The sequence below is a fragment of the Odocoileus virginianus genome, chromosome 1 (assembly GCF_023699985.2).
Source record: "Odocoileus virginianus isolate 20LAN1187 ecotype Illinois chromosome 1, Ovbor_1.2, whole genome shotgun sequence".
Taxonomy (NCBI): domain Eukaryota; kingdom Metazoa; phylum Chordata; class Mammalia; order Artiodactyla; family Cervidae; genus Odocoileus; species Odocoileus virginianus.
Genome location: NC_069674.1, coordinates 100,030,604 through 100,318,961, shown reverse-complemented (window position 1 = coordinate 100,318,961; position 288,358 = coordinate 100,030,604). Strand labels below are relative to the sequence as shown.

The 288,358-nt window shown below is 38.9% G+C and overlaps 2 protein-coding genes and 2 long non-coding RNA genes across 10 annotated transcripts; 2 read left to right on the top strand and 2 right to left on the bottom strand.

Moving 5' to 3' along the window:
* Nucleotides 1–88,117: 88,117 nt before the first annotated feature.
* On the top strand, nucleotides 88,118–124,671 carry COL1A2 (collagen type I alpha 2 chain). Its single transcript, XM_020913781.2, has 52 exons — nucleotides 88,118–88,536; nucleotides 90,970–90,980; nucleotides 91,566–91,580; nucleotides 92,222–92,257; nucleotides 93,388–93,480; nucleotides 94,758–94,805; nucleotides 97,892–97,936; nucleotides 98,024–98,077; nucleotides 98,172–98,225; nucleotides 98,550–98,603; nucleotides 99,023–99,076; nucleotides 99,608–99,661; nucleotides 101,195–101,239; nucleotides 101,537–101,590; nucleotides 101,692–101,736; nucleotides 102,096–102,149; nucleotides 102,760–102,858; nucleotides 102,982–103,026; nucleotides 103,127–103,225; nucleotides 103,639–103,692; nucleotides 103,848–103,955; nucleotides 104,327–104,380; nucleotides 104,482–104,580; nucleotides 105,480–105,533; nucleotides 105,987–106,085; nucleotides 106,465–106,518; nucleotides 107,222–107,275; nucleotides 107,428–107,481; nucleotides 107,979–108,032; nucleotides 109,014–109,058; nucleotides 110,397–110,495; nucleotides 111,662–111,769; nucleotides 112,475–112,528; nucleotides 113,404–113,457; nucleotides 114,150–114,203; nucleotides 114,302–114,355; nucleotides 114,451–114,558; nucleotides 114,921–114,974; nucleotides 115,832–115,885; nucleotides 116,879–117,040; nucleotides 118,012–118,119; nucleotides 118,783–118,890; nucleotides 119,241–119,294; nucleotides 119,384–119,491; nucleotides 119,638–119,691; nucleotides 120,319–120,426; nucleotides 120,903–120,956; nucleotides 121,077–121,184; nucleotides 121,711–121,969; nucleotides 122,407–122,591; nucleotides 123,256–123,498; nucleotides 124,213–124,671. The coding sequence occupies exons 1-52, from the start codon at nucleotides 88,467–88,469 to the stop codon at nucleotides 124,357–124,359; spliced, it is 4,095 nt and encodes a 1,364-aa protein (XP_020769440.1). The 5' UTR covers nucleotides 88,118–88,466; the 3' UTR covers nucleotides 124,360–124,671.
* On the bottom strand, nucleotides 92,842–102,733 carry LOC110150721 (uncharacterized). The gene is made up of 3 exons (XR_011489061.1): nucleotides 98,525–102,733; nucleotides 96,049–96,122; nucleotides 92,842–92,886 (listed from the first exon to the last, which is right to left on the bottom strand). It is a non-coding gene; the product is annotated as an uncharacterized lncRNA (long non-coding RNA).
* On the bottom strand, nucleotides 105,227–197,799 carry LOC139036325 (uncharacterized). 4 transcript variants are annotated; one of them, XR_011489056.1, is made up of 7 exons: nucleotides 197,524–197,799; nucleotides 195,013–195,086; nucleotides 133,269–133,294; nucleotides 131,934–132,036; nucleotides 127,424–127,642; nucleotides 105,858–106,372; nucleotides 105,227–105,264 (listed from the first exon to the last, which is right to left on the bottom strand). It is a non-coding gene; the product is annotated as an uncharacterized lncRNA (long non-coding RNA). The 4 variants fall into 4 exon arrangements; XR_011489057.1 differs by lacking the exon at nucleotides 133,269–133,294 and having other exon boundaries at nucleotides 105,858–105,954; nucleotides 106,224–106,372; nucleotides 131,934–131,994; XR_011489055.1 differs by having other exon boundaries at nucleotides 105,233–105,954; nucleotides 106,224–106,372.
* Nucleotides 197,800–198,016: 217 nt separating this feature from the next.
* On the top strand, nucleotides 198,017–251,436 carry CASD1 (CAS1 domain containing 1). 4 transcript variants are annotated; one of them, XM_020913782.2, is made up of 19 exons: nucleotides 198,017–198,578; nucleotides 205,810–205,906; nucleotides 206,440–206,560; nucleotides 217,580–217,624; nucleotides 218,831–218,893; nucleotides 223,660–223,704; nucleotides 224,149–224,272; nucleotides 225,458–225,672; nucleotides 227,304–227,726; nucleotides 228,807–228,896; nucleotides 234,171–234,290; nucleotides 235,580–235,736; nucleotides 237,158–237,237; nucleotides 238,793–238,873; nucleotides 239,470–239,571; nucleotides 240,515–240,655; nucleotides 241,383–241,460; nucleotides 243,720–243,812; nucleotides 249,948–251,436. In XM_020913782.2, the coding sequence occupies exons 1-19, from the start codon at nucleotides 198,017–198,019 to the stop codon at nucleotides 250,212–250,214; spliced, it is 2,904 nt and encodes a 967-aa protein (XP_020769441.2). In that variant the 3' UTR covers nucleotides 250,215–251,436. The 4 variants fall into 4 exon arrangements, with proteins under 4 accessions (XP_020769441.2, XP_020769442.2, XP_020769443.2 ...); XM_070471492.1 differs by lacking the exon at nucleotides 198,017–198,578 and adding an exon at nucleotides 198,986–199,213; XM_020913783.2 differs by lacking the exon at nucleotides 238,793–238,873.
* The last annotated feature ends 36,922 nt before the right edge of the window (nucleotides 251,437–288,358 follow it).

The following is a 288,358-nucleotide window of genomic DNA, read 5'->3' as shown; positions in this document are numbered from 1 at the left end:
AGGGGATTTTCCAATGAGTTGGCTGTTCACATCAGGTGACAGAAATACAGGAGCTAACAGCATCAGTCCTTCCAGTGAGTATTCAGGGTTGATTTCCTTTAAGATTGACTATTTGATCTCCTTGCAGTCCAAGGGACTCTCAGGAGTCTTCTCCAGCACCACAGTTCAAAGGCATCAATTCTTTGGCAATCTTCTTTACAGTCCAGCTCTCACACCCGTACATGACCACTGGGAAGACCATAGCCTTGACTGTACGGGCCTTTGTCGGTAAAGTAATGTCTCTGTTTATTCAATACACTGTCTAGATCTGTCGTTGCTTTCCTGCCAAGAAGCAACCATCTCCTGATTTTCATGGTTGCAGTCACCATCTGCAATGATTTTAGAGCCCAAGAAGAGGAAATCTGTCACTACTTCCACCTTTCCCCTTCTCTTTACCATGACGTAATGGAGCAGGATGCCATGATGCTAATTTTTTAATATTTAGTTTTAAGCTGCCTTTTCCACTCTCCTTCCCCCTTATCAAGAGGTTCTTTAGTCCCTCTTTGCTTTCTGCCCTTAGAGTGGTATCATCTGCATATCTGAGGCTGTTGATGTTTCTCCCTCTTATCTTGATTCCAGCTTGTAACTCATCCAGCCTGGCGTTTCTCATGATGTGCTCGGTATATAGGTTAAATAACTATTTCCCAATAAATCATTTTCCTTTAAGGGCTTCCAAGGTAGCACAGTGGTAAAGAATCCACTTGCCAATGCAGGAGACACAAGAGAAGCAGGTTGGATATCTGCGTCAGGAAGATCGCCTGGAGAAGGAAATGGCAACCCACTCCATTATTCTTGCCTGAAAAATTCCATTGACAGAGGAGCCTGGCAGGCTACAGTCCATGGGGTCACAAAGAGGTGTGATTGAGCATACACACACACACAAGGTCCCACACAACACTGCCACTTCACTACCCAGATGTTGGTCTCATGGCCACTCCTAGATGCAAAAATGTAAAACATAATTTATCTGACCTGCTGCTGCCCTGGAAAAAATCAAGATCTATTACTAAGGAAGAATGGGAGACTGAAAACTGGATGGCAGCTATCAGTCTCTGTTACAAGGGGTAAGTGTCATATAAACCTAGAGAATTTATACATAAATATGTAAACAATGAAATAAACTAAACTCACAGTATTAATTTAGGAGTTATACAGAGACACAATCTGGGTATACTTGTTATTTTTATATTTTTAACACATAAGGGAGCTTGGCATATTGGAATCCAATGGGTTAGTCCTGTGATTCCCATTTAAACTATATTAGATAACTTATTTAACCTTTTACTTTAATTTCAAAGGCTGAAGAGAATTTTAGAAGAAAATTTTAAATCTCATCATTTTTGAAAGTTTATTAATTGGATTTCTTAAGAACTTAGATTCTACTTGTTAATCAGATAGTTTAGGATCTTCTTAAAAAATCAAGTATTTTAAATTTATAAATTCAGTTTAAAATGTTTAAACAATTTTAATTAAGTGGGTTTAAAGATTCTCTTGAAAGTGATTGTTGAAATAGGCTACATTGTTAATAGGATAATAAGATTTCTAAGTTGAACGTTAAAAACTGAGGAAAAATTAAATTGGATCTGTAATATGTCAAATATTAATATGAAAATCCAAAAGAATCACAAATAGTCTTTTCGGTGCATAGAAGCTGCCCTCAAGGACACTAGAGAAACTTCATTTTGACAAACACATGTTACAAAATGACTTCAAAATATTTAGGGCTTTTTCCACTAAATAATGTGAGTCCGTTGGAATCCTTGGAGCAAAAGAGCACCATGATCACATTTGGGTTTTTTTATGAGATAATTCAGATGAGAGTGAAATGTCCTTTCCTGTTAATATTTTTCTCCCAGTTGAATTCTACTCAGTTCTTCAAGCACGGACCCCAAGGTCACCTCTCCATGAAATCCGAATGGATACACAACCCCCCCGCGGAGCACTGCTTGGTTCCCTACACTGCTGTATTTTATTCATCCTGTCCTATGACCATTTCATTTTATTGAAGTTGTTTTTGTCTATCTCCTCTAGCAAACCATAAAGCAATACTGTCATCTTTATTTTTAGAGTTTTTGGGCCTAATATGGAGCCAAACAAATATACAAATATGTATCTCAATTGGATAGAATGCGACTGAAATGCAAAGTCTAGGACTTGATTCTGAATTCAGTACAGGCCCACCAAAGTCAGCTTCCCAAGTGGCTCAGTGGTCAAAAATCTGCCTGCCGAAGCAATAGATGCAGGAGAAGTGTGTTCCATCCCTGGGTTGGGAAGATCCCCTGGGGGAGGAAATCGCAACCCACTCTAGTATTCTTGCCTGGGAAATCCCATGGACAGCGGAGCCTGGTGGGCTACAGTTTGTGGGGTTGCAAAGAGTCAGCCACAACTGAACATGCATGTACACACCACCATAATGCAGGGATAACCTGCCCTTTCACCCCACTTTCAAATTTTTACTGCAATTCTAATTAAATACATAGCAGCGAGTCATAATGATTAGTTACTTCTGTTGAAGATACATCTAGCATCACAGAAAAAAGAACTGGCTCTTCCAACATTTCCTATCAACAGGTTTTGGGCCGTGTATTCACTTGCAAATGATTACACATTCACAGGAAGAAATGTTTTGATGGGGAAAAGTCCCAGCAGGCCCATTGGGTGGGCATTTGATTCCTTGATAAAAAGCCAAGTCCTGCTGTCTGGAAAGGAGGAAATTAGAAAAGGGGCAAAAGACCACTTGCTTCAGGGCCTGAAATAACACCAATTTCAGCAAGAACTGTGAGCAGCAAGATAACTGAACTGAACAGTGGAGAAAAATTGCTGTCTAAGACTTCTTCAGCTATAAAGGAACTTGGAAAATAATTTCAAAATAATTTCCCAGCCCACAACAATATTTTGACCAAGAATATATTGAAAGGAGATTTAGCAAAATGTTTTAGAGGACTTTAACATAGTAAAAGATACCATCTTTTTAGGTCCAGCAGAGGAATAAATATCAATCCAACAACAAAGTCCTTTACCATACCTTTTGATCCTGAGATTATATTTTGTGTAGGTAAGGCATTTCCTTTGTGTATATGAATATGTCTCTTCTGTCCCTGTCTCCTCCCCTCTCTCTCCCTTCTCTTTCTCTTTCCCTGTCTCTCCTCCCTGCCCCCTGTCTCTCTATCTCTGTCTCTGTCTCTCTCTCTTTCTATAATTACACTGTAAAACTCAAACCAGCAGGAACTGCTTCTTAACATTTAATCACTGTCCACCCTGGCTGTTCTAAATTTTTTTCTTATCTTATTATGGAGAAATTTTTCTTTCTATTGCCTATACTTCTCTCCAGCACATTAATTATCTTTCCAATGACAGGCCCCTAATCCATTTTTTTTTCTTCCTGTGAAATCTGTAGCACTTAATGAAGATTATTCTCACTTTGTAAAGGCTTTAGAAGGGACTTTTCAGGTCCTGTCTAAATGAGGGCCTCTTAAGTCATATGATGAGCTGAGATTGGAGCCTTGTTCTCTCAGATTTGATTAGCAGGTCCCGAAGCCTTGCTACTACTTTTCTCAGCTCTGATTTTAGCAAGGGGAAAAAAAAGCAAAAAGAAAAACAAGAGTAGCTATCTGGATAATAGCAGGAACAAGTCAGAGACGGGAACATTCACCTGCCATATGTACTATAACTGAATACAGTCATTAGCAGCAGATGCCTGGTAATTTGAAATGGGGGCCTTTCTGCCTCTTATCCGAGGTAGTCTCAGAGTTGAGACCAGTATGTATAAATAAGAGCCTATTCATATTCCACCCGGGCTTAGAATTAGGGATCCTAGCATGTGGTTTTCGCTTCCTGTATCTTCATGCCCTCCTTACCATTTAAACAGTCAGGACATCCTGATTATGGTCTGCTCAGGTCAGCTTTCACTAGCCTTCCTTAAGAGGAAAAAAATATATATATAATGCATTAAGTTCCAATTCTGAAAGAAACAGGGTCCAGATCTAAAAAGCAGATGTCATTGTGATTGTTTCTAAGGAGCTTTGATGACACGCTTCCCATCTTCTCTCACACTTGGGGGGAGGGCCATATTTCAGGTTTATGCTGTCAAACACACACACACCTTACCAGATGCTAATTAGACTTGAAGTTTCCAATATTCAAATAGTCTCCCAAATTAATGGCAAACACACACCCAGGGGTTTCAAATTAGAGCTATACATCTGGCAACTTATAGGCTGCCTATGACTGGGATGGTAAAAATCAGTCTGGGGACAAGATACCATGATTCTGAAATAAATCTCAAGAGCAGAGAATAAGAAATGACAGCTTCCTTCAGTAACCATAATTAAACTGGCTTGGCCTATGCCTTGGAATCAGATGAGACAGGACTAACGATGACAAAAACAACACCACCTAGCATTTACCAAATGTGCTTCTTTCCCTAACTCTTTGAATCATCATAACAAACCTATGAGGAAGAGATTTTTTATAATGGGTTCCATGTTCAATGTATGTGGGAAATAAGTTGTAAATTTGTGTTAACTTGTCCAGAGTCACAAGTTTTAGAAACACAACATTGAGTTTCTAGGCTAGGGCTTTATGTTAGAGCTTACACTCTTTTGAAAAAAAATATTGATTTATTTAGCTGCATAGTGGCTTAGCTGTGGCACACGGGCGTTCCATTGCATCATGCGGATGTTTCATCGCGGTCCATGGACTCTTTCTAGTTGTGGTGCACGGGCTTAGCTGCTCCGCTGCACAAGGAATCCTAGTTCCCCAGCCAGGCATTGAACTCACGTCCCCTGCATAGCAAGGCAGATTCTTACCCACTGGACCACAGGAGAAGTTCCTAGAGCATACCCTCTATCACCACCTCTTCTCCATTAGGGTTCTGTCATCCTGGAGCCCTAACTTTACTAGATCCCCAGATAGAGAGCTTTGCCCACATGCCTACTTCCAAGTGCTACAGAAACCAAAGCCCAGACCACTGGTGGAATCCCACCAGGCAACAAGCATGAAAAAGAGTATAACCAGGTTGTAAAAATTTTGTAATGTTGATGAAGCATGACCCCAGAACAAAACATAGGAACACTATCTCCCATAAAAAGCCCTTTCTTAAACCGATGCCTAAGGTAATCAAAACCCTAGAATGCAGCCTGAAATCTTTTACCTTCCAGTCTTCATGATACTGTTCCTCAGCCTAGAAAATTCTCTTTTTTCTCCCATACCCTGATCAGTCCCAACCTCAACTGGAAACCCTTATTTTTGCTTCCAACATAGCTTGAAACTTACGTCCTCCAACAAGCCTTCCCCAACCCCCTAGGCCAGGTGAGAAATACCCATTATAGGCTTCTGCCATCCCTATATGTTGCTTATCATAACATTTATCATTATTTACCATATTTTGTTCCATTGCTCTTCTTTCTTACTAGATTATAAATTCCCTGAAAGTTGTAGAATCACATTTGCCCTATTACCTAATACACAGTAGGCCCTATTCACAAAATTGTTGAATTAGTGAGTATGTGAATGAATGAAGAAGCAATGCATCTTTTGACAATACCAAGTATTAAATTCTGAAATACTTCTTATAGATAAAAGATAGATATGTTCTTCTTCTGAAAACCCTGAAAAGAAGGATCGATGGTTATTTCTCTAAGATTTCGTTAACTGTCCTTTCTAGGTCCCTTCTAGTCTTAGAAATCTTTTTTTTTTTAAACTGCAAATGCAATCTTTAGATTAATAATAGCATTGTGGAAAAAAAAAATAATAGCATTGTGGTCATTATTTCCCTACTTCAGTTGACGAGTGCCTGCCTGAGATGGAGGTGAATAGCAGGACTGGCCCCTATCTAATCAAGAGCTCAACAACTCTCGTCTTAAGGTGTGATGGCAACTTCTCAGCATTCCTGCCATTAGATGAAAGAGGCAATAAAGAGATTTTCATTAAGTAGAAGTCTTAGTCTGGGTAATTTTACCCTCACCACTGATTAGTTTACCAATCTTACCTCCTTTGCTCCAGGGTATACAGATTAAAAAAAAAAAAAGTTGGAGACATATTAGCTATGTGAATTCCTACACAAGTATTTTACAATGTCCATTGAACAAAGACAAGTGCAATTTATGACATGCTACTTTAACAATTACCTCTGCCAATAAAAGAATTAATCTGCAATTTGTTTCAGAAATTGAACTGACCAATTTAATGGATAATTTTTAACATAAAACATTCAACGCACCTATCTACATAGATTAGGGGCCATTGAGTATGGAATGTTATTATTTTCTTGCACAACTCAAATATAAAACTTGAGAGTTTATCATTGAGTCTGTAAACTAGAATATTTAACAAAATCTAAAAATGAGGGGGAAAGAGCATCATTCATTAACATAAAATACTCTTTACAAATTCCCTGGGCTTTCTACATGGTGCAGTGGTAAAGAATCTGCCTGCCAATGCAAGCGATGCAAGAGACGTGGGTTCAATCCCTGGGTCAGGAAGATTCCCTAGAGTAGGAAATGGCAACCCACTCCAGTCTTCTTACTTGAAAATTCCATTGGCAGAGGAGCCTGGAAATCCATGGGGTCACAGAGTCAGACATGACTGAGTACACACACACATAAATACCCATATTCCCTGAAGGAGCCGCCTGAACCCACTGAATCTATGTTAGTTGAGAAAACTGAGGCACCAAGAGGTCTAAGTCATAATATATTTTAGAAATCTTACAGGAATTTTAATGTTTGTTCTTGACTATCTTGATAAAGTAATACTAATTGAGAGGAGAAAATATAAAGCTGTGTGTACGTGTCCATCCCAAACTTCCTAACTGCCCCTTCTTTTCTAAGTCTGTGAGTCTCTTTCTGTTTCATACGTTCATTTGCATCACTTCTTTTTAGATTCCACATATAAGGGACATCATTTGATACTTTTCCTCTGTCAGCCATACTCAAAGTGGATAACCACAAGGACCTAGTGAACAGCGCAGGGAACCCTGCAAAATGTCATGTGGAGAGGAGTGTGGGGGAGAATGGACCCGTGTGTGTGGATGGATGGGTCCCATCTCTGTTCACCTGAATGATAGCAACATTCTTAATCAGCTATACCCCAATACAAATAAAAGTAAAAGGAAACATAAAGGGCCTAAAAATTGAAACGTGAGTGTTTTAGATACATAGATCCCAGAAAAGGCATTGGACCGTGAGTTCTTTGTAAACACACTTCTGTATTCTGGCCTGTACTTCCAGCCCAAAGTCCAGGGTATAGTTAGTACTTTATACAAATCAAATAAGTGAATGAATAAGTACTGGTGATATGTCTATTTCTCTTTCATTGATATTTAAAACTCTTAACAGAGTTTATGAGCCTCCTCAAAATCTGTCCTTCATTTATCTCTCCAGAGTCCTCTCTCAACATCCCTCCCTTGCTGACTTCCCTCCAGACTTTGTTGCACTTTTACCAATGTGTTTTTGAGTCTTTTGCCTTGAGAACTTCAACCATGAGCTTCCCTCCAACTGCAGTAGCTTAAATGACAGTTTCTCAGGGGAGTCCTCACTGAAGGTCCAGCCCCCTTGTGTGTGCATTCCCCACACTTGCGTTTCCCAATCTCAGCACCTATCCCACCTCCTTGGCTTTGCCCTCCTACCTCTGTATCTCCCCCAGGAGACTTTCCTTGTGGGAAGAGACAGTGTCTGTTTAATATTAGTCAGATCTCTTTTGGTACAAATGAAAAAAAAAGCTACTGAAACTGACGCCAAAAGGGATTTAATAGCTATATGTATCTTCATTCCCATCCTTGTTTGAAGGTGTCAAGTCTCCTTCACCATCTGTTTCCCACCTGTGCTTTGCTTTATACGCTAGCCTTCTACCCTGTCCCCTGCATCCTCCCTGTTCTCTCTCCAGTATCTCTTCATCTCTCTTTCATGCATACTTCTCTCTATATGTTCCTCTGCTTCTTTCTCATTGCACAGAACTTCCTCCATGTATCTGACAGAAGATGGTGCGGGGTTTGGCTATCAACAGCTCAAGGTTTACATCATCCCGATGTAAAGATCGTAAAGGAAAAAGAGTCTCTCTCTCTCTCCTGGAGTTCAAGTATAAAATCTGAGGGTGAAGCACTGGATTTGAGCCAACACTCTGGGATTGAACTGATGCTTGGACCAATCACTGTAGCCAAGGGGATGAACAACTGAAATCAGTCTTAGGGCATATTCCCAGCCTCACATCCTGGGTCAGGGGGTCGTATGACAGGCAGCTCTACCAGAATTGGAATGGGGGCAGGGCAGTTTCCTCAAATGAAAAGAGGAACTGTTACTAAGACAGAATAGGCAGTGCTGCTGTGTGAACAAAACCATTCTACCCATGCTTGATTAAAACTGTATTCCCAGACCCTATCATTAAACCTGCCATATGATTGTTGAGTAATAAATGTGTAGTGAATGAATGAATAAATTAACTTAGGAAAGGACTTGAAAAGCAGTATACTGGATGTGTTAATATTTGGAGTAGTGTAACTCTTAATTGAGAATGAAAAGAAACACCATACTTCTTGCTACAAGAAAAAGAAAGCAGCTTATAGTGATGGCTAAAAAGCAAATACTATGCTTGGTAAGAGATTTGCAAAAGCAATATACCTAAAGTCATATCACAAGAACATGTAGTGGAAGGTTAATATATTTTGGCCATTCCATCACCCAAAATGGCTGGAACCCTACCCCTACACTCAGCTAAGCCTGATTAACAGTTGGGCCTATAAACCTCTTTCCCCTAACCTCAGGTCTATTATTTTTACTGGACCAATAAGCATTTTAAACAATGGATATATATGTTGCCATTGTTCAGTCACAAAGTCAAGTCCAACTTTTTTGCAACCCCATGTACTGCAGCCTGCCATGTTCCTCTGTCCATGGGATTTCCCAGGCAAGAATACTGGAGTGTTTTGCCATTTCCTTCCCCATGGAATCTTCCCAACCCAAGAGTCAAACCTGTATCTCCTGCATTGGCAGGCAGATTCTTTACCACTGAGCCACCAGGGAAGCCCAGTTGACTTCTATCTCAATTCTGATGGTCCTCTGTATCTCAGAACTGAGGCATTCTTGTGACTTCAATGCTCAGGGCTGGATACCTGCCTTCTATCGCATTTGAGCTTTTGTATACCTATATCCTGACCCTAATCATCCTAGCCTTGGACATAAACGTTATTTTGACCCATAGATCTGCTTGGCCCTTTCTATTATGATTTGTCCAATTGGGATAAATAATAATTTTTCAGAAAACTTTGTCCTCTGAGATTCTACAATTAATAAATAAAGATACTCCTTCACTGGCAGGTGGATTCTTTGCCAGTGTAACATCTGGGAAGCCCCCCATAAAAAACTGCAGTCAGGCCAAATACTTCCTCACTCCAGCAAAGAAAAGCCTAAATGATTTACTACACAAGGTTTTATCAAATATTAATTTCTTAAGCCTCCTGAGAATACAGAACAAGTTTTCAATTATATCCATACCATAATTCCCGTAATATGCTCATTTCAAAGTATATCTAAATGTCTGTCTGGCTTTTTGTGTTTATACCATTAAACATATCATTTGGGATCTCTTTCTAAAATAAACATAATTGCTCCAAAACTCAAGCTGTTTACCGAACTGTTTTGTTAAAGTTGATCAAGTTCTATATTTCTCTGGTCTACATATGTGTGACAGAAAAACCAAAAGGTAGCCACTAACTTAGTCAAGTGGACTGGGGAACTGCTTCTCCCTTACCTGCCAAAATAATGATAATTTCAATCACATATCAATTCGAATTTCCAAGACAAAGAATAAGACGCTCATTTTCCTTGCCATTTTTCAGCATGGACATCTGAGAACTAGCAGGCAAACTATGTCTCATAGATTCATTTGATTTCATATACTCTATCACGACAATTGGCATTCATCCATTAAACAAATACTGAATGCCTAATATATTTCAGGACAGTACTAAACACTGCTTACAATATTTAAATAGTAGATTTGAGCCATTAAAGTCAATCCCGTATCTCAGTGCTAAAAGAGAAATGCCAAGGACTTCCCTGGTGGCTCTGTGTTGAAGAATCTGTCTCCTAATGGGGGAGACACGGGTTCAATCCTTGGTCCGGGAGGATTCCACATGCGGTGGAGCAACTAGCCCATGTACCACAACTACTGAAACCCAGGTGCCCTAGAGCCCGTGCTCCGCAACAGGAGAAGTCCAAACACCACAGTTAGAGAGTAGCACCCCGCTCTCTGCAACTAGAGAAAGTCCACGCACAGCAATGAAGACCCAGCACAGCCATAAATAAATAAATTTTTAATTTAAAAAAATGCCAAGAAAAATTTTTCTTCCTCTATTGTTTGGCGATAGTTACAATCCTTACTTTTTGTGATTTTTTTTTAAAAGATTTTTTTTTAATGTGGACCATTTTTAAAGTTTTTATTGAAGTCGTTACAATATTGTTTCTGTCATATGTTTTGGTTTTTTGGCCACAGGTCATGTGGGATCTTAGCTTCCTGACCAGGGGCTGAACCCACATCTCCTGCATTGGAAGGCAAGGTCTTAACCACTGGACCACAAGGGAAGTCCTTTACCTTTAGCTTTAGAAACTCAATTCACATTATTGTTATTATGACTCAGATTCACACAAGTCTCACACACGAAAAAAACTTGAGACATGCAGATTTATAAAAATTAATCCATTAAAATTAAGCATTAGAGAACCAAAATCAAATTCCAGATTAATTTGTCAGCATTCTCAACATTTACTATTCCTAACTCCTTAACAGCTCAGTGATAAAGAAAGCTGAGCACTGAAGAATTGTTGCTTTTGAACTGTGGTGTTGGAGAAGACTCTTGAGAGTCCCTTGGACTGCAAGGAGATTCAACCAGTCCATCCTAAAGGAGATCAGTCCTGGGTGTTCACTGGAAGGACTGATGTTGAAGCTGAAGCTCCAATCCTTTGGCCACCTGATGCGAAGAACCGGAAAAGACCCTGATGCTGGGATAGATTGAAGGCAGGAGGAGAAGGAGATGACAGAGTATGAGATGGTTGGATGGCATCGCCGACTCAATGGCCATGAGTTTGAGTAGACTCTAGGAGTTGATGATGAGCAGGGAGGCCTGGCGTGCTGTGGTACATGGGGTTGCGAAGAGTCGGACATGACTGAGTGATTGAACTGAACTGAACTCCTTAACAAGTCATCTTAGATTTGATTGAGGAACAGTTAATTTTATATAAAAATACTTGTGGATGACTGAGGAATATAATAGAGGAATGAACTTCATTCTGTCTCAGAACTAATGAAATGAAATGTAGTCATTATCCTCCTCTGATGCAGCCGCAGGAGGTCACCCAGATGTTGTACAAACCATTTCCAAGGATTACCCTCTGGATTCACCAGGGGTATCCTTATACAGGACCTAACTTCTTTTTCTTTCTCTCCTTTTGGTTCAACTGCTGCACATCTGTTAAATTTGGGGCTTGATTCAGGTAAAAAGGTTTAGTAGGGAGAGGCTAAAAGTGAGAAATAAATAAGGATTGAGATTTTCTATGAACATAAGTTTCACTTTTGCCATGACCACAAATAATAAAGACATTTTAAAGGTTAATAATTAAAGGCAACTCCACCCCCTTTCCCTTTGGTAAACAGGCAGTGAGACAGTGCAGTCTGCAATACTGTGGTTCCAAGGAATGACTGCTAACGTGGTCTCCTCCCTCTTGGAAGGAAACCTATATCATTTGGGAAACCTTTATTCATCATGCAGAAGCTGGGAGACACACAATATCCCAGCTGTTTTCAGAGACTAATGCTACCAGCAGCCACGTCACCTCTCTCCCTTTCTCATTCCCTTGTTCCTTTTATTTTTTTCTTTCCTCCCTCACTTATCTCCTTCGTAGATTCCTTCCTCCACTTCTTCCCTCATTTATTCAATCCTTTCTTCCTTCCAATGAGCTTTCAGTTCATTTCAGTCACTCAGTCATGTCTGACTCTTTGCGACCCCATGGACTGCAGCACACCAGGCTTCTCTGTCCATCACCAACTCCTGGAGCTTCCTCAAACTCATGACTGTAGAGTCAGTGATGCCATCCAACCATCTCATCCTCTGTCGTCCCCTTTTATTCCTGCCTTCAATCTTTCCCAGCATCAGGGTCTTTTCCAATGAATCAGTTCTTTGCATCAGGTGGCCAAAGAATTGGAGTTTCAGCTTCAGCATCAGTCCTTCCAATGAATATTCAGGACTGATCTCCTTTACGATGGACTGGTTGGATCTCCTTGCAGCCTAAGGGACTCTCAAGAGTCTTCTCCAACACCACAGTTCAAAAGCATCAATTCTGTGATGCTCAGCTTTCTTTATAGTCCAACTCTCACATACATATATGACTACCGGAAAAACCATAGCTTTGACTAGACAGATCTTTGTTGGCAAAGTAATGTCTCTGCTTTTTAATATGCTGTCCAATGAGCAAGTTTCCCCTTTTCCCTGCTGTTTTTCATTTTCATAGCTTGTGCTTAGAAAACTTTTTTTAATATGATAGCAAACATAGCTTATTGGAGACAGTCATGGATTGGGCTTTTATTCACCCCTAGAAATTTGCCCTGGTGCAGTTACAATGAAATGAAGTGAAATGAAGTGAAAATCACTCAGTCATGTCTGACTCTTTGCAGCCTTACGGACTGTAGTCCACTAGGCTCCTCTGTCCATAGGATTTCCTAGGCAAGAACACTGGAGTGGGTCACCAATCCCTTCTCAAGGGGATCTTCCTGACCCAGCGATCGAACCTGGGTTTCTGTATTGCAGGCAGACTCTACCATCTGAACCACCAGGGAAGCCCCTTGGTTACAGTGGAGATTATTAAATCCTTTCAGAAGGATTGTTGGACAGTCCCAGAGAGCTTGCCCTTTTCAACGAGAACCTTTGCAAGGCCAAGCAGGAGTATGCAGCCACCAAGGAAAGGTGATGACCAAGAATAAGACAGCGTGCTCTGTCCAACCAAGATCAATTATCTGTAGTTGCTGGGTGGGACCCCATCTTTGACTAGAGGAGGAGAATAAGACTGCAACAAGAAACAGTTGATCAGAAGTTGAGAAGAATCTCCATAAATTCAAGACTATGTGTTTCTGTGTACTGAGAGGAAAATATTTTTTAAAAGAATTTTAAATGAAATAAAGTTAAGTTCTGGCTACAAGGAAAAACATACAATGGTTCCAGGAATTTATAACAAAGTGTTTCTCAGGCTCTACAACTTCTTGTGAGCTTTTAGTCTTTTAAAAACCTCCCTGATAGTAAAGAGGAAAAGATTATAAGTGTTAAGTTTCTACAGAGCAGCTTATACTGGTCTGCCTGCCTGAAAACACCAAGAGCAGTGAGATATGATTTCAATTAGGTCCACACTTCCACAAAACATCTTCTCTATGAAACAGAAGAAGAGCTAGAAGGTACCAGTGTTACTGAAGACCTCTTGGCTTATCCTTGGGCATTTTAGTACCCTGTTCCCGATGGATTTTCCATCACAAGACAATCACATTCGAAAGCCTCACTAAAGCCTAACTTGGAACAATATGTAACTGATAAATAAATGAAGGAAGGAAGGCAGAGATAGCATTCGTCACAGAACTCAATAGGAAATCAAATGTTGAATGGTTGAGTTCTGGAGAATCTCTGCTTCCATTTCCCAGGCTCTGTCCTCTGAAGAATGGTCAGTTTTTTATTCTCAAAAGAACGTTGTGAGATTTTGTTGGGTAATACCTCAAAAATATTTCAAAACCCATACAAATGTAGATTTCAAAACACTGTGTCCTCAAGTACCAAAATTGCATCAGTTGTAGCTTTTATACCTCTCAGCTACCCTTCTTCTTTTCTTTGTCTCTAGTGCCATGGAAAAAAATAAAAGCAGAAAGTATCCTATTTGTACAATCCTTCTGGTTAGTCATATAATCACACCCCAGAAACTGTAAGTAGTCACACACCTAGAAGGTACTGATTATAAAAATCATTTGCCTTAATTCCATCCAGAAATAGTCTTTACTATTTTTTTATTATTTCTTTACTTTTTTATTCTTTACTATTTCTTTATTTTAATAGTCTTTTTTAATTAAGATTATAGTTTAATAATTATGTTTAAGTAGAGCTGAAAATCCCATGGACGGAGGAGCCTGGTGGGCTGCAGTCCATGGGGTCGCTAAGAGTCGGACACGACTGAGCGTCTTCACTTTCACTTTTCACTTTCATGTATTGGAGAAGGAAATGGCAACCCACTCCGGTACTCTTGCCTGGAGAATCCCAGGGATGGGGGAGCCTGGTGGGCTGCCGTCTATGGGGTCGCACAGAGTCGGACACGACTGAAGCGACTCAGCAGCAGCAGCAGAGTTCACAAAGGAAAAAAAAAGACTCATTACTTTGATAAGTTAGATTAGTTATTATTCACTAGTATCCTTTGTAAAAGAAAACATAAAATTGATCTTTTTCACAGTTGAAAGCACTGAGCACATTAGAAAAGAACCTCCCTTCCCAAAACCCTTTGAATATTTACATTCAAATATTCAGATATCTGGGCTTCCCACGTGGCTCAGTGGTAAAGAATTTGCCTGCCAATGCAGGAGATGCACATTGGACCCCTGGTCAGGAAGATCCCCTGGAGTAAGAAATGGCAACCTACTCTAGTGTTCTTGCCTGGAGAATTCCATGGACAGAGGAACCTGGTGGGTTACGGTCCACAGGGTCAGAAAGAGTGGGACATGACTGACTGACTCAGCATGCATGCATTCAGATATCTACAAACTTCTGATCATTGTGATCAAACATAACAAAACTCTCTGTTTAACAAGAACTTTTCAGACACTTGGGGACAAAAGAGCTAATGTGTTTATGCATTCTACTTTGTCTTTTTTTTTGCATAATAACCTAACACTGAAAATTAATGTACAGATATGTGTCCTGGAGCCACACTCTCTCTGATCAAAACTCTGAAGCCTCTGTAGGGTAGTTAGGCACATGAAGAGAAGTATAAGAAATACCTACAATTATGCTCAGTGGGAATGGTGCCACACTACACAAAGCCAAAGGAGTTAGGTCTCCAACTTGCATATGAATATTTGACACAGCTAGATGAAGAGTTATGACTAAGGGAGAATTCTAAATCTGGAAGAGAACTTGGAGATTGTCTAACAAGAGCCTCATTCTATGGATGATGAAACCAAGGACTAGCGAATTCAATTTCTTTTTTCAAGGTCTTCCAATGGTTTAGTAAGCCAAAGCAAACTGGGACCAGCAAAAACAAACAGGCTTTTAGTAAGACTTATTTCACAGGTGTAACCACTGTTACCCGTGTTACCTTTTAATATTTCCTATAGGAGCTGAGCTTCCAGGAAAATGGGTCTGTATCCCTCTCTGGGGGCCTTCCCAGTGGCTCAACAGTGAAGAATCTGTCTGCAATGCAGGAGATGCAGGAAACACAGGTTCGATGTCTGGGTCCAGAAGATCCCCTGGAGGAGGAAATGGCAACCCACTCCAGTATTCTTGCCTGGAGAATCCACGGAAAGAGGAGTCTGTAGGGTAACAAAGATTTCAGACACAACTGAAGCAACTTAGCATGCATGCACACATCCTTCACTGATGATAGACTTTTCAAGACCAAGTCTAACTAGTTTATCAGTGTCAAACTGGTCATAGAATTTTAAAAGTTTTAGAGCCCAAAGGGCTTTATGGGACATTTTGTCTAAACCCCTAAATCTAAACCCTTTTCTTTTGGGATTCCCTGGTGGCTCAGCTGGTAAAGAACCTGCCTGCAATGTGGGAGACCTGGGTTAAATCCCTGAGTTTTGAAGTTCCCCTGGAGAAGGGAACAGCTACCCACTCCAATATTCTGGCCAGAGAATTCCGGACTATATATAATCCATGGGGGCACAAAGAGTTGGACATGACTGAGCAACTTTCAGTTTCTAAATGTATAGTGGGAAAACTGAGACGTAAGGAAAATAAACTCACTGTCTAGAACGTGAAGGCAACCTGTGGGTGTGGACACAAGTTGTGCTCTTTTCACCCTAGAGGCACAGATGGTCATTTCCAAAGGGCATCAGGGAAGACCTTGTTAAGAAGATGCCATTTGAAGAAAGACTTGAAGGAGGAGAGGAAGTGAGCCCGGAGGGTATCTGGGGAGAATTTTTCATGCAGAGGCCCTTTCCAGAAGCAGCAAAGAGGCCAGTGTGGCTGATCCAGTGGAAACTAGGTAGAGAGTAGTTGGAGCTAAGTTCAGGGAAGAAATAAAAGGGCTGATTTTGTAGAGCTTTGGCAGCCATTTTGAGAACCTTTGCATTTCCTCTAACTGATACGGAGAGCACCTTGTGGTTTCCCAGCAGAGGAATGGTATGACTTTATCTTTAAAGGGTCAGTCTGGCTGCTGATGGGGGGGCGGGGGGGGGCAAAGATTAAAGCAGAGAGGTCACTCAAAGGCTCTTCCAATAAATCCAGGCGAGAAATTCTAGCAGAGGGATAGAGGGAGGTGGTGAGACATGGACAAATGCCAGGCACACTCTGAAACCTGAGGAAGGGAGTGTGAGGGAAAGGTAAAAAGACAAGGATAACTCCCAAGTTTCTGGCCTGAGCAACTGGAAGGATGATGCTGTCATTAACTAAGATGAGAAAGACTGTGAAGAGAAGAGGAATGAAAGTGGCATAGATCAGGAGTTCCACCTGAGACATGTGAACTTGGAGGTGGCTATCATATATAACGTGAACACATCAAGTGTGCTGGTGGATGTACAAGTCCAGAAGACAAGAGAAAGTCGAGGCCAGATATGAAAATCTGGGAATTGTCAGTATATATTTGGCACAGGTGGTACTTAAACCCTTTTTCCTTAAACTAAACAAATACAAAAGCAATATGTGATACTTGAAATGCACTTGACGGTACTTCATCATCCACTTTAAAAAGCTAATAAAAATGTAATGAAAGGATGAACCATACCTTATGAAATTTCAGGCTCACTTTGTGATCGTGTTTGTGTGCTGATCCTACATATCAGGAAACACTAATTTACTAGATGAAAACACAGTCAACAAGATACCGTAAGGTAGCCTTCTAATGATCTGACTAATTTCCTTGCATGTATACATTACATTGGTTTTATTATTACAATAACTGTATCAAAGACAACCTCATCCTTAGTTTCAACATAAAATGATGTTTTAGCATGACATCTAATTACAGTTTTCTTCACTTTTCATGATCTGAAAAATTAAGAGACCTCACCTGGGATATTCAGAGCTGAGACCCTGGTTGCCTTACCAACAGCTGACAAGCCTTGATCTACTGTAACATCTTGCCTTTCCCCTAAGACAGCACGCAAAGGATGGCTTCATGAGTATATAATGCCCAGTAGCAAATAATATGAGGATCAATTAATCAATCATTAAATTTTCCCTATTAAGTATTTTGGTTTATATCTCTATGGTAAAGTCATTAATGAAAGTCACATATGCTGGAATTTCATTTCCCTTAAGAGAGTACATATTAAAGTGTTTAAATTAGCCCTCTTTAAATATAAGTCACTCTCATCTAGAATACTTTAAATAAAACTTCCTACCTAGATTTAGGGATTCCCTCTTTCAAAAAAAAATTTATATGAGTCTAATTAATATCTATCCAACGAAGGAAAACCTCCCTACTGATTTTATTTTAAATTGAGAAAATAATTAGGATGGTGTTGAAGAAGATAGTTAACATGCAACATATCTGTGAAAAAAATGGAGATATGTTAGTTCCACTGCTAAACTTTTAAGAGTCCATTTTTATGCTACCGACAAGATGGATAGACTTGTCTGCTTTCTCTGCAGATTCTTGCCTCCCCCGCAAAAAAAAAAAAAAACATACTTGGGATGTATTTAAAAGAGATGGGAGATGAGAAAACAATAGTAAAGGAAACTCAAGTGGAGGCAGCTGTTGGATTTATTTTGTTTTGGCAATGTAGAAAGGTAACTAAAAACAGAAAGGCATATGGAAGAGGAAAAAAATACAAAATTTACAAAAGGCATAAGCCATCAAATACCCAAAATACACACTAAAAAAATCAAAACACTCTACGCACAGACCATCATCAGTGAATAAACAATCTGCACATGACATGTGTTTCCCTTTTCTACTCTTATTGTGAGAGTCTCAACTGTCATGCATTAGTCATTGGGTCAACAAATATTTTTCAGCACCTCTTCTATCGCTATACTCTGCTGGGCACTGCGAACACAGCAGGGGATGATCTCATGGGGTTTCCATTCTGGCAGGAAAGATACTTACTAGAGCAGGCAGCAGAAAGAGGAGAAGTATTTCTTTTTAAAAACTTTTCATTTTCCATTGGCATATAGCTGATTAGCAATGCTGTGATGGTTTCAGGTGGGCAGCAAATACAAATACATGTGTATCCCTTCTCCCCCAAACTCCCCTCCCTTGCAGGCTGCCATATAGCATTGAGCACAGCGCCCTATGCTATAGAGCAGGGTCTTGTTGGTTATCCATTTTAAATATAGCAGTGTGTACCTGTCCATCCCAAACCCCCTAACTACCCCTTCACCCCATCCTTCCCCCCTGGCAACCATAAGTTCATTCTCTAAGTCTGCGAGTCTGTTTCTACTTTGTAAATAAGTTCATTTATATCATTTCTTTTTAGATTGCACATAAAGGGATGTCATAGGATATTTCTCCTTCTCTAACTTCACTCAGTATGACAATGCTATTTGCAGCAATGCAAATGAGTATTTCTAAAAGAACAACTCAGTCTACTCTTCTCATCACCACTCTCTTACTACCATCACCTGTCACAGGCAGTTCTTTCACTACTGTCTGCCATTTCCCTTCTGCCCAGTAATTTCCACCTGATCATCCAGAGGAGCTGGAGGAGGGCAAGGCAACCCACTTCGCTACTCATGCCTGAAGAATCCTAAGGACAGAGGAGCCTGCTGGGCTACAGTCCATGGGGTCGTGGAAAGTTGGACATAACTGAATGCCTACAAATGCATACATGTTCATAACATTACTGCTCAGGCAGGGGAAGTAATTTGGATAGTAACTGACATAAATTACTCATACAAGTATTTCAATTCATCTCATATATACCTAGCCCCTTCTATGTAAACACAAGTCATGAGAAAGCCCAGAAAAAATAAACCATGTTCTCTGCTCTTTTGAAGCTGACCCTCCCAAGCAGAGACAGATATGAACATGAACAATTCTAACACAAGTTACAAAATGATGATGCATCCAATGTCACGTATAAATGACATTGTTTGGAGGGCTCTAGATCAAGGAGGGGAATGCTCCATTCAAATCAAGAAAGATTACCCAGCTAAAGTACAACATCTGAGATGGACCATGAACAGTACTTAGACTAGACAGAGAAGACAAAAGACAGTCCAAGCTAAAGAAAAGCAGACAGCAAAATCGCAGAAATGGAAGAATGGCGTGAGATGAACGGACAGTGACGGTCTGGAAGCGCTGGGCATGGGAAAAATACTTCACTTCGTGTTTGTTCCCTTGTATGTTTATGGGGGAGTGTTAACATTTCTTGCATGTGATATCCCTATCACTTTCTCAAAAGTGTGTAATTGACAAAGCACTGGCCTCAGACTCAAGGAACTCAAGGAAACCTTGAATTCAATTCCAGTGACTGTGTGACCATGGGTAAATCATGTATCTTTCTGAGGTCAGGTTTCCTCTTCTGTGAAATGGAGAAGATAATTACATCTGAGAGAAAAGTCCAGGGTTGCAATAAGATAATATACCTTTGGAAACATCCTGCATTATAAAGATGTTGAAAATGCTTAAGATCATTCCTCACAGGTGCTCATAAAGGGTTTTATTGTTTCATTAATCAGTACAACCAGAACTCCACGTCTTTAGTTAATTATAAGTTTTGCTTGACAGTTTCCACTGGAGATCACTCTGTCACAGCAAAATTGAACCCACCATTACTCTTCTAAAAAATTTAGACACCAAATAATGACACCAATATCAACATCATCTGGAATAGTTAACTGTGTTTAATTTTGGGTTTGAGATTTCTGTTAGGGAGAGATGGTATATCACTTTTATTAAAAAAAAAAAAAACTCCCAGCATCTAACATGGTTGTTATCACTTTATGCAGGAATATTACAGTTTATGAAAGTTCAGGATAGCACTATAAATTCTGAAAATTAAGGAGGAGAAAAAAGAAAGTACAGAGGGGATAATGGAATAGTTAAGAGGTGATGCTATTTCATTTCCTCTCCGTGTCTGGAAGATATCTCCTGGAAAATTCACGTGAAGCTCAATAATCAAAATAAGAAGCTTCATTGTTTGAAACTCATATGTAAATCTAGATTTAATAAAGACTCTATTTCTTCAATCTCCAATTAAAAAGTTTGATTTTTTTCCTCCTAGAGCGGCATTTTGATATATAAAACTTGTGAGAAGTTCCCAACTGCTTAAGAAAGTATTCCACATTAGAATTTCCATATCTGAATTTCCATCATTCATAAATGCAAACCAGCTTTCTTTTGATACTCATATTCAAATACCATTTCAATTTCATGTAGTTTTAATGCTTCCTTGTGTCCACAGTAGCAAGCTGATATTACTAAAAAAAAATTAGTAATATTCTCTGTTTTGAGTAGTCCATTGAAGGAGGACACCTAAATCTCAGTGAAATAAATGGTAATGTAGTATATATCATGCTTTCAAAAAACTGTACAAATACCATTTGACACGGGCAAATAAAAGAGTCACCTCCAAAACTGACATGACTACCCATAAATGATGTAAGAACACTGCTTGTCACTGGTCTTGCAGTGATACCTAATGTAGTGGGTTAAAAAAAACAAATCCAGGTAGAGGCTCCTGTGTGGACTTCCTGGAAAGAGCAGTAGTTTGAAAGCTGGAGAACATGAGCAAGTCATTGAATTTCTCAGGACCTTATCTCCTTCTTGACAAAAATGAGAGACTAGCCCTGGACAGATTTTCTAAAAGTAAAATAAGCAAGTGAACAGACAAAAAACATGATTCTAGTCATCATTTAACTCCCAGATACAAACAGTAAAGATGCAAAGGAGCTCCATAGCAAATTATCTCAGAAAACAATCCGCAACAAGATCAGAAAAATAAGTCACGTAGTTAAGAACTACAAGTTCTTATATCTTCATCTTTTCTCTCCTTTGCTCCCCACCCTAGCGGGGGAGGTGGGGTGGAACAGAAGACAATTGTTGGAGCTGAAATGTCTTAGGAGAGAAATAAAGCTATTTGGTTTGTCATGTTTGGTTCCAAATGGATCTCTGGCAGTCATCCTTTAATGCATCTCACTTAGCAGCTACTGAGTCAGAGGAGAACCTGTCGCTCTCTTAGATCAGATACAGCTCCTAAACTGTCTCTACAGTGAGTTCTTCCACCTCCATAACTCTCCGAGCAGTTAGCATATACTGACATTTTATGGCAGACTATTTTTAAAGTATAAAACTTCCTTCTCAGATAGGTCACAAATCCCGTTTTGAGGAAAAAGCACACTGCATTTTGTTTGCATTTGGGACCCTTCTGAAACCACAGTCCACACATAGATCAAGGTTTTCCATACAGTGATCTTCAATAAATACTTGCTTGTGAATTAGTAAATTAATATGGTAGGGAGACTCTGTAACAGCTCCCAATCACCCTCAGCTTATAATATTCAAGCCCTGGTATTATCCTTTCCCCTTGATTGTGGGCCAGACTTAAGTGATTTCAATGAATAGAGTACAGACGAGTGATGGGATATCACTGGCCAAGATAAGGTTACAAAAAGATGACTTCCGCCTTGCTTGTCATCTCTCGCTCTTTCTCAGAGACCTAGACCTAGGAAAAGCAAGTGGCCATATTGCAAATGGCCCTGAAGAGAAACCCATATGGCAGGGAACTGATGTCTCCAGCCAACAACCACCATGACCATGTCAACAACCCTGGGAGTGAGCTTAGAAGTGCGTTCTCCCCAAGTCAAGCCTTGGAATGACTTGGATCCCAACCAACAATTTGATTGCAGCATTGTGAGAATTTGTGGCTCATAGAAGCTATGAGACTATAAATGTTTGTTATTTTAAGCCTCTAGGTTTGGAAGGCGAATTGTTACACAGCATTAGAAAACTAGTGCAATTAGCAAAACAATGAAAGTCTCCAAACATCAGGAATGTAACATTTAGGGATGTCTAAACTTCTTGTGTTGATTTCCTTTGAAGGCATATTAGGAAAAAAATCCCTTCACCAGAATTCCTTACTACCATCCCACACACACATACTGTACACACATGCTAAGTCACCTCAGTCAAATCTGACTCTTTGTGACCTTATGGACTGTATACCCTGCCAGGCTCCTCTGTCCATGGGAGTCTCCAGGCAAGAATACTGGAGTGAGTTGCCATGCCCTCCTCCAAGGGATCTTCCCCACCCAGGGATTGAACCCACATCTCTTGCATTGGCAGGCAGGTTCTGCACCACTAGTGGGAAGAACTAGACACATATGTACCCTCAAGGAAAATGAATGAAGAAACTGTTTCTACACTTACAATATTTTGTTGGTCTATAACCATTTGCATGCCATTAGAAAGCTCAATCTAAAAATCAAATTGAGAATGGAGAGATTGATATATGATCTGGACTAAAGAAATAATTGAAGACATGGTTAACCCACAAGGACAGTCCACTGTAACCCAGATGAAGAGGCCAAATGGCTAGTGCTTCCTCTGTCCTCCAAACCGGTCGACGACTGAGTGCGTCTGCCTGGAACTCTCTCCTTGGTGCTGGCTGGAGGTGGCAGGTGGGGATAATGTGAAAAGTATTCCACCCTGACTCAATGATTCAGTCTCAACGTGTAGAAATAGGAAGCTCTATATTAATTCCTCAACTTTAAGTTAAGCCTGTAAGTCCAGAGAGAGGAAAATATTAGGGTGGATAGCAGTCAACCCATGGAAAAAGAAAAGCACATATTTGGAAGGCATCATGAAGACTCAAAACCTTTAAATATATTCTGGAAAAAAAGAAAAAGAGAGAGAGAGAGCATCTGGGTTTCTCATTAAGGCCAACATACTCAGAAGACTGGCCATTTTCTGCCAAGTTCTGCTGCCATATGCCAAAGGGTTTTGTATTATTTTGTTTTCTTTTTTAAAGCTTTCTCAGATCACTGCCTTATACCTCACCCATCTGGGGCACTTTCTGGTGCCTCTGTGTGATAGTGGGAAACCAGTAAGTCCAGGACTGAGAGAAGAACAGAACAAAGTGAACGTGTTAGTCGCCCAATCATATCCGTCTCTTTGTGACCCCATGACTGCAGTCCTCCAGGCTCCTCTGTCCATGGAATTCTCCAGGCAAGAAAACTGGAGTGGGTCACATTTCCTTTTCCAGGGGAACTTCCTGACCCAGGGATCAAACCCAGGTCTCCTGCATCGCAGGCAGGTTCTTTACCATCTGAGCCACAAACATCTCTACCTCAAAGCATAGCGACCATGACTTCCTGCTTTCCTAACCATGACTTCCTGCTTTCCTAACAAAGCAACAAGTTCCTCTTTCTCCGAGGTTCTACTACCCTGTGCATGTATAAAATCCTAGAAGTAAAAGCTGGTTGTCCTCGGTGCTGGCTCCTGGAAAGGCTCCCCAGAATGTGTACTAGAGACCAGAGGAGCTGCAGATTAGCAGTAGTTGTGGCGAGTGGGCTTGGCGGTTGCAGCTCAAGGGCTTAGCTGCCCTGAGGTATGTAGGATCTTCCCAGGCCAGGAATTGGACCTATGCCCCCTGACTGGTTCAGGCAGTAAAGAATCTGCCTACAATGAAGGAAACCTGGGTTCAGTCCCTGGGTTGGGAAGATTCCCTGGAGAATGGAATGGCTACTCACTCCAGTATCTTGCCTGAAGAATTCAATGGACAGAGGAGCCTGGCTGGCTACAGTCCATGGGGTCACAAAAGAATCGGACACGACTGAGTGACCGACATACTCCTGACTAGGCAGGCAGATTCTTAACCACTGGACAGCTAGGGAAGAGTCCTTACCACAATATCTTGATTCTTTTTCCTCACACCCCTTATCCAATCCAGTCCTGTTGGCCCCACTTTCAGAGCTTATCCTAAATCCAGCCACCCTCTCCACAGCCATCAACATGAGTGGGCCTCTCTTGGGGACCACTGCAAGCCTCCTGCCCCTGCCACCCTCAAAGACAGCACCAGTGATGGTCTGAAAACAGAATCTCAAACCCTTTGGTGGTTTCCAGCTCTGCACAGCCCTTCAGGACCTGTTGCCTGTTTTATCTCTGCAGAACAACCCCCCACTGCCTCCCCTAGGCCGTATCAATGCTCCTCATGCTGCTTTTTCCGTGGGGTACTCTTACCCACATGGACGTGGGTTTCACACTCTCTCTCCATTTCATTTTCCGCTCGGTGTCCCTCCCTCGGAAAGGTGATCCCTGAAGCCCTGACTCAAACAGCCTCCGACAATGCTCACGCTCTTAATCACACCTCAGTTCCTTATCTCTACCTGAAATGATACTGGATATGTACTTATTTCTAGGAAATATGCTTCATGTCGGCATGCATTTTCTCTGCCTTTTTATTTTTATATCTTCAACACTTAGAGAAGTCCCCAGTAGATCCTCAATAAATATTCTTGACTCAGAGAGCACTGAACAATTTTCCATGTGAGCTGAACAACCCGGTGGTCCCACGAGGACACAGTTCTGATTGAGGAGTGTGCTCCTGCTGACCTTGGGGAATCAGTTGTTACACTAGTAACCTGGAGCCTTACTGGTGACAGATGAAAAAGCCCTGGGTGGACCACATGCGCCCCTGTGCCCAAACCCTATAGCCCGATCACTGCCCTCACCAGAGGGGCAGAACTCTGCCTGTCAGGCATGGCGTTCACCTAGTGAGAAGGTGGTGGATTGTCCTTTGGATTTTATGCTCAGTCAAGGGTACTTCACGCCAAGCCTGGCTTGGATGCTTGTGATACAGCTCTTCAAACTTACTCGGGCAGCCACTTTTCTGGGATCTAAGGCCGCTACCAAGAGAGTGAGGTCAGGATGCATTCTGGCAGTGACTATCAGAAAGAAACCTGAAGCGGGGTTTCAACACCTGACCCTCAGCAGAGAAGACACTCAAAATGCACCCTTCTCCCCCAAACTCTGTTCATCCAACTCTCAAAAAGATTAAAAAAGAAAAAGAAAAAAGTCAAGGGGCTTTCCTGTTGCCTCAGGGATAAAGCATCCACCTGCCAATGCAGGAGACATGGTTTTGATCCCTGATCTGGGAAGATTCCGCGTGCTGAGGAGCAACTAATTCTGTGGGCCACAGCTGCTGAAGACCACGCACCCTAGGGCCCATGCTCCACAATGCGAGAAGCCACAACAATGAGACCATACACAGCAGCTGGGGAGAAGCCCCTGCTTGCTGCGAGCTGAGCAAAGCCTGAGCAGAGACAGAGACCCAGCACCCAGCACAGCCAAAAATTAACATTATTTTTTTTAAAAAGCCAACCCTCAAAACAGATACGGAGTGCTGATTGCACTCTTCCTATAAATCACAATTGATTGTTATATCAATTTGTGGAATTAAATAAACAGGACTCTGCAGGGCAGTTTCCTAACCCCATATATCAGTAGATATGTTAAAGTCAGGTGATACACACCTAGACAGCCCCAAGCCCAAGGCTTGAATGAACCAAAATGTTCTACCACCCATGAGAAAAATAGGACATATTAACACTTCTGAAAAGTATGACATTAGAAAATGTTCCAGACTGAGCATCCACTGAATAAAAGGCCCTTTGCTAACCTGCTAAACACAGGTGGTTATAAGGATAAATATCATCTCTGCCCTACAGGAGGTGATCTAATAGGAGAGAGATACAGTGATGTGAGTGATAAACCCAAATATGGGCTAGATAAAAACGATATAACCGGGAAAAACCAGGAAACACTTTACAAAGGAGGTGATAGTTAAACTGAGCCTGAGAGTGAGCAGGGGGCTGCCAGGTCACATCCAGCAAAGCGAAGAGCATCAGCAGTGGCCTAATAGAGCCTGACTGGTAGAGAACTTGCTCTCTCCACTCTCATCTTCCAACACACTTCCCTAGCCACTTCTGTTCCAGTCACAGTGATCTACATTTTGTTCTGTGAGTAGGAATAAGCTGCTCTTTCTCCTCTTTGCAAATGATCTTCTCTCTACCTAAAGCAGTTTCTCAATACTCAAACCTTGGATCTCAATAATATCTTCTCAACCTTTAGGTCTTAACTAAATCTGAGTTAGATGCCACTACCTTGTTCCCTGATTGTGTGCCATAACTTTCCTGCTATAGAACATACAGTCTCTAAGGTAAACCCCTACAGACTCCTCTATATTCCCTGTAGATTGCACATTCTTTTCTGATACCACTGTATCCCCAGCATCTAGCAAAGTATCTGCTACATAGCTGGCAATGCATGCAGAACGAATCAATTGTTCAAAATTTCCAAGCATAGGATGGAGTGGGGGAAAGGATATTAAGAAGTGGTACATATATACAGTGGAATATTACTCAGCCATTAAAATGAATGAAGCAATGCCATTTGTAGCAACGTGGATGGACCTAGCGATTGCCATACTGAGAGAAGCGAGTCAGACAGAGAAGGAGAGATATCTTACGACATTCTTCATATGTGGAAGCTAAAAAGAAATGATAAAAATGAACATACTTATAAAACAGAAAGAGACTCATAGACTTAGAGAACAACCTTAAGGTTGCTGGGGCGGAGGATGAGGAGAAGGGATAATGAGAGGGTTTGGGATGGATGTGTACACACTGCTATGTTTGAAATGGATAAACAAGACCCTACTGAATAGCACAGGGAACTCTGCTCGATGTTACGTGGCAGCCTGGATGGGGCTGGGGGGTTTGGGAGAGAATAGACACACGTGTATGCATGGCTGGGTCCCTTCACCATTCACCTGAAACGATCACAACATTGTCAATCAGCTATACCTCAGTGCAAAACAAAGTTAAAAAAATAAAAGATTGAATTTATAGATTAAGAATTAAAGCCTGAAGGATCACGAGCACTCCGCTGTGTTTATATGTTACCCTCTGTTCAAGAGGAAGTCATGGAAACATTATAAATAAGAAAAGAAGAGCAAGGTGGCAGTAAGAGGGCCTGGAACAGTGGCAGGGGGCTGGAGACAAGAAGACCGATTGTCAGAGGCACTTGCAGAAGTTATAGCTCTAGGACCTGATGATTTATTACATGTTTAGGTAAGGGAGCAAGAGAGTCCGGATGACTTACAGAATCAGTAAGATGGAAGATCTATGGGGAATATTTTTATTTTGCTCTTACGTGAGAGAGATGAGTAATGTAAACAGTGGGATGGCCTTGGGTATTCGTGACTAAAAATATGTCTATTGTTCATTACTGTGTGTCTTGATATTGGCAGCTCAGTAAGCTACTGGGACATTTGCATCCCCACAGGTGGAGAATTTGAAATTTCAAAAGACTGCTTCATAATTAAAATGGGCTAGCAACAGATAGGAAGCCTTTTTAAAGTAACACAAAATAAGTTATCTTTAAGTTCTTTAAGAAATGGATATTAAGTGGAGGTTGAATCACTAAATCTTGACTTCGGAAAATGACAAATTAACAGCCAATTTTTTTTTATTACTCTTTACCTTCAGATTATGAAGAACTTTACCAAAGATGGAAAGAAAAAAAAAAACAAACAAGCAAACAACATCTCTCAGGAGATGTTTATCCAAGTGGAAACACTGGGGAAACAGCATTATAATAGAGATAGGGAAAAGACATGCTTGATAAGTGAGAGAAAACTTCAACATCAAGAGAGGAAATGGTTTTCAGAAAACATTTTGAAGAGACGCAAGAAGACACCAGGCAATAAAAAAAATGCTTTCGTGTGCGTGGGAGATGAAGTTTTTGAAAGGACCAGAAAATCAAGAGGGCTGAGTACAGAGAGAGAATAACTTTCACAGGAGATGAGAAAAATAGAAGGGAGAAATGGAAGCAGCCTTGAGGTTAGAGAGAACAACGACAATGTGGCCCCTCAAACCTCACCCTGAGCTGGAAGGAACACGGAGGTCACAAGTAGGTTTAGAACACCATCAGAATGCCTTAACTTAGTCCTCAAAGCCTTAGTTTTCTCATCTATAAAAAAGAGACACAGTTAAGGTTTGTATTGATCATCTCAGGGTGTCATTAAAAAAATACCATATACTGGGTGGCTTAAACAACAGAAATTTATTTTTATTTTCACAGTTCCAGAGGCTCACAGTCCAAGATCTGAGGTCTGGGAGAGGCTGTTTCCAGCAAGGGCTCCCTGCTTGGTTGGCAGACTCTACCTCCTCACAAGGTAGACAGAGAGGGAAGAACTATGGTGTCTCTTCTTATTAAGGCACTAAGGCACATGAAATTAAAAGACACTTGCTCCTTGGAAGGAGAACTATGACAAACCCAGATAGAGTACTAGAAAAAAAAAAAGCAGAGGCATCACTTTGCCAACAAAGGTCCATCTAGTCAAAGCTATAGTTTTTCCAGTAGTCTTGTACAGATGTGAGAGTTGGACCATAAAGAAGGCTGTGTGCTGAAGAACTGATGCTTTCAAATTATGGTATGGGAGAAGACTCTCGAGAGTCCCTTAGACTACAAGGAGAACAAGCCAGTCAATCCTAAAGGAAATCAATCCTGAATATTCATTGGAAGGACTGATACTGAAGTTCCAATACTTTGGCCACCTGATGGAAAGAGTCAACTCATTAGAAAAGACCCTGATGCTGGGAAAGATTGAGGGCAGGAGGAGAAGGAGGTGACAGAAGATGAAATGGATGGCATCACCGACAGTGGACATGAGCTTGAGCAAACTCCAGTAGATAGTGAAAGACAGGGAAGCCTGGCATGCTGCCTTTCCTGGGGTTGTAAAGAGTCAGACACAACTTAGCAACTGAACAACAATGACAAGTTTGATATAAGAAACGTGTAAAATGATACAAAGTACATTGTGTCTGGCACATAGTAAGTGCTAAACAAATGTTGGCTGATTTTACCCATCAGTTCAGTTCAGTTGCTCAGCCGTGTCCGACTCTTTGAGACTCTATTAACTGCAGCACACCAGGCCTCCCTGTCCATCACCAACTCCCGGAGTCCACCCAAACCCGTGTCCATCGAGTTGATGATGCCATCCAACCATCTCATCCTCCGTCATCCCCTTCTCCTCCTGCCCTCAATCTTTCCCAGCATCAGGGTCTTTTCCAGTGAGTCAGCTCTTCACATCAGGTGGCCAAAGTATTGGAGTTTCAGCTTCAGCATCAGTCCTTCCAATGAACACCCAGGACTGATCTCCCTTAAGATGGACTGGTTGGATCTCCTCACAGTCCAAGGGACTCTCAAGAGTCTTCTCCAACACCACAGTTCAAAAGCATCAATTCTTCTGTGCTCATTTTTCTTTATAGTCCAACTCTCCCATCCATACATGACCACTGGAAAAACCATAGCCTTGACTAGATGGACCTTTGTTGGCAAAGTAATGTCTCTGCTTTTTACCCATACATCATTGTTAAAGGCATCAGCTCTATGCTTTTTCTTTTTTATTTTTAAAGGAATTTTACAGATGGAAAAGGTAACTGTTTTCCTACTATCCCTGAAAATTGACCAGCTGTCCAGTATACTAATATGTCCCCAGGCCTGTTTTAGAAATGTCACCCAGTGCAGGAGTAGACACAAAAGCAGCAGAGACATGGAGAGATGGTGGAGGAAAAAGAGGAGAAGGTGGGGAGGAAGGGAAAGGATGGGGAAGGAGTAAGATCCAGCAGATTCACTCTTCTTCCTGCATGCCTACAATGTGCAGCTAAGTTGTCTGATGAAGGAAGGAACATTCAAACTACCACCTCTGGATGTGCTCACTGCAAATTTCCATTGTGAAGAAGGTAAAAATGCCACTTTTAGACACTCCAGCACTAGTCTCATGCTATTCCATTCAGAGACCGTAGTCAACAGATCAGACTAACATCTCACGTAGTCACAAACTTGATTGGAAGGTTCTTTTGACTTACAGGGCTTCCCTGGTGGTTCAGACAGTAAAGAGTCTGCCAGCAATGCAGGAGACCTGGGTTCAATCCCTGGGTCAGGAAGATCCCCTGAAGAAGGAAATGGCAACCCACTCCACTACTCTTGCCTGGAAAATCCCATGGACAGAGGAGTCTGGCAGGCTACAGTCCATGGGGCCGCAAAGAGTTGAACACAACTGAGAGACTTTACCCTTTGACTTATAACAATCTTTGAGCTTGGAAGACATGCTGCTACTTTACTCCAAGGTAACTGTATAGAATAGGAGCAAAGGGTAAGTACCGCTACAAATTTAAAGGGTTCATGGACATATAAGGAATACTTTTATTTATTTACTTTTGGCTACACTGAGTCTTCATTTCTGCACACAGTCTTTCTCTTGTTGCGGAGGATGGGCTCTGGGGTATGGGCTCATTAGTTGGGGCACACGAGCTTAGTTGTCCCAAGGCATGTAAAATTTTCCCAGATCAGGGATTGAACCCATGTCCAAGAAACTTGGACTTCCCTGAGGCTCTAGGGGTAAAGAATCCACCTGCCTATGCTCTTCCATTTCCTGTCATAGATTTTAAAACAAAAATACAGCTAGAAAGCCGTTGTATTGAAAATCAGGAAAATGCATCCTGAGTCACTTAAATGATCACAAACCCACTGTGATATATTTTAAAACTACCTTCAGAAAGGGGTAAGGAGTGCTAAGTTGAAGTAATGATCCACTTGGCTCTACTATAACTAGAAAGGCCATCGTTTGTTTAGCGCCTGGAATGGCAGGCACTTTACAAATACTATTTCACTCACTTATTCCTAAAAATCCTGTTAAGGTTGCTATTATTTTAACCATTTTACAAATAAGTAAACCAAAGAGCTTGCCCAAAGTATGACAACAAACAAATGAAGGTTAGAATTCAAACCATATCTGACTCCAGGTAGATCTTCTCTTCTTTATACCAGAATCATCATCCTTAGGGTGTTGGGACATGTGAGCATGACTAGAAAAATGGGCCAGGCTGTTCACATTGATTCTTAAATCTATGTATCCATTTTTCAGTATTGTTCTTAAGAGTATTTACTTTCTCAAATTTGTTTTAAAAAAAATCACCTGAAAAATGCCTCAATACTGAAAAATTGCTCTACCAATCTAGTCACTTGATCATAAAATGGGCTTTTTAGTTTCAATGCTAGAGCAGAATATCTGGGTTGCAGTTCAATGTTGCTACTTCATAAGCAAGTGATTTCAGGAAAATTGCTCATCTCCTCTTAGGATGAATTCCTGAGGGAGCATTATCACCTATGTCACAGGGAAATTTTAAGAATTACATAAAGTGAAGTCTGAAAAGCACAGTCAACTGCCGCATCAGTGTTTATATTTTAAAAGCAGGTGAAAACATTGCCAACATCTCTAGTTCTGAATAAGCGAAAACAAGAGAGACTGTAAGGATTTTTACAAAGAACCTAATGCCTGAGATTTAGGACTCATTACCATGTAAACTCCAGACGTAATCAAAGTTGTTTTCAAGCCTCATTGTTCCAATCTAGTTTATCTCTTTTCTCTCCCAGTTATTTTGATGGGTTTTTACAAACTATGCAGACTTCAATAACTCACTCTCTAATAATATACTCTGGATAATTGTTAGCTTCATGAAATGCAATTGCCTATACTTTAAGTTATAATTAAAGGCATTACTTAAACCCTCAAGTGGCCTCTGAAAATGGAAGTTGAATTCATAAATGCTAGTGAAGAATAGGAAATCACAGAACCCTAAATCAAGCAACTTCAATTCACATGAACTCAACTGAAAGAAAAGCCACCTCTTGTTTTGGTTATCACCACCAGGCTTATAGGGACATTAACAACACCAGGGCTACAACTACTAAATGAGAAAACTGGACTCTTTAAAGTTCAGTACATCTACTGATGGAAAAACCTTTGTAATTCAGCTGAAGAGAGAAAATGCAGTTTTAAAAGGCTCGCTGAGTAAGGGGCAATTCTAATCACAAAGTAAGTCCAAATGTGCCTATGTGGCATGTGACTGAATGAGAATGGTGAGATCTGTAAATCAGATGTTCCATGATTTGATCAATCTGGGACCATTTTCCTCCTTTCTCATGATACTAGTCACTGTTGTTGGAGAATGACCTGATGAGCCATAGAGAAAGATCCAGAGGTCATTGCCGTCCTTGACAGCTTCATCATTCTATTTTTTTTTTTTAGAAATCAATCATTTGTCCACATTTTAATAACCTTGCCAGGAGAATTCTATTGCACTCACTATTTCAAAATGAACTCACCCTTAATTCCTGGTCCAACTTGTATCTTTTTCTCTATCACTGCTTAAGCCTTAATTCTCTAATATGTTCATTAGCGTGCACATGCGTATGTGCTCAGTCATGTCTGACTCTTTGCAACTGCTTTGCAACCCCTCTTTGCAATGAACTGTAGCCCACCAGACTCCTCTGTCCATGGGATTTCTCAAGCAATAATACTAGAGTGGGTTGCCCTTTCCTTCTCCAGGGGATCTTCCCAACCCAGGGATCAAACCCGCGTCTCCTGTGTCTCCTGGCAGGCAGATTCTTTACCACTGAGCCACCTAATGCCACAAAAAAAAACTAAAATTGACCCTTCCTACCTACACAGACCATTAAAATATAAAATACAAGTCTCTAAATATAGAACTAAACTCCCCTCTCAATAGTGAACAGTAGCTTTAACTTTCCTATTAGGTTCTAGTTAATACACATTATTTTTTTATTCTTACTGCCCAAGTGCTATCACTCAGATGAATAAGCCATGAGCCCTTCTCTCAAAGAAGGGCTTTTCACAAAAACCTAAAACTTATATGACACCTCTATTATAAAATGTAGATGGTGTCCAGCTCATGATCCATCTTTCTTTGAAGACCTATGAAGTGAAGTGAAAGTCGTTCAGTCATGTCCGACTCTTTGAAACCCCATGGACTATACTGTCCAAGGGATTCTCCAGGCTAGAATACTGGAGTAGGTAACCTTTCCCTTCTCTAGGGGATCTTCCCAACCCAGGGGTCAAACCCAGATCTCCTGCATTGCATGCGGATTCTTTACCAGCTGAGCCACAAGAGAAGCCCAAGAATACTGGAGAGGGTAGCCTCTCCCTTCTCCAGGGGATCTTCCTGACCCAGAAATCTAACAGGGATCTTCTGCATTGCAAGTGGATTGATTTTCTCTTCAATTATCTCTTGCTATATTTCTCAACTAACATTATTATCTGGACCACATTTTTTTTTTCCTAATTAGAATCAGATTAATAGAGCAGAAAATGGCCTGACATCGTTGAGACCAACCTCCTATTTTATAGGTGAACTGTCCTGAAGAATACTATGCTGAGTATAAGAAAGTACTTAAAATCTATCAGAGCAAACTCAATGATAAGCATTAAACTTCCAGTACAAAATTATTTTCTCCCTGGAATTATAATCCAAGAGAAGAAATCTCATGGTTCAGTTCTGATTTCTAACTATTCAGAAATGAGTAGGTCGTGTACTCAGCAGGTCTGCTGAGCCTAATTGCTGGCCCAGACCTTGTCCAGAAGCACCAGAAAAATGGGAGATGAGTTCTTTGTCCAAAGGATCAGACATTAAGCTAAAAATCTGAAGGCACTTAAGGTACATATATAACACACCAGAGGTTTTGGAGAGCTCAGTCTTCCTCTGAAGGTTCACATTTATAAGGGCCCTGCCACTAGCTGTACTCAGGACCTCCTTTGTTCAGAAACCGGTAAATTCAACTGGCTCCACTCTCGACCTTTCAGTGACGAGCCAGGCTCCTTCTTCTCCTGAACAGGAAGTGGAGGATTTATGGACCCTGGATCCTGTGGTCCTACAGAATGCACCCGAAGATATATAGCACCATTCTCAAAAGCTCTCCAATCTATAACATGTGTAAGGCCCAAATAAAACACACTTAGGTATCTTAAACCTGAAAATAAATGGGTTAATAACCACACAGAGAAAAGAAGAATTAGGTTGTACATTTGTTAGAGTTCTTTATTGTACTTCTATTGCAAAAGGTAACTTTTTAAATGTTAGCATAACCTAATACTTTTATATTAATTTTGTTTATATGAAAATTTGAGGTGAATATGTCCTTGAGGTTAAGCTTTGGTCTTTTTCATCCGTATATTTTTAAAAGTTGGCAAAGTGCTTAGGACATTATTAATGTTTGTTGATTGAATGAAAGGGTGAATAAATGAATATAAGTGAAATTAAGACATATTTCTTACTGACAGACACTAATGACTAAAAAAGGGTTCCAACAAATGAACAGAGTTGACAATTAAAGTGTAAATAGGAATCTAATGAATGCTCTAATTGATCTTCCCTACTTTAAAATGTAGCCAGGATTTTTTAACCTTGAGATACAATGCCTAGCAAATTAGTAGACTGTCCTTGTGCAAAACTCTCTTTAATCAATCTAATCGTTGTCAACCCAACTAAAGGCTTCAAGACATCTGCCAAATTAGCATTTCATTTTGTTACTCTTAACAAGAATTACCTCTTAGTAACAGATTCATATACAGAAGTTTAGTTTAGCACTTTGGACTTCTGTGACAATAGTGAGAATATATTAATTTTTTTAAGTCTTCAAAGTTAATGAACCTGAGAGGGTAAAGAAAATTCACATACTTTCTGGATAAATCTGCCACCAAGAAATAATATGCCTCTAATGTCTGAGTAAGGTTTTAATAAGATTTTTAAATTTTTTTTTTTTTTTTGGCCTCATGGGGTCTTGGTTGCAACATGCAGGATCTTTAGTTGCAGCATGCAAACTCTTAGTTGCAGCATATGGAATCTAGTTCCCTGATGAGGGACTGAACCAGGGTACTCCCCCTGCATAAAGAGTGCAGAGTTTTAGCCATTGGACTTTAGCCACAGAGAAATCCCAATGAGATGGTTTGCTGTTTGTTTTGTTTTTTTTAATTGAGTCTCTTTTGTTTTACAGAAGTCTCAGGATAATGGGTGTTAAACATTCTTAAACCCACTGAGAAGTTTGAAACCATGTGTGTGCTAAGTCACTTCAGTCATGTCCGACTCTGTGCGACCCTATGAACTATAGCCAGCTAGGCTCCTCTGTCCATGGATTCTCCAGGGAAGAATACTGGAGTGGGTTGCCATTTCCTTCTCCAGGGGATACCATGTATATAGGCTTGCTAAAAAGTGGTTAAAAAAAATTTTTTTTTAACTCAGGCTATAGGAATTAGAATTTTAAAATAAGATTCTGTATAAGAACTGTTGGTGAGTATTGAGTCCCACTCAGCTCTCAGGCAGGAAGGGCTGGGGATGCTTTTCTGAAGCTCAAACCCCAGAAACGTAGCTTAACTAGAAGCATTTAGAGAGCTGAAGGTAGGCCTGAGCTGCTGATGGAAGACAACAGGATATGGACAAACTCTGCTCTGATGGAAGGCGAAGGGAGACTGCCACCAAAAAAGGTGGCCAGAGGGTTTCTTGGTGCAACGGAAGTGTGAGAGTTGACTGTGAATCCAAGAGCAAAGAGCTAGGCTTGGGGTCCTCTAATATAGCCCCAGGTGACCACCTTGAGGAACACAGTAATGCTAGCAAAGTACTGCGCCTCTGGAGTCCCAGGGACAAAGGGAAAGCATCACAGAAGCAGGTAGCCTCAATGATGAACTTCCTGGCAAATTCAAAGAACTGCAGTTCAGATACTCCAGTGACTTGGGGTTGAAGGGTGGGAAGTTTTCTAATAATGCACTGAAGTTTGCCAGGAAAAAAGTGGTGGCTTAAAAAAAAAAAAAAGATCTGCCACGTGCAGAGAACACAGCTATCACTGATCAAATAATGCCTTTTTCTTCCCTCGGACCTCCTTCCTTTCCCTTGGCCCTCTTCTCCACCAAAGGGGTCGGAACCTGCAGTTACAAAAGAGGAGGAGGAGACCGGAAGCAGGAAGTGGAGAATCAGAGGCAGAGCCCAGCAGGTCTGCCTTCCTCACCTCTGGCTGTCCTTCCATGCAGACCTAAGCCTGAGAGCCGAGATGCCTCGCCTTCAAATAATATCAAGATTATTCCTACTTGGACGTGGAGGTTTTAATAACCAAATTCAAACCTCTTGGGTGGCTGAGAAGTGAAACTGTTAGTTGCTCAGTCATCTCCAACTCTCTGTGACCCCATGGACTGTAGCCTGCCAGCCTCCTTCGTCCATGGGATTCTCTTGACAAGAATACTGGAGTGGGTTGCCATTTCCTTCTCCAGGGGACCTTGGCTGGAGGAGCATAAAAGGTCTCCCTTCCTGGAATTCATCCAGGACCAGACAAGAACCTGTCCCACTGAGCGGGCTGGAACAGGAAGTGGGGAAAATATTAAAGTTGTCTTGTGAGTCCACTGGAAGAGGCTTGCTCGTTCACTACCACAAGGTTATTCTGCCACATCAAAATTCCAATGAGTTCTGTCATCTGGTCTTCATGACAGGTATTCCAAGAAAGAATGAGGCAAAGAGCACACAGCTGTTGGAGATCAACGTGGTTCAGGGGGAAGATGAGCCAGGGATAGGTCATGAAACTTTCCTCCCAGTTCCTCCAGCACAACGCCTCCCCAAGTCAGACTCAGGCAGACAAACAATAGCAGGAATTCATTCTGCTGCCCAGAGTTCAGGATCAGCTGAGGCTGAGTTTGGTCTCTCCTTCCTTTCACCCCTTCCCCCCATGGTTCCTCCTAATGGCTCAAACTGACCAGTTTGGTTTTTTAAATACATATTTATTTATTTGGCTTCTTTGGGTCTTAGTTGTGACATGAAGGATGGGCCTGCAAGAGCTTAGTTCCCTGACCAGGGATCAAATTCAGGCCCTCTGCATTGCAAGGTGGATTCTTAACCACTGGACCACCAGGCAAGTCTGACCAGTTTGACTTTTTGACTGTGTAATGATAATCTGCTTTCCCTGAGACACCTGGACCCTCTGTCCATGTGCCCTGCCCTGAGCCAGGGTCACGCTCTCAGTTGACTGATCTCCTAGACTCCGTTGGCCTGACAACAAATTCTGTCCACCATCTGTATTTCCTCTGCCCTGCCCCACTGACCAGATTCAACCTCTTTGCAGAAACACCCACCCACAACCCCGCCACACCCATGGGGAAGAGCCTGCAGCCAGGAAGACTTTCCCAGATCTGACTTCAGCCTCTACCCAGCAGCCTTTGCTAGTGAGATCCCAGCATGCCTTGTGTCTGAACCCATGTGTGTGTGTGCTCAGTCTGAACCATTAGAAATCTGGGGGCGGGGAGGAGGGAAGAACTTGGAATGATTCATTTGCAACTATTTCTAGTCATTAAAAGTGGCATGACCCTTAAAGAAGAAAGGTGGGAGGTAAAAATTGGGACCTTAAAAAGTAGCCTTCTGTTACCACGCAAGACTAGGAAAGTAGCCACAAAGTGTTCTTAATGTTCCTCAGTGGTTATCATTGCAAATCAGATTCAGACCAGGAAGATGCAAGGATGATCATGAAATATGAGGCACACCGCTGCCGAGCACCAGTTAGTTCCAAAAGTGTTCATTTATTCATTTGCAGTAACAGCCTCGGAAATCAGTGGAGTGGTCTCTAGGAAGTAGAGGAATAAAATAATTTTCCAACTCTCATAGTCAAAGGGCTAATTCAAGTTTCAAAAGCAACACTAACTTGCTTAAAGTATCATAAAAAAGAGAGAGACAGAGTGGAAATTCCATCCTGCTTTAATCATTGTCCACTGCAAGTTCCCTTAATGATTTCCAGCTGTCTCCATTTAAGTTGTTGCCTTGACAGAACTTTCATACAAACTTGGAACATTTTAAAGTAACTCCCCCACCCCCGGCAAAAAAAAAAAAAAAAAAAAAAACCTTACTTTTCCTTCAACTGCGTTCTAACCAAAAGCAGATTTCTCTTGGATTATATAAGAATATGATGAGCTGGAAGGGTGCAGGGGAGGAGATCGGAGTAAGGCGTCAGCCTCTGCTTTTTTGCAGTCTCCACAAGCCATCCCACATGAGGCACGAAGGAAAATGTGAAAACCCAGAGAGAAGCCCACACCCTTTCGCAAAGTCAAAATATGCTTTTACTTCAACATACCACTGCGTTCCAAAGTGGAGAAAAACTGCAGAATTAAGGCACCATGAAACAACTACCTCCAAAGTCGTATCAGTTAAAATTTTCTCTGTGTGTGTGTGTGTGTGTGTGTGTGTAGTGAGTAAATGGAAATATTAACAGACAAAATTGTACTGGCTAAATAGCTTGTAATCCCAAATCATTCATTCTTTGCATGGGAAAGAGGCACATGGAAACATGAATGTCCAGCATAATGAAAGGTTAGATATTAACTACTGAATAAGGCGCATGCATGCTCAGTCATGTCTGACTCTTAGCAACACTATGGGCTGTAGCTTGCCAGGCTCTGCTGTCCAGGGGATTCTCTAGGCAAGAATACTGGAGAGAATTGCCATTTCCTCCTCCAGGGGATCTTCCCAACCCAGGGATCAAACCTGAGTCTCCTGTGTGAGTCCTTTGCATTGCCAGGCAGGTTCTTTATCACTAAGCCACCTGGGAAGCCCATTGAAAAATGTATTTTTTTACAGATCATGAGTCTGAAGTTTCATGCCCCTTTAAGTTCATAGTTTTCTTTCCAACATGGCTGCATGCTCTTAAAAAGCAAAGAAGAGTCCTTTCTTAGTAATCTTTGCCTTCCCCCACAGCCCCTAGCATTAGCATCTCAATGAAAACAAGTCCAAGTAAACAAAGGAAAACTTTCAGAGACATGTTAGTTAAGCAATAGGCTATGCAGATACAGAAAATACAGATGGTTTGAGAATAGATGAAATAATTATTTTATTCTTATGATTCCATGAACCTACAGTTTTTCATATATCATTGTTTTCCATGTAGATATAGTCTTACATTGTAGGGCAGAAAGGAACCTTAATAGGTCCTCAAATTTTTCTCTAAAACTATTCCAGACTACTGAAAATCTACTCTTCTTTTTTTAAAAAGAGTTCTATAAATTAACTGGTTAGTACTTTTTTGTCCACCATATCTGTCAGGAAATACTCCATCTATCCACCTCCAATCCTTTATTTTGCATATTGAACCCTTTGACGGTAGAGGTTAATGTTGTTCCTAACAACATTAACAAATTCATAATAACATTCTACTTAAAATCCACAACAGGTACAAAGGACACACAAGAAATAATTACTAAGTCAGTCTTTGAGTCACTTCTCATCACCATCTTCATTCATTTTGACAATTATATTTGAGTACTTAGGGTGAAGGAAATGGCAACCCACTCTAGTATTCTTGCCTGGAGAATCCCATGGACAGAGGAGCCTGGCAGGCTACAGTCCTTGAGATCAAAAGAATCAGACATGACTGAGCGACTAAACCACTTAGAGTGAAGCAGATGTTGAAAATCCCATAGATGCTCCTCATGAATCTCATTTCCATCATTTAGGAACATTTGGAGACCCTAGAATTTCTGTCTGTGAGGATGCTGGGGCTAATAATCTGGTCGGCTGGCCAAGATGTCCATCAACTTTTGTCCTGGAGTTGCATGTGAATATTGAGCTCCCTGTTTTACTTACATTGCATCTTTCTTTTAAAAATATATATATTTATTTATTTATTTATTTGGCTACACCGGGTCTTAGTTCCAAAATCTAAGATCTTTAGCTGCAGCATGCAAACTCTAGTTGTGGGATGTGGGATCTAGTTCCCTGAGCAGGGAGCCAACGTGGGCCCCCTACACTGAGAGGGGAGTCTTAGCCACTAGTCTGAACCACCAGGGCAGTCCTGCATTGCATCCTGCATTGCATCTTATTTGGAGGGCTTGAGGAGTTAAATTCCCCTACCCCTCCTCAAGCCACTTTTTGTACTGTCCCTGTTGAAGATCTCACTTTAATAAATTTTTGAACTCTTATTCTGAATCTTTCCACGCTTTCCATATTATTCTCAAATTCTAGTGTCAAAAACTGTACAGAAGACTCTAATGTGGGTAAGCACATTAGATGAAGACAAACAAATTCATCACTTTATAATTGCCGGGTTTTGCTTATTTGTAAGACTCGGTAATTATACTTTTCAAACAAATTCACTCTTCTTTTGATTCCTTATGACTAGATAATTTCAGCTGCCTATCACTGCAAACAATCATTTATTTTCAAAAAAGTGTTCTGCAAATGAAAGCTGTCAATAATATAGAACGTGAGTATACTATATCTGTACTGATTCTTTCTTTCAACTGCTCTTTCTATACCCCTTCTGTTTCTTCTCTTATTTTTCTTTCTGTTAAATATATTAATAAAATACTATTAATAAATATTCCTGTGCCACTTTTTTTTCTTTCATGATCTATGTGTTTTGCTTTCTTTACAAGATGTAAGTTTCTTAATTATAAAGACATTGCTTAGTTCATCTCTTCACCTCACTGGCCAGCATCTGACACCTAGAAAACATTAAGAATAGTTTGTTGAGTGAATGAATGAATGAGCCCAAACCTGAACCCTGGAAGAAAGATATAAAATAAATGTTTAAAACTTTAAGAATTAGATTCCAAAGCTGTTTCAGACAAGCCATTAGCAAGTCCTCAAGTCTGACACTTCTAGGAGGCCACTGCGGAGGGTCAGCATAACCCTATCAGGGCATAAACACAGCTGTTGTTCTCTACAGGATGTGATTAGTTTTGATTTATTGCGCACATCCACCTGCAAGGCTTCTCGAGCACTCAGAGTCATAATCTCCAAAGTCACCTGGTGACACGTGAGTCCGTCAGCTCCATCCCTCACCCGGATCTGCAGCTCTCATTTATCCACCAGGCAGCTCAGAACCGCTTACAGCCTCAAGGCCCCAAAACTCAGGCTCTGTCAAGTCCAATGGGTAATAATTTACAATGTAAGTATCTTTTACAGAAGAGTGAGTTATTTCTCTTCTTCTTCATCTGTTTTGCTCACAAAATAAAACCCTGGAATTACGGACCACAGATAGATTTATAGTTAGTGCTTTCCCTTTTTGAGAAGGGAGGTGGATGATCCTGTCATTGGTCAGAAGGAAGATCAGGCCAGCAATTGAAAGGGTCCAAGTAAACACATCAACACCTCCCCTAGAAGGGCTCAAAGCGGATGGGTTGCAAAAGGTAAGCCTCAGAAAATGCCAGAAGGAAAGAAGGACATCAGGTAAAACTCGGTTTTGAAACTGAGAAGGAAAGGTAAAATAGGAATGAAAGACAGGATGTCCGCAAGGGAAGCTAAGGAGTTAAATGCTGAATCCGGGGATGTTAAACTCTAGTCAAGTTCTCAGCTAGGTCAAGTTACTTCATAAACCTGTAACCTGCCTCTTCTGTGAAGTTTGTTCTTGTTTCCAACTAAGATAATGCATGGACAAGAAATACTTGAACATGGGCAAAGGATACCACAAACGAAGAGTGGCCCAATCAGTGTGCTTCCCCAGTGGAAAAAGGAAATTATCCTTGTAGTTATGCTACATTATAAACATCACATAACACAGGATCCCTGAATAAAGTATGCCTTGCAATTAATACTCTCATCCATATAGAAAGGTTGGCCCCTTTCATCTTAGCAGAAAACAAAGAAGGAAGCATTTCAAAAATTTATTTGTGCTGAATTAGGAATTAAAATTCATGTTTGAATCCTGGTTCAATCTCTTAGCACTGTGTGATTTTTTTAGTGAATTACTTAAAATCTCTTGAATTTTTTTAAATGATAAAATGGGAAGGTTAAAGACACTTGCCCTAATAAACTCCCATATGGCTGAGATAATCAAATGAGATGTTATATTTAAATGTGCTTTGTGAACTCTAAACTGTCAGGCAAATATGACACTAATTGAACACATTTGATAACATAAATGGCTTTCACAGAAATTTTTCTACCACTCTATGAGACAAAGAGCTGTGGTCAACTTTCCTATAACAAAAGAGCGTATAAATACATAGCTCTAATGATACATAAACAGCTTTTTCCTGTCTACAAACCATCTGTCCCTACTGAAAAATGGCTACTAAAATGACAGAGGTAAGCAAATTCTTCCAGGTAGTTCTTTTCTCTTGTTTCATTGAGCTTTGGGGAAATTTTTTTTTCAAGTTTTAGTCTATTCCTCCTAACAGGCTACTGAGGTCCACATGAAGGATAATTCTCCAGATGCTCGCTCTTTTCAGAAAGAATTTACTTAGAGAAAATTAGAATTTAATTTATACTGGGTGATCAATACAGACCTTTATGCATGCAATACATCTAATACATTGCAACCAGATTAATTTCTCCAGTCAGTGATTAATTGCCTGCTCTGTCCCAGGCGCTGGAGAAGGTGCCTGGAATACAGTGGCAGGCGCAATGGACAAGGTCTCTGCCCTTCTAAATGTCAAATCCATAGTTTCGTCTCAGAGCTCATCTTTCTCCACTTCTGTGACATTTGATTTTGTTGCCAAATCACCTTCTTGAAACTTTCTTCTCTCTAAGCCTTGAAGACATTGTTCTTGCTTAATGTGCCATATACCACTGGCCAGGTGCCCCAACCTGAATGTCCAACCTCTTCTCCTTCATCACCCTCCATCTAAAGATGGAGATGCGATGTCGTTCTGATGAAGCAGATGTAAGATGAAGTCTACACTGACGGTCCTGCAATACCTAGGAATCACTGCTTCCTCTTGCTGATTTCTTCTGCAAAAATGTAGATGACTAACCAGAGCCATAGTTGCCAACCTGCAATCGTGGGGAAAAGGCATGGCAGGTACACTCTAGGAGATAGTTCATATCAAAGCCAAACTCACCACCAGTCACAGCTTAACATCCCTCAAAGGGACCTCTCCAAACCTCCCATCTAAATTACCATCTCCTACTAAATATTTTCATAGCAATGGTGATCTTCCTTCATATGACCTTTATATTTTTTGTTCTATATTTCACTGTGTTAGTATTTATTTTACATCTTACTCTTCCACAAGAAAGCAAAGGGATAATTGAGTCTTTTTGTTGCCATTCCACATTCAATGCCTCACTGATTATCTAGCACATATTCTGTGCTTAGCAAATACATACTGAAATTTTATGACTTCTCTAAACTTATATGTTTCAAATTATCTTCTGGGTATCTCTACTTGAATGTTTTGCAGAGCCTTCAAAACAAAGACCCAAAGTAGATTTTATGTTTACTGAATTTCTATTTCTAGTTAATGGCACCACCAGAAACCAAAGCCAGAAACCTCTAAATCCTCCTTATCTTGACTCCTCCACTCTCCTCTCGCAACCAACTGGTATCTAAACCCTCCTGATTCTATTAATTTAATATTTCTTCACCCTCCTCTTCAGCCCCTTGGTACTACTCATCCTTCCTTGTTTCAAGCCCTCATTGTACCTGCATTACTAGAGTATCACTACAGTGTTATTATTGCAGTAGGCTGCTCATCAATCTTCTTGTGTATTTGAATTTCATCCTTATTAATAATCTTCAACTATTGTGCCCATTTTACAGATCAGAAAAACTAAGGCTCCAAGCTTTTAAGAAATTTACCTCTGGTCACCCAACTAGTAAGTAGTAGAGCTGGAATTTACAGTGGAGTATATCCCTAAATGAGAAGGCTTGGGAGAGATGTTCTAGACCTTGGCATGACCAAAAGCTCCAGTCCAGGCATCCTGAATTATAAGACTATGTTCATACAGGGATCACCCCTGGAAGTCTGTGTATTTCTTGAGAACAGAGAAAAGATCTTCCTCTTGTCCCTCTTCATCACCCATCACTGCCTCTCTCCCAGAACACTGTATAGTGTGTGTGCGTTGCAGAATATCAAAGGATGCTTGAGACAGAAAGGAGAAGAAAAGAAAAATAAGGAAGTATTTGTCCAGGGGAGAGAAAGAGAGAAGGATTCAAAGCAATAAGATGAAAGAGAGAGAAAGGAACAGAAAACATAACTCAATTTAGATTCTTGTTCAGAAGTTATGCTTTTGCAAAAAAACATTGGCTTGAATTCTGGCTGATGTTTTACTTAGTTCAGCACAGGGAAAATTCCAACTTGGCCTCTTCCCTCGGGAACATTTATGAAGAGTTAAGAGTTATATGGTGATGTGAAGTAAAGAAAGTCAATTCACATATACCCTTCCTCAAAGTAAAAGTTAGCAGCTAAGTGCCAACAAGTGAATCACCTCTCTTCTAAAAGCTCTCCCCTCTCCCCTTCAAAACAATTACAGTCTAAAATGCCGATTGATTTGTCACATTTTTATTTCTTTTTTCCCATTTTGTGCTTTAAAAGTAATTTGGGACTGTATTTAGGGCTGCGATTTCTCCTCTATAGCAACTTAAAAGCCTTAAACCTTTCAGTCTGATAATTAACCCACCATACTATTTCATCCAACTAATCTCCTGGAAATTTGATGACGTACCTCCCCTCCCCAAATCTTTTGTAGGCTGGTTTTTGCCTCAGCACCGCAAACTCCCTCCATATCATGTTTCTCATGGGCGGCAGCTGAAATGAAATATGCAAACCATGTAATTGGAAAAAGATTCTGTCTCATTTGCCTCAGCTGTTCTTCCTTGTTGGAAATGCAAAGAAAAAGAAGGCAGTAAGAAAACCTTCCTGCTGACAATTTAGAAGAAAAGCCTTCATCTCACAGCCACATCAGCAGGGGCGAGCCTGAGTTCTCTGCAGGCGTCTAACAAGGCCCTTTGACCTCTAGACACTCATCAAGGTCCCTTGACACTAAATGAGAAGAGTTTTGATAAAGCAATATGGTACACAATTGCAGAACACATCTTCAGTGCCCCCTACTCACTGGCTGTGTTCCATTTCCAAAGTGTTCTTGTTCTGCTTTTCCAAAAAAAAATTTACCTCTAGCCAAAGTGCCACATGTGCAGAGAAATAATATATTCTGTTTTTATTTTTTATGTGTTTCCATAATCCTGGTAATAAAACATATTAAAATGAGAATCTTCCTCATTAGGCTGGGGTTTATACGGGAGATGATTTAAAATTTTATAAATTTTCTATCACTTTTATTTTCCGTTCTCTATCATTTAGAATTTAATTGTTCAATTCATGAAATAGTTATAGCTAGCACTTATTATACTTGCCACGTATCAGGCACTGTGCTAAGTGCCTCATGTATATTAATTGTGTCCTCAAAAGATCCTATGAGGTAAATGTTATTACTATCACTCCAACCTTTACAGATAACTGAAGCACAGGCTAAAACCCCTGCTCACATCACCAGCTAGGAAGTGGTGCCCACACCACTGTGCCTCTTCCTTAGATCGGCTATCATCTATGTGTCCACCACTTCTTTTTTTCCCCTCTTTCTATGTTCCCTTCGGGCCATTTTATTCGTGTATTCTTTTAGCAAATGCTTACCCTTGAGAGACTGTCCTCAGTATATGGAGGAGATACCAGGCACACCTCACAGTCACGAGAGAGGGAAATAAAGTGGGCTCGGAGAATCCTTCAGAACATGTGGCAGAAGCAGTCAGTGATCTCTCAGTATCCATGGATTCCTTACTTTCCCAGCTTTCCTTGAAGTAGGAGGGAGCCACATGACTAATTCTGGCCAATGAGCAGAAGCAACGCCAACTGAGAAAGTATACAGGAGGACGGAGCCTTCGACCATGTCCAATGCCACTGATGGGGCCAGTATGGTGGGAACTGAGAACTGATTGTGAAATTTACTACGTGGAGGCTATTACTGAACATGATAAAAATAGTTTCCCTATAGAAATCCACTAACAGTATTACTGAGCCAGTAATATCCAGAAACTACTTCACCACTGGGGACAGAACATGGGTATATAGAAGTTAATCAATGACTGGCGTTAAGTTACAGAACCCAGATCCTTCTCCTCAAACCTACGCAGTTCTCTTACCTAACCCACTCAGAATTCTGTGTTTCTTTCCTTAGTCCATTACACATCCACATATTCACACACATATATTGCGTGTCATAAACTGAATTGTTGGTCCAAAGTCTTTTACTCTCCTATAGTAGTGTCACACACCTGTAGTTTTGCCATGGTCTTGTGGTAAATAGCGTGTATTTCTAAGCCCCTTAACTTTGGACTTGGTCATATGATTTGCTTTGGCCAGTGTGAAAGTGAAGTGAAAGTCACTCAGTTGTGTCCGACTCTTTGTGATTCCATGGACTATACAGTCCATGGAGTTCTCCAGGCCAGAATACTGGAGTAGGAAGCCTTTCCCTTCTCCAGAGGATCTTCCCTACGCAGGGATCAAACCCAGGTCTCCCACATTGCAGGCAGATTCTTCACCAGCTGAGCCACAAGGGCTGCCCAAGAATACTGGGTGGGTAGCCTATCCCTTCTCCAGCGGATCTTCCCGACCCACAAATCAAACCGGGGTCACCTGCATTGGAGGTGACCATTCTTTACCAACTGAGCTATCAGGGGAGTTGGCCAGTGGGACCTTAGCAAAGACAACCTCAGCATTAAAGTTGAAACTCACACACCAAAATAAATGAGCAAACGAAACCAAACAAAAACACATAGATACAACAAAGAAAAGATTGATGGTTCCCAGAAGGGAAGGGGACTGGGGGGAGAGCAACACGGCTACAGGAGGTTAACTATATGGTGATGGATGAAAGCTAAACTTTTGGTGATATGGTGTCATACAGAAGTTGAAATATAATGTTGTACACATGAAATATATGGGGTTTCTCATGTGGTGTTAGTGGTAAAAATTCTGCCTGCCAGTGCAGGAGATGCAAAAGACATGAGTTCAATTCCTGGGTCAGGAAGATCCCCTGGAGAGTATTCTTGCCTGGAAAAATTCCGTGAACAGAGGAGCCTGGTGGGCTGTAGTCCATGGGGCTGCCAAGAGCTGGACGTGACTGGGCAATATAGCACATACACAGGTGAAACCTATAACGTGGTAAACAATGGTACCTCAAGTTTTAAATTAAATAAGTTCTAAGACAGAAAAAGAAATTGAAATTTACCTGAGCAATTGGTCTTACCCTCTTGCAGGTCTACACAGCCCTGAGAAAGTCCCCACATTCAGGAGATCCACCAGTCCCATAAAGGAACCCAGAGCAAACCTCCAACCTGGAATCTAGTCCAACCAACATCAGTCAAACTCTAGTTGACATGCAAAGGCATTAGAGGGAAATAAATGAATTTTCTGCTAGAAGCTGGTGAATTCTGCAAGGTTTGGTATATAGCATTATTGGGAATATAATGGACTGAGACAAAATTAAAGTTATAAATCTCTCAAATGTCCTGAAAAAAATAAGGCACAAAGTTTTGCCTGGACTCTTCTCTAATTATAAACCTCAAGTTAATCCCAAAATACGTAAAGCCACTCAGCGCAATAACCACACCACACAGTAAAATTGGTTCATTCTCATCTTAAGAAAATCGAAGACTTTAAGAACTGGAAGGGGCCATCCACCACTTCTCTTTATATCTGAGGGTGCCCAGGAAGTGAAATGACATGTCAGATATCACACTACTAATCAGACAGAAGTGTTGTTAGAACCCAGATTCTTAATGGTTATTTCAGTACTATTTCCACTGTGTCATACCACCTGTCTGAATTCTAAACTGAGAACTCGCAGGTTCAAGCTATATTCAGAAACAAGAAATCTAGGACTCAATACTATAAACGTTCATTCTCTTGTCACCCACAATATCCTCTTTCCTTTTTTATAAACTCCTTTCTGTCAGTGTCTGAACCACTCCAACACATATGCACACACACAGAGAATTGAATTCAGCCTTTAGACTTCGTTTTGAATACGATTCTACATCCTCCAGAAGTCTCTGTTCTATCAAAAATTAACATACATGTTTCAAAGTTTTCATTGAATGATGTTTGAAAAAAAAAGTAGTGTGCCCAGTAGAACCATGAAAGTATTCACCTAAAGGCTTCATTTTTCAGGCAAGAAAATTGAGCCCTAAGAAAAGTAAGCAGATTTACCCAAAGTCATAAGGATGGCTGGACTTTTCTCTAATTATAAACCTCAGATTGATCCCAAAATGCATAAAGCCGCTCAGTGCAATAGCCACATCACACAGTAAAATTGACTCGTTCTCCTCTTATAAAACTATTGAATAGTTTTGACTCTCTCTAGCATCTACTTCCAAACCCCTACCATTTATTGTCCTTATGCTTAGTTGCTCAGTCATGTCCGACTCTTTGTGACCCTGAGGACTAGAGCCCACCAGGCTCCTCTGTCCATGGAATTCTCCAGGCAGGAATACCGGAGTGGGTTGCCATTTCCCACTCCAGGGGATCTTCCCAACCCAGGGCTTGAGCCTGCATCTCCTGAGTCTCCTGCATTGGTAGGCAGATTCTCTACTACTGCGCCACTTGGGAAGCCCACCACTTATAACAAGGTACATATATTTGTGCCTTTATGGCTAGTAACTCCATTACTTCATGAGAAACTAACTTTGGGTTACTTTTTCAATGTGGTAGTTCATTTTTTTTTCCAGAATGGAGACAGAGGTTTTGCTTTAGAGTGTAATCCAAGTATTTTTGAGGGCTTTCAAAAGTCACTATGGCTTCTACTCTTTCTAAAAGAACATTTCTCTCTCAAGAAGATAGTGACTTGCCTTTGCATTGCTGTGCTTTGAAACAAAAGGGTAATTTGTATATTTAAAAGGCACTTTTCATCTTCTCATCTGCAGAGGTCCATGCTTGCAAAAACAACTCATTGTTTCTCCACCTTTTGTTTCCTTAGAAAAGAGGAGAAACTCAAGTACTCAGAAACTAAGTCTTTTGCCCAAAGTTGGACAAGAAGACACTAATTTAACATATTGCTTCTAAAAAGCTCTGGTATGAACTATATTAGTATTACTAACTCCCACAAAACCAGCACCCATTGAAGTTATACTGTGTTCTAGACACCAGGATATAACTTGTATATGCATGAACTTATTTACTCTACAATTATTGTACTCTTAGCATGTAATACTATTATCCTCACTTTACAGCTGAGGATGATGAATCTTAGAGGTGTTAAATAACTTCTCCAAAGTGACACAGGGGGAAGAATATGTCCAAATTCTGGTGAGGGCTTCCCAGGCGGCGCTAGTGGTAAAGAATCCACCGGCCAGTGCGGGAGACAGGGCTTGATCCCTGGGTTATAAAGATCCCCGAGGGGAGTAAATGGCAGCCCAGTCCACTACTCTTGCCTGGAGAATCCCCTGGACAGAGGAGCCTGGAAAGCTACAATCCAGGGGGTGAAGAAAAGAGTCAAACATGGCTTAGAAACTAAATGACAACAATTTCTGGCAGAGACACCGTGTGTTTCCTACGAACTGTTACCAGCTTAGCCCAGGGACAGGGTCTTGGTTTGAGCACCGGAAGAATGAGCAGAATGGCTTCTGGGGTCTTACGGCGAACTGCTGTAAATACATGACTTGCTCAAGTCACTATAAATCTATGCGGAGAAAAGGATTTGAGCTATTTCATTAAGGTAAATTTAAAAATATACACTACCGAATGTAAAATAGATAGCAACAGAGAATTTGCTATATGATGCAGGGAGCTCCAACCGGTGCTCTGCGTCAAACTAGGGGGTGGGATGGGGTGGGAGCTGGGAAGGAGGTTCAGGAAGGAGGGGACAGATGTGTATCTGTGGCTGATTCATGCTGATGTGTGGCAGAAACCAACGCAATATTGTGAAGCAATTATCTTTCATTTAAAAATAAATGAATTTAAAAAATAAAACCAAAACAACAACAACAAAGGGCATGGCAACCCACTCCAGTATTCTTGCCTGGAGAACCCCATGGACAGAGAAGCCTGGTGGGCTACAGTCCATGGGGTTGCAAAGAGTCGGACACGACTGAAGCAACTTAGCACAGCACATTAGAAGTTAGGACATGGTTTGCTTTAAAAGCAAAAGGGAAGAATACTTTGAAAGGGAAGAATACTCCTGACTCGGAGAGCAGCCCATAGTTTTGTGGGAGTCACTAATAGTACCGTCTTGTCCACAGGGTCTTTGGCAGCACAGGCAATGTTCTATACTGCGCTCTGGGCGGTTGTTATGTAGGGGTGTTTCCTTTGTGAAAGTGCTTTGGGAAGGACACTTCGGATTTATGCAGTTTTCTGTGTGTATGTTACATGTTATTAAAGTTCACATTAAAATTAACCTTTGAAAATGTCTAAAAAACATATTCAGCACAGAGCCACTGTCTACCTCTGAGGAAATGTTACCTTTACCAGCAGGGTAACAGGGCAGGCGGTATATCAGAGGTTATGTCTGCGCGGGTTGACGATGACAGGTCCTGTTCAGTTCTAACCCAATTAAGGATTTCTAAGCTTCAATGTTCTTGCCTATGAAAATGAAGAGACTGAGCTCAGAGAGGTCTGTTACAGTCTCAGCTGCGGTCTTTGTTCCTTCGTCTCCCAGGGAAGGTTTCTGTTTACCTTGTTTGTGAGTCTAAAAAAAACAGACACTGAGATGGAATTAAATGTGCAGCAGATTTATTGGGGAAAACATCAGAGGAGGCTGAGAAAGACGTCAACTGCAATGCAAGTCTGAACTTTATGAAGATGAAAAGGTGGGGGTCACCGCAACAGATAATGCTTGAAAAGAACCAGGTTTGGGGAGAGGGAGAAATAACGAATTCTGTTTGGGCATATTGAGCTCGAGGTGCTTTTTTAGACATCAGTCCTAAGGAGGAAATGGCAGCCCACTCCAGTATTCTTGTCTCGAGAATCCCATGGACAGAGGAGTCTGGCGGGCTATAGTCAAAGGGGTCACAGAGAGTCAGACACGAGTTAGCCCACACACACCTGAGATGTCAAGGGGAAATATGGGTCTGGAGTGGGCTGCTGTTGCACATTTGTGAGTCATCTGCATATAGGTGGTAATAGAAGCTGGAGGCATAATGAGACAGCCTAGGGACAGAGTACCAATAGAAAAAAGAAAAGGACCTCAAGCATTGAAAAACTCTAATATTTAAAGTCAAGAAAGAGAAGGATGAGGCTGCAAATGCAAGGAGTCCACAAAGAGGCAGGGAGAAAGCAGAAAAGGATTGCATCCAATCAAAGAAAGTAAGAAACAACGGTGACAAGCGCCCTAAGGAGGTCAAGTAAGAAGCAGTCTGAAAATGTCTGTTGAATGTAGAGACCTGGGAGCCTTTGCTGATCATAGTTCAGTGTTGGGAACAGGCCATTCTCCCTGTTGAGAGGTGGCGGGTATGGGGAGGTGGACAGAAGTGGAGACGGTCCCCATCTAAAGGGCAAGTGAGCAGACTGGCTTTCTAAAGGACGCAGGCAGCTCCTCTGTTAGGAAGAAAGAGAATAGATTAGATACAGATACAGGGAGAGATAGGTTTGGAAAAGGGACGATGAGAAATCACAGTCTTATATGACAGTTTCCATTTTCTCTGTTGAAAATATCATCTTCTGAGAGCAATGGAAAGGATAGAAATATTGGAGGAACAGAGAATTTGAAAGTCTTTTCAGAAGATGGAGGTGGCTAATGGCCACAACAGGTGGCAAGTTAAGCGTCCGTTTGCAGTTGTTGAGGACACGTTGACAGCAGATCCAGAGAGACCTGCTGCACGACCTTCTGCAGCCAGGGTGGGCTGTTAGCGGCACACACACAGCATGGGCAGATCTTTGGGTGATCTGGGGCTGAGTTTATGCCTGATGGGTGCAATCAGAAGGCAAAGGCACATACATTTAGTGGTACTGGCCATCAAGTTCCTGAAATCATAACACACGGAATCGTGGTTGAGAAGGGGAGTGACAACAGAAGAGGAATGATGGATTGAGAGAAGGCAAGACGTCACTAGAGAGCCTAGCAAAGCCTCACCCTCTAGCCTTAAACAACTCTTCTAAGACTCATCAGTTTAGTCCCAGGAAAAATCATAGTATAAATCTTAAGTTTGAGAAATCAACTACAATTAAGGCAGAAAACACAATTGAAAAATTCCTTGCCTTCACGATGTTTGTACTCTAAGGGAGTCAGAATAACAATATTTACTCTGGAGTAATACTATCTAACAGAAATCAAGGAGACCATGGATGTAACTTTAAATTTTCTAGTAGTCATATTAAACGAAGTACAGAAAAGGGGTAGACGTGCCAAATAAAAAACAGGAATATGCTTATACTAGAAAAAATCTTTTCTTGCTTATCTGAAATTCAAATTTAACTGGGCACGTTATTCGTTTATTTGGTAAATCTGTCCATCTAAGCAGGTGAAATAAATCTTAAGATTCTGTAGCTTTTTTTCACTTGCATATGTAATTTGCCTAGAAAATCCCATGGACAGAGGAGTCTGGTAGGCTGCAGTCGATGGGGTCACGAAGAGTCGGACACCACTGAGCGACTTCACTTTCACTTTCCCCTTTCATGCATTGGAGAAGGAAATGGCAACCCACGCCAGTGTTCTTGCCTGGAGAATCCCAGGGACGGGGGAGCCTGGTGGGCTGCCATCTATGGGATCACACAGAGTTGGACACGACTGAAGTGACTTAGCAGCAGCAGCAGCATATATAATTAATGTTTTAAAAACTGAGCTATTTTATGTTTTTAAAAGTTTAAAGTAAAGAAAAGTGAAAATTCAGTTTCTTATTCACACTTGCCACACTTCAAGTGTTCAACAGCCCCACATGTGACTAGCTGTTACTCGACATCTATCATCTAGTTCTAGATGATAAACTCCTGGTGTCATGGACGACACTCACCTTTGTAACCTCTCCCACTGACTAACATAATAGCAACAGAAGGAGATAGGCTCTTTAGAGTGTAATTGCTTTACTATGCTGTGTTAGCTTTTGCTTTACAATGAAGTGAACCAGCTATATGTGTATATATATAGACACATATATAAATATATACATGTATATACCCCCCTTGAGCCTCCCTCCCACCCGCTGCCGTCCCACCTCTCTAGGTCATCACAGAGCACCAAGCTGAGTTTCCTATCCTTTATAGCAGATTCCAACTAGCTCTCTGTTTTACACACGGTGGTATATATATGTCAACGCCAATCCTCCCACCCTCCCCTTCCCCCACTGTGTCCACATGTCTGTTCTCTGTGTCTGCATCTCTTTTCCTGCCCTGGAAATTAGGGTCATCTGTACCATTTTCCCCTAGATTCCACATATATGTGTTGATATATGATATTTGTTTTCCTCTTTCTGATTTACTTCACTCTGTATGGCAGACTCTAGGTCCATCCACATCTCTACAAATGACCCAATACAAAGTAGGAGGGGAAACTTCTGAATAGAAAAGATACACAATAGTGGGCAGAGAAGAGAAGTAGCATTTGTCTTGAACAAGAGAACCTTCTGGAAACCCAAGAAATTATACCCTTCAGACAAAAACGTATATGAAAAAGATGATCCTTAGAGAAACAGTTTCATAACCAACTGGAATCTAATTTTAAAAGGAAAACATATACTGTGTATTTCAGCAATATATACAGAGAAAAGAAAAAGGTGTCTTTTAAGAAAGCTTCTATCCCATTCATTCACCAGACATTTCTTTCTCTGAATTTTGCACAGAGTTTAATTCCTAACATATATACATGTTCCAAAGAAACAGCATAAGAAACTCCACCTCTGTAAACACTGCAAGGACAAACGCTCCCTAAGAATTCCACAGTTGTGAAGTTGGATATCTCAGATGAGTGTGGCTATTTTCTCTAAATTCTCTCAGGGTGTTTTCTGTTTTCCAAAATGAAAGCAACCTGGACATTATTTACTTCACGGGAGAGGCCCAGAAGAGTAATGGCAGACTGGAAGCTCACAAAAGAGAAGGCCGAAGCTGTCCTTTTCCTCAGGGAAAAATAATCTGAGTCTGATGCAATGTGGTCACTTTTTTCCTTGCCATTCTTTTTATCTGCCAAAGCTGTGCTCCTTTAGAGCATTCATCAGTTCTTTCTCAGTTAGCAGGGAGAACTCTGTATGAATTCTAACCCTGCAATATGATCCATCTTGGAGAAAGGAAATACAATGAAAGAAGAGGGGGAGATAATTTTCGTATTGATATTTACATTTCCCAGAACATATAAAACTATCATTTGAAATTAACTGCTCGCAGACCAGGCTCCCACTGAGGAAATGTTTATTCAGAGAGAAGATTGACCTAGAGCTCTTTTGAATCAGAGTCACTGTTTTAATCACTCTTTTCTCCTCACTCATCAAATGAGCCCCCTTTATGGCTTGGTTCTTTTACATTTTCAGTCTGCTGAAGGTTAGAATTCATTCTATCATTTTAATTAGATAACAAGTAAATTTTATAAACTTCTGAACTGACAGAACAATCATTGGTTTGCAGTCTATAAATGGAGTCTTTTCAGTGACATTTATAAGGCCAATTTTTGAAGTCAGACTCTACCTATAGTGCTAAGGTTAAAGTCCGGGTTTGTAGGAGAGGATGGTATATAAATTTTAATGATATACCAGTGGTTGGGTAATGTTTGAACACTGGAAAAATGACACCCAAGTATACTACCCACTGGCAGTTTTTTGAGGCATGAACTCAGGAGCAATAACCTGAAAAGAAAGATCACCATTTAGTGAAAAATCATTTCCACTACTCAGCATTTACTAAGAACTGACAAATTATGAGTCCATCAGTACATTTAACATTCAAGAACAACTCTTTTCATCTTTTTCTTCTCTTAATCTCCCAAATCAGTATAGCAACCCTACAGAAAGAACACAGCCTAGGATGGAATTAGGGTCCTAGGTGAAAATAATTCAACTCTCTTTCACCCTAAAAAAAAAAAAAAATGTCTTACCAGCTCTGTCGTATACCCATGAAATTGTTGGCAGACAATTCTTTGTGGGTCTCACATTTCTGCACATTTTTCAAGAGGATCACTGATTGCTTTTTTACTGCAAGCTACATCTTCAAGGATGTTAGTACCATGAACAACCTTGGCAGAAAAAAATACTTTGGAGATACTTGCACGTTTACCATCTAGTAAAACAAAGATACAGAGCAAATACAGGAAAGCTTACTGCCCACTGTAAAAGATTCGGGTTCCCTAAATTCAGGGTTCCTCACCTACAATGCGGCCTACTGCATGTGCAGATGTCATCTGGTTTTGTTAAATCACCCTGAGGGGCTCAGAGAATTGGGGAAAAAAAGCATTATTCCAACCACTGTTATTACTGAGAGTAATAAAGAATCTTCTGTCTCTCATCCAGCAGTCGTTTGTCTTCTACCAGTATTCATGAAACTACGGCAGTCTTACTTGCTAGTTTGCAAGCAGAGAAGTTCAAAGCCTTAACAGTTCTTAACAGGCACCAGCTAGGAAAAGATGCACGGAAAGACAGGATTTACTACTCAAATATTTCTGATACATTCCTTCAAGCTGAGGCCAGAGAGGGCCAGAAAGTAAGGATTTCTGGAGTTAGAGATCACTGTTGTCACAGTGATGGACAAACCCTTCATCACCGTGCAGTCGGGGCTCAACATGTGAAATGTATTTTTGCACAGCAGAGGACCTGAACCGTTATGGTGTGGTTCATCTGGTAGGAGACTGAACTCCCTGAGCATGCAGTTTGATTCAGAATAGAGATTCCTTGCTGAGGTTAAACTCCAGCACGCAGGAAAGAGGAACTGAGGATCACTGCAACGTGTGAGGGTATTGCTTCAAAAATGCAAAAGTATTGTCAGAGGATAGGGATTCAAGCTGAGGGACCTAAGTGTGACCAGTTGAAGAGGGTGGTTACTTTAGTTCTTTATTGTTTTTTAGTTTTCCAATACATTCCCTTTTTAAAAAAAAAAAAAAAAAAAACTGTTTTTATCTTTTCCAGTGTGCTGATTTGAGAATCTAGAATTCAATAGTGTGCCACAAAGACAGAAAATGATGGGAACCACAGATATAGAATGTCCAAAACCATGGGGTTGGCATTGCCAAGCCCAGTATCCCCAATGAAACTGATTCCCGACTTCACTTGCAACTCCATGAGACTGATTCTCACAGGAATTTACAAGTCACACCCGGGTCTAAATACAGAGCTGAGCAAACAGCTGGTGTACTCAGGACCCTTTTCCTGGTGTCCTTTAAGAAGCTGTGGGAAAATGCCATCTCCTCAACCCTCTAAGTTCCCCTCTAATTCCTAACACAAACTCAGTGTAGGAGTTACATGAACAGACTTAGAGATGTAAGCCCTCAGACCTCATACATAAAGCTTTTCCAGTCATACCTAAGGGATAAGATAAGAGTGACTTGGTCCACTATTCATGCCATTGGGAGGCCTGCAGGAGAAGGTCTTGGGGCCTCTGAAGGGAAATGCCAAGATAAGGGAGGGATTCCACATACCACAGACAACAACGGACAGGGTGCAGGAAGGAGCAGACACAAGTCAGCTTAGCTGAGCCTATCCCTGCCCTGCCCTGAGGAATGTGGCAGACACTAAAGGGGGGGAGCTCCCTCCAAGCCAGTCAGAACACACTGCTGCCCTCAGACATTTTAGGGGGTCCTCCCTAACGACAAATTTTAAAGGAGTGCCTATGAAATCCTGGAGTCTGAGCCTCCTTTGATATTATCCAAAGAACAAAGAGAAGTGACGTCTCTTAGGAAGAGCATCACTCTTCACCTTTGCTTAAAAGCGAGACAATAAATAAATATAAACAAACAGATAAATATTTTAGGTGAGTGTGCTCACTGACCAACTGTTAAGTTTACAATTTGATGTCGCAGAGGAAAACCCTTTTGTCCTTCTACTACAGAAGCCTTAAACGATAAAGCCCTTTTCAGGGAAGACAAATCTGAGGTGGCTCTTTGTTTTAATGAAGACTTTTGACCCTTGGGAAGTAGAAGAAGGAACATCCAGAAAGAGTGATAATAGATTTTCTGTCTTTCCGTCATGATGGGAAATGTTACTTTGGAGAGTTTTAATTCTTAATGAAGATCCACAACAGATGACAGAACTGATTAACGCCTGGGAGTTCAATTCTTTTCCAGCAATCTACTCAGGTTTTGAGTCCCCTATTAAAACTCAATGCTCAGGTCCACTAGTGAGAGAAGGAATGAAAATTCTGTCTCTTGTTTCGAAGTCAGAATGGCTCCAGCTCCGCTGTGCCCACTTTAAGCAGATTGCTTGGTTTGGCCATGAACACTGTTTTTTCTGGAAACCACTCATACTTCTGGGTTGCACTCCTAAACCACTGGAAGTCGTCTGGTTAAGAAGGAATTAGAGTCCAAGTACTTTTTTTCATGACTTTATTTTACCTGCTCCTTTTGAGCACCCTGCCCTTTAACACACAGAAAAAACAAGCTTATTGACAACTTTTTACAACAATGTCCTTACAGGAAGATTTTGTTGTCACCCACTTCTTTTTCCCAAGGTTTAAGGTAAGACCAGCATCCCTGAGGAATCTAGCTGGTGACTCCCATGGAAAAGTTTACCACAGAAACATTTGCAATCAGTTAAGACTTTAGTCCCATAATGCTTAGCAAAGGAAGTTGAAGACAATTCGGAATAGGAATTGAATTCTGTATGCCAAACCTTGGAGCTAAGCTCTGGAGAATCACCCACGGGTGATGTGTACTTTTTTTTCATGATTTTTTGCCTGGTGGATGCAGAGGACTGTGTCTTTAATATTTTCATTCCCCAGATTTGTGTCTGCATCTGTATAGGACATTATCTTCCTCTTGGCAGGTCACCTAGACTCTCCCACATCTGTTTCTGCTTTCATTTCTGTTACCCTATTCGTTTCTGGCCAGCAGTCAAAAAGAACTGCAAGTTTATAAGTGCCACGGAGGCATATGGTTAGAGGGAATAATTTCCCTTTCACCAAGCCTCTATTCCGCTTTTGACTTTTTCCTCTATTTTTCACTTAATTCAGGGTAATCTCAATTAAACAGAGAGTTTCATTAACTTTCCAGAAAATGGTGTTTTAAAGAGACATTTTTGGAGTGATCTAAATGTTTAGAAACTTTGTTTTCAGTATGGAACTACAGCCCTTGTTGAGAGGCAGCTTTTTATTGAAAGACTCTGGCCCTCAGAGCCAGGCAGAGCTCATTGTGATCCTACTTTTTCCATTTACTGGCTGACTAGAATCCTAGGTTTTCCCATCTGTATTTATGGGATCTTTTAAAATACCTACATCTTCAGGCTGTTGTGAAGGATAACTATAAGTACATGCTAAATGTCTGGTAAAAGAAGTATTATTAATAAAGAATAGCTCTTAGTAATATTTTGCAGCAGAAAAATGCAACATTCTGGTCACACTCAGCAATTAAACAAAAAACCCTGCTGGTTATCATTTCCATGAAATCTATTATGTAGGGGGTTTTCCATTACTCCCAGCATAAGGTCTTTGCTCATAATAAAGGATGCAGAATCACTGAGGCATAGAAGTAGAATTTGCTGAATGTGAGAGAATGGGCCTAAGGACAATACCGTTATGGTTTCAGAGACAGAAACAAATCGCACTAAAAGCATTAGTAGGCTGAACATGTCAAAGAGAAACTCAACTCCGATAAACAGGAAAATCAGTCCTGGTACCAGGAATAAGGTGAAACAGTGATTATCTGCTGGAAATCCAGAGAGTACACCTAAATAAAAACAGACAAGATTGGCTCGAGGAAACCATTCTCCATCTTTCTCTATTCTCTTGGCTGTTATCAGCTGTGACTCTTAACTGAGGCGGAGAGAAAGGGGCCAGCCAGTAAGAGCATTGCCAATCAGAGTTAACCATCTGACATGACTACGTGGACGTCAGTTCCAGTTTGGCCTTAAGCAGGGAAATTAAGAGCAAAGACTTATTGGCACTCATCCAGTGCATTGGTAAACATCAAAGAAACAAAGTTAGAATGAAGAATTTGGACAATATTTTAAAAGATGACATTTAAGTTGTCTATTTCACTTTCAGAATTAAGCAAAGTTGAGTAAGATACATTGTACTATTCTGATAGAATTTACTTAATTGACTGGATTTAAACATTGCTGCTTCTGTGTGGGGGCTGGTGTTTGCTGAATCAGAGATTTTTTATGATTCTTATCTTTAAAGCAGTGATTATTTATATCCTATAGCTTCTAATAGTTTCTCAGGCACCCACAAAGATATCTATGTTCATTTATTCATATCCACTACAAATATATTGTGTGTCTTCTCTCTCTCCTAGGTGAGACTGACTTTCATAACGAAAGAGATTCAGGTAAACAATGGAGTTTTTCTTTAATCAGTTTTCTTGTCTGCTATTGGGTATCGCTTACTTCCCTCTGGGTCATTCAGTAAAATTAGACTTCACTATGCCGCACTAAATAAAGGAAAAGAGGAGAGTGAATTAATGAAGTTTGGATAATATAATTCTTTTAATGAAATTCAGATTTATTACTTTAAAGAATCTATGGTAATTAAAACTAGACTGAGAACTTGTTTCATCAAGATTCAAATTTAATAAATAACAAAGCAAGATTTGCAATTAGATTATCATATCCAGGCGCCAGTCTAAGTATTGCCAATGCCTATTTATGAGTATATTATTTTAATCATTTATTCATTCTTTCTTTCCACACTAACTTATTGAGCACATATTATTTGCCAAGAACTATGGTAGATGCTAAGGACAGAATGGTTAACTAGAGAGAATTATTTCTTCACCTGCTTGTACACTTGAAAACATTTTCCTTCTAATTACTTTCTCTCCTTATGATCTTATTAATACTATTCCATGTACTGATATATTCACAAACTCACAATTAAGTCTAAATTAATGAGTCTTTTTCCTACTTTTTTCCAAGGGCAGAAACCAATCAGCAACTCTTTTTTTTTATGCAGCTGTGTATCTTAAAAGACAAAAGGCTGTCTGAATCCATTTTCTTTTTCTCTGACAATTAGTAGGAAATGGGTGACTTCTAACTGGAAACTATTCATCAGGTCAGTCTTTTCTCTCCTTCCTGCTGTACCAATTATCACAAGAGTTCTAGCAAACAGCAAGTTAAGGAAAATACTATGAGGTCAAGCAAATATTTTTGTACAGTAAAAATGTGGGGATATACATGGTCATGAGCAGAATCTGAGTCCTCCAGTGGTTCACGGTAATACAACTGTCTCAAGCGGCAGGTCAGCTTTGGAAAGTTGAGCACACGAGTGGTATGTGATGGGTGGCACTCAGTTCTGACCCCCTCAGCAAGAGGACTAACTAGAAAGGGCATGATGGAAAGTCTAGTGGTCCCAGCTGTGCTGGGACCTTGGGCCAGTCACCTCACCTCGTAGGCTTGCAGCAACTCAAAAGCACAGGAATTGAAATCCAGAGCCTGGCATGACTTATGACTGCGGGCAGAGCTCTTTCCTGCAACAGACTCTTCTGTCAGAAGGATGACATCAGGCCAGAAGTTTTCTAAATGAAACTCCAGCATTAGCTTTCTTCATTTCGAGAATTAGTTAACACCAGAGTTGTTTTCCAGGTGGAAGGTTGTTTTTTAATTTATTTAATAGTTTTGAATGACACCTGTCACTTCACTCACCACTCCACCTCATGGTACTTCTTTTGGGATCACTGAACTGACCATCCCAACGCAGAGAAAGTCAAAGTGTTAGTCCCTCTGTCGTGTCCAACTCTTTGCGACCGCATGGATTGTAGCCCACCAGGCTCCTCTGTCTGTGGGATTCTCCAGGCAAGAATACTGGAGTGGGTTGCGATTTCCTTCTCCAGGGAATCTTCCCGACCCAGGGATCAAACCCAGGTCTTCTTCACTGCAGCTGGATTCGTTACTATCTGAGCTAGAAGGGAAGCCCCAGCGCAGAGGAGAAGGTAGTAATCCCCAAAATATGTATATTGAATCCAAACCCCCAAGACCTCACAATGTGGCCTTGTTTGAAGATAGAATTTTTAAAGAGATAAGCAAGTTAAAGGAGGTCGTTAAGGTAGGCATGTTTTTATAAAAAAGGGGAAATTTGGGTAGAATCACACAGAGAGGATGTGAGTTGAAGACACAGGGAGAAGATAGCCATCTATAAGTCAAGAAGAAAAGTGTGAAACGATCCTTCCCCCACAACCCTCAGGAGGAATCAAGCCTTCTGGATACCTTGAACTCAGACTTCCAGCCTCCAGAAAGAGGAAACAATAGATTTATGCTATTTAAGCCACCCAGTTTGTGGTACTTTGTTTTGGCAGCACTAACAAATGAATATATCCCATGAGCTAGTTACAAGAAAATTCCAAAGGGGTCTGATCATCCCAAACAATAAAAAGCATTAGGCTTGGATCCAAGATTTCTTGCCCCTTCTAAACACACACCTCGTTTTGCATGTTTCCCTTTCCTGGCATCTCCCGTATCTCCCCCTCCTCAAAGCTGCCTCCAGGCATACTTTAACCAAATATAAGAAGCTGTTGCAAAGTCCAGGATGGATCACCTGACTTATCCAGGCTTCCACACTCCACTCGTCTCCCCTAGAATTGTATCCTTCATAAACTAGTTGGTTGGATTTGATAGTGAGGACCCATTTTAGCTGGGCTTGCCGGATAGCTTGGCGAGTAGAGTCTGCTGGAAACGTAGGTGACGCAGGAGACACGGGTTCAATCTCTAGGGTGGGAAGATCCCTTGGATGAGGAAATATTAATAGCAACCCACTCCAGTAATCCTGCCTGGAGAATCCCACAGACAGAGGAGGCTGGCGGGCTGCAGGCTGAGGGGTCGCAAAGAGTCGGACATGACTGAGCGCACTCTCATGCCCCCTTTAGCCACAACCCCCACATAAACATGTGTGTTGGGTAATAGGGTCCCCTGAGACATTTTGAGAGAGGGAATGAGATGATTAAAATGGCACTTTAGGACAATAATTAGTGACAGTGGGAAGGAGGCATTAGAAGAAGACAGAAGCAGAGGCTTAGAGACAGCAATAATTGTCATTTTTCAAACAGGTGATGTGACCAAATTGTCAACAGGATAAGACGAGAGCAGTGGTTCTCAAACCAGAGGGTGGACCAGAATCGCCCTTGTCAAAGAGGCTTGTTAAGAGGCTTGTTAAAACACAGACCGCTGGGCCCCAGCCCCTAGAGGTTCTGTTTCGGGAGGTCTCGGGAAGGGGCCCAGAATTTCCATTTCTGACAGATTTCCCAAAGGATTCTGATTCTACTAGCTTAGGATCCACACAGTAGGAACCACTGGAATAGACTGTCACAGTCACAGCGCTCTGGAGAATTTGTGTTATAAATCCTGTTGTTCTTAATCTGTTTTTTTTTGGGGGGGGGTGGCTTTTGGCAAAAACAACGTTTGTTTTTGCTTATTTTATTTTGGTCTGAATTATTCAAGCTGTTGAAGATGCAAGAGTGCCAACTCAATGATAATTGATCATGCAAAATTCTGTCTTAGTTGAGGCCATATTAATCAGGGATTAGAAGCTTAAGAACCTAAAACTGAGGGGGAAAGATGCCGAATGGGTGTCCCCAAATCTGGCTTCAGACTTCTTCAAGTTAAAAAACCTGGGTGACTATCACTTCTCCTCCAGGTTCCCCACTCCAGTTGAGAATCACTGATTTATAACATGCAAAGCCTTTCCATTTGATTTTCCAGAGTAATTGGTAAATTCACAAATTATGGTTCTGTCCACCATTCTATGTATGCAGGCTGGGAAAATATTATCCCCAGTTTACAGATAAAGGAAATGAGGCTGAAAGAGGGTGTTACCCCTGACTCATTTCTGTTCTTGCCAAGATTTGAATAATTTGTCAAAAAAGATTAATCTTCCAGCTTCAGAAGCTTCCCTTAAGACAAACGATTAGAAACAACATAAGACTTATCATGAAATTCACACAAGTAATTTAAAGCAAAGAGCCACAGAATTCGAGTCCGCTTAAAAAGAGTCAATTGGCCCTAACAGATCTCTCCACCAATAAATGATAGATTTGGCTTGAATATTCATCCTATAAGATTGATCAAACTTCTGTTGCTTTTCTCTGTGTTATTAGTTAACTTGATAGGCACTTCCAGCTGCTGAATTAGCAAATAGTCAACTGTTCAATGAGAAAATGAGCTTCTCTTTTCCAATTGCCTTCAAGTTCAAGAGAGGGGAAAAAAAAAATCCAAGAACTGTACTTTCTATTAAATTGAGAAGCGAGATGTGTAACGAGGAAAGAATTTCGTTCAACAATAGCAGCAGTGCCACATAGCTGACCGGCTGGAGTCCAGCCCAGCTGTGGTCCCGCCACCCCCCCTTCCAGCGAGAGGCCAGCGTGGCTCCACAGATGCTCTCGCAGACGGCACCTGCCCTCGGCCGCCACCCCAGAAACCAGCCGTCCATTTCTGTCGCAGAACCCACGAGCTTATAAAACATATGGGCCCTGTCTCTCGGCCTCCACCTTGATCTCTGTCTCTCTCTCTCTTTTTTTTCTGTCTCTTTCTCTCTGCCCAACTCCTGTCTTTTAAATCAGTCCTGTAGCTTTCACGTGAGCTTTTTGGTGTGTGGGATCCACCCAGGCTATCTTTGGATTTAAATGAAAAATGAACTGCTTTTATTTCCTTGGGGCTCCATTGTACTCAAAAGATGAGGCTTCCACACTGACACTTTATCTTCATGAGAGGGCAAGAGAGAGACAGAGAGACATTGAGAAAGAGAGGCCATTCTGAGACCAGCATTTCACCCTCTCCTTCCTGATTGCTATTTAAAGCACTTATTCTAACTCAGAGAAAACGTAATATATAGTTCCTTAATGTGTTTAGTGAAGGACCTCATGAATCATGCGGATTTCTCCACAGCCTAAATGGTTATTATGCTGACCCAAGGGTGTGCCATTTTGTGGACGCTTCATCTTTGTGTCCCTATTTATTTGTATCGAGCAAGCTGGGTTCTGTAAGACTCTGATTAGAGGCACAATGGAAGTTTGTTATCTACTGTAAACTGCGTACAGCAAAAAGCTGCCAAGTAGCGTTCATGTAATTGAAGATGCCACTTTTCAGACTTGATTGTGATTTTTGGTTTGGGGCTTCCAATTCTAGCTCAGGCTCTCAGGAAGGCCAAGATGATTCCTCAACCTGAATTATTCCTTTTCAGGAATAACACTCCAACTGGGCATCTCAGAGATGGCACACCAGTTGTTGCATTTAAAACCTTTTTAATGACAACAATCTCATCTTTAGTCCTCCCTAAACTAAGGAACGAAAGCTGCTTCCTTGGCTTACCACTGAATTTCTACTCTCGCCAGGCGTTTCACTGAGCGAAGCAAGGCAGTGGGGGATGGGGGTGGCCTGAGTTACTTCTATGGCTGAGCTGAGCCAGAGGGAGACTTCGCTTTCTTCCCAGCTGTTATACATCAAGAAGAGACAGGCTTCTGTAACCCTTTCCTAGTTTGCTGGTTCAAAACGAAAGCCAGATGCTCCGTTTTGATAAAAGATTTTTCCTCTGCAAACATACAAACAACATAATCAAATTTATAGCTAAACAAGATTAATAAAAGGTGGCACTGTTCGTGTTTTGGATTGTCACAAGCAAGTGTGAAAGGCATTCAATGGCCTTGGTCACCTTGACATCCCCAATAGGTACTGTGATTTGCTTCTTTTTCAAGGAAAGCCACTCTTCTCCCCTGAGGTGTGGGTTAGGAAAACACCAATCTGAAATATAGAAGGAAAATGGCTAGGGTTGGACATACTCTTGATCAGATTCCAGAAGTATGTGTATTCAGATGTGATTCCCTCAAGGGTTAAGGGCCAGACTCCTCCCAGGAAATGACAAATGGCTCCACAGACAAAGTTTTCCTCACTCCCCTGCCCCCAGTATCCAGACTTGCAGACTTCAAATAGTTAGAAAAAATGTTTGGTTTGAAATAATTCCTCAGCTTCAACTGGCTTCGCAAACCACATTCTTTTTTACCCTCCTCCCTTAGGCCAGTTTAAAAAAAAAGGAGGGGGGAAAGGAAAATGGCCTGGAATTCTGATGATAGACTTTCATAAAACTGTCCACGTTGCCTGCCGAGACAAAAAAAAAAAAGAAGTCTAACCGAGGTATAAGACTTCTTCTCTTGTTACTAAGATCTTTGTCTTCAATATAGAGATATTTGTCTTCTATGTTGACTTTTTCAGGTCTTAAACTCTTACTGTAGCTTTCATTTTGCAATTTTTCATTTTAAAAACTTCATTCTCTTTTAGCCCTACCCCCACGAAGACATCAGCCCTTTTTAAAGCTCCAGGCCCCGAGATATACCCAAGCTCACAAGTCAGTGTCTGTGAGATTTGAGATTTTTTTTTACCCTGCAGATGCCTGGGACCTGCCTATAAAAACTCTCAGTAAATCTGGTCTTGGGTCTTAAAGAGTTAATTGGTCCTCCTGTGATTTTAACACAGAGCCTGGCTTGGAAAATACTGCTATATAGTATTTGTGTGTGTATATAGTATAGTGTGTGTATAGTATACACACATAGACACACATGATTCCTACATAATGACTAGCATCAGAGAACAGTCAGCATTAAGAGTTCTAATTATAATTCTGTTATAAAGGATACCCTATTTTTCCTTTATTGCTAAACTTCTTGAAAAAGTGGCCAAGTCTGCCTTCACCACTCTCCTATTTCCTAACCCTACCTCCCGCTTATACCCGGTACTCCTAATGCTTCTTAGATCAATGGCCAGTGACTTCATCATGAAGTTCACTGGCCTTCTTTATTCTCTGCCTCTAAAACACATGCTTAGCCTTAACACTTGACCATCTTTGCCTCCTTCCTTTGGATTAAGGAGCTTTGCACTCTCTCGGGTCTCTTCCTAATTTTGTTCTTTCTCTGGATCCTTATTATTCTATGGCAAAAAAATTCCCCTCACATCTGTCCTTGGCTGTTTTGTTTTCCATCTCCACAACTTTTTCTCTGACAAGTTTATTCAACCCCACAGCTTCAACCAGGACCCCCTCACCAGGCAGTTCCCAGATCTCTCTCTCTCTCTCTGTCTCTCCTTCTGACCTCTCTCCCTTTTTCTACTCCTCTCCCTTTATTGTTTACAAGACTCCTTCATCTGGCTCTTCCACTACACCCTCAATGTAACATGTTCAAAAGGGAATTAATCTTTTCTCCCAAACCCACTGCTCATCTGGCGTTTTGTGATTCTGTAAACTGTAGCTCAATCCTCTCTCTTATGGAGGTTGGAATCTATGACCCCTCTGACTGATTCCCATCACTATCCTACAACATTCAAACAGGTATCTAGCCCTGTTTATTCTTCCCCTCAAATATCTCCAACTCAGTCTCCTTTCAAGTCCTACTGCCAGACCGTAAACACTATTGCATTTTAAATACAGAGAAGATTTTTTGAGAACAAGAGTATTCAGAGAAAGATTCAAAATGCTCAAGATGAGGAAAACCAGTAGGACTTAGGTAAGCCAAAGGAGAGGTGGAGTGGAATCTGGTGAGAAGATAAACATGGGTCAAGTTCCAGTGGCGGGAACAACCACGGCATGTGCGCAATCAAGAAGTTGACTAAATGTGTCAACTGAAGCTACATGTGTTTTATTCGTCTCCGAAGCTTGCTCCATCATAAGCCACACTTCCAGGTAATCATACCTGTGTGTAACCCCATCCTCCTGAATCTCAGGTGGCACTGAGGCGCTCTTTATGATCACAGAAGGAGGTAAAAGTGACACTGTGTCATTTCCATGGCTAAGACACAAATCTCACAGCTTCTGCTTCAGTCCCTGTAGAACCCTCTCTGTGGGAGCCTAATAGGAAAACTGACTGCTATGCTAGAGATGCCTCATGTAGGCATTTCGTCAACAGTCCCAGCTGAGCCCAGCCTTTCAGTCATCTCTGATAAGGCAACAGATATGTGCACAAAGCCATCTTGGACGCTTTGGACCAGACCAGCTGCCAACTGAACTCTGAGTGACCTCACTCAATAAAAAGTAGAACGTAAAAATCACCCAGCTAAACCCTACTTGAATTCCCAGTCCATAAATCAAGAATGTATTGTTTTAAGCCACTAAGTTTGGGGCTAGTTTATTAGGCATGAGCAGATAGCCAAAGCACAAAGGTAGATTTTCTGGAGCAGTAAAAAATCAGATTGAATATGTAGGATGCTTCCAAATTATGGAACGTCTGAATAATGTCAAGCAGAGAGGTTTTTTCCTGCTGATGTACAGTAATAGAAAACTAATAAAAGCTGTTGAGCAATAGGATGATAATCATAGCTTTGGATAAAAGATCATTTGACAGAAATACACAAAATGCATAGACCATGGCAAGCATTTGGCAATTCGATACAGAAGATCTAGGACCTAAACTTGGCTTTGTTAATATTGAGAAAGTTACTAAATTCAGCTTGCTACCACCTCAAGGGGTTATCATGATGGGTAAATGGGTCATATACATGCCAGTACTTTGAAAGCTCATTCTAAATACCACATACAATTAATTCTTGTTAGTCACAGGAGGGAAAGGCTAGCGGCACCGAAAGTCCGTCGAAAGTTGGAACAGCAATCTGGGTGTGTAGAATGGTGCATTCCTTAGTTAGGATGACTGATCTGATCCCACTTGAGCCTTATTTCCAGCCAACTTTCTGCTGCATCACTTGTGTTCTAGTCATACTAACCATAGAGGGTAGCTTCAACAAGCCATACCTTTCCTGAGCTTCAGCTCTCTTGTTCACATTCTGCCCACTACAGCTCTCTTCTTTACTATCATGCCATTCCTGGTCATTTTCAAGACTCAGCTAGGGTTTTTCTTCTCTTGTAAATACGTCCTTGATTTTCATAATTTCAATTCATTAAAAGGGCCCCCACTATACATCTCACTCAGCAATGACTCCATATCCTATTAAATGGTATTTCTTGCTTTACATGTTCACCTGGTCCAGGGGTACTACACTCAGCACCTCTGATTACCTCTGATTACCTGACATACGTAGGGTCTTAATACACATTTTTTTTTATCAACTAGAACATTGTGGATAACAATATAGGAAAGACTGAAACAAGTAGCAAAAGCAAAAAAATAGGAGTTTGTGATTGACTGAATTTGGTGAACAAAGACTACAGAAGCACCAGGATTGATCCTGAGATATGACTAGGAGAACACTGGTGTACAAACAGATTCAGGAAAAATTATATGGATTCTTTATGCAATAAAAGAATTTTGGAAAGCTTTTAGATGTGAATAAGCTCAATATCATGATAAGCCAAGCCTATGCCCTGACCAGTAACGCCGAAGAAGCTGAAGTTGAACAGTTCTATGAAGACCTACAAGACTTTTAAGAACTAACACCCAAAAAAGATGTCCTTTTCATTATAGGGGACTGGAATGCAAAAGTAGAAAGTCAAGAAACACCTGGAGTGACAGGCAAATTTGGCCTTGGAGTACAGAATGAAGCAGGGCAAAGGCTAATAGAGTTTTGCCAAGAGAATGCACTGGTCATAGCAAACACCCTCTTCCAACAACACAAGAGAAGACTCTACACATGGACATCACCAGATGGTCAACACCAAAATCAGATTAATTATATTCTTTGCAGCCAAAGATGGAGAAGCTCTATACAGAAAGCAAAAACAAGACCTGGAGCTGACTGTGGCTCAGATCATGAACTCTTTATTGCCAAATTCAGACTTAAATTGAAGAAAGTAGGGAAAATCACTAGACTGTTCAGGTATGACCTAAATCAAATCCCTTATGATTATACAGTGGAAGTGAGAAATAGGTTTAAGGGACTAGTCTGATAGACAGAGTGCCTAATGAACTATGGATGGAGGTTCGTAACATTGTACAGGAGACAAGGATCAAGACCATCCCCATGGAAAAGAAATGCAAAAAAGCAAAATGGTTGTCTGAGGAGGCCTTACAAATAGCTGTGAAACAAAGAGAAGTGAAAAGCAAAGGAGAAAAAGAAAGATAGTCCCATTTGAATGCAGAGTTCCAAAGAATAGCCAGGAGAGATAAGAAAGTCTTCCTCAGCAATCCATGCAAAGAAATAGAGGAAAACAACAGAATGAGAAAGACTAGAGATCTCTTCAAGAAAATTAGAGATACCAAGGGAACATTTCGTGCAAAGATGGGCTTGATAAAGGACAAAACTGGTATGGACCTCACAGAAGCAGAAGATATTAAGAAGAGGTGGCAAGAATACACAGAAGAACTAAACAAAAAAGATCTTCACGACCCAGATAATCATGATGGTGTGATCACTCACCTAGGGCCAGACATCCTGGAATGTGAAGTCAAGTGGGCCTTAGAAAGCATCACTAGGAACAAAGCTACTGGAGGTGATAGAATTCCATGAGCTATTTCAAATCCTGAAAGATGATGCTGTGAAAGTGCTTCACTCAATATGCCAGCAAATTTGGAAAACTCAGCAGTGGCCACAGGACTGGAAAAGGTCAGTTTTCATTCCAATCCCAAAGAAAGGCAATGCCAAAGAATGCTCAAACTACCACACAATTGCACTCATCTCACATGCTAGTAAAGTAATGCTCAAAATTCTCCAAGCCAGGCTTCAGCAATTCGTGAACCGTGAACTTCCAGATGTTCAAGCTGGTTTTAGAAAAGTCAGAGGAACCAGAGATCAAATTGCCAACATCTGTTGGATCATCAAAAAAGCAAGAGAGTTCCAGAAAAACATGTTTCTGCTTTATTGACTGTGCCAAAACCTTTGACTGTGTGGATCACAATAAACTGTGGAAAATTCTTCAAGAGATGGGAATGCCAGACCACCTGACCTGCCTCTTTAAATCTGTATGCAGCTCAGGAAGCAACAGTTAGAACTGGACATGGAACAACAGACTGGTTCCAAATAGGAAAAGGAGTACGTCAAAGCTGTATATTGTCACTTATATGCAGAGTACATCATGAGAAATGCTGGGCTGGAAGAAGCACAAGCTGGAATCAAGTTTACTGGGAGAAATATCAAAGACCTCAGATGACACCACCCTTATGGCAGAAAGTGAAGAGGAACTAAAAAGCCTCTTGATGAAAATGAAAGAGTTGAGTGGAAAAGTTGGCTAAAAGCTCAACATTCAGAAAACGAAGATCATGGCATCTGGTCCCATCACCTCGTGAGAAATATTTGGGGAAACAGGGGAAACAGTGTCAGACTTTATTTTGGGGGCTCCAAAATCACTGAAGATAGTGATTGCAGCCATGAAATTAAAAGATGCTTACTCCTTGGGATGAAAGTTATGACCAACCTAGATAGCATATTAAATAGCAGAGACATTACTTTGTCAACAAAGGTCCGTCTCGTCAAGGCTATGGTTTTTCCAGTGGTCATGTATGGATGTGAGAGTTGGTAACTGTGAAGAAAGCTGAGTGCCAAAGAATTGATGATTTTGAACTGTGGTGTTGGAGAAGACTCTTAAGAGTCCCTTGGACTGCAAGGAGATCCAACCAGTCCATCCTAAAGATCAGTCCTGGGTGTTCACTGGAAGGACTGATGCTGAAGCTGAAACTCTGGCCAATACTTTGGCCACCTCATGTGAAGAGTTGACTCACTGGAAAAGATCCTGATGCTGGGAGGGATTGGGGGCAGGAGGAGAAGGGGACGACAGAGTATGAGATGGCTGGATGGCATCACCGACTCAATGGACATGAGTTTGGGTAAACCCCAGGAGTTGCTGATGGACGGGGAGGCCTGGCATGCTGCGATTCATGGGGTCGCAAAGAGTCAGACACGACTGAGTGGCTGAACTGAACTGAACTGATGCTGAATTGAGGAAATGACAAAATATCCAAATGGAAATCTAGAACTAGTTGTGTATATAAAGCTAATGTTGAGTTCCTGGAGCAAGAGTCAAGCTTTAGTGGTTAGAGTGATGATATTTGGTTCTTTCTTTAACAAAAGGTCTTCTCAGAAAAGTAGAAGAAGGGGCTCATCTTTACGAACCAAGAGAAGGAAAGGAGTTACAGAGTGAACCTGAAATAAGCCAGCATTAATAAGGCTACCGGTAGTGATGTCACTGAAACTAGCAGCTGTTGCCTGCTAATCAGCAGCAGAAGGACATCCTGCCTCATTCTCAAAGATACCACATGCAAATCTAACATCAGATCCATAGCTCTGCCTTTCCTGTTCTTTCCCCATCTCTGTTAATGACATCATCATCCACTCAATGTTCCAAAGGACATTTAGGAATTATTCACAATTCTTCACTTAACCCTGATATTCTTGCAACAAGTTCTATGAACCTGTCCTTGAAATATGACTCCTTTCTTCTTTCTCCTAACCGACTGACCACCACTGTGTCATGTGGGACAGTTGCTATTTATATTTAACTACCTGCCTCCAGTATCAACTCCTTACAATTCATCCTTCCCATTGTCGGAATAATTGTTCTCAAACACAAAAGTACCCTACTGAGAATCCAGTGATTCTCCACTTCTTGTAAGAGATACATTTTCTCCTCCACCACATCAGTTCAGTTCAATTCAGTCACTCAGTCATGCCCAACTCTTTGCAACCCCATGGACTGCAGCACGCCAGGCCTCCCCGTCCAACACCAACTCCCGGAGTTTACTCAAACTCATGTCTGGAGTCAGTGATGCCATCCAACCATCTCATCCTCTGTCATTCCCTTCTTCTCCCACCTTCAATCTTTCCCAGCATCAGGGTCTTTTCAAATGAGTCAGTTCTTCACATCAGGTGGCCAAAGTATTGGAGTTTCAGCTTCAGCATCAGTCCTTCCAATGAAAACCCAGGACTGATCTCCTTTAGGATGGGCTGGTTGGATCTCCTTGCAGTCCAAGGGACACTAAGGAGTCTTCATCACACCACAGTTCAAAAGTATCAATTCTTTGGCACTCAGATTTCTTTGTAGTTCAACTTTCACATCCATACATGATTACTGGAAAAACCATAGCCTTGATGAGACGGACCTTTGTTGGCAAAGTAATGTCTCTGCTTTTTTTTTTTTTTTTTGTCTCTGCTTTTTAATATGCTATCTAGGTGGTCATAACTTTTCTTCCAAGGAGCAAGAGTCTATTCATTTCATGGCTGCAGTCACCATCTGCAGTGATTTTGGAGGCCAAAAACGTAAAGTCTGTCACTGTTTCCATTTTTTCCCCCATCTATTTGCCATGGAGTGATGGAACTGCATCTGATGATCTTAGTTTTCTGAATGTTGAGCTTTAAGCCAACTTTTTCACTCTCCTCTTTCATTTTCATCAAGAGGTTCTTTAGTTCTTCTTCACTTTTTGTCATAAGTGTGGTGTCATCTGCATATCTGAGGTTATTGATATTTCTCCTGGCAATCTTGATTCCAGCTTGTGCTTCATCCAGTCCAGCATTTCTCATGATGTACTCTGCATAAGTTAAATAAGCAGGGTGACAATATACAGCCTTGACATACTCCTTTTCCTATTTGGAACCAGTCTGTTGTTCCATGTCCAGTTCTAACTGTTGCTTACTGACCTGCATACAGGTTTCTCAAGAAGCAGGTCAGGTGGTCTGGTATTCCCATCTCTTTCAGAATTTTCCACAGTTTGTTGTGACCTACACAGTCAAAGGTTTTGGCATAGTCAATAAAGCAGAAGTAGATGTTTTTCTGGAATTCTCATGCTTTGTTGATGATCCAAGAGATGTTGGCAATTTGATCTCTGGTTCCTCTGCCTTTTCTGAAACCAGCTTGAACATCTGGAAGTTCACGGTTCACCTAGTTTTGAAGCGTGGCTTGGAGAATTTTGAGCATTACTTTGCCAGCATGTGAGATGAGTGCAGTTGGGCAGTAGTTTGAGCATTCTTTGGCATTGCCTCCATGACATGGATACTATCTATTGCTCCACCTCTCTTCTGAACCTTTATCATAATCAGCCCACATATGCCAGCCATGGGAAATTATACTCGGCTATTTCAAACACAACATGCCTGAAAGGGAATTGCATATTCCTGTTTATTTCACACAGTGGCAACCTAACAAACCTTAACCCATCGAGATCATCATCTCCTTCGTGGGGTGGGGGGGGGGGTTCACCTTATTATTCTCAGGCAAAGTTAGATACCTCATTTTTGTTTTCCCACAAAAAGACCTCTATCACATTGTTTTGTTTCCTTCTCATAAGTCCCCACTAAATTATGAGTAACTGGAAGGCAATGATCATCCTAAGCAGCCTTTTCTTCTCAGTGCCTATGATTCAATACATGTTTGCTGAATGAATGGGCAGATGATTCCCTTGAGAAGGAAGTAAGTCACTATTTCTTCCAATATTGACAGATGGAGTGATCCTTTTCTAATAGCAATTTTTATTTTTAATCAAGATGTATATATAATTTCTGGAGAAGGCAATAGCACCCCACTCCAGTACTCCTGCCTGGAAAATCCCATGGACGGAGGGGCCTGGTGGGCTGCAGGCCATGGGGTCGCTAAGAGTCGGACACAACTGAGTGACTTCACTTTGACTTCTCCCTTTCATGCACTGGAGAAGGAAATGGCAACCCACTCCAGTGTCCTTGCCTGGAGAATCCCAGGGACGGGGGAGCCTGGTGGGCTGCCGTCTATGGGGTCGCACAGAGTCGGACACGACTGAAGCGACTTAGCAGCAGCAGCAGCAGCATACATAATTTCTATGAACTTACAAAACAGAAAGAGACTCTTAGAGAACAAACTTTGGTTGCAGAGAAAAGGAGAGCGGGAAGGGATAGTTAGGGAGTTTGGGATGGACATGTACACTCTGCTATATTTAAAACAGGTAACCAACAAGGACCTACTGCATAGCACGGGGAGCTCTGCTCAACATGAGGCGGCTGGTTGGATGACAGGGGAGCTTAGGGGGGAATGGATTCATGTATACATATGACCGAGTCCCTTCACTGTTCACCCAAAACTACCAAGACATTGTTTACTGGCTATACTTCAAAACAAAATAAAAAGTTTATTTTTTTAAAAAGATGTATACCTAATTTTTAAATGAAGTGTGTCTATAAAAGTTGTTCATTTAAGAAATAATTCCCCCCAACTCTTGCTCCCAATGATAACTACTTCTGCCTCTTTCACTTTTCTGTTGTGTAGTTGCTTTCATGATTCTAATAATGTATTTATGTTGAGTTTTGGGGTTTTTTTTTCAGTTTTAATAATTATGCCCTTTGAATAGCAGGATTTAGATTTCTTAAACACACTCCTCCTCCAACCCCCACCACTCCCCGTGGAGCTATCTATCCTATTAAGTGATTCTAGTTCTCCATTACCATACTTGGAAGTTATTATAACCATATATGAAACAACATACTATTTTTAAAGGTGTGCAGGAAATAAGAGCATAAATATAGTAATTTTGCATTAGGAAAATACCTTCAGTTGATTATGAGACCACTCTGCCAACTCTTTGTTGTTCACTACAGTACATCTCTGAGCCCACTATTTTTAAAAACAACTTAAGTAGTGGAGATTCCTTAATGTTCTTTGGAAAACTGGTCTAAAATGCTTTAAAGGCCATTTGATTTTTTGTGTGTCACGAGTCTCCACTTGAACAATTATTTTTTTATTTGTAATCCTTCAACTTACCACTGTCATTTTCTAGCTTTATTTTCTACAAATATTTTGGAGATGAAGTCTATAAAAAGAGAAAATTAAAGTTCTAAGAACTGATGAACTGTACTATTTCAGACCTTTGCCACTGACTGGCCACGCGACACTGATGGAACCACTTTACGTCTCTGGAATAACCCCATTACGCCTTACATGAAGTGCAGCAATCAGCAGTATAAAAATAGAACAAACGGTCTCTTCAAACCCTCCTTGCTCCCTGCACCTGCCACGGGCTTTCACAGCCACTGAGGCTCTTTCTGGACAGTTTTGTCAGCTTGAAGAACATTTTGTATCATTTGAGACAATTATAGATAGCTCACATTTATTTGCCATATTTCTTTACCAGTCTATCTTTCTCATGAGACTGTGAGCTTCCTTTAAAAAAAAAATTATCGAGGTAAAAGTCACATAACATAAAAGCAACCATCTTAAAGTGTAAAATTTTAGTTAGTACATCCACAGTGTTATGCAACTATAACTATATACTATATAGTTCTGGAACCTTTTCATCATCATCAAAGGAGACCCCATACCTGTTAAGAAATTATTCTCCATTGCCACCGCTAGTATGTTTTCTGCCTCTGTGGATTTACCTATTCTGGATATCTCAAATAAATGTAACCAGACATTATACAAATTTTGGTATCTGGCTTCCTTTACTTAGCATATTTTTGAGGTGCATCTTTGTTGAAGAATGCTGAAGTGGTTTGCATTCCCTTCTCTAGTGGACCACGTTTTGTCAGAACTCTCCACTTTGACCTGTTTTGGATGGCCCTACATGGCATGGTTCATAGATTCATTGAGTTTAATCCATGTGATCATTTTGGTTAGGAATAATCCTAGGAAGACCCTGATGCTGGGAAAGATTGAGAGCAGGAGAAGGGGTGACAGAGGATGAGATGGTTGGGTGGCATCATTGACTCAGTGGACATGAATTTGAGCAAACTCTAGGAGAGAAGGACAGGGAAGACTGTAGTGCTGCCGTCCATGGGGTCACAAAGAGTCAGAAACGACTCAGTGACTGAACAACAACCTTTTAACTATTGTCAATAGTGCCACTATGAACAAGTTAATTTCTTAAAAACTGGAATCATTTACCATGATTTCCTTAGTGCCTGGGAAATCAGTTAATCAAAAGTCTGTTAAGAATACCAATATAAGCTAATGTTTTAATAGATACACAGAGACAGGCTCACACACACATATACCACAAATCTTGCTTCTCCTATCTTCCTCATCTCAGGAAATGATACCAACATCTACTTCGCAGCCCAAGGCAGAAACTCCTCCCCCATTTTCTATATTTAATTAATCACCAAGTCCTACGGATTCTAAGTCTTATTCAGTCTGCCCTCTTCTATCTGTCTTCACTGCTTCAGCCTTCGGTTAGGCCCCCATCATCCCTGACCTATTACGATACTTTTCTAAGTGACTGTCCAGCCTCCAGGCTCTTTCCTCACTGCCTGGTCCTCCTAATAAAACATAAATCAGATGGTGTAAGTCTTCTGCTGAAAACACTCAATGGAGCAGTTCTCTGTGGATATACATTAAAAGAATACTCCTTCAGATAGCACAAGATGCCCTTCCTAATTTCTCTTTATCTTATCTATAACCTTATTTTTCCAATACTGTTTAACTCCATCCAAGCTTCCAACTCTGAATATGCATTTTCCCTCCCCAGACATTCTCTCTTCTCTTTCATGCCTCCATTCACTCAATAAATTTAAAAGATTGCCAACTCTGCCTCAAATCACGTGAGGTCCTGTAGTCACAGGGGTGAATAAGACAGGCTAGGTCCCAGCTCTCATGGGACTCACCTTATGATTTAAGGTGGATGCTTAACGTGTTATGGAATCTGTCCTATGTACTGTAGGAGATTTAACAGTATCCTTGGCCTCTATCCATGAGGTACCAATAGCACACTCCACACCTTGTTAATTGTTATGACATTAATTACTTTTAAGTACAAATTATGATAGATGTTACTTACTTCTACACATGTTATACCATCTCCCTAGAAAGGGTTTTCCTTCCTTTTCTGCCTGATCAATTTCTCTAAGAGTCAGTGCCCACATTCCTTTTCCCTGCTCAAACTTCCCAAGTAGAATCAGTTACTTCGTGCTCTTTGATCCTCATTATCAGCCCCCATAGACCTTGTTAATGTGTTATTCACTGAATAAATGCAGTGAAGTAATAAATGCAGTAAAATATCTCTGTTTTCATGAGATAATGCCTTACTTTCTCCAGTTATAAAGTAATCCCTCCCTGTGAGCAGACCGCCCCTGCTTCAGATTTTAGTAAACAAGGGATTTCAGTTGATACGGATTGAGTTTTGTATACTTTTCCCCAACCACAAGAATGTTAGTTCCAGTATATAAGAATTATGAGTTACTCCTGTTGGGGATAATTAGAAAAAGGAGAAATCGGGTGTTGGGACTAAAAAAAGTGAAGTAAAGCAGATGGCATGACAGTCACAGAGGTTTTTGCCTAGAAGGTTTAGGAAAGAAGGGACTCTGAGGAGACATAAAGCAGTACCTTAAAATGGTTCTCCTTCAACTCAAGGAGGAGGAAGAGATGTCTGTATGTGAAGGGCCTGGTGGCGTGTGCTGTGGAGAGCTATCTCTGGGCCCCAGAATGCAGGAGTCAACAATTCGAAATTATGAAATCTGAAAGGCCTCACACATTTGGATGCAGAAATAAATATGGGGTGGTTGGGGATGGAGAATATCGTTTCATGTGCATATTATCTTCAGCAAAGCAAAGCAACTTTATGGGCATTTCATTGAAATGGCAGAGGAGAAAGACTCTGAAAAATTTCTATTGAGCAAGAGATGGTAAATGGAAAGCAACTGTACCATAACCCTTCCTAGTAATTTAAGACGTGAAAAATGTCACTGATACTCTCTTCATTCAGCATGCTGTCTTGATGTTTCAGAGATGATACAAAGGTTTATAATGGCTTGCCTTTAATCTTATTGTCCCCCTAAAATCTTAAATACTTCAACAGAAATATCTCCTTCCCCTCACAACTGTGGAGGATCCATTCTATTTGTGATGTTTCCTGACCGGCATCCATAGCTTACCCCTTTATCCTTGTATCTGCACCTGGCACGTGACTGAAGCTCTATCACTGATTATTGAGGATGCAATCCCAAACAAGATGTGGTTGGTAAAACCCACCCTCTCCTCTCAGGTGGAGAGTCTAAGAGAAAAGCGGAGATTGGGAGCAGGCGTGACAGCAGTGGACTCGGCTGCAGGCAATAGCTGGAAGTTGGGGGCCGGGAAAGCACAGAGGTAACTAGGATGTGCTGGGCCCAGCCAGGAGTGCCAACAGCAGGGGACAGAATGCAGGTTTTGCAACAGGTGCTAAAATAGAGAGCCCGGGGAAGCAGAGCCAGGCAAGCAGGTTTGCCACAGTAACAGACATGAACGTGGAGATGGTTCTGAAGTTCAGGAGCAAGACTCCTGTCTCCAGGGTGTGGGAAAAGGTCAGGTTGCCAAGATCCTAGCCCAAGCCCAGTTTCCAACATTGCATCTTGCATAGAAAATAGGTGTTTGTGTTTTTTTTTTTTTTGAGAGACTTGTCATTTTTTTTTTCTTCTTTCAAACTTTAAACATTTTATTTTGTATTGGGGTATAGCTGATTAACAATGTTGTGGTAGTTTAAGGTGAACAGTGAAGGTATACATATATATAGGTATATGCAAACCCCAAACCCCACTCCCATCCAGGTTGGCACATAACATAGAGTAGGGTTCCATGTGCTATACCATAGATCCTTGTTGACTATCTGTTTTGAATACAGCAGTGCGTACATGGCCTTCCCAAGCATAGACAACATGTTTGTTGAGTGAATGAACACACGAATGAGTGAATGGAGTGAATAAAGCCATTTAAAGAGGAAATCAGGGGCAAGAGGACAAGATAAAAAGAGATGTTCTCAGAATGGGCTTACCATGTAGACTGGGTTTCAGATACATGAAGGTCAGCTAAAAGAAGAGTGCCACAGAGTCAAATCCAATGAATGGCAGTTAGAAAATGCTAGAAATGGAGCTTCTTCAATTCATCATGTGCAAGGACAGGGCCCGTTTGCAGTCTGAACAGGACTGCTTTGCAGTTGTGCCTAAGTGGCTATAGCTGTAGGATAAGGAGCCTGTCAGAAAACCCAGCAGGGACTCACAGGCAAAAAGATGACTTCCGGGATACTTCTTAGATACTCTCTTGGGTGCTTCAGAAGGAAAGTCCATTTTTCAAGGCTGTGGAGTGCCATTTTAACTCAAGTATCAAAGCATGACATGGGGAAAAGGGAATAGGTGCATACATCTATGATGTCAATATAGAAATAAAACATTCCAAAACATCACCTGGGCTTTGTGGGGAGCGGGGCGAGGGCATTTTCTAGAATGAGTAATGGATTTGCAGTAAACCATGAATCTGTCCTGTCTCACCTGAACTATTTAATTACCCAAGGAATTAAACCCCAGGTTCACAGAGTGGTGAATTCCAAGGCACTATAACAGGAGAAGTTAATTGGTCCAGAGATGAACTGATGTTACAAATGAGAACTTCATGTTCTAACCATTAGGCCAATCACACTCAGGTTTCTTGAGGTAAGGTAATATATCCTTTAACACAAATTTTTCACTGTAAATGTTATGTTAACCAAAGAGCCTTAAATAAAGTTTGGAGCAGGAAAAAAAGGCTAAATACAGTATCCCTTTGATGTTAACAGTATTGTGAACAAAGAACAATTAATAGCCTTTCAGATACCCATCCTCTTAAACCAAGGAGAATCAAGAAAAGATGCACTGTCAACAGATATATTAGACAGCAAAAATGGATGTGGTAGAATACAGTATAATAACACATAATATATGGAATTTAGAAAGATGGTAATGATGACCCTATATGCAAGATAGCAAAAGAGACACAGAAGTAAAGAACAGACTTTTGGACTCTGTGGGAGAAGGCGAGGGTGGGATGATCTGAGAGAATAGCATTGAAACATGTATATTACCATATGTGAAACAGATCACCAGTCCAGATTGGATGCATGAGGCAGGGTGCTTGGGGCTGATGCACTGGGATGACCCAGAGGGAGGGGACAGGGAGGGAGGTGGGAGGGGGGTTCAGGATGGGGACACATGTACCCATGGCTGATTCATGTCAATGTATGGCAAAACCACTACAATACTGTAAAGTAATCAAGTGAGTGAAGTCACTCAGTTGTGTCCTACTCTTTGCGACCCCATGGACTGTAGCCCACCAGGCTCCTCCATCCATGGGATTTTCCAGGCAAGAGTACTGGAGTGGGTTGCCATTTCCTTCTCCAGGAGATCTTCCCGACCTAGGGACTGAACCTGGGTCTCCCACATTGTAGGCAGACACTTTACCATCTGAGCCACCAAGGAAGTTGTAAAGTAATTAGCCTCCAATTAAAATAAATAAATTAATTTAATTTAAAAAAAGGATGTGGTGGAAGCTCTTTGGAAACTGCCTACAATGCAGGAGACCTCAGTTTGATTCTGGGTTGGGAAGATCCCCTGGAGAAGGGAAAGGCTACCCACTCCAGTATTCTGGCCTGGAGAATTCCACGGACTGTATAGTCCATGGGGTCGCAAAGAGTCGGACACAGCTGAGCAATTTGCACTTTCCTTAACTGGACTTTCCTGCTTTACTCTCCTGCCATACTCACATCTGTTCTCTCCAATACCAGAACTGTCTAATTCAAGTTTAGGGGCTTCCCTGGTGGCTCAGTGGTAAAGAATCCACCTCCCAATGCAGGACACACAGGTTCGATCCCTGGGTCGGAAAGATACCCTGGAAAAGGAAATGGCAACCCACTTCAGTATTCTTGACTGGGAAATTCCAAGCAGAGGAGAGCCTGATGAGCTACAGTCCACAGGTTCACAAAAGAGCGGGACACGACTTAGCAATAACAACAACAACAATTCAAGTTTAACCGTAATAGTCACATTCCTCAATACTAAATCACCGGAGGGCCATTAAAACACAGATTACTGCTAACCCACATCCCAAATTTCTGATTTAGTAGATCTGAGATGAGGCATGCAATTGTTCTAACAAGTTCTGAGGTGATGCTAGTATTATTGATCCAGGGACCACACTTTGAGAACCACTAGTCTGGAGAATATGTTTTTCTTTGTTGAGCCTCAATTTATACTCTGTAAAATAATAAGTAACGTTCAGATTGTTGTAATGGTTAAATATTGCAAAGTATTCCAGACAAACGCTGCTGCTGCTGCTGTCACGTCAGTCGTGTCCGACTCTTAGCGACGGCATGGACTGCAGCCCACCAGGCCCCTCCGTCCTCGGGATTTTCCAGGCAGGAGTACTGGAATGGATTGTCATTGCCTTCTCCGAGACAATCGCTAGTTGTGATTTTAATCTGAAGAAAAGAGCAGGAGACTGTGAATCAGGAGACTTCTGGTTACAGGTCTACCATAGGCTAGCCAGCCACATAACCTCTCTAGGCATGTTTTCTCATTTATAAAATGTGTTAATTCATGAAACTAAAACTTATGGAACACCCACTGTGTAACTGACATCTGCCAGACATTAGAAATATGGTAGAAAAACAAATCCCTTAATTTGGGAGAACAGCACTGAAACATACATATTACCATATGTAAAATAGATGACCAGTGCAATTTGGATGCATGAAGCAGGGCATTCAAAGCTGGTGCTCTGGGACAACCCAGAGGGATAGGGTGGGGAGGGAGGGGGGAGGGGGGTTTGGAGCGGGGGACACAGGTACACCAATGGCTGCTTCATGTTGATGTATGGCAAAACCACCACAATATTGTAAAGTAATTGCTACTGCTAAGTCACTTCAATCGTGTCCAACTCTATGCGACCCCATAGACGGCAGCCCACCAGGCTCCCCCATCCCTGGGATTCTCCAGGCAAGAACACTGGAGTGGGTTGCCATTTCCTTCTCCAATGCATGAATGTGAAAAGTGAACGTGAAGTCGCTCAGTCATATCCGACTCTTAGCGACCCCATGGACTGCAGCCCACCAGGCTTCTTCGTCCATGGGATTTTCCAGGCAAGAGTACTGGAGTGGGGTGCCATTGCCTTCTCTGGTAAAGTAATTAGCCTCCAATTAAAATAAATATTAATTAAAAAAAAGAAAAATCCTGATTCCACATACTATAATTATGATTATGATTTGGATGATATATAAATTGTCTTCCAACTGTAAAATTGGGTGGCTTTATTATTTTAAAAGATTAGCTTTTTCCTATTTTTCAATAATTTTGTCCTTCATGAGTCTGACTTAAATAAAAACTGTATAAGCTATCAAGGAGTAATTAGGTGTTACTATCAGGTGAGGTGGCTAAAATATAAATATAAAATATTCATATATTATTCAAGTAAATTTTGTGTGTTGATTACCACTCTCACCTATTAATAAAAATAAAATTTTAAGTGTGTGGATTAAGTGGTAAACCATTAGTGAAGAAAACAACTGGAATTTACATTTAGTTCCATATTCTCCAATTCATTTGCATTTTTCAAATGCATATTTCAAGGCATTTGAAAATATACAACAGGCAATGGATCCAAGCCCGAGAATGGACGTGACCCATTCTAGCATATCTGGGAAGGCTTAGACAAGTCTTTTCACCTAAATCTCATTTCTTTTTACTTGTAAACTTGGGAATAATAAAACATACCCCACCAAGATTGAGATAATTATTTTTGGAGGTCTGAGATAATTTATGTAAAATTACTAGCACAGTACTTAACGCACTGTGTAATATCTGGTTACAATGTCACATTAACTAGAAGATTATCTATGCAAGTATAGAATTCCAAAGGGCAAAATCAAGTTTAGACTCTATAAAGAGTCTGTCAGTAATACCAATAACTTAATTTGTTATTTTTAAATGAAATACAAATTACATAAGTTCTAAATGTGGTATCATATATAATTAAGTCTTTATCTTTCTTTTTCTGTATGTAATATGTCTCAATTCAACTTAATGTGTGAATCAATCAATTAACAACACCCAGAATCTTCCACTGCAACTGAAGTTAAAGTCTCCTTATTTCTTCCAGCCACTGGAAAAGGACTGAAAAATTTGAGTCTGGAAAGCAAGACAACCAAAGTCCCAAAGAGCCAGAGTAGACTTTTGGAATACACCAGCATTATGGTGCTCTTCAAATTAAGGATGGATTTGGAACTAGCTGAAGAAAGGTAATCAACATCATCTCAAAGGAAAAGGTGGGCTTAAAAGCTGAAATATATGTAGCCTAATAAATCCCTCAGAATTACCAGGCTTGGAATAGTCAATGACAAGATGCCACAAAACACCTACAGCCACACAATCTGTGCATTCCAGAATATGAGTTGTGCTTAAGTAAAGAAGTGATTATTTCATATTTCTAAACATGAAAAATAGGGCACTGAATCCCAAATGAGTCCCCCAGATTAAACGGGATTCAAAAACCGTGATATAAATTGACTCTGTCTACACATTTTAAAGGGATCTCCTGGGGAAAACAAAACAAAACAAAACAAAACTGATTATTCACTACCAAATTAAAAAATAAAAAATCTGCACGGTCTTAGGTGTTCTTTGTTTCAATATTAAGAAGCAAATAAGGAGGAGTACAAAGTCAGAAACCTAAGGAAGGACAAGAACATTTCAATGGAAGGCTCTGAAGGGGGTTGGGGGATTTCACTGGTGGTCCAGTGATGAAGACTTCACCCTCCAATGCAGGGGTGGGTTCAATCCCTGGTCAGGGAGCTAAGATCCTATGTGCCTCTAGACCAAAACACCAAACCTTAAAACAGAAGCAATATTGCAACAAATTTAACAAAGACTTTAAAAATGGTCCACACCAAAATAAATAAAAATTAAATGAGGTTTGTGTCAAGATTTAACATCTGCTTTGATATTATCATTCTAACACAAAAAATTCTCTTCCACATTAATCCTAACATCACCTTTAACCTATACCCTAGCTCTCTCCCAACTCTTTTATACTCCTGATGTAACATAAATTCCACTCTAGATGTGCTTATTTCATTGTTCCACATTCTGTCAGTAGGATTTCATTCCATTGGAACCACCCTCACCAAGGACACCAGTGATCTCCAATTTGTTAATTTGTTGTCTTTCTAGCCTCACTTGACCTTTCTTGCTCTCCTCCCCCAAACAACCTGTTTCCTTTCCTTCTGTGATGGAGACACTATGGTTTTCTTCTATCCTATGTGGGTGTTCCTTCTCAGTCACCTGTATGGATTTTCCTCTTCTACTGTTGGCTGCTTACATGTTGGAGCTCTTCAAGCTTTTGCCCTAGGTTTTCTTGGTGTCAACTTCCATTTGCATGTACAACCTGGGGGATTTCATCCACTCCTGTGACATCAGTAATCTGCTGACTCCCTTATTCATCATTCTAGGCCATGGACAAGTTTTGGATTCCAGGCCTAAAATCTAACCAACTATGAGACCTATCCACCATTGTGGATAGGACATAATCACCTAAAACTGAACACACCCAGACTTGACCTCTTTATCTTCCCCCTCCTTCACTCCGAGTCTTCCCCCTCAAATGTCTCCCTGCTCAATAGGTGGTACCTCCAAGGCAGTCAGTTGCGCAGGCAAGAAATCTGATGCTCCCCAAGTCCTTCTCCCTCACTACCCACAACCAGGCATCAGTCTTTTTCTTCTACTCCAAAATGTTTACAAAGTCTGCCAACTTCTCTCCAGCTCTACCAGCCCGACCCTAGGCCACCATAGTCATCCTTCAGAACTACTCCTGCAGGCTCCTAACTGGTTTCATTGTCTCCACTGAGCTCTCTTTCTAATCATTTCCCTACACTGTAGCCACAATCATCTTTCCTAAAAGCACTCTCTAAATACACGTTTTCTGCTTAAAATCATCCAAACACTCTCCATAGCATAGTGGAGAAAACACAAACACCAGAACACAGCTGACAGGGTGCTTTCTGACCGAGTTCCTGCTGAATCCACCAGTCTCACTTCCAGCTCCTTCCTCTGCTCTCTCCCTTCACAAACCCACTGTGCTGAAAGGCTTCCATTCCTCAGAACTGCCTAATTTGCTAATCCCTCTGTGACTGGGTCTCTCCCTCATCTCTTCTGATCCTATTCATATTTAAGGCTTGAGCTTCTTGCATCCTCCAAGAAGCCCTATTTGATTTCACCCACCTAAATCTGACTCTGGGGGAGACTGAGGGCAGGAGAAGAAGGGGACAACAGAAGATCGAGATGGATGAGATGGTTGGATGGCATCACTGACTCAATGGACATGAGTTTGAGCAAATGCCCGGAGATAGTGAAGGACAGGGAAGCCTGGCATGCTGCAGTCCATGGGTGGCAAAGAATCAGACATGACTGAGCAACTGAACAACCACCACCTAAATCTAGATTAGGTGTTGATGTAATCCCCCCATAAACACTTGGAAGCCCCCTGTGCTTCCCCATCACAGTAGTCCCTGCACTTAATCTCCAACAGATGTCATGGCCCCTGAGGGCAGTGACCGTGTTCTGTACCCACCAGTTAGCACTATGCCTGGTTCCGGTACTAAAGAGTATTTCAGTGAATACTCCTCTGATAAATAACTCCTATGTAAATAACCAAATAATACTCCTATGTAAATACTCCTATGTAAATAACCAAATGTTCCAATTGATAAGATGTAGGGCAGGAATCTCCGTGTCTTCCAAACAAACATCACAGAGAGAAGTCAGTCCTCAGACCTCTTCAGCTACCACCTTAATGATCAGCTAGCACCTTCTTAGCAAAAGACCATCCTATCTAGAAATAGAATAAGATAGTGCAGTATTGGTGCTTTCCACAGAGTGGATCCTCAGATATGTTTGAAAGGCAATGTCAGTTTGAAGCTTGATCAAAGGAAAGAAAGGAATAAAAGCATAAGACAGCATGGTCTCATCAGGCTGTTCTCCATTTTTTCTTTTGCATGTTTTTAAAATCATTTTTAAATGAGAAGAAAATTGCCTTACAATGTTGTGTTGGTTTCTGCCGGACAACAGGACCAGCCATGATTATCCATCTACCACCTCCCTCCATTCCCCGCATCCTACACTTTAAGGTCTGCTCTGCAATTTTTAAATCAGTGGGTGTCTTGACCCCCCCTCTTGCCAGACTTTATGGTGTGGCCCCCTTTGTAAACTGAGAGTTGTAGGGAGCTGAAGTGATCATCTTGTTTTTGATGGAGAACAATTTAGGAATAGGAATCCAGGTGTTAACTGCCTAACAGCAAAATTTAGAGGTCTTTGATATCTAGCTCCTTTCTTTTTTCTCTCCCCTCCTCCACTCTCTGCCTCTACCCTGCTTTACTCTCTTACTCTTTTTTCCTCCTACTGGGTCTCCAATCCCCCCACCCAGTCACCGAGGCTTCCCCTTCACTCACCCACATCATCACAGCCATCCCCAAGACACTCAGTTTAGGCTTTGGGTCAGCTTTTTTCCCCAGTCCCACCCCACCCCCACCCACCCCTGTTCATTCACAAAGATTCTCACTTTGTTTGGAGGCACAAAATAGTTAACAGAGATCTATTTAGATTACAAGTCCGTTTAGATTACAAATGCTTACATTTGTAAGCATTAAAGAACTCCTCCAATAACACAAACATTTAATTAACTATATTCCTCACTAAGTGGCAAGAAAGAGGAGGTCAAAACACTGTGTAAAAAACTGCTGGAACAGAAATGTCTCCCTCTTTAAAAATTCCCTTTCAGTTTTCTCCATTTTCATTGTTTCCTCTGGATCCAGGGCCTCCCACCAAATGGCTGACGACTGCCAGCTTCAAACCCTGCCACATCAACAGGGAGGGAACCGGGCAGCCTTAGCTATTTGCATCAGGTTCCAGGAATGCTTTTCCAGTTATCAGTTTACTCTGCAGAGAGATTTTTCCTTTAGTTTATAAACGTGTGCTCCAATTTCTCGAATCCTCCAAAACTTGCTGAGAATTCTGTTATGCTAAAAGGTAAATTATAATCACATTTCCCAAACCGTTACTGCAATTTCAAAAGTCTTCTACTAAAGTTATCTCCCAAGTCAGTGCTCTTCTTAATTAGAATAAGAGGTTTTTGGTTTTCTTTAGTTTTGGGATTTTTCTCCTTTATTTCCACTAACTTTTTAAGTTTCGAGGAAGCAACTAGTTTAAGAAAAGTTTATTTTACAGCAGCTGCTGATAGATAGAGTTAACTTAGGCAGAAATCCCTCTTTATAGTAGGGGGGTGGAGGAAGGAGAGAAGAGATGGGGGAAAGAAAGGAAAAGAGATTAGAAAGGAACCACAGCCTACTGATTTCTGTTTGGTGGAGACAGACTTGACCTAAAGATGTCCTTTTGTGCTGCCTTCTGGGAGAGAATGGTTGTCTCATTGGGGCTGCTGAGCAAGCAGGGATGCAGCCCCAGACCAGTGGCCTTTCCTCTGGGCCTGCAATGAACCTCCCAAGGGCTGCCGACGTTGACTGCACTCAGCATTCTGGATTCTCAGGAGTTCCGGTGTCTCACTTCCAGTGCTTCAGGGTCAAGGTCCCAGCTCCTCCTCTCCCCGGTGGGAGAAGGGGGTTGGGTGTGGGGGAGAGATCTAACATCCATGCTGGTGGGAGCTTTGCTTGAGGTGTTCCCAGAGCAGGCAGTCTATATCCCAAACTCAAATTAGAAGTCCCTCTAGATGGCCTAGGCTTTTTCTCCAAGGTGTGGAGAGGAGCTGGGAGGTGCCTGGGCGTTTCCTGCTCAGAGTGGGGTCAGTGAATGGGCAGAGAGGGGAAGAGGGATGGCGTGGGTTTGGGGGACTCTGAGTTTGGGCTTGGGATGGAGCCGGTAAATCCAGACAAGGAGTCTGTGGAGAAGGGGAGAGGGAGACTGGAAACCTGAAAGGGAGAGGGTGGACTTTCCCTGAACCTGGGGAAGAGACTGCGAGTGAGAGGAGTCCAGGTCGGTCAGTTACAATCACTTCGCAGCGTCGGATAATCCCCAAAGCCTCGGTTTAGGATCGGAGGGCTGGGATTTCTCCGACGACTTGGTCGATCTGGTCTGCTGGCAAAGCCCACCCTCCCCGGTGCGGGAGCCCACGCTGCCACTAGCGCGCATCTCTCCCTTCCCGACAGTGGGTCTCCTCGGGACTCCAAGTCCACCCTCCAACAGACGGAACCCCCCTCTCATCCCTTCCCGCAGCCCGAAGAGAGAGGGAGCGATACTTCTGAAAAAGTGGGCGCACACACGCCCCAGAGTTGGAGAAAAGCGGGGCGGGGTGAGGGGCAGGCTGGAGGGGGCGGAAGGAGGGCGGCCTCGGGCTGCGCCACGCAGTCCGACCCGCTCCGGGTCCTCTGCCCCCTGGGCCCTCCACCCTGCCGGTGGCCCGCAGGGCACACGGCAGGCAGGGCTGGACAGCTCCCGCTTTGATCTTTGGGCTCCCGTCCCTTCTCCAGCTGCCGGGCTGCCCCCGAGAGCTGCAGACTCTGCCCTCCGACGTGTCCATAAGTGTTTCCAAACTTGGAAAGGGCGGGGGGTGGGGGGGAGGGAGGAAGGCCGGGGCGGGGGATGGGGAGGGCGGAGGTATGCAGACAGCGAGTCAGAGTTTCCCCTCGAAAGCCTCAAAAGTGTCCACGTCCTCAAAAAGAATGGAACCAATTTAAGAAGCCAGCCCCGTGGCCACGTCCCTCCCCCCGCTGCGCTCCCTCCTCGGCGCCCCCGCAGTCTCCTCCCAGCTGTGGCTGCCCGGGCCCCCAGCCCCAGCCCTCCCATTGGTGGAAGCGCTTTTGGAGGCACCCTCGGGCCGGAGAAACTTGGGCCGTATAAATAGGGCAGATCCGGGCTTTATTATTTTAGCACCAAGGCGGCAGGAGGTTTCGGCTAAGTTGGAGGTGCTGGCCACGACTGCATGCCTGCGCCCGCCAGGTGATACCTCCGCCGGCGACCCAGGGCCTCTGCGACACAAGGAGTCTGCATGTCTGAGTGGTAGACATGCTCAGCTTTGTGGATACGCGGACTTTGTTGCTGCTTGCAGTAACTTCGTGCCTAGCAACATGCCAATGTAAGTGCCTTCAGCTTGTTTCGGGCAGTCTGGGGAAGAGGTTAGAGGGGTGGGCAGGAAAACCTGGTCTGAAGTGGAAAACCTCGCCAAGTTCCAGGTACTGCTAGGAGGGCAGGCTCTCTGGCATGTGGAGAAACGCTGGCATATAGGAGAAACGTGGAAAATACTGTAGAAATGAAAATCGAAGGAGGCTCCCGACTCTCGCCCAAAGTTAGGGAACTTTTCTCTTAACTCGGAGTGAGGCTGTGAACCTCGTCTGGATCCTCCAGTTACTGAAGCTCAAAGGGAGCAGAGAATCTTTTTCTTTAAGGATGAGATGTTATCTGACATGACCGAGGAAGCCAAAGGCCTCCACCTAAAAGGCCCCATAACTGCACTGATGCCCACCTCTGTGAAACCTGAGGCCTGGTTTAGAAAACCTTTTAATTAAGTTACTAAAAAAAAAAAAAAAAACCTCACGCCCTAAAGACTTTTCTGGGTGTTGTAAGACTGGTCTGGATGATGGTGACCATGAGGCGCCCTCTGGAGGGGGGACAAGGAGAGCACACGGGACCAGGGCTTAAGGCTCCTGCAATCCCCATTTAAAGACCCCACAGGGTTATATACAGAGATGTCTGCATTTCTCCTTGAAGCCAATCCCAGAAGCTAGTCAGTGTTTCCCGGCAAGGAAAATGGATACTTTCTGAAATGTAATTAGCTTCTCATTTCATTACCTGATCATGGAAATGGTAACATGATTTAGCTAAAATCTGCCCTGCCTTTTGTTGAGCCTGAGAGTTATCTCTTCAACATGTTCCCAGTGACAGGCATTCTGAACTTAGCAAATTGGGAAATTATCAACACTGATCTGGGTCTCAAGAGACCCAAGTTTTTCCCATGACTCTGCCAATAATTTATCATGTGACTGTGGGCAAGTCAAACTGAGCCTTTTCTAAACCACAGGATAGAAACTGGATGGACTCCAAAGCTGCTTTCCAGCTGTAGGTTTTATGACCAGATTGGGTATCTGGCCACACCCAACACTCTAAAACTTGGCTCCACCCATATGCCACGGTGTCTACCATTGCATCATTACTGATGCTTTTGTGTGTGTGTTTTCTTCCTCCATCCACTTTGAGTATACTCACTGTGAATACTAAGGAATAATTGCATTGAACAAATTCACGTTACCAGGCTCATTTTTTTATGAGATCTGAGGGTGGTGGGGGAAAGGGTCCTCTCCTAAAGATGAAAAAAGAACTAGGGAAGTTTGAAGATACAAAGGACAATTCAACTTCTGATCAATATCCAACCCCAGTCTGAATAAAAGTTACCCAACACACATTCTTCAAAATGGCTCAGTCTGAATAATTAGAAGGCAAATTTCCAAAACCATGAGGACTTCCGTTAATCAAGCCCAGGCATAATTATTCTTCCTACTGATGAACACAATGAAGTAAACATATCATTTTCCTAATTTAAAAGTAATTCTCATAAATTGCCCTTAAATATCAGGGCTGGATGTGGTCCACCCTCCTGAATTGTGACTGCTACAACAGATGTTCTCACTCCAAATGACACACTTCTTGGCCACCTAATTAAAGCAATTTTGGGGGTGATTCATTTTGTTGCCAGCTTGGCCACATTTATATCCTGTGTTAGCCTGTAATTTTTATACTGTAGGAGCGGAATTCAGCCTTTAAGAACTTACAGCAATTATGGCAGAGGGGGAGGTTACTACTTTGGTGTATTTTTCCCATCATTTTTCTAGATCTTTAATGCAGTTTTTCCATTTGTACAGAGCAATTCTTTCTCAGGGCCAAAAGTGATTTATGTTGGTAAAATGACCTTATCTAATTTAAGTGAACCTATTTAAAGCAAAACTTCAGATGTCCAAATGAATCCATTTTCATGGTGACTAATTCACAAATTAGGCCTTTTGAAAAAGGACATTAAGAATAGTACAAACACTGTAATGTTAATGTTATATAAAAAAGTAAAATCTGCTTTAGGTAATATAATTTCCTAAATTTCCCCCCCTTTACATTTCTAAGTATCAAAAATTACCTAAACTACAAATTATTCCTCATCAATCTAGTGGTTTTGCTCACGTTCAGTGAGCCATTGTGCAATTTACCATCATAATTACTAAACATTACACGTATCCTTTAGACACATCAGTGTTTCGCAGCATTTATAAAATAGTAAATAATTAACAATTTAATTCAAAATATATTTACATATTAATATTTAAAACAAATGGTCCTGTTGATCCCTGCCATCATTTTGACCTGCCTAATTTCCAAGTCATCAGAATATCCTTAATAAAAAATACAACTGGTCCTTTAATTAGGTAAGTCAGTTTTATAGACAAGTATACTCATTTGTTAATCACTGCTGGTGATCAGTGAAATAACACTAATAATTATTTCTTTTTTCCCCTTTTCTCTATAGCCTTACAAGAGGTGAGTAAAATTATTTTTAGAATTTTTTATTTTAGACTTTGATTGCCTTGGCCACAGTAATCGTCTCTGGGGAAGGAAAAGGAAGCTGTATTGGTATTGACCAACCTCAGTTTCCAAAAAAATCAAGAGTTAAGGTAGTCCAACCTTTCTGGTTGCCTCAGGAAGTACCCACCCCAGTTTCCAAAATGGGAGGGGCTACTGAATAAGGCCACCCTAAAACCTACACCCATAAGAAAAGAAGAATAAATAATTCAGTGGAAGGTTGGGCATTAGCACCAGCTTCCTCGGAGCTAGACTTCATCAAGCTAGAGAATTTTGTCACCCCCTGGAGTCATCTGCAAGATTACTATGAGCAAATTCTTAGCCATGAACTGAATTTGAGGTATAATTATAGATAAGTATATATCTGAGATCTGTATATATTTTTTATTGATAAAATGTAAATTGTACTTTGAAATATTAAGATAATGGTAATGTGCAGTATGTATAATTTGTTAAGTATATTTGTATACTACATGGAAATGGAAGCCATTTTAAAATTTATACAATTTTCCTTATAATAATCTTTTACTTATTCTCTTCTAGGCAACTGCAAGAAAGGTAAGAATCCAATACTTCTCTGTATCTGAAATGATCAGAGATAACTTAGAGTTTAACTAAATTTATGGTACACTACAGAAGGAAAATACCTTGTCAAGATTTTGTGCATATGAATATGCATTAGCTAAACCATAAAATGAAGTAGCTTTGATATGTAAGATAGCAAAGCTTTATTATCTTCCAGAGTCATCTCTAATTATATTTATATTATACAACTGGTGACTTACATACTAAAGGAAAAGAAAAGATTTATTTTTGTTCTAGAGATGAACTGAGTATTATATTAATTATAGGTAGTAGACAAAAGTTTATTTTAAAGAGCTTTGACAATATAAATACGCTATTAATGATGTTACAAAATGATAATTTTATCCACAGAAATTATCTAAAAATAGTGGTTATAATATTGGACCTAATGCTGGAGACTATAGCCTCCAATCTCCCAGTGTAAAATAAAATGACATGTAATTATAATAAAAACAAAATACTTTTATCTATTGTATTGTGCTATTTTTATAGCTACTATCTAATAACATTATGGTTAGATCAGCCTCCTGATTAATCATTATCAAGAATGCTTTGCTCATTCACTGGAAATTGCTTAGACATTTATTATTGTGCTGTTTGTATCTTCCTTATAGGGCCCAAGTGGAGATAGAGGACCACGTGGAGAAAGGGTGTGTAATTTTTCAACTATTAAAGGGCTTTGGCCCATATTTTAATAACTACATATTAGACACTACTGGAGTCTGACAGTTTATAAAAATATTGTGTATCCAGATAATTGCCTTCCTTTTAAGCAGATAATGCCTTATAGAAAGTGAATGAGCATTATTTTATATAATCAGTATTATTTTTAGGTCAAGATTATCCTTTAAGAAAGCAGACCTATTAGAGACAGCCATATCCTTTGCATGGTCTATCTTTCTTTGTTTTAAGTTGACATGTCCAACACGTACATAAGGGAGATGTACCTACCCACTAGCACATGACCCTCCCCTTTCCAACATGCTTTGTTTACTGTTCAAGTAAGATCTCTTAGGGAAGCTGAATATAATAGTGAACCAGCAGTCAACAACATGTTTCTGTTTACATTAATAAATGTATAAGTTAGGCTTGCATTTTATTCACGGTGTTCTTAGATCTCCTTCCTATATTTATGTGGTATGTGTAATCACATGGTTTTTCACTATATGACACTTTCATCAATATATAAATACCCATACCTTGTATCCACTGAGAAGTGCAGATGTAAATGTAGTCCATTCAAGCAATTTATTATAGGTAGGATTATGTCAGTAAATTACTGTAACAACATAAATAGTATTAATGGTAGGAAAACTGCAGGATTTTCTATGCTGTGATAAAGTGACTATTAATTATCATATCCATTCATCTACTTTTCACACATAACATGCTAAAATAATTGAGTAAATTCATCAATCAGAAATTGACAGTCAATATACATAGTATATCACTGTGCACTGTTAACCATATGAATTTATAGCTATAAGTTTTAGCTTTATTTGAATACTGGAGCTCCCTTATGATTCAGTATCAAATGGCTGACAGTTCTCTTCCAAGAGGAACTATCCTGTCTTGTGTCTTCTTTGGACACCAGCTACTAAACCTCCTTCTAAAACAGACCCATGTCAACAGTGACAAATGTGGCATTTTAAACTTCCACACCACTTGTACCTTCTGACCAACTTCTGATCTTATCACATGGATCCTGAGGGCTCCTTTTTGAAGTGCAGGTCTCCGTGAAGCCTGTCTACCCCGACCTAACTTACTTTTCCCATCACAGGGCCCACCAGGTCCACCAGGCAGAGATGGTGATGACGGCATCCCGGGCCCTCCCGGTCCCCCTGGCCCTCCCGGCCCCCCTGGTCTTGGCGGGGTAAGGTGTCTTTAAGTACCGTTAGCTTCAGTTTCTTATACCTGTGTTGGAAGAAGATGCATTGGGGAATTTATTTTTAGTGGTTTTGAGGAAGAGTCTGGTATTTGGGTATTAGTATAGTATTTTATTTCGTTTCTTTGGTTTCTTCATTCAAGATTCTCCTTTGCCAGATCTCTTTGTGAGCCCTTGTCAATTACAGGACAGGTCTTTGTGATCACTGAAGGTAGCTGCAGCCCTCGTGACCGTTATTTAATTTGGGAATTTAACATCTTTTATCAGTGGGGCACAAATAAGAGGGGCTGCATTATTAAAAAGTTTGATTAGATTGAATTATAAATGAAATCCCTGATCTTAAGCAATTTCACAAACATCCTACTCTTTTTATTCTCCTTGGCTTGAAGTCTGCAGAACCAACATTCAAAGCCGTTTTGGGTTTAATTTGCTTGAAACTAATTTGAGAAAAGTACATTTCCCTTTTTCATTAATATCTTCTTTTAGCTTTATGCTTTAACAATGCTATGAGCGCCAAATGGCCTCACTGCAGGAAGGAAAACATATTTGCTTAATTGGTTAGCACTATGAATCAGAAGCCTGATTCTAATGCCCAACTATATGCCAGTAAAATAAGACCTTTCTCCCCCAAAGATCTTATTATGATTGCTTATCTACTGAGTGCATTAAAAAGCACCTTCTTTAATAGATCTACCACTATAAGAGAGATCTTTAACAGTAAAGCTATTACTGGTGAACTATTTTTAAAAGTTTAATCTTCCAAGGGGCATTTTAATTTAATTTTCCTCTAAACTTGAATACTCTTTATACTCTTTTTGAAACTACAGCAAGAAAAAGATCCCTTAGTCGTTTTGTGTAGTTCCGGAGGAACAGGGCAACAGGTGGAAATGCAAAGTTGTTCTCTTAGTTTCTGCTTAATTTATCAGGGGCCCCCAATGACTTTTCAAGTTTAGAAAGCTCTTTTCCTCAATGTACAGGTAGAGGGTGGGGACTGAAGTGAGAGGGTTAACAGGGCAGGAAAAGTTTCAAAATAAAGTAGGGAAGCTCCCTATTTCAAACTAGGGGTGGCCCTAAATTTTAAATTGTTGAATTTTTTAAAGAATTTAGCTCAGTATGGAAGTCTAAATTAAGAAAGATGTAAAAAGTACTGCTCCCTTTTAAACATCAACAGAAAAATCTTTAGAAGTAGAATGAGAAAAATGAACTATATGGCCAATAGTTATTATATATATATATATATTTTTTTTTCTTTTTCTCCCATCTAGAACTTTGCTGCTCAGTTTGATGGAAAAGGAGGTGGCCCTGGACCAATGGTATGTTTATCTCTAATTTTTATCTTAGCCAAAAAATTATTAAATAGGGAATTTATTTTTAAAGTTCACATAGTTCACAAAGTTCATTTAGCTACCTAGGTTAATAGTACTCAAATCAGATAAAAGCAGTAGCTATTTTTGTATTCAAATCTATAAAAATCTAAGCCTAGGTAAGTGGGTTCCATTTTCTCTACAAACATGCCTCCTTATGATAGATCAGATATTTATTTCCAAGAAATAATCTCTGGACATAGTAACCATAATTTAGGCAAACCAATTTAATTTAGAAGAGTGATCACTCTGATTAACTTTTTTATGCCCTTTAATAGTGCATAGAATTTTAAGCAACCAGTAGAGACCCAGAACTGTGAAGTTCTATGGACTTGCTGGAAAGCATCAGCAAGTTCTAGTCTAGCCCGTTCATTTTCTGTGTGTGTGTGTGTGTGTGTGTGTTAGTTACTCAGGCGTGTCTGATTCTTTGTGACCGAATGGACTGGGGCCCATCAAGCTCCTTGGTCCATGGAATTCTCCAGACAAGATTACTGGAGTGGGTTGCTATTCCTTTCTCCAGGGGATCTTTCCAATCCAGGGATCAAACCCAAGTCTCCTCCACTGCAGGTAGATTCTTTACCATCTGAGCCACCGAGGAAGCTCATTTTCTACTTAGAGAGTTTAAGGTCTTTCCCGAGGACATGCATGTGGTTAATGACAGAAAGTCAGGCGAGATGTCTGATATTCAACATCATGGCTTATGTATCTAGTAACTTTACTTCATTCAACAAGTATTTACCAGTTATCTTCAATAAAACCCAAACTCTATTATGCCTTTGGGATACAAGCAGTGAATGTGACAGATTCTCACCATCTTGCAAGGAATTAATAACATAGGAAATGTTTCTTTTTATCCATTTTGATAAAAAATTCTTTCTAAAGTCTGATTAATTATAAATCAGTATAGGAGAGAATATGACTATGGTGATAAAAGTCTTATCTTTTACAAGTAAACCTTCTCACAAGCATTAGTGACTTTGTTAGGGAGAAAAAACTGATAAGAAAATGCAAAATATATACTAGTATATATAAAACAGAGGGGAAATTTGCTACAAGTAAAAACATTAAGCTGATTAAACACTGCAGTTTAGTACATACCCACACATAATTTAGTGATTTTTAAATTAATTACTTGCAAACAAAAGTATTTATCTGCCCAAAGTTAAGACAGTCCTTAAAATATAAATTTTACCTGGACAATGTACGCAGTGCTCTGTCTTCAAAAGATGTTCTGCTGTAGCTAATGGTCTGCAATAAGCTAATACACTGTAAGGGCAAGACAATATTTTCTGTAAATTAAAACTCTCACTTGAGAAGTAATATGCCTTTAATTGATGATTTCCAATTTTCTGATTTTGCTGCTAATTTAAAGCATTCATAGCTGAAATGAGGAAGTACTCTTGGCTTTGTTTATATTGGATATTTGAAATTAGCCATTTCAGCTTATGCTGGACATTAAAAGCAGTATCTATATCTCAAGAAAAAGCTAAAAAAAAAAAAGTAACTCATTAATTAAAAAAAAAAAACCACCTACATAAGTCTGGAAAGTTAATAAGGATTTCAGATTCCCCTGACTTCAGAACATCTTTCTAGTGGGCAAAAAGCATTATGTTTTACTTTTAAATATCAGTGAAATATAATTTAAAGCTTGCACATTGACAGGCATTCACAGACATATGTAATCAACAGATATGTGTTTCACAAACAGGCAAGATAGGCAGCAATAAAGCATTAAAATAAATTTCCATGTTGGAAAATCAATAACTATAAACCCCAAAGGGTTCTTCTCTGAATTAATGAGTAATCATTCTCTACCCAACAGCCTCCACAAAATAAACTACCTTTTATGTAAATGAAATTGTTGCAAATACATGGAAAAAATGAATAAATATAATTAAAAATTCATGGTGTCAGGGAAAATTATTTTTTAATGTACCCCTGAAAATATTATTTTGATTGAATAGTGACAGTTTTTCTTTTAACGTGGAAGCAATTTCTAAAACCAAAAAAAATAATAATAATAATTCTTATTATTAAAATGATGTGCTTTTAATAAAATCCGTATTGTTTCACTCTGGGCATTAATACAGTGGGGCAGACTTGACTGCAGAGTCCCCATAGACAAATTACCTGAGGCTTGTTTGTGCAATATTTTCAGCGTTAGAGGCATGGCCTCTCCAGAAGAAATTGCATGGGCCTTGCAAAGGGGGCTCACAAGGTGTATGCAGCTCCCAAACCAGCAACACTTGGTTTGACTCTGTGCTACAGAGTGAAGAACCAAGGGGAGAACAGTCTGCTGCCATTTGGGCCGTATTTTCAGTAATAGTAACGTAGTCTGCTGCCATTTGGGCCGTATTTTCAGTAATAGTAACGTATAATAGATTCTTCCAGTAGGAAGTTTCAATAAATGTTATTTTGCCTTCACCCCTTACTACATCCACTTTTGTTTGACATTTTCAGCAGCCACCAATAGCCTTTAATGGAGCCATAAGATTATAACAAAGATTATAACATAAGATTATTAAAGAAAAGATTATAAGCTCCCTCTAATCATTAAGAAAGACTTTTGATCCTTTGCAGTTTGTGCCCCTGGTGGCAATAACAATACCAGTTTCTTAGCTAGGTAGGATATGAGGAGATGACATATGATCAAGGAAGTCCAGATGGAAACCCTTCACTGGCTGAATGCACCGTAGTTGTATATTCTGTACCATGCAAAGCCTGAGTCACCTCATTTCATTAGAAGGATCTCAGCATGCCCTACTACACGCGAATTTAAGGCGCCGGTGGCCACGCCATCCAACCAAGTTATGGTCTGGGTTAGGAGAAGAGGTGAACGCAAAGGCAGAGAAACAGTGGAAGAAACTTGGGTCAGTAAATGCTTCCTTGCGAGGGACAAAAACTTACAAAGTGAAACCAGGCCAGTTCTGTTCACTGGTCCACCACAGGCTGTGGCACTGCTGAGCTGGTCCTGTCGGACCCGCCCCTACGCCGCGATGACTTGCCAGGGCTAACTGTGTCTGTCCCCTTCACAGGGGCTGATGGGACCGCGCGGCCCTCCTGGCGCCTCCGGAGCCCCGGTAAGTACCGGGAGCCTGCACTCTCTCTTGTGTAAAGAAGACAGAGTAATCAAAGGCTTGGGTTGTGACTCACTGTGTTTCTCTTAGGGCCCTCAAGGTTTCCAGGGACCTCCTGGTGAGCCTGGTGAACCTGGTCAGACTGTGAGTACTTCTGCCGCTGTGTGATAAGTATTTTTTTTCCCAAGAGGTTTATTAAAATAGCATTAACAAAATGAGGGGTCTTCTGTTTTCCTAGGGTCCTGCTGGTGCTCGTGGCCCACCTGGTCCTCCTGGCAAGGCTGGTGAGGATGTAAGTGTTTACTCCTAAGCATTTCCAAGTATGCCATTTAAATACTCCTGCCTCAAATAGAATTTCGAGATTCAAATGAAGTATTCTGCCAAAAGCTGAATATGCCTGATGTAATTCTCCCCATATGGAAAGTAATGTTTTTAATGAAATAATGACTAATTTTCTTGTATTTAAGGAAATATCATTGTTAATTAGATACGTATCTGGATCCACATTTTTATATAATGAGTTTTTTCACCCTATTGTAAAAACCAAGATGTCCCCACGTTCATCTGATAGTTTACTAAGAAAAGGTTTACCCTCTATGATGCTTTGATGTTTTAGGGTCACCCTGGAAAACCTGGACGACCTGGTGAGAGAGGAGTTGTTGGACCACAGGTAAGATTTTTTTTTTTAATAACAGCATATAGTCCAAACATCAGAGGTATCTCATGTATAAAATAGTTGCTAAAACTAGAATCAGACTAAGTGGCGACATAGATGTCATACTTATGACACTCACTGGGGGCATCCAACAAATAAAGGAGCCTAGTTAAGAATGCATAGTTTTTATTAATGCTAATAATGTAGCATTAATGACAGTAAGCATATTGTAAACAACTAAATTGTGGGTTCTAAGAGTATCATAGGGTTAGTTACTCAAATTATAGCATCTTAATCACCTCTCTGCACTTACACATATGCTAGTCTTTGATTCCAAGCTTGGACTTTGATGAGGAGAAAGACTTTGGAGGGAGGAAATCAGGATATCTTTATTTAGAACAAAAATGTCATTTGTCATCTCTGTTTCTTTTTAGGGTGCTCGTGGTTTTCCTGGAACTCCTGGACTCCCTGGATTCAAGGGCATTAGGGTGAGCACTTTCTTTACCCACAAAAGAGAAAATGTTGATTCCTTTAAGTGAATACCTCAGGTACCTTTAAACTCCTGGATAACACATATTGATTCCAAATTCCTGGAATTTGCCCCAGTGGAGGGAGAGTTAAAGAGTAAGGTGACCAGAAAGTAAAATGGAATGTAGCTTTTTTTTTTTTTTAGTCTGGTCATAGCTTCCAAGAAATGAGGATCCTACTGAGAAAACTATATTAAATGGGTCCAACTTAAGAGGTATCTAAAGCTGTCTGAAGATCATAAAATTATTAATGATGGAAAGTACGTGAGAGGGCATCTAGTTCTTTATGCTTCTCTTTCAAGTGAAGGAGATTTAGTGACTTCCCTAGGGCAACAGAGGGAGTTTGTCAGGGGCTGGGGCACTGGGACATCATATTCTACTGAAGCAGTCACAAGATTCTCAGAGAAAGAGTAACTGCAAAGATAAAAGATGTTTGAGTTGACCGATCACTGTAATGGAATAGCATTTTAATAATGAGGATTTGCTTTTCAGGGTCACAACGGTCTGGATGGATTGAAGGGACAGCCTGGTGCTCCAGGTGTGAAGGTAAATACTAAATCAGAAGTCTTGTTTTTAAAATGATTGTAATTTCCTGTCATCATCAACAAAATATATTTTACTGAAGGCTACTCATATTCTGAAGCATATCTGATTTCCTCCTCAATTATTTAAGTCCCTCAATGGTCCGGACTATGTGATTCTGTAACAAAAGGCCAAATATTAATAATATTCATTTAATTTAATACCTATTAAATGATTGAGACAAAATAATGTCAATAGTTTCTTCCTTCATTTCCTTTCCTCCTGTAATTTCAGTTGCTCTCTGTAGCCAAAATAAAAGTAAATAAACATATAATCAGATATTAGAACACTATGTTATTTTAAACTGTAAATTCCCCTTTGCCATGCACTAATTAGATAGGTACATTCATGTCACAATACACTTTTCAACCTCTTTCCTGTGATTTATCTGTGCACACTCAAAAAAATTTTAATTAGGTAATTAAAGTCTCAGAAGTGTGTTATCTCTTGGCTGGGCTCTTCTCTGACAGCGTTTTCAACTATAAAATGTTCTCTCTCCTATTAAGGAGATAATGTGATATTAAAGTGAATACCAACGTAATTACAAATTAATGAGTAACGAATACTAGTGGGACCAGAAATGAACATGAATATGGAGAATATGTTCTAGCTCTGCAGCTGCCACACAAATGGATAAGGTCAAACTTCCCCTCCCTGGAGCCTAAGATAATAGCTCAGACTACTAATCACAGCATCATCAAATGCTGGGGCTGCAAGGAGCCTTGGAGACACTCTCGTTTTGCAGATGAGGGAAACCGAGGCTTAAAGAGAGAGTGACTTGCCCAAAGTCACACATCTAGTAGAAGGGCACAGGCTAGAATTCCTGACTCCCACTCTGGGGCTTACTCACAAAGAGTACACTTCAGATAAAAATCCTAGAAATGAAGCATTTTAAATGGTCTCACAAACCTGGTTTCTTCTATATCTAAATTAGATCATCTGGAAGGAAAGTTCCTTTTCACGTGCCTTTGTATTAAATTACCACCACCACCACCACCATGGTTATACTCAAGAATGTAGATTGAACCTAAAAAAAAAAAAAAGAATGTAGATTGGAAATAATACAGCTCTATAAAATATTAGGAAGCTTCAAATTTTCATGCATATTTTATAAAAGTAAAAATACTATGTACAAAATAACTTTAAAGAGGGTAAATATGTTGCAAGCAATTTATCCTATTGTCTCTTTTTATGTTATTGTTCCTAATAGATAAGCCTCATCTAAATGATATCCAAAATCTAAGGGGGAAATTGGGGAAAGGGTAGCTAACACTCAACCACATTTCCCTAATACTGTGGTATCTTATATCATCTAAATAAAAAACCATATTTTATACATTTTTAAAACTTACGTGATTGGCATAATTGAGAAACAGTCTATGTAAGAAATGTTACAAAATACATGAGTGGTTGAAACTGAAGTGATAGTGTAAAAATTGATCAGAAAAAAGTAACTGACATGTATAATGAATAAAAACTCAATCCTTCTCCATATAGGGTGAACCTGGTGCCCCTGGTGAAAATGGAACTCCAGGTCAAACGGTAAGTATTGATCACTTTACTGTAAATACAAAATGCGTACCCTCTTTGCAAGCTGGAACTTCTTTCATGTTTTTGCTAATTACCATTTCCTTTGGCAGTGTATTCTTTGATATTTTTCTAATAGCCTTCTGCCTAGTTAATTGAAATCCGTTACCTTTTAGTTGGAATTAGAACAAGACCTATTTATTTCCAGTGGATTCTTGCACATGTTAGAAATTGGAAAAAAGGCAAATGATTCCCGTGACTTTTTCTTGAATTAGCAATTCTGGATCTCATTGGAAATGTTTCTGCTTCTAGGGAGCCCGTGGTCTCCCTGGTGAGAGAGGACGTGTTGGTGCCCCTGGCCCTGCTGTGAGTGCTTCCAGTTTGGTTCTTTTTTATTCTTTTTTAAAAGCTTCTAATATATGCCATTTAACTTTGCACTTGACTTTTTTTCTCTCTTTTCTTCATAGGGTGCCCGTGGAAGTGATGGAAGTGTGGGTCCTGTGGGCCCTGCTGTAAGTTGTGACACTGAAGAATTTGGAAGGATTGGGAGTGTGGGATGGAGCTGTCTTCTTTATTAATTCCTTGTGAAATAACGCCATTTTAGACACCTTACCAAATGTTCTCTGAAGGGTCTGTTTATAAGAACTGCTATCCTCCAGGCTTGTAATTGATATATAAAATAAAATCTACCTCACTTGGGATTCCTGGAATGTCTTCCCTCTGATAATATACCAGTGACGACAGACTAGCTGTCCGTTTTCTCTTGGCCAAGGTTAAATGTGACCACACCACTCTAAGCTGCTTCAGTCTTCTGTTACTCTTGTGAATTTACTGGGAGGAAACTTCTTACCACCTTCTCCTGTGATTTCAGGGTCCCATTGGGTCTGCTGGCCCTCCAGGCTTCCCAGGTGCTCCTGGCCCCAAGGTGAGAACGCTGGTGACCAGTGTCATTACTTGAAAACTTTTTATTGTCATGTGAAAGAAAGGGACTAGGTTTGCAGGTAGCCAGTTACAGAGCAGCAGCTTAATACTCCCTCCTTCAAACCGGGTACAGAACAGCGGGTTTTCTCTCTCTAAACCTGAAACAGACTGTCTCTCTGTAGCTGAGCACGCTGGGCATAGATAAAGATGGTAGCATGGAAACTGACTCCATGAGGTTCCTCCGGCGTACTCTCTCAGACGAGCTGGCACTGACTAGTTGAGAACCAGAGTCTCTACCAAGAGAGACAGACCTTGGTGTAGATAGCAGTGGCAGCCAAGGTGGTCACACCAGGCCAGGAAAATAGGAATGGAAACCCAGAGCTGTGGTGCATGCTCACTCAGTTGTGTCCAACTCTTCACGACCCCATGGACCGTAGCCTGCCAGGCTCCTCTGTTCTTGGAACTGTCTGTGGTACCAGACCACATAAGGGAAATTTTTGCAATTCTGAAGAAATGTCCTAAAACTTGGTGACCTAAAACCAGAGATACGTTGTCTCTTTTTTTTTTTTTTTTTTTTTGCTGACTGATGCCTCGGTGTCTATTCCTGCTTTTAGGGTGAACTTGGACCTGTTGGTAATCCTGGCCCTGCTGGTCCCGCGGGTCCCCGTGGTGAAGTGGGTCTTCCAGGCCTTTCTGGCCCTGTTGGACCTCCTGTAAGTAGACATTGTCGTTAATCTTACCGAGCAGGAGGAAGGAAACGAAAAGAGTGAAGGCAGGACCGTAGCAGAGCAGAAATACTCCTCTGAACCGTATCCTCCCCCTTCTTTTCCTCACAGGGCAACCCCGGAGCCAACGGGCTTCCTGGTGCTAAGGGTGCTGCTGTGAGTATACGGCTGCAGTACGCCGCTGTGGCTTTCAGTGTGTTTAATGGGCGCTGCCTCTCGTTGTCTCGTGATGGACCTTGCTGCCTTTCTTCCCCAGGGCCTGCCCGGCGTTGCTGGGGCTCCCGGCCTTCCTGGACCCCGGGGTATTCCTGGCCCTGTTGGCGCTGCTGGTGCCACTGGCGCCAGAGGACTTGTTGTAAGTGGTCGTGGCTGATGCTCCCCCCATTCTTCAGTGCCGTCCCTACCCTCAGTTCATCCCCGTCTAGACTTCCTCTCGCCATCTAATCATTCTCTTTCTTCAGTAGCATTTGTAACTTGTATTCTTTCTATAAGTTCAGGCACCTGTGTGTATACTCTCCCCCCACACACACACCCCTCCTCCTATCCTGGAACATCACCCAGAGGTCACGGAGGCACACCTCCATTGTACCAGGCGCATCCTTCCAGTCAACACTATTCCCCTGTAGGTCGTTCACATGGGAACTGAGCATATTTCATAGAGGACTAAAGCTTGCATTACCTTGACTCATAAACAGCCCCTGATGTTTGTCCCCCAGAGAACTGGGACAGATGTCTGTCACTTGACCACTGTTTTGTATTGGACCCTAGGGTGAGCCCGGCCCAGCTGGTTCGAAAGGAGAGAGCGGCAACAAGGGCGAGCCTGTGAGTAGCTCTGTAGTCACAGTCTTATGAGATTACTACTTTTTCAATCCAAAGAGTAATACTTCTACTTTTTTTAAGTTATTGCTTTTTCTCTAGCTGGAAATAAAGACAAATTTTATTTTCCTGCGTTTCCTTTTTTTGTTGTTGTTAAATAGGGCGCTGTTGGGCAGCCAGGTCCTCCTGGTCCCAGTGGTGAAGAAGGAAAGAGAGGCTCCACTGGAGAAATTGGACCTGCTGGCCCCCCAGGGCCTCCTGGGCTGAGGGTAGGTTCCAAATGCTCTTGACACCCAGACACGCCAGAGGCACTCCTTCATTGGGAATTGGTTAGAATTACCAAGCGCATTTTCTAGATGAAGGAGGCATCTGCTTTCCATCTGCTGTCTTAAATCACTGACTCTCAATTTGATATGTTATAAAATTGGTCTGGAAACAGGGTTGACCTACTTCTGCAGAATGCTTCTCCCACACATTCCTTTGGGGTTTGGAGGAAGATATTTGGCTTGGTTTGTTATTGTATCCCCTGCTGAAGGGCATCAAGGTTTCTTGCATGCGTGCCATGTTTCAATAAATTCTGCTCTACCTGATGGAAGAATTTTCTCTGATTTTCTTCTGTGTTTTGTGTACTTTCTTACAGGGAAATCCTGGCTCCCGTGGTCTACCTGGAGCTGACGGCAGAGCTGGTGTCATGGTAAGTTGTCCATTACTCACACCCTGGAGAGGAACGTGATGCTTCTGGTGGTGGGTATGACACTGGCTTTCACAACCTCCCCTCCCTCTTCTTTTCAATAGGGCCCTGCTGGTAGCCGTGGTGCGATGGGCCCTGCTGGTGTGCGAGGTCCCAATGGAGATTCTGGTCGCCCTGGAGAGCCTGGCCTCATGGGACCCCGCGTAAGTTTCAGATTGATTCTGAGAAAGTCACACCTGGCACTATTTCCTTTTTTAAAGGGATGATTAATATTTTAAGACAACAATAAAAAAAAAATCAAAAGTTAATGTGTTAGTAAACTTGCTGACAATTCTCTTTTTAATTTAACTTTATCAAAGCCCAGTAGATATTTTGACAAATTTAGTTAGTTCATAAATGTACTATTTATTACTCGATACAATGGCTGTGAGGTTTTTGGAAGAATAGATTTATTTTAATATATCCAAATTAGGTTGGTTCTCCTATCAGCATGAATCTTTTATCTCAATTTGTGAGTTTTATATAAGGTGTTCACAAAATGTATTAGGACTATACATTATCAGTTTATTAGATTCATAAGTGAGTCATTTTTCTAGCAATCACAAAGTGCTATAATGTATTCAGCATCACACTAGCCATGGAGAAATGACCTTTAGAGCCGTAGACACTCTAATCCATAGCAATAGAGTAATTTTTTCCCTCCATTATCTCTTATGGATGGGTATCAACTGTAATTGTACCATAAATAAGTAATAAAGACACCAAACATAGCAATAAAAAAAATCCACTTTGAAAACTGCTTACTAAATGTATTTGTTTTTCTGTTACAAGATAGAAAAACATATACCTAAAAGTTTCTTGAGGTATCTTTAAATGGGTCAGTTGCACTAAAATTCAATAAAAGGAAAGGCATTAAAAATAGAATGAAGCAAGTTTTCAGAGCTTTTTCATACCTCCTGGCTAGGGCTAATATCCCTAATTTTTGCCCTAAGGCAACAAACAAAAATTGGGAGAAAAGTGCTTTTGTGACATTTCAATTCATTGGAATCTTGAGTATATGTGTGAAAGTGCCAATAGGAAGGCATCCTCATTTGTTTTACAGGGTTTCCCAGGTTCCCCTGGAAATATTGGCCCAGCTGGCAAAGAAGGTCCCGTGGTAAGTATCACTTATATTTTCAAGGACACTTATTGCACCCTTATCAAGTCTATTCTGTAGCTTATTTACACATGAAGATGTTTATACTGAAAATAAGTATCAGCCACACATATATCTGGGAATGCAAAGCAATAGATTGTAGTTACAGAGTCCAAATGAGCACAGGAGCAAAAGGAAAAAGAAAAACAGGGCAGGGAAAATTGAAGAGAGTGATAAGGTTTGGAAAAGAGGAGAAGAAGGGGGGAATTGTATACATATGAGATTGACTTGCGTGCGTGTGTACTGACATCCTATTCAGAAAAGGAAAACGGATTCATAACTTACTGACATTTTCTAGAAGAAGTTCTATGCATTCAGAAAATGATTCTGTTTCATCCCATGGCAGGAATCGCAAGCTTGAGGTTGTGAGATCCTGTGGATGCTGAGTAAACATTAAATAAACTCTGGTTTCAGGGTCTCCCTGGTATTGATGGCCGACCTGGACCCATTGGCCCAGCAGGAGCAAGAGGAGAGCCTGGCAACATTGGATTCCCTGGACCCAAAGGCCCCACTGTAAGAACCACCACCACCTCCTCTCCCTCAGCCTTTTTTGCATCACATTTCATCAGCACTCTCATTTCTCTCTAGCACCAGTCCCCTCTACTGCAGGGCGTCCCTTTCAACACAAGAGAACTGCAGCTTACCACTTACCACATTAAAAGTTGACCCCTCCAGTATGTCATTGTGAAAACTCACATCCTGAGTTGCGTACTTCTGTGGACATAGGTGGACCTTACTGTAATCAAGAGCTGCACAATGATGGGTCATGCCTTAGACAACAGAATTCAAGGATGAGGAAGCTAAAAAAGAAAAGCAAATAAGATATTCATATTTCAGAATTGTCATGGTTAATTTGACATTAAAATGTGTGTTTTTTAAATGTTTATTATAGGGTGATCCTGGCAAAGCTGGTGAAAAAGGTCATGCTGGTCTTGCTGGCGCTCGGGTAGGTGCTCATTTCTATGTCTCTCTACCCACGTGGTATATATTCATGTAGGGTACACTCGTTGGAAAAGACCCTGATGCTGGGACAGATCGAGGGCAGGAGGAGAAGGGGGCGACAGAGGATGAGATGGTTGGATGGCATCACCGACTCAATGGACATGGGTTTGAGCAAGCTCTGGGAGATAGTGAAGGACAGGGAGGCCTGGCGTGCTGCAGTCCATGGGGTCACAAAGAGTCGGACATGCCTGAACAACTGAACAACACATCTTTGAGGCCATTGCATATCATTCCATCACTTTCTTTCTACGATGGTACCCCTAAGTTTCCTTTTACCATCAAAAAATGTCTTTTCTCTTTAACCACACTTAGAAGGCAATGAGCTATAGAACAAATCAGAATGTATACTAAGTCAAAAATATTTATGGGTGCTTTTGGCTTTTATTTAATTCATTGTGTGATTAAAAAGCTATGAATATGCTAGTAGCATTCTCTGGCCTTCATAAGTTGCCCTTCATCCATGGATTTCCCGTAAGCCATATCAGAAAGTCAGTAGGCAGTATTTGGCCTCGGTTGGGGACCCACAATATATTTAATTCATGCTAAAATGTCAAGCTTTGTTTTCAGGAAGTCACACGTGCTTGAGGGAACCTTGTATTGTCTGACTTAGGAGTGACTAACATGGAGACTTTTGCTAAACATTTTAGGGTGCTCCGGGTCCTGACGGCAACAATGGTGCTCAGGGGCCCCCTGGACCACAGGTGAGTATTCGCCCACTCTTGTCCTGTGCTGCCTGAAAATGAATCTCGTCCCACAGAAATGGCCATTTCTTGTTGTTCTCCAGTCTGAAACTTATGTAGCTAGAAAGCAAGGGTGGCATGCGCCTCTATGTAACCTTTGCTATCGCTTTCAGGGTGTCCAAGGTGGAAAAGGTGAACAGGGTCCTGCTGGTCCTCCAGGCTTCCAGGTGAGTCAGCCCAAACGTACAGACGAGGGGCCCGTATGATTACTTTGGTCAGGCTGTCCAGGTGTAAATCATTCTGCCACTGTCCCCCACCACACAGAACATGCTTTCAGAACTGAAGCGAATCGATAGAGTGAGAAGCTGCTGTGTGTCACAGGGACCCAGCCTGGTGCCCTGTCATGACCTCGAGGGGTGGGATTGGGGTGGGAGAGGCAGGGTGGCTCCAGGAGGGGCAGACTTATGTACACTTATGGCTGTTTCACAGCATTGGCAAGAACCAACACAGCGTTGCAAAGCAACTATTCTCCAATTAAAAATCTTTAAAAAGAACTGAAGCAAAGAAGGGTACATGTGTTTCAAGGCAAACTTTTCTGTAATCCCTTCATAACACACAGTGGTTAGTGATCATGTTGATTTGAGATAGTTCCCCCCAAAACCAATTATTAGAAAATCCCCCAAATATAGTCATAAAGATTGAGGTTTGTATGTTTTTCATCTAGGGCCTGCCTGGCCCCGCAGGCACAGCTGGTGAAGCTGGCAAACCAGGAGAAAGGGTGAGTAAAACAAGTGATCATAAATTCGCCTAAACTTGGGACTTTTTTCTCTGTTTAATATCCTACTACAGTGCAATTATGATATGTAAAAGGAAACTTCATATTTCATATGTTAATGATAGTGTCCCACGTATGTTGGTACTGTTGGAGAGAATGAGCCAAGTTACTCATTTTCATTCAAATTACTTTGTTTTAAGGATTGAATGAAACATCACATTATGGAAGTGAAATATATCATGAACAGTCCATTTAATAGCCTTACTTTTTTGCATTGTTCTTGGTAATGTTAAAATACAGATTATTTCCCTCTCCATAGAAAAGAAGTAAATGCAATGATTTTCCATCAAAGTAGGCCCTGAAAAATTGCTTTTAATGTTTTTCTTGGCATTCAGACATGACACCGCTATTCACAATCAGGGCATGAGTTCTGAGTCATTTTATCTATAATTGTGATGAATGTGCTTCAATTCAGCTACATTCTGTGGCCTGCTCTCCTTTGTCAACAGTGGGGCACAGTAAGGAGACAGCTGGTCAGTAATAAAGGAGATACACTTGGGTATACAATTAACTAGGTAATGGGCAGAATATGATTGTTTCTATTAAGAGAGCAGTCTGTTATATAACTAAAAATAGGCAATGTCTGATACTGTTCATCATCATTATTTATTATATTATCAAAGGAAAAGAGTCTTTTGTCACCTTTAAAAAAGCAATACACTAAATAATGAGAAACTAAAATTTTCTGCTACCAGGTTCTAGGGGAGATCTATCTTTTATATCAGTGAAATTCTCACTTTTTTTTAATCTTTCAATACACCACTGAGTTTTCTTGTTCCTAACAGACTGTATACTTATACACTCATGGAGGTAGAGCCCATTTGGCTTTATTTTACTCTTTCAAAAATTTTCTAAGCATCGTAAACATAAGTGGATCTAGAGAAAATATGTAAATGTCATAATTTATTCCCATGTTTTGCCTAGGGTATCCCTGGTGAATTTGGTCTCCCTGGCCCTGCTGGTGCAAGAGTAAGTATTACTTTCATAAACTCCTGGCAATATTTTTAAAACAAATAGTGCTTTCTTCTAAAAACTACTGATGACCTTGTAACAACAAATTTCTGATACTCTTGTGTATTCAAGTCCATTTCTAAATTGATAATAGACTTTTGTATCTAATTGCTCATATTTCTTATTAAAAATCCACAAGGTATAAAAAACATAAATGAACTAATATATGTATTATATTCAGTGACTTATACAGACATGTGAGATATATTTATATGACAGTGGCTTGATCTGAAGTAAGGAAAAGTAATATCCTATTAAGATTTAAAGTCAATTTTTGCCATGCCTGTTGGTGCTCAAAGCCTAAAATCTGAAATCATGAGCCTACTCTTATTTTAAAAATTAAATAAATTGACATAATTTGTCTGTGGTCATTAGAATAACTGGAACGATTGGTTGGCGCCTAAAGTATCCTGTTATGTGGCTAGTTACCATAGAGCTGGGATGTCCATACAAATGTAGTGACAGAGGACCATGGGGAAGATCCCCTGGAGAATGAAATGGCAAGCCACTCCAGTCCTCTTGCCTGGAAACTTCCATGAACAGAGGAGCCTGCTAAGCTACTATCCATGGCATGGCAAAGAGTCACAGGCCACTGAGCAACTTCACTTCTTCAGGACCATAGAACCAAATTGTAACAAGGGTCTTTGAAACAGTTACAGTGTGGACTTACATGTTAAATATTGTGAACCATAGAATGCTATGTTGTAGTGATATTTACATGCAAATTGGGACATATTTAGATAGGTAGAAAAATAAATAGATAAACATATATACAAATATACACACCTCATATATATATATTCTGTTTTTATATATATACACACACACATATATATATATTATACCTGTTACATCCCTATTGTGTGCAATTGTAAAAAGAGAGCATAGATATGAGGATATATAATCTTATTTACATTTGGTATTGCTTTTCACCGAAAATGATACAATCTTTCCCTTTGAATACTGTGTATAACTGGCATCTGTTTTTACCTATGGATTTATCAATATCACAGAAAAAGACCAAAAAGAGGAAATGAATTCTAAAAGTTGAACATTATACTCTAGAGGCAACAGATCGTGACGTTGTAGCCGTAGGCCACTAGAACTGAATAAGACCTTAGAGATTATCTCATCCATCCCTTTGTTTTACTAGTAGAGAAATTATGGGAAAGTAATTGTAATTTGCTTGTAAATGGAGAGCTGGGATTCAGAAGCTAAATAAGCATGAACTCTGATGTATAACATGATATCTCAGAAAATGATGAACATCACAACACTTCTGATTCCTTCCCACAGGGCGAGCGTGGGCCCCCAGGTGAAAGCGGTGCTGCTGGGCCTACTGGGCCTATTGGAAGCCGAGGTCCTTCTGGACCCCCAGGGCCTGATGGGAACAAGGTAAAATGTGATTATCTTATATTGCTGGTTTGACCCAGTATGCTATAGAATAAGTAAAATCCTTTACAATAGTAAATGAATTATTTCTCGGATTTTTAAAATTTACTTTCAGTTCTGTAATGATTTCCACCTCAGTAAATAACAGTCTGATTTTAGTAGACCCAAATTATTCCAAAGGAAGCAAAACCCTAGTGTTCTATACACATTAATGAATTAATATGGGTTTTTACTCTTTTCTCATCACACTATTCATACTTTTGTCTTAACCTAGAAACACCATATATATATCTGGACACAATTTTTAGAGAATGAACTTTTACTTTCCCAACATCCTAGAGGAAAGTTTCAAAAAGTAATTACATTTTAATAAGAATTTATGATGATAAAAACTAACTGGATAGTACTTTCATCTCCAAAACCTAAGCCTGAAAACTTGTGTTTCAAAATAGAACCTGTGATTTAGACCTTAAAATAGATGGAATTATACATTTCTGAGAAACAGATGACTTCAACCACAGTAAAGAGAAGGCAATTTATACTACTTCTGATTCTTACCTTTAAGGGGTAAAGAGTCACTATAAAAAGCTATATATTGGAAAAAATAACAATAAAGGAAGAGGGCGAGAGGAAGGAAGAATAGAAATATTGGTTCTCTGAGAAAGTACTTTCAAAGGGTTTTATCTCGGAAGCCAGTCAACAGGTTTTAAGTACACGGAATTGTAAGGTTTTATAGAAAAATGGAAGCTATAGTCCCCACTCTTAAGAAGATTAAAATGTAAACATCTCCCTGGTTGATGAGGTCTCTTTCCACATTTCCTGTCCAGGCTAAGAGACTTAACCTTGAAAAATGTTTGTGGGCACACATTCTTCACTTTCTGCTTCCCATTGTCCTCCTCTCTTCTCCTGCAGGCCTGCCTTCCTTTAAGAGCAGGTTATAGAAACCTTGGCGGGTACCCATCCCCACCACCCACTTCTCTTCAGGCCCGGGGTCATTAACAGCGTCTCCCTCACTTACAGCCTCCCTTTTCGGTAGGCCTCCTTTGTGTCTCTCTAAGCAGGCGAGAATGCCATCCATTAAGTGTATAAATTGGAACCCTTCAAGAGTTCGTCTCCACTTTCTTCTTTTTACCGCAGAAATAATTGATTTCACATGTGTTTGGTTCAAGGGCGAACCTGGCGTGGTTGGTGCTCCAGGCACTGCTGGTCCATCTGGTCCAAGTGGACTCCCAGGAGAGAGGGGTGCGGCCGGCATTCCTGGAGGCAAGGGAGAAAAGGTACTGTCTCGGCGTTGGGCCTTCATGCCTACTGTTGATGAACTCTAGCAAACAAGGCTGCACAAGGTTAACCTTTTTTTTTCAACCGTTCCTGGCAGGTGGTCTGGTAGCATTTTGATGTCTATCTGTATACATTTCCCTCTGCCACCTAGCACCTACGTGTTTCTAAACTCCCTAATCTGGCAAAATTCCTTGCTACCATGGAATTTCACGCAAGCAGATGGTGTTGAGTAATACATGAGGCTCATTTTAATGCCACTAACAATAATGCCTCCGCCGGCCCTAATTAATGGGCGGAAGCTATACTGAACAGCTGTCAGCCATGCTGCTGCATTAGTCATGCCATAAGAGGGATCGGCTGCTGGAGCCCATTGTGACGTTGCCTTATAATTCTGTCCACACGAGTTTGTACCTCGCTTGATTATGCTTCAGGAGGGTGCATGGAAATTAGTAAAGAATATTTAACACTTAATCTGGAAAGGGACTTGAATTATTTTTTTGCTGTTATTTTTTTTCCTTCGATATTTCTATCAAATGAGTATTTCCATTCGATTTTTTTAGAAGATGGTAGGAAATCAAAACATTACTAAAGATCTTAAATGAATAAAGGTATTATAGCATCTTCTGTAGGAAAAAAAAAAACTTCAATTTTGATTCAAAAGTTTGGTTGGGAAATAAAAAGTTGCTTTTGCTTTATACTTTTAGGGTGAAACTGGTCTCAGAGGTGACATTGGTAGCCCTGGCAGAGACGGTGCTCGTGTGAGTAGCACTTATATTGTGTTTTTTTTTTTTAAACATTTCACTCCATTTGAGTTGAAAAGCTTTCCAAAACTGAACTGACAAAAGAGGGATTCAAGGTTAGTAAAAGGGTATTCCACTCTTTCCTGGCTAATCACATCATTTTACATGTTCCAAAAGAAAATTCAGAAGAGGACTTACTCCCTTGAAAATTATGGCCTGGATTTTCTACCTTCCTTAGTTTTAACTGTACAAACTACCATCCCAAATCTCTAGGTTTAACAGAACATTACATTATTGTTTAAACTATCATAAGGCTTTAGAAAAAAGCAGTAACTCGTACATTTTAAGAAGCCAGATCCTCTTGGATTTATCATTCAAGAGCAGCCCCAAGATTAACTGTTAATGGCTGGAGGTGCCGATGATAGCCCCATCGAGGGATAATAATCCTACTCTAGAATGCTGGCATCATGGCTTTCCAGGCCGTAAGCCACTTTGGTTCTTCTCGCCTCTCCCTCAGTGCTGGGAGCTCCCTGTGACACATTCATCAGAGTCCTTCCTCTGAATCACACAGTCCTAACACTTCTTAACAAGGCTAGTCGTTTGCTACCCTCCAGGGGATTTTAAAAGAGCAGAGAGTTCAGATCTCTGCAGTTCCTAACCTGGCCATAACCTAGACATTTCCATGACCTTCTCCACTGCGGTAACTCTCCTCCTGGGAGTGACTCCTAACGTCTTGATGATTAGATCTGCAGTGCATCAGAGGCTTTCTTGGTGTCTGTCCCGAGTGTGCAGTGAAGGTGGTCCAGCACTGAATGAGCGCGGCAAGGGGAAAGGCTGAGTGCCGCTTCTGACGGCACGGGGTGTTATTAACAAGGCTTCTCTTTGGGCTCTAGGGTGCTCCTGGCGCTGTTGGTGCTCCTGGCCCTGCTGGAGCCAATGGGGACCGGGTAAGCATGCATTTGCACTGACTTGCAGCTGACTGATAGCAATATATAAAATTCCCTGCTGCCCTGGCCCCAAAGGGCCCCAGCAATTCATTTTTATGCCTTGGTATAAAGCCCATATATTTAAAAACATACCTGTTAGTATGGGGCAGCAGGGAACAAATGCTACGTGGTTAAAGTTCTCTTCTTTTCCTATACATGTGCCCAGGATCTGAGCTATACTTTAATCCCTATCTTTTGTTTGAAAGTCTTTTCCTAATGTACTGAGCTTTGCTGAAACCTTCAATTGTGGGGGGGGGGGGAGGGAAATCAATAAAGTACATGTGTTCCCATTTCACATCGAACGGTCCACTTAAAATAGACACTATTTATTGTATCGTGCAAATTGCAGCAAGTAGATCAGCCTCGTGTCCATCTAAAAATTAAAACGTCCTCCTTCTGGTATTGCGGACACTGATTTATAATATTTCTACAAGTGTATGACCAATACCCCTTCAACCTCCAAAATGAATAGAACATTAGGCAGAGTAAGAGTCCATTTCATTTCTATGTGTGAGACGTGGATCAGTCCCCTCTTTGGATGCAACTGTGAACTCTGACAAGGACCCACTGTCCACCTTTGTTTCCTTCCCCTCCTCCCTCTTTAAGCATCTGTGTGAGGTGCACTGATGCACTCATTTTTGGCCCCCTTGTAGGGTGAAGCTGGTCCCGCTGGCCCTGCTGGCCCCGCTGGTCCTCGTGGTAGCCCTGTAAGTAGAAACCTGGATCAATCTGGACACTCATAACTTTTAGACACCGATGAATCTGAGGTTTGCTAAGACATTTTGCAATCCCTTCTCCCACCTAGGGTGAACGTGGTGAGGTTGGTCCCGCTGGCCCCAACGGATTTGCTGGTCCTGCTGTGAGTATCACGTGATGAAAGTTAATCCAGAACCACCCCAAGTGAACAAGCAGAGTGAGTTGGACACCTGAACTGTAACTCTTCGTTTCCAACAGGGTGCTGCTGGTCAAGCTGGCGCTAAAGGAGAGAGAGGAACCAAAGGGCCCAAGGGTGAAAATGGTCCTGTCGGTCCCACAGGCCCCGTGGGAGCTGCTGGTCCATCTGTAAGTTGAATCCACAAGTGGTCAACGCAGCCTGTGCAGTTACCCATGAAATCTTGTCACAGCATAAATCAATCAAGTGCCTCCTGCACATCAGGGAACATATCAGATAAAAGATGATTTGTAAAATGAGTTAACACTTGTGTACCCACTTTACATATCATAAAAGTATCATAAATATTGTTTTATCTCATTTATTGGATAACCCCCTAATGGTGGTAATATCAAAGTGGGAATTTTATGTAACACAGATAATCTCTAGATTTGCTTTTAGTAGACATGGAAATAACCCATTTGAAGAAAAGAGTTAACATTTATAAAGGTTGTTTTGTGATTTGACCCCATCTTTCTTTGTTTCCATGTAGGGTCCAAATGGCCCACCTGGTCCTGCTGGAAGTCGTGGTGATGGAGGGCCCCCTGTGAGTACTCAGAGTGGATTTGTGTCGTTTTTCTTTCTTCAGAAGCTCTTAGGGCCAACTGGAGAGTTTGGAAAGCTTTGGTAATTTGGACTGTAATAAGGAGAGTCTTGAGGCTCAAGCTAACTCTATTTGGAGAAATTCTGATACTGAAGTTAAGGGTCATGTTCTTGGAATGTTAACTTAAATTCCAGCTGGAACTCAATGCACTGTATATTCTTACCACTTCACTTGAGGTAGTAATCACAAGGTTAAACCCGGGTAGTTTCATTGTGAAATGGGAGAAATATTTCTTTGGTACCTTTTATCCTTCTATTGATACAGCCCTCTTCTGCCTGACCAAGTCCCTTCCCTGGGTCACACTGACTCCCTAGAGACCCAGAGCTCCCTAGGAATGAACTCCACTGACTCCTCCCTCCTCTCATTGGACAGCAGTTAATACGCTTGTCTTTCATTGTACCTTCCTCTGAACACAAAATGACTCACTCCCTGTCCATTCCCTTAGCACCCAGCCAGGTGGTTAAGAGTTACTAATAGATACCCATTGATGTATAATAATAGTATAGTGTCTTGCCTTTATAACCACCATGTAATATGATAGAATTTCAGAAAGAACTATCAGAGCCTTAATGCAAAACATGTGCATTGCAATCTGGACCGTGGTGCTCAGGAAGATGTGTGGAGATGGAGGGTCTTTGAGGTCCTGTTTAAAATAATACCCTCTCCAGGGCTGTCACTACCTACTCTTTGGTCCATCCTTGGTCACATGTATTGAGGATTTTCCAAAGGAGAAATTTCCTTCTTACCCAGATTCCTGGAGTTGGTGCTGACTGTGGAATTTTAATGTGCTTGGCTTTTAGGGGGCTACTGGTTTTCCTGGTGCTGCTGGACGGACTGGTCCCCCTGGACCCTCTGTAAGTAAATCACTTCCCAAACATGTCTTCATTTATTTACTCTAGCCAAAACCCCTAGCCTCTAGTGGGAAACTGTTAAGAAACTCCCTATGGAGAAACATGCTGCTAGTATTTTGCTATTACTTTCCTAATCTGAAATCAGTTGTTCTGAATCATTAAGGCAAAATCATCAGAAATTATATTTTCTAATATCAGTTTAAGAGGCTTTATTCATATGAACACAAGTCCCCTTGCCCCTTTTAGGGGCATGGTCTCTGTTTAAAATAGAAATCAAGACAGTTTTAGTCACTTATCAGTTATTTCTATATCTAATTACCCTTTATGGCCAACATTCTGCCTCCATTGTTAAAGTATAATTGTTCCTGAATTTAAAGGTGGTTTGGCCTCTAATTTAATTTTGATCCAGACTCTCCTGTCAGGACTCAAGAGAATTTAATTAATTACCAAGGATTAAGTCTTCTGGTTAATGTTTCAGGGGGAAAAAAATAGCAGAGATGTTGATTTCTTGGAATCCTTTCACAGGTTCATAACAGGAAAATCTTCATTCCCTGTAGGCATTTAATTAAACCTAGTTGAGAGCATATGTGATTCCTCAATTATGAACAAAATGCCTGTACTGGCTTTCTTCGAGAAGAAACGAGTGGAGTCCTCCAAAACCCACAGTCCCATTCATTTACAACTAACTGTTAAAACTCAGCATAGCTCTGATTCCAATATGCTGGCAACTATGGTACAGCATTGCTTTTCCTCACAGATATTTGCCATACCCTCTGCCTCAGTTGTTTAGCTTGTTACAGCCTCAGGAGAGGAAAATGAAAATTGCTTCTTTCTACAAGACAGATTGTTGAAAGGTCTAAACACTTCTCCAAAATGACCAGGATATTATTTTGTGGCTTCAAATTGTTGACATCTTAATATTTAAAACCTCAGCTGCTCTCTGCCTGCTCCATGATGATTAACGGAAGATAAATAACCTAATACATCTGCTCACAGGGTATCTCTGGCCCCCCTGGCCCCCCTGGCCCTGCTGGTAAAGAAGGGCTTCGTGGGCCTCGCGGTGACCAAGGTCCAGTTGGTCGATCTGGAGAGACAGGTGCCTCTGGCCCTCCTGGCTTTGCTGGTGAGAAGGGTCCCTCTGGAGAGCCTGGTACTGCTGTAAGTGATTTCAGACTCTTCTTTCTTAATACCTTGTGTTGAATTAAAACAAGTCCCGTATACAATTCTTCACGTGGCATATATTTATTGATGAGTATTGCTGGTTCTCAAGTAGAGCTCAATTGAGCCAAGAAATCTATCCAACAGATACTGAGGTGTCAGGGCTTCAGTAGATACTCAGAAGGCGCTGGGTGGAGATGATAATAAGTGAGTGAACTCGCTGTTTTATCAATTTAGCCCTTTAAGCTGTTGACGGTACCTTACTGGTACTGGGATTAAAGCAAAATTCGATCGCTGTGGTCATCCTACTGTAAATTAATCAATCTCAGTAAGCTACCAGTTTTTTTAAACATGCAGTGTGCAGTATTATTGCCACCTCTGAAATGTGATTTTACCAGACCTGTTTCAGTTAGAGGCCAAGGTCAAAAATTTTGCTGCCCAGCATAAATTCTATGACTGTATTCCCTCACCCCATGATGGCTTCATTAATCCCAGCCACGTGTTTTTAAATGTCATTCCACTGGTCTCAAGGAGAAACCAGGTACAAAGAAATATACATGCCAAAATGGAAACTAATTGTCATCACTAGAGAAAAGACAGCCAAAGATATGTCCTACTAATAGGAGGTCACTAGCCTTTTTTCTGAGTTTCCCAGGTGGCACTAGGGGTAAAGAACCTACCTACCAATATGCAGGAGACTTACAAGACGTGGGTTCAATCCCTGGGTCGGGAAGGTCCCCTGGAGGAGAGCATGTACTCTCCAGTACTCTTGCCTGGAGAATCCCATGGATAGAGGAGCCTGGTGGGCTACAGTCCATGGGGTCGCAAGGAGTCAGGACATGACTGAAGCGACTTCGCACGCGTGCAGCCTTTTTCTCCACTAAGGATAAACCCATTCTCAGAATCTCAAACCAACCTGTGTTGCCCTGGAGGGTCTTGCAGTAACACTTAGTATTTTTGCTGTTGTTTAGGGACCTCCTGGCACCCCAGGTCCACAAGGTATTCTTGGCCCTCCTGGCTTTCTGGGTCTCCCAGGCTCCCGAGGTGAACGTGGTCTCCCTGGTGTCGCTGGGTCTGTGGTGAGTGTTTGACACCATTCTTATCCTCATTAACATCATAAAAGATGCTAAAAGCTGCCACTTCAACTGTGACAGATTGATCACTGAATAACTCCACTTAAGATTTTTTATTCATGGCATTTCTTTATACAGATCACATGTCACTTATCTGAGAAGCTTTAATACTACCTCCCTTAGACACATGTTATAAAGACACAGCTTAACATTATGCAGAACAATTTTTGTTCTTTTTTACATGCTTAATAACAATATAAGCTCTAATTGCATTTACTCCTTTGAGGTATGAAATGCTAGCATCATTTATCCTGGAGCAAGAATGAAACCCTGCAAGTTCTGAATCATTCCATTAAACCTAGTATGTGACAGTAACTAGGAACCATCTAATCTCCATAAATGCTCTCACCTTGAATTCATTTTATCTGGTGTATCAGATGAAATGAGGCTCACTTTGTATAGAACTTTCCCAAAGTACATACAACTGACCATCTCAGTGCATAGGAGGAGGGCGAGGATGACCCTAACGACTTCTTACCATTAGGTGGCCCCCTCACTTTCCATTCACCTTCTCTCTTAAAACTGGAGTCCCCTGATGTGGACTGCTTTGGGAGAGTGAGACTAGCCCTCCATCCATTGAAAGGCATTTTGTCTTCTCTGCCTCTTTAGGGTGAACCCGGCCCTCTCGGCATTGCAGGCCCACCTGGGGCCCGTGGTCCCCCTGGTAATGTGGGTAATCCTGGCGTCAATGGTGCTCCTGGTGAAGCTGGTCGTGACGTGAGTCCAACGTTTGGTTTGTAAAATCTAACTTAGCAGTATGTCACTGTGTGCAGTGTTGTAGCCCGAGCTGAAGTCTAGTCGTACTAACCACTCTCAGGACTGAAAATACTAGAGATAACTTGGGCTGGAGAATGAGTCTTTAAGTAGCATACTTCAAGGTGGCCGAAAGACTAGAAACACCTCTAAAAAAAAATCTAGGTTTGCAAGTTTCTTGTTCCTGTTTTTGGACAGGCTGAAAGCAGGTTCTCTACTGGGCACTGGGAATAATGAAGGCAGGTAGCCCAGCTGTAAGGAGCCGGTGCGCTACAGTCTCCCTAAGTGCCTTAACTGGTGTGATGTCTTCACAGGGCAACCCTGGAAATGATGGTCCCCCAGGCCGTGATGGTCAACCCGGACACAAGGTCAGTATACCTCGTCATTGTTCTGGGACCTCAAAGGGGACTGCAGTACACGCCAGACTGATGCTGAGCTTCATGTTTGCCTTCCATAGGGGGAGCGTGGTTACCCCGGTAACGCAGGTCCTGTTGGGACTGCCGGCGCTCCTGGTCCTCAAGGCCCCGTGGGTCCCACCGGGAAACACGGAAACCGTGGTGAGCCTGTAAGTGCACCAACACCAGTCCCTTAACGCTGTCATCCTTATCGGGCTTCACCCCCAGCCTCCCCATGCTTGGGAACTGTAGGGGGCCTAGGGAGGAGGATCTTGGACTTGGCTGCTAAGTTGGGTTTTTCTTTTCTGATTCACAGGGTCCTGCTGGTGCTGTTGGTCCTGCTGGCGCCGTTGGCCCAAGAGGTCCCAGTGTATGTACATGGAGATGGTTTCTGTACAGTGTTTAGGGAGGATCAGTCCAGACTGTCCATTAAGAAAACAAATAATACATAGACTATATATATATATATATGTGTGTATATATATATATATATTTTAAATTTAGTCCATGTTGAGAGTTGCTACAGACAGCTTTGAATCTCTTGTATTTCAAATCTCTTCTTATTGGTATTAAATAATCACAAAGATTGGACTTCCTCAGTGGCCCAGAGGGTAAAGAATCCACCTGCATTGCAGGAGACTCGGGTTCAATCCCTGGGTTGGGGAAGTTCCCCTGGAGAAGGGAATGGCAATCACTCCAGTACTCTTGCCTGGAGAATTCCATGGACGGAGGAGCCTAGCAGACTACAGTCCATGGGGTCACAAAGAGTCGGACACGACTGAGTGACTAACACTTTGACTTTCAGTCACAAAGATTAGCCACTTAAGAGAGAGCTCAACTAAAGAAGATTAAGGAAAGAGGTGGGAGTCTCACCCACCTGGCTTTTAGACCTTTCACATATTGAATTATGTTTGTAAGTAGACTGAACAATACTTGTGAAGAGCTGAGTGCTGTTTTTAAAGGTAAATGTCCTGTCTGTCCTCCTCTTTCTTCGCAGGGCCCGCAGGGTATCCGCGGAGATAAGGGAGAGCCTGGTGACAAGGGGCCCAGAGGTCTTCCTGGCTTAAAGGGGCACAATGGGCTGCAGGGTCTTCCGGGTCTTGCTGTAAGTACAGTATGGAGAAGCAGCTTGTATCCACACAGATCTTAAAGTCCTTCAGCCAAGAATGAACTTCCTCTGAAGTTCACTGCTATTGTTCTGAAATGTCCTACATCGTATTCATTTCCTGTTCTCTGGCCAGCTCCATAGCTCAGAGATAATGCTATTTCATCCCAACTTGGAAAGTTGAGGGTTCGAAGAGATAGAAACGTACATATACTGAGATCTCCCAGGCAACAATGTCCTTCAGCCCCACTTAAATAAATATAATTAGAGGAATGACTAATACTGCACTGTGAAATAGCTTGTAGAAGAAAAAAAAAAATAATTGAATAGACATAATGAAAGAAAAGAGGCCCATTTTACATTTCTAATTTTCTCAATCCAGAGTCCATCGAAACTAAAATTTTCTGTTCAGGTTTTTAAAATCCGTTCATCGACACATGTTCTAAAAGTGTGATTCTCCTGTTCTCTCTGTGAAGGGTCATCACGGCGATCAAGGTGCTCCTGGTGCCGTGGGCCCCGCTGGTCCTAGGGTAGGTAAATCTAAGAGATGTTCCTCTCTGAAAAGAGCCTATGGCAGACAGCGAGCCCCAGGCGGCTCCCCCCTTGTGGGGTGTTCGCTGGCGCACAAACTTGGTGTCTTTCTTCCCTAGGGCCCTGCCGGTCCTTCCGGCCCCGCCGGCAAAGATGGTCGCACTGGACAGCCTGGTGCAGTCGGACCTGCTGGCATCCGTGGCTCTCAGGGTAGCCAGGGTCCTGCTGTAAGTATGCTTTGGGGAAATAATGAAGCGCATCACTGGCCTATGGGGGCATCTTCTTTAGACCACACCAAGACAGTGAGGGGCCTCCTTGGTGGCTCAGGCGGTAAAGAATCCTCCTGCCATGCAGGAGACCTAGGTTCCATCCCTGAGTTGGGAAGAAATGACAACCCACTCCAGTCTTCTTGCCTGGAGAATTCCCTGGACAGAGGCGCCTGATGAGCTACAGCCCACGTGGTTGCAAAGAGTCGGAAACTAAGTGACTAAGCATACAAGACAGTGATAGCAACACATTAAAGTAGCCCCCCATTTCCCTGCTTTCTAACATATATAAAAAGTATCTGTACCTCATGAACTCTTTAAGCCCGTCCCTGCAAGGACGCCTTGGAGCAAGCTGTTATTACCTGAATTTGATTCTGTTTTACGTATTAGGGCATGCTTTTGTGTGGCTCTCCATGGAAAATCTTTATCGTTGTCTCTCACTGTGACCAAACCCAGAGCCTCTTGTTGCTCCCTTCCACCTCTGCAGGGCCCTCCCGGTCCCCCCGGCCCTCCTGGACCTCCCGGCCCAAGTGGTGGTGGTTACGACTTTGGCTTTGATGGAGACTTCTACAGGGCTGACCAGCCTCGCTCACCAGCTTCTCTCAGACCCAAGGATTATGAAGTTGATGCTACTCTGAAATCGCTCAACAACCAGATTGAGACCCTTCTTACTCCAGAAGGCTCTAGGAAGAACCCAGCTCGCACATGCCGAGACCTGAGACTCAGCCACCCAGAATGGAGCAGTGGTAGGTTGAGAAACCCAGTCAGAATGACCCTTCTCACAAGTTAGGCCTTTCAAAGTCATCTCCCACTGATAGTTAGAATGAAAGGGTATTTGAGTCAAAATGGCATTATGTGAAATCCTACCCAGTTAATAAAGTATTTTCTTTTTCCAACCAGCACCCATTTTCAAGGTTGTCTTGATACGTGTTTCTGCCTTTTTCATGGCAATACATACCCTGATTGTGATTTTCATGGAGAGGAGAGGAAGAACTGTCGAATTTTGAAAATAGTCACCCTCTTCCTGATAATGTGGAGTAGACAATATAACAGTACAATCAAAAATGTTACTTTTAGGAATCAGAATCTCTGACTAGTAATTATTAGAAAGTAATTATTAGAACCTATGCTCCTCTCACTCAGTGAGAGGTTTTATGATCTAGGTCTTTTTTTTTTTTTTAAGGTTACTACTGGATTGACCCTAACCAAGGATGTACTATGGATGCTATCAAAGTATACTGTGATTTCTCTACTGGCGAAACCTGCATCCGGGCTCAACCTGAAGAGATCCCAGTCAAGAACTGGTACAGAAATTCCAAGGCCAAGAAGCATGTCTGGGTAGGAGAGACTATCAATGATGGTACCCAGGTAAGGAATTTTACAAACATTCCTTTCCTACTAAATACTATCTAGCATTATTTGCTTTTTAATTATCCTCATTTTAGCCTTTTACCAAAATGGGCTTTTTAAAAGAACCTGCTCTGTTCTTGGGTTCTGTTACTTTCTAGATTGCACATTACACATAGATTGATTGGACATGTCCATACACTCTGAAAGTTATCATTCAAATATGACTTAACTGATAGTCACTGGAGAAAGTGACAACATCACATAGTGTGAAAGAGTACAAGCCATCATCTAGCCTGGTATCCATGAACATATGTTTTCCAGATGTGAGCTTTTCTGAATTTCTAATTAATAGTTTGCATTAACTCTATTGGTGGAATATAAAGGGGTCTCTAAATCTCTACCTTCTTGCTCTTATTTTTAAAAAGAGACATATATGTAGGGGGAGAGAAGCTTTATCTGAAATAGGTCCCTTTTTGAGATGACTTGCCTCAGTGTGGTAGGTCCTATGTTCCTTCTAGGTCGCTACTACTTCAAAGACAAGTGAATTGAGTCTCCTTTAAAAGTACAGGTTCATACCTGAGTCCATTATTCTTCCCTATACCAGACTGTTTTTTTTTTAATTTGACTCTTAGTATGTGAGTCCTTCTTCACTTACCTGGAATCCCCATCTTATTCTCTGTAGTTTGAATATAATGTTGAAGGAGTAACTACCAAGGAAATGGCTACCCAACTGGCCTTCATGCGCCTGCTGGCCAACCATGCCTCTCAGAACATCACCTACCACTGCAAGAACAGCATTGCCTACATGGATGAGGAAACAGGCAACCTGAAAAAGGCTGTCATTCTGCAAGGATCCAATGATGTCGAACTTGTTGCCGAGGGCAACAGCAGATTCACCTACACTGTTCTTGTAGATGGCTGCTCTGTAAGTAATAGTGGAATATGGGAATAATATTTATTTGGGAAGTGGGCTAGTGGAGCTTAGACCATTAAATGAACAGAGGAATGAGAGACCTAACTTATTTTTCTTTCATAAATATAGTTGTTTAAATTCAGATGGTAAATCCAGAGTATTCTTATCAGATCTTGCCTTCTGAAATTCTCTGAAATACTGAAATATATACTATGTTCCATGTATTATTTTTCTTTCAACATGTTTTTTAAATGATGATGTAAAGCCATAACTTACAATTACTTGAGGTTAAAAAGGCCCAGACTGTAATTTATAATATAGTACATAATGGGCTTCCCAGGTGGCACTACTGGTAAAGAACCCACTTGCCTATGCAGGAGACATAAGAGATGTGGGTTTGATCCCTGGGTCGGGAAGATCCCCTGGAGGAGGGCATGGCAACCCACTCTAGTATTCCTACCTAGAGGAGCCTGGAGGGCTACGGTCCACAGGGTTGCAAAGAGTCGGACATGACTGAAGCAACTTAGCATGCATGCATAATAAGATAATTATATATGAAAAATATCTGATATATCATATATTTCTATATAAATATGTGTTCTATATAATTATATACTATATAATATAATTGTATGTAATATATCTAATTATATAATATGATACAAGATGATTAGATTCCATAACAGTGCTGCTTTATGTATATTCTTGTCTTCTCTTTTTAAACAGAAAAAGACAAATGAATGGGAGAAGACAGTCATTGAGTATAAAACAAACAAGCCATCTCGCCTGCCTATCCTTGATATTGCACCTTTGGACATCGGTGGCGCTGACCAAGAAATCAGATTGAACATTGGCCCAGTCTGTTTCAAATAAACGAACTCAACCTAAATTAAAGAAAAAGGAAATCTGAAAAATTTCTCTTGGCCATTTCTTTTTCTTCTTTCCTAACTGAAAGCTGAATCCTTCCATTTCTTCTGCACATCTACTTGCTTAAATTGTGGGCAAAAGAGGAGAAGGATTGATCAGAGCATTGTGCAATACGATTTAATTCATTCCCCCTCCCTTTCCCCCTCTCCAAAAGATTTGGAATTTTTTTTCAACACTCTTACACCTGTTGTGGAAAATGTCAACCTTTGTAAGAAAACCAAAATAAAAATTGAAAAATAAAAACCATGAACATTTGCACCACTTGTGGCTTTTGAATATCTTCCACGGAGGGAAGTTTAAAACCCAAACTTCCAAAGGTTTAAACTACCTCAAAACACTTTCCTGTGAGTGTGATCCACACCGTGAGGTGCTGACCAGAGATGAGCTGAGGTATTTGTGTTTTTTTTGTTCAAAATACAAAGGTGCTAATTACCAGTATTTCAGATACTTGAAGAATGTTGATGGTGCTAGGAGAATTTGAGGAGAAAAACTCCTCTGCTGTTGAGCTGTATTGTGTATTTTTTTCATCTGACTTAACATCAGTACTTTACATCTTATTCCCACAAAGTAAGTGGACCGTTTGCCCAACATTGTCCTCCTCTTTAAATCCAGCATTTGTTCTTTGCTAGTCTCATTTTCATCCTCTCCCACGGTTCCAAAGAAGTCTTGTTTCTTGGACAAGCAGAAAAATTAAATTGTACCTATTTTGTATATGTGAGATGTTTAAATAAATTGTGAAAAAAATGAAATAAAGCATGTTTGGTTTTCCAAAGAAAATACTGAGTAGAATTCCTTGCTTCAGTGCTCTTTGCAATATAAATATAGATTATAGCAGCTCTACCAGCCATAATACCAAGTGTTTCTCATTAGATAGAAACTCTGCAAAAAGGGCAGTTTGGTATGGTAGAAAGAGCAGGGAACAAGCACCCTGGAGATCTGAGCTCCAGTTCTGGCTCAGCTCCTTCCAGCTAACTGACCTTGGGCATTTCACCTTCCTGAGTTTCACTATTTATCTATAACATGGGGAAGATTCCTTCTCTGAACTAACATTTGCCCTACTCAAAATACATAATACCTAAGCAACATGGCAGAGGTTGACCCACATTTATTCTAAGTAGAGGTCCATAGAATCTTTTGGTTTATTACCCATTAAGCACTTTGAAACAGTGGCTGCAAGTTGGTCTATGCACAATTAATACTATTAACTAAAACAGTTTCAAATATTCAGTGAAAAATGCCATACACTTAAATCTGCTGCAACTGAGTACAATGCCTGTTGAGAGGTAATGTGGGTGCTGTCGATCAGCGCAGACAGTTGTGGATAATAGTACCATGAACACCCACCTGCCAAATCAAGTTCATTCTTCTCCCCTGCACCTTTCAATGACATCTTTAATACACTTAAACATAGTAGTGTGTCAAGGAAAATGTTAAGATTCATTTAGAACTTATTTCCTGTTGCAGGACATAATTGTGATTGTAATATTTGCCTCCTGCTATAAAGTCATCTCGAGATTCAATTAGTTTTAAAAGCAAAAGACTGAACATGATAAAAATCTAAAATTAACTCTGAAAAGTTAGCAAGGTCTACTAACCAAATGATAATTTCAAATTTTGGTCCTCTACCACCAAAATCAGAACACTAGGATGCTTATTAAAATGCAGATTCCCAATCCTCAGCCACCAAATTAAGACCTAGTAAGGAATGAGTGTTCTTTTAAGCACCTTGAAAAATTCTGACAGTGCGCCAATTGGGATACCATTGGATAAGGTGATTTCAAACCATCCTTTGTAGCTTTAACACTTTATGTCTGGCAAGAAAGAATCAATACCCTTGACCAAGTAACATACAGAAAACTGAACCTTTGGGATCACAGTACTAGTACTCCCCACAGATTGCTAATTGAAATAACAAAGGTAAATTTACATAATAACCAGTTAGACATCTTGGATTAAAAATAGGCTATGCTCAGGCTTGCAGTATAAGAAACAACCATAAAGATAGCATAAAGAAGGGAGAAAGAGAAGCAGGAATAAAACCGACATTTATTGACCACCAACTGTGAGCCTTAACTATGCTATATGATAATGACTTGTCAAACTATATCCAAATAGGGATATTTCCTAAGCCAGCAGACACTTAGTAGTCACTTACTCATCTATCAGTACAGTGAAATAGTTAAATAACTGTATATCTGATAGATAACAATAAGGAAACAAATGATGGCATATCTAATAAATACCAATGAGGAAAAAATGATATATCTAACAGGTAATAAAAAGAAAACAGTGAAATAAAAATTTATATCCCAGTAACATTTATGAGGATAATTAAAAGAAAAAAGATAATAGAATGTCACAGTCTTTAAAATATATATTCAAGTACACTGTCATTAAAAATATTTTAAATGCATATAAAAATACTAAGAGTAGGTATATTGATGTAGTAACAATAGAAATGATTTTTATGTATAAATTATCCAAATTTGCTGCAATGTAGTTATATTACTTTTGTCATTTACAACAAATTTAAAATATCGTGAAAAGAAATGAGCAGTCACAAGTGAAAACAATCCTGGTTGAGGAGGGACCAACCCCAGAGGAAGGGTGGTCATCCTCCCACTCACCCACCCACCTTCTGAAAGAGAAGGAAAATCCTCACCTAAAGTGTCATTATTCATCACATCCCAGCTACTCTGGGGGACAGTGGGGAGAGGAGTACAAAGCCATACCGCGGCAGCATCCTCAGGGATCTCACAGTTCAGTTGCAGGGAGAGAATAAAATAATGTGTGAACACAATTTTAAATGAAGTGTCCTCCAACAGTAGCAGAGGACTCCATTAATTAATGAGATGGAGTGTCAAGAAACTGACCCTAGCCTCATACGATAACAGTGATATTGGGACTGGCCGGCTAGCTCTTGCCAGAGATCTCATTTCGCCTTCTAGCCCTCTGTCTGGCTAAACGTTTCTTCTCTGGAGGCCACATAGTAGACCAGTCTGGTACTTACCAAGCCAGGAGGTCCACTCTTTCTGTTCCGTGCCGGGCAACGTCCTGAAGGCTTGACCCTTGAACAGTGGATCCCCTCTTTAAAGGCTAATCACCGGCCTGCAGGGACACTCCTCACAACATCTCTTGACCTTTGGTCATAAGAAGGTCAGCTGCCTCGAATTTGTGCTGGTATGAGAGGAAGGAAGATGGCCCAGCAGAGAGTGAAGGAGCTAGGTAGCTAAGATGAAGGGAAGAGATACTGTAATCAAGTCTGGTAAAAAGGGTCATTTAAAATTCTAAAATCCATACAGCTAATGCACTGGCAAAAAGCAGAGACACCTGACCAATGCTGAACACATCTGTATCTTGAATGCCCAAAGACTTTTTTCAGCTATTCCACTTAATATCACTGAAAAGGAAGTTCAGAAATTGAATTATATACAAGGAAAGTTGGAAATGTCATTTGGGGTCAGAACTATGATCCATCTAGATGAGTGCTTTGCCTTTGACAGTGGCACCTGGGGAAATTTGGGAGAAAGAGTGGTTGGCACTTCCCATGAAGCCAGCCTCAAAACTCCCACTTAATAACCCACTGTAAATCTTCTTTGTACATAGATGTATCTGAACGTTTGCAGAGCCCTCTATCTATTTTGAAATAGTTGGTATTACAGTACCAACCGGAGAGAGCTAATGCTGAACTGTGAGCTCAGCTTCCCGGCCCTCTGATCAAGTATCTAAAATAGGCTTTCTGTCCCTATGTCTGGATCAGCCAGGGAGCCAACAACTCAGTATCCTCAGGCAGCACCAGTAACCACAGCAAGGGGCCACAGGCAGCCCACAATGATTGACTTAGCCCCACAGTTCAGTGAAACGAGCACATAATTTGTGGTCAGCAGCCAAGGTTAAGAGCACCAGCTCCACTACTGACTAGCCAAGGGCCCTTGGGAGAGTCTCTAAAGTTTTCTGAGAATCTGGTTAACAAATCTCTGCTCTCAGAGATTTCCATGAGCATACCTACTCTGCCTGTCTCACAGGACCACTGGGAGAACCAAATGGGGAAGTGTGAAAGTGCTTAATGAAGCGTAGACAAATGTTACTTGTCATCGTTAGGTTCAAAACTTCCAGTCACTTGTAGTCACCTCTTGATTTAAGTTCCTATCTGTGGTCCTCCAATTTAGGGGGAGGAGAGATTAGAATTTAAATTTAATTAGCACCATTCTCTAAATTGGTGGTTGATCAATTTTGAGTTGTGCCTTCCTATCAGTAAAAATGTAAGCTCTTAGAATTAATTTTGTTAGTTTCTTTATATACTAATGCTATATGTGTACTCTGGTACTAATATATTATGTGCAATATAAAATCTAAATAGAAAAAATTTTTAGAGAAAAAATAAAAACAAAGAGAAAATTTCACACTTCTCTGGATCATTTGGCACACACCTTGGTGTGCGCCACCTATCCACCCCACATCTCTAAGACTATTGTTCCAAACAAGGATTTGTGGTAGGCTCCAGGGGAGGGCAGAATATCAATAAATTCCTAAAACAGAGGGCTAAATTTTGTGTGCATATGCATATTTATTGGAAAAGGGTCCACAACTTTCTTCAGCTACTCCAAGGGGTCTAAGACCAAAAATGATGTCATAAACCACCAACCAGAAGAAATACTACTCACTTCATTAAACTTGGACTTTTCTGAACTATGACTCTCATATCTCATCTTGGGTCTCATACTCAACATGCTGCTTCTCCTATCCTAAGACCCAAGAGAACAAACCAATGGCCCAAAGTAAAATGGAGGTTTGTCATTCACTCTTCCACTTTCCTCCTATAGACCCTCTAGCCTATGTCCACCAAGTTTCAGCACATGCTTGATGACCCAGTCTTATACTCTGCAACATCAGAATACACAAGTCCACAAAACCTCTTCAAATGAGAACAAAGTCAGTCATGGGGAACAATTAATGAGCTATTCTCTTTACATAAAATATGCAGATGCTGGTTATATATACATATATTTTAAAAAAGAAGTTTTAACCTAAAAGGGATTAAAACCTGCCCACTGTTAGAAGTTGTAAAGACAATAATAGGAACATGATTTTCAGGGACCCTCAAGTCACCTCTTAGAACCAAATATCTCTTCTTCATCTGGCTGTTCGCAAGCAGAAATATTACTCTGAGTCCAAGGTGTAAGAATAATCTTGGACAGAATTAGCAACCCTAATGGGTTCTAGAAAGAGATCTTTAAAACTGCAATTTACTACATATTTATAGATGTTCTATACTATTGAACATAGACATGCAATGTATTTTTCTAGTAAAGTAAATATTTTTTCTGCTTCAGCAATGATGTTGATGTCCAATGACTTCACCATAAACAGCATGGAAGAGAATGGAAATGAATTTTTCTCATGGAATCTATTAAAGCCAGGCAGGATAAGAACACTCACTCATACCACTGCGCTGAGTGTATTGCCTTTCCCTCCCAATGGGAGGTCACTTCAAGTTCACTGCTCCCCCTGCTGGCAGGACAATAGAAGATCCCAGCCTTTCAACACCGCCACATGCACATCACCAGAGAATGAACACTCAGATTTAGGAGAAAATAGAACAACTTCCTGCACTTATTTCCTGTCTGCCCCAGACACATAGCCTTCTCTCCAAATGGTGGAGAGACAGTGTCCATAGGGGTCTACCTTTATGTCCTTTATGCTTTCTTTTCCTTCTTACCCTCTATCTTAAAGAGATGGGAATACCAGACCACCTGACCTGCCTCCTGAGAAATCTGTATGCAGGTCAAGAAGCAACAGTTAGAACTGGACATGGAGCAATGGACTGCTTCAAAACTGGGAAAGGAGTATGTCAAGGCTGTATATTGTTGCCCTGTTTATTTAACTTATATGCAGAGTACATCATGCGAAATGCCAGGCTGCGTGAAGCACAAGCTGGAATCAAGATTGCTGGGAGAAATATCAATAGCCTCAGATATGCAGATGACGCCACCCTAATGGCAGGAAACCAAGAGGAACTAAAGAGCCTCCTGATGAAGGTGGAAGAGGAGAGTGAAAAAGCTGGCGTAAAATTTAATTTACCCTTCTAATCCATCCTTAATCTCTGTCCCATGGAGCTAATAAGTGGAAATCCCAAGGAAACAAACACAAAGCTCAGAAGGAGAATGGTCTTTTAGGCAAGCAGACCTGCCCCATGCTACAAATTCTGCCCCCAGTACAGCACATAACTCTTCAGGGTTTAAGCAAGAGTGTGCAGAGATGAAATGGAACAGAGAGAAGAGGGCGTGGTGAAACAACAGGGGCTTAGTAAGCAGAGCTGTCTGGGCTTAAGTCCTGTCTCCACCGTTTCACCATCCATAAAATGGTGATGATGATGCTACCGCCCACTGGACTGTTACGGTTAGGAATACTGATGCAGAGCAGCTTGTAAGGTTGGTGTGGAGCGAGTTCCCAGCAACCACTGTTATCACTATCCTACAAGGCTGCATCTTCTCTGAAAGCCCTTAACTACATTGCTAAGAAAAGCAGTCACCTTTCTACAGGTGCTATCTTCTGTGACACCAGTGGTCTAAAACAACAGTATCACCGCACTTTAATTTTTTCTACCACAAATGGATTCCGGCAAACTTCCAAAGCCTCATAATTTTGGTAACTACCACTCCACAATCCAACTTTAAGAAATACTTAGTTTGGAAATCTTTTCAATTTTTTACAACAAAAAACAATAATGATTCCACCTTGACAGTTAAAAAAAAGAAAATTTCTGACAAATAGAACAAATTTGCACTTAACTGGTCTCTGGCCTATGCCATTAGGAGCTTCCAACTTTTGAGAGAAAGTTTCTGAGCATAGAAATGGTCTTTTTGCTTACTTGGAAGCCAGTTTTTCTATACAGATGGGCTATAATTCATACATTTTGAATAATCTAGACTTCTGATACTTAATTTTCACAATTTGATTTTTTAAAATTTTGTCTCTGACAGTGGTAATCCTATCTCAAGAGTTATCAGTACAAGAAGCGATCATAATTATTAAATTCATGTCCTCTGGAAAATGTCTTATCCTATATAAATTTACTCAAGGGTTTTAAACATCATTAAACCACCTATTATTGCCAGTGCTTTGAATGTCTATATGAGTAATATTATAAGTAGATCCACTTCAAAGAAACATAGAAGAAGCTTTGATTAGAGTTATTTCCAACATGGTTTTTCTAATACTGATTATCGGTCTCCTTTCCTTTGTAATACAGAAGTCTGAAATAATTTCAAAAACTTTATCAACGTAACTAAAGTTTCCATCTACCACTTTGCTCATTATGATATGTTCCTAATCAAAAAAAAAATTTTTTTTTAAAGACCTTGGTTAGAAAATTGCCCATTTAACCATTTTTCTAGATTATTCACAACAAATATTTACCTTGGGCATGCTATTAAAATACAGGGAACTTACAGTCAACTTGAAGCACCATATGTTTTCTTAGATTTTTCTTCAACTAAAATAATACAATAAACACTCACCTTGCCATCATAAATTATAAAAAGAGCTGTGCTTTTCTTCTCTCAAGCTTGGGAAGGCTATCTATCAAAACAGAGGACAAAGTCCACTAAATCCTTTGAATCTCTGAAGAGAGAAAGACAAGTCAGTGCCAAAAATGGTGCGCCTTCCCACCCATACGCAAATTAAACTGTGTACTCTGTAAGATTTACAGGGTAACTGCGCTCTTTCTATTATCAGTTTTGCTAGGTATCTGTCAAGTGAGTCTAATTCAGTAAAACAAATTAACATGTTGGGGAAAATCTCCAGTCGTCATTCTCAGCTGGGGAAAAAAACCATGCAGACAGTTTAGTCACCCTATACCGAGTGATATTATGATTTAATTGGCCTGAAATATTGTTTTAAAACTCCCTCAGTGATTGTAATATGCAGTGAGTTCCCAGAAAATTTGTACTAAAGTCACAGTAAAATCACTGGTAAAGCTGGAAGTATGTGAATATGTGCTTTTTTTCTAGAAAGAAAGTGTGTGATGCTCCTCCAAGTTTTTCCAGACCCCACATAATAACTCTCTAATCAGAACTACTGGGGGTGGGACCAAGGTATCTATTTTCAATGAGTAGTGAGGTGATTCTCATGTCCTCTCAAAGTTTGGGAACCACTGGTTTATTGCTGTTATTATATTATTGACGTATTCTTGGATGCTTCTGTTCCCCTCTCCCCAAAATGTTTAGGACTACAGCTTTAAAATCATCGGCTCTTTAAGCTGCTTTAAATGAGAACATGTAATGGCTCATTGAACACATGAGCAATTAATTTGGGAACAGTTGCAGTATTACAAATGTGATTACTTATTGCTAACCCAATTAATCCGGTCAGAAGGAATGTTAATTACAAAGGAGTTTGGAAATTAGCATGAGTGCATGACTAAATGCCTATATTTTGGCCTTATTGTATTGTCTGTCTGGTAATTTATTTTAAAAATACTTCTATAGGAGGGCTTATGTATGTATATGCATATAGGTAATAAGGTAATATTACCCTACATTCCAGGGCTGATTAGGCAATCTTGGAATTACCCTAATTATGAACATTCGCAGTTGTAGAGGTGGCCACTCTGGTATTTCAAACAGCATTATTGAAATCTACACCAGAATATATATAGTAATTAGCATGAAAGATGTTAAAAATAAGTTTTCATAGTTGACAATGATCTTGATATTTTGACTAATAAATATTTAATATTAAAAAATTGGAGCTAAGCCTTGCTCTGCTTATAGCATACCACTTGACAATAAGATGGATAACAAAAGACAGAAAGTCCAATCTATTTTCAATCACCAGACGCTACCTATACTTACCCCAAACTCTTCAATCACTAAATTGGCTTAGATCAGTCCCCCAAATCGAGAAATGGCAGGAGATGACCAAGAAAATGATACATAAAACAAAAATATATTTCATTGATTAAAAACTAGAATAATGTATAAAACAATAACTGTATTTTTCTATGAGCAGTGTAATATCAATCAAAACAAATTCAGATATAGAAGAAAGAAATTGGGAAGTCTTCAAAGCTGCCAAGAAATTCTCTCCTAATTTGGGTACAGCAAAGTTTTACTAGGTCTGTGTGCTTTTTCGGTCCCTCCCCCTTGGGCATAATCGAAAAGATAGAGGCAGAGTGTTAGCCAAGCTGGGCCATTCCACTCCTGTCCTCTGAGAATTTAAAACTTGGACTGGAGAATGACAGAGACTGAGAACCACTGAAGTTGAGGCATGCTAATGACAATACTCCAGAGACAACAACGAACTTCTGTCGATGAGGTGCCAGAACAGCACTAGTTAGGAGTTGTTCTTTGAATTATGAAATAATCCAGTGTCCTTCTACTAACTTTCTTTTTTAAGTTAGAGAAAATTAGTTTCTGTTATATAAAACAAACAAGCAAAAAAAAAATACAGTTTTGGTAAACACACCTAGTAAAAAGAATATGCTAAAAATGGGGAAATACAGGACCATCTCAGAATAAGTAGCTACTTAGAGTTAACAGAAATAAGAACCAAACATTTGAACTGTTTTATAAAGTATCCGGAGAAAGAACATTGTTGGAACACAATTCTCTATGGATTTATAAAATTTCTGTAAAAATGTCTTGCAAGCAAAAGTATGTTAGTCACTCAGTAGTGTCCCACTCTTTGCGACCTGATGGACGATAGCCCGCCCGGCTACTCTGTTCATGGGAAGAATATTGGAGTGGGTTGCCATTAACTACTATCTATGTTTTGGACTATGTTTTCAAGAATATTGTTTAGTAGCCTTGGAAGACAGAGGTAGTGTCTTCCTCCACAGTGGAGGGCAAGCTACTGTCCAGTATAATAAAGATGCTCCCCTACAGGGTAAATGTCAGGCAGATTTGGTTACAGTCTGCTGTAAAAGACTGGGGTTCCCTATACTTGGTGGTCCTCATTTGTGGCACATTCACGGAGTTGCCCTCAACGCCCCTGAGACCTGGGGGCAAGAGGACCAGAAGAAAACATAAAGCTCATGTTGTTTGCCTTGCTATAATAAAGTCCTTTTCCGACTCAGAAGTCACATGTCTTCTGCCAGCATCTTTTAAACTGTGGCAGGCTAATATCAGAGCTTTGAGGGAGAGGAAAATTTCAGACCCTTCACAATTCTTGACAAACATTTCAAAGATGAATTCATATCATAATGAAGCTGCATCAGTTCTGTATTCCTGTATTTCAAGTTGCCTAGCAACTAGTTGGTCACCATTGATCTGACAATCCGTAGTAATGAAAGACCACGCTGTGTGGAAAAGCATGATTGAACTATATGCTTCTAGATGACAGATTGTCTGATTGTCTCTGTATCTCCTTTACCACCTAGCCCAACACCTAATATAGACAGCATGCTCAGTGATTTTATGTTGAACAAATTGTTAAATGAAAGAATTGGTGACTATTAAAATAACTCTGCTGGGATATATAGAGAGTTGTAGCAAATAGGATAGTTTTAAACCTGTGTTACTTTTCCTCAGAAGCATTCTGTTTCTTCAGGGTCACTTAAATGTAAATAATAGAGGTCCATTCAAGGAAGCTTAAGAGACAGGGAGATGTATGGGGAATAAGAGCAGGAAAGGTAAACAGCTTTGCTGAAACTGGAGCTGGAATGTGGCTATTTGAGGTGGCTTTAGAGATCTCAGGGGCAGGAATTTGTGACTCTTTTCTCTACAGCTCCACCACTAATCTGGTTCATTCACATTCGGCATGTTTGTCCTTTCAGATCTGCTATTAATTGGCAATCTTTTTTTTTTTTTAACTTGCTATTCTAGTTCCCTAGGGAGACATTCCAGTGCAGTTCATAAATCCCTTGGCAGCCTATTAACTCATGACCTTTGAGTCGACATCCCATCAGCTCTGATCATTAAAGTCATGTGGTATAACACGTGGCCACCTAGGCATCAGAAGCCATGGATGGGGCAATTTTTAAAGGGGGTGAGAGCATAAAGGCCATGAAAGGCCATTCTGTTTGAATGTATGTTGTCTCTCTATCCTCACACTCTTCCTATCACATCTTTCTCTTGATAAATACATATCTTATTTTATCAGGTTTGAGTATTATTTTTAAATACCAAGTGCTCTTACACATTAGCTTTTATTTTAAAAATGCTTGCACCAAAAACCTTGTGAGAGATGGGACAAAGAACACAAGTTAAAAAATACAAAATGAAAGGTCATTAAATGGCAAAAAACTGTTCAGTTCCTCTAACAATTACAGAAATATGAAGTAAAACTTCACCTGGTCTATGGCCAGGCTTCTTTTGAAAATAATAATGTTTTAAACAAAAGATCAGCCCCATGTATAGTTGGCATGATGTGTGTGTATGTGTGTGTGTGTGTGTGTGTGTGTGTGTGTAGTGACATTATATGACTATGACATATAATCTCATATATAAATGGGTACAAAATTTCTGGAAGGCAGTTGATCAGTATGTATCAAAAGACTTAAAAATGGTTATACTTTTGACAGGTTACTATTCCTCATCTAGGAATGTATCCAAGGAGATGAATCCTTGATTTTCCTAAAGATTTTTGGACAAGAGTGTCTACATGAAGAGTTTCCCAAAAAGCTGTGAAAGCCTGGTTTTCTTTCTACTGCCCAAGTCACAGCAATACACAGCTATCCTCCAATGAAACTGTTTAGAGCAACCTAAGCTTTGAAGGACAACCATGCCAGTCTGAAGGACAAGCATGTGAATCACAGAGGTCTGAGAAAATGCCAGGGTGTTTGCAGAACGAAGCCAACAGAAAGAACCAGAACACCGCAGCTCTCAAAAAAAGCCACAGCAAATATACTCCGTGAACTGGCTCATGTGACTAAGTGCTAATCCAACTCTCTGAACAGGAGGCGTTGTGGCAAGAAGTCCCCGCAAAATATCAAAGATTGTATTTGAACAGGAGGCGTTGTGGCAAGAAGTCCCCCCAAAATATCAAAGATTGTATTTAAAATATATGTCACATTGCCTCCTCTTCCATTAAAGGCAATCTCCCATTGGTTATTGTGAAGTCACATTCCCCTAGCTTATACTTTAAGAGTATGAAAGTGTTTAAAAAAAAAATGCCTGAAGAAAAGATACCACAACAGCATTTAAGTATATGTGCAAAAATAATGGTTGATCATCACATCATATCTTGGGTGCAACAGCTGTCCTAGCCTTACTTAACATTGGAAAGCAATCAAATATCTAAAAAATAGTGGATTGGTTAAAGTAGTTATGTTCTCAATGAGTACTTAATGATATGAGAAAAAATTCATAACTAGATACAACAAGTAGATTAAAGTGAAGTTGTATGTCATGCAGTAGATTTTAAAATCAGCACATGATTTTAAAAAATCTCATATGGCTAAGACTGCCCATGAAAATCTCCAGTTTGGACACCAACTACCATAACTTCAAGACAGTTTTTCTTTTCAGTATTAGAATAGATAACTGTTTCTGTGATTGAGCATCAAAGCTGTTGGCTTAAGTTTTGACCGTGTTGTAGGAAAAATATGTATTTTTACCATTAGAATCATAGTCAGTGTAGCAAGATGCACATACTATAAGAGACAGAAAAATTGAGACACATCGAAGAAACAGCAGATACCTATCACCTGTCTCATTCCATATGCTCACAAATGAAATGAACAGGAAATTTTAAAAATCTATTTAAATTGTTCTCTCTCACACACACACACATGCAGAATAAAATTCACATGAGCTAAAAGTAATGTCTGTCTACATAAATCATTATAAAAGTTCAAGTCTGTTTAAAAGTTTTCATTTTACAAACATATGCATAAAAAATTCAGAAAGGATCTATGTAAAAATCTTAACAGCCATCACCTTTAATGAGAAATGAGTATTGTCAGGTTTCTTTCCTGTACCCTTCTTAATTTTTCAAAAAAAAATGTAAATGAACATTTAACATTTCTATTACCAGAAGAAAACTGGTTATTTTAAGTGATATTTAAAAAATATAGATGATATCTTTAAAACTACACTTTATTACAAATGCTTAACAATATGTAGTTTGGGGTGTGTAATTTCTGTGTCTAGTGAACAAGCATCTGGTTAAACAAACTACTGCTAACCATGACAGAAACACACAGACACATTTATAAAGAAGGAATTTCAGTCAACAGAATTCTATTAGGTTACCTCAGTAAAGCAGTGCTATTAGGGACTATTGAAGAGAACACGAAAACAGCCTCCTTGCATTGAACTGGACATTTAAACATACCTGTCAAAAGAAAAGAAAGGTTTTATCTAGACATGGAGTATATAAATACACATAGTCTACAGTAAATTACCTCAGAGGTGTCCATAAATTCCTACCTTTTATGCATTTCCTTAAAATATCATTAAAATACCTATTACACAATACTTTCCTTCATTCACAAATGATGCACAGATGCATTCATGTAATAAAGGAAACTTTTCACTAAAACACATATATCACTCTAGTAAGGCTATTTCAGTGATTGAAAAAAATATATGTCTCATGAGAAGGGTTCAAAAGACAGGTCGATTAAAATAGTTCTTTGATTGCATAAAATTACTGGTGGTTGATCCATTGTGTCAGATGTGAAGTGAATCAAACAGTAAGTTTTAAATTCTTAACATTAAATTGAATTAATAAATTGAGAAAATACATGGTTCAAGTAGGATTGAAAGGTTTTCTGCTACAACCAGACTGTTTAGATACATTAGCAACACAGATACTAAGACAGAATATCTCATCAGAAAGCAGTATAGGCTGCAGAAAATTAACAGAGTGCTAGACCCAATCTTGGTGTAGAATTACATGGAAGGGATTAGCAAGTGAGGGGAAGGTAATTAAGTAGAAAGAACAGCCGGAAAGAACTGAAAACCTAAAGATCAGATGGTCTGAGTTTGAGCCCCTCACCATCTGTTGGCAATCATCAAAATTTATTTGATCTTATTGTGTATTTACTTTGTAAAAGGGGGGGAAAATAAAACCTCATTCTAATAAATGAATAGGTGGGATACAAGGCGAATGCCTATTATAGCAGAGCTCATTATGACAGCAAGCAAAATCATTCCCATTGCAACATAACAAATACAATTAATGCGATTTAATTGTTCCATCTTTGTCCACGTCCCTAACATCAGCAACATGAAAAGGTTCTTATGTTTTCCAGGCTTTTTGTGATTTAGTCGGAGGGCTTTGTCTGTAATTTTACTGTCATTGTTTATTGTATGTCTGTCCATACAATTTGCTCTTGTAAAATTTCTGAATGACTGCATGTATCCATTAGGAAAGTAGGTCAACCAGCCACTTATGTTTCCCATTCTAATCAGCATCAGCACCTGTCATTTCAGTATCATTTAAGGATGCTACCATCCACCCAGTTATATAAATAAGAAAATTCATTCTTTCTTCTGCTTTAACTCTGGCCTCCATATTCACTCAACTAGTAAATCCTTCTAAATGCTCTTCCTACATGCTTTATCTTTTAAATATTTTGGTGTTTCCTCCTCTTTTATCTGTGGTGCGGCCTTTCATGGTCTTTTACCTTAAAGACTACCTGCCTCTTTTCCTGACTCCCTCAAATCCATTCTCCATCATACGGAGAAAATACAAATCTGACCTTTCAGTTCCCCTTTAAAAGATTTCTGTTTCCACAGTCATTTACAGGATAAAGTCAAAAGGCATCTTCGTGGTATATGAAACCCTTAACCACAGATCCCCTGACAATTTCACCCCTCTAGCTCTTCACTCCCATCTCACAGTTTATACCCTTCAGCAAAACCAGAGAGAGTAATTTATAAAACAACTAGTAATAAATAATTAAGCAATCTTTATTATAATCAACTCATGAGATGCCTCAGGGGTGAGTATTTTCATTCATTCTCTAGGTCTATGCCACGCATTACTATTTTAATATTAGCTGGTAGGGCTTCAGAGTGAGACACCCTTGCAAGTAAGGTGGAACAGACTACACTTCCAGCTGTCCCACAGGAGAGTCTGAGCAAAAGATCTCCAAACAGCTCAGCAAGCTTGGCAGATACATTCTTGTACCTCTCGACACATATTAGTGTTACCTGCCAGTCAGGCCGGGTACAGTTACACAGGAGAGCTATATATTTTCCTTTATTAAAAAATGATTGAGACCGTATTTTCCTTTGTATCATCTTTCATGTACCTAGCAAACACACTTTTAGGATGCCAGATATTTGGAAGCTTTATCAGAAAAGAATGGCTGCATCGAATCAGGAGTTTAATTTAATTTAGTTCTGAAGTCGCCTGATGAAAATTCACTGATGTCTGGTTTCTAGAGTTATATTTGCATTGCAGATGGACTATTTAACAGTCCACATAATCAGTAATATTACTGCTGAAGCCAAGTTTGTATTAATGAGATATTCTAATATCTGGGTAAGAAGTTTCCTTCTGAAAAGTCATATCACATTTGCTTGCTTAAGTTTGTTAATCATAAGAAACTACTTTCTTTTGATGAAATAATAGAATATTTCCACAAAGCAATCAGCTCCTTGTACATGATGCTAATTTCCTTTTAGGGACTAACCTATCTTGATAAGTGGAAATATTTTACTCTATGCGCGCCCCCCCCCCCCCCCACCATCCCACTATAGAAAATGATGTACAGATCCAAATTTGTGTAGGCTGGTTTAAAATGCTGATTCATTGCAGTGCCAAATGCCAATGAGGGAATATTTTAAATATCTTGGGTATTCTATATATCAATAAATGGATGAAATAAATATTGAGCTAGTAAAAGGTAAACACTGAATGTTTAAATATTAAGTTTTCTTTTTAGGAAGAAAGGACAAGGGTTGTATGTATTCTTTTGTTAACAATTTCATTGAGGTATAATGGTGATTTAGTCGCTAAGTCATGTCTGACTCTTTCGACCCCATGGACTGTAGTCCACCATGCCCCATCGTCTATCAGATCTCCCAAGCAAGACTACTGGAGTGGGATGTCATTTCCTTCTCCAGGAGACTTTCCTGAACCAGGGATTGAACCCACATCTCTTGCATCTCCTGCATTGCCAGGTGGATTTTTTACCACTGCTCCACCCGGGAAGATCAAAGATTTTATATATGAAACCCTTATATATATATATATATTTCATATATTTCATATATATATATATGAAATGCACATCTTTGTTTATCAGAAGTAAAATATTTACAAAATGAATGACAAAGAAAATAATCACCTCTAACTAGGAAATATAATTATAGAAATAACCATACAAATAACCACTATTAAACTCTCAAATGACTTTAATATACAGTTATGAATATACATAGGTACATATAAATATATTTTTATTAAACTAGTAATCAAACTACATGTATTATTTCATACACTAATTTTAAAGGAATTTTAATAAGCACTTCATGTATTTGAAATTTTACTGTTTTCAAAAAATGTAAAAATACAGAAATAAATGAAGAAGGAAATTATCACCAATAACTCTGGTAGTATGATAATCACTATTAAAATTCTGAAATAATATCCTTATGGAGAGATAGATATAGATAAAACTGTGTTATTATGTAAACCCTATTTGTAATCTAAATTCTAGATGAGTGTTTTTCCATATTATTAAGTATTTTTTTAAGGAATAATTTTAAACAGCTGTAGAGTTTAATAATATGGAATACTTTTGTCTGTATCATCTTTCATCTACCAAGCAACACAATTTTAACATGTCAGATATTTGAAAGCTTTATCAGAAGAGGATAACATTTATCAGAAAACACTAAGTATAATAACATTTTTAAAATCTTGGCCAATTTTATAGTTAAATTTTTCAGTTTTCAAAACATATGTAATCCTTTGATTAGTAATGAGGTTAATAGTCTTTTCAAATGCTCAGGCCTTTTTTTAAAAGTCTTATTGTACTTGTCAGTTCTGTAAGCTCTAAATATTTTTCCTAGTTTATCATTTGTTTTTCTGGTGATACTTATACACAGACGTTTTCAACATTCTCCTTTATAATTTTTCCTTGCTTTTTGCTTAGCCTAATATTAATTTATATTTTTTAATTTATTTCATTGCATATTTTTAATTTTTCACATCTGGAATATATTTGGTAAATGAGGTGAGGTACCCTTGCACATGAATTTGAAATGGCATCTTTATCACATAATAAATTCTTATGTATGCATTTGAATTTAAAATTTGTGCTAGTGGAGTGATGAAAGCTGCAGTTCAATCTCCAGGCTTTTGTTCCTTTTGTATCTTTTTAGTTAAATGTGGCATTGATTTAGGGTGGCGCTTTTCTTTTTTTAAACACTCTATCAAGTGCCCTTGTGAGACTTACGTTTAGATTTATGTACACTAGCATATAGCTATTTTTCTTCTTCAGATTTATATTTTTCTTTTAAAGCAATACAAGCTTTGCATAGGGGGAGAAAATATAACTCCATACAAGTGTAAAGAAGCAACAGAATTTATTTTATTCCCTCTTAATCTTAGTAGTCAACAGCAACCACTGATAACGCTTAGGCATATTCTGAGATTTTGTATTTTTTTTTCTCTTTGCCCCTTTGTAGGGGCCACAAGAGATGTAAATAAATATTTTTAAATGGTTTCAAATGATGGTTTTTAAATTTTTCCAGTAGAGCTTTAAAGTGTTCCATATTAATAAAAATCTTTATTCTTCTAGCAAAGTTTAAAATATATGTTTTTAAACCTAAACATATAAATTCATACTCCAGAAACAGAAAACAAATATGTTTTCCTAAATTACTCATTAAAATGGAAATTCTCTATTTCACCAGCGGGTGGCAATCTCAACATATACACAATTTAGTATTTTCAACAGAACTGTTTCATGCAAAAGGAAAAACTACCTAAAATGTCTGACAACCCTAACTCCAGCAGCTGTTCGTTGCCCTTTAGTTATTGTGATTAAAAAAACAAAATGAGAAAACTGCAGGAATAATCATAAGTGAGAACATTACACAACATGGAACAAAATTACCTTAGCTTAATGTCAGCTCAGTGAATAAAAGCTATCTGTTAAAATATTATACCTCGTGTACTTCCAAAGAATACAGTGTTCTAAATATTTGATATTTCCAGGCAGGACTAAGAGTTTACAACTAACAAATATCCTACAATTACATGAATTACAACAATTGCTAAAAGACAAGACAAAATGAAAAATACTGGAGAATATAATTGTGATGGGAAAACAGCAAGTTTGAATTGTTAGCAAAACATCCAAAACACAGAGCTGAGCCACCATTATAGTCACAGTCAGTCAGGATAGTAGAAAGCTTGCAGGGCCAAGAAAACCTGTGGGGAAATGCTTACAAATAACAGTCTGAAATGGCACCTATCTCTGATTTTAGAAACAAAAGTGAACATAACATCAAAGTAATTGATTTCTAAGTGCAAAATTCAGTATTGCCCAACATCAGATCATGAGAAAAAACAGTTTTGGGTGCTTTCATGGACAGTTTTCATCCACATATTTTACACTCAGTCTCCAAACTAAATTTAGCATAAATATGGCAATTTTTCATTTTATAGAAAAACCATAGTCTTTCACACTGGTAATTTTAAGTAAATTGAGTTTTAAAAATCACTTGAGAGAGAGGCAGAGTGAGTCCCCCGCATCCAGGGCACTGAGGGTAGGGCTAGCAGCACAGCTGTAGAGTTGGTCTTCAGATCAAGTTCATGCTCAAGATGCGGCTCTGAATCCACTCTGTCCAAACCAGCTCCCTCTGAGCCCTGGCCCCTTGTCTCCTTACAGCTTGCTAGTCCCCATTTCCTGCGTTTCTATTCCACTGCCCTAGAGCCTATTAAGCCTGGGGGAAAGGGTAGAGAGTTTGACTCAGGATTTAGCAACACTGAGGCCCTCTGGCAAACTGGGCGGCACTCTCAAGAAGCTCATAAAAACTTAGGAACCTCTAGGGAGAACACTTTGAGGCGGGGAAGATTGGCAAGGACGGTAAAACTGACTTACAAAAAAAGCCACAGTAGCTGCAAGAGTAAGGGCTTCTGAAATGGTTAACTCCTGATAGTAACCAACCCTAGTCCAGCCTCGGGAACTCAGAGATTGAAACTGGACTATAAACAGAAATCTAAAAAGAGCAAACCTCTCCAATAGCACCTAACATCAAAGAAAGATGCTCACCCGCGGCACCTCCCAGTCCTTTCCACAATTTCTCACGGTGCATGAGGTTTCTAGACTCTTCTATACTTATTTTCTGTTACCCATGTCATTCTCAGGGTGTAGGTTCCCATAATGAAATGGATATTCTAGCAATGAGGAAGAAAGCAGGGCTTCCATAAGCTAGACACTGTGTCTCCATGAACAGAGTACCATATTCCTTTAGGTTTTTAGTACTGACCTAGCTGTTGTTCAGTCACTACGTCGGGTCTGACTCTGCGACCCCATGGAATGCAGCACGCCAGACCTCCCTGTCCCTCACTCTCTCTCAGTGTCGGCCCAAGTTCATGTCCACTGACTCGGTGATGCCATCCATCCCATCCTCATCTAGGACTGACCTAGAGTTGCGAGTAAATATTTATCAGAGATTAGTTTAACCTGAGCAGCACGACTAGGCAATCTGCTATCTTGAACACTGTAAGCCATGCTCAGCAATCTAAGGGGGATTAAAATCGCTCAGTAGATGGTGATGGATGAATTAATGCATGATCAAGTGCCAAAACGAGCACTGCAGATTCCAAGCACTTTAGTAGTTCAGAGTCAAGGAGAAGTTGTGGCAGACAGGACTTAACAGCTAACATTTGTGGAGTGTTCATTTAGTGCCAGACTCTGTTCTGGGTCCTTTAGTAGCATGATTTCATTTAATCCTCACATCAACCCTATGAGTTAAATACTATTATTATCTCCATTTTACAAGCAAGGAAACTAAGGCCTAAATAAGTTAAAGAATTTATCCAAAAGTACACAGTAGTAATTGGGAAGACCTGGTTCTTAAACCTAGATAACCTGACTCCATTCTGCTGTACAAAACTGTGGTATCTCTGGTTTTACAGTCATGCCCCCCAAAATCAGAGGTGTCTCTTTTAGCTTAGTTCATGGTGGCTGCTTTCTGATCTTCAGGGACTTACACTTCCAGGCTCCCTTTTTAATGTGAAACCAGGCAAACTGGCTGTAATGAAACAGTCTGAAGCTTTGTCACATCTGAGTCCACTGCATTCGTGAGGATCTAGCCCATGCTGACGGGTTAGGACTCTGTGTAAATGAGCAGCAAAAGCATCAAAATAACCCATAATAGAAGATTTATGAAGAGCATTGATATTATGATTTGAGGATAGTTACAGAGATAATTCAAACTATTTACATCTTTTTCACTCAAATAACAAGCAAGGCGGAATGCAAATTATGTGCAAGGCCCTGCAATAGACATTATGGGTATTCACTGCAGGGTTTGGAAAACCTCTGTGGATCTTCAGAAACAAGTATACTTAATATTTTTTAATATGACTTAAATTTTTAATTCTAAGCACTCCCATCTTAGTAGGTGAGTTGAGTATGGACAGTACTACATACCACTAAGGGGAAATACACCAACAGGAAACGCCCCCCAAAAAGAAAAATTAGTTGAGAATACTTATATTAAATAATAGCCAATAACTCTAGACCTACTGTGATCATATTCACAGCCTCAAGAGGACAGTGCTACAAATACTAATAAAGTAGAAAGAATTCCTTCTATAGTAATAAAATATTTGGTCTTTTTAATACTGTTACTGGGGGAACAAAACCAAATAATTTTGTCAACAAACATGAATGATCTCTATTAGACTAATGAAAAGTGGGAGAAAAGCTATCAGGAAAAGGTTGGTTTTTATGTCTTTTGTTAAATAACTTAAACATTTATCTAGACAAGTATCATATTTAAGGAGCCAAAGTCAGCCTCAAAGGGAACCAGCTGGCCATGAAATATAATCTCTTTAGCTGGATGGGGGATAAGGATAAACAAAGTTCAGTCCTTCGTGCAGAACATGGAGTGAAGATAGAAAGCACATTGCCCTGGGATTTGTCCGGAGCAGGTGTCAGCAGCCTCTGTGAGATGGCTGCCAAGTCTTTATTTATTCACTTCTCATCAACTGGAAGAGGGAAGGGCTCTAGTATCTTTAGGTCTCTCTCTCTCTCTCTTTCTCTCAAGTCTCTCTCTCTCACACAGACACACACACACACACACACACACACACACACACACACACACACACAAGCCCAGGATGCACCCGGAGATGGCTAGGTTAAATCTATAAGCAGAAACACTGTGAAAAAAACACCTGGTTTACGTTTTCTGCTCCACCAAAAATGTGGGGATAGGACATTTCCCCTTGCTCTCAAAGAATCTCTCTTCCCACAATTCCAGTTACTGCCCCTAGGGCTTCTTTAGTGCCCGCAAGAATTTCCTTCCATAACGCAAATAGCCTTAAGGCAGACCACACCTTACATTCATCATCGCAAAAGCCTTTGTGAAGCTGAAAGACAGATAACATTCAAGCACAGTTATGACATTATGACCCAAGCAGAGAACAGTTCACTTCTATGTGTTTATCTGGTCCCACTGGTGTGGATGCAGGAGGCAGAGTGAAAGGGTGACCCTGTTGCTGGTCAACAGAGGGACTAGCTGCTTATTTTCTCATTGTTCTATTTTTATCTGTGTTAAGATCTCAGAGGAAGGTGTAATAAATCAGTTTTGAGGCTAGAATGCCATACTACAATCATATTTTACATATATTTATACCACTGGGTGAGTCAGTAAACAAGAATAATTGAGTTCTGACCAGAACCTAGAGCACTGCATCTGTGATTTATGGGAACAGCAAACAATATAGTTTGGTTTACCCCTAGGTTACTAGCAAACAGATTTTTTTTTACTACTATTTACCTACACACTAGAGCCAAGTGGAGCAATGCAATTAAAGTGATCCAGGTCATCATAATAAATAAAAAGAGCCTTAAGTGTACTTGGGTAATTTAATGAAACATTTACTTTTTCTAACTTACTCCTATATATTTCTATTTCTTTCTTTCTTCTGTTTAGTTTAATTTTAAATAAATTTTAAATAAATAAATTAGTCTATACATGAGAACAGAAATAACATGTAAGACTCATGACAGCACTAATTAGAGACCTTTAAAAATCTTTATAATTTAATAAATTGTAATCAAATAGAAACTCACAGCCACCTTTACTTACTACAATTGGGAGTTTTTAGACTTTTTATCTATTTTGTCTGTCTTTGATAGTCAACCATACCTATAAGACACGTTGTTGTTGACTATCCAATATCATGTCATGCAGCTTAAATTGCACAGTTTTCCTTGGCAAACTATTTGTCTTCCTTCTGAGTCTCAATCTGTGTATTTTGGGTGGCATGCCCTTCTGATGTTTAGTCAATCAGAGCAAAAGATCCCCCAGGAGACTGGGTCAGAGACCATCTGATCCAAATTGGTCCCATTACAGTGGATCCCAGGATTTACATGGAAATTTCCAGAGGACACTTTCTCCCATTTCCTCTGGACTTGAACACTGGAGAGGTTAGGCTTAGCCAGCCTGAGAATGAAGCCAACACATGGGATAGCTGAATGAAGAGAGATGGCAAAACCAGGTCCTCATGATAGTGTTTTAAGTCCTGTATCAAACCCCTAGATTTTCTGTTACATGAGTCAATATATTCTTTTTCTTAAGCTATTTGGAATTATCTCTCCTTTTCCGTGTTATCAGAGGAGACCTACCTGGCACAGAGACCGAGTTAGTTGCTTTTACCTTATTATATCCTTTTTGTTTCTCTAACTCAGTGTTTAGATATTTATTAATAACAAGAATACCATATTTTTTGACTAAAGCAATACTTTTTCATACTTTGTGTCCCAAGAACTTTGATGGATAAGTTGTGATGCCAACATCTGTACACAAACATCCCAGTGAAGGAGTCTGTCATTGAGTTGTGATCCTGTTTTTAGCAGTGGTGTCACATGCTATACTGTTGCTCACAGACTGAAATTCAGATTTCAAATTTTCACTTAACATGCTTTCAAAATGATTACGTTATAAAACCACTGAAATGAAACAGTATTGTGAGAGAGGTGATACCTGGCAGAAGTCAGGAGATGCAATTAAAGGCACTGGAAATTGCCAGATCTTTTTAATAGATCATCAAATTCTCAAAGTGGGGAAAGATTGCTACAAACAACACATGATTACAAAGAACCACAGTCAGGCCTCCAAATAGCTATCCATTAAAAATCTTTGGCTGACTTTCAAGAGAAGCTATTTAACTTTCAGAAATACCTAAATCATTTAAAGATAAAAAGAAAACAGGAACTTAATCAAGTGGGAAATACAGACAAAATGCCAGTGCTCCTCCACATTATAGTGTTACTGTATCAAGCCGAAACACACTAAAGAAGTCACTGTCCTAAGAAGTGTGTTTTCCGCATGGTGCTACATTTGAATGTCCATTGATGAGAATGACTCAGACAAGTCTTTAGACTCCAAATACAAAGAAGCATTATAATTCTATCTTTATGAAGAAGACACAAAATGCCACTGTTTATGTAAATTCATTAACAAAAAGGTACTAAATTTCATTTATAGATTTTGGTTCTAAGATGCAGACTAACACACAAAACCAGAGAATAAAGAAAAAGGAAGGAAGAGAGAGGAGAAGAAGGAGGAGGAAGAAGGGAGGAAAAGAGGGAGGGAGGGAAGAAGGAATGAAGACAAGAAGGAAGGAAGGAAGGAGAGAGAAAAGAAAGAAATTAATTCTTAACAAGAAAAGGAATTCTTGGTGGGCATGAACTTGTGGAAACAATGGAAACAGTAACAGACTATTTCCTTGGGCTTCAAAATCACTGCAGATGGTGACTGAAGCCATGAAATTAAAAGACGCTTGCTCCTTGGAAGAAAAGCTATGACAAATATAGACAGCATATTAAAAAGCAGAGACATTACTTTACTGACAAAGGTCCATCTAGTCAAAGCTATGGTTTTTCCAGTAATCATGTATGGATGTGAGAGTTGGACCATAAAAAAGCTGAGTGCTGAGAAATTGATGCTTTTGAACTGTAGTGTTGGAGAAGACTCTTGAGTGTCCCATGGACAACAAGGAGATCCAACCAGTCCATCCTAAAGGAAATCAGTCCTGAATTTTCATTGGAAGAACTAATGCTGAAGCTGAAGCTCTCCTTGGCCACCTGATGAGAAGAGCTGACTCATTTGAAAAGACCCTGATGCTGGGAAAGACTGAAGGCAGGAGGAAAAGGAGACGACAGAGGATGAGTTGGTTGGAATCACTGACTCGATGGATATGAGTTTGAGCAAGCTCTGGGAGTCGGTGATGGATAGGGAAGCCCGGTGTGCTGCAGTCCATGGGGTCACAAAGAGTCAGACCTGACTGAGCGACTGAACTGAACTGAACTGATGAACTTGCGGGGTATTGCTAAAAGAAAGACTGGAAGCCATAGCAGTGAGCCAAAATCACAGGAATAAGTATAAGAGGCATCCACTGTGTGGGAAGCCATCACAGTTGGAAGTCATTATAGGCAGGAAATCTTCGGGACCTTTATATCTGGTGCACGCTACAGCTGCTAAGCTAGGAAGTCAAGACAGCCATTCTGAAAGAAAATACTGCCTTTGCTGTAGCCATGTTATATGGTATTAGGAGAACTACATCATCACCACTGGAAGTCATTTTGGACACGCAGGCAACTGTCACTGCTTGGCATACATGCAGAAGAATTCTGTCACCGAAGATAAATATCCAAATAAGATTTACTAATCCCATGGCAACACCATGAAATACTGTCATCAAGCTCAGTCATTCAACTCACAAGAAAGAACTTTGACTTAAGGAGATGAATTAAAGGAAAGATCTTCAAAGAATATTTAATACTATAGGAGAGACAAAACAGGAAATTCAATAAAATACATAAAAAAAAGAAAAAGTGGTCATGAAGCACAAATAATAGTAATAAAATAATCAGTTAAAGGTCTGTCAAATGAAAAATGTACTCATTAACAAATTTCGTTGTTGTTTAGTTACTAAGTAATGTCCGACACTTTTGCGACCCCATGGACTGTAGCCCACCAGGCTCCTCTGTCCATGGGGTTTCCCAGGCAAGAACACTGGAGTGGGTTGCCATTTCCTTCTCCAGGGGATCTTCCTGACCCAGGGACTGAACCTGTCTCTCCTACATTGGTAGGTGGGTACTTTATCAATGAGCCCCTAGAGAAGCCATATACAACTTAAAGAACAGACTGACTAACATACTGGATCTACTACTTCCAAGTAAGTTGGTAAGCTGGAATGTACTTCTGTGGAATTCTTCCAGGATGTAATACAGAGATAATGAGATGTAAACTCTGGAGAAAACTTTAAAAGACACAGAAAATAGATTCAGAAGTTCTAAGGTCTGACAATGAATCTTCCTAAGAGGAGAAGAAAGACAAAAAGGAAGAGCTATGGTTGGAGAAACAGAGACAAAGACTTTCTAAGAACTAAGTGACAGGATTCTTTTGTCCCAAGAGTTCATCAATGCTACCAGAAAAAAAAAAAACAATTCAGAAAAAAACAAAATGAAACAGGCCTAGAAACAAACATTTCAGACAATGAAGGATAAAAAGAAAAATCCTTTCTTTCTCCTCTTCTTCCTCTACTTCATAGGCTTCTCCCACTTTCTGTGGAGATGGTAGCATAGCCGAAAGCACAGGAGGCAGGAGTGAGTCTGGAGCTGAAGAGGTGTTGGGCCACGCAGCAAGCAACCGATCCAAGGAGGTGGCGGCAGAGACAAAGGCCAAGGAGACATGAGCGGGGGAGGATGGAGAAGGGAGTGATGAAGGGCTGATGATGGAGCAAAGGCCAAATGCATGGCTCCTGTGGTCAGGAGATTAGTTATATGCAGAAAGACTGAGAAAAGAAGTAACTATATTACAGACAATAGGGGAATTCCCTGGTGGGCCAGTGGTTAGGACGTGTGCTTTTACTGCTGTGGGCCTGGGTTCGGTCCCTGGGCAAGGAACTAGATCCCACAAGCCATGTGGCAGGGCCTAAATAAACAAATAAATGACACTATAAAGATAACTGATGATACTGTGAGCCAGATTTTTCAGTGTTGGAGAAGTGAGTTACGAATAAGAAAAGGAGGATGGCTAGAAAGAAGTTTGAGTTGTTAAATTGGAATTGGAGATATCAGTGTGAACTCATGTTTAAACATACTTTATACATTTCTGTGGATACACATATAAATAGACATAGATATGTATGTATCATAATATGTGCATACATATGTCTATACGCACATATATATTTTGTACCTTCTTTGGAGAGCATCTAGAAGCAATGACACTCTAGTAACTAACAATGAACATAAGTGAGTGCCCAGATATTAGTTTCAAAATTCTATCTTCTTCTAAAGGAACCTAAGGTCCTTGGGGAAATAACTGATTCCACGATGGAGGCAAGAAAAGTACAAGATGGTCCTGGAATATCTTGGTGTGCCAGAATATAAGAAGGTATTTAAAGAATAACTGGGCAGGGTGTGGGCCAGTTATATAACGGGTAATATATCTGGTTACACATCAGAAGAATAACTGGGCATGTTAAAAAGGACATAAGAGACAGCTTTGAAGAGGTTCATACTGGCCAAATTAAACAATTTGAGCATTAAAATAATGATAGTAGTAGCAGTAATGTTAGTCACTCAGTCATGTCTGACTCTTTGCAACCCCATGGACTGTAGCCTGCCTGGTTCCTCTGTCCATGAGATTTCCCAGGCAAGAATACTGTAGGTGTAGCCATTCCCTTCTCCAGGGGATCTTCCTGACCCAGGGATCAAACCCAGGGATCAAACATGTGTCTCTTGTGTCTCCTGCATTGGCAGGCAGTTTCTTTACCACTAGCACCGCCTGGGAAGCCCAAATAGGAATTGATTAAAACTCAGTGAGTAAAACAGAAATCCCTGAGTTGATACATACATATACACATACATAAAAAGGGGTGATAATTCTACTGCTTTCTTAGTAGAATTCCTATTAACAAGTACTGGAAAAAAGACAGAAATAGAAAATTATCATATGGCAATAGCCATATGATAGTTGATTCAGGTGGGAGTAGTCAATAGACGCTAAGGTTTCTGGGTTTGATGAAGAATGGATATTGACGTAATCTAGTATCTCCCTCCAAAATAGCTATCAATTACAAAAAGGAAAATGAAGGCTTCATAATGGAGAAGTAGAAGAAACCAATATGATCAGGGTCAACATCAAAAAGAGGTTAAAAACATGACTTTCATAGAAATTCAGAAAGGACACATGTCAAAGATTTATAAACTTATTTGTAAGTAGTAAAAAATGAAAAGAAATTGTTACTTTAGGCAAAAATATTACCTAGAACTTGGAAATAAGGCAGCACATCTTTTAATGTCATTAAAGAGCAAAGATCTACCCAACAATTACTTAAGGAAGAGTCCTGCAACTTTTATCAGTAAAGTACTGAAGAGTATATATTATTGATCTTGTAAGCCACAGGGTGTCCATCAGAACTACTCAACCCTGCTGCTGTCACACAAAAGGAGCCACAGACAACCCCCAGATATAAACTAATGACTGAACTTGATTCATACTGCACTGGATTTGCCTGCAGGCTGTAGTTTACCAAGTCCTAATCTAGGGAAATATATGTAAAATAAGAGGAAATGGGGCAGGGAGAGAAACAAGAATTATAATAATTTGAAAATTCATATAAGAGAGCATAAATAATTCTAAACATTTCAGTAATTATAATAAATATGAATGGATTAAATTATCCAAAACAGATTTAAACTAATCAAGCTCTATTTATCAACAATAAAATGCCAGGCTAGTTATAATAAAAAGAAACCTGATAGCGTCTGATTTAAAAAAGAATTGAAGGTGAAAGTCATTAAGAAATGAAGGAATGGCTTCACTCACATAAAAGTCATAAAATATATAATCACCAAACAACACAACATGTATCAGAATGAAAAGAAAAAATTCAGAACTGGAAAGAGAAACTAACAGGCTTACAGAAATAGTAGGAATTTTTAAGATGCTTATTTCAGGTAGCAATAGATCAAGCAGATTCAAAATAAATGTGGTAGACAATGTCTGAATAATATAACAACATTTGCTAATATATATAAATATGTACATGTGTGTCTACTTAGACATTTCTATACATACACACACACACACACACACACATATATATATATACACACACAGAGAGAGATCCATATATACATATACATGAATACATATGCACACACTCAGAGAATAAACACTTCTAAATATAAGTAAGAAATTTATGATAAATAACCACAAAGGAAATTTCAACAAATACAAACACAAAGCCAAAAAAAAAATATTATGCACACCATGTTCACTGCCCACAATATAATAAAATCAGGTATATATAACTAAGATAGCAAAAAAGCAGTAAAAACACATGGAATGATAGTAACTAGAACATTCATTTAGGGGCTTTCAAAACTATCACTTGAAATTGATAACATCTTAAAATTGAAGAAATATAAGCCTATATCTTCTATTCAAAATTGCAAAATCCAGAAAGCTCTGAAGAGTCTGAGGTAAGTTTTTAATTTATTTGGCATCAAAACATAATCTGATCTGAAATTTTTAGTAGGAAAAGACATTCTGAAGTGACAGGAGACCATTTAAAGACTTTATCCCGTGGAGTGTGAATATTCATTTTTTGTCATTCATTGATGGCCAAAAAAAAAATATTTCTGAGTAACCAGTGCTATCCCAGGCCCCTCTGGAAGAAGTTACATAATAAATTTATATGAACTATGTTACCATTCTAAAAATCTAAGAATTTTTCAACTTCAAACAGATATTAAACTCAAGGGGTTTCTAAAGGGATTGTAGACTAGTACAGTATTTCTCCTATATTCTGAACCTAAGAGAAAGCATAATGAAGGGAGGTTATCAGCTTCAATATCAATTTTTCTACCTCCTAAAAGCATCCTAATCAAATACTTTTCTGTGGCAAGACTCCAGTTTTATGACTATTATAATATACAAACTTAAACTATTTAATTTTTTCCTTTCATGCAGAGAATAATGGAATGCAAATATTTTTCCTTGCCTAGAGGCAGGGTTTGAATATTAAGAAAGAGAACTAATATTTTGCTTGTTAATGATTCAACCTCTAAAGGTAATGAGCCATCAAAGTTTACTGTGAGAAAAAAAAACAACAGAACTAAACAAGGAAAGAAAAACTGCCTGTAAGGGAAGTCCAAATAGAGAGGAATAGATCTGTCCCCACCTCCCCCTTATTCCTGACAAAAAGGAAGTTGGAAAGAGGTGAGGCAATGAGAGAGGGTAACAAAAGGAGCCCTGGGAAATTTGGAGCCCAAGAAGAGAGCTTGCAACCTGGGAAGAAACCAGTAGGTAGACCTAATTAAGAACCACTGCCAAGAGCACCAATCAAGTGCCCAGATGGTGAATGCAAGCTGAATAAGCTGGAGACTTCACTTGAGATAGAAGGTCACACAACTCCAGGTGATCCCTCTCTTTAGCAACAAGAAAGGACTTTAGAACCCAGTGGTTCATCTACTGATTTTGAGCCTTGATGATGCCTTATGGACTATAGGATTTTATTGTTTGAATAACCCATAGAGGAAATCTTCCTCCTGATTATAATGTTTCAGACCTTCTTAAATCCAGGATGCATGTATGTGTGGTTAGTTGCTCAGTAGCGTCCAACTTTTTGTGACCCCATGGACTATAGCCTGCCATGTTCCTCTGTCCATGGAATTTTCCAGGCAAGAATACAGGAGTGGCTTGCCATTTCCTCCTCCAGGGGATCTTCCTGACCCAGCAATCAAACATGCATCTCTTTCATCTCCTGCACTGGCAGGCAGATTCTTTACCACTGAACCTCTGGGAAAACCAACGACAGGAGAGATGAAATCCCGGACAACTAGGGTAGTATTAATGATGGGGAAATTACTCCTTACATTTCTGGTACCAAAGAAGGGGTACAGAACTGAGAAAGATTTTATTTTGTAAGTGGTTTAAGAGACTCTCCAAATTCTGAATGATTTGTAAATACATAATAATACATGTTCCTCTTTATTAGAAATTGTTATCAGAAGTGTGGGCAGTTTTAGTTACTAAACCAATCTTTGAAATAAACAAACCAGACTTTGAAATAAAGAGTACAGCAAAAATCATATTAAAGATAATTGCAGTGTCTGTAACAGATTTAATGCAAAAAGATTTCTGTATAGGTACTACTAAGGTAAACAAACTAAGGCAACAGGAAAACCCTGAGAAATCTCTTTAATCTTAAAGACCTATTTCCCGTGCTGAGTGGGTCTGTATCTCAAGCCTGGGGAAAGAAACAAGCTCTTGTCATTCATACTTTCACTGACCATCATTACACTCATTCAAATCTACCTAAATTCTATCCACACATGAATTCACTTTCTGTTAAGAGTTTCCATAAGTGACAAGCCCAAGGGAACATTAGGTTAGATGATAATTTTCAAAAGAAGATCAAATGTCATTCATACAAATGTAAAATTAACACATGTCAGAGATGTTACTTAACTCATTAATTAAATGAGGGACCCATTTCAATGAGTTCAAAAGGGGATCTCAAAGAAGACATACTGCTGAATCTGTAATACTGAGATGAATTTGCAAAACTGGCTTTCCCACAGGAGGAAAATGCTTTCCTTCTATCAGAAAAAAATTTTTACATGTCTATAGACAAGAATTATTTGCATTATGGTGCTATTGATAAAGAACTCACCTGCCAATGCAGGAGACTTAAGAGATATGGGTTTGATCCCTGGGTCAGGAAGATCCCCTGGAGGAGGACATGGCAACCCACTCCAATATTCTTGCCTGGAGAATCCCCTGGACAGAGGAGCCTGGCGGGCTACAGTCCATGGGGTCACAAAGAGTTGGACACAACTGGAGCGACTTAGCACGCATCCATTTTATACAACTTTGTACAAAGTTGTAAAACAGCTTAGTTAGAGACAAAGTTGCATGTCCCTATAGGTTCAGATAATCTCCAAAGGCTCTAAAATTGCATTGAAAATTTAGACAGTCACCTCCTTTGTCCTGAAGTCGTAAATTCCCCCATTACAAATATTGTTGAAAACAATTTTTTAAATGTCACAGCTATTTCCATAATTCTCCAAGTAAAGCTGAAGGTTCTGTTTTAAAGGAAATGCTTATCACTTGTGTGGATTATAATGAAATGTCAAGACTTCTGATAATCGTCAAAGTATCAATGATAGTGAGTAGGCAGAAATAATTAGTTCTTCTTCTGACACTTAGTAGATATACTTACAGTTTTCAAAAACTTAGGCAAGGATAAAGAAAAAACAGTTTGTCAACCATTACTTTAAAAATAATATTCAGTAGAAGAAACATCTTGATAGTCATCAACAGCAATATCAATAAATATGTTTATATGTACTATAATATTTCTGGGTAGAACTAAGATCAATAGAAGGAATCTGTTAATTCTCAAAAAAGGGTTCAGTTCAGTTCAGTTCAGTCACTCAGTCCTGTCTGACTCTTTGTGACCCCATGGACTGCAGCACACCAGGCCTCCCTGTCCATCACCAACTCCCAGAGTTTACTCAAACTCATGTCCATTGATTCAGTGAGGCCATCCAACCATCTCATTCTCTGTCATCCCCTTTTCCTCCCACCTTCAATTTTTCCCAGCATCTTTTCAAATGAGTCAGTTCTTCACATCAGGTGGCCAAGTATTGTAGTTTCAGCTTCAACATCAGTCACTCCAATGAATATTCAGGACTAATTTCCTTTAGGATGAAAGGGCTGGATCTCCTTGCAGTCCAAGGGACTCTCAAGAGTCTTCTCCAACGCCACAGTTCAAAAGCATCAATTTTTTGGCGCTCAGCTTTCTTCACAGTCCAACTCTCACATCCATACATGACTACTAGAAAAACCATAGTCTTGACTAGATGGACAGTTGTTGGCAAAGTAATGTCTCTGCTTTTTAATATGGTGTCTTGGTTGGTCATACCTTTTCTTCCAAGGAGCAAGTGGCTTTTAATTTCATGGCTGCAGTCACCATCTGTAGTGATTTTGGAGCCCCCCAAAATAAAGTCTCTCACTGTTTCTACTGTTTCCCCATCTATTTGCCATGAAGTGATGGGGCCAGATGCCATGATCTTAGTTTTCCGAATGTTGAGCTTTAAACCAACTTTTTCACTCTCTTCTTTCACTTTCATCAAGAGGTTCTTTAGTTCTTCTTCGCTTTCTGCCATTAAGAGTGGTGTCATCTGCATATCTGAGGTTATTGATATTTCTCCCAGCTCTCTTGATTCCAGCTTGTGCTCCATCCAGCCCAGCGTTTCTCATGATGTACTCTGCATATAAGTTAAATAGGCAGGGTGACAATATACAGCCTTGACATACTCCTTTCCTGATTTGGAAACAGTCTGTTGTTCCAGTTCTAACTGCTGCTTCCTGACCTGCTTACAGATTTAAAGAGGCAGGTCAGGTGGTCTGGTATTTCCATCTCTTGAAGAATTTTCCACAGTTTGTGGTGATCCACACAGTCAGAGGCTTTGGCATAGTCAATAAAGCAGAAATAGATGTTTTTCTGGAACTCTCTTGCTTTTTTGATAATCCAATGGATGTTGGCAATTTGATCTCTGGTTCTTCTGCCTTTTCTAAAACCAGCTTGAACATCTGGAAGTTCACAGTTCACGTACTGTTGAAGCCTGTCTTGGAGAATTTTGAGCATTACTTTATTAGAGTGTGAGATGAGTGCAATTGTGCGGTAGTTTTTACATTCTTTGGCATTGCCTTTCTTTGGGATTGGAATGAAAACTGACCTTTTCCAGTCCTGTGGCCACTGCTGCGTTTTCCAAATTTGCAGGCATATTGAGTGCAGCACTTTCACAGCATCATCCTTTAGGATTTGAAATAGCTCAACTGGAATTCCATCACCTCCACTAGCTTTGTTCGTAGTGATGCTTCCTAAGGTTCATTTGACTTCACATTCCAGGATGTCTGGCTCTAGGTGAGTGATCACACCATCATGATTATCTTGGGTTGTGAAGATCTTTTTTGTATAGTTCTGTATATTCTTGCCGCCTCTTCTTAATATCTTCTGCTTCTGTTAGGTCCATACCATTTCTGTACTTTATTGAGCCCATCTTTGCATGAAATGTTCCCTTAGTATCTCTAATTTTCTTGATGAGATCTCTAGTCTTTCCCATTCTATTGTTTTCCTCTATTTCTTTGCACTGATCACTGAGGAAGGCTTTCTTAGCTCTCCTTGCTGTTCTTTGGAACTCTGCATTCAAATGGGTATATCTTTCTTTTTCTCCTTTGCCTTTAGCTTCTCTTCCTCTCTCAGCTATTTGTAAGGCCTCCTCAGACAGCCATTTTGTTGTTTTGTATTTCTTTTTCTTGGGGATGGTCTTGATCCCTGTCTCCTGTACAATGTCACAAACCTCCATCCATAGTTCATCAGGCACTCTGTCTATCAGATCTAATCAAATCAAATCAAATCCAAAAAAGGGTTACTGAGAGAAAATTTAGCAAGTTTCTCAAACGTTTTTAGAGACATTTAAAACTAGTACAGCTGCTATGGAGAACAGTGTGGAGATTTCTTAAAAAACTGGAAATAGAACTGCCATATGACCCAGCAATCCCACTTCTGGGCATACACACCAAGGAAACCAGATCTGAAAGAGACACATGCACCCCAATGTTCATCACAGCACTGTTTATAATAGCCAGGACATGGAAGCAACCTAGATGCCCATCAGAAGACGAATGGATAAGGAAGATGTGGTACATATACACCATGGAATATTACTCAGCCATTAAAAAGAAATCATTTGAATCAGTTCTAATGAGATGGATGAAACTGGAGCCCATTATACAGAGTGAAGTAAGCCAGAAAGATAAAGACCAATACAGTATACTAACACATATATATGGAATTTAGAAAGATGGTAATGATAACCCTATATGCAAAACAGAAAAAGAGACACAAATGTACAGAACAGACTTTTGGACTCTGTGGGAGAAGGCGAGGGTGGGATGTTTCGAGAGAATAGCACTGAAACATGTATATTATCTAGGGTGAAACAGATCACTAGCCCAGGCTGAATGCATGAGACAAGTGCTCAGGCCTGGTACACTGGGAAGACCCAGAGGGATTGGGTAGAGAGGGAGGTGGGAGGGGGGATCGGGATGGGGAACACATGTAAATCCATGGCTGGTTCATGTCAGTGTATGACAAAAACCACTGCAGGGTTGTGGAGTGATTATCCTCCAACTAATGGGAATAAATGAAAAAAAAAAAAAAAAAACTCAAAAATAAATAAATAAATAAAAATTTTAAAAAAAATAAAAAAATCTTCCCTCCCCAAAAAAATCTTATCTTTGAATTCACAAATTCTGTCCTCTGCTTGATTGACTTAGATGTTGAAGCTCTTTGATGCATTTTTCATTTCATTTGTTATATTCCAGAATTTCTTTTTGGTTATATTTTATGATTTCTACCTCTTTGTTGAGCTTTTCATTTTGTTCATGTATTTTTTTCCTTATTTTGTTGAATTATCTACCTGTTCTCTCTTGTAGCTTGTTGAGGTTCTTTAAAACAATTATTTTGAATTCTTTTTTAGATTAAAAAAAAGAGACTTGGGCCACTCAAATTGTCATCTTTGAAATATGTTTACAGTCTAAAACAAAAATACAATGAATTAAATGCTAAGGATAACTGACGTATAAAGTATGGATCAAAATATTGGTACAACAAGCTTTTCTTTAACATATTACACATCATGTATGTTGAGGTCTCACATATAGCACAAAGAAACCCAGCCTGCTTTTATAAACTTTGAGTCATCATATCTCTGTGTAAATGTTATAGCACTGACATATAATTTTAGGGCACTCTCCTTACGATCTAAAGCCAAGTCTTCCAATCATAGATAAAACCCACAAATTATAACACCAGGAAAGTATCTTATTTTCTAAAAACTATTACTTGCTGACATGACAGAACTACACTATAGTAAAAAGTAGGAGTTCTCCTTGTATATTTTTCAAAAGAAAGCTGGGAAGACTCTGCTCCCAGTTAATACAGCAAAGTTAAATATCAAGATAATTCTCTTGTCAAAAGTAATTATAAAATGCCTGAAACAACAGCTTGACACATTAGAGAATACTGACAGCGGGGAGAACATGAGAAGCAGCGGTCCTGGAGGGAAGGCCAGCACTGCGCTGAGCCTCTCTGCACTGGGATCTTCCTCGAGACACCCGCAGGTCTGCAGCAGAGCGAAACAGAGGCTAACCACACAGACAGAGCTGGCTGTGACAGTCACACTGGGCTGAAGAGACAGAATCCAGAGTCGAGGGCACCCAGTAGGGTAGGCTGGAGAAGGAAATGGCAACCCACTTCCATATTCTTGCCTGGAAGACCCCATGGACAGATGAGCCTGGTGGCCTACATTCCATGGTGTCGCAGAAGAGTGAGACACAGCTTAGCGACTAAACAACAGGGTAGACTTGAAGAGAATGAGAAAACATAAAAAGTGTACCTGAAATCCTGCATGCGATTTCCCTGCAAAGAGTTTTCCATCTTTGAAACCATATATGCACAGAGCAAGACTCGCAGAAACCTAGCCAAAAATAGTAGTATGACAGATAATGAAGCAAAGACCTTGGCAGTATGGTAGCCCTGAGGACACGTAGATTATAACTCAGGGCTCAGAAAGCAGAGGTGATACAGGAAACACCCTCATGACTGACTCCATAGAAAAGCTATACCTTGGAAATAAGGACTTTGTCCTAAGAATGAAGGCAATTCAGCATAAGACCAATCCCATCAGAGTAAAGAATCCATTTTCAACTAGATCAAGGTGATCTGCAATAGCTCTCTCTTCCTGTCAAATGAAATTAAACTGCCTTGGGGAAAGACACCATCACGTATGATCTCTATGATTTTTCATTCAGGATATCAATACTTCTTCAAGTATTACTAGAGAAAATAAGAAATTGGAACATATAGCAAAAAAATAGGAAAAATTACAGAACAGATATAGCACTAAAGATGATTCAATTATTGGAGTTATCATTAGATTTTAAAATAACAATGTTTAATGTATTCTTTATAACAGAGAGAAGGGTAGAAATTTTATAAGAAAACAGGGATTGACTAAAAAGAATCAAGTATAAATTGTATGAATGAAAACTGATAATAATTGAAATCAAGAATCCAACACATAAGTTTAATAGCAGAAAAGGCAAAGATTAGAAAACTGAAAGAGAATAACGGAAACATTCACATGAAAAGGTAGAAAGAATATTCAACAGGGACAGTTTAATGGGAAAAGAACAGTCTTTTTAAAAGTGGCACTGGGACAGCCTCAAATGCACATGCAACAGAATAAAGCTGAACCACATACAAAATGAACTCAAAACAGGTTATATCTATAAACGTAAAGCTAAACTCATAAAACATCTCCAAGACTCTAGATTTAGCAATGGTTTCTTAGATATGTCACCAAAAGCACAAGAGACAAAAACGAAAAATATGCATCAATTGGATTTCAATAAATTAAAACATCTGCACTCCAAAGGGCATCACCAAGAAAAAAAAAAAAAACACCCTTAAATAATGGAAGAAAATATCAGCAAATTATGTATTTGATAAGAGATGCAGACAGAATATAAAAAGAAAAATAAGAAAGAACGAAGTACTTATACATGCTCATATAGATAAAGCTTGAAAATATTTTGCTAAATGAAAGAAGCCACACAAAGGTGACAGTTTTGTGATTCTATGTTTTTATGAAATGTCCAAATTTATAGAGACAAAAAGTAGATTATCAGTTGCCAAGGGCAGGGAGAAAATGGAATATGAATTGATAACAGGTACAAGGTTTCTTCAGGGATGATGAAATTAGACAGCATTTACGACTCTATAAATATAAGTTAGACATTATATTTCAGTTCAGTTCAGTTCAGTTGCTCAGTCTTATCCGACTCTTTGCGACCCCATGGACTGTAGCACGCCAGGCCTCCCTGTCCATCACCAACTCCCAGAGTTTACTCAAACTCACGTCCATGGAGTCGGTGATGCCATCCAACCATCTGTCCTCTGTCATTCCCTTCTCCTCCTGCCTTCGATCTTTCCCAGCATCAGGGTCTTTTCCAATGAGTCAGTTCTTCACATCAGGTGGCCAAAGTATTGAAGTTTCAGCTTCAGCATCAGTCCTTCCAGTGAATATTCAGGACTGATTTCCTTTAGGATGAACTGGTTGGATCTCCTTGCAGTCCAAGGGACTCTCAAGAGTCTTCTCCAACACCACAGTTCAAAAGCATCAGTTCTTCGGCACTCAGCTTTCTTTATAGTCCAACTCTCACATCCATACATGATTACTGGAAAAACCATAGCCTTGCCTAGACGGACCTTTGTTGGCAAAGTAATTTGACAAATAAAGACAGAATATTTAGAGCTCTACAAATATAATAAAAAACAATGAATTGGAAATCTTTAAAAGGATGCATTTTATGCTCTGTAAATTATTAATATTAATCAAGCTAAAATAAACTAAAATTCAAAAACAAGACTGAGAGAATTCAATGTAAGTATATGCTAAAAGACATACTAGCAAGGGTTTTTCTGTTAGAAGGAAAATGATGAAGCTGTAAATCTTGTGATATAGAAATTAAGGAAAAGGATCAAAAGTTTAGAATGTAAGTAAATCTAAATTCATATTAGCTGATTTTTTAAAGTGACTTGTGGGATTTAAAATATATGGAAACTAAGACATATGACAACAACAGCACAAAAAGGGACAGTTACTCTGGTGAGAATGTTTATGAGATTCTTGCATTGTCCAGAAAGCAGTAAAAGCATTAATTCAAGGTAGATCCAAATTTAATGTAGATGGTAATGATTCACGAATGCACGTTGTAACCTCTTTATTAACTGTAATCTCTTTATGATCTGGAATATTTTCAGATGTATTATTACCAAGCAAATAAAAACAGAAAGAGAATAGTATATTTATTAATTCAAAATAATTTAGTAAAAAGGAAAAAGCAGACAAGAAATAAAATGAAATCATGCTTAATATAGTACATTTAAACATAAATAATAGTAATTATATCAACTATAAATAGATCATATCCTCCAATTGAAGGAAAAAATTATTCAAGTAGATTTAAAAAAATCTACATACTGCTACAAAATCTTAAATTAAGGTCTTTTATTTAAGACCTCACCTTAAATGTAAGGAAACAAAAGTTGAAAGAAATGTATGAAAAAAGAGATTATATGCAAACACTAACCAAAAGGGAGATGTTGAAACTATAGATAGATAAGATAAAGAAAACATTAATGCAAAAATCAATAACTAGAAATAAAGAGAGATGTGAAAGTATAATTTTAAAAAACAGTCAATTCAAAAGTACTTTATAATAATCTATATCTGTATGCACCTAGTAACAAAATATCAAAATAGGTAAAGCAATTACTGACAGAGTTAAAAGGAGAGTTAATATACAATTCTGGCTGAAGATATTAACAAAAGTTTAGTAATGATCAGAGCAGGCAAAGATATCAATAAGGATATAGCAAGGCAAGAAAAAGAAACTGTAAGCATACAAGTTGAAAAGTAAGAAGTCTTTATTTGCAGACATTAAAATCTGTTATGTAGAAAACCACAAGGAATATGCTCTAGAAATTAATAGAACTAACAGAGTTTTCCAAGGTCACAAGACATAAGATTAACGTAAAAAGTTAATAGTATTTCTCTATATTAGCAAAACAATCCAAAAACAAAATGGAGAAAACAATCACAATCCCAGTAACATTAAATTTAACAGTAAATTGAGTTACAAGTTCAAATTTGAGCTAACATTCAAAGTCTGAATTACAGAATCAACAAAATAATGATAAAATCCCAGTAGTTTTATTTTGTAAAAGTTAACAAGTGATTCTAAAATTTATATAGAATTGCAAATAATCTATAGTAGCTAGAAAATTTTCAAACAATAAGAAAAAAGTTAGAGAGTTTATACTACCTGATTTCAAAATATACTACAAAGCCACAATAATCTGGACAATGTGGTCTTGGAATAAGGATAGGCATATCGAACAGACAGTCCAGAAATGAACTTATATTTACAGCCAGATGATTTTTTTTCAAGTCATGCAAAATACGTATTAATAATACAAAGTACCTGGAAAATCCACAAATGCTTAAAAACTAAATAACAAATTTCTAAACAGACCCTATGCCCAATGGATCTTTTTTTCATTTATTTTTATTAGTTGGAGGCTAATTACTTTACAATATTGTAGTGGTTTTTGCCATACATTGACATGCCAACTGATTTTTGACAAAGACACCAAGATACTTTGATGGGAAAGAAATAGTGTTTTCCAAAAAACGGAAAAAATATCCACATGTTTAAAATAAACTTAGATATCTTATATCACATACAAAAATCAACTCAAATGGATCACAATCCTAAATATAAGATATAAAACTATAATATTTTAAGAGAATGTAGGAGAAGATCTTTGTGACCTGGATTAGGTAAAGATTTTTTAGATATGATACCAAAGCACAATCAATAAGAAAAAAACTATAAATTGAATTTTATTAGTATCTTTTAAACTTTATTCTTCAAAGAACACTGTTTATAGAAACAAAAAGACAAAGCACAGACTAGGAGAAAATATTTACAAAACATATATCTGATAAAGGACTAATAACTAAAACATATAAAGAACAATTAAAACTCTAGAATAAGAAGATATACAACTCAATTTTTTAAGGGAGTAAAAGATTTGATGGCACAATAAAAGATGGTCAGCATTACTAGTCACAAGAGAAAGACAAATTAAACTACAATGAGATGCCACTCCATGTGCTAGAAAGACTGAAATTGGAAAGACTTATCAACATCAAGTATGACTGAAGATGTGGAGACACTAAAACACTTTTGTGCTGCTGGGGAGTAAAAGATAAAAGTGGTCTGGCAGTTTTTTGGATGTGGAAACTTACCATATGTCCAAGAAATTCCATCCCATGTATCTTTGATATATGTAATAAAAAATATATGTCCACACAAAGACTTGTATTAATACATGAATGTTTAGAGCAGCTTATTCAAAATAGCCAAAAAGTATAAACAAAAGAGGAGAGACAATGTAAATACCAACCCCAGAAACCAAATATTGAAATTAGTAGATGTCAAAATCTAGAAATAGCAAAATTAAAACCACCAAACAAAAAAATAGTATTTAGTCAGAGTCTATGGTACATTTAAGAATAGTTTGCAAACTGGGAGTTTTCAAATTTAAAACTTATGGTATGACATTATAGGGCAGCTTATAAAGTAAAAATGATTGATAATTATTACAATAATTATTATTGTATAAATAATTGTTGATAATTATTACAATAGGGGTTAATAATTATTACATTGATAATTGTATACATTGTAATATTATTATTATATTGATAATTATATACATTGTAATTGTATACATTGATAATTGTATACATTGTAATAATATTATTACATTGATAATTATTACAATGGCGGTTTCCATATCACAGGGAATTTGTTAAAAGAATTATCTGACACCAGTTTTAGGAAGACAACGTTTCATTTATAATTGTCAGAAGCATTTACAAGAAGTGGATCAAGTTAAATTTCACTTGTTTTGCAAAATAGTCTAAATCAAGTTACACTTATATGATTTAACTGGTCTTGTCTGCTCAGGAAATGATCAAGTCTGGGCTCCATTTTGTACTTAATTTTAACACAGGCAAGGATTTTTAGAACAGCTATTATAACTATACTCATTGTGGTAAAGAAAACTAGTACAGTAATGAATGAAAAGTTAGGCAATCTCATTGAAGATATAGAAATTATGCAAAAGAAACTAATAAATTCTAAAACTGAAAATGAAATCTCAAATTAAAAAATATCCTTGTATAGGCTTGAATAATAGAGATGACACAGAAAACAGCTTGATGATACAATAGAAATTATCCAATCTGGAAAATAAACCAAAAAAATTAGAAGAAAATTAATAGAGTCTCAATGTCAAAAGATCTAACACATATGTAATTGGAGGCCCAGGATGAGAAGAAGTATGGCCAAAAAAGTATTTGAAGAAATAGCCAAATTTTTCCAAATTTGGTGAAATGCCTAAAAACAAAAGCTTGGTGAACCCAGAACATGATAAATTTTTTAAAAAGCTATATGTAGGAACATCATAATCTAACTGCTGAAAATCAAAGAAAAAGAAGAATCTTGCAAGCAGTCAGAAAAAAAAATGACACAGTTACACAGGACAAAATTATTCCAATGATTATAGACTTTTCAACCTAAACTATGGAGGCCAGAATTTCATGAAAGTATCTTCAGGGTGTTGAAAGAAGAAACTGTCAATCCAGAATTCCATATGCAGCAAACAAATCTTTCAAAAACTAAGGTGAAATAATGTTTTCAAATAAAAGAAAACTAAGAAAATTTGTCACCTAACAGACATGCTGAAATGCTAAATAAAACTCTTCAGGCTGAAGGGAAATGAAAAATTCAGATCTTCAAAAAGGAATAAAAATACTTGGATATAAATTAAATATCTGAGGTAACATAAAATATTATTTCCTCACTTAATTTCTTTTAAATTATATGTGTTAAAATATACCTAGGTATTTAGGTCAAAAATTATGAGATTTTCTTGTGAGATTTATAATACATATAGAGATAATACATATGAAAATTATTACATAAAGACTTTTTGGGGAATAATAGACCTATACAGCTGTAAAGTTTTTACATTTTATGTGAGCTAGCTCATTATTAACTCTAAATTGAAATAAAAAGTTAAGTATATCTATTAACCTGTGGGGAACCACTTACCCTGGAATTATAATCTCTTAAAAAGATGACCTGTTTTATTCGTCTTTCATCCTGAATCATAAATCAGAGTAATGAATCTAATGAGTAAATAAATATAATGTCTAATGAGTAAACAAATATAATGAAACAATGTTTGTTGAGATGTTTTGAATCAATACTTTTAACTGGCACTCATTCACAGCTGAGTTATGATTCTACTTTTAGCACAACTGGATATAGTAAAGACATAATAAATGCTATTATTAGTGTTCCTAATGATGTCTTTGAAACACAAGAATATCATGGGTGACAAATTTAAAATCACCAAAGAATAATCAATCCACAGATAAGGGCACAGGTTCTAGAGTGCTCAGACTTAGGTTAGAGTTTCACTAACCACCTGTATGACCTCTTAATTTTTGTCTAAAGTGAGATGGTGATCAAACTTGCTTTAAAGCGCTGTTGAGAAGAGTAAATAAAAATCCATGTAAATTGCTTAAAACAGTATTTGGCACAAGAAAGTACTCAATAAACACAGGCTGCATTTATTGGACATCTAATACAAACTTTAAAAATTTATAATCCAGGGACTTTCTTGGTGGTCCAGTAGTTAAGAATTCATCTTGCAATCAGGAGACATGGGTTTGATCCCTGGTCCAGGAACTAAGGTCCCATATATCATGGAGCAACAAAGCTCATGTGCCACAACTAGATAGCCCATATGCCACAATTGCTGAAGCCCATGCTCTGGAATCCAGATGCTACAACTAATGCCTGATGCAGTCAAGTAAGTAAATAAACATTTTTTTTAATTTATAATATTCATGGATTATATATATATGTATATATAGCAACTTCACACTAATTAGAATATTGATTAACCAGAATATCCATTCCCCAATCGCATGTATCACTGTGTCATGTAACTCTATCGAGTTATGAAAATGTCCACATTTTCAATCTAAAATATGACACAAATAAACTTACCTACAAAGAAGAAACAGACTCATAGACATAAAGAACAGACTTACGGCTGCCAAGGGGAAGGGAGATGGGGAGGGATGGGTTGGGAGTTTGGGATTAGCAGATGCAAACTATTACATATAGAATGGATGAACAACAAATTCCTACTGTACAGCCCAGGGAACCATCAATATATTCACATCCTGTGTTAAACCACAATGTTTAAGAATATGAAAAACAAGGTATATACATGCACAACTGATCACCTTGCTGTACAACAGATATTAATACAACATTGTAAATCAACCATACTTCAATAAATACATCTTTTAAACGTGAACCCCAAACAACAAAATAAATGGCAACGGGACCATACCTATCAATAATTACCTTAAATGTAAATGGGTTGAATGCCCCAACCAAAAGACAAAGGCTGGCTGAATGGATATAAAAGCAAGACCCCTATATATGCTGTCTACAAGAGACCCACCTCAAAACAAGGGACACATACAGACTAAAAGTGAAGGGCTGGAAAAAAATATTCCACACAAACGGAGACCAAAAGAAAGCAGGAGTCGCAATACTCATATCAGATAAAATAGACTTTCAAATAAAGGGTGTGAAAAGAGACAAAGATGGACACTACATAATGATCAAAGGATCAACCCAAGAAGAAGCTATAACAATTATAAATATATATGCACCCAACATAGGAGCACCGCAATATGTAAGGCAAACGCTAACGAGTATGAAAGAGGAAATTAATAGTAACACAATAATAGTAGGAGACTTTAATACCCCACTCACAACTATGGATAGATCAACTAAACAGAAAATGAACAAGGAAACACAAACTTTAAAGGACACAATGGACCAGCTAGACCTAATTGACATCTATAGGACGTTTCACCCCAAAACAATCAACTTCACCTTTTTCTCAAGTGCACACGGAACCTTCTCGAGAATAGATCACATCCTGGGCCATAAATCTAGTCTTGGTAAATTCAAAAAAATTGAAATCATTCCAGTCATCTTTTCTGACCACAGTGCAGTAAGATTAGATCTCAATTACAGGAAAAAAATTATTAAAAATTCAAACATATGGAGGCTAAACAACACGCATCTGAATAACCAACAAATCATAGAAGAAATCAAAAAAGAAATCAAAATATGCATAGAAATGAATGAAAATGAAAACACAACAACCCAAAACCTTTGGGACACTGTAAAAGCAGTGCTAAGGGGAAGATTCATAGCATTACAGGCCTACCTCAAGAAACAAGAAAAAAGCCAAATAAATAACCTAACTCTACACCTAAAGCAACTAGAGAAGGAAGAAATGAAGAACCCCAGGGTTAGTAGAAGGAAAGAAATCTTAAAAATTAGGGCAGAAATAAATGCAAAAGAAACTAAAGAGACCATAGCAAAAATCAACAAAGCTAAAAGCTGGTTTTTTGAAAAAATAAACAAAATTGACAAACCATTAGCAAGTCTCATTAAGAAACAAAGGGAGAAGAAACCAAATTAACAAAATTAGAAACAAAAATGGAGAGATCACAACAGACAACACTGAAATACAAAGGATCATAAGAGACTACTACCAGCAGCTCTATGCCAATAAAATGGACAACTTGGAAGAAATGGACAAGTTCTTAGAGAAGTATAACTTTCCAAAACTGAACCAGGAAGAAATAGAAGATCTTAACAAACCCATCACAAGCAAGGAAATCAAAACTGTAATCAGAAATCTTCCAGCAAACAAAAGCCCAGGACCAGATGGCTTCACAGCTGAATTCTACCAAAAATTCAGAGAAGAGCTAACACCTATCTTACTCAATCTATTCCAGAAAATTGCAGAAGAAGGTAAACTTCCAAACTCATTCTATGAGGCCACCATCACCCTAATTCCAAAACCAGACAAAGATGCCACACACAAAAAAACTACAGACCAATATCACTGATGAACATAGATGTAAAAATCCTTAACAAAATTCTAGCAAACAGAATCCAACAACATATTAAAAAAATCATATACCATGACCAAGTGGGCTTTATCCCAGGAATGCAAGGACTCTTTAATATCCGCAAATCAATCAATGTAATATACCACATTAACAAATTGAAAGATAAAAACCATATGATTATCTCAATAGATGCAGAAAAAGCCTTTGACAAAATTCAACATCCATTTATGATTAAAACTCTCCAGAAAGCAGGAATTGAAGGAACATACCTCAACATAATAAAAGCTATATATGACAAACCCATGCCTAGTATCACCCTCAATGGTGAAAAATTGAAAGCATTTCCCCTGAAATCAGGAACAAGACAAGGGTGCCCACTCTCACCACTACTATTCAACATAGTTTTGGAAGTGTTGGCCACAGCAATCAGGGCAGAAAAAGAAGCAAAAGGAATCCAGATAGGAAAAGAAGAAGTGAAGAAGTGAAACTCTCTTTGTTTGCAGATGACATGATCCTCTACATAGAAAACCCTAAAGACTCTACCAGAAAATTACTAGAGCTAATCAACGAATACAGTAAAGTTGCAGGATATAAAATTAACACACAGAAATCTCTTGCATTCCTATACACAAACAATGAGAAAACAGAAAGAGAAATTAAGGAAACGATACCATTCACCATTGCAACAAAAAGAATAAAATACTTAGGAGCATATCTACCTAAAGAAACAAAAGACCTATACATAGAAAACTATAAAACACTGATGAAAGAAATCAAAGAAGACACAAACAGATGGAGAAATATACCGTGTTCATGGATTGGACAAATCAATATTGTCAAAATGGCTATACTACCCAAAGCAATCTATAGATTCAATGCAATCCCTATCAAACTGCCAATGGTATTTTTCACAGAACTAGATAAAATAATTTCACAATTTGTATGGAAATACAAAAAACCTCGAGTAGCCGAAGTAACCATGAGAAAGAAGAATGGAACTGGAGGAATCAACCTGCCTGACTTCAGACTATACTACAAAGCCACAGTCATCAAGACAGTTTGGTACTGGCACAAAGACAGAAATATAGATCAATGAACAGAATAGAAAGCCCAGAGATAAATCCACGAACCTATGGTCACCTTATCTTCGACAAAGGAGGCAAGGATATACAATGGAAAAAAGACAACCTCTTTAATAAGTGGTGCTGGGAAAACTGGTCAACCACCTGTAAAAGAATGAAACTAGAACACTTTCTAACGCCATACACAAAAATAAACTCAAAATGGATTAAAGATCTAAATGTAAGACCAGAAACTATAAAACTCCTAGAGGAGAACATAGGCAAAACACTCTCTGACATAAATCACAGCGGGATCCTCTATGACCCACCTCCCAGAATTTTAGAAACAAAAGCAAAAATAAACAAATGGGACCTAATGAAACTTAAAAGCTTTTGCACAACAAAGGAAACTATAAGCAAGGTGAAAAGACAGCCCTCAGATTGGGAGAAAATAATAGCAAACGAAGCAACAGACAAAGGATTAATCTCAAAAATATACAAGCAATTCCTCCAGCTCAACTCCAGAAAAATAAATGACCCAATCAAAAAATGGGCCAAAGCACTCAACAGACATTTCTCCAAGGAAGACATACAGATGGCACAAAAACACATGAAAAGATGCTCAACATCACTCATTATCAGAGAAATGCAAATCAAAACCACAATGAGGTACCATTACACGCCAGTCAGGATGGCTGCTATCCAAAAGTCTACAAGCAATAAATGCTGGAGAGGGTGTGGAGAAAAGGGAACCCTCTTACACTGTTGGTGGGAATGCAAACTAGTACAGCCACTGTGGAAAACAGTGTGGAGATTTCTTAAAAAGCTGGAAATAGAACTGCCATATGATCCAGCAATCCCACTTCTGGGCATACACACCGAGGAAACCAGATCTGAAAGAGACACGTGCACCCCAATGTTCATCGCAGCACTGTTTATAATAGCCAGGACATGGAAGCAACCTAGATGCCCATCAGCAGACGAATGGATGAGGAAGCTGTGGTACTTCTACACCATGGAATATTACTCAGCCATTAAAAAGAATTCATTTGAATCAGTTCTAATGAGATGGATGAAACTGGAGCCCATTATACAGAGCGAAGTAAGCCAGAAAGATAAAGACCATTACAGTATACTAACACATATATATGGAATTTAGAAAGATGGTGACGATAACCATCTGAAAAAGATAACCATCTTTTTCTGCAAAACAGAAAAAGAGACTCAGATGTATAGAACAGACTTGTAGACTCTGTGGGAGGAGGCGAGGGTGGGATGTTTCAAGAGAACAGCATCGAATCATGTATATTATCTAGGGTGAAGCAGATCACCAGCCCAGGTTGGGTGCATGAGACAAGTGCTCGGACTTGGTGCACTGGGAAGACCCAGAGGGATGGGGCGGAGAGGGAGGTGGGAGGGGGGACCGGGATGGGGAGTACGTGTAAATCCATGGCTAATTCGTTTCAATGTATGACAAAAACCACTGCAATGATGTAAAGTAATTAGCCTCCGACTGATAAAAATAAATGGAAAAAAAAAATTGGGGAAATGACAAGAAAAAAAAAAAGGAGGAGGGGATATATGTTAAAAAAAAAAAAAAGAAAGTTTCTACATTTTCAAATCATTTGTTTTGTGCCCAACAAATCAAAAACAAGATTGCATCTACAACCCTACCACTTGAAATAATAGCTACCTAGATCGACTATCCCCCTGGCAAAACCTTTGGGACTTGATATTTTTTGGAATTCAGAATATCTCAGGTTTAAGAAAATCATGGCTATCTTATGTAACAACCTTAGCAGAGGCTGTCGGTTGCTTTTAATCAAACATAGTAATAATTTTTCAGTCATTAATATATAAGCCCTCTGTATCCATGGGTTCTGCATCTGGGGATCCAATCAACCACAGACTAACAACATTCTTTTTAAAAAAATCTAGAAAGTTTCAAAAATAAAAACTTGAATTTGCCAAAGGCTGGTAACTATATGCACAGTATTTAATTAGGTTAGGTACTGTAAGTAATCTAGTAATGCTTTTAAGTATATGGGAGGATATGTGTAGGTTATATGCAAGTACTACCCCATTTTATATTAGAGACTTAAGCATCCAAGAATTTTGGCATTCATAGCAGGGTCTGAAACCAGTACCCTGCAGATACCAAGGGACAACTGTATTTACACAAAGTAGGGAAAAGTGAACCTGTAAATTGCCACAGATCATTTCCAGTCAGATTTTACCACTTAATGAGTTCACTACAACAGGTGCCAATTTTTTTAGGTTTTCAATTTTAGAATTGCAAATAAGGGATTGTGGCCTTATGAGAGTAAACACTTAGATTGTGTGTATCATGATCCAAGCATACTCTAAATACTTTACATGTCAATATATTTGACCCACAACAAGCCTGTCAGGTAGACACCAGGATTATCCTCATTATACAAATCAAGAAAGGAAGGCACAAAGAGGGTAAGTCATTTACCCAATGTTACATACTTAATAAGATGGAGAATCAAGATTCTGTTCCAGGGCTTATGCCTTAACCATCTCGTTTTGCTGGCTTTCTGAAATCTAATTTAAATTCTAATTATCTGTAAAGCAAATGCGTTTAAAGGTCATTCTAAATAACAATTTCAAAATTCAGCTGGATACCAGTCGTTTTCCGACCAAGAGACCATTACGACCGTAGAAGCACTTCCACACTCTGTATGCACTCTTGCACTGTGAACAGAAATAGGAACTTGCTCAAAGTTCCAATATGTCCAATACCCACCAATATGTACCAATAACCACATTTTTTTCTCTGCCATGCTGGCAGTGAAAGAAATAGCAGGGAGTGAGAAATTAGTGGGAGAGGCAAGCAGAAGGGAAAATAACATGTGAAAATCAATAAACTCCCAAGAGGGTAGCCTTTTGTCATCCCCATGTGTTCAGCCCTTCTCTTGAGAGAACAAGGTGACAAGTATCTGGGCTTGACTGGAAGTTACAATGCACTGGGTCTCCAGATCTCCTCTTGAGAAATTATATAAAAGTCACATTCGAATGCTGGTTATTGATTTAGAACATTTCTCACCTCTGATTCACTCAGTGTATTATATAAAAACAACTTGAAAAACTTTACCAGAGTTTTCTACAACTTAAATTCAACTACAGATACATATTCTTCAAGATCTCTTTAGTAACTGCAGAAAATCAAGAAATAAGCATTTTTTCCAAATTAGATTTCTTTACAGGTATCTAGGAAATACATTTTGTCCAAATATCTTCTGTTTGGGTGACTGACTTTGCAGTTTAGGACATTACTGTTGAAAATGTACTTTTTTAATGAGGTGTTTTCACTGTTAGCCAATGAAACAAGGCATTCACTGTGTCCCTTGCCCTCCCGGGTACAGTCAAATCTAGGCTGTGCCTGTAACTTGAAAATCATTTTAATTATATGTCTATGTTCCTTTTAGAAAGCAATCGGCCTTATTTTATACCCTTGTTTTCCTATTCTCATTTCATGCCCTGGGCCCGCAGGTAAACAACGTTTGCTCTTACATTTGAAAAACGAGTTTAGTGAGACCAGATTCGATTCTCTATGGTGAAAAAAAATGTTGATTCAATATAATATTGTACTCATGGCATTCAGAGCACATACAGAAGATAAAGAAGCCTGAGAACCAAAGGCTCCACAAGTTATTTAATTCTAAAAAAAAAAAAAAAAATGAAAAAGCTAAGATAACAGACCAATTTTGAAAGATCTGGAAAAAAATGAGAATATAACAATGTAGGAAATGAACTACTTCCAGACCCCAGCCTTGAATGCCATTAAGTGCTTTTTTTTAAAAAAAGAAGAAATTAAAAATAAAAAAGCTTTATATTAAATAGATACAAGTGGAAAAGGACCAAACTATATAGATGAAACTTTCAACCAGCTCAGTAACCCTTGTTATCTCTCTCCCCAAGGGCAGAAGGGTCCTTACTGCCACTGTGGGACAGTGAAATATCCTCCTCATTGGCGAATTGAACCAAGCCCCTCTCTTACCGGTGATCACAGCAAGGGGAAGTACACTAAGCGAATCAGGGAAAGAGACCGCCGGCAGGGATGTCTGCAGACAAGGCGTCAAAGAGCTCTTCTCTAGTTTTTTTTTTTTACCAGGGTGATCACATTAAGAGAAGAGAAACTTTCAATCAACTAGAATAAAAAGGTCTTATCCTGGAAGTCCTCTTTTTTAATCTGGTTACAATTAAACGTCATGGGTTAGGAAGAGAAGGAGACTAGCATTTGAACACCACAGTGGTTTAGGCACTTTGTTCATGTGACTTCATTTGATGTTATAATAAATGCTGTAACCTAGATGTCTTCTTCCCTCATCATACTGATAAGACTCAAGCGGAGAAGCTGTGCAATTGTCGACTGTTACCCTATTGGTAAGTGATGAGATGGGATTCAAGGACAAGTCTGTGTGACTTCAAAGCCTGTGTCCTTCCCACTGCATTTGGAAAACCTTCCCTCCCAAAAAACAGGTTCCCTCTTTCTTGCTTCTCTTCTCAGAAATATAAGCTCACTCCTCTCTTTACCTGAGTAAAGGATTCTCCTTCAAACTGGACCACGCTTGCCTCCCCTCAAACAGAGACTCCTCTGTAACCAATCATTTTGCCTTGAACATCCTCAGGAAATCCCACTTAACAAAAACTGAGATTGGACAAATTGCTTCCTACTTTTCTTTTAATAGTGGAGAATAGTCAACTTGTTTTTTTCAGAAGTTCAGTATTACTTAATTTGCTTACCTCACAGGTATTCTGAGAATATTTGTGACTTCTATGTGCTACCTATATATAAGTTTTAAAAACTGCACTTGTAATCTTAATTTATATTTTACTGTATAAATGATATTCCCTGGTGGCTCAGAGAGTCAAGAATCTGCCTGCAATGCGAGAGACCCAGGTTCAATCCCTGGGTTGGGAAGATCCCCTGGAGAAGGGAATGACTACCCACTCCAGTATTCTGGCCTGGAGAATCCCATGGACAGAGGATTCTCTGGAAGGCTAGGGTCCATGGAGTCGCAAAGAGTCAGACATGACTGAGTGACTAACACTTTACACTTTAGCCTTTCCCTTCTCCCAGGGAATCTTCCCATCGCAGGGATCAAATCCAGGTCTCCCACATTGCAGGTGGATTCTTTACTGCCTGAGCCACCAGGGGAGCTCAGATGAGAACCAGTTAAAGTTAAAAGTAAACTTCTCCTGAAGTCAGTACATGAAGGATTACAGTTCTCCCTGAGACTGTGAAATGAGGTACTATGAACTTTAAATGGTTAAGCAAGCTTAGGACACAATGACTAATAAGAAGAGATATAAAAGAGAGAAGGAAAGCTCTCAGGCCAGTTGAGTCGACTGTGTTCTGAATGCATTAACAATTAAGGAATGGTTTATTTAACCAATTCCCTTTGTTCTGATTTCATATTCATCAAATAAGCTTCAGGTTATAATCTTACATCTCATGTTCAATTATCTAAAGAAAGATCAGAGACTATAGCTTTCTAACGAGTCTGACAATGCCACTTCCCATTAAAAATTAATACACTGGCACTAAATTTTGGATATCAACCTTGTGAACATGGTTTACATGAAACCATCACTAAGAAATGCATCCATTTCATGAAATGACTAAAGCTTCAGGGCTTCAAGCCTAGACAAGTCAGAGCCAGGTCACTTACTGTGATGAATTCACCAAAATAAAGCCCCCTCACAGGGTTCTGTGAGGTGTCTGAAAAGCCAGCTGCAGGCTTGGCCCTGCCACCACACCTCTCACAGCCTGGACCTGTCTTCACATTTCTATTCCTTCTGTGCAGCAGAGTTAACCTTAGCAGCCCACAATCACTGGCATCTTAGCCTCATGGGCAGAAATTTATTACAAACAGAACATATTCTTCACATCTAGTTGGGGGAAAATGCACTTTCGTGGTTTCCTCAGCCCACTTGTCTCAGTTGTCAGTTGTCACTTTCAGCAAGAAAAACGAAATTAAAAAGGGATAGTCAATAATCTTTGCCCCTATTTTGCCACCAAGAATAGCAAGCTAACACATAGAAGATAACATTCCAAAAAAAAAAAATCCCAGACTTTTACAGGCTTTTTCCAATTTACTATACATGCTTACCTTCACCAATTTTAATAGGGAAATACACAGGTTTTTATTTCCTGTGCAGTTTTTCTCTTTCTTGAACATCTAAAAGCAGATAGATTTGCAAATCCGTCATCAAGGTAGGCTACTGTAAATATATTTTATTCGTGTTTACCCATATTATCTAGACAGTTGTTTGCTTTTCTAACTATTTCTAGGGGAAAGTGAAAGCTCTGCTTCTCAGGACTACCACAAACCACCGTTAATGTAATTTCATGACAGCAAACACGAAGAAGCACTTCTTTATCAGTTTCCAGGTGTATACTGAATTAAATCAACCAATATTTACTGAGTCCCTAATATGTGTGCTCAGCACAGAAGAATCCCCAAGTTCAGTCATGAAAATGTTATATTCGAAGTATGTTTTAGGTGTCTATTTGAAATTGTGTTGAGACAGAGACAATCAGGGTCTTTGCTTGTTCTCAAGTTGCTATCACAAAAGGTTTCACTTTTATTTATGAAAAATTAAATAAGATTTAACCATATTTCAGTCAAAGGAGAGTTAAAAATTTAAAAAAAAAAACACAGTCTTAGCTACAGAAGTCTTAGGTGTAGGCCTACTGGTCATCAATATCCTTTGAGACTGGTTAATCAAAGGAATCTCTGGCTGCCACGGACAGCCATAGAATCTTGTGGGGAGAGTATGTATGCTTCTGTCACTAGAAATGTGAGCAATATTACCATGCAAACCACCCTATTCCAATTAATCAGTAAAATCTTGGTTAAAAGGGAGAAGGAAAAACGTGTTACACAATAATAAATGATAACCACAATAAATGTGTTTGATTTCTTCTCTCTCGTATTAGCTCTGTTAGGGCTTCCCAGGTAGCTCAGTGGTAAAGAATCTGCCTGCCAAGCGGGAGACACAGATTCAATCCCTGAGTCAGGAAGACTCTCTGGAGAAGGAAATGGCAACGCACTTCAGTATTCTTGCCTGGGAAATCCCACGGACAGAGTGACTGGCATGCTACAGTCCATGGGGTCATGAAGAGTCAGACATGAGTTAGCAAGTAAATGGCACCAGCATTAGCTCTTTTTACATATACTTTTGTGCTTATTATTTTTATAACATAGGGGATGACATATCTTCTGAATGGATGGGGAAACTGAGGAACCATAAATTCCTCAGTGCCCAGGGAAAATGAAACTGCATTTTTAGCAGAGCTTTGGAAAACAAGTGATCTCTGATGAGAAGATACATTTTTACTAGGTTTAGAGAATAGGTCGTGTCAAGAGTTACACTGTTCCTTTTCCCACAACGGACCATAAAGCCCTTCTGAGAACTAAAAGATGCAATGTAGTGGACTAGATACAATACTGAAAATCCCACAGACTGAATTTTGATGGCTTCTGTATGTTTTTCCTTGTGTTTGATTCTTCGGTGAAACATTTTAAGTCTCCCTTCATGGACTTCATCTCAACATCTATTTATCCAACCTTTTCTATAGTCTCTCAATAACTCCAGTATAAACTGAACCAGCTTCTCTAGCCTCAGCAATTTAATACACAGTGGACATCTGTCATTAGCCATCCTACTTCTTGGGCTTCCCTGGTAGCTCAGCTGGTAAAGAGTCTGCCTGCAATGCAGGAGACCCCGGTTCGATCCCTCGGTTGGGAAGATCCCCTGGAGAAGGGAAAGGCTACCCACTCCAGTATTCTTGGGCTTCCCTGGTGGTTCAGACAGTAAAAGAATCCACCTGCAGTGTGGGAGATCTGGGTTTGATCCCTGGGTTTGGAAGATCCCTTTGAGGAGGGCATGGCAACCCACTGCAGTATTCTTGCCTGGAGAACCCCATGGACCGAGGAGCCTGGCAGGGTATAGGCCATGGGGTGGCAAAGAGTCGGGATATGACTGAGCAGCTAAGCACCTCCTACTTCTTAATAGCACTCTAATGTCCTTTTAGCAAATAAGTTCTCTTCTTTGTGTATTTATCACAGTTAGAGAATAACTGTGCCTGGCTGTCAAGCTCCTATCTCTAAATACACTCTGAGGGTGGGCTCACGACCTACCATCAGCCCACTGAATGCTTTCATCCTATATTATGAACAAGTAATGGAAGAATAAAACAAATGGTTGATAGTTATACTCAGGGTGACAACATAACAGCAGAATCCTGACAAGACTGTATTTCCCACTTCTCTCCCCTACAGAGTTCCCTGGAATCCTCCCTTTTCCCAAGCCTGATCCCTGACCTAGCCTCCAACTGATTGTGAAAGTCCCTGATAGCTTTTGCAACAACCTCAGTTTTTGCTTAATCAGTGGACTCCTATTGCATGCAACCAATATCCCTTATTAACATACTATATGTGAATAATTGGTTATATATTTTCCATAACTTCTGTACTTCAATTTTGTCTCCCCAACAGGATTTTTAGTTACAGAGTTAATATTTACTAAATCCTGAAGAATCTTAGGATAATAGAAAACATAAACTGAAGAGGATTTTAAAAAATAAGCTACAGGTAAAAGAAATAAATGCTGTATAAAGTAACTTGCCACAGGTCATATATTTAACAGTGGGATCACAAACTAGAACAAGAATCACCAGCTCTGCTGTTTATTACTTTTTCCACCAGAACCAGCTTCTTTCATATTCATCAGGTGCTTTTTGGAAAACATTAAGACTAAACTATGAATCATATTCTCAGGTGATATTCAAAGAAAATGCAACAGGCATTCAAACAAGGAGCCCTAAGAGCAGTTATGGAACAAGCTAACAAAACAACAGGACTGCATCTGTCAGTTTAGGATGTCATCCTGCAGAGCTAATGGAACATAGGAAATAATTCCCAAGAATGTGCCAAAGAAAGTAATTTCCCATAAGAACCCAAGGAAATATACTGCTATAATGATGACTGCAATAACTGATATACTATTCACAAGTCTTCATTTATCATGAGCTTTACAGTTATTTCCATGCTGACAGAAATTTTTCTCTGTTTCTTCCATGAGACAGCTGTGATAGTAAAAGTTCCAGGATTAACTAAAAAGTATAATGTTGGATTCAGAGTGACTATTTGCATAAGCATAGCAGATAGTTTCTTTTTTTAATTGGAGGCTAATTACTTTATAATATTGTGGTAGGTTTTGCCATACATTCAGTTCATATTAGAGAAGAAGCCCAGAACATTTCTACTAGAAGGCAATGCAGGAGACCCGGGTTCAATTCCTGGGTCAGGAAGATCCCCTGGAGAAGGAAATGGCAACCCACTCCAGTATTCTTCCTGGAGAATCCCATGGACGGAGGAACCTGGTGGGCTTCGTTAGTCCATGGGGTCGCAAAGAGTCGGACACGACTGAGCGACTTTACTTACTTACTTACTTAAGAGAGACTGAAAGGCGAGCAGACCAAGCCTTGATGGGATGTCTGTCCCCAGTTCTCTGCTGTTGTCTTTAGAACCTGAAGCACTCAATACATTTTTTAAAATCAGATTTGGCTTCCCTGATAGCTCAATTGGTAAAGAATCCCTCTGCAATGCAGGAGACCCTGGTTTGATTGCTGGGTTGGGAAGATTCACTGGAGAAAGGATAGTCTACCCACTCCAGAGTTCCTGGGCTTCCCTTGTGGCTCATCTGGTAAAGAATGTGCCTGTAGTGTGGGAGACCTGGGTTCGACCCCTGGGTTGGGAAGATCCCCTGGAGAAGGGAAAGATTAACCACTCCTGTTGTAGCCACGCGTTCTGGGAAACAAACTCATTCAGAAGGACAATGCAGATAGTGGAGTGCAGTTTATTATACCAGCAGGCCCAAGGCAGAGTCTCCTCTTAGCCAAGGACCCTGACCAACATTTGTGAAAATCTTTTATACCCCATGTGTACGTGTTCGAACCCACCACCCCAAATTCCTTGAGACTTACATAAACTAAGGAAGGGTAAATACAATCCCAATAACCCCATCACTCATGTGCCATGTGCTCAGACAGTTAAACAATTAGCCAATAATCAATAAGCACGAGGTTACACTCCAACAGGTACAGAAAAATTTATGACCTGTCTGGAGGAAGGGCTGATTAGTGTAGGCAAGGAGTAACCTGGATATGATCTTCAACATTCCCCTGTCCGGAGGGGTCTTATCCTTCTGTTGTTTCCATAGACACTAAACACAGGGTTCAGAGTCCATTGGAGAGGTGGCCGAGCACGATCAGCACGGACAGGCCTGAGATGGAGCCCAGGCCCTATGAAGTCCTTCACTCCAGCATTCTGACATGGAGAATTCCATGGACTGCATAGTCCATGGGGTTGCAAAGAGTCAGACACAACTGATGCGCTTTCACTTGGCTTCTAAGTCATGAATATAGGAGTAACAAGAAAGGTCGCCTTTACTGAGCATCCTATATTAAACTTTCTTTTATTTCTGCGTGTTTATTTTTCAGCACCTCCCATAGGAGCAGATCTCTGAACAGGGCAAAGATGCCTTAGTTCACTAGCATATCCCTAGCCTCCTGTAGATGAACTGGCACCTATGAGGCACTGAACAAGGCCGACTAACTGATGGTCTGAAAGAAACAACAATGAAGTTCAAGGAAAATTTTGGTTTAGTGCTGCTCAGCACTCAAAACAAGGAGATCCGGGATCTACAGTAGCGACCAGACTAACCCTGCGACAGCAAGTTAGTGATCAAACTGCAGCCAGAAGTGGGGTTGCACCCCCCAACGCGCACATTTTTCCTTTTTCTTTCTCCATTACTGTCCTTGCTCCTTTCCTTGTCTTTCCTTCCTTAAGGAGCAAAGATATGTAGTACCTCATATTCATATCCTGGATAAACAGAAAACATATGCTAACTTAAGGTGAAATTGCGGAATGCTGGGAAACCAGAACAGCAAGGTTAGAGCAGACGTTGGTTTTAAAACTGAGTTTCAAAGGACCTTAAGCTAAGCAAACAGTAATGTGGTTATAAACAAAGAACCTAGTGTTCTTCATATTTCAAATATGAAAAAGGTTCCTGGTCATATAATTGCCTTTTCCCTCAAACTTTTAGAAGAAAGGGTAATACGTCTTCAGTTCCCCCTACTTTTTTTCTCCCTTAGAATATTCTCTTATCAAATTCACACTGGGGAAAAAGAAAAGTAATGAGCATTGACTCCTGTGATTCCCTTTAGGAATTTCCTAAATTCCCACTTAAATTTTTTGTATGTCCACAAGTGATTCCTGACCAAGTGCCCCCAAAAAGGTGATACACTTTGAGTCAGTTCCAGAAAAGGAAGCTAAAGGATTTACCCAGGAGCTTCAAGGCATAGTAAGCACACCATTTTCACTTAGGCTGTGTGATTACATCATGTGGCCTTAAAAACGGTGGGTCTAAGGATAATGCAATCCTCCCCATCACTACCAAAAGACCTCTTCACCATCACAAAACGTGGGTTTCTAAAATGACCCCTTCTTAAAATAGTTCCCTCGTTTTTCTTTTCATTGACCCCAGCACCCTACAGGTTAGGATCCTAGTCCATGTGAAGCAGGCACTGAAGACTGTGGCAAACACACACATGTAATGAGTGATCTTTGACATCTCCCTCCCACTCACTATGACATCTGAGCAACTACCAGTTGCATAGTTTCTACTCCAAAAGCAGATCTCAAGTCTGCCCTGCTTCCTTTTCCCATTATTAAGCCAGTCAAGCACACAGTAGGGAAAAAATTATGCTTCAATGTAAAAGAGTATGTATTATTTAGATCACATCTTTCTAGGTACCTGATTCTAGCCTTTCATTATTCTTGAGTTATCTTACAGCTCTGTAAGTTGTAGATAACTGGTAACAATGCACAATAATTATTGTCTGTAATCATGCAAGTTCTACCTGGTGGAGAGGCAACTAATTTTCCTCCCTTCCCACCAGCCCCCTTGAGGCCAGTATTACTTTGATTTGCACATTTATTTAAATATTCCTGATTTGTAAATGTCTTTTTCTTAAAGCCTACCTTGAACTTATAATACCTCAACAGTTTCCCATTAATGAGTTAAATTAAAAGTTTGGCATCTACTTATTCTTACATCTGTGTGAAAGCTGTAATTTTACCTTTTAAAAAAGAAGTATAGTTTAACACATTCAGCAAAAATACAGTTGCACTTTTTAACACTCAAGGTTATCAGTTAACATGGCCCCTTTGCACATCCTACTCCCCATGTAAATTCTTTGATATCAAAATAGCCTAAATCATTATTCCTGAGTAAACCATAGACACTCTGTTTCTTTTCCCTGGTTCTTGGCCAAGTCTATTCATCTATTCATGCCTTGTCTACCTCCACAGCTGGACCCATGGACCAAGTCGATACACTGGACCACTGGGACAGTCTTGATTTCATAGTCAAGAAGGTATCTTGTGTTCATTTATGCACAGTCAACAATTTTTTCCTCATTGGTAACAACGGTATTTGGGAATTTGCTTTTATGATCTCATCATTAGGTGATCTCTGTCAGAATACAATGGGGAATAGTTAGGTGAGGAAGTCTGATTCCGAGGCAGGCGGATTCTTTATCAGCTGAGCTACCAGGGAAGCCCTAATTAAATCTTTAACATCAACTCATTTTTAGATCTGTGTGAAAGCTGTAATTTTACCTTTTAAAAAAAGCAGCATAGTTTAACACATTCAGCAAAGACACACTTGTACTTTTTAAACAAGGTTTGAGGTTATCAGTTAACATGGCCCCTTTGCACATCCTACTCCCCATGTAAATTCTTTGATATCGAAACAGCCCAAATCATTGTTTCTGAGTAAACCATAGACACTTTTTGTTTCTTTTTTCTGGTTCTTGGCCAAGTCTATTCATCTAGTCAAGTGTTGTCTAGCTTTACAGCTGGACCCATGGACCAAGTTGATACACTGGACCACTGGGACAGTCTTGATTTCATAGTCAAGAAGGCATCTTGTGTTCATTTATGCACAGTCAACAATTTTTTCCTCATTGTAACAATGGTATTTGGGAATCTGCTCTTATGATCTCATCATTAGGTGATCTTGCTCAGAACAGGCAAGAGATGATAAAGAGTCTGGTTTGCTAGCATTTATTTGTTTGAGGAGTATATGTGAACTGTACTCAGTCAAGAAAACATTTTATACTCTCTGAAAGTAGAACATCCCTTGAGATGTGCTTTAATGAGTATTTATGGTTCTGCATTTAATGTTAATCTATGAATGACACTATAGAACTCAAGCTGCAATCTCTCAGCAAGTCTGTGTATGTCACTCAGAAAGACCTTTGCCTCTCATCATTTTTGATGTTTTCCTGTCTCTACAAAGTATAAACTACAAAGTCTCTCAAATACAAATAGTGCCATTCTAATTGGCTCATAAAGAAAAATAAGCACTTACATAACTCTATTATTCCCATATTTCTCAGGAAATAAAGAAATCAAACTTGTAAAACTACATTTTAAAATGAATCTTACAGAAAGCTCAATGTCAGAAGCAGGTCAATATAAAAACTTAAGTTCATGTAATAAAGTTTAATCTTTTACAAACTTTTACAAACTAGGCTGGTTTAATAACTTTTGGGTTGAAAACAGCAATGATGCTCCCTTGGTTTTATCAATGTGGTCTTATGAGTTTACCATTGCTGCATAACAATATTAGCACAAACGTCTCAGCTTAAAGCAATGCACATTTATTAAACTCACAGTTTCTGTTTATCAATCAGAGTTAATTTTATGAGGCCCACTGCAGTAAGGGAGAACACTACCTTGAGAGATTCTAAGGATGTCTCAAACAGGGAGACTGGGGATGGACTTGGGGATCTGGGCTTAAGTGGTTGAAGGTAGGACAGTCCTTGACATAACAGTTTAGGATTGAAAGGCAAAGAAAGTCAGTTTCTTGACATGAGTCTTAATAATGTTTTTTATAAGCTACTTATTTGACCAAGTGGGTAGTCTGTTATCCTGACAGGAGATAGAGCTGTCTGGCCAGATGGACAAACTATGCAGATAAATCACTTTTCAGGAATTTCTTGAAGCAAGTAGTGAAACTGTTAATTGGCTACAGCTTTTATATTCTTGGACAAGAATGTACTGGAACAAATATTAGGTCAAACTGATAGAGAGGATCTCAGTTCTCAGTCTCAATCATTAAGCTATGTAAATACAAATGGTCTACATATATTCTTAAATTATAATTCTGGTAAGTGATTTTCTAAGTAGTTACATGTCAACTTAAGATCCTTATTTAACCCTAAAACCTTAGATAATGATTTCCTTCCCACCTAGGTCCCCACAGAGCACTGAGTTCCTTGTGCTACACAACAGGTTCTCACTAGTTATCCATTTTATACATTTGCATGCTCAGTCACATCCAATTCTTTGCGACCCCATGGACTGCAGCTTGCCAGGCTTCTCTGCCCGTGGAATTTTCCAGGCAAGAATACTGGAGTGGGTTGCCATTTCCTCTTCCAGGGATCTTCCTGACCCTGCAACTCCTGTGTCTCCTGCATTGGCAGGTGGATTCTTTACCACTGAGCCACCTGGGAAGCCCATTTTATACACAGAAGTGTATATTTGTCAATCCCAATCTCCCAGCTCATCTTACCCCCACTTCCCTCCTTAGTATCCATACATTCAATTTTTTATATCCTGTGTTTCCTGCTTTGCAAAAATATCATTTTTCTAGATTCCACATGTAAGTGATTTGCTTCTCTCTCTCTGACTTACTTCACTCTGTATGATGGTCTCTAGGTCTAGACACATCTCTGAAAATGGCACAATTTCATTCCTTTTTATGGTTTTGTAATATTCCACTGTATATTCCATTGTACCATATCTTATTTATTCCTGTGTTGACGGACATGGGCATTCCTTTCACATCCTGGCTATTGTAAATAGTGCTGCAATGAACACTGGGATACAAGTACCTTTCTGAATTACAGTTTTTCTCTGAGTTTATGCCCAGGAATGGGATTGCTGGGTCATATAGTAGTTCTAATTTTTCTATTTTAATGAATCTTCATATTGTTCTCCATAATGGTTGGATCAATTTATATTTCCATGGACAGTATAAAAGGGTTCCCTTTCCTCCACACCTATCCAGCATTTATTGTTTATATATTTTTTTGATGATGGGCATTCTGACCAGGGTGAGGCGATACTTCAATGTAGTTTTGATTTGCAATTTTCTAATAATTAGTAATGCTGAACATTTTTTCATGTGTGTTTTGACCATCTGTATGTCTTTTTTGGAGAAAAGTCTATTTAGTTCTTCCACCCATTTTTTTATATTGTTTGCATATTTTGGAGATTAACACCTTGTTAGTTGCTTCACTTGCAAATATTTTCTCCCATTCTTATCTTTCTTCTTCTTCATAGTTTCCTTTGCTCTACTTTGAGTTTATTTTTGTGTATGGTGTTAGGAGAATATTCTGATTGCATTCCTTTAGAATCTAGATGTAGCTATCTAGTTTTCCCAACACCACTTAGTGAAGAGACTGTCTTTTCTCCATTGTATATTCTTGCCTTCTTTGGCATAGATTAAGTGGCCATAGGTGCATGGGTTTATCTCTGGGCTTTCTCTTGTTATCTTGCTCCATTGATCTATATTTCTGTTTCTGTGCCAGTATCATACTATCTTGATAACTGCAGCTTTGTAGTATAGTCTGAAGTCAGGGAGCCTGATTCCTCCCACTCTATTTTTCTATCTCAAGATTGCTTTGGTTACCCAGAGAATTTTGCGTTTCCATGAAAATTATAAGTTTTTTGGTCTTAATTCTATGAAAAGTGCCATTGGTAATTTGACAGGGATTGCATTGTATCCGTAGATTTTGGGGGGGGGGGGTAGTACAGTCATTTTCACAATAATGGTTTTTCCAGTCCAAGAATATGATATGTCTTTCCATCTGCTTGTGTCATCTTTGATTTCTTTCACCAGTATCTTATAGTTTTCTGCATACAGGTCTTTTGTCTCTTTAGGCAGATCTATTCCCAGGCATTTCATTCTTTTTGTTGCAATGGTGAATGGGAGTGTTTCCTTAATTTCTTTCTGACCTTTTGTATGAAAAACATTTCTATGTATTAACTTTGTATTCTGCAATTTTAACAAATTCATTGGTTAGCTCTAAAAGAAGAACCTAGACTATTTGTAAATCATGGAGAAGGGAATGGCAACCCATTCCAGTATTCTTGCCTGGAGAGTCCCATGGACAGAGGAGCCTGGTGGGCTATGGTCCATGGGGTCACAGAGTCGGACATGACTGAAGCACACAACACATTCTTAAATCAAGTTCTTTAATGCATAACCTTGGACACCTAGAAAATCTCTAAGTGAGTGAAATATTAAACTGAAATGTGGTCACCCAATGCACACACACACACACACACACATATACATATATATATGTTTTTGCTTCTTATAGTGGCTAAATATATTGGCCATGATAGTGATTATATTTATTTTGCTAATTTATAAAGGTGAAAATGGATGTAGGGGACTGTAGACGGTTTTACGTGTGTATTTATGAGTTTTGTTAATTTGATGTGTATGAGATTCTGATACTCCTTTCCAGTTTTCTCTGTGAAATAGAAGTCAGTTAATTTGACTGAAAGTCATGAACCACATAGGTAGTCAAAGACTACTAAAGCAATAGTAGCAGAAAATTACAACTGAATGTAAGACAGTGATAGGTGTTTTTGTTTTCAAGAAAAGGAGTAGTCTTGTCTTTAAAACTCTAGTTTTTCCTTAATACAAAAAAGGATTGTGTAAGAAAAATCTTGAATATAAAAAATTACATACATTGGCGGAAAAAAAAACTATTTGTCTCAAACTAGAAATAATGAAATGGATTTAAATTTTGACAAAGTTCACTCAGTCTTGATGGGTTTACTTGTAAGAAAATTTAAAAAGTAGGACAGGGAGTTCATGAATCCTTTACTGCTAAATATAATATTAATGTAAATAATAGAATTTTAATAATAGGATTCTAATGTAAATATAGGATTTTATTTTCTATATATTAAAAGTTCAAGTTTATCTTGAACTCTTTAGTCTTCTCTTTACAAGTAGTAGTAAGTAGCTACTCTTTTATATTCTGTGTGATCTGTCTGCATTTTGGAAATTCCACATCCTAACAGAACAGTTTTCTGTCTTTTTTGATGACTTTGTCAAGTACTTTATTATTAGGCAACAAAAACATAACATTCCTCATTTCTGAAAAAGCTAAGATTTCTTTCAACTGTGTTATTTTCTTCTTATTTAGAATATTGTATTGTATTGTCAGTTTGCTTAACAGTTAGCCAACTTACTGTTTCTCAGGCACATCTGATCCTGTCTTAATAAATTATCTAATGTCCTCTGATAACTCTCTTGATTTTGTTTTCCCCTTTTATTCGGAAAAATAAAATTTTCAGGATTTTCATTACAAATAAAACTTCTTTGAACTCCTCCATAAGATCCCTGGAAATTCATGAAGATTTATTCTCTTGCCTTATAAAAAGAGGTGATGCCCCCAAATTGTTTTCTTGACATGTTCTGTATTTCTAGATTAGCTCAAGTATAGTGTAAGAACCAATCAAAAGACTAGTCAAATTAAAGGGTAAATTTTTATATAGACAAAATATTATTCACATATATGTTTCAGAGACTGTATGCATTATAAAATGAATTGGAAGGTCCTGGAGATGTGTCAGTGCTGTCATTGTCTATAATATGTTCTTACTCCCAGGAAGAACATTGATCAAATTCTTACAAAAAATTACATACTACATTTAGTAAAGAATTTTACTGTCTTCAGCTTTGACATTGTTAGTTACCACAATATATTAACCATAATCATTTAGTCTCATTGACAGATGACTCCTATTATCTTCTGAAGCTTGTCAAAAGGCTCACAGGTTAAAATTGTAGTATTCAACAAAGGACAATCTCAGAATTTCATGGGAAAGAATATACTTCGTACACTTAATTGACGATAGTCCAATGAATAGGCTCATGAGTAACAACTTTCAAGCATAAAGATGACATTGCTTGCACAACTGTCAGATATATTTGGGAACGAGTTGAGATTTTTCAAGACTCTTTTCTTTTTTCAGAGTGAGATGACTTCATGAAAGCAGACTGATGACCCAAGATGCAGCAGAAGAAGAAATATGTACATAAAGCTAAATGAATTGATATGAGAAGTTTAACTATAGTTATTTGGTCTGGAGTACTGACAGTATTTATTTGCTGACTGCCTATTTTCTGATGGTTTTGTGAAGAAGTCCTTTAGTTGGCATTAATAATTTATGTCTAGCTCTCTAACTCTCAACATCAAATGTAAGTTTCAACATCAAATGAAACATTTTAAAAAATGGCTCCTAACCTTCAGTGCCTCCTTCAGAATTTAGAACCAAATATTTTTACTGAGACTCCAAAGTTACTTGCATAGGTCAAAAAGAAGCTGTCTTCCTTTCAGTTCAGTTCAGTCGCTCTTTGCAACCCATGGACTGCAGCACGCCAGGCCTCCCTGTCCATCACCAACTCCCAGAGTTTACTCAAACTCATGTCCATTGAGTCGGTGATGCTATCCAACCATCTCAACCTCTGTCGTCCCCTTCTTCTCCGACCTTCAATCTTTCCCAGCATCAGGGTCTTTTCCAATGAGTCAGCTCTTCACATCAGGTGGCCAAAGTATTGGAGTTTCAGCTTCATCATCAGTCTTTTCAGTGAATATTCAGGACTTATTTCCATTAGGATGGACTGGTTGGATCTCCTTGCAGTCCAAGGGACTCTCAAGAGTCTTCTCCACACCACTGTTCAAAAGCTTCAATTCTCTGGCACTCAGCTTTCTTTATAGTCCAACTTTCACACCCATACATGATTACTGGAAAAACCATAGCCTTAACTAGACAGATCTTTGTTGGTAAAGTAATGTCTCTGCTTTATAATATGTTCTCTAGGTTGGTCATAACTTTTCTTCCAAGGAGTAAGCATCTTTTAATTTCATGGCTGCAGTCACAATCTGCAGTGATTTTGGAGCCCAAAATAATAATTTGTCACTGTTTCCACTGTTTCCCCATCTATTTGCCATGAAGTGATGGGGCCAGATGCCATGATCTTAGTTTTCTGAATGTTGAGTTTTAAGCCAACTTCTTCACTCTCCTCATTGACATTCATCAATAGGCTCTTTAGTTCTTCTTTGCTTTCTGCCATAAGAGTGGTATCATCTGCATATCTGAGGTTATTGATATTTCTCCCAGCAATCTTGATTCCAGCTTGGGCTTCATCCAGCCCAGCATTTCTCATGATGTACTCTGCATATAAGTTAAATAAGCAGGGTGACAATAAACAACCGTGATGTACTCCTTTTCCTATTTGAAACCACTCTGTTGTTCCATGTCCAGTTCTAACTTGCTTCCTGACTTGCATACAGGTTTCTCAAGAGGCCGGTGGTCTGGTATTTCTGTCTCTTGAAGAACTGTCCACAGTTTGTGGTGATCCACACAGTCAAAGGCTTTGGCATATCCATAAAGCAGAAATAGATGTTTTCCTGGAACTCTCTTGCTTTTTCGATGATCCAGCGGATGTTGGCAATTTGATCTCTGGTTCCTCTTCCTTTCACCACGTATCAAATTCTTATTAAAAGATTATGTCTTGCACCCCAACACTGAAGATTTTGACATTATCATACAAACTCACACCTGGGAGTCATATTTGAAAATGAATTACAATCAGATATGGAAATCCCATCATTAACAAGCAAGTACTGTATTTTATACGTGAAAGCAACGCCTACAATCCCACCTAGAAAAACTAGCCTGGTACCTATTTTATGGCTAAAGCCCCACAAGTCAGAAGCAACAAGACTTACTGCTGGCCAGGAACCTCAGCATACTTGGAACATAAAGTGGAAAAGAGTTCACCAGAATCTATAAGCCATGAGTGAAATAGGTTTTCTTGGGCTTGGGTGGATAGGTTTTCTTGGGCTTGGTTTCCTAATCTTGGGATAGAAGAAAATAATAGATCCTTTTAAATTATTTGAATCTTGACATTTCTTAATGAAAAAACTCAGCAAAATTTAATTCTTTGGCTCTACAGTTGCTCAGTACTGAACACTCAAGGAAGCATATGCAGACAGTTAATACCTTTGGCTGAACTATGTAAACAAACACTCCAAAGCATAATGAATCCAGCCTTCTGTGTGGATGATCAAAAATAAATCTCTAAAGGTTATTTATGATCAAAAGAATGGACTGTTAAGCAGAAATTATTAAAAATTTATAAATAAGGCAAAAGATGGGTGACAGGACCTCTCACTATCATACTGGAGTATTATTTAACAGACTAAACCAAAGATTATTTAATTATCTAAAGGAGTGTACTTATGTTTGACTTGGCTATTTTCTATTAATTAAACACTCAGTCTCCATGACACATATGCAAACCAGTAGAGAACAAATTTAAGAAAACTTCTGGCAAATTTACCAGTGACAGTGAACTTTGAGGGAAGAAAGAATCTTTTATTAAGCATCACCTAAGTGTCAAAAACTATACATTACTCATTTAGTCATAAAAACAACCTTGAGTGATAGGTCTTATTATCCTCTTTTTCCAAGTAAGAAAGTTGAAGTTCAACAGGTAAAACAATTTGCCACATTGTTTAGCTAGTAAATGGTGGATCCAGGTGTCAAACCCTGAATGTTCTTTCAAAGCCTACGCTTTTCTTTTGTTTTTTTACTACATTATTCTACTCCCATAGTAAAAACTTTTCACTAACAACCACAAAGTTATACCTGCCACTTCTGCAAACCAAAAATGATATCTAAATGTCACCTCAAAAAATATGCTAGTTAGAAAAGCAGAATTTCATGGTGGGAAATGTAAGTTTATATTCTGTGTGCACAGAATAAAAGATCTATGAGTCATCTCCTGCAACCCACTAAGTATTTAGCTGAAGACTGCTCTTCATCATCTAGCTAGATGGCAATTAGAAGCGTGTGAGACAAAGTATCCCTTAGGAAAAACTGGCTAAAGAATAAATCATTTAAAGTGCTTTACAGACATTACCTAATACATTTTCACACAGCTCTGCGAGCTCCACAGCATTATACACGAAGCGATCCTAATTTGTTTATGGACATTCAGAGGTGAGAGTGTGTAAAGTGGAAGGCCAGGACACTGCTAACAACATTAGACTTACCTGAGGCCTTGGGCAGTTTTGTCTGTTTCAGCTGAAACACCACTAAGTCAATTAACCTCCACTGTTTTCCTTAACCTGTTTAATGAAAATGTCAGTACCACTTGGCCAGAAGGCTGTGTGAAACCAGGCAGGTCATTTAGAATTTTTTTCTTCTCTTTAAGTTGCCCCACTCTGATCTGATCAATGGTTAACATCTTTCACCTTAGAAACAATGCGGAGATATTCATATTTGCCTTCCCTAAGGGGTTTTTTTCAAAGCAGTGAACTGTGAATTTCCAGATAATTTAAAACAACTACTCTACAGAAAGGAGAATTTGTCTCAGCCACTGAGTAAGACTCAGGGCAAAATTATTGTTATACTATCATCCTTGTCTCCCTTTTTTATTTGTTAACTGTTGATAGGAAACATTGATTTCACCTGAGAAAAACCTGTGTAATTTGGGAATAAAGTGGATGATACATGTTTCTGTCCTGCAGAAAGGGTACTGAAGATGGCGGAGGTGTAGGGCAAAATTTCACATGTGAAAATTTAATATGTATTAATAAACTGTCTTTGTAAATACAAAGAAACTTTGATGTAAATACAAAGAAACTGAAGAACTGTTCTGACGATCTTTCCCACGTAGGGAAGTGATCCCTGAAGCCACCAGTTGCTCAAGCAGAAACAGAAGTCACCCCTGATTCTCCTCCCCCCTTTTCCCACAAGCAAGCCACTGGCATGTTCTGTCAGGCTTTACTATTAAAACCTCTCTGATCTGTCCACATTTTTTCCCCTATCTCTTCTGCTTTCACCTTTGTTCAAACAGTGAAGTGGATGATTCTACCAGGGTAGGGAATGAAGAGCTTTCTCAACAGTACAGATAACTGTGGAAAACACCACAATTGGTAGCAGAAGAAAAGTTCAAAGAGATGCTGAAATGGTGTGAGAACCAGAATTGGGATAAACAGAGAATTTAGACAGAAAGGACCTGAGACTTTAAGGTTGACTTCCAGCTGTTTCCCAATCTGAAGATAAGAAGGACAGGTATGAATAGACTGTGAATTCAGGATATGTTTCTTACACATTATATTGAAGACTACAATATTGTGTATAAACTTTTACTTTATGCAATTTCCAAATGATTACTGAGATCTGTATAATTTTTAAGGTGAAATCTTCCAGATTTAAAAAAAAGCAAAAATTAAAAGCATGTAATAAAATAACGGTGTAATACTTCATAATTTCTTACTATTTTGTATCAGCTTTTTTGACATTTGAATACACACAAATCAGATGGCTTTTGTTTTGTTTGGGGTACACTCAGTCAAAAAATCAAAAGGCCAATATTAAAATTCATTGTGATAAAAACAAGTTTTTCAGTCTTGCATAGGAAATTGTTCATTTGTTCAAACAAGCTAAATTCACTTTGGAAAATACATCTGTATCCTATAGTCTTAAAAATTCTAAGAAAGGTGTCTCAATTTTTTCCAATGTTCTTCATTAAATGATCTTCAATCTGAACTTAAGAAATATTAATATTTATTAAGTTCAAGGCATTGTATGAAAATATAATTTTTAGAAGAGAATATAGCATGACTTTCATACAGACATAAAATTAACGTGTCAAAGCTTTAATTTAATTCATTAATTAATGAATGAAGCAGAAAGATATTACAATTGGTTCAAAGAGAATTCAAAGAATCACATATATCCAGGCATTAGGAATGGGGAAATAAATTTGCTTAACAAATTTAAAACTTCAAAACTACTCAATATCCACAGAGCAATAATCAAATGAATCCCAATGAGATACAATTTGCATTTCTATGGACAAGAATCATTTGCATTACTATAAGTATTATATAACTTACAGAAATGCAAAATAATTCAAAGACAATAAAAGACTCAGAAACCAGACAGAATCAGATAATTTGGACAATGCCCAATTTCCCATTGAAGACAACCCTAATATCTTGGTCTATTTCTAAGTCTTTCACAAGTTTTCCCTACAAATAAAACAAAAAGTACTAATTCCCTGTGCCCCAATGCACAAAATCTGGAGGGAAAGGAATGAAGAAGAGGGAGATAAACACAATAACTGAATAGATTACAAGGCACAGTGGGATATAGTCCAAAAGAACTGATAGTTTCCCAATAGACACAACATGCACAAGGAAGGAAGATACCATACCTACTCTGATTGGGTGCTGTCTGGTGCCGAATGCATATTGAAGCATACACAGAAACAAAAGTACTCTGACAAACCCCGTGCAGGGAAAGAGTGATATTCCCACAGGGAGCCTTGGCGAAGAGGCAAAACACTGCAGGTTTTTACAGAAGAAAGTTCTTTTGACTGTGTTAATCATTTCACAAAGTATGGTTATATCAAATCATTACTTTGTACCCTATAAACAATTTTATTTGTCAATTATACCTTACTAAGGCTGAAGGTGGGGGAAGAAGAAAGGTTTTAAATAAATAGAATATGAGGTACAAGAGAAAAAGTATTCAAGCTAAGGGAATAATATTAAGAAAAAAGCAACAGATACATAATGTTTTCTGGCTTGTACTTTAGTATGGCTGGATAATATGAGAGCTAAAGAAAGTAGTATAGGTAAAGTAATAGGAGTAGAAGTCAGTTTTCAAGTATTTAAAGAACCAATAAATAGAAAACATCAGGCCAGAAGTTTGACAGTTAAGGGAGAAGAGATTGTGTGGTGAATTAAGGAAGATGCTTTAAATAGGAAGTATTTGAGCTTACACCCTGGGTAAACAGTGAAGAGGGAGCAATTTATAGGTAAAAATAAAGAAGGGAAACTTATGATACCAGATTCTCAAATGAAATTTTACTGATACAATCAAGGACACAGATAAAAGAAGAGAAAAAAAATTGGGAAAAGAAGAGAAAGAATTTCTCAAGTCAGAATGGAAGCATAGTTAATTACACAGTATTGCATATTTGCAAGTTGTTAAGAAAGCAGATCTTAAAAGTTCTAAACATAAGAAAAAAAATCCTGTAACCATGTATGTATGTTGTTATTGTTTAGTCACTCAGGCATGTCCAACTCTTTTGCAACCCCATGAACTGTAGCCTGCCAGGCTCTTCTGCTGGGATTTTCTGGGCAAAAATACTAGAGTGGTTTGCCATTTCCTACTCCAGGGAATCTTCCCGACCCAGGTATCGAGCTCACATCTCTACATTTCTTATATTGCAGGCAGATTCTTCATGTATGTATGCATGGTTACAAATGTTAACCAGTTATGATTTTGCAGCATATACAATTATCAAATCACATTGTATGCTAGAAACTAATACAATGCCAAATGTGAATTATACCAATTTTAAAATCCCAACAAAATGGACACAGTAGAGCAGGAAGAGTTTATATCAAAATATTCTCACCTCAGAACTGTGCTTCTCCTATGGTGCTGGTCCTTTTCAAGCCTGTTTCCTCTCTTCTTTATCCTCATGACCTCCTGTGGTACAACAGGAAATAGATATTTGGTTAAAAAAGAAAAAAAAAAACAGAAGGGAAGGAATAAAGTGTGGTCAGTATTTTTCATTTTGTCTCCTATTAGATCGCTTCTTTCTTTTTATCCTATTATTAGCATTGAGGTAATCTGCTGAGCATTAGTTAACATTCTGGCAAATAAACATGGAGCCACTAACTAGTTTTTAGCATTATTATATTTAAGAAAGTTCAGTCTGGTTAGAGGAATGGCAGGAAGCTGTAAGATTGAATATTTGAGCCAGACATGAGGGAGAAAAGTTTAAAGCATAAAAAATCCCAGCAAGACATCATGCTTTAAGCAAGGCAACAACAAGGGAATGGAGAGGAGGCAACATATTAGAGCTATTTAGAAGGCAGAATGGGAGTAGAGCAAGCGAAGACTGAAAAGTCAACACTATTCTTCCTAGAGCTTGTCAGAGAAGGAACTGGATGGAGAGTTAAACAGAAAGAAATACAGTCCATGGATGGCATTCACTAACAAGATAGTTCTTGGTAGAAGGGAAATGTCCAGGAGAGAGGAAGAGTTTAAAGAAGACACAGAAAGAGAATGACTGACATAGGGATAACTGATGGAGTCATCAACACACCCAATAAAGGGCGACAGGAAGAGATTCAGAGCAGAGAAGGATTAGCTTTAAACTGGACGGAAGGATATGCAGATGACACCACCCTTATGGCAGAAAGCGAAGAACTAAAGAGCCTCTTGATGAAAGTGAAAGAGGAGAGTGAAAGAGTTGGCTTAAAGCTCAACATTCGGAAAACTAAGATCATGGCATCTGGTCCCATCACTTCATGGCAAATAGATGGGGAAACAATGGAAACTTTGTGAGAGACTATTTTTGGGCTCCAAAATCAGATGGAGAGTACAGCCATGAAATTAAAAGATGCTTGCTCCTTGAAAGAAAAGTTATGACCAACCTAGACAGCATATTAAAAAGCAGAGCCATGACTTTGCCAAAAAAGGCCCATCTAGTCAAAGCTATGGTTTTTCAAAGAGTCATGTATGGGTGTGAGAGTTGGACTATAGAGAAAGCTGAGCACCAAAGAATTGATACTTTTGAACTGTGATGTGGAGAAGACTCTTGAGAGTCCCTTGGACTGCAAAGAGATCCAACTAGTCAGTCCATCCTAAATGAAATCAGTCCTGAATATTCATTGGAAGGACTGATGATGAAACTGAAACTCCAATACTCTGGCCACCTGATGCAAAGAACTGACTATTTAGAAAAGACCCTGATGCTGGAAAAGATTGAATGTGGGAGGAGAGATGGTTGAGGATGAGATGGTTGGATGGCATCACCGTCTCAAATGACACGAGTTTGAGTAAGCTCTGGGAGTTGGTGATGGACAGGGAAGCCTGGCGTGCTGCAGTCCATGGGGTCACAAGAGTTGGACACAGCTGAGTGGCTTAACTGAACTGGAGGGAAGGAAGGGGGGGGCACAAGTTATTTACAACATTTCAGAAAGCCTTCTGGAAATTGCAATTAAATAAAATGTCAAGTTTTTTTACTTTTGGCAGGCATTAAATCAACCCTGCAGGCCAACACTGGTTATCATGTGCTGATCAGAAATTCTAATTTGCTGTTGATGATATCATAGAAATTTCCAAGATGTGATTTGGTAGACCGTATACTGTTAGCAGAGTTATTTGTTTTTTGTTGTTTTTTTTTTTACAATATCTGATTTAATTCTCCCAGGATGTGATCAACCTTGGATCAGAAGAACGACAGCCAAAATTAAGCAACCACTTCCAGGGAACAGTGCCTAGTGTTTGTACACTTATTTAGCTTTATTGCTTATTAGCATTACATCCATGACAGTGATGTATGTGATTTCATTTAAGTGACAAAAATCTTTCAAGATATGGGGTCCATAGATAAAAACATAATAAAAAGAATCCTTGGATGAAAAGAACTGGGATGACAAGATCTCTACAGTCCCATCATATCGAACATTCTATCACTTTAAGAGGGACCTATAAATACAAGTTCAGGAATGGATAAATGGGAAAGTTGCACAGAGCACCAGAAAACACCCTAACTAATCAGTAACTCACTCAAGTAGAAAAGGAAGCAAATGTAAATAACCATTCCACATGGAAGGTAGCACAGGAGTACCCAGAAAACTAAATAAATAATAAAATGGGGGGAATAAGGAGCGTTTAACAAAGGCAAAGGAGTGCTCCTTTTTTTGATAACCACATTCACCAACTTCAGGAGCATGAATGATGATGGTTCCGAGAACACATTTTGACGTCTGGCCCAACCACCTAGACAGCCTTCGTGTAAATGGAAAAAAGTGGAGTTCTTTTCTCAGCAACACCTACATTAAGCGAGGCTTGTTTTGTACCTTCTGCTCTGTTCATTCCAGAAGGGAGTGGTAACCCACTCCAGTATTCTTACCTGGTGAATCTCATGGACAGAGGAAGATGGTGGGCTCGAAGTTCATGGGGGTCTCAACGAGTCGGACTTGACTGAAGCAACTAAACACTCTGTACTTTAATATACTTTCGCTCACTGGAACTGGGTAAACCCAGGACTTTTTTTTTTTCCCCCCCGTTTTCAAGAGAAATGGGCTTCCGAGCAGTGAGTTAAGAGTTAAGACTGGTCATCCAGGTGGGTTGGATGCTAAGGCTGTCCGCAGTATCCAGACTGACCACAGAGCCCCGGTGACATCGGGGTGGCCTTCGCATCCTGCTAGGCAGGTTTAGGGAGTAGAAAGCTCGTTAAAGGGTGTGTTGTAGAAGGAAGGAGGGGAACGATGTGTGCTTTTCTTCCGGAACAGTACTTCTATTGCCCCAACCTGGGCTCAGGTTGCCGCCAGTAAGCTAATTAAAAGCCCAGGAGTCGCGCTCGGGCCAGGGTGGAAGCCTGGTCCCCTCTCCTCACGTCGCCCATGTCTCTGCCGCCACCGCCGCCGCCTGCCGCGGGTGACCCGGTGACCCAGGCGGACAGTCTGGGGTCCGTGACCCCGGAGGACTGGGCAGCCGGACCCCCCTCGCAAGCGCAGCCTCTATTAAGACAGGAGGCTAAAGGGGAGGAGGAGGAAGGGGAGGAGACAGGCGTCCGGGGCGCCTGGGGGACCGGCACGGCGGAGCAGCGGCGGCGGGGCTGGGGGGAGGCCGCCGAGGCGGCCGCGGCCGAGGAGGGGCAGGGAGAGGCCGGGGGCGCCGCGGGGTCAGTGTCCCCGGCGGGAGGCGCGGGTGGCGGCCGCGAGAGCTGGCGGCGGCTCCTCGCCTGGCTGCGGCGGCGGCAGCCCCAGTGCTGCCCCTGTGCGGCGCCCCTTCCCCGCTCCGCCGCGCACTGTTGTCATGGAGGAACCAAGATGGCGGCTCTGGCCTACAACCTGGGCAAGCGGGAGATCAACCACTACTTCAGCGTGAGGAGCGCCAAGGTACTGGCGCTGGTGGCCGTGCTGCTGCTCGCGGTGTGCCACCTCGCCTCCCGCCGCTACCGAGGTGAGCGGGCCCTCCCCCTGCCCGGGCCGGCCGGGGCGGGCGGAGGCGACGCGGAGGCTGGAGGCCGCCCCCCTCGCCCGACACACGCCCACGCTCACGCGGCCGCCCGCCGGCGCGCCCAGCGGGCGGGGCAGGCGGTACCCCCGCGTGCCCCGAGGTGGCCCGGGCGGCGGGCCAGGCGCCCCCGGCCGCCCGAGCGGACCCCAGTTCAGGCGGCCCCGGCCCGAGGGCCCGTGGTCCTGGGCACCGCCCCCACTCCGAGCCTCCAGGGCTGGAGTCGGGGGCGCCCGCCGGGGCCGGGCCCAGCGGGTAGCGGGGGTTCCGGCTCCTGCGCGGGCTGGGCCGGGGGAGACGCGGCAGGCCCGGGGCTCGCGTGCAGGAGGCGAGCAGGCGGCCCTCGGGGGGCCAGCCCAGGGCGCCTGCAGGCCAAGGCCGCCCGGCACGGGGGCACCTCCGCTCTAAGCGGGGTCGCCCAGTTCTGCGCCTGAGGTGTTCGGCTTTTTAGCCTTTGTTTTATCCCATGTCTGCCCCTGGAACAGCGGGGCCAAACTGTTGGACAGCGGCAAGGGCCGCCCCATTTTCTTTTGCCGCCGAGTTGACAGCTGGCAGAAGATGCCCTTGGCCAAATGGAGGAGGTATCACCCAGGCTTTGTGATTCAGAAACATTTAAAGGGGTCTGGTTGCACACTTTTTACAAAGTGAAGCCACTGGTGCCGATATCAGAAAAGAGCTCATGGGTTGACAGTTGAGGTGGGCAATGAAAACAAATTGGAAGCCGTCTGAGGAGGCCTTCGCTGTGGGTTTTGAAATTGGTGCAAAGAGTAAGGAAATATGACCTCATTATTTCAGAACGTCTTATTCTTCAGTAATCAAGGGATATTTACTTGTCCTTCTTGATTGATTTTTTTTTCCCTTTAATTCTCTCTCTAAGAATGTTACTAGGTTAGAGGTTGACAGGCTGAGGGAAATTAACAAAGACAGGATCTCTTGTTTGTGGTTCTTATAGTTTTGAAGCCATTATCTGGACACCTCTTGGTGATTGTGAGATAACTGGTCAAGAGGTAATGTGTAATAGGTGCGCATTTAAGGTGTTTCCCCTTTAGCTTCACACCTACTTTTGCAAAATATCCAGTAAAGGGGGCACTGGAATCTGAACTCTCTTCTCATTTTAGGAAATCTTTAAAAGTAAAGGGTATTTTGATCAGTTGTGCTGTTTTTTTTTTGTTGTTGTTTTTTTTTTCTGCAATGCTTGGGAATTAAAAATCTTATACTCTAGTACTGTACTGGATGAATCGCCCTTAATATAAATACACGAAATCGATTGAAAAAGATAAATTGCTTATACCCTCTTGGCCTTTCTCCTCCAGCTTCCCATAGATCACATTCGCATGACCTGGCAAGACTTTGGTTCATTTGCTGTAAGAGAAGTCCAACACTTTGAAATACAAAATAAAGCTAGCAATTTGATGCCTTCATGTATTGTCATTTTAAAGAAAATTTTCTGACCGCCGACATTTTATGCTATTTTTATGCTATTTTATACTGTTATGATAGTAATCTAACTCAATTTTATGTGTGTTATAGTGGAGACAACTTTTATAACTGTGTACTGTGGTCCTCCTGTAAGTTAAACATCTAGTCCCCCCCCACCTCCCTTTTTTAATTGTGCTTTTATCTTTTGATAAACGTGAATCCTAATTGCTGTATTTAGATTATAAATTTCATCCGTTCAAGATCTGTCCTCAGCAGGGAAAATAGAATGTCAGATGTAGCAATCTGGGATTGTTTCTAAAGCTCATCATCAGCTTCTGTAGGTTTTTCAGTGTCCTGAGTGTGAGGCAGTACACCTGGTGTGTGGACATGCCCAAGCAGAACGTCAGGAACTTGAGCCAGAGACTGTTTGGGGAAAAAAAGGATCTTACCAGAAACTTCTTAGCCAGCCTCATGCTTTAGCAGTGTGAAACAGTCAGATGCAATGCTTTTCACACAAGGATAATCAAGCACTTGAATCACAGCATCATAAATCTTTAGAATAAGGAAGGACCTTATATTACATATAGAGGTTTAGGCTGTGTATTAAAATCTCCAGTGTGTGAGTATGGGTTTGCCTCTGGCCAGGGGAGTGAATGCAGTTGAAATACACAAATTCAGTATCTCTTGTTTTACAAACTAAAGAAAGTAAAAAATTGCACACTACAGAAAGCAAAGCTTGGCAAAACTACATGCTATCATTGAGCACTTATTATATGCCAGGTGCTGTTCTACTAAGGGTTTTAAATCTTAACTCATTTTGTCTTTGCAACCAGCCTGTGGGTAGATACAATTACTAGATTTCAATCTTCCCACTTCCCGCCCCCACCATTTTTAATATCTGTAATCAAGATGAGTTTTTAAAACTTTGATTGCATGTCAAAGTTTAATTGATAACATTTTTCCTACTGTTATATAAAATAATGGTGTATTTTATAATCAGTGGTCTTAGATTCAGAGAATTGCAGTATTATTTGTATTTTAAAGATGAGGCATGAGGGGTTAAGTTGCCTAAAGACACACAATTAGTCTGAGCTAGGATTTAAAACCAGTTAGTCGTGTCTCATACCATTATGTTATATTCTGCCCTTCTGGAGCCTCTTAGACAGTAGTAATATATAAAAGGAGTGAGAAAGCGTTTTCTGTCAGAACATGGGTTAAATCATTTAGAAATACCAATTCAGCCTCACAGTACCAGCCAAGAATTGTCTTATTCATTTTGTAATAAATGGTGATTTTCTAGAAGTTACATGTCTAAAACTTCAAAATCTTACCTGTTTACGTGTTCCTTTAAATCCTGGTTCAGATGTCACCAGCATAGAAGTAGAAATTAGGAATTCAGTGTTTCTACAGTTACTAGTACATGCTTACCATGTTGTATTATAATAATTTATATCTGACTTCCCCACAGACTTTGAGCTTCCAAGGGTATTTTATTCATCCTTAAATCATCAGAGCTTAACACAGAGTAGGAACTCCCTAACAGTTATTAGATAAACAGATTTTTGAAGTCCTTATTTCCTTCTCTTTGCCTCCCTGCATTTGGTTCTTTTGGTTTTAATTGAATTTCATGTTCTAAGAGCATATTCTGATCTTAACTTTAGAAAGTAGTGTTTTGTGGGGTTTTTTTTTCATTAATATTATTTCACATAATATTAAAAAATGACATTTTTTAAAGTAGTTATTCTTTTACTTACATTTTCTCTAAATTTTACCGTTATGGAATCACAAGATATGTATTAATATTGTGATTACAGACTAAAAGCATCATTTCTGGGATAAGAAACCAATATCAGTAGCCTTAAGAGTAGTTCCAATCTGGTTAAATTTAGATTTTTTAATTGATAAAGTTAACTTGCTTCAAATGTCTTAGTTTTGTTGAATTCTAATTCCTTTCTGTCATAGGCATATTTAATGCAAATATGAAATAATACTGCATGGTTTGGAAAAAATGAGTTCAAAGCTTCAGAAATTAAAACAAGAAGCAGCATTAGGTCTCTCAGGCTTTTCCTTCTTTGGCTGCTAGAAAAATCTACATGACACTGCTTGTAAAGAGGCACTACTAGCTTATCTAAAGAAAATTGTAAATGGTGACTTTTCAACACAGACAGAAGTATAACTTGCTAAATTTTGGGCAAATAAGATATTTTGCAGATCACATTGTAAAGTTTATGATCTGGTATTTTCATGGTTGATAATAAGAAACATACAGCTTTATCAAGATGATTCAGTCTAAAGGTACGGTGTGCCAGAGGTATTCTATTCAATGAAAAATGTAAGCCTCAGTTTGTTAAGCAGGTCAGGTGTTTTCTTTAGTTGTTAACATGTTGTTTTTCAGGTTGCTTTTTTTTAAAACTTGTTTACCTTTTTACTTACTTTGTTTGCTCTTAGTATCTTTCTGTTATAGGAAAATCATGCATAAAAACCTGAGACTTTAGATTGACAGACCAGGATGCTTATGCTTAAGATAACAGAATGAAGGGAAGACAGCCATTCATCTAGATAATCTTTGTATTAGAGATAGCTGAAGTAGATAATTCTATCCCATTAGTTGCTTTTTTCTTTTTTTAAATTCTGTTCCTAACATGATTTATCTGAGCACTTGGCAACTTTCATCTCACTGGTTGTATTAAGGTAGCTATCAAAATTATATAAAGCAATTGAAAATAATGACTGCAGTATTTTGTTTTCTTTTGTTTGGGGTTCTTCTGGGTAAATTTTGAAAGGAAAATAATGTGCCAGCATATACATAATATAAATGTGTCACATTAATTTAATATTTAGATTTACATTTGGTGATTTGATTTTAAAACTTTCCTTCCCAGGAAAAGAGAACTAGTTTTAGAGCATAGAATTTTGTGGAGATTTTTGTTTTTGTTTTTCTTTAGGACAAGTTATTTTTAATCAGATATTATAGTATTTACTAATGCTACTATTTTGATTATTTTGCTGACAAATACACTGACAAATACATAAAAGTCTGTGTCCTCCTAACCTTTTCAGTTATCTACTTAGCGATTCTTTTACTTTCCTAACAGTTCTTCATATTACATTCTCTCTACTAAAATAGCTAGTGTAGTTCTGTGTTTTGAGTAGACCTTAACTGGCTTCCCTGTGGCTCAGACGGTAAAGAATCCACCTGCGATGCGGGAGACCCCTGAGTTTGACCCCTGGGTCAGAAAGATCCCCTAGAGAAGGGAACGGCTACCCACTCCAGTATTCTGGCCTGAAAAAGTCCGTGGACAAAGGAGCCTGGCAGGCCTCGTCCACAGGGTCCCGAAGAGTCGGACACGACTGAGCGATTTTCACTTTAACTGATAAGATACAGAGACTGTTTCAGATACAGGGTTTTTCTTTTCTTTTAATTTGCATCATAGAATATATTATGAAGAGTCATCATTAACTAGCATTTATTCAACTACCATATTAAGGATATTTTCCCCGGAAAGACCAGCTAGTTTTTAAAATAGAGTGTTCATAATGTCTTTCGGCTAGTGACAACTTTAAATCTGTCTTGGTGTGAGGTTTTTCTAATGTGGGGTCTTGAGATTAAAGCTTTTGTTTTCTACCAGCCGAACTACTGAAAAATAATGTCTGAGTAGGAATATTGAAGAGGGAAAGAAGAATTTAGCATTTTAACACACATTTTCTGGTGGAGAAAATTGGTTATTTTAAGACACTGGTGTGGCACTTCCATCTCCACAAAATCGTATCGATAACCTGTAGAGATGGTTAAACAAATAGCATAATCTACCAACACTGAAGATTGATCCCACTTCTATTAAGAAACAGAAGTCAAGTAACAATAACAACAATAAGAAGAAGGGATGAAGAAAGGAAAACTATAGAATGCCAATTGTTTAAAACTTCTTGTATAACTTTTTAAGAAAATAAATGTGTTACTAACTTTGCTTGATTTAATAGATGTATTTAAAGAGATAGAAGTGCTGTAAATATGGAATTTTCATCCTAATTTTAAACATTTACTGGATTTTTAATAGGATTTTACTATATGGCCATTATTAAAAAATACAGCAGCAGTTCTGTTTTTAGGAAATAATTGTATGTTTCTATAGTCCTTTCTTTACTCCTCCGTGATTGTTTATGTAACTTAATTTTGTTTTTTAGAACTAGCATTAGTTTTTGATAATTGAAAAGAATTAAGAACTGATTATTTATAGTTTCCTTAGAGAGATGTTATTAAAAAATCTTTAAAATACAGAAAAAACTGCTTAGGCTACATCTGTAATTACAAAAATATAATAATTTATCATCTACTTTCCTTATCCAGTTTTCACCAACAAAACAGTGTACTATTTTCACTTTCCTCCCTGTTCTGTTTTAGAATTTATGACACTGTGGTATCAACATTTTCATTGTTTATGCTTACTTGCCTTGTGTTTGTATCACCTTTTATCTGTGTGTTCAGATAAAGGGATGACTGGATGGAGAAAAGAGATGTGTTCTATTTAAAATATCTTTGGCTCTTTCCTATCTTCATCATTTTGTCCTATTCTTTTTACCAGATCCTCCGTCCTGACCTTAACTATTTGTAAAACAAATAGAGATTGCTATTGACTGTTAAAGAACTGGAGATCAAATTTAAAAGCACATTAACTGTAACCCCACAGTTAATGTGCACATCTCATTTCTCCCTCGTCCATTTGACATATTTGAACTTTTCTAATGCCTCCAACCCCCTTTTTAACCACATACATTGGTTATATACTTTAGGCTAATGTACAGTAAAATGGCCAAAGGAAGTAAGGTAACCATCTGTTCCAGTTTACACAGGAGTGAGGGGGTTTGCAGATACAGGATTTTCTGTTTGAAACTTCTCCCAACCACAGTGGGAGGAGTTTGCTGTCATCCTAACGGTGGAGGCAAGAGACAATCGAGAGAAGTAGAGGATGGATATTAATAATAACACTTGTTACTGATAGTTGATCATGTGTATCTTCAGCCATCTTTTGACTAACAGTGTTTCAAGTCTTTTGAGATTGTAAAAGGATGACATTTTATTACTCATTTTAAGAAGTTTTTAATAATCCTTTCTCTGTTTGCACATTTACAGAGTAGGGATATAGCCCACTTCCTTGCAGGGAAGTTGTGAAAATTAGGGCATAGATTTATTAAACTACTTCAATATTTACCAGGTTTCTGATGTACTAATACACGAAGTACTGTAATAGTTGAATAGGAAGTCATTTCCAAAGTCTTCTCGTTTATCTCTTAAACTTCCATTTCCCCACTAGAAGTAGAAATGATAAACAGATATAAAGGCTATTTTGAGAGGAGGAGCTAAGATGGCAGAGGAATAGGACGGGGAGACCGCTTTCTCCCCTACAAATTCATCGAAAGAACATACGAACACTGAGCAAACTTCACAAAATAGAGGCTATTTTGAGGCAAGCTGTCCTTGGAAGGAAAACTTGCAGTAGAGGGAACTGCCACAGCATTAACGCAGCACTGGGGATGAAGTATATTCTGGTAAATTATCTGTACTGGTGTCTCTGACCATTTTCAATATTAATATATTAATAGTTACTATGCTTCTCATGGATGAGTCGTATGTACCTAGAAGGTATAGTGAAGTGTAGAAAACTCTGTACTCTCATCTCCAAGGGTAAATTGGGGTCAGACAACCAACATATCAAAATGTAGCTATTGTTAACAACGTTACTGTGTTTAATTATTACAGGCAATGATTCATGTGAATACCTTCTCTCAAGTGGCAGATTTCTTGGAGAGAAAGTTTGGCAGCCTCACAGCTGTATGATGCATAAGTACAAAATCAGGTATAGTTTCTTCATTTATTTTTTTTTTCTTCTTTTCTAAGATGGGTCTTAGTATCTGGTAGAGAAGTGTTAATAGAGCAAAGAAAGTGGCAGATGGTGCTTCTCTATGTGATGGTAGAGAACTGCTGACAGGGCAGGAGTGGGGCTGAGTCCAAAGGAGTATTCTTGCTCTAAAGCATTAGGGAAAGCTTTGGACCAATCTGCTTTATCTCAGGTGAGAGAAAACCAGGGGCCGAGGGCAATAGCCTGTGAATGAAGGACTTTTGCTTTGGGACTTGGATAGCTACCTTGTGCAGTTTTTCTGAGAAAGTGGGTATTAAGCACTTACTGTGGTTCGAGTATATATGAAACACTTAATAGAATTAATCAATCATACACGAACTGGTAGGTTAAACAAACCTGGCCACCTATTTCTAAAACAACAATGTAACTGTGTATAATAATCCCGTACTACTTTCTTCACAAATTATGTGCTTTAAAGATGCCTGTGCTGATTTTCTGTATTCTAATTGATGTTTCCTTGTTGATTTCAGTGAAGCGAAGAACTGCCTCGTAGATAAACATATTGCATTTATTGGAGATTCCAGAATTCGTCAATTATTTTATTCTTTTGTGAAAATAATTAATCCTCAATTCAAAGAAGAAGGAAATAAGGTAAAATCTGTCTATTCATTTCATTAAGGTATTGTTTTAGAAGTTAGGCAATTGAGGAATGTGCCCTTTCACATTAATAAAAGAAACTGTAAAATTTTTAGTTTGGTTTTGGGAAAGGGGGCAGGGGACAATTTGCCGTTACAGAGCCATAAGGAAAAGAAGTGGTGGGTAAAGTACTGGCAAACTTTTTATTGACTTCAACTTTTTGTTTTCAGAAACATTAAAATTCTTTCCATGGAAAAACTTAAAAAAAATTTTTTTAGAAAGAATAAAGAAGAAATATCCCTTATCCTCCTTTTAATATTTTGCTATATTTCTTTTCAGTCTCTTTTTTAAAGAACAAAATTGCAATAGATTAGCATGTACAATTTGATATCTTCTTTGCCAGCACTTATCATAATTTACCATATTATTATAAATCAGTTTAAGTATCTTCATAATCGCAGCATACTAGTGAGTGGATATAATGTGATCTTACATAATCTTCCCTTTTCTTAACTTTTTGTAGTTTTCTAATTTTTAGTATTTTGTTATTTTAAAAAGGACATTTTTATTACATTTTTGTGTGAAAACTTTGCTTTTTAAATTATTTCCTTAGGATAGAATCTCTACAGTGCAAATATTAGGTTAAAGAATATAGTACTTTAAAAATTATTGATTATATTGTTAAATTCTTTCAATCTATACTATAATCAGCAGTGTACATTGGAACCTAATTTTCTGTAACCTTTCTGGCACTGGACATTCATGCTATATAATTAAAATGACAGTGTGGCAAATTTCTGCTCTTTAATTTCTCATTTTAAAAATATCTTTTTTAAAAAAAAACTAACAAGGATGAACATCTTTCTAAATGTTAATTTGTTAATTAGCTAATTTTTGTGAACTATTTAATTGTATCTTTCTGTTTAATACATTTTTAAGTGATCTGAAGTTCTCATTTCTGTCTTTAATTGCATATGGTTGGGAGTGGGGAATAACAAGAAGAAAAAAGTAAAGTACAAGAAAGTTCAGAATTGTAGGGGTAGTAGTTCATAAATGTATGATAAAAATCTGCCTATACACATCACCTTGTCCAGTGGTAGGAAACTGAAAAATCAGGGACTTCACAGCTAACTAACTAGTCTCATCATGATGATGGTAATGGATACTAAGTCCTTAGGAACTCTTGTAAGAAGAGTCCAGTAGCGATTTTGTCTACTGGGAAAAGCTAGTATAGATTTTAAAGCTGAATAATAGAAGATAACAAAGTCAACTTTTCATTTTATTTGATATCTATAAATGTATTTTGCATTCGTATTTATACATACAAAACTACACAGAAGATTTGAAACTATTTAATGACTTGAGATTCTTACAGTTTAAAGTAAAAAATGTCAGTAAACATTTAAAAAATAGATGTCTGAATTTAAAAAAAAACAGTTTTGCTATTTCTAGGCTTAGAACAGAGGATTTGAAGATTGGAATAATGCATTTGGCAAGAGCTAGTTGGAAAAAATCTATGGTGGTTTAGTCTATAGCCAGAAGTAGCTACAGTGTGGCATGCTGTTCCTGAGCACTAGGTTTCCGATTTTTATTTTCTAGAGGTTCCTTGTTATCCCAGTTATCAAACAAGATGCATTTTATTTTATATACATTTTGTAAAGAAAGTCTGTTATAGTTTTAAAGAGACAGTTATTGTGAAACTAGTTCAAACTACTGGTGGAGCAATTGTTCAATTGTATTTTACTTATTCTCTTCTCTCTGAACACCTTGAGGACAGAGATTATATATTATCATTGTTTTTAAAATATGTTTCTTATACATATTTCACAACATAGCCTGGCATGTTGTGAAAGTTGATTAATTTTTTTAGCCTTGGTTATGGGATTCTTTTAGTGGAATAGGAGTATTGAAGATTTTTTTTAAAATTTCTTTTCTGTATTGAGGGAAATTTTTTTAAAAAGAAGCTTTAGAGCAGGATTTATTTTTTTCAAATTATGTTTTGTGGAAGACTAGTTCTGTAAGAAGCTGTGGTCAAATAAGTTTGGGCAGAGGCAGATATCATATCCTCCTCTTAGATAGTTTTAGTTTAGGCTGGGATATTAAAAACTTGAGAAGTCTTGCAATGAAGAAAGCTGTTTGTGTTACTTCCAGCCAGAGGGCAAGCTAGATACTCTGGGGGCCCCTTCCACCTCAAACCATCTAGATCCTAGATTAAAAAATACTTGTTGATGTATTTCTAGACTTTGAAATGGGGGACACATCCCCCTCAAAAAAGGAACGAACTGTGAGGCAAATCCAGCAATGGGAACAATAATGTCCAGTGTGCAATAGAGATTTGGGTTGCCCTGAAGATAGAGGCCTGTGGCTATAATGCCTTGTATGAAGCAAGCAAAGCTCTGAGCCAGCATATTTCTCAAGTAATATTGGTAGCCAGAGGACAGTAGACTGATCGCTTTAAAGTTCTGATAGAAAGTAAGTTTTAACCTAGATTTGTATCCCTAACATGAATTCCTCTATTCTTGAATTATAGGACATTTTTAAATAAACAACAACTATGAGGGCTTACTGCCATATAAACTTATACTAAAGAGTTTTCCAAAGAATAAACTTCAAGAAGGAGGGAAATAATTCAGAAAAAAAAATGATATGAATTAATGGTTAAAGAAAATAGGAAATGTGTATGAATCTAAACAAACTATGTCCAATAATATCTTTTTACTCTTTCCAAAAACAGTACTAAAAAACTGACATAGCATATGAGTCAGAGAGAGAGGACCACAATTAAAGTATTCTAATGTCCTCTTTACACTTTAAGGTATCATCTTAACTTAGAACTTAAGTTAAAGATGCCCTTTATTCCAAGTGCAAGGATTGAAAGGATAGAATTAGGGTGGGTAATTCCAAACCAGAAGAAGGAAAAAATTAAATGAAACCAAACTCATCTAATATCAAATATAATACATAAACATACATACATAATGTGTGTACATGCACATGTGAATACATATATATATATATATAAACATTTATATTACACATTGAAAAATCAGTGTTTAATTTTATTTTTATATAAATGTTTATATACATATAAACATTAAGTATATACATATAAACATTTATATTACATGTTGAAAAATCAGTGTTTAATTTTATTTTTATATAAAATATGCATATGTGTGAGGGAGCTAGAAATAAAAAATTAAGATGGAACCATTTGTTATCAAAATAAATATAAGTATTCTAAACTTGTCAGCTAAACACAGATTTTTCAGACTGATTTCAGACTGACTCTACTATAGTGGGAGAATTACTCACTGCTCGTGTAATTAATGATAGTGCAAGCAAATAAGTAAATATGGCTGTTAGTTGTTAGTATGCTGATTTTATAAACTTATAACTCAATACTTAAAGAATATCTTTCAAAGCACACATGAAATACTTTTTTTGATCGCATATTGGTCCATTAACCAAGTCCTAACAGTAACAGGGAATTGGTATCATCTCTGTCTTTTAAGTATGCTCCTTTATATTCTTATTCTGATAAAAATTCTAAAAGCCTACAATAAATATTCCAGTGGTAAGATGGTAGACATATTTCCATTAAACTCAAGATGTTCATTATTGCTATTCATTAGTATTGTATTAGAGATCCTTAGGGAGACCCAATCCCTGGGTTGGGAAGACCCCCTGGAAGAGGACATGGCAACCCACTCCAGCATTCTTGCCTGGAGAATCCCATGGATAGAGGAATCTGGTGGTCTACAGTCCATGGGATAGCTAAGAATCAGATATGACTGAGCGACTAACTCTTTCTCTCTCAGCCAAAGAAAGGTGGGTACTTTGAAGATGTAAGGATTGGAAAGAAATAACTTGATATTTTATAATACAGTTATCTACATAGAAAATCCCAAAGAACCTATAGAAAATTTACTAGATATAATAAAAATTTTTTAAAATATAGCTAATTATAGATAAATATATGAAAATTGATTGTACTGATTCAATAAAGCTGTTAAAAATTAATTGCATATCTACTTGTCAGGAATAGAGAGTTCAAAAATGTTATTTAAAATATACTCTGTGCAATAATAATAATAATAAAACAGTACATAGGAATAAACCTAGTAAATAAGCATACATCTGTATGCAGAAAGCTCACAAAATTTTATTAAAAGACAATTTAATTTTCTGAGGAACCTCCATACTGTTCTCCATAGTGGCTATACCAACTTACATTCCCACAGACAATGTAGGAGGGTTCTCTTTTCTCCACATCCTCTCCAGCATTTGTTGTTTATAGACTTTTTAATGATGGCCATTCTGACTGGTATAGGCTGGGACCTCACTGTAGTTTTGATTTGCATTTCGGCTCAGACAGTAAAGCATCTGCCTACAATGCAGGAGAGCCAGGTTCGATCCCTCAATCAGGAAGATTCCCTGGAGAACGAAATGGCAACCCACTCCAGTACTGTTGCCTGGAAAATTCCATGGACGGAGGAGCCTGGTAGGTTACAGTCCATGGGGTCACAAAGAGTTGGACACCACTGAGCGACTTCACTTCACTTCTTCAATAGTTAATGACACTGAGCATCTTTTCATGTGCCTGCTGGCCATCTGTTTGTCTTCTTTGGAGAAATGTCTATTAAGGTCTTCTGCCCGTTTTTTGGTTGGATTATTTGGTGTTTTGTTGTTGCTGCTGCTGAGTTGTATGAGTTGTGTATATATTTTGGAGATGAACCCTTGTCTGTAGTGTCATTCGCAGATACTCTCTCCCGTTTTGTAGCATTGTCTTTTCATGTTGTTCGTGGTTTCCTTTACTGTGCAAAAGCTTGTAAGTTTGATTGTGCTGTGCTCAATCCTGTGCTCAGTCGTGCTTAGTTGCTCAGTCCTGTCCAACTCTTTGCAACCCCATGGACTGTATCTCATCAGGCTCCTCTGTCCATTGGGATTCTCCAGGCAAGAATACTGAAATGGGTTGCCATGCCCTCCTCCAGGGACTCTTCCCAACCCAGGAGTCGAACCCAGGGCTCCTGCATTGCAGGCGGATTCTTTACCAGCTGACTCACCAGCGAAGCCCAAGAATACTGGAGTGGGTGACCTCACCTTTCTCCAGGGGAGCGTCCCAACCCAGGAATCGAACCAGGGTCTCCTGCATTGCAGGCAGATTCTTTACCAGCTGAGCTACCTGGGAAACCCCAAGTTTGATTAGGTCCCACTTATTTGTTTTTATTTCTATTTCCTTGGGAGACAGAGCTAAGGAATTATTGATAAGATTTGTGTCAGAGAATGTTTTGCCTATATTCTCTTCTAGTAGTTTTATGGTATCATGGAGTTTTATGGTATCATTATGTTTAAGTCTTTAAGCCATTTTGAGTTTATTTTTGTGTAGGGTGTGAGGGCGTGTTCTATCAGACAAAACTATAATTCAAAAAGATACATGCACCTGTCATAGCAGCACTGTTCACTAACTAAAACACGGAAACAGCCTAAATGTCCATCGACAAATGAATGCGTAAAGATGTGGTACATGTATACAATGGCATAGTACTTAGCTAGAGAAAGGAACAGAATAATGCCATTTGCAGCAACATGGGTGCAACAAGAATTTGTCATATTAAGTGAAGTAAGTCAGAAAGAAGCATACAGATATTAATAGTAAGGACTGTGATGACAAAAATTTCATAGTCTAAAGGTATTGAGATCATACAGAGACTGTTCTCTTATCACTGTGGAATTATGTTAGAAATCAATATCAAAAAAGATATTTGAAAATAACCCACATATTTTCAAGTGCATTGTGACCTTTAACAAGAGAGATCTTTGGCTTAGCCATTGAAAGCCTCAATAAAGTCAGAAGACAAAAAAACACAGAGGGTGATTTCAAAGAAGAAAGGATTTAAATGAGAAATTAATATCAAAGATACTTTTTAAAAGCCCGTGTATTTGGAAATTAAATGACCCCTTTTAAATGATGTTATGGCTAAGAAACCATAACAAGGAAAATTAGAAAATATTTGTAAAAGAGTAAAAATGAAAAAAGACTGTACCAGAATTTGTTGCATGCAACTGAAGCTGCTGTTTTGGATTTGGTTTTGTAGGGTCATTTTCTTTTTCCTTCTTTTTTTATCTTCTGATTTGATGACTGTATTTAGTGTTGTGCTTGGATTTTTTTCTTTTTTCTATGTATATCTTTTATAGTTTTTTGGCTTGTGGTTACCATGAGGTTTTGATATAGCAGTCTCTCTCTCTACACACACACACGGACACATATATATACACGATTGTTTAAGTTACCGATCTCTTAATTTCAAATGCGTTTCAAATATCCTGATTTTGTACTTTTCACCTCTCACAGTTACTGGTTTATATATTATATTTGTGTGAGGGTAGTTTGCTTTACTATATGTTTGGTTTATCCAGTGAGATTTCCCATTTTGTAATTTTAGTGTTTCTAATTGTTGCCTTCTCTTTTTTATGTAGAGCAGTTAGTTTGGCGTTTGATTTGGTGGTGCTGAATTCTTTTAGTTTTTGCTTGTCTGTAAAGTTTTGATTTCTCAAACAAATATGAACAAGGTCTTTGCTAGGTAGGGTATTTTTTCATTGAGTTTCTTCCCTTTCATCACTTTAAATATATCATGCCACTCAATTCTGGCCAGTACAATTTCTGCTGAAAAATCAGCTGATAGTCTTATAGGGATTCCCTTGTTGGTTATTTTGTTTCTTTTTCTTCATTGCTTTTCATGTTTTCGCTTTGGTCTTTAATTTTCATTAGTTTTACTACTGTGTTTCTGGGCCTGTTCCTCCTTGGGTTAATCCTATATGGGACTCTGTGCTTCCTGGACTTTGCTGAATGTTTGATTTCCCACGTTAGGGAAGTTTTCTGCTATTGTCTCCTCAAATATGTTTTAGGCCCTTTCTCTTCTCCTTCTGGGACCCCTGTTATGTTGTTGTTGGTGTATTTGACAGAGTCCCAGAAGTCTCTTAAATTGTCCTTTTTCCTTTTGGTTCTGTTTTCTTTATTCTCTTCCATAGCAGTAGTTTCCAGCTCTCTGGCTTCCAGCTTACTTATCCATTCATCTGCCTCATTTATTTTGCTGTTGAGTCTTTCTCATGTATTTTCATTTCAGTTGTTGTATTCTTCATCTCTTTGGTTGTTCTTGGTATTTCCTGACTCTCTATAAACTTCTTGTACCTTCCTGCTCTGTGTATCCATTACTCTTAACTCTTTCCTTGGATAGATTGCCTATCTTCATGCCATTAGTTGTCATTTTGGGTGTCTTTCTTTTTGCTTCCTCTGGAACATATTCCTCTGCCACCACATTTTGTCTGAATTTTTATTTATATTTTTGTGTATGTGGAAGTTTAATTATGTTTCTCAACTTTGAAGAAGTTTCCTCCAATAGGGGATGCCCTCTGTGTCCAAGCAGTGCATTTCCCTCTTATTACCAAGGACCAGTGACCAGCTGGTCCCAAGGTCGGTTCTGACCTGACTTCGTAGACTCAGTTCCAGAAGGTGCTGTGTGGTAGTTTTCTTGCTTCTGGTGTCTGCCCTCTGGTGGGTGAATCTGGTCAGAGCATTGTCCAGGCTTTCTGGTGAGAGGCCAGTGTCTGCCCCCTGGTGGGTGAGGCTGTTCCAGAGGCTTGTGAAGGCTTCCTGGTAGGAGAGGCTGTTGCTTGCCCCCTGGTGAATGGAGCTGGGTTTTGGTTCTCTGGTGGGCAGGGCTGTGTCAAGGGCCATGTCTATAGGTGACCACAGGCTCAGAAAGTCTTTAGGCAGCCTGTCTGCTAATGAGTGGCCAGTACTTTGGTCACCTGATGTGAAGAACTGACTCATTGGAAAAGACCCTGATGCTGGGAAAGATTGAAGGCAGGAGGAGAAGGAGACGGCAGAGGATGAGATGGTTGGATGGCATCACTGACTCAATGGACATGGGTTTGAGTAAGCTCTGGGAGTTGATGACGGACAGGGAAGCCTGGCGTGTTGCAGTCCATGGGGTTGCAAAGAGTCAGACATGACTGAGCGACTGAACTGAACTGAACTGCTAATGAGTGGGGCTGTGTTCCTGCCCTGTGGATTGTTTGGCCTGAGGTGTGCCAACTTTGGAGCCTGCAGGCTGTTTGGCAGGATGTGGTCTTGCTGCTAATTAGCCATGTGAGATGTCTGCTCTAACAAAGAGCTCAAGCAGAGGATCACTCCCCAGCATTGCCACTGCAGCTTGTATGACATTGGAGAGCCACAGCTGCCCCCGCCACCACAGGACACCCTCCAAGACCAGCAGGTAGGCCCCGCCCAGTCTCCTTTGAGGTCTTGCCTTTGCTGGGCCCCTGCTCTCATAGGGCCTTGCGTGCGCCCTCCACGTGTGGAGTCCATCCCCAGTCCTGTGGAGCTCCTGTAATCAAGCCCCTCCGCTGTGAAAGCCAAATGCTCTGGAGGCACCTCCTCAGTACCAGACCCCTACCCTGGGGAGCCTGGCTTGAGGCTCCGAACTCTCTCTCCTGTGTGAGAACTTCTGTGATATAATTATTATCCAGTTTGTGGGTCAGGATATGGAATTTATTATATCACAAGTGTGACTCTCTTACCATTTTGTTGGGCTTTTTTTGTCTTTGGATGTAGAGTATCTTTTTTCAAAGGTTCCAGTCTTTTTATCCATGGTTGTTTAGCAGTTAGTTGTGATTTTGGTGTTCTCTTGAGAGGAGCTGGGCTCAAGATCTGTTTTCTCCACCATCTTGTCTTCAGTCACATACATGATACCTGGTTTTTATTGAATTCTAGGTTAAAATATAAGAACCATAGCAAAGACTTTGTTTGGGAAAGTTGAACATGCACTGTATTATTAGATTTGATAATATTTTATCAGTGGCAAATTCTTTGGGACCGTAGTATTGCAGTTATGCAAGAAAATGTCCATATTCTTCAAAGATATGTGTTTAAATATTTAAGGGTGAAATGTTATTATGTCTGAAGTTTACTTTTACATGGTTCAACAAAGAAGAAAAACTATATATATGTGGTGCATAGAGACACATGAAATTAGTGTAGAAAATACTAACAATTGTTAAAGGATGTCAATTTTGCTGTAAGTCTGGAATTTTTCAAAATTAAGATGGAGTGAAAGCCAACAACATCGAATCATTTAATAAAGATGCATATATGTGTGACAAAGCTGTATCATAAAATATAAAGCAGAATAAAATTTAAGATGATTGTTCTTTTTGGGTGAAGCAAGGAACTTAGAGAGGGAGAAGCCAGCATAGCTCATTTTGTGTGCTGATAACACTGATTGTGCCTTGGATTCATTAGTGCTTATTTATTTTTACTATGACTTGTGACTCACATATATGTGATGTGTTATTTTGTATATAGCAGATGTTCTATTAAAACAGTAAAAGAAATGAAGAGATTGAATTGACTGGATTAACTGTGCCATGCGAAAAGGAGAAATATTTCATGACACACTCTATCTCGGAGGGAGAATTTTTTAAAGGTTAGGATGGGCTAGGAAGAGGAGAACACCTGTGTGATTTTCTCTGACCCTATTTCCCAAACTTATTTGACCAAGGAAACTCTCTTCATATAACATACCTTGAAGTACTGGAAAAGGAAATGGCGACCCACTCCAGTATTCTTGCCTGGAAAAATCCCATGGACAGAAGAGCCTGGTGGGCTGCTGTCCATGGGGTCACAATAGTCAGACATGACTTAGTGACTAAACCACCACAGGACTATTGAATTAATGGTCTCAAGAGTCCTTTTGGGAAAAAAGAATACAAGTGAACTTATTGAAAAACAGAGGTGGAGTCGCAGATGTAGAAAACGAACTTATGGTTTCCAGGGAATAAGAGGGAGGAGGAATAAATGGGATATTGGGATTGGCATATACATACTACTGTATATACAATATATAACTAAAGAAAGAGGGATAAATGTATATGTATAACTGATTCACTTTGCTATATACCTGAAACTAACAGCACCATAAGTCAACTTGATTTTTTTTTTTTTTAAAGCCCTTTTGGGAAAAGATGCTTAAACAGGACTAACAAGAATTTTAAAATTTAGGCTGTTGATAAAAACAAACTTTATTTCTTAATAAAAATAAATACTATCTGTCTAGTTAAATTAATGAAAACATTTCAACCTTGATTTTAGGAAGACAATTAGCTTCTTATTAACCACCCTGTTCCATCCTGAATATTTAATTATGAAATGATTTTTTTTCTTTTTATGAAACAGTTACAAGAAGTTATAGTCTTTGGATTTTAGTTTTTTTTCCACAACCTGACTATTTACCATCTTCAAAGTGAAATCTTTAATAATCTAGAGTCCTATGTGTCCATTAATGTTTAGGCAAGTATAGTGGTGAGGATGGACTAGCTGTTGCTATGGCAATAAACCCATATCACAGTCTTGATGCTTAGCGTTTCTTGTCCTAGCCACCTGGGGCAAAGGGCTTTGCCTCCTGCAGTCATTCAGGCATCTTTGCTGTTGTAATTTTTACTGTTTTCTAGTTGTTCCGTTTGGGACATTCAACCTCCTCAGTCTCTGTATCAGGTTAAAAACTAGAGGAGCAGAACTGCCCTGGGAACTTCAGCCTGGAAGTGACCCACGTTACATCTAGTTATAGTACACTGGCCAGAACTAGTCATGTGGTCCTATCTAACTGGAAGGGATTTGGGAAATACAGGGCAGCAACTGGTCTCTGCCATAAATAATAATACTAGGACTAAATTGGAATCGTGGGAAGCTTGACAAAAAGGTAATTTATGTAGGCATGTTCGCATACATGCTTATTCATAGTGGGAGTTTTATTTTTAACCTACCTCTAAGATGTTGAAGATCACAAAGTTTTTTTTAAATAGTATCACTTATTTTGGGGAAGTCTGTGGAGGTCGATTCCCCTTGGGGTTGAGTGTAGATAATTGGGATATGGTGTATAAATGAATCAACAAAAGCAGCTGGAGGAGGAATTATTTACATAAAATTAATCTATACATTAATATTTTTCTGTCATCTCTCCCCCATTATGGTAGCATGAAAACATTCCTTTTGAAGACAAGACTGCATCAGTTAAAGTGGTAAGTTCATATAATAGTAAGCTCAGTGTTGTGATGTTGAGACTATTCGTTGGTTAATTTACATGTACATGTCGTGGATTAAGAGAAGACAGGTAGAGTAAGATCATGTAATGCACACACTATTTTGTGTAATAGAAAATTTGGTCTCTTAGATTTTTATCCAGGAAAAAATAATCTTGTATGTTAATTTGAAACCAGTGTGTATTCAGGATTATTCTTCATCAGAGAACATTATATGAATTTTCTGAATTCCCAGTGCCTTCTAGGTCCTGAGAATACAGATGGGGATCAAGACAGCAGTGTCCTCGATCCATCTAATGGAGCTTGCAAGTCATTATAGTTTTATGTGAGCATTTAAACATGGGATTAAGTGCTAAATTGTTAGTCACTCAGTTGTGTCTAACTTTTTGTGACCCAGTGGACTGTGTAGCTCACCAGGTTCCTCTGTCCATGGAGTTCTCTAAGAAAGAATGCTAGAGTGGGGTGCCATTCCCTTCTCCAGGGGATCTTCCCTACCCAGGGATGGAACCCAGGTCTCCTGCACTGCAGGCAGATTGTTTACTGTCTGAGCACCCAGGGGAGCTAAGGATGGCGGAGAGGGAAAAGTTGGGCATTGTAAGTGTATAGAACAGGGAGTTACGAGTAGTTTCCTCCTTGAGGAAGTGCTGCTTTACCTGAGGCCTCAAGGAGCTAGGCAGACTGAGGGGGAGAGCTTATGAGCGTTACAGGTGGAAGGAGCAGCAGCGAAGCCCCAGAGAGAGAGGAACATGTAGAGCGTTCCAAGAGCTGAAGGAGAACCAGAAGTATACTTAGAACAAGCGGGAAAGTGGCAGGAAAAAGGCAGACTATCTAGGCAGAGGCCAGACCTGCAACTTCTTGGAATTTTAAGGACTTTGAAACTTATCCTCAGGGCAAGTGATTGAAAATTCTTAAATACTTAAGCAGGGATGTGGCAAGATCAGATTTTAAATTTTAAAACATTACTTTGTTGAAAATGTGTGGAAATATTCTAGAGAATAGCAAAAGTGGACATACGGAGAACTATTGTGAGACTTGCCAAATTGGGATGAGAGATGAAGATAAGGTAGTGTTTGTAGATAAGGTAGTGGTTCACTTTTAACTACTCTGTAAGAGATGTGTTCAAGTTTGTTTTGAATGGTGGACATAGTATTTTCTTTGACTTCTTTTCTTACATTTCTCTCTTAGGATTTTCTGTGGCATCCAGAGGTTAATGGTTCTATGAAACAGTGTATCAAAGTGTGGACTGAGGTCTGTATTTGAAAATATGGCCTAGCTGGTTTTGAGCAGTCAAATTTTGAAAGCTGATTCTCCTACACTCACCTGTCCTACTCTCCTCTACTTTATACCAACCTTCTTAATTTCGACCATGCTAGATTGATTGTCACTTTACAATCAGAGTTACAGAGAAAATAAAGTTTTGATCCAGTGTCCCTGGACATTACCATTCTAACCCTGTGGTGATTAGGCTTATACAACACTTTGCTGATTTAAAGCTTTCTGTTACTGTTGTGTGTGTCTGCATGCTCAGTCCTGGCCCACTCTTTGCGACCTTGGCTCCACTATCCATGGAATTTTCCAGGGAAGAAAAATACTGGAGTAGGTTGCCATAGCTCAGTTAATTCAAACTCAGATAATCTTTTTATCACAATACACATTTGCTTGAGCAATTTTCCACTTTGTTCTTCAAACTTATGTCCTGATACTTCTGAAAAACAAAATTTTTTTTTTAATATCCCTATTCCCTTTTATTATTACATTTGTGACCTAAAAGTCAAGCCTAGTGTGTTTTGGTTCATAATGTTTGGAGATAAATTAGATATAAGACAAGAGTGCTGTTAACCTCAGAAAACCCCTAACTTCTCATAAGTCCACTTTAGTATTCCCACAGTGTCTCCATACATCTCCTTGTCGGTCCTTTGATTAAACCTGTATCCTTTCCCAGAGGTATTTGCAGTTTCGATGGATAAAACCATATCCGACTTTGTTGGCCTTGCTTTGCTTAATCACTTGTGTGGCAATGGCATTTTTCTTTGCTTCTTTTCACAGTAAGTGTTTTAACACAGCAACTGTAACACAGTAAATAGAATTTTATAGGATCCAGTGAGAACCTAGTCAGCATTTTTAACTTTGTTTCCTTGAGAAAATGTTTAAGTTTTCTAAAAACAAACATACAGACAACTTTTAGAATTCAACTTTCCTGGAAAATTTGGATCTCACATAATTTTGTTTTGTTTTTATTAATATGTTTTCAAATGTCCAGAAATAAGAATAATGTTATGTGTATATTTCAGATGATTTAAACATGTGATTTGTATTTATGCTGAACCTGATAATATATCCATTAAAGTTGTAGAAATTCACAGTTAAACAACATCAGTGTAATATAATTTAGAATTCAGGCAAGATCACAAAAACCTTTGTTATAACTAAGCTGAAGATATATTGTGTATTCAGATCTTCTGTTCTTATAGTTTACTAATGCTTGATTTTGGAGCTTTAGGTTCTATTGTAAAACTCCTTTTGATTCTTGGGGGAGAGGAAATATTCTGCTTATTTGGATAAATGGTCATGTAATTACCTGAGATTGATTAGTTGACTGGTTTTAATTATTCAAGGAGTATGTTTGCATATATTCATGTATTTTTTACTGTTTCCATAGTAAGTTGCTGAATCCTGAGGATACATATTTTTATTATGTGTATACTATAACTAGCTTTGTTCTCGGTATTAGGAATGTGGCTGGAAATTAGCCCCAGTCTCAGCCCTCAAGGAGTGTGCAATCTAGAAGGTAGACTAGACTTTCTTATGAATGATGACATGATAATATGAAGGGTGACGATAGACTTGGCCCCAGAGAACTATGAAAGCACCATGGACAGAGGCACTTAGGATGAGAGTTGTTTAGCGTATAGGTGAAGATCTAAGAAAGCTTTTCAGAGGAGATAAGAAGAACATTGGCTTAGAAAGATATGAACTGAAATAACCTTACAGATACTTATAGGCATAAAAGCAAAGTTGAATTTAACTCCACTGTTATTCAACAGATATTTATAAATCATGTCATATTTTAGGCCTCAGGCTAAACATTGCTGATACTTTGATTAACATAACAGAGTTCCTCTCCTCAAAGAGCTTCTAGGTGACTGGCAGATATGGGTAATTAAGGAAACCAGCAACTTAGATTTATTTCTATAGATGAATGGTAAGCATTAGGTCTGAGTTACTTAGACCAGTTTTGGGGAGTCTTGGTATGAAGTGAGGTGATATTTGAAGCTACTTGAATGGAAATAATTGAATAGACAGCAAGTATAGATTAAAGAAGAGGATGTAGGAATGAAACAAAAGATTCTGAGAGAAAGCAGTGAAAGAGGTAAGGCAACAAAAGCAGAAAAATAACTGTAATATAACACACACAGAAGGAAAGAGTTTTAAAAGTGGATAGTAGTATCACTTTAGGAACCATAAAGGATAGACTGAAACTACAGGACTTGGCAATTTAGAATTAATTAATGAGCTCTGAGGGAAGTTTTAATGGATTATTAACTCAGAATTAAAACGTGATAAATTGAGGCATAGATGAGAAAGAAATTAGCACAGTGAAAGCCGAACACCCTTCTGAGTAATCTGTTGGTCAAAAGTAAACGGGAAGCATTTGAGAATGAGACAGAATTGAAGGAACATTTTTTGAGGATAAAGATGATTTGACATTTTGTATATTGAGAGAAGGACGAAGAGAAGAGGATGAAAGGGATAATTCCAGAGCTTGAGAGGATAACTTACAGACATAGCTCCAGATGTAAAAAGGGAAGAGATACAGACTCAGAGTAACACATTGGCCATTAAGTAGAATAGGGATACGTTTGGTTTACTCTTCATCTATCAGAAGATGACAGACTGTGAGTATATGGATAGAGTTGTGAGATGGGGCAAGGAAGGCAAGAGCACACGGACTGGATGAGTTCTGTTTTTCTCTGTGAAGTTTGAGGATTAGGCTTTATGCCAAAAGTGAGGAGGAGGGCAGGAGGGACCTGTGTAAGAAAAGTATTTAGTATGATTTGAGATTGCTTCTGTGAAGAGTGAGGAAGGGAGCCACCTACAGATGAGGAAAAAGTTTCGGTAAAATAGCAATATAAAATGGGGCATGCTAGCCTGGAAACTGGAATATCTAACAGGAAATAGACTAATTTTGTTATTACATTTCTCTGCTTTCATAGTTCTCTACACTTAGCATGTTTTACCTTCATAATGAGACCGTAACTGTCACTTCTCTTTTTGTATATGGCTTGGACATTTTCTGATTTCTTACTTTTAATTGTTTCTTGTGCACACGATTGTAATATCAGGTCTTCTGTGTTGTGAAAAGTACATTGAACTCAGTAGTCAGAGACTTAAGTTCTGGTTCTGTCTCCGCCAGGCCTCAGCAATACCTATAAACCTGAGTCTATAGCCTTTTTAAAAAAATAATATATACATATGTACATGTATACATATGTATATCTCCCTGCCTGTCTCACAGGTGGCAAGAATCTATATTAAAATGAGCTAATTTAAGAGAAATACTTAGTAAATTACCAAGTGCTTTGCAGTTGGTGTATGTGTGCTTGCTTGTGTTTCTGTGACCCTGTGGACCATAGCCCGTCAGGCTTCTCTGTCCATGGGCTCTTCCTAGCAAGAATGCAGGACCGTGTTGTCATTTCCTCCTTCAGAGGATCTTCCCATGCCAGGGATCTCCTTTGCCAGGTGGATTCTTGACCACTGAACCAACAGGGGAGCCTCTATATAATTGGTAGTATTATAAATAATATAATTTGCATTAGGTGAGGATTTCGACCAAATTTCTCCTTGTTTTTTTTCTGTATTGTGGTCTATAATAGTCAGTTAACTTTGTTAAATACATACCAGACCAGCTTTCCCCAAAGATCTTGTCTCCTTAGAGCCTTACTTTTATTTAACACTGTAACTGTGTACCCTGTAGGCTTCCAAAGATTCTTTTTAACTGGCTGACATAACATACTAGAACTTTACATGATTTACTCAGAATTCAGAATAATATTAGGCTGTATTAGATTTTAGTGGTGTTTTTTTGGTTTGGGTTTTATCTTTAGTTCAGCTCAGTCGCTCAGTCATGTCTGACTCTTTCGACCCCATGGACTGCAACACGGCAGGCCTCCCTGTCCATCACCAAATCCTGGAGCTTACTCAAACTCATGTCCATTGAGTCGGTGATGCCATCCAACCATCTCATCCTCTGTTGTCCCCTTCTCCTCCCACCTTCAATCTTTCCCAGCATCAGGGTCTTTTCCAATGAGTCAGCTCTTCGCATCAGGTGGCCAAAGTTTTGGAGTTTCAGCTTCAGCATCAGTCCTTCCAGTGAATATTTAGGAAGTGACTTCCTTTCCTTTGTGACTTCCTTTAGGATGGACTGGTTGGATCTCCTTGCAGTCCAAGAGACTCTCAAGAGTCTTCTCCAATACCACAGTTCAAAAGCATCAATTCTTCAGCACTCAGCTTTCTTTATAGTCAAACTCTCACATCCATACATGACTACTGGAAAAACCAAAGCTTTGGCTATACGGACCTTTATTGGCCAAATAATGTCTCTGCTTTTAAATATGCTGTCTAGGTTGGTCATAACTTTTCTTCCAAGGAGCAAGCATCTTTTAATTTCATGGCTGCAATCACCATCTGCAGCTGTTTCCATTGTTTCCCCATCTATTTGCCATGAAGTGATGGGACCAGATGCCATGATCTTAGTTTTCTGAATGTTGAGTCTTATCTTTAAGAACACCAAAGCATTAGCCATACAAGCTTCACACCATCCTGTGTGGTCATACAGCCATGTAAGGTTTTAAGCGCAGGATGTCCATCTTGTTGTAACGATAATCTGATAAGGAACCCGAGAAAACTAAAGTGCATTTAAATGGAAGAAGAACTTAAGGGAAAAAATTAAGTAATGTTACATGTATTAATCTCCTGAACTGACTATAACATTGTAAAGATTTTTCTTTCCTCAGGATTCTGTTGCAAAGCCCCATGTGATTGTAGCAGGAGCTGCCACAGTAAGTAATTCTCTGTATTCTTATATAAGTGACTTTTGTTTCATATACTTAAGAACATGCTAAGAAAAACTTAACTTATGTAAATAGAGTTCTTGATTATACTTATATTTTAATTCTTATTTTATAATTAATTAGACTGATAATTTTAATGAAAAAGATCTGAATGAACTTAGGAAATTTGATGGTAAATATCAATATTATTTTTATATCTAAAATTACATTCTTTTTTCTTGAATGTTATATGTTGAAAGTCTAATTTTTTATCAGCTCTTTGTAACTGCCTTCATGTATTTCATGAAATAATTGACCATATTTTATTCTAATATTGAATAAAAATGGAATTCTCTTAAAATAAGAACCTTTTTCTTACAATAGGGGAAATTATATACTTTCATTTTCCTGTGATAAATACTGAATTAATGCTTAATTTTTACTTCCTCTTAGTGGTCTATCAAGATTCACAATGGCAGCAATGAAGCGCTTTCCCAGTATAAAATGAATATCACCTCCATAGCACCACTTTTAGAAAAACTGGCAAAGACTAGTGATGTTTATTGGGTCTTACAAGGTAAAAGTAATGAAACAATGTCATTTGTATGTGTTTTGAGACTTGGGTTTCTATTATCTATTTCAAAAAGCAAAATTACTACTTTATGAGAATAAATTTTGAGGTAAGATTTGTGAAATTAGAGTAAACTTGAGCTATTTGGTTTCCTGTTTTGAACTTAAGGAGCAGACAGACTAATAAATATAATAAGTAAATAATTAATAATAAATAAATTCTCCAAGGAGTCTCAGCAGTTAGAATAGAACATAACAAAGAGAATAAGTCCTAAAGGCAAATTAGATGCTTGCGTTTGATTTTATTTCTTATCAAGTTTTTATGGTGATTGGGAAATATAGAAAAAATTATCTGGTTCGTAATATTAGACTCATTGGAAATAAACATTCTTTGGAATTGACAGAACATATTTAAATTCAAACCATCTAGTTTATACTTGGCAATGAAATTCTTTAAGAAAAAGTTGACATTAGATCAAATTACTTCAGTTTATTTTATGTCCATTATTTAATGCCCTGCAAAATATGAAATGCCTTGAGTATTTTAGCAATTTAAGTTGTTGGTCAGAAACTCTTATGATTATTTCCAAGTTTAATGTCGAACTGAGAGGAATAACAAGGATGTTAATAATCTCTTCCGAAATCCCTATTTCATTTACGGACTCATTAACCTTTCTCTTACTAAAGTGAGAAAAAGTTAAATTTAAATGATTATGCTAAGTGGTAAAAAGCTTTGATCATTAGTAATATTACCTCCTAATTGTGTGAATTTTGCAAAAATTAAGCAGCAACAGGAGGAAAAAAAAGATTGACTGCTATTCTTAATTAGGCGATCTTCTATAATCCAGTTTTGAGTTCCCGTTACCTGATATAATCCAGCGTCCAAAATTTTCAAAGTCTTAAGACATGCCAGAACATAAAAATGTTTCCTAAAATTTGTGTATCTAAGAGAGAAGAGATATAAAAGTCTTTTAATTTTAAGAGAGGTATAGATTGATTCAAAATTTGAATATAAGCTAGGAAGTCTATTACAAAATCTTGGTCAACTGTTTTTTAAAAAATTAATTATTAGGTGCTTGGAATGCTCAACTTTAACCATGAAATATGAAATGCAGTTAACTAACTTGCATGATTATAATTTCTACCAGTAGGGACTTATAAGTGTATTTTAAAAAATATGTTTCATGTGCAGATCCTGTTTATGAAGATCTATTAAGTGAAAATAGGAAAATGATCACTAATGAGAAGATAGATGCCTACAATGAAGCTGCAGTCAGTATTTTGAATAGTAGCACCAGAAATTCTAAATCAAATGTTAAGGTGTTCAGTGTTTCCAAATTGATTGCTCAAGAAACCATCATGGAATCTTTGGATGGCTTACATCTTCCTGAATCAAGCAGAGAAACTGTAAGAATTTTTGTATTTGTCAGTAGGGACCAGAATATTTAACCTATAGTTATATATCACTATAACATGGTAATAAATAATTAATTTAATTGCAGTCAGTTATTTTCAGTTTTTCTGTCTAGACATAGATCTAGAAATAATTTGACTTTCCATCACCTAGTTGAATCTATAGGAGTTTTCGTATACTCTAAGGAAGAAGGTTATGGAAGGGAGGAAATGCGACTTTATTTAGTCAGTGCTAGTTACTCTTTATACCTCGTTTCATAAAAAGCTTTTAAGTCCTCATTACACTCATGTTTAAAAACTACCGCTTCATGTTCTCTTTGCCTTAAACCTTAAAATTAAGCTTCCGTAAAGAGCATATTTTAACATAGAGAACACTTTTTTTATTATTTCCTTCTAATTCTGATACTCTAAGCATTAGTCATTGTACAGAGTAGATACTGAACAACTCCAGATTGATGGGTGGGAGGGGATTTTAGTTTAAATACAAAAGAGAACTGAATAATTATAAATTTTCACACATAGTGCAACAGATAAAGCAGTGGTCCTGAATCTTTTTGAGTATCACATAACCCTTGTATCTGAGAAAAAGTAATTGTTCCATTCCTCTCATGCAGAAAAATGCATATTTGCGTACACACACACAACACTTCTCCATATTTTTTCAAGGGCTTTGTGGACTCCCTAGAACTGGTTGTGAACCTTGGGATGGAGTTTGTAGACTAGTGTCTGCAAGAGTTCCAGGCTCAGAATCTTCTAAAGTCTTAAAGCTGAGAGAACGAGATTTTCTAAATGGCTGAATACTTTGAATGCTTTAGGCTTAAGTAGTATAATCATCTTAAGAGTTGTAAAGGTTTTTAGAACCATGAAGTTTTTATAAAACTAAATTTGACTGAACCTTCAGCTGGAAAGCCTCCTGATAGCTTGTCTAGAATATTTTATTATGATAAAACTATGTTGAAGATTCTCTACTTCAAGTTAGAAACACTAAAACTATTGAATCCCAAGTGGTCCATAAACTTGTAAACCAAATGAAAGGCATATTATAAATATTGTTAGCTAAGAGTTAATCATTTTTGGTGGCAGTTACTCTACATTCTTTTTTCATATCTAAAGACTGGAAGTGTATCTTAAGTATCTTGGTATCTTCTTTATTGAACATCTGTTAATTAAAATTCTTTGGTCCTTGACATCTGTCAGTGTTTTTGTAACCAAAAGTCATGGCCCATTAACAGTCATGAAATTGCATTTTTTTCATTTTTTAAAGAATAGAATAGAAAAAACTCAGATGCATTCCAAGTAGTAAGAATGGGTATTGTTTCATATATATACATGTATATATATATATGTGTATATATGTGTATGTATGTATATATATTATTCTGAGTCACATTATAAAATGAACTTTTCACTATGGATCATAACCCAAGAAGTTTGAAAAACCCTGAACTAGTTATTTACAGATTGAAGGACTACCATTATTTACATGATTGTTTGGGAAATGGTAGTAAAAAGTGCAAAAGCATCTTGGTTTCAGTGCTAAAAAGTCAGTTGTATTCACAGGAGAAAATCTAATGGGAAATACATTACTGACAAGATAATAACGAAATCACTTGATTTGTTCACAGAGTGCAATGATTCTTATGAACGTGTATTGCAATAAGATTTTGAAGCCTGTAGATGGTTCCTGTTGTCAACCTCGACCTCCTCTTACTCTCATACAGAAGCTAGCTGCTTGCTTTTTTACTTTATCTATTATTGGATATTTAATTTTTTATATAATTCATCGTAATGCTCATCGGAAGAATAAGCCTTGTACCGACTTGGAAAGTGGAGAAGAAAAGAAAAATATTATCAATCCCCCTGTGTCTCCATTAGAAATACTTTTACAGTCTTTCTGCAAACTTGGCCTGATTATGGCTTATTTCTATATGTGTGACCGGGCAAATCTATTTATGAAGGAAAACAAATTTTATACACATTCAACTTTCTTTATTCCAATTATCTACATTTTGGTTTTGGGAGTATTTTACAATGAAAATACCAAGGAGGTAAGAATCATTTTCGTTTTAGTTCATGTTATCCTTCTCATCACATTATAAAGTCTGGATTAATGAATTAATACCATTTATCATGCCATCATATACAAATATTTACATATATAGAAGAGGATGAAGGAATATTGCAGTTGTACTTCACTTGGTGGACTCTTTTATTTATTTATTTATTTTTTTGGTGGACTCTGTTGCTTTTTTGAAACAGCTTGGAGGAAGTTCAGTTTCATAAAGACTGTTGAAAAGTTGGAAAATAATGACTGTGAAAAAGATATCGTGACGGTGTTATTTTGCCTGCCTGAGGATGGAGAAAGTAGAGATGCTCCCAACTTTGTGATGGTCCACAAACATGAGATACTATTATCTTTTATAAGTTAAAAGTATATAATTACACTAATAAACAGTTTTTCTATTTATATATTTATACACTCAGTCATGCACACACAAATTCGAACTTACATAATAATGTGGGCACTGTTAAAAGTGTTCTGAATGCCTATTTTAGCTTTGCTGTAATTGCTCAGAATATAAATGTAACTCCTTTATAAGCATGATTTATTTGAATTAATAAATTCTTTTGTAAGAAGTAACTTTCATATGAGGATGATTAATCAGTTCTTCATCCCCAGTGGGAATATTCTAGAGAAAATAAAGTATTATAATGGAGTTTGTTTCTTCACAGTACAGTGTAAGAGAACTATGAGTTTTTTCTAACTGAAATTCTAAGATTTTCTTAAGGAAAATTATAAAATGCCATTTTTTAGATTTATAAACACATCTGTCACAGTTTAAAAAATAATATAAAACCATAAGTATCAACTTAAATATTTAAAATCTTTTATATTCATTTTAATTCATATTAAATTCATTCATTTTAATTCATATTATACTTAAATAGTTTATTATCTCTTTTATCAAGAAATTAAATGACAGTCTTTAACTGTTTTTCCCCCAAGGTTCTTTTGAAAGAGGCATTAATTTATATCCTATAAGAAAAATTTTAACATACTTAATATATTCTGTCTAAATAATAGCTTCATGATGAGTTTTAAAACAAATATTGATTATTTTACACAGACTAAAGTATTAAATAGAGAACAAACAGATGAATGGAAAGGCTGGATGCAGCTTGTGATTTTGATTTATCATATCTCTGGAGCAAGTACAGTAAGTATTTAAAATTTAAGTTCAGAAAATATGGGAAATAATGTCACTTTAATGTTTCCTTTAGGGCACCAACTCTTTGTGTTTTATATTCTCTACCATTTAGAGACCCATCTTATTTCCCACCCAATCTTTTTGTCTTCCCATTTCTCTCCTACCACCTGATCTGAGAATGTATACACTTAAGGCAAAATAATTATTTTTTTAAAGATAAGGCAATAATTTGTTTGTACTTACCTGACATTGATTTTAGTGCAGTAGGAACAGTCATTGTGTGGTATTGTTTCATCTCATCCTGTTAGAAAACTTACTTAAGTTGTTAAGAGACTTTCTAGATGATACTTAGTTGCAAAGGATTTAGAATAGACAAGTTACTATTAAAAGAAATCAGATTAGATGATTATATTTTATATTCTACCCTTCATTGTATCTTAGCAAGTTTGACCAACTGTTTTTATACTTCTAAAGTTTAAAAATGTAGAACTCTCTTGCCCCAGTATTGAGAATCCTCAGATACTGATGATCTGCTGTTGTTGACCATGTATTACCTTCCATACCTCCTAAGTATTACCCCTTCCCTGAGATGGAGGACCCTTCCTTACCTCACCTGGTGCCCTCTGTACCCGGCCAAAATCATTTTTCCTTCAACAGCAGGTGTCTTTTTAAGTCTTTTAGACTTAGGATTCTCATTAACTGGGGTCACCAGATTTGGTAGGGGTAGAAAAAAATGTATTCAGAAGTGTAACATTAGAGCTACAGTTAAAACAAGCTTTTAAGAGTGTACCTAGGTATCTAATAACCACTTTTCACACTTTTTAAGTGAAGGTACAAATTGATTTCTATAAAATTTGTTTTTATTTCAAATTTTATTTGATTTCTATAAAATATGTTTTAAAATTTTAACAGATTCTTTCATAATTTGGGAACTATTGGACATGAACTGGTGTTTATTTTATTTGCTTATATAAAGCACATGTCTATAAACAGTAATTTAACATAAAATCAATGTTATGTTGAGATAACAGGGGAGATTTGCCAGAAAGGAGTGTTATGAAATTGCCATAGCAGCAGTTAAGATAAATAATACTGAGGTTCATCAGATATCTCTTAACAATTAGAAAATACTTATGTTATTCTTCATTAAGTCTCTTTATTTTCAAAAATTGCTAGTAATTTTATGAATGACTTGCTTTAAGGGTGAAAGGCAGAGGGAGAAGTGTAACTTTTAACACTGAAGTTGTCCAGCTCTAGTATGTATATGTGTGACAGCAGAATTCCTGTGACACTGCAGCTGAAGGGGACCTAGTAAGTTCAAGCAATTGTGGAAGAGCCAAGACAGTAAAAGAGATCCGGAGCAAGAAGGCATGAAGATAGTAAGGCTTAGTTTGTAAGCCCGGTTCAGAATTTGTAGGATATATTTAGCAAGTTCTCTTAAAAGTAAGTAAAGACCAATATCGAATCATAGAAATAACTCTGACACTTGAAGAAAGATTAGATTAATTTGGGGTGGGGGTGGGGAAAGATTTGAGAGGATGTGGAAAGGGTTTTGTTTTAAGAAAATGCCACTTAAAGACATAATTAATTGCTGACATATTAGAGAGTAGTAGTACTGTTTAAAAAAAAAGAAACAAACCCAAATCAGAAAGTATTAATGGCAGATTCAGTTTTTCAATTCAGTGATTCCAGAAAGCATTTGGATCATAAAGGGATGAAAGCAGTTTGGCATTCTGTTATAATCATTTGCCAAGTTAACGTTCTAATACATCTTAAACTACATCCCAATTCATTCTAAATTACAATTTTAAAATATCTATATTCTGGGAAGATATAAGGATCATTTGTGATGATTCACATATCCCTGTTCTTTTATATAGAATTTTGTGGTTAAAAATTACCTGCATCTACATTTGGCAAAGCATTATCAGCAGGGATTATAACATATTTGGGGACTTGATTCTTTGATATTTGTGGAATTACCCTCATTAAAAACTTTTTAATTGTCATGATTATTTTAATTACCTTATATTAATGTTTGATGTTTTGAGTAAAATTTGTCAAGCTTTAGTTGTGCCGTGTTTTTATAGTAAAATAGAAACTACGTAAAAAATTACAGAGAATTATTAAAATAATCCAGGTGGACTGGCAGATTGCAATTGTTGGTGTAAAAATTCCTTTAAAACATAACTTATATCAGATATAGATAAAATACTGTGAAATATAGAGTGTGCAGCAAGTTAGGTATATACAGTAGATGACTTTATGTTCCATTGTGGCTTTTTCTTCTTTGAGAGTTTGTAAATAACTTCCCTGAAGGGACCTGAATAAAAAGGTGTTAAGGGAAAATTTGTGAGGCTAGAAAAAGAACAGAACCAGAAGCCAGCCTCATTATTAATTCTAATGAAGTTGGATACTAAATACATTTTTAATACTAACATTTTATTGTAATATTTGACTCCTGAAAGACAAAAAAGGAAAACAATTTATATTAAAGGAGGCTAAAGAGGAATAAAAGCCAAATGCAGTGTATGATTCTTAACGTTCCTAAATTTAAAAAAAATTAATAATAAAGGATATCGCTGGGACAATCAAAGAAATTTGTGTATGGATTGTACAGTGGATGCTATTATATTCATATTAAATTTCCTGGGTGTTATAATGATAATACAGCCATGTAAGAAACAACTCTTTCTTAGGTGATACTGATGGTTGCTGAACTCTCTAGGGGTGGTGTCGTGGCCAGCAGCGTGCTTTCTCAGTAGGTCAGCATAGGGGCGCGCGGGCACTAGTGAACGGGCGTTTGCCGTGCTGTTCTTGCAGCTCTTCTGTTGGCTTTATCTTCAAAGAATCAAAGCATTATATAACATTTGCAGTAATGCAGCGTTGGTAGGAACTTGGCAAATTGTTAGGATAGTGTTTAACTCCATTTAAATGGTTGCATTTCCTGTTTAAATATAACTGAGTCTCAACATTGTAAGCCCAGACCCATTCTTGAAGGGGCTCAAAAGCATGTTTCATGGAGAGTGGTTTACGTAATTGGGAATGATTAGCCTCAGTTTGACCTCTGTTTATAAATGCTTACAGAACTATCAGATGTAAAAGGGATAAAAGGCATGCATATGGCTCTAGAGCTAAACTGTCCATTTTGGTGGCCTCTAGCCACAGGTGGCTATTGAGCACTTAAGAGAAGTCAGAATTGAGATGCTCTGAAATGTGAAATATGTATCAGATTAAGTATGATTCATTTTGATAAATGCATACAAAGTTCACAAACCTAGTATGAAAAAATATGAAATCTCTCAGTATATGTTGGGATGATATAATATTTTGTATATATTGAGTTAAATAAAATTTGTTTACTTAAATTAATTTCACTTGTTTCTTTTAACTGTTTAAATGTCTGGCAGCCACATTAAAAATTTGCCACACGACTCACATTTTATTTCATTGAACAGCACTACCCTGGAGAGCTTAAAATTGGTAGCTTTTACATAGTTTGATTTCAGTTTTTCATGACAAGGAACTTTATAGCACTTAATGACCACCTGAAAATGGAATGGATTGCCTTGAGAATTTGTATGTTTTCCACTATTAAAAGGTGCTCACATACTTGAAGGAAATATTTTAAAGTGCATTCAGGAGTAAAGTAAAGATACAGGTATGGATTAGAACAGTTTTAAGGCTCTTTCAATCCCGTGTTCCCACCTTCATCCCCATGATTCTAATGTTATACCTGCACTGAAAATTTCCGATCTAATGATAAGACATTTAAAAAGAACTAATGATGAAGAGCAATAAATAAAAAATCTGATATGTAGATGTTTGTGCTAAAATACCTCAAAGGAAGAAGAAATGACTTTCATCTGAGAGTAAAAGATTGGAAAATTTCACCAGGGCTCTCTAGAAGATTAGAATATGTATAAATACATGTGGTTAGGAGAATATTCCAAGGTAGAATGAGCAGGTGAACAAAGGAAGGGTGACAGAAAAACACAAGAAGGACCAGTGTAGGAGACAGAGAATCTAACAGTTTGGCTAAAGTGGAGGCTACATTGAAGAACTTATAGTTTATTATAATCGGGGGTTTCCTTCCAGAAAAAAATGTTATCCCTCAGAAAAGATAAAGGAAATGTGCAAGGCTGCATTCAAGGATACATACAAAAGATGCATATGTCCAAGGCCTTATTAAATCTGTTTAAGGCATCTGCTCAGTTATGTTATCCTGCAAAGTATCACTTGGGGAAGAAACACTTAGCTAAAGTGGCTATAACCAGTGTCAATGCTGGATAATTACAGAGATGATCAGATGAGTCAATCAAATAGAAGCAAAAAAAAAAAAGTTTACATAGATTTAGTAATTATTCCTAAAAGAATGGCCTTATTATTACAAATGTTGGGTGTCACTGAACAGGTCTTTTAAAGATCATTTTAAAAGGCAGCACACTACCTGTATTGTGAAATAGTGAATAGACAACTAAGGAACTAAGATGTTGTGGAGAAGTGCAATGACAGTGGTTTGAGGTTAAGAGAATTAGGACTTGTAAATGAAATAATATTTCCAGTGACTCCCATAAAATATAGATGACAAATGTATTTCATTCAGCTTACAGAAGTAAAGATGTGATGCTTTGAAAAATCATGGTAAAGATGAAACATCGAAAAAGGAGGGAAAAATAAATTGTTTTATAAAAGAAGATTAGGAGGGAAATAATATTTCTGAATTATGTTTGCATATGTTTTTTAAATGTGTACTTTTTGCTAAATAATAAGTAATCATGACAATTTTATTTATGTCTAAATTCCGTGTGTTTAAGGGGGCCAAAAATGTAGGATTTTGTTTGGTTTTTTTATCTTCTTCTTGAGAAAATGTGAACTCCGGAGTGACCTCATGTTCAGCATATATGATGATTAATAATTATGGATATCATATATTTAATTCAAATTGAATGAAGTATATAAAGTACTTCACATTTATTAAGTCATTCATTTCTCACAAAACCCTTTGAGGAAGGAGAAGATAGTTTCATTTTGCAGTTTAGAAAACTCTAAAGTCACATAACTAAGTGTTAGAACCGGAATTTGAATCTAGGTCTATCAGATTCTAGAGTCTACTTTTTTTTCCACCCCTGCTATGATGCCTAGTTTTTGAGACTAAATCTTTTCATTGAGCTAACACCGAGTGATAATAATGCTCCATTATCTTGGTTAAATGTACTGGCTCTGATTATTTAGGTATAGTTAATGTCAACATGTATTTGACCTGTTTGTTTTTGTCCACAGTTTTTGCCTGTCTACATGCACATTCGGGTTCTGGTCGCTGCATATCTATTTCAGACAGGGTATGGGCATTTCTCATACTTTTGGATCAAAGGAGACTTTGGAATCCATAGAGTATGTCAGGTAGGAATGCATTGTTATTCTTTTTCTTTCATTTCAAAGTGCTTTTGTACCTGACTCTTGAGAAAATATAAATGTAGCCATGAATAATTTGAAGTAATTTGAATTTGTGAAATAGCACTTTAAAGTTGTGTTATTTCCATGTTCTATGGTTAATAATTCCAGATAAGTAATTTATTACTGAGGAATGGAAAAACAGAATTTAGATGAATGTATAATAAATGCACACAAGAGAAAAACATCGCTGATTCACTTTGGTTTTGTAGAAATGTACAGTTACCTGGGATTGTTATAATATGCTATGTTTTCTCTAAGAAGAGGGTAAGATTTATTAAGTTTATACATTGTGCTAGGCAGTTTTGTAAACATTATTTTATTTACCCTTCATTACAACCCTGAGTTATGATCTTTATGTTTACAGACAAGGACACTGAGGCTCAGAGAGGTTAAATAATTTGCCTAAGCTTCCCTGATAGCTCAGTTGGTAAAGAATCCGCCTGCCATGCAGGAGACCCTGGTTCAACTCCTGGGTCAGGAAGATCTGCTGGAGAGGGGATAGGCGACCCACTCCAGTATTCTTGGCCTTCCCTTGTGGCTCAGCTGGTAAAAAATCCGCCTGCAATGTGGGAGAGCTGGGTTCAGAAGATCCCCTGCAGAAGGGAATGACTACCCACTCCAGTATTCTAGCCTGGAAAATTCCATGGACTATACAGTCCCTGGGGTCTCAAAGAGTCGGACACAACTGAGCGACTTTCACTTAAAAAGGTCACATAGTAAGTGATAAAGCTCTAATATTAATCTCAAATTCTGTGTTCTTTAACATCACACCATCTGAAATGACTGTTACGGAAATCCCAAAGATACTTTTGTTTTTCAAAGACACTTTTTAATTTGAGTGATATTATTTTGTATCTATTAAAACTTTCAACTTAATACCAACTGGGATAAATCAACATCAAATGGAGATCAAATGGACATTCTTTCATTGAGATAATCTAATCTTTGTTTATGAACTGCAGTTCTGGGTAGAAGGTTTATGATTCTTTTCCTGCATTTAACAAGATGACACTTGTAGCCAGAGGACTGCCCAGGTTGGTGCTTTACTAGGATCCAGTTAATAAAATGATGCATAAATATTTTATGTTCAACTCCATTTTAGAACAAATATGATTTTTTAAGGATTAGTAAATGGTACTTATTTTAGTCTTAAACATTTATACTCTGTCAGGGAAAATCTGTCTACTTTTCATGCATATGTAGAATGAAAACCATTTTCTTCTCCTTTTTAATAGGTCTTATTTCGTCTCAATTTCCTGGTAGTGGTGTTATGCATAGTAATGGATCGGCCTTATCAATTCTATTACTTTGTCCCCTTGGTCACTGTATGGTTCATGGTCATATATGTTACTTTAGCACTGTGGCCACAAATCATCCAAAAAAAAGCAAATGGTAAATATATTTTCTTACTAATGTTAATAAATATATTCTTCCAGTGCCAGTTTCTTTTTAGTTGCTAAAGGCTATTATTTTTATTGAGATGTATTGACAGTTTTAAATTTATATGTAGCATTGATATTTTGAAAATTTGTTCTTAAATTATGTTTCTAGAATGTGAGTTATGTGGTTCGAGTAGTATTAATAGTGAGGAACAATAGTTTGCATTTACATTATGTTTTCTCTCTTTAAACTTCCAAAACCATTTTACATATCAGTTAGGGCAACCGTTTTCAAACCCTCTTGTATGGAGCCAGAATGGCACGCGCCAGAGGGCCACACGTCCTGCTTCAGTCTTGGCAGCTCCGGTTTACTTGATCCTGTGTCTCTGTGTGCGTGCGTGTGCGTGTGTGTGCGTGCGTGTGCGTGCGTGTGCTTGCGTGTGTAGATTTTGAGTAGACATTCATTTGCAAAAAGGCTTTTTGTGTCAAACAAGCTTAAAAATCACTAGTATAGCTTATCTTCTAAACAACCCTTTAAGCAGTTATTATCAACCTGCTTTATGTTTAAGGATACGTAAGTGCCCCGAAGGTGTCATCTTCAGATTTGACACAGGTAGGTCTGATGAATGTTCAAAGCAAGGTCACAGTCATTGATCCTCATGCTTTTCTCCGTCAAGATCATGTCATTAAAATTAAAGCCTGGTTGGTTTTTTTTTTTGAAAAATAATTTTTTTACCTTTAATAATGTCTTTTAGGTCTTTCAATCAAATATTATATATCAAAAATTTTTTTTCTGTTGACTTCTATTATAATACCGAATAATTTTTCAGGAAAGAGTTAAGCTCCAGCCTTCAATAAAGTCCCTTTGTGTCTTGGAGAGTCTCTGTAGTTTAATTCCTCAACACAAACCCTGCATATTTATAAAATGATAATCAATATATGTAAACTGTGAACACATAACTTAAAATATGCATCCGTTAAAATACATCTTATGATTAAACTAGTCCACTGGAAGGTTCTTAAGCTCTCTTCTTAAAACTGTAATGTTTCAGCAGTATTACCTAAGTTATTAAACACGAGTGTTTGTTACAATTACATTGAACCTGTTTTTCCAAGTTTTGTTGTACCTTTCAATAATGAATAGTATAATTGAATCTGAGATGTATTTTCAAATGCATTTATAGTGGCTAAAAATCAGGTATATGGGGTATCAGATTAATGTTGTAGCCTCATTCCTGGTAAGGACACTCCACCTTTTCTTCCTTTGTGTCTCATTGTAATTTATACTACTTAGACATATTTTGTGTATCCTGTAGGCAGCCTTAATTATTATAAAGAGCTATGCATGGTATTAATATGTTAAATAGAGAGTATGTAACATGTTTTCTAATGTAAGTTTACATTTCTTAGTAAATTAAATATTTTCTCTCTTAGGAAATTGTTTGTGGCATTTTGGCTTACTGTTGAAACTAGCCTTCTTGCTGTTATGTATATGTTTTTTGGCATATTCTCAGGTTTGTATTGTCCTTTTTGGTTTATACTTCCTTGTATTTTATTCTGAAGTTCAAATCTGGTAAAGTATGAGAGGAGAGTCAGCACTTTTCTCAAGCTCCATTCTTTAATGACTGTAATAGAAGTGTCACTCTGTAGCTGCCTCCTCAGTGTAGTTCTTTTGAGACCTATCTACTTTTGTTACCTCTGTTTTTGTTGTAAGAGCAATTTAAAGCTCTTCTTCTGGCAATTGTTCAGAATCCATTTTACTTGACTTTGATCAATCAAACGTTTATTGAACGCCTCTTATAAGACACTACTCTAAGTGAAGATCAAAATTCTCTTGACAGAATTTGCAGCTTGGTTTGTGCATTATTCATGGCATCAAAGTGTTACTTGACTTTTCCCATAACTTCATAGAGCAAAATTTTGGCTGTTAATAAAGCCAACTTAGGGGCAAAGGGTCTTGTTTATATGTAGTATGTATCTCTAACCTTTTATCCCCCTATTTTGATGGTTGAGATTTTCTGAACTATTTTCACAAGATGGCAAACTGCTACCTGCTGGTCAGTCCATCAGACAGACTTATTATTTGGGCAGCATGATATTTATAACAGTATTTTAATTTAAATGCATTTAGTTGTGACATATTCTGTAGTTTACTCCCATCTCCAACACTGTCTTGTATCTGACTCTACCAGCTGAAAATGCCATATGAGCATTGTGTGTGTGTGTGTGTGTGTGTGTGTGTGTGTGTGTGTGTAAACTCCTATAGAGGGCTTTTCTTTTTTTTTCTTATAGGCTTTCCTATTTATTTTCATCCTTAGAAATAAAGTATCTTATGTCTGCCTGACTTCTAAGGTTTTTTGCAGGAAATATGTAAATAAGGAAACAATAAGCAAATGTTAAAGAAATAACCAGTTAAGTGTCACACTACTTGACAATTATTCATTAAAATTCCCAACACTCCCTGGTTCATCTGAGGGAGGGAAAGGAAGACAGACCAGGAGTTCATAAAAAGAATTAAAACTTAGCTTTGAATCAGTATTGACTCCTGGATAAGAAAAAAAATGTACATAGCCCAGAATAGCCCAGTGTCTTTCACAAATGGATGCTCATTAAATACTTTTGATTACATAAAAAATAAGTTTTGATGAGAAATAAACTTGATACATGATCTATGGAATCCTGTATCTCTAGTACATATCGGTGAAATAGAGAAATGTGATATAATAGGTATACACTTTATATTGCAGGTCTTGATAATAATCATCCTGAGGCATAGACCTTGATAGAACCTATTTTTATAAGTGACTAACATTTTAAATTCTGTGACTAAATGGAGAATCTTACATTTTATTAAAATAATAAAGTTCTTCTGACTGAAAGATTTGATATTACCTAAAACATAATACTGTTTTCATATTTTACTTTGATTTTTTAGTAGCCTTTTAAAAAACTGAAGTTGCACATTTTTTTTAATGCCATGGCATCATGTATAATAATGGAGTTTCCATAATATAGTTTGTTGTTATTCTTCAGTCTGGAAATTGAGTGTTTTGTTCTCTTTTTTGAAAGACTTCATTAATGTACAGAAATGTACCCAAGACTTCTGCCCCTTCATTCCCAGATTTTCCAGACTGTCAGATCAATAAGAAGGTACATTCACTAACTTGACCAGAGTAAAGTTGTAAGCTTTGTTTCAAAGTCTAATAATGGCATTTGGGTATAGTTGAGAGTAAGGTGACTAATTCAGAGGATTCTTTTAATTCATATGGTTCATTATAGATTCATTATTAAGGGCATTACATAAAGAAAAACTATAACCATCATCCTTTAGGTTATTGATACCATATTGGCTGAAGTAATTTGTAGTTTTGTGTTTTTATCATTAAATAGTAGCTCTTAAAAATAAATAAATAAATAGTAGCTCTTTTGTACACTAGATTAAATGGAATAACTTTCCAATTACCAACTTGGGGTTTGTTTTGTTTTGTTTTTTGATTTTGCAGTCTCAATAGCCTTTCATGTGCTATGAAAGTAAGTTAACAAAAATGTTTTGTTATCTTTACTACCCATTAGTAAAATAAATTTCTTCTCAAATGAAATGACATTGTGATATGAAATAGAATTTTAAAATTATGAATGACCTTAATATAATCTTAACTTTAGAAAATTACAGTTTATAATAGAATTGCAAAAGCCAATATTGACTTATATACCATCTTAATTTATTTTCTGAATTCCTCTCTCAGGGTGCATTTGAGAAGATCTTTTCTCTTTGGCCATTGTCCAAGTGTTTTGAACTGAAAGGCAATGTATATGAATGGTGGTTCAGATGGAGGTTAGACCGTTATGTATGTATTTACCTTGTGCTCTTTTGCCATTTCAAATTATACTTTTTAAATTTATTTGGAAAAATGTAATCTGTTTTTATTTAGTTTTGGAGTAAGGAAACATGTTGATTTGGTAAATCAAAGCAATCCAGCCCACCCCTTGGTTTTCTTTTCTTTTATATTTTTGCAGGGAGCAAAATATTTTCTTTATTTTTACACAGGATATCATAACATTTATTGTTATTGTTTTGATTCATCTGGTCTTTAAAAATTATTGTTTTGTAATTGAAGTATACTTGATTTACAATGTGTCAGTTTTTGAATGAAAATTCTTAAATGTTGGGAAAGGTTTAAAGCCAGGAGTGTCATAGCCGTTTGGCAACATGTACCTAGGGCTTGTTGTTCTTTAGTCTCTTAGTCATGTCCAGCTCTTTTGAGAGCCCGTGGACTGTGGCCCACCAGGCTTCTGTCCATGGGATTTCCCAGGCCAGAATTACTATGACTGCGGGTGGCATTTTTCATTCTTTTTTATGGCTGAGTAATGTTCCACTGTATACATGTACCACATCTTCCTTGTCCGTTCACCCACTGATAGATGTTTAGGGGCTTCCGTGTCCACTGTTGTAAATAGTGCTTCAGTGAACATTGGGGTGCATGCATCTTTTCAAATTATGGTTTTATCTAGATATATAAAATGTATTTATTTCCTTACTTGCTGCTGGGACTACTTGAAGTAAACCAGCTTATCTTGTCATTGCATGAGATGTTGGCTTGTCTATTACAGATTGTTTCCAATGATCATTGACTTGGCCTCATTTCTTGATGTTTAGGTTCTTCATAGAAACTTTGGACCTTTAAGCTTTTAACCTGTATACTTCTATACATATTGTGCTCCTTTACCAAGTATATTTTCTATTTATTGAAAAGCAGCTATTTAAAACAGGTTTCCCCCCTTATTTTTCAGGTAGTCTTTCATGGAATGTTGTTTGCTTTCATTTATCTGGCTTTACAGAAGCGCCAAATACTTTCTGAAGGAAAGGGTGAACCTCTTTTTTCAAGCAAAATTTCAAATTTTCTATTATTTATTTCAGTAGTTTCTTTCTTGGTAAGTTTCACATGTAATCTTCTAAATTTCCAAAATCCCAAGTGGTGCAGAAAATTAACTTTAAGAGATAGGAATTTTATCATTTGTTTTTAATAAATGAAATCTTTAACTTTTGAAATATCTTTTTCTCATTTTAAATTGAGCATAAATCTAAAGAGGATATAAACATATATGTGTTAAATATGAAGAATAACTTGAGATCTCAGTGAAATAGGAATTTTAAAAGTTGTAATAAGTTTGGGAAAAAAAATATAACATATTTAACAGAAAGAACCATCACTGCATTATGATCACTATTTCTGGAAAAACAGACTTAGGCTCCTCTCTCTCTACTTTGTTATATTTGAGCTTACCAAAATGAGTGAGGGGCAAACCTGTGTACAGTTTTTATTGAACTTTTTTTAATAGCATAATGAAGTCTAATGTCGGACTTCCCGGGCAGGCCAGTGGTTAGCACTTTGCCTTCCAATGCAGGAGGTGCGGTTTTGATCCTTGGTCAGGCAGCTAAGCTCCCACATGGCTCCTGGCCAGAAAAGTCAAAACATGAAACAAAAGTGATGCTGTAATAAATTCAGTAAAGGCTTTTAAAATGGTCCACATCCAAAAAAAAGAAATCTTTAAATAAAATATGAAGTATGTTATAAATAAAGAAACTTCTTAAGATTGAGTGCTGCCTTTTTAAGGTGTAACTGTTTTTGTGAAGTGATCCATACATTTTTTGTTTTAGACTTACTCCATCTGGGCTAGCAGTTGTAAAAACAAATCAGAGTGCAATGAGCTCCACCCGTCCGTTTCTGTGGTACAGGTAAGTATCTTTATTTAGAGAAATGTTTCTTAATTTCTGATTAGAACAAGGAGTCTTTAGAGACAGCTTTTAGATCGAAATCTATTAATATCTTTCTAAGCCCTACCTTCCTCTACTATAATAGAGATACTAAAATCTCTTTTAAAGGGGGTGGTTATTAAATGTTATTATTAAATGTATAGAAATGATCAGTGTTTATCACTTGATAAGCACTTAGAAAATGTTAATTCATTTCTCCTGTTTGCTGTTTCATCATTTGTTTATTCAGATTTCTTCATTTACTTGTCTTTGGCCTTACTTATTAAAGGCCTTCCACGTGTTAAGAACCATGCTACAGGTCAGAAGTGCATGTAGTTCCTGCCCTCAGAACTTACAGTCCAATAGAAATACGGATGAACATTTATGCACTTAACAGTTTTTAAAATTCATTTAACAAGTCTTTGATACTTCTATGTGCTAGATGTTATGCTGAGGGATATAGTGATGACTAAAGCAGATGTGCTCCCTACCCTCACAGAGCCTGTATTCTTCGGTTGCAGATGGTAATCATATAATCACCAAGTAATCATAAACGGAAGTTCATGATGCTACAAGGGAATACAGTAAGGGTATATGACCTAGTTGGAGTTGGAGTGAAGGTGGTTAGGGTTCAGAGACGATTTCCCTGATAAAGTTAAGCTGAGAGGAGCTTCCCTGGTGGTCCAGCAGATAAGACTCTGTGATTCCACTGCAGGGGGTGCAGGTTTGATCCCTGATCAGGGAAGTTCTGAATGCCATAAGGTACAGCCAAAGCGGGTGGGGGGTGGAAAAATTAAGCTAAGATTGGAGGAATGAATGCAGGCAGTGAGAACTTAGGCCCTGTGGGTAGAAAAGAGTATATTCCCATTCAGGGAACTTGAAGAAAGCCGCTGGGGCTGGAACTCAGAGAGCCAGAGTCTAAGAGGGAGTCAGGAGGGGGGATCGGGATGGGGAACACATGTAACTCCATGGCTGATTCTTGTTAATGTATGGCAAAAACCACTACAATATTGTAAAGTAATTAGCCTCCAACTAATAAAAATAAATGAAAAAAAAAAATTAAAAATAAATAAATAAATAAATGAAAGAATTATATGGTAGTGACTGGGAGGTAGGTAGAGGCTGCTCGGGGCAGCCCAAATCAGATTTGCATTTTACAGAGATACCTGTGGTTACAGATAGGGCATTGTGATTAGTGTGGTGATGGTTAAGTACAGGGCACTTTAGAGCATTTGGGATTTCTTCCTAATCCGTCTTGATATCAGAGCAGGGTTCTTGGAGAAAGTTATGTCTAAGCCAAAGCCTAAAAACTGTATGGTTTAACAGAAAGGAACAGGGAGGATTTCTGGAGGATCTTCTTTTAGGTTTTTAATTCTCTTCAATGAAGAAACTATTTCATCCATCTTAAACCTCTGTATAGTCAATAGAACTAAGCATATGACCAACTCTGCAAACACAATTGATAATGACATTGTAAAAATTGTACTAAATTAATATAGCATTTTCAGGACTTCTACAGAAGTCATGCTTACAAGTAACACTTTGTATTTCGTATCTGATGTAATTTCTGTAATAACGTGAAAGGAAGGGGGCTGTTCCACTCACATTACACCAATGTAAGAGTAGCTCAGGGAGAGAGTGACTGCACTTAGAATAACGCTAACATAAACCCTGCTGAGCTGCGTCGCTTTAACTCCCAGTCACTATATGCCACACATTCATCTTTCCTTAGTTACTTTTTCCCACCTTTACATTGCTGTCAGTAGAAGGAGCCTTGAAGAGAGCAAAAAGATGGGGGTGGGCAGCTCCCAACAGAGTGAATACTTCATAGAAGAAGCAAAATCATATCGTGGAATTTTATTAATTTCGATACACAAATATAGCATTTCTTTCTACACAAAGGTCCTCAAGATGAGTTTATATTTCTTCTAATACGTATAAAATAAAACTGTCCAGCCATATAAAACCTGCCCTTGTTTGCACTATATAGACCACTTGCTCAGAAATCCAGTTTGAGTAGACTCTAGATCAAAAATAACTTGCATGTAAAGTAATTAGCCTCCAACTAATAAAAATAAATGGAAAAAAAAAATAACTTTCAAATACTTCATCTATTGAGGGAAAAAAAAACAGTCCATGTATTAAATTCAATAACATAAAGAATAAAGTTATCACTTGAAAGAAAGCAAAATTCTTTTAATAAGCAGATTATTAATATTTGCCTGTATGTTTTTTCTTTAGATTTTAGCCTTCATCCTAATAAGGAATATCCCTGGGTATGCTCGTTCAGTTTACAGTTCATTTTTTGCTTGGTTTGGAAAAATTTCATTGGAGGTTGGTACACTAATATTTTGATCTGTCTCACACTACCCAGTGTTTTATGGAGCTGTGTATATAAATGTATATATAGGTGTGTAACTGACTTTTTTTTTAAACCAAAGCTATGTTTATGAAATTATAGGCAAGAAACTTTGAACTTAAACAGCAGTATTGTAGAATGTTTTTAAAGTCTTATTTATATGGCTAGATAGAGATGACTTTCACATATTTATTTTGTCTTAAACTTTCAAGTATAACCAAGATGTGGAAATAAGAGAAAAAAATGAAATAGATACAAATGAAATTTGTAAATAGACATAAATGAAATCAAGCTGAGAGGATTTTGATTTGTTGTTCATTTGTAATTAAATATTATATTGCTGGAATTTAGTTTATTGACACTTATAATAAAATTCACTCTTATTGAAAGTTTTGGGGAAATTTTTAAACTCATTATTTTGTGTGCAGTAAGTAATGTGACTTTATCCTCAAAATCAGTTTAAAGTAGGTATGAAATACATTCAATGTATTCTGAGTTTTATTATTGAAATAGAACACTTTAAAATAGTAGAATTCATTTAATCATAAAAGATACATTTTAGAGTTATAGTATGTATTAAGTTGTCTTTAAAATGGGAAAGACTTCTGTGTGATTCAATTACACATTCTTTTTCAGATTCTCTTCCCTTATAGGTTATTACAAGATGTTGAGTATAGTTCCTTGTACTATTTATTAGATTCTTGTTGGCTATCTATTTTACATATAATAGTGTGTTAATCCCAACCTGCTAATTTATCACCTCCCCATTTTCCCATTGATAACTAGCCATAAGTTTGTTTTCTATATCTGTGAGTCTCTTTCTGTCTTGGAATTAAGTTCATTTGTTTTGTTTCATTTGTAAGATTCTCCAGATAAGTGATATATATGATACTTGTCTTTGGCTTACTTCACTTATTATGATAATTTCTGGGTCTGTCTGTGTTGCTGCAAATGGCACTGTTTCATTCTTTTTTATGACTGATGTTCCATATACACACACACACATCTTTATCCTTTCACCTGCCAGTGGACATTTAGGTTGCTTCTGTGTCTTGGCAATTGTAAATAGTACTGCAAAGAAGACTAGATATTTTTCAATTATCATTTTCTCTAGCTATATTCCAAGGAGTGGAATTACTAGATCATATGGCCACTTGAAAAGAATGTGTATTCTGCTTTTTTTTTCTTTTTTTTACTGTAATGTCCTGAAGGTATCATTTAAGTCTGACTATTCTGTTGTATCATTTAGCATTCTGTTGCCTTATTGATTTTCTCTCTCAAAGATTTGTCCATTGATGTGCCTGGGGTGTTAAAGGCTTCTAATTATTGTATTCCTGTCAGTTTCTCCCTTTATGTTTGTTAGTATCTCCTTGCAGTGGTCCTTTTATCATTATACAGTATCCTTCTTTATATCCTTTGTTTTAAAGTCTGTCTTGTCTCATATGAGTATTGTGACTCTAGTCCTTTCTGTTTGCATGAAATATCTTTTTACATCCCCTCCCTTTTAATCTTTGAGTGTCCTTTGCCCTAAACTGGGTCTTTTGAAGGCAGCATATTGTAGGCTTTTGTTTTTGTAATCCAGTCTGCCACTCTGTGTCTTTTGGTTGGAGCATTTAGTCCACTAACATTTAAAGTAATTATTGATAGTGATAGTGAAGTCAGTCAGTCGTGTCCGACTCTTTGCGACCCCGTGAACTGTAGCCTACCAGGCTCCTCCATCCATGGGATTCTCCAGGCAGGAATTATTGATAGATATGCTATTTATTGCCATTTTAAACCTTGTCTTCTTGTTGGTTTTATATTTCTTCTTTGTCTCTTTTTGTTTTTCCTTTTGTGGTTTGATGGTTTCCTTTTGTATTATACTTATGTTCTCGTCTTGCTTTTCATGAATCTGTTGTGTTTTGATGTGCCATTGCTCTGTTTTCAAGTACATTAACTTCTTCCTATATCTGCTTGGTTTAGACTGGTAATCATACAGGCTCACACGCTTGCTAAAAAAAGTCTACATTTTCTTACTCTCCTCCCCCACATTTCGTGATTCCTCCTTTACATCTTCATGTCCAACCTGTTGCTGTCCATTGTGGTCATCCTTACATTCACAAAATTTTTAAAGTTTTTAAAATCTTTATACTGGTTTATTTAAGAGATGTACTTTTCAATGGTGGTATTTTTCTTCCCTATAGATTCCTCTTTTCTATTTAGAGAAGTCCTTTCAATATTTCCTTTAGGATGGGTTTAGTGGTGTTGTATTCTTTTAGTTTTTGCTTATCTGAGAAATTCTTTCTCTCTCCTTTTATTCTAAATTATAATCTTTCTGGGTAAAGTACCCTACACTATAGGATTTTGCCTTATAAGACTTTTAATAGACCTTGCCACTCCCTTCTAACCTGAAGGATTTCTGTAGAGAAATTACCTGATAACCTTATAGGCGTTCCCTTGTAGTTAACTCTTTGCTTTTCTCTTACAAGCCTTTAGCATCTTCTCTCTAACTTTTGCATCTTAATTATGTCTTGGCATAGGTCTCTTTGGGTTCATCTTGTTTGGGACCCTGTGTACTTCCTATACCTGAGACACTTCTGCTTCCTTCTTTAGGTTGGGGCAAATTTTTTTTTTTTGGTTTGGGCAATTTTTAGCCATAATTTCTTCAAATACATTTTCAATCCCCTTTTCTGTCTCTTCTTCTGGGATCCCTACTTGTGGATTGGCATGCTTTATCTTATCCTATAAGTCTGTTACATTGCTTTCATTTTTTTTTTTTTTCATTTGGCTTTCTCTCCACTGTTCTGATTGAGTAATTTCCATTATTCTATCTTCTAGATCACTTATTCCTTCTTCTGCATTATCCATTCTGCTCTTCATTGCAGTTCATTCACCTTTTGTCTGTGCAAATGAATTTTCTAATTTTTCTTGGCTCCTCCTCATAGCTTCACGTTCCTTTTTAACAATAATTTGCATTTCTGTCCATAGCCTCTCTTCATTCCTTCAGTATTTTCACTGTCTCCTTTTTAAACTCAGTATCTGTTAGACTTAAGAGGTCTGTTTTATTGCTTGTTCTTTCAGGGGAATTCTTTTCATAATTTTAGTTGAGAGCGGTTCCTCTGCTTCATTTTGCATATTTCTCTTGCTGTCTGAGTTTAGGAGGAACAATCATCTGCTGTGGTCTTGGAGGTCTGTTTTTCTGTAGGTGCATCCCTATGTAGCCTGTGTGGGTTTAGTGTTTTTTGGTGCGAGCGCTGGTTTTAGCACGGATGCCTGCCACCCCTTTGCCCAGGGTATGCTGGCCGTTGTCCTCTTGATAGGAGGTGTGACTTGTGGTGGCCAGAGCCTGCACTGGGTGTGGAACTGGGCCTCCTCCTTGCTCTGTGGCTGTCACTGCCCTGTCAGGGGCAGAGTCTGCCCCCCAGTTGCTGGCCTAGAGGCCCCCAGATGCTTTGCTGAGCTGCATTTCTGAGCCACAGTGTGAGGTAGGTGGGACTGGAGCTCTCCCTCTGGGAGAGCAGCCTCTGAGTTTCCTTGCAGGAGCTGTTGTGTCCCCTTTCATGTGTCAGGGCTCACAGACGCATTGTTGTTGGCACTGCCCTCAGCTCCGCCTCAGTAGTGGGAATGCCAGCCGTGGCCCTGGTGTCCCTGGGATGTTGTCTTCCCAGGACCACAGTACTCACGCCTCTGAATCCAGCGTGGGAGCTGTGGAGGCATCGCATACCGGGGCCTAGCCCGGCCCTCACGCACGTGTACCCACAGAGCCCACAGCTGCTGAGGTCAGAGCCCTCCCAGTGGCAGGAGCACCTGTTGTCTATTCGTATGTCCCACAGGTGCTGAATCTACAAAGCTGCCGGTGGAGGTGTAAACCCGTGGCTCACACAGCCGTGGGGGGAGAGTTCAGTCCTGCTTCCCACGTTGCTTGGCCCCTGGGGCTCAGCTGTGGTTTCCACCCCGCTTCTGCGTGTGGGCAACCCGCTGGCATGGGCTCCTGGGGCCTGCCGAGACGGTGGTTGACGCAGGAGTCTCCTGAGGCAGCGGCAGCTGGGGCGCACTCTCCTGGAGGCGGACGGCCCACCCTTCACACGCCGCTTAACAGTGGCCCTTCGTTTCTACAGCAGACCCACGCTCCTGCAAACACCCGCTGTTGCAGCCACACCATACCCCAGCTCCTTCAGGCTGTCTCCATGCATTCAGCGCCAGTCTTTTCCCCAGGTCTACCTCTTAGTGGTTTTGAGTTGCATTTTTCTGGTAGTTAGTGATGTTGAACATCTTTTCATGTACTTTTTGGCCCTCTGTATGTCTTCTTTGGAGAAATATGTATTAGAGCTTCTGCATTTTTTGACTGAGTTGTTTGTGTGATTTTTTTAAAAATTGTATTGGAATGCAGTTGATTTACCATGTTGTGTTAGTTTCAGGTACACAGCAAAATGAGTCAGTTGTATATATATCCACTCTTTTAGAGTAGATTCTTTTCCCATATAGATCACTATGGAGTACTGAGTAGAGTTCTACTATGTAGCAGTTGTCTGTTATCTGTTTTATATGTAGTAGTGCATATGTATCAGTCCCAGTCTTGCAGTTTATCCCTACACCCTCTTTACGGCCTGGTAGCCATACGTTTGTTTTCTACATCTGTAACTCTGTTTCCGTTTTATATATAAGTTCACTATATATAATGAAGCTCTTTGACCTTTACTTCACTCAGTATCAATCCATCTGTGTCCACCCATGTTGCCGCAAGTGGTGTTATTTCATTCTTTCTTTTGGCTGAGTAATGTTCCGTTGTAAGTATGCACCACATCTTCTTTATCCATTCCTCTGTTGGACATTTAAGTTGCTTCCATGTCCTGGCTATCGTAAATAGTGCTGAATATTGGTGTGCATGTATCTTTTCAACTTACGGTTTTCTCTGGATATATGCTCAGGAGTGGGATTGCTGGATCGTATGGCAGCTCTATTTTTAGTTTTTTAAGAAACCTTCGTACTTCCTGCATAGTGGCTGTACCCAGGCTACATTCCCACCAGCTCTATAGGGGAGCTCACCTTTCTCCATACTCTCTCCAGCATTTATTGTTTATAGATTTTTGATGATGGCCATTCTGACTTTGTGAGGTGATACCTCATGGTAGTTTTGATTTGCATTTTTCTAATAATTAGTGATTTTGAACATCTTTTCATGTGTTTTTTAGCCAGCTGTATATCTTCTCTGGAGAAATGTCTGTTTAGATCTTCTGCCTATGTTTTCATTGGGTTGCTTTTTGATACTGAGCTGCATGAGCTGTTTGTATATTTTGGAGATTAACCCCTTGTCAGTTGCTTCATTTGCGAATATTTTCTCCAATTCTGTAGGTCGTCTTTTCATTTTGTTTATGGTTTCCTTTGCTGTGCAACAGCTTTTAAGTTTAATTAAGTCATATTTATTTGTTTTTGTTTCTATTTTCGTTACTATAGGAGGTGGATTGAAAAAGATCTTGCTGTGGTTTATGTCAAAGTGTTTTTGCTGTGTTTTCCTACAAGAATTTTATAGTGTCTGGTCTTACATTTAGGCCTTTAATCCATTTTGAGTTTATTTTTTTGTTCTAATTTCATCCTTTTACATGGAGCTGTCCAGATTTCCTAGCACCACTTACTGAAGAGGCTCTCTTCTCTCCATTGTGTATTCTTGCCTCCTCTTGTCGTAGATTAGGTGACGGTAGGTGTGGGTTTACCTCTGGGCCTTCTGTCTTGCTCCACAGATAGGTATTTCTGTTTTTGTGCCACTGTCATTTTATTTTTGTGCCAGTGTCATACTGTTTTGATTATTGTCTCTTTGTAGTCTAGTCTGAAATCAGGGAGCCTGATTACCCAGTTCCATTTATCTTAAGATTAGTGTGTCTGTTTGGAGTCTTTTGTGTTTCCATACAATTTTTAAGATTTTTTTGGTTCTAGATCTGCAAAAACATGGCATTGGTAACTGGATAGGTATTACATTGAATCTGTAGTTTACTTTGTGGTATAGGCATTTTGACAATAGACTTTTCAAGGCCAGTAGTGAAACAATTATGCTATCATATGTTTGAATTGGGAAAATCTATAGTATATTTATGGACTTTCTGAAAATACCTAACTTGAAATATTTTTCCTTGCAGCTGTTTATTTGCCAATATCACATATGGCTGGCAGCGGACACAAGGGGTATCTTGGTCCTCATACCTGGAAACCCTATGCTCAACATTATTGTCAGCACTTTCATATTTGTTTGTGTGGCACATGAAATTTCTCAGATCACTAATGATCTTGCACAGATTATTATTCCTAAAGATAACTCATCTCTGTTGAAAAGATTGGCATGTATAGCTGCATTTTTTTGTGGACTCCTCATCTTATCATCCATTCAAGATAAATCAAGACATTAGGATTCTAAAAACTTAAAACACTTCAGATTAACTTTGAATCTACCTAGAGGAGAACAGCATCTATCTGGAGATGTATTGTAAATGTAAATGTAAATAAAAATTTGTGTGGCAAGAAGATAGCTCAGTGACATCTGTTGAACATGTGTGGTTGTATATTTTGGAAATGTACATATACAATGTGAAATACTGAAAAAATTGAAGCAGAGTGCATTGTATAGGATTGCATGTGAAATGTCTTTTCTACTGGATCTACATTTCCATTTATAAGTGATTCTAAGTTAACATATGAAGGCAGGGAAATAATTACCTTTCCAGTAAAAATACAGATAATTTAATTAGCTTAGTAACACCACTGAGTGTTTTGATATTTACTAAATTTATGGTAATAAAAATTGTATGCACCTATTTTCATCATGGAACTTCCTACTTCATCGAAAACTTTCTTACTCAAGAAAGATTGCAGTGTTGTTTTCTTGTATGTGCAATGATGTGGAATGACAAGCAGTATGTCTTTTATTGTTCATGTTCTGATATTATGTTTCCTGACATGATTTTTCTTCCTAACTTTGGTTTTAAGGTATATAAGCCTAAAATCTTTGTACACTTTGTCCCAGAGTTGTTCTAGGCTCCATGACAGGCTTTTGTCATTGATGCTATTGTAACTTTTTATAAAAAGGCCAAATTTTCTTTCCAGCCCAAACATTCACCTGTTTCCTTCCCTTAAGCTACACCAGTGTAATCCCAGTGTTACCCTGTGGAGTCATCACAGATGCTTTCCCCCATCGAATTAGTTTTTGTATATTATTTCCAATGTTTGGAAGCTCTTTATAACCATTTTGGTATTTCCTATTACTCCCTCCTATTTTTAAAAAAATATTTATCAATCTAAATGTGTGCAGTGTAGTAAAGATTCAAGATATGTTTGAGATGTATAACCATAAGTAGAATTTTAAGTAAACTGGTCACCTTGGGCAATGTTTGTTTTTGGTTTTGTTACAGGCTTAACTGTTAGAGGTATAAATTTATTTATCTGTTGTACAGATTTGATTACAGATTTTAATGTTTTAAAATTGCACTTGTTTGCTGTTACTGTGTATGGGGTAAAATATTTTTTGTTCATGGTATATGAAAATATGGAATAATTTAAACAGTAAATAAACATTCTGTGGATGCTTATTTTTGTATTGTAAAGTATCAATTAAACTATGTGGTTTTTTTAAAAGCTGGATCCATTAATGATTGGTTCAAATGTCTAATTCATTTCCTCAGTTTAAATTTACTTTTTTAAACCTCTTAGCATATATGGGTAAGTCACAGTGATAGTTAAAGAATAATTTAGTTATCAGTGCTTCAGAGGATAATCTGCACTTTCTGCTCATGAGTTAAAACATTGTTTTATTAGTAATGTTACTTGAAGATTTAAAAAATTGAAGTATATCTTTAGCACTGGATTTATGTGCTAGTGATATATTTCCATTAATTGAGGAGTGTCTCTCAAACAGATGTGTGTTCTTTCTTTTTCTCTCTTCTTCTGCCCTTACTTAGTCTTTTGACATTTCCCAGATAGACAATTGTAATGATTCATTGCTCTGCTTCCTAGACTAGCAGGCTTATAAGTAGAGAATAGTATAGTTATAAATCAAAAACTTCCAAGTACTGTGATCACATTATTCTTGCTAGTGTGGCTTGCCAATGAGTAGAGTGCATTTTAATTTAGCTTGTAAGTTTTATCACCTGAGAAAGATTCTTCCTGATGAAACAACTGAAAAAAAAGATGACCAGTATTTGTTTCTTAGGAGCATTTATGTCTTCTAATAATGATACCCAGTTGATTACAAGGTTTCTTCCCTGTTTGAACTCAAGCCTAAAACTTAACTGGTGAGCCCTATATTTCTTCATCACATGTTTTCATTTAATGTATATATAAAATAAAACAGTGACAGATAAAAATTAAAATAACTAAAATATACATTTGTAATTAAAATATTCTATTTGTATTTGATTTTCCTAATGAGTCTTTACAGATAAGAGGTTGTTGTGCTCTAAGTTGCCACAAAGTTAGCATCTATGTATGCTGTGTTTTAATATTTTTTTCTGCACTGACTCACATAATGATTATCTGCATTACTCAATCATACCATTCTTCAGAGAAAGATGTTTAACAGAATATTTAGCTATGCTAAAATTTAGATGAAATCACAGGTTCTCTGAAGCCGAGTTTCTATAAATTGCATCACATTGAAAAATCTGCGCTCTGGCCTCAGAAGGCACTTGCCTTACTCAGGCTACGCCAGTCCTCCCCTGTTGCCTCTGTCAAGCCTTCCCATTTGTATGAACAGCCAAAACAGTGTTAAAACCTCAGGGCCTTGTGATACACCACATTAACAAACTGAAAGATAAAAGCCATGTGATCATCTCAATAGATGCAGAAAAAGCCCCTGACAAAATTCAGCACCCATTTATGATTAAAGCTCTTCAGAAAATGGGCATAGAAGGAACCTACATAGTAAAGGCCACATGTGATAAGCCTACAGCAAACTTTATTCTCAGTGGTGAAAAACTGAAAGCATTTCCCCTAAGATCAGGAACAAGACAAGGGTGTCCACCTTCCCCACTACTATTCAGCCTAGTTCAGGAAGTCCTAGTTACAGCAATCAGAGAAGAAAAAGAAATGAATCCAGATTGGAAAAGAAGTAAAGCTCTCACTGTTTGCAGATGACATGATACTGCACGTAGAAAACCCAAAAGACAATATCAGAAAATTACTAGAGCTAATCAGTGAATTTAGCAAAGTTGCAGGATACTAAATCAATACACAGAAATCACTTTCATTTCTATATATTAACATTGAAAAATCAGAAAGAGAAATTAAGGAATCAATCCCATTCACCATTGCAACAAAAAGAAATATCTAGGAGTAAACTTACCTAAGGAGACAAAAGAACTGTACACAGAAACTTAAAAGACACTAATGAAAGAAATCAAAGATGACATAAACAGATGGAGAGATATCCCATGTTCCTGGGTAGGAAGAATCAATATTGTAAAAATGACTATACTACCAAATGCAGTCTACAGATTCAGTGTGATCCCTATCAAATTACCAATGACATTTTTCACAGAACTAGAACAAAAAATTTTACAATTCACATGGAAACACAAAAGACCTCAAATAGACAAAGCAGTCTACAGAAAGAAGAATGGAACTGGAGAAATCAACCTTCCTGGCTTCAAATTATACTGCAAAGCTATAGTCATCAAGACAGTATGGTACTGGCACAAAAACAGAAACATAGAACAATGGAACAAGATAGAAAGTCCAGATATAAACCCATGCAACTATGGGTACCTTATTTTTGAAAAGGAGGCAAGAACATACAATGTGGCAAAGACAGCCTCTTCAATAAATGGTGCTGAGAAAACTGGACAGCTACATGTAAAAGAAATTTGAACACTTCCTAACACCATACACAAAGATAAACTCAAAATGGACTAGAGACCTAAATGTAAGACCAGAAACTATAAAACTCTTAGAGGAAAACATAAGTAGAACGTTCAAATTAAAGCAAGATCCTCTATGACCCATCTCCTAGAGTAATGGAAATAAAAACAAAAGTAAACAAGTGGGACCTGTTTAAACTTGAAACCTTTTGCACAGCAAAGGAAACTATAAGCCAGGTGAAAAGACAACCCTCAGAATGGGAGAAAATGATAGCAAATGAAACAATTGACAAAGGATTAATTTCCAAAATATACAAGCAGCTCATACAACTCAATACCAGAAAAACAAACAGATGTTTCTCCAAAGAAGACATATAGGTGGTTAACAAACACATGAAAAGACACAACATCACTCATTATTAGAGAAATGCAAATCAAAACAATGAGATATCACCTCATACCAGTCAGAATGGCTGTCATCAAAAAGTCAACAAGCAATAAATGCTGGAGTGGGTGTGGGGAGAAGGGACTGCTCTTGCACCATTGGTGGGAATAAAAATTGATATAGCCCATATTAAAGATGGTATGGAGATTCCTTTAAAAACTAGGAATAAAATCACCATATGACCCAGCAATCCCACTCCTAGTCATATACCCTGAAGAAACCAAAGCTGAAAAAGACACATGTATCCCATTGTTCATTGCAGCACTATTTACAATAGAACATGGAAGCAAGCTAGATGTCCATCAACAGTTGAATGGATAAAGAAGTCCTGGTATATATACACAATGGAATTTTACTTAGCCCTTAAAAGGAATGCCTTTGAGTCAGTTCTAATGAAGTGGATGAACCTAGAACCTATTACACAGGTGAAGTAAGTCAGAAAGAGAAAGAGAAATATCATTTTCTAATGCATATATACAGAATCTAGGAAAATGGTACTGAAGAATTTACTTACAGGGCAGCAGTGGAGAAATAGACATAGAGAATACACTTGTGGACAAGGGGAGGAGAGGGTGAGATGTATGGGAAGAGTACCATGGAAACTTGCATTGCCATCTGTAAAATAGATCGCCAATGGGAAAGTGCTGTGTGGCTCAAGAAACTCAAACGGGGGCTCTGTACCAACCTAGAGGGGTGGGATGGGGAGGGAGATGGGAGGGAGGTTCAAAAGGGAGGGGATATGTGTATACCTGTGGCTGATCCATGTTGAGGTCTGACAGAAAACAACAAAATTTGGTAAAGCAATTATCATTCAATAAAAAAAATTATTAAAAAAAATTTCAGAGTTTTCACATAAAACCATTCACTGTACCTATGAAGTGAATCCTATTACTCTAGGTGCTAGTATGAAACAACATTTCTATCCTACCATTCCATTGTAAGACAAGTTGCCAGTTAAAATTTTTATAATGGGTGAATATTATTTCAAATGTTAGAAAGCTTTTAAGCATTGTAAAATTAACAATAAGCATATATATATATATATGTTTGATTATTGTTAAACTAGATTGTAAAAAATATTCAATACATGTGTAAACTGTTAAGCCTATTAAATAGACCATAGGCTTAACATATTAACATAGAACCTTCATAAAACAGACTTAATAAAAGATAGTTTGTCAAGGAACATGCAACTTCTAGTAGAATCCCTCTTCCACTTCAGTTGGATAAAAATGGGAGAAACACTAGTAAGCTTGAGAGCCAAATTGGAATTTTTTTGTTGAGCAGTATTAAATCATTAATACACTGTCATTTTGACCTACAAAATGGGATTCAACAGCTTCTCTTGATTAAAACAACTTGGGTAGTTACCTGCAGAATTGATTTTGACACCAAGAATTCTAAATACTCATGCTTGAAAATCACCTTTAAATCCATTCTGATATTTTAGTGAAATCCCTTCTAGTGTCTTATATGCTACACATTAGAATTATAAAACTTTCTTAAAAGTTAGACTGATAAGGTAGTATAAGTAAGAGACTATTTTCTAAAAGGAGAGTTGAATATATGATGAGTATAAATTAGCTAATAGATTAAGAAATAAGATTTAAATTTCTGTGATCAAAAATACTTCTAAACAAAAGTCCAGGACCAGATGGCTTCATAGGTGAATTGTATGAAACATTTAGAAAAGCATTAATACCAAAACTAAACAAAGATACCACCAAAACTGATACCAAAACTAAACAAAGATACCACCAAAACTGATACCAAAACTAAACAAAGATACCACCAAAGAAAGAAAATTACAGGCCAGTATCACTGATCAACATACAGGCAAAAATCCTCAATGAGGTCCTAGCAAACCAAATCCACTAACACTTAATTAAAAGGAACATACACCATGATTAAGTAGGATTTATCCCAGGAATGCAAGGATTCTTCAATATCTGCAAATCAATCAGTGTGATACATCATATTAACATGTTGAAGAATAAAAACCACATGATGCATCTCAATAGATGCAGAAAAAACTGAAAAAACTCAATACTCATTTATGATAACAACTCTCCAGAAAGTGAGCATAAAGGGAACTTCATATAAGAAAGACTATATACAACAAACCCACAGCTAGCATCATTCTCAGTGGTGAAAAGCTGAAAGCATTCCACCTAAGACCAGGAACAGGACAAGGATGTCCATTCCCTGCCACTTTTAATTCAACATATTTTAGAAGTTTTAGCAACAGCAATTCAAGAAGAAAGACAAAATGGATCCAAATTTAAAAAGTAAAAATCTCACTTTTTATACAAAATTTATGTTTTATACAAAATTATTTACAAAACACTTTTAAAAATACCATTCTAAAGTATAAACATGGAGTAGATCAACATTTTAAAAGGAAATGCTTGCCTGGAAGTGATTGTCATGTGCAGGCAAAATCTTCATTCTTCAAAGTAATTATAATATTTTAAAATTCAGCTGATTGTATTATCATTTACTTCACTAATACCTGGGCTTCCCAGGTGGCACTAGTGGTGAAGTATCCACCTACCAATGCAGAGGGTGCAGGTTTGATCCCTGGGTCGGGGAGATCCTCTGGAGGAGGGAACGGCAACCCACTCCAGTATTCTTGCCTGGAGAATCCCATGGACAGAGGAACCCAGTGGGCTGCAGTCCATAGGGTCTCAAAGAGTTGGACATGACTGAAGCGACTTAGCATGCACGTGCTAATACCTAGTGGTCCTATTCCATAGAAGATATTTGGGAGAATTGTTTTTTAATTTTATTTCTTTCTGGCTTTGCTGGGTGTCCAGTGATTCACTAGGGCTTTTATCTGGCTGCGGTGAGTGGGGACTACCCTCCCTGGCAGTGTGTGGACTTACTGCAGTGGTTTCTCTTAGTATGCCTCCCAGACTTGGTAGTTGGGGCACACAGGCTTAGTTCCTCCACGGCATGTGAAATCTTCCCAGACCAGATGTTGAGCCCAAGTCCCTTGAATTGGCTCATGGATTCCTAACCACTGGACCACCAAGAAAGTCCCTTGAGAGAATGTTTTAATAATGAAAATCGCTAAAAAGGATCATAAAAGTTGTAACAATTTTTTCTTAATTCTACATTCACCACAGATGGATTATTTAATTTTTTAAATCTCCACTGCCAAAAAAATAAACCAGAACTTAGCTGATGGTCAAAGTTCTCCATGTTTATCTCTTAATACAAATTCCAGCCAGACCAGTCTTACTGTTCCCCAAATGTACTCTTCCTTAGTTCCCGCTCTTTTCATCCACCTAAATCCAACTTTTTTAACATAGAATTTAAACTCCACATCCTCTGTGAAACCAACAGTTTATATTCTTTTCAACTATTCTAGCATTAATTGCCTGGTTCCATTATATTGTCATTGTTTTCCACTCGTTCAGTAAGATTGCAACTCCGGTGTCAAGATGGATATAGTCAAGTGCTCTACACAAAGTAGGTATAGAAATGCTTGACCATCAGTTAAGGAGTTACTTCTGCCATCTTAAAAACAAAATTCCTCTATCTCTAGCACTCCCAAAGCTACTGCTTCATTCATCTTCTCCTACAGACCTGAATTGCCTCTTGTCAAGATCAACAAGAGCCTCCATATTGCTAAATCTATTGATCAGTTCTTAGTTTCCACTCTCCTTAACCTATGTTTGACACAATCGTTTACTGCCATCTCCTCCACTCTGATTCCAGGATGTCACCATTTCATCTTTTCCCACTACCTCAGTAGCCATTCCTTCACAGTCCTAGATACTAGATCCTCTTCATTCTGTCAGTCTCTGAACTGCAGTTCCCCAAAGCTCAGTCCTCAGAACTTCAGGTAATATTACTTAAGGAGTGAATATAAATAGTCAAATGGCTTTAAACATTATGTTTGGATGTATTTTGATGCCTACCAACCAAATTTATGTCTTTAATCTAAACTTTGTCCCTGAAATTCAAATCTAGATTCCTGAATATCTCTATTTGAATTTTCAAAAGACATCTCAAACTTAACAGGTCTAAAACTAAACTTCTCTCCACTACTGGCCACAAACAAAAACACCCATAGTCTTTTTGTAGTTGTTGTTGTTTTTAAGAGGCCTAGCTTTTTTTCTTTTCTGCTGCCCTGGGTCTTCTTGGCTGCACTTGGGCCTTCTCTAGTTGAGGTGCCTGGGCTTCTCATTGCAGTGGCGTCTCTTATTGCAGAGAACAGCCTCTAGATTCACTGGCTTCAATAGTTGCAGCATGCACAAGAACACCCACTGTCTTTTTCTCAGTAAATGGCAACTACATTGTTCAATTGTTCAAAAAACTTTGACTCTTATACTTCTTGTTTTATACTTTAGTAAATCTTGTCATTTTCATCTTCAAGATAGATCCATAATTCAGTAATTCAACCACTTTTCATCATCTCCAATGTGATCACCCTGTTCCAGAATTCCAGTGGCTCTTTCTTGGACTATGGTACTAGTCAGCTTCTTTTTTCTTTTTTTGTAGGTCTGCCATACTTACTCTTTTTACAAACCTATGCTTTTCAGCTTCCATCTTACCCCTCCTTAGAACATAATCTTTCCAGGACAAAGTTTTTGTTTTAGTCCCTATGGTATCCACAGCTCCTAGAACAATACCTCATAATTATTTGCCAAATGAACTAATTAATAAAAGCTACAGAAATAGTATCAAGTACTAAAGGAAAATTACTTTCCCATCTGCCTTCTTAGTGATTTGGACAAGAGGCTAAAAATATGCTTTATTTGAGTTTTAGGATATTGATCTGAATAATGTTATAAAAAACTTAACCCACTTACGTGGCCAGATAAAGAGTGAGTGCAGATAGTCACACAGCACATAACCTGTGATGACTCTGCGGCAAATAAGGGCCTTCGTGCAGCTTCCCAGGCGGCACTAGTGGTAAAGAATCTGCCTGCAGTGCAGGAGATGCAAGAGACCTAGGTTCAATCCCTGGATCAGGAAGATCCCCTGGAGTAGGAGATGGCAACGCACTCCAGTATTCTTGCCTGGAAAATTCCATGTGCAGAGGAACCTGGTGGGTTACTGTCCATGAGGCTACGAAGAGTCTGACAGTATTGAACAAGTGAGCCTAAGGGTTTCTGTGGCTTGGATGGAAGCTGCTTGCATACCTGAGTGCTGGCCATACTAGGTAGAAGAGGCTCTTACTTGCTGTGCATTCTACTATTTTTCATTTTCTTGCTTTATGCTGGGGAAAATGTCAATTGCAATTTGTCATTGTATTTGCTATTATATTTGTTATTGTAGAGGGAATTATTTGGAATCCTATCTCTACCAAAAGTGGAAAATGAAAAGATAAACTAGGAAGGCTATGTATTTTAAAAAGAGATTGTGCTTTTTGTGGAAGTAAAAAATATTCTTCTGTGTTCAGACAAAATGTGACTGTGTCATAAAACTACTTAAAAATACTATTTCAAAAGCCATTATGAAATCAACTCTACTAAAAACTACTGCCAGTACATAAAAATGTATATGTGGGTGCCAGTATAAGTAAAACTCATATTAATGAATTAAATGAAAGCCTGAAATTTCAACAGGACTTTAATGAAAACTTATTAAATAATAAATGCTATGGAATTCAGATATATATTAAGTGAAAAAATTGCATCAGAACATGTAACAGATGGTAAGTTTTAAAATCATATCCATTGAATGTAGCAGAAATTACATGCCAAAAAAATAAGCTTTGAAAATAGAAGGCTAATGAGGAGAAATTAACTCCCTCAGATGTGTCCACCTAATTATACTTGTGCTTACATTGAGAATTCTAATGTAACCAACTCAGAATATACCAATGTCTTGTACTTTATGAGAAAATGATATCCTGATTGATTGAGGTGATCCTAAAGTTTGATATAGGATGAATACAGTCATTGATATCATAAACTGGGAGTGTTTGGTGGCTTATCTTATGGACAAGTCAGTGTTTTCTTTGATAAATTGGATGTACCATATGGGGGCCTGCTATATAAAAAGAGGTTCGATGGCATTGTACTTAGAGCTCTTTAGAACTCTTGAAAGAGATTAAACTTTTTACATAATTCAAGAGAAAATGACCGTTAGCCTGGTTTCAAAGACTGAACTAAAGATGGCCTGTTTTGATTGGCTATTCAACTCATCTTACCAGTTTGAATATCTCTCTGCAAAGACATTCAAAACTGATTGAATTTATGACTCAATTTGTTCATTCTCAGGATAGCTGAAATTCAGAGAAATGTATTTGGCAGCATTTATTCTGGTTCATTTTCTTACACTAAAAATGATTTCTACAGAAGGAACAGTTGGCACCTACATTCCCAAAGTTACAGGATTGAAGACTAAATTCTGGAAAATTTTTTCTTGTTTTAAATTTTATAAGATGTAAAAGCACTATTCATTTTCCTTTTCATATTAATAGTGACAGTACAAGTGAACTATGAGGGAAAAGAGGAAGTTATATGGCTGCTATTCAATATGGTACCAAAACCTAAATATGACAAAATTGGAATGCCTGAATTCCAGGTAACACCAGGAATAGTTTCTTTAAAATATAAAAGTTATACAGGTATCTTATCCATTATGAAGAATTTGGGGAACTATGAAACATGATAAAATGAGATGCTTTGTCTTTAAAGGATTCAAAGATAAAATATTACTAAACATCATAATGGAAAAAAATTTGACATTTTTACATCTTAAGAAAAAGTGGTACCAAGATTCTTTTTCCAAATTCGGGGTAAACCAACAAAGAAAAACTTTTGCATTTTTTATTTTCAAATTTAAAATATCTCCAATATTATAAACATATGTTATATTAAAAGCTTACACCATCTTACATTAAAAATAAAAAGGTTATCTGGTAGTTGTGGGTCTTTTTTTTTTTTAATTCTTAGCTTTCTCGAAGATAAGGTGACCATAGGTTCGTGGATTTATCTCTGGGCTTTCTATTCTGTTCCATTGATCTATATTTCTGTCTTTGTGCCAGTACCAAACTGTCTTGATGACTGTGGCTTTGTAGTATAGTCTGAAGTCAGGCAGGTTGATTCCTCCAGTTCCATTCTTCTTTCTCAAGGTTACTTTGGCTATTTGAGGTTTTTTGTATTTCCATACAAATTGTGAAATTATTTGTTCTAGTTCTGTGAAAAATACCGTTGGTAGTTTGATAGGGATTGCATTGAATCTATAGATTGCTTTGGGTAGTATAGCCATTTTGACAATGCTGATTCTTCCAATCCATGAACACGGTATATTTATCCATCTGTTTGCGTCCTCTTTGATTTCTTTCATCAGTGTTTTATAGTTTTCTATGTATAGATCTTTTGTTTCTTTAGGTAGATATACTCCTAAGTATTTTATTCTTTTTGTTGGAATGGTGAATGGTATCGTTTCCTTAATTTCTCTTTCTGTTTTCTCATTGTTAGTGTATAGGAATGCAAGAGATTTCTGTGTGTTAATTTTATATCCTGCAACTTTACTGTATTTGTTGATTAGCTCTAGTAATTTTCTGGTAGAGTCTTTAGGGTTTTCTATGTAGAGGATCATGTCATCTGCAAACAGAGAGAGTTTCACTTCTTCTTTTCCTATCTGGATTCCTTTTACTTCTTTTTCTGCCCTGATTGCTGTGGCCAACACTTCCAAAACTATGTTGAATAGTAGTGGTGAGAGTGGGCACCCTTTACTCTCTTTCTAATCAAAGTATTTGATTTTTGACCACAGTTTTTTCATAACTAGGTCAGTATGTTTTGTTTTGTCTCATAAATCATAGGATCAGTGTGAGTCACTCAGTCACGTCTGACTCCATGACCCCATGAACTGGCCCGCCAGGCTCCTCTGTCTGTGGGATTCTCCAGACAAAGTAAATAAAACTGAGAGCATCATCTACGTTCTCCTTCCCTCCCCTCAGAAAACAGCAGCCAACACTTTCTCCTGTGTTTCCTCCTTCAGTGGAAGGTAGCAGCATCCTTCTTTCTCCCCAGTGGAAAATCTTGAAATCATCCTCGACTCTTGTATCTTTCTCATACATTCCATGCTGTCCATTTCCTAAATCCTTTTCAGTCTTCATATTTCTCTTCTCTTGTTGCCACTACCTCTGTTCAGGCTCTTATTATTTCTCCTCTCAGTTCAGTTCAGTTCAGTTCAGTTGCTCAGTCGTGTCCGACTCTTTGTGACCCCATGAATTGCAGCATGCCAGGCCTCCCTGTCCATCACCAACTCCCGGAGTTCACTCAAACTCATGTCCATTGAGTCGGTGATGCCATCCAGCCATCTCATCCTCTGTCGTCCCCTTCTCCTCCTGCCCCCAATCCCTCCCAGCATCAGGGTCTTTTCCAATGAGTCAACTCTTCGCATGAGGTCACCAAAGTATTGGAGTTTCAGCTTCAGCAACAGTCCTTCCAATGAACACCCAGGACTTATCTCCTTCAGGATGGACTGGTTGGATCTCCTTGCAGTCCAAGGGACTCTCAAGAGTCTTCTCCAAAACTACAGTTCAAAAGCATCAATATTTCAGCACTCAGTTTTCTTCACAGTCCAACTCTTACACCCATACATGACCACTGGAAAAACCATAGCCTTGACCAGATGGACCTTTGTTGGCAAAGTAATGTCTCTGCTTTTTGATATGCTGTCTAGGTTGGTCATAACTCCTCTTCCAAGGAGTAAGTGTCTTTTAATTTCATGGCTGCAGTCACCATATGCAGTGATTTTGGAGCCCAAAAAAATAGAGTCTGACACTGTTTCCACTGTCTCCCCATCTATTTCCCATGAGGTGATGGGACCAGATGCCATGATCTTAGTTTTCTGAATGTTAAGCTTTAAGCCAACTTTTTCACTCTCCTCTTCCACTTTCATCAAGAGGCTTTTTAGTTCCTCTTCACTTTCTCCTCTAGAATTTGGAAATATCTAGTTTTGCTTTTATCTTTATCTAGATCATTTTCTTCTTCCTTTCTCTTTCAATGTTGCATATTAAATCAGATTCTAGCCAATAAGGTCAATGAAATTAAAATCTTGTAGGGTAGATGAAGATTAGTATTTCTTATATGTTCTGCAGCCACATATTGTAGAATGTGGCTAGTCTGAGAATCATTGTTGGAGAAATTTCAAATGTCTTTGCCAGGCTTTGTACAAAGTCTTCATGATCTTCAAGATGGTTTGTCATTCCCTTCTCCAGGGGATCTTCCTGACTCAGAGATTGAACCTGGGTCTCCTGCATTGCAGGCAGACTCTTTACCATCTGAGCCACCAGGGAAACCCTAATTAAAAGGATTATACTGTACTCTGTGAGACTAGACTAGATAGGTTTGGAGTAACAAGATGAGTTTTTTCCTAAGTGATTCAGGAGAAAAATAGTGACAGCCATCTCTGGTGTAGAGAGAGTAAACTAGAATGAAGAACCCATCTCACCTCCTTCCATCCCACCCTCACCTCAGGACACTATCACTAACAAAAATTAACGGAAAAACATTTACTTGAAGGCCAAAAGGTCCAGCACTTTCAAAACACATTCGCACACAAGGGAAATAGAGCTGGAGCACTTAGAGATTATGAAAATTTAAAGGGAAACTGTTGAAAAGTAATGTATGGGCATGGCTATCCAGAGAACAGCATCGAAACATGTATATTATCTAGGGTGAAACAGATCACCAGCCCAGGTTGGATGCATGAGACAAGTGCTCAGACTTGGTGCACTGGGAAGACCCAGAGGGATAGGGCGGAGAGGGAGGTGGGAGGGGGGATCGGGATGGGGAATACATGTATATCCATGGCTAATTCATTTCAATGTATGACAAAAACCACTGCAATGATGTAAAGTAATTAGCCTCCAACTAATAAAAATAAATGAAAAAAAAATTCCTTATCTCCGAAATAAAGTGTCTCAAGTAGAAATTAAAAAATAAATAAATAAATAGAATAATGGAAGGAACACACACATACAATGGAAGGAGTAGGAATTGTATTGAAACAATTGGATGTATAGACATATTAAGCTCTAGCTATCAATGTGGAATATATAAATTAATAGAATGTAAAACAAATATCTTAATTCAGAAAATGTTAGAATAAGGTAATATTTGATTTCACATTGCTAAGGAAAGATAGACATAGTCTTTAAATAGTCCTGAGACAACTGCTTAATTATGGGAGTGTGTACATGCATGGGTAATCACTCAGTCGTGTCTGACTCTTTGCGACCCCATGGACTGTAGCCCACCAGGCTCCTCTATCCATGGGATTCTCCAGGCAAGAATACTGGAGTGAGTTGCCATTTCCTACTCCAGGAGATCTTACCAAACCCGGGGATTGAACCTGAGTCTGAGTGGGGGCAATAAATTCCCTTTCTTACTCAAGACTGTATATTGTCACTCTGTTTATTTAACTTATGTGCAAAGTATTGGGCTGGGTGTGAAATGCTGGGCTGGGTGCGAAATGCTGGGCTGGATGAAGCAAAAACTGGAATCAAGATTGCTAGGAGAAATTTCAGTAACCTCAAATATGCAGATGACACCACCCCAATGGCAGAAAGCAAAGAGGCACTAAAGAGCCTCTTGATGAAGGTGAAAGGAGAGTGGAAAAGCTGACTTAAAACTCATTCAAAGAAACTAAGATCATGGGATACAATCCCATTTCTTCATGGCACATAGATGGGAGAAAAATTGAAACAGTGATAGACTTTGTTTTCTTGGGCTCCAAAATCACTGTGGATGATGACTGCAGCCATGAAATTAAAAGATGCTTGTTCCTAGATGGCCCATTAAAAAGCAGAGGCTTCACTTTGCCAACAAAGTTTCATATAGTCAAAGCTATGGTTTTTCCAGTGGTCACGTACAGACGTGACAATTGGACCATAAAGAAGGCTGAGCACCATAGAACTGATGCTTTGAACTGTGGTGCTGGAGAAGACTCCTGAGAGTCCCTTGGACTGAAAGGAGATCCAACCAGTCAATCCTAGAGGAAATCAACCCTGAATATTCGTTGGAAGGACTGATGCTAAAGCTCTAGTACTTTGACCACCTGATGCACAGAGCCAGTTCATCGGAAGTGACCCTGATGCTGAGAAAGATTGAGGGCAGGAGGAGAAGGGGACAACAGGGGATGAAATGGTTGAATGCCATCACCAACTCGATGGACATGAGTTTGTGCAAACTCTGGGAGTTAGTGATGGACAGGGAGGCCTGGCGTGATGCAGTACATGGGGTTGCAAAGTGTTGGACATGATCGAGTGACTGAATAACAACTCCATATATCAAAAGATATTTAAGGTGATTAAGGATTTAAAGACATACAGAAGAAGAAGTAGAAAATGTACATTAAGAAGTCCAAGCTCATACTGCTCACCACCCAACAGGTCAATTAATTGAGAGATGAATTGCTAGGGTAAGGGACAATGACTTTATTTGGAAAGCCAGCAGAGTGAGAAGTTGATAAACTACTATTCAATGAACCAATGTCACAAAAAACCACCTTCTCTGATTTAGAACTCAGGCTTCTTTAATAGGGGGAAGGGATCGTTAGGGAATTGGGGTGGACAGGTACACACTGCTGTGTTTAAAATGGATAACCAACAAGCACCTACTCTACAGGAAACTCTGCTCAATGTCATGTGGCAGCCTGGATGGGAGGGGAGTTTGGGGGAGAACGGATACATGTATATACATGGCTGAGTCCCTTGCTGTTCACTTAAAACTATCACAACATTGTTAGTCAAGTATACCCCAATATAAAAGTGGTTTTTGTTCTTTATTTTTTAAGTTCAGAGAGAGGCAAAAAGGAGTACTGAGGTCATCAGGAAGAGAAGGTATTCACATTGTGACAGAGGGAGGGTGAGTTCCCAGGGTCTGCATGCCTCACTGAAACCTGCATAGTCCATTCCTCCACGAACAACCCTCTGCTCCATTCTGTAACCCATTAAAGTTCTGAGAAATGTTAAAAAAAAAAAAAAAAGAATTCAGGCTTCTTTTATATTAAAACATGGTGGGGGAGGTAAAATCCTAGAAAGGATGTGTTAATTTCTTACTGCCTAAGCCTGTTCACAGGTGGGCCTGGTCAGCATGTTTCCTGTGAGCTAGACAAAGCTATTTTAACTCAGCGCTGACTTCCTGGGAGGCAGGGTTCCCAGAGACGTGCCATTATGTATAATTGAGGCTTATAGGCAATATCCCTTTAGTGGTTAATTTGTAATAGAGTACAGAGTTTCTTCCCTATTACAGTTTTCTACTATCAATGATCCATTTCAGAATCCTGTGGGAAAAGGGACAAAGATCTAATCCCAGCTGAAGAGGGATGACAAAGAGGTGATTACAGAATGGCATTGATCAACCTTGAACAGAAAATATTCCTTAGAATATTTTGATCAGTAGTACCATCCTATTTCCTTTTTCATCTACAACTATCTGAACCTGGTTAAAGCCCTTAGCACTTTATTGTCTAATTTAATCAAACTTGGGGTTTTGGTTCCTATTCCCAACACATATAAATTCCTATGCCATTTATTTGGACAAAATTAAATATGCTGGCCCTTCTCTAGCTACAGTGACATTATAATGAACACTTGGCTTATTTTTTAGAGAGCAAGGTAAATCTTCTAAGAGTTCACAAACCCACTGCTCTCCAGGCCTCTCAGAAATAGGGTCATTTTTAGACGATAGTGGTACTGTTTTTTAACCCAGTGTGATGAATCCACGGCTTACTCCAGCCAACTTGACAAAAGAATGCATGGTAAACAATAGCGTGTGTGGCCCTGTCCACCATGCCGTCAACTGATGTCCAGGTCCTTATTCTTCCCGGGTGTGATGAAGGACTCAGTCTCCAGGTCAGAAAGGATGCAAAACAACCTCAGTTGGAAAGGCTAGTTCTGATGGAAGCAAACTCATGAGCAGAGGTTGTTACAGGGTCCAAGGTTTTAACATAATTGGCAATTGCTAGGTCTTTAGAGCACTTAGAGATTCTCCCACCCAGGCAGACACCTGGAATGACTGACCATACCATATTCCAAAGGGGCTTAATTTAAGCCCACTTCTAGGAGCCACTCAGATCCATAGCAGGGTCACTGTCAAGGCTTTATCCCAAGTTAAATTAGTCTCCTGACATTTTAGCAATGCTCCTTTTTAACAGATGATTCATTTTCTTGGTTTTTTTCTATTGATTGTGGTCTCTGAGATGAACATAGTTTCCAATTAATTTGCAATGCTTTAGACACCTGTTTAATTATACTGGAGACAAAAGCAGTCCCACTGTCATTTTGAAGGGCGTGAGGCAATCCAAATCGGGGAATAATTTCCCTAAGCAGGACTTTAACCACTTCAGAACCTTTTTCTGTCTGCATGGGATATGCCTCCACCAGCCTGAAAAAGTACCCAAAACACTGGCAAGTCTATGAAATTTCCTGCAGCTGAAGGCATTTGAGTTAAGTCTACTTGCCAATCCCCAGTGGGACAGGTTCCTTTGTGTTGAGTCCTCATCAGGGGAGGTCTGACAGCAGTCTTCAGTTATTTTTAAGCACATTTCATGCAATTCTGAGTGACTTCCTGGATGGTCTTTTGTAGGTTGCTGTCTTTCCATCATGTTTGATTCTTTGCAATGCTATGGACTGTAACCAGGCAGTTTCTTCTGCCCATGGGATTTCCCAGGCAAGAATACTGGAGTGGGTTGCTATTTCCTTCTCCAGAGCATCTTCCTAACCCCAGGACTGAACCCACATGTCCTGCATTTGCAGACAGATTTTTTAACTTTGAGCCACCAGGGAAGCCCAGTGGAATATTACTCAGCCATGAAAAAACAATGAAATAATGCCATTTGCAGCAACAAGGATGGGTCTAGAGATTATCACACTAAATGACCTATAACAGAGAAAGACAAATATCATAACCTATATATGGAATCTGGAAAGAAAAAGATATAAATGAACTTATATACAAAACAGAAATAGACCCACCTACATAGAAAACAAACACAGTTACCATAGCAAAAGGGAAGGGGGAGGGATAAATTAGGAGGTTAGGATTAACATATATACACACCACTTTATATAAAATAGATAACCAACAAGGACCTACTGTATAGCACAGGGAACTATACTTATTATTTTGTAATTACCTATAAGGTAAAAGAATCTGAAAAAGAATACATGTGTGTCTGTGACTGTGTGTATAACTGAATCACTGCTATACACATGAAACCAATACAACATTGTAAATCAAACTACACTTTGCTTTTAGAAAGTAATCAAAGGAAAAAATGGCATTTAGCTTTGCCATTTGCCATCTTCTTTTTGCAGTCATTGTTCCCTGTTGTTGAACATTTTAAAAGCAACATCTACCAGCGGAGAAAGGTTCACTCCAGATGCACCATTTAATGTTTGCAACTTTTTCCTGATATCTGAGACTCTTTCACCCAAAAAGCAGTGGAATTTACCGTCCTCGTATTTTCAGGGGTCTCAGGATGTATTTCAGGATAGTGTCTGTAGCCTGATCAATACTTCTCAAAAATTCAGAGGTGAGGCGGAGCAGCGGAACTGCCTGCAGGTCCGTTCTTGGACACGCGGCCGTTTGCAGCACCAACACAGCCAGTGTGCCTGCGCCCCGACACCACGGGAGTGCAGGTGGAGACCATCCTCCTGGAGCCCGGCCCTCCTTCCCCAGGAGCAGCCAGACCTGCGCGGTGCACTACATGAGGCACCTGAGGATAGAAAGAAATCTGATAAAGAGAGCAATAAGCCCTTTAAGTTTGTGCTGGGTGCTGAGTGAGCAGGAAGTGATCTGAGGCTGGAATGAAAGTGTTGCTCAGATGCGTTTGGGTCACAGGGCCAAGCTGTCTCCCCAGATTATGCCTACGGTGACACTGAGCATCCCGGCATCATCCCCCAAATGGCAATCTGGTCTGTGTGGGAGCTAAAACTGGAATGACTGGAATGGTCTTCTTCCTGGGCTCCCCATTCTTGGATGTGCCACAGAAGGATCTGGTTCCTCCAGCTATGCACAGCAAGTCTGCAGGTAGCTTCTCCTGAAGTTCCGCTACTCCTTGCATAAACATCTTCCCGGCCGACTGTGTTCAGTCACTGGCTTTGCTCATCCCCTTTCTCCTCACACGGGTGTTGACCGGAACTATGGGCCATAAATCTCGGTACTTGTTTTAGTTTGTTTTCATTTTGAGGTGAAGATTGAGTTTCAGTCTTTTGGATCTAGGTTTCCAGTTAGGTTTTAGTCAAGTATTAACAGCACAAGTTATGGGTTAACTTCAGAACAGGAATTGGTATATACGTGTGTATGGGGCTGGGGGAGGTGATGCAAGAATCTATATCTTATTTTTCTGGATGAAAGTTTTATTACATACTAAACATTCTTGTTGCTCTTGCACTGCAAAGTCACAGTAGATTTGAGGTGCTTTTGAGGGCCAAATAATTCTCCAAGTTTAGAGATGTCTTTGGGTTGAATTAGAAGCCCAACCCAAAACTAAAATGGGAAGGGGGAGAGTCTTTGCCTCCACTGTCCCACCCCCACCATCCCCTGTATCTGTCCCAAGCCAGCAGGGACCTCTGAAGCCTTCTTCATGGCCTGTTTTTTCTTTTTTTTTTTAATGGATATTCAAGACTCTTATAATCTTATAACCATCCAGGCACCACTTCTTAAATTTTAAAAACTTTAATTGAAAGTTAAATTGAGGGTGCTGTTGTAGATACTTAACAGCCATGAAAGCCCAGCCATCATGACAAATCCTGCTGTCTTAAGAAAATGATGTTGGTCATCACAGCTTCAGCATCTCTTGGTTTTTCTGCTCGGCAAGCCCTACTGATCTCAGAGTTCCCTGGCTCCTCCTTCTCCCCCACCATCTTGCTGTCCCATGTAATGTTTGGGTGAGAGCAATTGCTGCCTACTCCCCCTGTCTCCAGAGGCTTCCCAGGTGGCACCATGGTAAAGAATCCACCTGCTCCCGCAGGAGACTCAGGTTCAATCCCTGAGTCGGGAAGATGGCAACCCATTCCAATATTCTCGCCTGGAGAATCCCATGGACAAAGGAGGCTGGCAGGCTACAATCCATGGGATTGCAGAGTCAGACATGACTGAGTATGCATGAGTGCACGTGCGCACACACACATTCTCCCCCCCAACACACACACACATGAGTTTCAAGTTTTATTATTGCAATCAAAGTGCTTTATGCTGGCTTTAAAAAAAGAAATAAGGCATCTTTGTTTTTTTGCTGAATTTCCTAAATTTTGTTCAAACCCTTTTGCTCTGGTACCTCTTTTCAAAGCCCTGCCAAGATGAACTTATGACAGAGCTCTAGTAAGGGCATTCCTCACTCACTGGGGTTCCGATTTGGCTCAGTTGTGGGTACTGGCAAGTGTGCTTCCAGTGGGCCATTTGGGTCTATTAGGTGGAGCTGATATACTGCTTCCCTGGCCTTATCAATGACCATTGTCCTTTCGGCTCCTGCAAGCATATCCTCCCTCTAAGGAGGGCTGCCATCTTTCCAATTAAACAAGTCTGAGAAGGAGAAAGGACCATGGATTCATAGAAACCCAGGTCCCTGCCATTTGTATTAAGACCACCTACAGAATATCAGCACAAGGGAAATTGCCCTGCTCCAAAATGGCTCCTGGTTCAAACTGAGTGCCTTGTGCATTTAAAGGCGGTGCCAGACTAGGTCTCTGTGCCCCAGGAACTAACACAGGACTTTCTAATTGACTCTATGAGGAGGTGGAGCCAGTCTGACCACTTCCTAATCCCCAGTGTAGGGAGCTGGGACTGGGCAGGATCAGGAGGCAGGGCTTCCTTGGTCCTCAGTGGTAAGCAGTCTGCCTGCCAATGGAGATGATGATGCAAGTTCAACACCTAGGTCGGGAAGATCCCCAGGAAAAGGAAGTGAAACCCACTCCAGTATTCTTGCCTGGGAAAACCCTTTGACGGAGGAGCCTGGCAGTTAATGGGGAGCTACAGTTAATGGTGTCGCAGAGAGTGAGAGACAACTGAGCAACTAAATGACAAAGCAAAGAACAAGAGGCACTGGAAGGGGTGAGTATGTTGGCGTAACAGCTGGAGGATCGGACAGTCAGCTCAGCCGGAGCTTGGAGCAACATATCCTCACCCGCATCCCCTTTCTTTCCTTCATGTGTGACAGACTTTCCCTTGGGGCTTCCCTGCTAGCTCAGATGGTAAAGTGCCTGCCTGCAATGTGGGAAACCCGGGTTCGATCCCTGGGTCAGGATGATCCCCTGGAGAAGGAAATGGCAACCCACTCCAGTACTCTTGCCTGGAAAATTCCATGGACAGAGGAGCCTGGTAGCTACAGTTCATGGGGTTGCAAAGAGTTGGACACGACTGAGCGACTTCACTTCACTCCTTCTTTCACCACAAAGGTGATGACTGTCTGGCTTTTCTCCACCCTGATGTAATAAGACAAATGCTGCACATAGAGGATTTCATCTTTCTTTTTCCTTGTTTCTTCAAAGAATAGCTATAGAGCCATTCAAAGGCCACTATAAAACCGTAAACAGCAATTGATCATCTCTAACCAAAGAATGCCTTTTCCCCTTGACGTTAGCTAACCAGGCTGAATCTGGGATGGGGTTTTGGGTGATTTTAGGAACCAGGTGGAAATTTTATTTTCTCCCTGAGAATATCCTGCTTTCAGACGAGAACAGATAGGTTTTTTTTTGTTGCTGTTGTTGCTTTCCTCCATTTGACATTAGTCTGTAAATAAAAAATGGTATTAAGACAAAATGAAAAACCTGAAGACCAAAGAGAAAACCCTAAGTAAACCTACAAATTTGGTCTCAGGGTTTTACATAACGCAGGAAACATTAACCCCAAGGCAACATGACTCCTCGGAGAGCTGCTGGATCCACACCAATGACACAAGAAGACGCAAATGATGTACTTGACCAGCAAGGGTGACAATACAAGGTGCACAGGATCCCAAGGTAACAAAACCTCAATCTCTTGTTGAGATCCTACCAGGTATTGTTGCCACACATTGTTACAACAAAAACCTTCCTTCTCAGTCGTGAGTTCATAGCTGTAATCACTTACCCAAAATGTGCTTCAGAGAACTTGCTCTAGGAATAGTGGAAACATTCCCCGTTTTTAAAAGACAGAAATACGACAAACAAAATAAACAGCATACACACGCTAGCATCTAAAGAAACAAAATACCTGTTCACAAATCAGGGAAAAGTCCAAGACTATTTTCTCTTTCCAACAGGATGCTTCCCAGGTGGCGCTCGTGGTAAGGAACACGCCTGCCAATGCAGAAGATTGAGACGCAGTTTTCGAAACCTGGGTCAGGCAGATCCCCTGGAGGAGGGCATGGCAGCCCACTCCAGTATTCCTGCCTGGAGAATCCCATGGACAGAGGAGCCTGGTGGGCTACATACAATCCATAGCGTTGCAAAGAGGTGTACATAACTGAGGTGACTCAGCACACACCCATCCCACTCAAATAGAAAACATGTTTGGTTTATTCCAGAGGAGAAAACCCAAAATGGAAGAGAAAGAACTCCCCGAATTTTCACATACTGGAGCGACTAACCCTACTGTACTGAGTCCGTCAGTTCCTAGATACCCATTCCCGAATCCCGGTTCCCATTGCCATGCCCTGGGGCCGCCTGTTCCATTTTGGAAATCTTGAAGGGAAGATACTCAGGGCAAGCAGCCCCTGGTTAAGGCCTTACCTGAAAATTCCCCAGCTGAGACTGACTGCCCACGAGCAGCAAGGCTCCCAACTGGCTTTGTCAATTTGTTAACCAAACCCAAGTTCATATGTTTCACCAAAGACAGGCAAGTAAATCAAGAGCTGTTGGGCACGTCATAGCGACTCTATTTGGAAAACCAGCAGACTAAGAACATGGTGGGCTAGTATCCCAAAAAACCAGCTTCCTGGTGAGAACTCAGGCTTCTTTTATACCGAAGGGGATGGGGTTAAAGTCCCGGTTCCACCCAAACCCCAGAGAGGATGCGTTAATTGCCCCTGCCTTTAAGTGTTGACAGGTGGGCCTGGTCAGGATGTTTCCTGTGAACCAATCAAAGGTACTTTAGCTAAATTCTCATTCCCTGGTAGGCAGGGTTCCCAGAGATGGGCCATTATGTATATTTTAAACTTATAGGCAATATCCTTTTAGTGATTAACTTGTAATAGAAGACGGAGGTTATTCCCTATTGGAAATAAATATCTCAAAATGAGAAAAGATCCACTAAGATCTAGGCAAAAGATAAAACCAGAATTGTTACATTCCATTACATAGAAATGCCAAACCAATATGCCAGAAGATATTATATAGGAAAACTACAAGCCAGAAAATTTTAGAACATGAGTATTGGACAAAAATGTAATGTCCTCTGTATATATACAGCTCTTAAAGTTTTAAAAAACCAAGGTATTTTCTGAATTTCAGTTGGCTCCTGATTAATTCTATACAGAAGCCACTTCATTCAGATACCTTGATGTACATTACGAAAATCATTTAACTTGGAAGAACATCAGGAAATCACAGGATTCAAAGCCAGGCTTTCTGCGGATGTTTTTCAGGAGTTAGGGGAGGGGAGGATTAATTTTAATGGCCACAATGTTTAGTTTGCCTTTCTTACACATTTTCCAGACTAATATTAATTAAGACTAGGTTATACTGAGCAGAAATTTGGAACCTAAATGGCCCATCTGTTTGAGAGTACATATTCCACTTTTTTTTTTTCTAAAGAGAATCTTGGCCAAACACTAGAGTACTCCCTCAGAAACTCCTGATTATTGAGACTGCTAAATCTACCCAAAAGGTGTCACTCCTACACTTACTCAATGCTCCATTGTGTCACTACTTGCCCCCTAGATCTCTGAAATAGTAGAACTCCACACGGAAGATACCCAGTTTTGAACTTCCAGCTACTTAATATCTATCAGCTATGGGTTTACCTTGGGCCAAATGTATAAAGGAACATTAAGGATTTGGTTTTTACTGTTTCCTCAGACCCTTTAAAATGTACCTCAGAATTAAAGTCAGGCAGGCACCCAGAAAATCATTTTTGAACCCTCAGGATTCATCTTTGGTCTGAATTGTCCTTGGTCAGCACTGCAGGACATTCTGCAAAATGGTTACATGAAGTGTATCACTGTGTCCCTGTAAGAATGCTGTTGGTTACATTGCACAATGGACTCTTTACACGGACTCTCAGGAGTTGTTTCATTCTGCCCTGCACACTGGATATTTGTGCTTCTAAACAGTTACCGCACTTGCCACCATCTTATGGACACTGGGAGCTGGGTTTTCAAACTTGCCGATAAAAACTGGAGTTAAGTTTGCGCTCCATCCCAGGATACAGGGCACTTTGGTCTTCCTTATGCCAGCCTCATTCTTGGCCCCTTTATCCCCCTCTCGCCTATTTCAGGTGATGTTGAAAGTGAAAGAGTCAGTCACTCAATCGGGTCCAACTCTTTGCGACCCCATGGACGGTAGCCTACCAGACTCCTCTGTCCCTGGGATTCTCCGGGCAAGAATACTGCAGTGGGTAGCCATTCCCTTGATATTATCTGGCTCCATTTTGCCTACTGCTGTAAGCCATCTTACAGCCTTTTTGGGAACAAGGCAATGTGGCAGTCATAAAATGTCTTCAGACCACGCCGGCCAGCATCGCAACAGAGGCATCCCCAGAGCAGCTCATAAAACATCCCACAAACATGCACAGACCTCCGTTTAACTCTTCATACAAACAAGGCTGAGAGCTCTATTTTTCCATCTACACTGTTTCTTCCTTCTCGGTCCATGCTGGTTCCTTTTTTTTTTTCTTTCTTTACCAAAATTTCTAGTAGTATCTGTGCTGACTCCTTTTCTAATTCCCAGTTTTGTTTCCCTTTGAAGGTTACTGCTCTGAGGCCCAGGTGCCACCCCACTGCCTCAAGATGTTGGTCCACATTTGCCCTCCAGAAAGGGCAGTGACCTCTTCTGTGGACACTTGCTTCTCACTGCAACATCCTTGTGCTGCTGCTTTGACCACATCTGGCCCCACCCAAGTGGCTTCACTTTAAAACACGCTCTCCCCACTGCAGTCTCAACTGCCCCCTTTTTCCTGTATCCCAGAGGATGCCGGAGCAGTCAGGAAAATTCTTCTGTTTCTCATAGCTTTGATTTTCCTGGCCCTTTAGAAAAACTTGAGACAGCGTAACAACTTGGTGGCTCAGGCAGTAAAGTATCTGCCTGCAATGCAGATCCCTGGGTTGGGAGGATCCCCTGGAAGAGGAAAGGCCAACCCACTTCAGGACTCTTTGCCTGGAGAATCCCAAGGACTGATGGGCTACAGTCCATGGGTTCACAAAGAGTCAGGCATGAGTGAGCAACTAAACATGCAACAACTACCTGATATGTTGTTGACTGAAAGGAGAGTAGGATCTGCCCCATGCCCAACCCCCACTTACACACAGGGACCTTGAGAGAAATAGCAGTATTGTCATTTGAGGGACTCTAACTCATGAATTCCCAATCTACATCCCAGTAAGAAGTGACCCTTGACAGAGAAGAGAAGAATAAGAATCACTTGGCACTTGGAGGAGGTATTGAGTAGACTCTCAAGATAGGAGCATACACTGCTTCCCTCCTCATTCCTTTTTCCATATTTTTTAAAAGGAGGCAATATTACAGAGGTCTCTTCCACACAAAGGTCAACAAAGGGCTCTCTGAGAAGATCATGTTTAAATTCTGGGAAACTCGTACATGGACTTCCCATGTGGTGCTAATGGTAAAGAACCCACCGACAAATGCAGGAGACATAAGAGACACAGGTTCTATCCCTGGGTTGGGAAGATGCCCTGGAGAAGGAAATGGCAACTCACTCTAGCATTCTTGCCTGGGAAATCCCATGGACAGAGGAGCCTGACAGGCTACAGTTCACAGTTGCAAAGAGTCGGACACAACTGAAAGGACTTAGCACAGAAATTCATACCATAACTAAAGAATTCAAGAGAAGGTGTTTTTTGCCTTTAAGTCACAATTATTTATTTTCATTTTTCAATTTTTTTCTTAATAAAATGCTTACTTCATTTCCTTTATCCACATGGGACTAAAAGCTTGCCTTTCTCTCAGTAATCTAATTTATACCATTTTTATTACTCTCTTTCCCTCAAATAAGGATATATTTGTGATATTTGTGAAAGGAAAGGGGAAGGGATAGAAATTTGAGTAAGAGGAGTGTTAGCGTGTATGAAACACTGAGAAAGTCTCAACTGGACTGTTTTGAGGAGCCCTGGGTCAAAGATCCTCCATTCAGAGGAATTCTGCTTGAGGAGGGAATAGCTTGGCCAATGGACCCCCATCAGGCTCACTACTGGCTTGGGGCAGCACAAGGAAATGAAGACCTCAGCCTGAACAATGAGGCAGGTACATAGGCGCTGTGTTTGCAGACCATCCACCACGACTTTCTTCACGTCGGGTTCTCTTGAAGGGAGATGTGCAGGGAACCTCCACGACCACCGCAGTTCACCATTGGTGGTGGACGCAAATCCTCCACATCCGCACATTTGTCCTACATAGTTTCGATGGGCCGCTTTTTCTGCTGACACGTTTTCCAAGCAGACGTGAACAGGACACCTTACAGTCCTCGGGTCTGCAGTCAGGCTTCGGGCCACAGCTTAAGCTCACATCTCCCCTCTCCACAGTCAATTCTAAATCTCTCTTGCCCTTAGCCACGCAGTTCTCGATGGCCTACCTGGAGTTGTGCTCCAAACTCCCCTTCTGGCAGGGGCTGAGTTCTGGGCAATCATACTCTTATTAGGCGGGGCTTGATGCACTTGTTCGTTGGCAGTTCCAGTAGGACAAGGGAGTAACGAGTGGAACCCTAGTGGATCACCCCGGCTTCACACATGTCCTTTCCATCTGCAGTTGTGGAAAAGCAGTCCAGCCTCCTATTGTTGATCAGGTTCTTTCGCCCCTTCCAAAGCAGCAACTCTTCTTCTTGTGTGCTGGTTCTTCCCATTTGTGTTTTGAGGGGAGCCTCAAACAGCACACCTCCAGAGCCACCACGGCAAATAATGAGGGAAGTATTTGAAGTCAACAGTAATGAAGAAACCCAGAAGATTACAATTAAATTCATGTGCCACACGCAAAAGAGTGGAAGAAAAATTTGGAAATAGAGTCTTATACAGGATAATTCTTAATATAGTGAACATAGAATTTTACATAAGCAAGGGAAAGAGGGAAAAAACACAACTTAGTTTTAATGTAATCTCTAATACAGAAAGAATAGCTTAAACATATACCCAAAAGAAGAAAGCGAAATGCAAAGGATTAGGATCGTTGATGTTGTTTAGTCACTAAGTTATGTCTGACTCTTTTTCCACCCCATGGACTGTAGCCCACCAGGCTCCTCTGCCCATGGGATTTTCCCAGGCAAAATAATGGAGTGAACTGCTATTTCTTTCTCCAGGGGATCTCCTCAACCTGAGTCTCCTGCATTGGCAAGCAGATTCTTTACTCCTGAGACAACTTGGAAGCCCACGATTGAGATTGTTGTTGTTCAGTCACCAAGTCGTGTCCAACTTTTTGAGACCCCACGGACCTCAGCACACCAGGCTTCTCTGTTCCTCACCATCTCCTGGAGTTTGCCCAAGTGCGTGTCCATTGAAGTGGTGATGCCATCTCATTCTATGTAACCCTCTTCTCCTTCTGCCTTCAATCTTTCCCAGCATCGAAGTATCCCATCACAATTGGGATACTAATTTATTTTTTTAAAAAGGAGAGTATTTCTCTTGGTCAAAAGAAATGCCATGAATAACTTAAAGGCAAATTTTAAAATATTTTTAAAATAAGTAGACCTGCTTTTAATATTCTTATATGAAAAACTCTTAGAGTTATACTTTTTAAAGCAAGATTTTCTCCCACTTAATGACTGGTGTGTAGTTTGTGATTCCAAATCATTTCATTCCGTTACTTTGGCTACATTACATAAATGGTTTAACTTGGAGGGCACATAGGGAAGCAACAGTGCTCAAAGCTGGTCATTCTATGGGAGCTTTATTGAGTTTTTCCTTTTTCTTTTTTTCCCCAATGTGGCACAGTGGGCTTTTGGTTACACTGTCCTTAAACATTTTACAGAATAAAACTATTGAGTCTGTGCTATATGGAGCAGAAACTTGGGTCCTCGATGGCCCACTTTTTGTGATTAAGAGGAAATTCCAAATTTATTCCTGAGGAGCACCTTAGCGTGGTCCTTACTCCCACGAGCCACTCCTCCTGGTCCACCAGAATGATGGTTCTTTTGGTTTTCAAGACACAGAGAAAATGTTTCCTTAACCCTGGTCCCCTGCCAGATGCTGTTTAAATTTGCACTCTGAATCAACCAAACAGAATAGCTGTAGGCCAGATATTGCCAGAGGGGTTTTACACTTTCCTATTTATACTGCTAACTGTAATTTTTTAGTCTTACTACTTCCATCCTGTTTTAGATTATTTGATTACTTTCTATTGCTGTGATTTATTTTCCTCTAACGTATTACAGTCGTCCAAATTTTTTTCTTTTCTACAGATTTAAACTTTTGATATCCTCTTTTTACCAGACCAGAGGTTATCTTTAATTCTTTTCTCAGAGTTCTAATTTTATCTGAGTGGAGACATGTAAAAAGAACAGGCATATTATTGGAACAAAAATTAAAATTGCCTATCACTTCCCACATGAAACATGTGAACACTTCATCTTTGGCAAGGCGCTGCTTTGAAAATACCAATGGAGTTATAAGGGGATATCAGAAAGAAGACACCAGAGGATTGGTAAGCCTCTCTCTCAGCATTCTGCTCGTCTTTAAAATACCAGGGGAGATATGTGGCGATAACCAAAATAGGAATGTATACTGGCGCCAGCCATGTCCCTTGCATCTTTCCTCAAGGTCAACTTCCTGCATTATTTATTTTCACTTATTTATTTTTGAATAGAGAATATATTTAGATGGCTCAAAAATCAAAAAATTATTAAAAGAAAAGTTTTTCTAGGATTTGTCGAAAAGTTTGCTCAGGGTTTTTGGTGAGACAGTGCAAAAACCTGAACAAACTTTTTGCCCAGCCCAATATTTTTAACTCCACTCTTCCTCATCTAATTCTCATGACCGCTACTCCTCCATTACATGTAGCCACTTTCACTAGTTTTTCGTGTGTTCTTTCAAAGTCCCTTTATATAGCACAAGGAAATACATATTTCCATTTCTTTAACATAAAATATACTATCCAGGTTTCTGTACTTTTTTTTTTCCACTTAGCAATATTTCTTGCAGATCTATCTTGCAAGTTTTTTCTTGCAAAACTATCCATGCATAGTTTTCCCACTATTTATAACCCCTCAGTAGGGTTATATGGCAACAGCAATCTACCATTCCTTTATTGACTCCCACCATTCTCTTATTAATTAGTTCCAACAAATTACTATTACAAGTAAAACTTATAGTGACTAGACTAATTTATATGTCATATTCTACTCGTGGAAAAGACCCTGATGCTGGGAAAGACCGAAGGCAGAAGGAGAAGGGGATGACAGAGGATGAGATGGTTGGATGGCATCACCGACTAAATGGACATGGGTTTGAGCAAGCTCTGGGAGATGGTGATGGACAGGGAAGCTTGGCGTGGTGCAGACCATGGGGTTGCAAAGAGCAGGACACGACTGAGTGACTGAACTGAACTGATTCTACCAATAGGAATCTATGTGTAAAAGTTAAGTTCCCAGATGTGGGATGACTGTGTCACAGGGTATATGCATTTTCAATTTTTATATTTATAGCAAGATTGCTTTCCTTAGGGACCTTCACAGTTTACACTTATAACCAACAATGCATCAATGCTTGTCTGCCACAGCCTACACCCCAGATACAGTGTGAAAAAAAAAGTGAAAATGTTAGTCACTTAGTTGTGTCCAACTCTTTGCAACCCCAGGACTATTGCCCTCCAGAGTCCTCTGTCCATGGAGTTCTCTAGGCAAGAATACTGGAGTGGGTAGCCATTCCCTTATCCAGAGGATATTCTCAACTCAGGGATTAAACCTGGGTCTCCTGCTTTGCAGACAGATTCTTTACAGTCTGAGCCACAAGGGAAGTCCTATCTAGTCATATATTTAAAAGCAATTACTAATTCAATTGCTGTGACTACTTTGATCATACTGTTTGCTCATTTATGTATTGTAGGTCTTTTTCTTATCAACTTCAAGGAATTCTTCACATGATCCTATGATATAAAATACAGATAATTCTCTCAGTCTGTCTTTTGCTTTGCTTATGGTGTTTTAGCTTTGTAGATGTTTTATATGCATATAAAATTTTGTCAATCTTTTGTGACTTTTGGCTTTTGAATAAAGAAGATCTATCCACTCCAAACTAATAAAGGAAATCCCTTGGTAAATTTTTTCCTATTACTTATGACATGAAAAGGGGCTCCAACTTAATTTTGTTTCAAATGACTATCTACTTGCCAGTACTATTTGTTGAACAGTCCATTTTTTACATCATTGACTTTAGAAGTTATCTATAGTGTATACTAAATTCATTCATGTGTATGTAACAATTTATGTACTTTTTACTCTGTATCACTAGCTACTTATGCAACAGCCCTATGTAGTTCTAGTTATAGAGGCTCTATTATATGTTATATTATGTCATAATAAGTTATAAAATAATATAGTGCTAAATCTAATGAAAGTACACTTCTTGTTACAGGTCTTTGATCCATTTGGAATTAATTTTTATATGTGGTATAAAGTAAGAGTTCAACTTCACTCTTTTGCATGTGAACATCCAATAAACATAATAAACATCCAATTTATTGCAAAGACTGTCCTTTTCCCCATTTAATATTCTTGGCACCCGCACTGAAAATCAATTGACAACTTTCAACCTATATGTGTCATTAGATCTGAAGTGAGCTTTTTGTATACAGTATAGAGTTGAATAATTTTTTTCATTGTGCCATCTCTGACTTTTGATTGAAGAGTTTAGTCCACTTAACTTTTACAGCAATTGCTTATAAAAGGACTTCCTCCTGACATTTCGTTCACTGTTTTAGATATTTGTTGTTGTTCAGTCGCTCAGTCGTGTCTGACTCTTTGCAACCCCATGGACTGCAGCACTCCAGGCTTCCCTGTCCTTCACCATCTCCCAGAGCTCGCTCAAACTCATGTGCATTGAGTGGGTGATGCCATCCAACCACCTCATCCTCTGTTGGCCGCTTTACCTCCTGCCCTCAATCTTTCCCAGCATCAGGGTCTTTTCTAATGAGTTAGCTCATCAGGTGGCCAAAGTACTAGAGGTTCAGCTTCAGCATCAGTCTTTTCAGTGAATATTCAGGATTGATTTCCTTTAGGATGGACTGGTTTAAACATATCATGTACCTTCTATCTCCTCATTCTTCCATCACTGCCTTCTTCAGTGCTTAGCTGATTTTTTGCAGTGAAATTCTTTAATCTCCTTTTCATTGCCTTTGTGTACATTCTATAAATATTTCCTTGTGGTTACCACGGGACTCATGACTTTCCTCGTGGCTCAGACAGTAAAGAAGCTGTCTACAATGCAGGAGACCTGGAATTGATCCCCGGATTGGGTAGATCCACTGGAGAAGGGCATGGCACCCCCCTCCAGTATACTTGTCTGGAAAATCCCATGGACAGAGAAGTATGGCAGGCTACAGTCCACGGGGTTGCAAAGAGTGAGATAGGACTAAACTCCTAACACACACAAACACACACTCATACCCCACACACCCCCCAGAGGACTCACACTTAACATTTAAATTTGAATTGATACCGCCTTGAATAGCATACAAAAATTCTGCTACTCTACAGCAGTACCCCCCTTTATGTTATTGACAAGACAAACTGTTTCTATCTATTATGTCACATAACAGATTTATATAATTATTTTTATGCATTTGTCTTTAGATTATGTAGAAAATAAAAAGTGTAGTTATGTTACAAACCAAAATTGCAGTAACACTGGCTTTTAAATTTTCCCATGTACTTCCCTTTATTGGAGATCTTTATTTCTTTATAAGGCTTCAAGTTACTGTTGAATGCCCTTTCATTACACCCTGAAGAACTCTTAGCATTCTTACGTGCGTGCATGTTCACTTGCTAAGTTGTGTCTGACTCTTTGTGACCAAATGGCCTGTAGCGCACCAGGCTCCTCTGTCCATGGGATTTCCCAGGCAAGAATACTGGAGTGGGTGGCCATTTCCTTCTCCAGGGGACCTTCCTGACCCAGGGACGGAACTCCATGTCTCCTGTATTGGCAGGAGGGTTCTTTACCACTGAGCCTCCAGGAAAGCATATTTAATGGTTAAGAAAAAAGGGCCTCCCTCAGCTATTGTTTGTCTGGAAATATGTTAACTACATCCTCATTTTTGAAAAACTGGGTATAGAACTCTAAAGTTTTTTCTAGGCAGAAAGAATTATGAGGAACATGATAGGAAAAGACTCAGTTTCCTGGAATGGATTTTTAGTAGAAATCTGGATTTACAGATACTGCTATTTACAGATACTGTAAATCTGGATTACAGAGAGCTCAAAAAATGGTAAGGAATTGATTATTTGAAATTATAGGAAGATATATTCTTGTTGTGTACTGTCAGAAAGCTTAGAAAAATTGTGTCCTGCACTAATGTGGAAAACGGAATTCACAAGCTATAAATTTGCATATATAGATAGGGAGATTTTCAAGAGAAATTGTTGAAGATACTCCTGGTTTGCCTCCAGTTAAATGTGACAGCAAGGAGAAATTGAAGGAAGAACTATTATAAACAATATATACTAAAACTTTTGAAATCCTAGCCTCTCTAGGTGACAAAAAAAGCCTAGATACAGAAATGGCTACCAAAAGTGTGGCATAAGGAAAAAGGTGGATGAGCCAAACGGTCAAACATCTCCGATTCACACAACTGGTCCTCTAAAGTCAGTATTACTGGCATATCCTCTTGTCCCTTCAAGTAAGAAAACTGAGGTCACAGGACTACCCTGGTGGTCCAGTGGTTAAGAATCCACCTGCCACGCAGGGGACGTAGGTTCAGTTCCTGGTCCAGGAAGTTTCCACCTGCCACGGGGCAACTAAGCCTGTACACCATAACCACACGCCTAGAGCCCATGCTCCACAATAGAAGCCACCTCATCTAGAGAGCAGCCCCCACTCACCACAATTAGAGGTCGCTTATGCACAGCAATAAGACCCAGCTCAGCCAAATTTAAAAAAAAACTTTTTTTTAAAGATGGTAAAGAAAAATAAAAAAAAGGAAACTGAGCTCCCATGGCTAATAGGTGGCTGAGCTGGGATTTGAACTCAGGGAACCAGTGTCTATACTGTCTACCACTACATGACAATCACCCTCTCCCCACCCCAGACGGTGCTCATCCTGCCCTTTTCACGGTTAAGGGAACAGAGACCCACGGCCTATTTCATAGAACCTCACACAGCTCGTGAGGGGAGTAAAAACAGAGGTAAACTCATGTGTCTACTTCCAAGTCTTGTGCTTTCCTATACTGCACACCACCCTTTACTTTCCTAAAAGAGAAAACATTTAAAAAAATTTAAATATATTCAGTCACATAAATGACCAGTGCAAGAGACTAAGGGTGTGCCTCCCAGATCTTTCCAATCAAACCACAGGGCCTCAAACAAACATAAAAGCTTTGTCCCTCAGCCATCTCAGCAGGAAATGAGATAGAGAGGATATCTTTATGAAAGACAGAGAAGGAATTATCTCAAAAAAGCCTAGGGATCTGGCTTTTGTCTACTGAAGCTGATCTCCATGAGATCCATGGAAAGTCCATTAAGTTCTTGAGAAAAGGTATAGATAAAATTTAAAGGAAATTGTTTAATACCTCCCACACACTCGCAAATTCTACTGGCAAGAAGCAGGCTGATAATACATTCTGCTGCTGCTGCTAAGTCGCTTCAATCGTGTCTGACTCTGTGCAACCCCAGAGACGCCAGCCCACCAGGCTCCCCCATCCCTGGGATTCTCCAGGCAAGAACACTGGAATAAGTTGCCATTTCCTTCTCCAATGCATGAAAGTTAAAAGTGAAAGTGAAGTCGCTTAGTCGTGTCTGACTCCTAGCAACCCCATGGACTGCAGCCTACAAGGCTCCTCTGTCCATGGGATTTTCCAGGCAAGAGTACTGGAGTGGGGTGCCATTGTCTTCTCCCAATAATACATGCTACCTTTCATGAAATTAGAATGAGTGACTCAAATGAGTGTCTTCAGATGGAAGCAAGAGTCACATACAATTTTTCCCAAGCCTTGAAACCTAATTTAAGAAAAAACATTTGCCTAGCTGGATTTCAAGACTGTTAATGGACCAATGTTTCCTTTTAATCTACTATTTTCTCACCCTTTGGAGCCAGAATGTTGGTAACTGTTATCCTACACTTCTCTCACCATTGTAGCCAAGGTGTGTTGGGGGGAAATACTTGTTTCTTTGGTTTCACAGGGTCATAGGTTAAGAGAAATCAGACTTCAAGAACTTCACTTAATAGATGATATCCAGGAGCCTTATTTGCACCTTTTTAAAGTAATGTTTGATAATGAAGTTTTGGACTTGCAGTGGATAATATCATGAAATTCAAACTTAGATGATGAGATTTTTTCTTTTTATTTTTTAAACAGGTTCTATAATAGGATGATATTCCTGGGAATATTGCCCCTAGGAAAGGAGCAAATGTTTGGAAAGGACATGAATCTTTGGGAGCTAGTGGAAGGACTGTAATAGGTAGAATTTTAAGATAACTTCCATTATTCATACTTGGTATAATTATACCCTGTATAACCCCCTCTCATTGAGTATAAAGGGGACTAAGAAAAGGGTGTGATTTGAGTTCATTGAAAAAGTGATTGTCCTCAAGTCTGACCTAATTAAGTGGACCCTTAAAATAATGTTTGAGCCATTCCTAAAGAGAGAAATTCAAAATGAGAGAGGTTCTCCTGCTGACCTTGAAAAAGGAAATACCACATTGTGAATAACTATGCAAGGGACAAGGAACTGAGAGTAAAATTGAGGAAGTGAGAGTGGTCTCCAACCTATAACCACCAAGAGAGCAGGGATTTCAGTACTACAACCACAAGGAACTGAATTCTTCCAGTAACCCATGAGCTTGGAAGTGCACCCTGAGTCTCAAATGAGATCACAGCCAGGCCAGTATCCTCAGTTCAGCCTGGTGAGACCCTGGGCAGAGAACTCACCTAATCCATACCCAGACTCTTGACTCTTGGAAACTGTGAGATAATTGTGTTGTTCTAAGCTGTGAAGTGTATGATAATTGCTATATAGCGATTGAAAACCAACCATCATAAAAAGAAGTACCAATTTTATTTATCAAGTCTCTATCTCATCATTCTATGAGAAACTATGGAAATAGTTACTTAGTTTAGTATATCTTCACATCAAGAGGGGCCACACCAAAGGAGAAGCATCTACATCTGATATAGATCATAAAATCTTGTACTTTAAATCCGTTGCTGTATTAGGATGAGAATTTGGAGCCTGGAAAGGGGTTTAGTAGAGTTTGCATGTGAAAGGAACATAAACAGTCAGGGCCGGTGTGCAGACTATGGTAGATTGATTATGTTAACGGCCCCAGTTAATAACTGCACCATATTTAGTACGCCTGTAATCTTATGGGGTAATCATATTCTTCTCCTACTCTGATTTAGGGCTCAGTCAGTTTACTTGCTTTGACAAATGACATATTAGAAACTGTGTCACAAAGTGTGCTTGAAAGAAATAGATTTCCCGCTAACCTTTTTGTGTTTCTGCCATGCTATGAGAGAATGCCCGTGAGTGAAAATGCCCAATTAAATGAAATAAACTTGGAGGAAACCAAGCTTTTCCACCATACCAGTTGAGGCCATCCTAGATCAGCAGTCAGTCCGCACCACAACACATGAGGAAATTTAACTGGGACTAGAACAAACTTCTAATAAAACCTAGCCTAAATGGTTGGCTCAAAGTGAGCCCCAAAATGCTTATCATTTTGAGGGTAATTTGTTACACAGCAGAACTGTAGCAGTAGATAAAGTGATACATCAAGAAATAAGATACTTAGAATAATCTTGTTGAAGCATATAGCTTCCATCCCATTAAAAAAAAAATTTAGGCACTTGTCATTTCTCACAAAATAGGCTTGTGAGTCACCCTGATGCAGAATTTGTCATCATGATCGATCCAAGCTCTTTTAAGAAACACCTCATATGTACATCTAATCCATGATTATCTGATAGCTGTAGCACCAATGACACTGGTATGTCTCACTAGAAATTCCATGCACAGTCAATAAAGAATTCATTGAGATGACCCTGACTTCCTAGCTTGGCCTGTGGTTCATGATCTCAATATTTAGATCCCTGAACACAAACAGGAAGCCATGTTAATTATTCGCTTCAAATTTTCAATAATGTTCACAGATGAGGAATCCCCACAGACAAATTAAGCCATAACTATTTACTTTTGAAATGTGTTTGTTCTTCTTCAGGTTTGTCTAAGATAGCCCCGTGTTACACATTCACCTGAAACAGGACTCCTGGACTTCATTATCTATATCCATAACAGAACCTTTGGACACTTTGCACTGAAATAGACATTACCACACATTAGTATACATGCCCAGTTAACGTTTTACTATCTGTGGTAGCCAACAGAATTTGTTTCAGAGGCTTACCACCAACTTATATACACAAAAATTTGGCAAATGGCATAGAAAATTCCTGAGACAGCATGTCTAACCTTGCTCTTTGCACTGGTAAGAGCTGTCTGTCCTTTGTAATTAGGAAAAAAACATTCGAAACTAAACTCTTGGTTTTATCCTTGACATATAATCTTTGCTCAACCTTTTCAAACTCAGTAAATAAAAAATATACCCAAGAACTAGGACAAAGCTCCGGAAATTATTTTCGTTCCTCCTTTCCTCACATTTTCAAATCATCAACAAATCCCATCAGTTCTATATACAAAATATTTCTCAAAGACAGATGTTCTGTTTTTTCTTCCTCATCTGCATTCTCAAAAGTTGCTCCTCTACATTTAACCCCTTGCTCTTTTATCCGTTCTTAACATTTTAGTTAGTGCTATCTTTGAGAATTTTTATTTTGACATAATTTCAGATTTGCAAAGCATTTTAAATACAGTATAACTTTACCACATACTCACATTTATGAAACATTAATATTTTATCACACTTGAATTTTTATTTCTATTTATATATCTATCTCTCTAGCTATAAAATTTATTTTCTAAAAGAGCTGAGAATTCCAGCTCAAGATACACATTGCATTTGGTTGTAATGTCTCTTTAGTCTCTTTTAATCTTGAGTTCCTCAGATATGTATATATATATATAGATAGATAGGTATATCTATTGATATATATAGATAGATAGATAGATAGGTATATCTATCTATATATATAAATGAGCTTGATAACTTTTGAACAATAAGGCCAGTTATTTCATAGAACGTCTCTCAGTTTGGTATTATCAGATGCTTCTTCTTGTCTAGATTCAGGATAGGTATTTTTGGCAAGAATATCACAGAAATGGTGGTCTTTTGTTGCATTCTTTCAGGAAGCATGTGGTATCAACTTGTCCCATTAATTACTGGTGATGGTAACTTTAATAGCTTGGTTAAAATAGTGTCTTCCAGACTTTTTTTTACAGTAAAGTTAAGATATATTGATCAAAGCAGGATATTGAAGAGATATTTACACATCCATATTCACTTATTCACTGCTCTATTATTTTCAATAGCCAAGGGGTAGAAGCAAATCAAATGTCTATCAACAGATGAATGGACAAAGAAAATGTGATATAGATATACAATGAAATATTAGGCTACCTTAAAAAAAAAAGAAGGAAATACTGTCATATGCTACACCAAGAAGGAACTTTAAGGACTAGGCTACCTGCAATAAGTCAGTAATAAAAGGACAGATAATATATGATTCCATTCACATGAAATAGTCAAAAATCATAGAAATAGAAAAGTAGAAAGGTAGTTGCCAAAGACTGAGACAAGGGGGAGGAGAAATTAGTGCTTAATAATTATACAGTTTCAATTTTGGAAGATGACAAAGTTCCAGAAATCTGTCTCACTACAACATGAATACAGTTAACATGATTGAACTGTACAGTTAGAAACAGTTAAGATTGCAAATTTAATGCTATGTGTGGTTTTTGTTATACAGTAAAAAGAAAAAACAAGATGGCCAGAACACTATGTGAAAAATGTTCGTCTTTAATGGTAATTGAACAA

Excerpts from the sequence above, each read along its gene's own strand:
- COL1A2 (XM_020913781.2), top strand. The coding sequence starts at position 88,467 with ATGCTCAGCTTTGTGGATACGCGGACTTTGTTGCTGCTTGCAGTAACT. Across the intron at positions 103,693-103,847 it reads GCGGCAACAAGGGCGAGCCT|GGCGCTGTTGGGCAGCCAGG; the intron begins GTGAGTAGCTCT and ends GTTGTTAAATAG. Across the intron at positions 111,770-112,474 it reads CTGGAGGCAAGGGAGAAAAG|GGTGAAACTGGTCTCAGAGG; the intron begins GTACTGTCTCGG and ends TTATACTTTTAG.
- CASD1 (XM_020913782.2), top strand. The coding sequence starts at position 198,017 with ATGTCTCTGCCGCCACCGCCGCCGCCTGCCGCGGGTGACCCGGTGACC. Across the intron at positions 234,291-235,579 it reads GAATCCATAGAGTATGTCAG|GTCTTATTTCGTCTCAATTT; the intron begins GTAGGAATGCAT and ends CCTTTTTAATAG. Across the intron at positions 237,238-238,792 it reads GTTTTTTGGCATATTCTCAG|ACTTCATTAATGTACAGAAA; the intron begins GTTTGTATTGTC and ends CTTTTTTGAAAG.